The sequence below is a fragment of the Argopecten irradians genome, chromosome 16, assembly GCF_041381155.1.
Source record: "Argopecten irradians isolate NY chromosome 16, Ai_NY, whole genome shotgun sequence".
In the NCBI taxonomy this organism is placed as follows: Eukaryota; Metazoa; Mollusca; class Bivalvia; order Pectinida; family Pectinidae; genus Argopecten; species Argopecten irradians.
The window spans coordinates 4491680-4778751 of NC_091149.1; the positions used below are offsets into that span (position 1 = coordinate 4491680).

The window sequence follows — 287072 nt, forward strand, 5'->3', positions numbered from 1 at the left end:
AAAGAAAGTGGCACATATGATAAAATTCGGTAAATACATATCTGTGGACTATATTGTTTTTATGAACGATTCACATTAAATTGATTATATACAGATTAGAGATACAATTTTTTTTTTACATCAATTGTGAAACAAGATAAATAACCTATGCAAATCATATTCGATGATCCGAAGGGTGTCACCGCGCGAGGGGTCTTAAAGTGGAGTAAAAACCGTATTACCTGGAAAAAAGCGAGAAGTGATCGGGCAGCAGATCCCTGACCAGTTCACGTCCGCGCTTGGTATTCAAACCCCGTCAGGCTAAATAAAGGCGAATTGCCTTACGCTCGACCACCCGTAGGTTTGTTTGTTTGTTTGATTAATTAACGTCCTATTAACAGCTAGGGTCATGTAAGGACGGCCTCCCATGTATGCGGTGTATTGCGTGTATGTTGTGCGGGGTGCGTGTTTTGGGAGACTGCGGTATATTCATGTTGTGTCTTCTTGTATAGTGGAACTGTTGCCCTTTTTATAGTGTTATATCACTGAAGCATGCCGCCGAAGACACCAAGCAACACACCCCACCCGGTCACATTATACTGACAACGGGCCAACCAGTCGTCCCACTCCCTGTATGCTGAGCACTAAGCAGGAGTAGAAAACCACCCGTAACATCTAAGACATAAATTTTATAACATTGTCATCATTCAGTTTTACGCATTAAAGTATCACATTTTAATATGTATGATATATATTTCCATTATTGTTGTATTAATTAAAGTTATTTTTTCCTATGTAAAATATGTACCTGTATTATGAATAAAACGGCAATAGGGCAATTCACTTTTTCATCTGATAATAATGCTTTATTTGACACCAACCATTAACCTTGTTTGTTTCTAAGAGTTACAATTCACATTACTGTTTTTGATAGAAATATTTCTATTAATTTAAATCTCATTTAATGTATAATAATATTCATTGTTTTAACAAAATCTGAGAGAGGGATTCGTTAAAAAGAATTCAAAATTAAATATTTGATTATGAAAGTATTTTTGTGTATCAGGTCAATGTTGTTTTTCTTGCTTTTTTGGTCTGACCCATCAAAATATTTATAACAAAATATGGTTTTCAAATTTCTATACGCTATCCTGTTGCTGCACATAATCGCTTCGTCACGTCCCGATGAACATGACCTACAGGAGACACTTTTCAATTTTCAAGGATAATAGGCTTTGATGATGGGTCAGAATGCTCTGATAGTGAAAATGTTTTTTTCTGTTTACATTTGAATATGTTACAAAAATAAATGGCAAAACGTACCTGCAGTAAAAACCTGTTTTAGCGGTTACCTCGGTATAAATACGACCTCTTTAATCAGACCACTTTTATAGGTTCCAAGACTATTCACTTTCAACACATTCAGCCTGCGTATGAGACCGTCTGAATATGAAAACGATTCCCTCTGTTTTGCGAGTGGTCTTTTAGAATATCTGTATTTCCCATAAGGACGGTTCGCACATTGTTATCAAAATATTGAAGTACTCGAGAAACTGTCATGCGTAAAAATACTTTATTCAAATTATAAAATTTAGATTTGTAAGAATTCAAATGTTTCGGTTTTAAATAAATTTCGCAAAATTTTTGATTGCGAAATTAACCTTGTGTTGATAGGAGGAAGGTGTTAAAATTCTAAATGTATGTATAAAATGAGCACAGGTACTGTAATACATTTGATTAATATAAGTATCACACAATGGTGTTAGATTCTATATGTATTTGTGTTTATGTTTCAGTTGAGGAAACAAACTATTATGTCTGAAGAAATATTGCGTCAAAAATTTCATTTTTAACTGAGCATTATATTCATAGAAGTCAATTCCTTTTTACAGATGATGGAGATAATGTAAACAAAAACACCAAAGACATTAATTTAGATGACGTCATGGATGACCCTACATTTGATAACGCGACAGACGCCATTCCAGATATGGCATCCAATCATCACCTGGTCAAACGAAGTGTGACGAATCATGTGATCGAGTTTCTGGTTGTCACAGATTATTCAATTTATAGCTAGTAAGTATTTCATTATCTTTTTTTGTGCTGACGTAGTGGCTGAGAGGCGGTTAATCTTCCATCTCTGGGTTGCTAGTTCGAATCCCGCGTGGAGCAATTGTATGGCATGAACCGCTGATTGGTGGTTTTTCTTCGGGTACTCCAGCTTTTCTTCACCAACAAACCTGGCAAGTTCTTAAATGACCCTGTCTGTTAACGTTAACATTAATAAAACCAAATTAAAATATTTTATAAAGTCATTTTAGCGAATTCTGGCGAACAAATTTGATCATTCAATCTTGGAAAAATTTCAGATTTGAAAATAGTTTCAAAACTTGATTGCAGCTATAATTTACTTACTAAAACATTTGTAATAAGTTATGGTGGAGGGGGATGGGGAGGGGGTTGAATTCCTGGTAAAATCGAGAAGTCACTTAATGGGTTAATTCCTATTGTACGTGTTTACAGCAACTTCCAACACGTTTCCAATAAAATTAAAATATGCAAATAGCGACAGAAACGAGAATTATTCATTGTGTAAAAACAGGAACGTATCGACGGTACTTATCTGTAGCGTTGAATAAATTTCTATGATCTTATAGCACTCAATATACAGTGTAGCCTTCCTAAACCGATCATGTATGGTGCATGAGTATTTTGCCGGTTTAGAGAGGGTATCACTTTCGCCCAGTCGGGACTCGATAGGATGTGAGAATAGTTGACCGATCGCTGGATGGGGTTTTGCAAAACTGCATTAATATATTGATAATTCGAAATTGACGTTAATGAAAACGTTTAATACATACCTCTGCAGTTGATATGAACTATCATGATAATTGAATAAGGTCTTATATTGATTCTAAACACACCACATATAAGAATGCATTGCAAAGTAAAACATGAGAACCACAATCGCAACAGAGAAAACGGGTAAGTTGTGAAAGTAGTGTTCCGATTTATCATTGGAATTAAAATGTACTCTTATTTAGCGGCGTAGAGGTTGAATATGACTTTCAACTTTGAAACCTGACACACCTGTGCTTTAACACTTACCTCTATGCACTCAGTCATCATGCTCATGATTGCCTCCTCCATACTATTTGACCTTTCATCTACCAAAGGTCGTTTGAAATGAGCTGAATTTGATTAAATGTCAAAATAATGGTCTATGACACTAAAGACATCCATCACTTACAAACCGGACCCTTCCAAATGACAAGAGTATGATACCCGCCCCTTTCTTAGTTGTTAAGTCAGAGGTTCCCGTTTATCCACCGTGAGTAACGTTACGGGCCGTGTTTTAAAAGCATGAGTGAAATTAGATTACTTTGAGTTTATTTTTGACAGGTTTGTCAATAGCAAGAATGTTAGTTGAACATGTTTTATACATAGTCAAATTAATATTCGATTCACTATTGCAAGAATGAAGATAACTTTCTTTCGTTCCTTTAATATTCATTGCCTTGTTAACGTAATTATATAGGGACGGATTGAGGTTTGTTGGGTTAGTGTAACGATGATAAAATTTTCACCCGTTGACAAAAGTACATGTTATGGGTACTTTGAAAACATACATTTAATGATTTCCAAAACTAAATAATAACACAGATTTTTCTGGATTTCCCCTCAAAGCTATATACAAGTGACCAAGAGGACATGTATCGCTCATTTTGTTCATTTAATAAAGTTCACAAAAACCCTTACGATTAGAAGTAGCAAAATTGATCCCATGATTTGTTTTTTTGCCTTTTGGCCACGCTCCATCTTCCTTTGCAATATTAGTGTTACCCAATGCTTAGTTTCAATAGCAAAACTTACACTTTTGCCTCACCCCTCAGGCCCCTAGAGGGTCAGCCCAACTTTTTGTACAATTTCGAACCCCCACCCTTCGAGGATGCTACTTTTGCAATATGAGTGTTTTCCCATGTTTAGGGTCAGAGAAACTTTTATTCTTTATAGTTTGACTAATTACTGTGATAATTTTTTGCGTAATTTCTGAGAGAGGTCAAAAGTTAATAAAAATTCTTTGCGGTCATTAATATAAAACCTATACTGAAAAATAAGTATACTTAAAAGCCCTTCATTCAGCTTTTACAAATATGTTAACGAAGACTCTAAAACATAGTCATTTATAGGAATCCGAAGTAAATTATTTTTAAAATTAATTCAAATATTTTGTAAATAATTATTGTATATCCGATATATATATGCATGATTGTCAGTAAACTGATCGCGAATTTATGTATTCGCAAATATACGTAGAAAATAAAGGTGACATTAAAGATGCTACATCGCCGACAAAGCATAAACGATACTCATCATTTGAACAATAATTACTCGTTTAAAAGCACAAAAAGTAAGGTAACATAACTTGTTTTGATTTCGGTGAATGCGCAATCAGTACTTCATTCCATAAAGGCATAGTGTCATGAAAGTTTTCAGGACACAACAAATTAATTTTAATATTTTCATCTTTAAGTACAATAAGAAACTTAAACGTTTCTTTGGTGGTAATAATGTGAAGTAAGTAACTATTGCTGAAGAAAAATACTCATTCGTCTTCTCCTGTTCTTGATAAGAAAATGTCATTCGTCAGCGGTGGATCATTCATATATACTTAACCAGCATGGCATTCATACTTGACACATTTAGCCTGGTTCTACTTTCCTGTCCCGCTGTTTTACGTCAAAATGCACATTTCAGCATTAAGCCCCCCCTCAACATTCAATAAGACTATAATGTACAAGATTGTAATAATGTGCACCCATTAATTTGCAGCCATTCAAAATTGATCATAGATATTTTGATAACATAGTTGGAACCCTCGTTTGCATTTTTAAGCGAAAATATTACAGCAATATAATTTCTTCTATATCTCATTAACAGCTAAAATGTCAAGATCTCTTACAAAAATACCACGAACATATCTAATCAATAGAATTACTTAACATAAGTTTAAACTAATTCTGAGTTGCGAATATTTTAATTGCGAAGCCACACAAAGAATGTTTTTAAAATCTTCAAGGAATCAATATTTCTGTGATAATTTTTCAAGGTATAGTCTTTCTTTTAAGAAACTCTAAACAATTCATATTTTGGGAGATAAATTTTGGCACAATTTCGAATAGAAGTTCAAACGTGATTTAAATATCAAACAAATAATCGTAAACATATATATATATAAATGCAAGGTTGTCAGTAAGAACCATATACCGTAAACTTCTTTATTCGCAAATATGCTAAAATAAAGTCGCGGAATTTGGGATATGCGGAATGGTAAATTACATTTTGTATATACTGTTTAACCTTTTCCAACGGTCTGTTTTGAAAATTAAGTTTCAAATTTATTAATTTTACTTTTAAGAAGCAAATCTACAATTTTATAAATTAGATAATCAAAAGTAGCGTTGTACAATGTAACCACAAAGGTTACAATAAAGACGATAATATTTTCTAACTCGTTGAAAATTCTGTCTTTCTGAAGGATAAAACTGCAAAAAAAAAAAAAAAAAAAAAAATGAGAGAAGAATAATCTACATGTTCAAATATGCCCTTCGGGATTATATATTATCCTGCTTCTTTTTTCTCTAAACGTCTATGACTTTTACAGTTCTTAAACATGCGTAACAGCCTTGTAGCGGGTCGGTTAAAACCATAACCATTCATTAAAGTGACAAATCCCTTTTATATTGCTTTTAGCGCTAGATATGGAATTTACTTATAATTCATAAAGATAACATTATTTTGTTTTGTTCCATTGCATGATAGTGAAGGGCAACTAAATTGGGTATCTTATCATTTCTCTCTTCTCATGACTTTACGTGTAATAAAGCAATATATTCGTGTTTCCATAATCAGCATCTTGATTTATGTTTTATATTGAAAAATCTATTTATTAAAATGTTATTGTCGGGTACAGCTTGAAATAGCAAATACACAACTGGAGCAGATGATTTATGAGTTATCTAAATTACAATAAATATAACAGATAATTTGTCCTTGGTCTTTATGTTATATTCGATAACTGTGTATTAATGGATCGTAACTAAATGCTTATTTATGCGCCCTAGCAGTATTAATAGAGGAAAAGAGGTCGAACTGGGGTTACCGACCGCTCATGCAGGTGAGCTGTAGTATGTTTAGTAAAGTAATGGCCATTATACTTGAAATGATATCAGACGTTTTATTGATAAAGATACACACTTTTCCAGTACCTCTTTTTATTTGTAAAAAGTTTATTATTTGTAAAAAGTTTTTTTATTTATTAAAAGTTTATTATTTGTAAAAAGTTTTTTTATTTATTAAGATTCATGATATCATCGATAAACATTAATTTGAAATATATAAAGTAACGTTGGAACAGTAGAATTATTCGGAATACTGTAAATGATATTTATATCGAGGGCGATTGAGTTTCGCGATGCTGCGAAAATATATTCACACCAGTAGGAGAGAATCATAATAATTTAGATTGCGAAATTAAAACATCGTGAATAAGTTGTTCGATGAGAAAAAAACTCACAAAAAACATAACATTATCACAACGACAAGCTCTCAATAAACATATAGATAAAATTATCAAAATGTATTACATTAATGCAGTTTTCATGAAATATTTATAATTAAGATAAAAAATCAACATGAACTTGATATATGATTTAGCAATTTAACGTCTGCAAACATGTATTTTTACTGGTACTACCATTATGCTCTACACATTATTTTTACTATGAAAACTTCTCGTTAAAGTTATTTACAATACTCATATTACCGGTAACTTTACAGGGTATCGACTTGTTAGACAGGGTAAAAAGTAAAATCCATATGACATATTTATTGATAATATCTTTAAAAAAATACAGAATGAGGTAAACAGAGGGTGTGATAGTGTCAAAACATTTTTTGAATTACCGTAATTTTAAGAAATAGCTACACACAAAACGCTTTGGTATAACGATGTTTCACAGTTTTACAACCGGCGTAGCGTGTGTCTTCTTCATTCTTTTTACACTTTTTTTTACGTTTAATGCCTACATAATACAAAACAAGTCTTGAATAAAATAACTACGCCCTACCATTATAATTTATTTCCATTTTACATGATGAGATTACTCTTTTTCTAAGGTAACACTTTTCAAAAACATGTTTACGGTAAATAGGATTAATAATCTCAAAATCCGTCATGCGTTAATGCGCACTATGGCCCAAACTGCAGGGAGCAGTCAGCTCTGATGGCGTAGCGTACAGCTGCGTCAGGAGGTTACAGGGTAATGATGGAAGGCTTCTATAGTAAAAATATTATTGATAAATGAGTAAACACATTGCGTGTGTTCTTAAGTTGGTATGTTTTGATTATCACTTACGCTTTATCATTAATGGACTTGCACTTGATGAATCAACAGATACTTTGAATATCCGTATTCATATGAATTCGAAAAGGTGTAGTCACGATAACAAGAAATATCCTGTAAAATGATTAGACACTGTCATGTAACTGCATAAACATGTTTGATAACAGGATTTGTTTTTACCGCACAGCCGGTCATGTACGCGGATTAAAATTGTCGCGATTTTACCTAAAAACAAAAAAGGTGGTTTTTAATTCTCGCAAATCTATCTTTCAGGGTAAAATAACTTCAGTCGTTTATTGATATTTCGCTGACAAATTCTCACGATCATAAAAATGTCTCGCGAAATCGCGAAAAAATCGTCGCCACGAAAATACCCGCGTATTCAGAATATGTAAATTTTTCGTTATTAGATTGTCAAACACGGCTATATAATTTTGTTATTTATAATTTAAATCAAGATCAATGGGCCTACACTTTCCTGTCACTGTAAGTTAATGAATTATAATGGATATTAATACAATATGAATTCGAAATACGAATATTGGTGAAATTAACTTCATTTCAAATTAAAAAAGTAAATCATATATATAAAAGATTTTTTCGAAAGTGACGCCTGAAGTTTTTTTTAAATATCTAAAATTGGCATCATGATCATGAAACAGATTTAAGTTCAAAACAGAATCAATTTTAGACTTAACAAATCAAAGAACACGTGACAGAATGTTACGTGATTTATGATTGGCTATGTCTAAACTTTAGTCTAAGATTATTTCATGATCCTGGGGCCTATGCGTATGACTCTGAGCATTTTATTTACATTGTATTTTCTATTTATTTATTTTTAATTATTATGTCTGTTTATTTATCATCCTTGCTAAATAGTTGTTTTGTCGACCAGCTGCTGTTTACACCATCGACATAATTCAAACCGTATGACATGTCCTTTGTCGAATGTGAATCGTCAGAATGGTTTCAGCTCTGTCAACGAAATGAAAAGCTGCTGGGTTTACATCTCGTTTTAATAAACGCCTTATTCATTTGCTAACAATATTCTCCCAATCATACATTTGGTATTGGAGTAAAGAGTTGACAAAAGGATATTTTTAGATTGCATCATGTACCCAAGATAACCAAACATAGTCAAACTTCACGCATTACACTAGTTAAAAGTAAAACATATCTATGACTAGATAAAGTGATTTTTACAGATACATGTACCTTTATACAGTATAATCAATACTCCTGAAACTCTATCTGACATATTCAATACATGTATTTATGATATCGTTTTTCATAAAAAAAATGTTGTTTTTATATCATTTTTACTGCATACTACATTTCCTACTTAGCGAGAAATCAACGAGATATACTAATACATTGTAAGTCTATACGTTTATCAATATTTTTTTATGTAGTTGGTATGGTGTAAGCACAGCCAGTACGCCTTTAGCCAAGGACATTGAAGCTAAGGAATCTATTCGTCAGTTCTATGCCTACGTCATCAATGAGGTATGATAACGTCACAAACGTCACACATTACGTCAACATTTAGGTAAATAAAGCCACCAATTCGTGTTTTACTTTTGTAGATTTTTTAGATTGACCTGATTGGATGAAACTTGACCAAATTATATTGAAAAAGTAAGATGTTTCATCAAAAATGGAAGGCCGGGGAATAGCCCCTTGGACATTTCGCACGTGACCGGAAATTATTAGTCTAATTATAGATTTAGAAAACTCATAAAATTCTATAAATAATGATTGCTCCACTTGAAAAAATACTTATGCGAATACGTATACCGCTTATTGAAAATAGCCTTGATGGAAACAATAGTCAAGTACACACGTTATCAGGCATCACGTGGTGCGTGAATTACTCTCATTATGTAAAGTCGAACTAAAGAGCATTTAAATCATGTTAATTTTGCCATCTGTGTTACTGATAATAAAATAATGCATGAAATTTTACCGACATTATTTATTTATTGGTTCCCTCTAATATCATATCATATTTCCTAGAGTATGACTTAATTTCCTTCAAAATTCCTAATACCGTCATCAATCGTCAGAATTTCAATTTGGCAGAGAACTGGTAATATTAAAAAGAACGCATATGTACACTAGCAATGGTCTACTTCACTCAATACATTACTCCTAAAAGCATGTTCTGTGTATAAAACTACATTTTGGTCGTTAGTATTGATCAGATACTTCCCTTCACCTAACTAAAATAAAACTTTGATAGATTAGATTGTGGCCTTTTATTTCATTTCAATTTGTTAGTATTGATCGATCAAAGTTATTTCCCTTTGCTTAACTCCGTCAGAAAAAAACCCAACATTGATAGATCACATTTTGATTTTTCGTTTCGTTTCTATTTGTTAGTATTGATCTATCAAAGTTAGTATTGATCTATCAAAGTTACATAACGTAGATATAGCGTCACCTTTGCTATTTATACCATTTTTTTCAGATTGACACGAAATATAGTAGCATTCAGTCCACGGCAATTTCCATAGATGTGGTCTTTGCTGGTCTTGTCATTGCAGATGTGAGTATTGCGGCGTAGTGTGATATTCAGCGGAACGTTCCGGCTGTTCGAATACGAAAATGATGTTCCATTGGATTGAAAAGGCCGCGACGTGCTTGGAATTTTACTCTTTGTGTAATATTCTGGCAAAAAGAATACGACGCTGGCGCAGTTATGTTGATGTACGCCATGTTGAATAATCGAAACTTATAACGTGATTGGTCCATCGACTTTTTCCATTTTACGAATCCGTTCCGACTTGGCACAACCAGAACGTTCCGTTAAATGGAATACGCTGCTGATGTCTTTCACTCTTCATAGACATTTTTCTGTGTAATGAATTTGTCATGATCGCTGAAGAAACAGTAGGGGCAACTAGAAATCCTAGAAATCGGGTGTTTATTAAAAAAAAACAGAAAAAGGTGTCTACGGTAATATTAAAAACAAATTTATATAAAATCAAATGAAATGAAAACTAATAGCGTTCATGCTCATTTTCATATTCACTGATAAGTGACCTTGATCTCAGTAATTGTCCAGTCCTTAATTGACCAAAGAACAGTGCAGCAGTATAGTGCAGCAGTATTGCGAGTATTAGCTATTGTATGAAAGGAAATGTGGCAATGATTTAAATTATTAACATATAACGTTTACAGAACAAAAAAAACCCATTTCACTTACACATAACAAGTGTATATATGTGAGTGGCCTCTAACGGTCCAACACTTTCGAATGGTAGTTTTTTAGAAAGGAATGAAAGCTATCACTTAAAACTTGTAAATAAGAAGGAGACTCCATTATTTCTATAGTTCTTCAAATATATTGCTTTTTCTGTTAAATGATTGCAAAAACCCTCAATTTATGCTGTCAACATTATTTTAAAATTTGAACTTGATTTTCTGTTGATGCCAACCTGACAAATGTATTTTGTGAGGACATACAAAGCGACCGAATGTCTAGTTGACTTTTGTTTGATGACTGTTTAATTATTAAACATTAATCAATTTATTTAGACATCGGCCGAATCTCCATGGACAGAGGACTTCGTGGTCAACGGATTTGTTGACACGCCGACTGCCCTCGTGAACTTTAACTCGTGGCACCAAACCGTTTCCGGTCTCCCTGACCACGACCATGCGATGGCTTTTACAAAGTAGGTCAAGTTCGTTATATGAACTTGTGGATCGAAAAGAATGCTTAATGTATTCCATAAAGTTGGCAGTCTAAATCTAAAATTGTTTGATATTGCTTGTAATGAACCTTTTAATTATCTTAGATTTATATACTTTATCAGCCCAAAAAGGACGGAAAATAAATAACCTTGCCGTTTGTAACATCGCTTCTGATTTGCTGACACAATGGCGTAATGATTTCATAGAAAAAAGTCCCTCGGTTGAATTGAAATTTTGCAGAGATAATCTAAAATAAAAAGAAGTAAATTAATGCACTTATAACACATATGTGAGTACTATCAATATAAACTGCTTCATCGTTAACTATGAGTACACTCATATATCTGCATTATATATCCATAGCATACATATCTTACGAATCTTTATAACAAGTTTCCAATTTTGTATACTTTATGTTGGAACCAATGAAAATTGTTTTCTGAAGGTAATGGACATTTCGTCAATATTTCGGTGTATTTTTGGAAATTTCTGAAAAAATAATACCGTTTAAAGTTTTAATCATTTTAATCGTTATAGGTATGATTTCACTTCAACCGTTAATGGTCAAGTATCAACAGGGACACTGGGTAAGTACAAAGTCCCAAACAAAAACAGTTCTTTAGAACTGTTATATACAAAAATATATAGAAGTGTATTAGTCTTAAGTCAGATAATTATCTAATGTGTTATTAGACACATTTAATGTTATGATATACGTGTTTTTTGTTATGCCGGGATTTGTTTTGTTTTGTTTTTGTTGTTAGGTTTATTTACTTATGGTTTTTCACATGTCCACAGTACAATAAAGCTCAAAAGTGGAATATCATATCGTGTAAATTTACGTAAATCACATTTTATTGTTTCCGGTAGTTTCCGGCTAATTCCGTACACACGTGTAGATAGTTTCGAGGTGTATGTCTAAGAAGACGCCAACATAGAACTGTTTTCATAAATCATATTTCATAGTTTCCGGTAGTTTTCGGTAGGTTCCGTACGTACATGTAGTACGATTCGGGAAGGATATCGCTTGGTGTAAAGTTACACAAGATAACAATATGGAACTGTGCTATCTCCCTAGCTTGTTTCTCAACTCCACAAGCCTCAAACTATATACTGCTATGCCAATATGATATATTAATTTGAACTATTTTAGGGTTTTCCACCTTTTTTTAATTTTAGGTTTAGCGTTCCGGCCAGGGATTTGTAAAACCAGTAACGTTGCAGTCTCTGAGGAGAGTTTTAACTACGCAATGATGACCACTGCAGCACACGAGCTTGGACATAAGTAAGTAAAACATCTTTTCCGTTTTTACCCGGGTTTCTTTGTTACATTGTTCTTCTGTTCGTCTTATTAGCTGCTTTCAATTTCATACTTTTTGTCTTTGTCATTAAATTACAATATCAGAGATACTTCCCTTTAATTCACCCCGTTCGTCGCTGAAATTTTAGAGTTACTCCCCTTCATTTGACTCCATCAGTACTGAAAGATAAATCAGAAAGCTTAATTAACACAATTATAAAACAGATTGATGACTAAGACACCATCAGTTTGTTTAAATGCTATTTCCCCGTTTCCAAGCCAAATATCGAAAATTTTGACCCGCGAAAAAAGTAAGTAATGCGGTAAGTCAGCATTACAACACTGTACATGCCTTTATATCTTTACTTTTCAGCCTAGGTGCCCCACATGATGGACTATACAACTTGTCTCTGTGCGACAGTTCGTTCGGGTATATCATGTCTCCCGTAGTCTTGACAAAAACTGGAGATGATGCCTCAAATCCCTGGATCTTCTCCAGCTGTTCAGTGACGTCATTTGAAGACCAGATCGAAACGCTCAATAGGTATTATGGGATGTCTGTACAAATATTTGATACTGTAAACCAACGTTATTGCGCGCAATTTATTTTCGCGAAATTCGCGATCGAGTTGATCTACGAAAATTAATATTTACATTATCTATACTGATAGGATCATCATTCAACGTTAGATGCGCGAATATTAATGCACTACAATTTGGCGTCCTATTAACAGTCTTGTCAGGTTGAAATGGCGGAGAAGTACACGGTCTGTACCTGGCATACCCTGCGCATATGAGACTCGAATTTGCGATCCAGTGGTAGGGGCCTATAGTAATATGCAGGGACATCTTAACTACTCTGCCATCTTGCCAATAGGTGGAGGGCTTTGGTAATATGTCGGGGCATTTAAAACACTCGGCTATTGCAGCCCTATCACAATGAAGAATAACCTTATATATACAATTATTTACACAATTTATCTGTGTTTATATGTTTTGTCATTGTTTTTTAGTCAGGGTAACAATTGCCTTCTGACCTTGAGTACTGATTACGACCCGACGGCCTTAACCCCTTATGATAAGGAAATCCCAGGTCAGCTGACTCCACCTGACGACCAGTGCGAGAGAATAAGAGGAAGTGGGTCCTTCCTTTGCAGGGTAAAGTAGATACGTGAGAGGTCAATGTTTAATGCGTTATACGATATTGATTAATAACATCGAATCAGATAAAAAAATATTCAGATTTATAGACATTGAAGACATTGCGGCACATTCAAACCCTCACAATGGAATGTAACATTATTTTTTTCCCTTTCAGAGATTTTATGAGAGAGATTACACGCCTATATGTCACATTATGTATTGCCAAGATCTTGATAGCAGTTTTTGTTTCGGTTACGTCCCCGCAACAGGGACAACGTGTGGAGATCACAAGGTATGTCAAACTACCAGGATCTTGATGACAGTTCTTGTTTCGGTTATGTCCCAGCAACAGGGCGAAATGAGGCTCGGATTTGACGTTTCCATCTACCGAGACAATCGTGAGACGTCATATTTAATTACGACGTCATTAATACCAGTGACGTCATAATAGTATTATCACATATGTGTAATTCGATATGTATTTCATTGTCGTATAACACGACTGCACAGGCCAGTTATTTGATGAAAAGAAATTTAAAATTCTGTGGCATATTTACATTTGAAACAATATTAAATCAAACAAGATTTCCACTGGATAGATGGAGTCGCTTAGTGAAATCGTGATTTATGTAATGAATGTAATCTTCAGATTAAAAACCTTTGACAGACACAAGCCACTCCTAAATATCTTTCATTGTAACTTATGATTTCGAGTCAAGAAATTATACCTGCGATCGGTACCTAAGGTCTACGATGTAATTTCATAATAAGGGGGACAACTAGTGTTTATCATGTAGACGCTTGATATAATGTATTAGCTCAAGAAAATCAAGAAGTTATATGACCTTACTTATAGTTTTAATCCAGGCATCTTCGCTAATTAAAGCTAGCACCTAGGTGGCTTGTAACGTAATCAAACGTCTTGGCTAGCACGGATGTTACCCGCACGGCTTTAAATAATTAGGATATTTGAGTTATTTGATTTTTCGATTTAAACACAACAATAAACTATGTTTTCTGTTTAATAGTGGTGTGAGAGGGGCGTTTGTGTTTACAACGCTTCAGCACCAGCTTCGAGCGGTAAGTGTGTTTGAACCAGAATATAAATCCATATTTATTGGACGAAAAGCGAAAACGCCATTCATTCAAAAGTAATCGTTATTTTCAGGTAATCTTATTTTTAGAGAAAAACAAATGAGTTTCATTTAAGAAGAACGACAAGGTTATATCTTAATTGTTTTAATTAATAACGTACCAATGTATCAAAATTATTTCTAACTGTCATTAAAACTGCCTTATGAAGATTGTCTGCAAAGCTCTGGCAACTATATAGACCATAGATGACATAGGACGATAGTTCAATACTTATTTAAAAATTATATAATCTTTTTGGGGTTTTAAATTACCATTTTTAAGATAGACAAGGAAAACTTTTCATCAACGACGATTTAATCCACAAGATGGAACAGCCATTTTCACGATGATCAGTTGAAGTAACTATGTCAACATTCATGAGGTCATAATTATCACGTTTTCGGTGTACGTTATGCCACCATATACTTCACTTTGCATTAGTTAGTCTATATAGTAGAAGTTGCAAGTGAATGTAAACATTCAATTTAGTCAAGCGTTTATTCTTTCTTTAGAGATTCATGTATTCTGTCTCCAATTGAGACACACCTCCAAACCACATTGATATGAACCTTCACTTTAGATCGGGTTTGGGTAATACCTTACTTAACCAGTCAAAGAATGTACTTTGTACTAGGTTCTACTAGCATAAACTAGGCTGAATGCTGTCACTTTACATTGACTGGATTGATGTTTATTGTAAAAAATACCAATTTTGGATACGCGAGAAGCAATTATGTAATTAATGGTATATAAAATTCAAATTAACGTAATCATATTTTTGCGCACAATAAATGACGCAAATATCGCAAAAATACTTAGGTATATTTGGAAAGAAGCACAAGAAGAACATACCACAGCCTACCATATAAATACTTGTAAATGTAGTTTTTGAAGCAACAAAATTTACAGAAAAAAGCGGAATTGAATAGGTTAGCAAAATAATGGATTCGTGCAATTACGTTCATGGATTGATTAACTATGCAGCAATTTAGCTTATATATTGGCCCACCATTCATTCCGCAAAAGAGAAAAAGCAAAACCAACATTATCAAGTCCAGAGGATGCTATCGTGAGATGACCTTTGTTTCTGATACACGATTACACTTTTATGTAATATGACGTAAACATTTCTTGTGTATAACGTCATGTTATTTTGTTGTTACAGACGTATGTCCGTTCGGAGATGAACCAGGAATTGTACATATTCAGCAAGGAGTTTCGTATACTTGTGATGAACTCATTGGTACATTCGGAGTCTACACTGTCTGCACTATAGATTCTTTTTACGAAAAGTGTTGTGGAACATGCGGCGCTTTTGAAACCAGCATACAGAGTAAGAATAATTTCAATATATCTGTCACTTCTTGATCAATTATCAATATTTATATAATTTTAGTTACTGATTTCAGATCTAAAAACCCATTTTGACAAGGTTTATAGTTTTTGTTATCTATATGTACTACAGCCATAGACGTTTCAATTCATATGTTATGGAAAGCTTATATATTGCTTATCAATGTGCGACAAAAGTGCATTTGTTAGTGATATCTGAAGAAAGATAGAGAATTGTAAACATTTTAATTTTTTATTAAAAAAATCCATTAAAGGAATAAATGGACTGTAATGAGTGTATGCTCTTGAAACAAACAATGATTTTTCAAATAGATTGTGAATTTGGAGATCGTATCGCCTCCTGTGATGTCAACAACTGTGACTCGTATTCCACCGCGACCTTGGCCAATTGTTGTGAAACGTGTTACGTGGCGCCAACTACTACAACAACTACAGCCAGCACAACTCCAACAATCACAACTACAACTCCAACAACCACAACTACAATTCCAACAACCACAACTACCATTCCAACAACCACAACTACCATTCCAACAACAACAACTACAATTCCAACAACCACAACTACCACTCCAACAACCACAACTACCATTCCAACAACCACAACTACCATTCCAACAACCACAACTACCATTCCAACAACCACAACTACTATTCCAACAACCACAACTACCATTCCAACAACCACAACTACAATTCCAACAACCACAACGACCACTCCAACAACCACAACTACCATTCCAACAACCACAACTACAATTCCAACAACCACAACTACAATTCCAACAACCACAACTACCACTCCAACAACCACATCTACCATTCCAACAACCACAACTACCATTCCAACAACCACAACTACCACTCCAACAACCACAACTACCATTCCGACACAACAACACGCTCCAACAACCACAACTACCATTCCAACAACCACAACTACCTCAACAACCACAACTACCATTCCAACAACCACAACTACCATTCCAACAACACAACAACATCCAACAACACAACTACCATTCCAACAACCACAACTACCATTCCAACAACCACAACTACCATTCCAACAACCACAACATTCCAACACCACAACTACATTCCAACAACCACAACTACCATTCCAAACAACATCCAACAACAACACAACACCATTCCAACAACCACAACTACCATTCCAACAACCACAACTACCATTCCAACAACCACAACATTCCACACACAACTACTCCACAACCACAACTACCATTCCAACAACCACAACTACCATTCCAACAACCACAACTACCATTCCAACAACCACAACTACCATTCCAACAACACACAATCACACAACAACACCACAACTACCATTCCAACAACCACAACTACCATTCCAACAACCACAACTACCATTCCAACAACCACAACTACCATTCCAACAACCACAACTATAATTCCAACAACCACAACTACCATTCCAACAACCACAACTACCATTCCAACAACCACAACTACCATTCCAACAACCACAACTACCATTCCAACAACCACAACTACCATTCCAACAACCACAACTACCATTCCAACAACCACAACTACATTCCAACAACCACAACTACCATTCCAACAACCACAACTACCATTCCAACAACCACAACTACCATTCCAACAACCACAACTACACCACAACAATACAATTCCAACAACCACAACTACCATTCCAACAACCACAACTACCATTCCAACAACCACAACTACCATTCCAACAACCACAACTACCCCCCAACAACCACACACTACCATTCCAACAACCACAACTACATCACACCAACTACCTCCAACAACCACAACTACCATTCACAACAACTACCATCCACAACCACAACTACCTCAAACAACCACAACTACAATTCCAACAACCACAACTACACCTCTTCAACAACCACACTACCATTCCAACAACCACAACTACCATTCCTACAACCACAACTACCATTCCAACAACCACAACTACATTCAACAACCACAACTACCACTCCAACAACCACAACTACCATTCCAACAACCACAACTACAATTCCAACAACCACAACTACCATTCCAACAACCACAACTACCCTCCAACAACCACAACTACCATTCCAACAACCACAACTACCATTCCAACAACCACAACTACCATCCAACAACCACAACTACCATTCCAACAACCACAACTACATTCCAACAACCAAACAACTACCATTCCAACAACCACAACTACCATCCAACAACCACAACTACAATTCCAACAACCACAACTACCATTCCAACAACCACAACTACCATTCCAACAACCACAACTACCCACCACACACACAACTACCATTCCAACAACCACAACTACCATTCCAACAACCACAACTACCATTCCAACAACCACAACTACCATTCCAACAACCACAACTACAATTCCAACAACCACAACTACCATTCCAACAACCACAACTACCATTCCAACAACCACAACTACCATTCCAACAACCACAACTACCATTCCAACAACCACAACTACCATTCCAACAACCACAACTACAATTCCAACAACCACAACAACCATTCCAACAACCACAACTACCATTCCAACAACCACAACTACCATTCAACAACAACAACCACTACCATTCCAACAACCACAACTACCATTCCAACAACCACAACTACCATTCCAACAACCACAACTACCATTCCAACAACCACAACTACCATTCCAACAACCACAACTACCATTCCAACAACCCAACTACCATTCCAACAACCACAACTACCATTCCAACAACCACAACTACCATTCCAACAACCACAACTACCATTCCAACAACCACAACTACCATTCCAACAACCACAACTACCATTCCAACAACCACAACTACCATTCCAACAACCACAACTACCATTCCAACAACCACAACTACCATTCCAACAACCACAACTACCATTCCAACAACCACAACTACCATTCCAACAACCACAACTACCATTCCAACAACCACAACTACAATTCCAACACACAACTACCATTCCAACAACCACAACTACCATTCCAACAACCACAACTACCATTCCAACAACCACAACTACCATTCCAACAACCACAACTACCATTCCAACAACCACAACTACCATTCCAACAACCACAACTACAATTCCAACAACCACAACTACCATTCCAACAACCACAACTACCATTCCAACAACCACAACTACCATTCCAACAACCACAACTACCATTCCAACAACCACAACTACCATTCCAACAACCACAACTACCATTCCAACAACCACAACTACCATTCCAACAACCACAACTACCATTCCAACAACCACAACTACCATTCCAACACCACAACCACAACTACCATTCCAACAACCACAACACCATCAACAACACAACTACCATTCACAACTCAACAACCACTACACATTCCAACAACCACAACTACCATTCCAACAACCACAACTACCATTCCAACAACCACAACTACCATTCCAACAACCACAACTACCATTCCAACAACCACAACTACCATTCCAACAACCACAACTACCATTCCAACAACCACAACTACCATTCCAACAACCACAACTACCATTCCAACAACCACAACTACCAATTCCAACAACCACAACTACCATTCCAACAACCACAACTACCATTCCAACAACCACAACTACCATTCCAACAACCACAACTACCATTCCAACAACCACAACTACCATTCCAACAACCACAACTACAATTCCAACAACCACAACTACCATTCCAACAACCACAACTACCATTCCAACAACCACAACTACCATTCCAACAACCACAACTACCATTCCAACAACCACAACTACAATTCCAACAACCACAACTACCATTCCAACAACCACAACTACCATTCCAACAACCACAACTACCATTCCAACAACCACAACTACCATTCCAACAACCACAACTACCATTCCAACAACCACAACTACCATTCCAACAACCACAACTACCATTCCAACAACCACAACTACCATTCCAACAACCACAACTACCATTCCAACAACCACAACTACAATTCCAACAACCACAACTACCATTCCAACAACCACAACTACCATTCCAACAACCACAAACTACATTCCAACAACCACAACTACCATTCCAACAACCACAACTACCATTCCAACAACACAACTACAATTCCAACAACCACAACTACCATTCCAACAACCACAACTACAATTCCAACAACACAACTAATCACAACATTCCAACAACCACAACTACATTCCAACAACCACAACTACCATTCCAACAACCACAACTACCATTCCAACAACCACAACTACCATTCCAACAACCACAACTACCATTCCAACAACCACAACTACCATTCCAACAACCACAACTACACATTCCAACAACCACAACTACCATCCAACAACCACAACTACCATTCCAACAACCACAACTACAATTCCAACAACCACAACTACCATTCCAACAACCACAACTACCATTCCAACAACCACAACTACCATTCCAACAACCACAACTACCATTCCAACAACCACAACTACCATTCCAACAACCACAACTACCATTCCAACAACCACAACTACCATTCCAACAACCACAACTACATTCCAACAACCACAACTACCATTCCAACAACCACAACTACCATTCCAACAACCACAACTACCATTCCAACAACCACAACTACCATTCCAACAACCACAACTACCATTCCAACAACCACAACTACCATTCCAACAACCACAACTACCATTCCAACAACCACAACTACAATTCCAACAACCACAACTACCATTCCAACAACCACAACTACCATTCCAACAACCACAACTACCATTCCAACAACCACAACTACAATTCCAACAACCACAACTACAATTCCAACAACCACAACTACATTCCAACAACCACAACTACCATTCATACAACCACAACTACCATTCCAACAATCACAACTACCACTCCAACAACCACAACTACCGCTCCAACAACCACAACTACAATTCCAACAACCACAACTACCATTCCAACAACCACAACTACCATTCCAACAACCACAACTACCATTCCAACAACCACAACTACCATTCCAACAACCACAACTACCATTCCAACAACCACAACTACCGCTCCAACAACCACAACTACCATTCCAACAACCACAACTACCACTCCAACAACCACAACTACCATTCCAACAACAACAACTACCATTCCAACAACCACAACTACCATTCCAACAACCACAACTACAATTCCAACAACCACAACTACCGATCCAACAACCACAACTACCATTCCAACAACAACAACTACCATTCCAACAACCACAACTACCGATCCAACAACCACAACTACCATTCCAACAACCACAACTACCACTCCAACAACAACAACTATTATTCCAACAACCATTACAAACCGTCGTAGACGGCGCAGGCGTCGATGTTCAATCAGATTTAACATTGTTATCACCCTTTCTGTAAATCTTCAAGACAGAAACAGCGCTGGATTTAGAAACTTGGAATCAATTTTCATCAATATCGTGAGTATTTTCATGTATATATAATGTATTATATTATACATCTATATGATGGCATTATACCATATATAATTAATGGATTTATGATATATAAATTTATATATTTTTGTGGGAAAGGAGAACAACATTTATGATTGAGCGTGTTACTAAAGTGAAGTTTTACTGCAAAGAAACCTTATATTCATTACAACTCGCAACATCTTCACCCAATTTAAATTAAAATAAAACGTGTATATGATGTATCTATCTGTTTATTTGCAATTTGAAATAAATATACACAAATGGACGGATTTTAGTGTATCTAAGCAAAACACAATTATGATACACAACTTTATAACATGAATTATTTTCTTTGTATATTTAGATTTTTACGCATTGGAATGTTATCTTCATTACAGCTGGTTGTTCTTTACCGTGGAGTGCCTGGCTTTTTTCTCGTCAGAATAAGGAGTTTCCGGTAAGATTTCCCCACCACAATATTGTTTTATATTGTTATTTTGCTTTGAGATAATATGAAACAAATCACCTTCAATCATAGTTCATTAATATTTTTCCTTTTTGTCTTTTTTTTTCTTATTTTGAAATCAAATGAAGTTCGAAAGGAAAATGTACAAATTATTGAAAAATTTGCTTTAAAATAATATACATTGTATTGTAGCACTAATTGCACACCATGAAGATTAACTTGTTTTATTGTTTATGCATAAAGTAGAAATAATAGGTTTATATAATTATATTTAATTATAAAAGAGTGCCGAGTATTGTTATGATAACAAATTTTAGACCACATGTAAGTGTGATAATTTTATATCAATGTTGTGATGGGAACAGATAAGCTAAATCGTCATTAGACTTGAAATTATCTAATTGATGGTAACAATTGGTAGTGATTGATATTTAGGATTGGTTGTCATATTTTTGACATGCATTAATGTGTAACATACATCGAGTGTTCTAGTATTGGCTAATTAATTTTTAGAATATGCTGCAATCTTTAGTGAATTATCATACTAACGTAAAACCCAGACATGTCTTGGCCTTTTGAGCTCTGATTGTGGTATTAGTACTCCAGAGCCTAACTGTCAATGTTGATACTGGAAAATATCATACATCGGGCGTAGTAGCAACATACAGGGTACGAATACTGATATATAAAAAAAATCAAGTTATTTCGTCTTTGCATGCTATCTAGCGTTTTAATGATGAGACTCTGTTTTGATTTTTTCGTCAGTTGTTTATGCGCGAAATATACTTTGTTTTCTCTGACAAAAAGATGACGTTGCTTTCCTCCAAAACACACGACAATAGATACCTGTAAGAGTATAGAACTTTTTTTTTGTATTTGCATATTACAGAGTTAACTGTACGTTTAAATATGTATTGATTACGACGTCATCTGGTAACAAGCGTGGCGTTACAATTTTTAGGGAAAAAAACGATGATGACATCATAATGGATGCTTACCGGCAAGGGAGGTAATTCTGTTACAGGAAAAGACAGAATTTAATAATCGTATATGATATTGGTTTCAATTTTTGAGATTACATGTTTAAGAGTTATCTGTCCTTGTGCGTATAAATTGCATGTGTCGTCATGAGCTGGTGAAAGTTCCACCATATTTTCCAGAGAAAACGACCAATCACTTTCAGGTTTCTTGGTGGTCCCTAATTCAAGGCACCACAGTGCACTTTGAAAGAGATTAGAAAATGACTTATGTTTTTCGGACACATCATGATGACGTCACAATCGATACCTGCAAACAAGGGAGAATACTTTGTAATATGCCAAGTTGGAATAAAATTAATTGTAAATTCCTTCTCTATCTTATCAGGCGTGGAAGCCTGATTGTGGAACATGAGATAGAAACAGATGATACACCGGAAGCTACAACAGGAATCATAAACACTCTGACAGATCTCGCTTCCGGTGGGACAGTTTTGTACAACAATCAGTCTGTGACAGCTTCCGGTATCACTTTAGAATCAGACAATGGTCAAGGTATTTTGAAAGTTTTGTTTTCAATGTTTACTTTATTAAACACCAATCGTGTCAAGCGTTAAAGTTGCAACTTGTTTTGTTGAATCAGTTAGTATTTTCCGATGATTAACTTTTTCATAATACATGTATTTTGCAAAAAGCATACCAAATGAAAGTTGGAAATGAAATAAAAAATAATTATTAAGATCGTTGATGTTGAGCTACTGTGAGTCAAAGAGAGACGGTCTAATATTATTTTGCTCTCTTTTTGAGGTTTTATCAACACATTTAAATACTAAAGCAAACTCATCAACGATTGTGTTACGTTCAACAAGAAATTCTCGAACGTTGAGTACGTTATATAAACTATTGATATTAATATTTAATTACTATAACTAATATTAATTAGATTCAAAACCTGATTAAAATCAATTTAATTTTGTATATATGGACATTATTTGATATTATTGGAACAGAAATATTAGCAATATGCCATTCTGGTCTATTACAGTTATGACCTAGTTCAGTTTCACTCCATCAGGTTACATGTATCTAGAGTGCAACGAAGGGGAATAACTCGACTCGACCAGAATGAAAACATAGTTTATTTTAACTCCATTATTTTGGATTTGTAGACTTGAACCTTACTGTTGGAGAAGATCAATGTGCGACATTGTTATTGATATCCAACTGTAGTCAGGGCTACAGCTGCATTGTACTAAATAACCAGTCCACGTGTGTGTAAGTATTTTTCTGTCGTGTTTTTATTATTATTTTATAATTCTATTCTTATGGTTGGTCTTGGAAGTAATGTTTGTTTGTTTGTTTGTTTGTGTGTTTGTTTGTTTTGTTGGTTAGTTGACTACATTTGATATCCGTTAACAGCTAAGGTCACTTAAGGACGTCTTGTGTATACGGTGTGTTGTGTGTACGGTTTTATAGCGCTATCTCACTGAAGCATGCCGCGAAAGACAAACACACCCGATCAAGTAAATTCTACTGACAAAGGGCAAACCACTCGTCCCACTCTCTTTGTGCTGAACGCTGAACAAAAACAACCACTTTTATAGATTATTGTGTGTCTCGGCCAGGGGACAGAAGCCAGAGCCTTCATCATAGGGGATTAATATAGGGCTTCAGGTTTTCGGAAGTAAACATTCTGCCTGTTATTGTTAAGATGCTAAATTGCGTAAAGGTGCTTCAAAATATATTCAACATTCAATCTGTCCAACGAATATTCACAACGTTTAACATGATGCCAACCTTGCACGATTCTGGCATTAGTAGAACTGCAAACAAATTAAAAATCAATCAAAGCTCAATTTAGTAAAATGAGAATTGTATGCTTATATTTCTAATATTTTGCAATTTGCTTTGTTGAATCAAGTAAATATTTGCTATTGCCCATTCTTTTGTTTTAGTCAATCGGAAACAGAAGGTAAATACTTATTTTATTTTACTATTTTCATATTCCAATTGATGACAAATGAATAATCCAATATCTTTATGGAAACGATCACCACTAACAAATCAAGATAAAATAAAGTTTAAAGGTTAAAGAATACTTGTTATCAACTAACAACGTGTAAAAAGGAAAACGTGAGAAAGTAACGATTTTTTCGAGTTATTAAAACTATTTATTGACACCTTGAAGATGGAAATGGTCTAGTTATCGGCCTTGCTGTTGGACTTCCTGCTCTGGTTATTTTCGTGCTCCTCACGATGCTTAGATGTTTCCGAGGTAGAAATAAAGGAGGCCGGCGAAATGAAATGGATGAAGGGTAAGGATAGAGCAGAATATTTAAAATAACTTTAAACCAAAAGGTCTAAAATGTATCAAATGTCCAAGGGTGGTCATTGGTAACACAGTTTGTACGAAAGATGGATAGTTTTTAACCATACATCAATACCAATGTTCGATCAACGCTAATTAGTTAAATAATCGGCGAAATGTAAGATTCGTGTTGGACTAAAAACTCATATATAGTTTGTTTGAAATGTTATATCGTAGATCGGTTTTGGAGAATTTCTCAATCTTTAACTTATATGGTGAGTTGGCAAAGATGCGCTAATTAACTGTAACTCTAAATACTTAACAACAATATATCCTCCAAATTATGGATTTACGAACTCATTAATATGCATGTTTGATCAGCGCTAATTACGTTTAGGAGGTAGGTACTATACTTATTATTTTTGTTATGTTGCATCAATTTTTAGCCTTCCTATTTTCTTTTTTCTTTGCTGAATCATGTTCTTGCATTAAATATTATTAAATATTACTTTTTTCATTATAAATATTTTGCTGGTGACAAATGTCGCTGATGTTTTATTGTCATCCATAACCATGCAGCTGTGATAGATGTAATGATGTTTCAGGCGCCAGATATACGTCACTAACATCCGGTCCAGGTACAATCCTAAAGCCCCCGACTGGAAAAATCAGCAATCATTTTATCTAAATCAAGGATGGGAGGCGGACGAATCAAGCACGGAGTTTGCTCCAACGTTTAGCTATTTGGACGCATTTCACAGTAAGCCTTATTAAATTATTTTATTTGCGCATGCGATTAGAATTATAACTGTAAATCACACAATAAAATGCCACGAAAGAGTTGTTATGCATGATAATACAAAAGTTTACTGAAAATCTCTTAAGAATATTAATTCATAACATTTTTTGTGAAATCTTGCATATCTGTCGACAATGGGTGGAGCAAAAACTTATATTTCAAACATGCCAATTATTGCGTTCTTAAGGCATAGCGCCTGATGCAACTAACATCGCTACAAAATTAACAAGGCAGACTAGTATCATCTGCCGTATAAATCATTTAATTTGATTATCACAGCTGTAGTTCTGATTTGCATTAAACATGCTGAAATAGTAGCACAACCAGAGAGACTTCAGTATAAGAGTGACTTATACAGTTAAAATGTCCAGGGATAAATAAAATCAAAATTAGATTTTCTAAATAAGAGACTGATTTATAAGGATGTAGATGTTGTCATTTTACAACAGCTTGTTTTTATTTTACTTGTAATTATTTTAACAGAAACAAACAAAAACATTACAAAATATAATCTATTTTTTTTCAGAAGGCAAAACATTCCGGCGTGACTTCTACACCGGCTATACTCCTAATATGGCGATCAAGGTAATAAACCTGCATAAGCGACAACCTCTATATAAAGACCACCTACTTAAAATGGCAAATTGCTAGGGTCCCAAGAAGTCATCTAAATTACAATGTGACTATAGTATGAAGACGACATGGCGATAAAAACAGGATCCCTTGACATTCGAATGGTCGTTATAGACAGGTTTGACTATGAAACCCTTTAATCATAAATCACTTCACTTTGTCCCATTCAAACACTTATCAGAAAAAGACAAATAATTACAAACGATGTCGAATAATTAATTATTCGTAAGTTAATTTTTATATTCCTTGTTTTCTTTTTTTTTACTTTTCTTTTCTTCTTTCTTCTTTTATTCTACTATGATCTTTTTTTTCTTTTCTCCTTTCTTCTTTCAGTCTACGAAGTCCTTTTTCTTTTTACTTTTCTTTTGTTTCGTTTTTCCTTTTCTTTTCATTTTTGTTTCTTTTTGGAGTTGTCACAAGTAGTTGGTAGATTGTTGTTATTTTATTTATCTTCTTTTTAATTTCTTCCTTAGGGAAAACTTCGACAGTTGGACCTTGTTGAATCCCAAAGTGATGTATGAAGACTACAGACTAACCTGTGCTCAATTCAAGTTGTTTCTGTCCAGAGATTTGTATCTATATTATAAAGAGGCTGTGCAATAATATATTGAAAAAAAGCTACGATTTATGTATTAATTATAAAGTGATAGTGTGTGTGTTGGTTTGTATGCGATTAAGGGAAATGATATGGCTATGTTTGATAATACAAACTGAAATATTACTTTTTTCCTAATGCGATATTTTATTCCAGCATTCTATAACAGGCTATTGAATTGTAGTATGTATACAATGTATTGATTCCATTTTTCACATGTATTTAATTGGTACACGATTGCCAGCAATAGATATTATTCGCAAATTTATATTTTCGCAAATCTGCGAAATAACGAAGACGTAAAATATTATATAGATTAACAAAAAGTGGGTTACAATAGTATTTAATAGCTTGGTGGTAAGTATTCGTTTTGCGAAAGACCTACAAATCATATTAAGGTCTAATTAAATTTGGTATACTATGTTCTTTTGAAAATTGAACTAATCCCTTTTTCGATACTGTATTTGGCGAAGAAAAGAGTCATGTTGGGCTAAATGCTAATGGATAGCTTAACCGAAATGTCATATCTGGACCGATTTTGGCGAATTCCATAATATATAACTTATATAGTGAGCTCGTTAAGATAAACTGACCTTAAATAAACAAACTTACACTATATCAGTAAGATCTTGCGGGAAGCTGTCGACTCAAAATTTTGCTAAAATTTGTTTATGGTTTCACCATTATTGTATAATATCCTAAATGACTGTGCATGTATTGAATTCATTACTTGTTATCCATTATCAATGTACGATGAGATGGGAATTAAATAACATTAAGGCTATATTTCTTTTTTTTTTTTTTATAACCGATAGTCAAATGATAATGAATGACATGGCACGACATAGCACTGTATAGCACGACTTAATTCAGTGTAACCTGCTTTTAGTTAGCATCATGAAGGAAGGATCAATCTGATCTATCAGAGTTGCGTCCCTTCGTTTCACTTCGCCAGTACTGACCGAGCAACTCTGATATATCAGAAAGAGTAATACAACACACAAACACATTTTTGTGAGGTTTTTTGTTTTTACTTTTAACTAACATCTGCTAAAACGTTCTAGAGATAAAACAAGAATGTGGATTTTATCTAAAAGAAATATAATTGGGAAAATTCTACAAAACCATAACATATAAACATGAAACACCAAACTTCAGGTCCATGATTTGATTGCATGACTTGGTAATCGCTGGTTCTGATAAAGGGAGGTAAAGGTTACATTCTTAAATACATAAACAATGTCACCCGACAGTGATTAGCGTTGGAATGTTGCATGAAGATAGTATTAGGGTCAGTAGCATGTCGTCTGCTAATCAAAATATCGGATTTTGCTTAGTAATTACAAGGATGAAATAGTGACAGATGAAACTGTTATTTAATTCTTCAATTCAGAATTCTTCAGTACCATACGGTATTACCCAGATTGAAAATTAATAAACCACGTACCTTATTTCAAATTGTTCGTTTGCAACAATCAGTTTGCTTGGATTATTGCATTTTAATCTCACATTGTTTAACATAAGTTAATTTTCCCCCTCCCTTCAATAAAGAATTATATCTTACAGATATTACCTTTAGTATCTTATCTTACAGATATTACCTTTGGTATAATGGCAAAACATCATACAATTTATAAAATTATAGTAAAACAGTTATATTGTTGTGTAAATTAGTAAATAGTGGTGAAATTTAAAAAAAAAATCGTGTTGAGTTAAAAAAAATCTTTTAAAACATATAGAGGACATCCGCAATTCATGTGTTTTATACTCAAGATGCCGCATAATGTAATTTTACATCAAGCAACCAATCATATACGTGTACAGCATTGATTAATGAATTTAATATTTATATGCGCAGAAGACATAACCTAGATGGCAATGTCGTTAACATGGAAAAACGAGGATTGTCATTTGAAAACAACAATCTGATAAGAGCTGGTGAGACGATATAATTTGCTTGTTTATCGTAAACAATTGCTACTGAAAATATAAACATGCTTTTCAAATAGGACGTCGATTACTTAGCGATATTTACATACACTTTGCGTTTAAGAACAACATGCCATTGTCTAGCAATTTATTTTCGAGAGGGAGATATTATCGCTATTTCACGAAAAACGTTTGAATCCTATTTACCCTGAAAAAAAAAAATCACGAAAATGAATATCATCACAATGGAATCTTCCGTTTTTAATCAACATCACGGTATTATATATTACAGCGTCATGCTCTTCAGACAGTGTAGTAACAATGCCATGTTTTCTGACAGTTAGCATCGCAAATTAAAATCGCGAAATTTTACGCCCGCGAAATTAAACATCTTCACAGTACGTGGATGAATATCGATAAGGAAGTTTGAATTATCACATGTGTTGCTTAACATGAAAATATCCATAACCGTATAGCCCGTTATTTTCCGTGAATGATATTTTCGTGAATAAAATACTGCATTAGTGGAAATCACGCGAAGATATATTCTTCGCCAAAAATAACCCCAGGCATATAAATGACATTGTGTGGATATTTTGAAATAATGTTATGCGCTTTGACATATTCGTCACGAAAATAGAAAAGTCGCGAAATGTGTACATAGGTAAACGGCGAAATTACATACTCACAAAAATATCCATGTTACCAAAAAGAAAACAGAATTTCTTTCGCAAATGAAAGGAGAATACGTGATACAATCTATATACTGTATTTAACATGATAGCAAATAAAATATTTTAGCATTATTTATTGATACAGTTTGTATTGCCCACTACAATCGACATCAGAAAAATGTAATGTAGTTTTATTGTTATGTCAGTACCTGCCCTCTTATCAATATTCTGTACCTACCCTCTTATCAATATTCTGTACCTGCCCTCTTATCAATATTCTGTACCTACCCTCTTATCAATATTCTGTACCTGCCCTCTTATCAATATTCTGTACCTGCCCTCTTATCAATATTCTGTACCTACCCTCTTATCAATATTCTACGTCGTTTAGTATAGAAAGAGTTGAAGTTGATCATACGTGGTTCAAGACTAATATTATATAGAGAATATATGATTAGTAGCTTACAATACTATGTTTATTTTAGTGCGAGACTTAGAAAAGCCAAAATATTGTAAGATACTAACCATGTGTTCTGTTTAACCTGCAACCATTATGACATTCAAAACGAAAGCCAGTTATTTACTCTGTTTGATCCGTAAGAAAAGATTCATTTCACAAAACCAAATGAGAGTGAACTCATTTTCACTTCCGTAGGAAATATATTAACGCATTCGCAAACAGTGGTCGTAATTTTATTCAGTATTTAGACTAAAATCACTGAACTTATGGAAATACTGAAAAAAACAATAATTACCCATCAAAGAATTACTTTAGAATACAAACCTTTGCCATGAGCCAAGAAAAAGACGATGCTGCCATACCATATTTTCGATATTGTAAAAATGACGTCATTCCGATGAATGTGACGTCACTTTTTAACGGGACTGAATAACGTTTCATTCACTGGAAATTAAAAATTGTCAAATTAGAAAACGTTCCGTCAGATGTGGAACAAATTCACGTGATTCTATTGACGGATAAAACATTTCGTGTTGACGGATAAAAACACAAGTGTATCCGGCTGTACTTATCCGTCAGTATGTCGGGCAGTGGCAGGATAAAACGATATTAAAAGTAGTTTATTTTAGGGAATTAAAGGACATGTTTGTTATTTATGTCGCATGTGTTTCACGTATACTTGTCAATCAGAAAGTCCACTGCATTACCCTCGACATTTGGGTTTTGGGTGTTTTCAATAGGACTAATGTTAATAGATAGCTGCCTCTAGTGCCTCGCCAACCGAACGGCGACAAAATAGACTTTTTCTAATTTTTTTTGTCTAAGTGATGTAGCGTTTCTACTTACTTCATTTTATTAATTAAAATTATTCAAAAACTTTGTTCATTTTGACCTTGGAATTCGATTTTTGTTGTGTCGTATTTTTGTTTATTATTGCTTTTTGTTGTTTTCTGTCTCAAATAGTAAAAAAAGCCATTTTTAGCATATATATATATATCACAAAGTTGTTCTATTTCTGATCATTACTTAATTATTATTAATTTCGTATCAGTATGTTTAATTAAAATTCACATGTATGTTATACTCTCTATCAAGTCTTACACATGTTTTGTTTCAGGTTAGACTATGAATTTCTAATTTGAAGAACACATGTATCATTCAATATATTATAACTGGTATTAGCGAGTTATCAATCTATAAATGATAAATTTTGAAGAGACATAATTTGCGTGGGCGTTTATCGGTACTTAAATCGCGTGCCTAATCTTTAGATTTAAATATCGTCAATAAATCTTTCCAAAGCATAGGGACATATGTCACAACATAACTAAACACAGTGGCGGTAAATAGGAGGTGCGGGGTGGTTAACGGTTTCTGATATTAACCTCCAAACATTTCGACAGCTTTCTTATAAGTTCATTAGACCTATCACGTTTCATTGATCTAATTTATTAAGATATTAAAAATGATTTTGTCATTTAGACACGGCTTAGGGATCAAGTCGATCCGACATCCAACACCTTACCGCAAGTCTTTCCCTTTGGTGACCGTTGTCCTGGTACCGGAGTCTACAAGCTGTAGTTTATAACACTTAGTGCTTCTGCATTGTCAACTTCAAATTGACATAACTGATATGTTCGCTTAAGATTTTTCTCCAAAAATGTAATAAAACTTTAAAACATTATTTCATGTAGTATTATTTATCGCGCAGTATGGCACATATGTTTTATTGTTTTCGATTGACAAAGTGGAATATTTGAAACTCTGTTCTATTTTAAGATATTTATATAATTATAGTCAAGCTAACAATACCGATACAGACTTCTACAATGTGTCGGATTTATCCGCACATTCTTCCATCACGCCCCAACATGCCGTAGTCAAAGAATATGTGGAATTTGAAAATGTCCCACCCACCCTTTACAAAAAATTATCGATGTGTTTGTATATAAGTTGCTGTAGGGTCCGTCGGTCGGCAACTCGGTTTTTGTTGCAGATATTGTAGCTTCTCCGTACACAACACAGCAAGGTAAGTTGATATCTTATATCATATTTGTTAAAAATGCTTAACTACCAACAGAGCATAAATGATACTCTTTTTTTTTTAAACAAAAACTGATGTTTAATTAAGTATATATGTATCTAATTAACACAAAAATACATATTAGATGATATGTTTTGCTTTTTGGTAAATGCGCAATTAGTATTTCAATCAAAAAAGAGCATAGTGCCGTGAATTTTTTCGAGACGCAACTAATTATTTTTAATGTTTCTATCTTGAAGAAAAATTATAAGCTCAAACTTTTCAATTGTGGTAATGGTATAAAGTTAGACACTATTGTAGCTGAAGAAAGATACTAATTCGTCTGCTCCTGTTTTTGCTGGAGAAAAATACCATTCATAGGCGATGGAGCATCTTTAATTAATGCATTGTTTCTCATGCTCTATTGAATCCATACTTCATTATTTCAATTGTATATTTTTTATATTTTGTCTTAAATAGTGATTTTAGCATTTTCAGTTGTTGTTTTTTTCTTTTCAAACCAGTTTTTCATTTGATGTTCAAATAATTGCTCAAACTAGTTATGCATTTTTCGAAAAGATTGTGTTATAAATGTTTAACCATATTATTAATGCATTAACCTTATTGATAATATTTTTTCCGAAATACTTAAAGCTATTATGTTGTTAGTATCATTTATAAATTGCATAGAAAAAAATCTTAATTCTAAGTCATTTAGTGTTATAAACGATTTTATATTGCAATGTTAAAGGAATTAAACACCGGTATTAATTATCGTGTATAAGATATATAACAGTTTACGTGGAAAGTGAATAATTTAGTTTCAATTTATATATGCATTTGTTCTTAACATATCTACTACGTATTTTGAAAAGAAAGATGTTAAAGTAAATAAAACATAGTACTAGTCAAGAACTTTTAATGTTATTCACCATCAATAATAACCAACATTTTGAGAATTACAATACTTTGCAATGGTTTTAATTTCACATGTATTAATAAAAACTCAAATGATTTTTGCAGTACTGCCAAATTCATTATATTTACATCTACAATGCGATAAAATGAGTACATACGATCAAACCTTGAAGTTACTGAATGGTCTCAAATTTAATTTAACATTTGTACTCTGTTATAAGTAATTGTAAAGTGACTTCTGCAGGCTTGTTTTCATCTAGACATACATAAGGCATGAACACAAGAACATTTATAGTGCCTTAAATCTGAGTTGTAACCAGCTTTTATAAGGCATCATAGATGACTGTCCATTTGAATGCATTTCTCAGGTTAACTCATCGAACCTTATGGTTTTCAATAGATTACAGAAAAAATGCCATGTCAAATTGTTCGCTCAGTTAGGACACATATACTTTAAACAATCTTACGATAATAATGCTAATTTTGATGGATATCTTTCGTATGGAGAAGGTATGCAGTATAAATTGTATTAAGAGTAAGACCAACCAAAATGCTGGTCGCAAGATCACTCAGCAATTTTCCTTTTACATGATAATTTACTTTGAAAAAATAATGTGATTTAACATATTAACGCTTCACTAATAACCGTACTAATTTGAAATGGTGAACAATGGGACTCATTCACATACCACGTGATACCCGATAACGTTTGTGCGGGACTATTGTTTCTATTGGTGATGTCAAATGACGTTATCGCGGGATAACGTCATTTCAGCGGGAATATTACAAAGAGTTACGTTCCATCACCACTAGAGATACTAGTCCCGCACAAACGTTATCGCGTATCACGTGGTACGTGAATTAGTCCCATTAAGCACATCTAGCTCCACGTTCATGCAAAAATCATAAACTTTAGTTTTTGTTTAGCCGAGAGTGCCTGAGACATAAAACTGATTAATGATCATGGGACCTTTTATTCCATCTTTGCATTTTACAAAGATGTCAATACTTACAAATGAAGGTAGATTGCTCTTTAATATGCAAAGACGGGATGGTGCAATTCATTTTATTCCTGACGTTACTACCTCAATACAATATAGATAATCTATATTGTTTTCTTTTCTTTCTTGTTTTATTTTTTTTCAAGCTTTCATTACACATATGATTATTATCTTAATTTATACTGGAATAGATGTTTTATTCTCCTATACTTGACAAGGTTATCTGCGGTTGTTAAGGAAAAGATAACCCTTTTTCTGGGGTAGAAAAAACCCAGCTCACACGCGCTTGGCAATAACGTAATCAATACATGCGTTGCCTATTGTCAGTGACGTCATTAATTTTGACGCACGGTGCACGGTGACGTTTCTATGATGGCGGCGCTTTGGAAATGTATCTAAAAACTGAATTTTATAATGTTTCGTAAAAGTATGGGAGAAAAAGAATCAAACATGGGTCTATCAAGTGAACAGGGATATCTCAACCCTAGTGAAAGATATTGGCCGCCAACCCTCGGCAAGCTTGGGGTTGACCAGTCAAAATTTTTCACTTGGCTTGAGATATCCCTGTCCACTTGACAGGCCCATGTAAGATTCTATTAATCTTTGTTTTCATACAAAACATGACTTTTTGAAAAAATAACCCGACGAGGATGCATACAGTTTATAACAATTCTTGTTTGTCATACCCAGACAAAAAGGAAAAAAGTTACATCAATTCTTAATCTGGTAGAAAATCCATTTTATATATAACCCTTATGTATGTTTTATCCTTCTATATCATTAACAGACCACAAGTCAAGAGCAGAATGAGTCCCATTACTGTTTTCCTGAGTGTAGTCCTGGCTGCGTGCCTCGTCAATGGTGCCCCTACAGGTAAAAAGTTTTATCTACATATATATAAAATTTAAATTTGCTTGTAACGAGACTTTCCCTTTGCTCACATACGTAGTTTATTAGCAAATAATGGGAAAACATAATCTCGCTGTTGGTAGCGTCGCTTCTAATTGTAGTCACAGATTTAATATCGACGCAAATCATGGTTTATTTGTGTTTTGCTTTGCTTCAATGTTGTTTACCTCTAAGTCAATGCTAACACTTTACTGCACTATCGACATCAACTTAACTTAAATTTTAACACCAGTCCACCTTTAGAGATATTAGTCTAGCATTACATGAAGTGATGGTTTACTTGTATTACCGAACCATGACTTCCAGTAGAAGTTTTTTATGCCGTATATGTTCAGTAAAATTTGCAATCTGATTTAAATACATATCTTTCTTACCATTCCATTTCATATAAAATCTGATAGCATTCCACGTGTTCTGGTGACCTTTCAAATTGACCAATCAGATTACTTACTTCAAATTTCTTGACATGGACGAAATAGTATCTAACAGCTATCAGAATTCCTTTCTTTTGTGTAGTAATTTCACACAAAGAGCTCATAGGTAGCTGTATGTTTATGCATGTTATCTGATGCATAAGGACAGGGACGCTTGTTCTTCAGATGCGTGTGTGATTATATCTGAAGATTCTTATTGGGCAAGTTAAAATCTTAAACTTAATATTATTTTATTTTAGCAGATCTTATTTTTTCTTCGGCATGCGTTGCTATTATGAAATTACCATGTATGATAAATCACCCTTAATTTTCTTACCATCGTGTAATTAGTTTTGATATATATGAATTTCATTAAATTAAAAGTGGTTAACAATTCTGCATTATGGACAAAAAATAACAAGTCAGTTTGTTCTGAAGATTATTTTTTTTTGTAATTTTGCAATTATTTATTTATATAATTATATTCAGAGTTGGATATAAAATCCATGGAAAGGTGTACTAGTAAAAATAATCATGCAACCAAAACAATAGCATCAAACAAAAACAACAAAAGTAAGCATGGAATAAATAGTAAATAAATAAATAAACATAGGATCATTTTATACACACAAAAAAAGACAATTTTGTGGAACAAAGTCTTCAATCGTTATCTAATAAAAAAATATTAAAGTACATTTTACTTAACCCGGAAAGTACAGAATACAAATTCCCCGAGTTGGTTTACAGGTTACTAACATGATTTAATAAATGATACCCCCCTCTTCATTGCATACAATATGTCAGAAACTGATAAGCGATTTTAAGTCTATTTACATTATCTAAAAGTGTATAGATTATTGCGTAGTGCGTTACCACCAGAGTTGATAAACATTTAGATTATTTTACACAATGCTGACAAAAGATGTATTCAGAGATAAGGGTACACTGGGGATAACCCCATTTTAAAATCCTTCAAGAATTTCCATCTACATAACAAATCGTATATCAGATTACTCAATAAAAATCACTTTTTAAAAACTTTGATTAAATGAGGTTGGGGATTAAGATACGATTCATTGAATTAAGTAAAAGAGGAAGGATTAATCTTAAATCAATATTGTTGGCCCTATATTGATAAGCCCGCGTTGGTCTTCGATGTACTTTTGCAGTTTTTTAAGCATTTATTAAATGTTTGTAAATTGCTTTTAACGGATTTTGACATAATGAAAGACCATTGATACACAGATACTTTTTGTAAGTCTTAGTTAATAGTGCAATGTAGGCGACAGCGGGTAAAATGTTTACAAGATGTCGGCTCTAGTGAATTTTAACTTCCTTTAAAGTACACTTTACCTTGAAAACACATTTGACGTAGATTTTAGTTCAATTCAGTTCTTAATTACTTTGAGCCATTTGGTTTATCAATGGTGCAAAGTAGCAGAACCATACTGATGGACTTTTATTACAAATCTGTGATTCATAAATCGAGACAAAACACATGATAAAGTTATATTTTCTGTGTAAACAAGTTTTTTCTGTTTTTTGTTTTTTGTTTTTTTTTATTTTAAAAGGTGAAAGCTTGGTTTAGAATATTTGAGTCACAATACATTATCATATTCTGATGCATCACTAGTCACATACTATTATGTTGTAAACAGATATGTTCACAATACATATTCTGAGATATACGTATTTTTCAAATGTGTTTCTGTACTGTATTATTGCATTTGATAATGTCCTTTTTAGGATATGAGATATTTGAAGGAAATTTATAATGAATACATGTATACAATTACTCGATGTTTAAATACTGCTTGTTTTTGCTTCAATTAAACATTTTTGACAAATCACGTGCGCTTTCATGAATGTTGTTATAACATCCTCCTGGCTTCTTCTCTTTTGGTGCTTTTGACACGCTTGGACACTTTAGTGGTCCGCTTTTGAAGTCGTTTTCAAGATTGCAAACCCTATTTAGTTTTTTCGCCGCCATTGCTTAAGAAGGATAATGTGCATTTACCTCCAGAACTTCGACCAAACAGGGTACGTATTTGCTTGCAAAAAAACTGATATTTGAAAACATGTAACCAATATTTCAACATGACGGTGTAAATAAATTTTGACCATAAACACGTGAAGGTTCATATGGAATTCAAGTAACGCATTTATATTTTTTTTAATTTAAGACAAAAAAAAAATAATGTAAAAATTATCATCAAATGTATTTTTGGACAGGTAGAATGAATAGATTTTGTATTGTACAACTTTATATATTATTCTGGCAAAAATGTTTTGTAAAACCAAAATTAGCTCTAAAATAGATCTCGCGAGACTTCTAGCAAACACGTGACCCTGTTTGCGTCATTTAAAATAAATCACTACCTTCGTTTAGATTTTTTCAAAAAGGTCTGAATATGTTTAAGAAAGACAATGAAAAAAATAAAATAAAATGATGGCATATTATAAGTCCTGTAGGATATCATTTTAAACAATATTGTGTCCATAGATTTAAAACATTTATAAAGATAGCATTGTCAAACAAAAGTCTTTTGATGAATATTTTTGCATATTACAGAGTTAGCTCCCATGCGGGTATGTATCGATTGTTACGTCATTATTTCGTGAGTGCAATCACGTCATTTTCTCCGAAACGTATGACGTTATGCTCCCAAACACATGACGTCACAATCAATACCTACCCGCAAGTGCAGATAACTCTGTAATATGCAAATTCGGAATTGTTCTCATTGAGATTTTTCTGCAGTTATTGAAATAATTTTAATATTTATAATACTGTGATTTTACTATTACTATATGGAAACTCATTTTATTTTGCACCAAGAAAGAGTAAATAATAAGAAAATTCACAAAAATCAATTTTATAACTGAATCAAATTCATATTTGTTCCCGTCTTTTTATTGTTTTCTATGTATTTTTTTTTTAATTTCAGAAGCCATTATATCATGTAATCAATTTTTGAAATTTTGCTTTTACAGGTAACAACATTGTTGCCTTCTCTGCTGGTCTGACCCACACTATTTCAGTCACGTCAGGGGAGGTAATCACATTCGACAAAGTCTTCACAAACATCGGCGGAGGCTACGACCTCACCAGTGGTCAATTTAAAGCTCCAAAAAGTGGTATCTACGCCTTCACCATCCATGGTTACGACGCTAACGTCGACAAAGCTATGTGGATCGAGCTGAAAAAGAACAGCGAACTTCTCGTCTCCATCTCGGGCTACGACAGTCACTCTTCCGCCGGAAATTCCGTCATTGTCTACCTGAGCGCGGGAGAGAACGTGTACGTGCAGGCCAGACCAAACCAGAGCTTTTCCTTATTTGGAAAGGCCGACCAGGTGTATGCTACTTTCTCTGGGTACATGATCGGCGAGATGGATCGGTCTCAGAGCGATTCATATAATTTATTTAATCAATTCCCCAACTTCCCAGCGGCGGGAAAATAAATTGTTGTAATACCGATTAAGAGCAGGTTGTGGGAATATCCTGATTTATGGAGAACTGTTTACATGAAGTGTACAGATAATACGATATTTATGACAAAGAGAAATGTTAAACCGGATGTGATCTACCTGTATCAGAGGAGATAAATAAAGGGTTAAAAATTTATATTGCCATTTGTTTTATTTCTTTTATATCTACATTTTGCCACTGTGAATCCCATTACTCTAATGATAATCGTGATCTGCATTATGAGCCAATAAATGCAGCCTAGACTTGGTGTAGTAATATCTGCATAAATGAATGTGAGTCTTGTTTACTGACACCATGTTAGTCCGCGCGGCAAAATTGACATTTTAGTTGAATGAACCATTTTGGTTATGAATCTTATGAAAAAACTCTTTTAAATGTCTGGATAATTGAAAGTAGACTGAAAAGCCATTGAAAAACATTGAAATTTTGTTATCTTTTCAATTTTTTATAGGGACTATTTTTATCACATTGGACTTGGCTGTTGAGGTTAAATGGCTGAAGCGGGAAATTCAAATGTTCAATCGCATCTAAATTATGTTTTACTTTGAACTAGAAAGTAAAATGTAAATATAACAATTAAAGGATTGTTAGATTGCATTTATTGGAGATATAAATGCAATCTAGGTGACAGATAAATAGAATAGCGCCCGTTATCTAACAATCCTTTAATTGTTAAAATACATCAACTTAGTGATATATAAAAGAGTGGAGCACAATTTATTTAGATATATAAGAGGCTAGCTCAATTTATTATACATCAATTCTATTAGCGCATCAAATGTCGAAAAAATAATGAAATGTAATTACTTTATGCGAGTGTCCATTGAAATATTTTTCTATGCTCGTCCACGTATCTTTAATTAATATACATTCCTTATATTAACAACCTTCTGAATCGTCTATTATATACCCAAGAAAGACTTGGTAGATGTAAATGCACTTTTAAAAAAGTTATGGAATTTTAGATGTCATTTTACAATTCTTTAATTAATGAAAACATTCGTGTCGTTTATTTACAGTAAAGCATTTTATTATCGAGATAAAAATGTTCCTGCAATTTCGTGAGAGCGCTGGAACTCGATTGAAATGTTTTATAAATAAGATTAGCTGCAATATTGTAGCTCAAAAGACTTTTAGACAGATAATGGTTCTTCTGGCCGAAAGGTACAGTAGGCCGGGTACGTATATTCGTTCTAAAATAAGACGTATACTTAGGTTATGAAAGTGAATTTGTATGAACTACGTGCCTTTCATCGCAAATTAATGTATTCATTGCAGATAAGGAAGACGCGGAATGTTGTTTACGCAAATATGAAATCGTTCACATTATTATATAATGTTTGTGGATGTTTTAAATATATCTCACTCTAAGGTACTTCAAATGAAACACTTAACTACAAAATGTCCTAACAAAGCGATAAGCGAGAGGAGAAATGAGGCATATACACGTACATAATCCGGTATTTTGTCACATCACAAGGACTTGATGGTGTAATAGAGAAACACAGTGTGGTCTAATTATACACATGTTGTGGTAACAGGACCATGATAAGACAAGACGATGCGTACCTAATACCGGTAAAGGGCAAGGGTCTTATTATAACAGTGCTATCTTGGTTTATCAAGTTCACTAGAAATTTTACTTTTCCACGCTCCCTACTATAAACATTTTATTTTTAAATACGCAAAATTTATTTCGCGCCATTCTTATATGTTTATAAGTTATACAACTTATGCAAATCACTCTCGATGGCCCGGATGCGAGGGATCCTAATGTGGGAGGAAACCGAAGTGCCCGCAGAAAATCCACGTGATCGGGCAGGTGACCCCTAGCTCTCACGTCCATGCCGGGGATCGGACCCCGGCCGTCTAGGTGAAAAGCGGATGGTTTAACAACTACACCACCAGATCATCTTGCTTAGAATCGCGTATTGCATATTCTTTATACAATTCTTCGCCTAACAGTTGAATTCGCGTTCTAGCTGTATCGTAAAAATACTCGAAAATTAGTAGTTGGCGAAAATATAGTGTTTTTGAGTGCTTAAAAAATCTGATGACTGACACATTGAAAAATGATAATATCTATTGTATTATATTGAATGATCTCCAAGAAAACACGCACATTATTGCCGACTATTTTGATAAGAAAATAGCAAATTATTTCAAAGGAAACCTGCCCCCGTGTTTGGAGTACATGCGTTTTGGTATTGTCGAGAGATAGAAAATATATTTGAAGTTTATGATAATATTAAAGGAACTTTCGTTTGGTAAATAGATGGTGTTATTTGCAATAAAGAAATCTTATAAAATGTCCATATATTTACACAAAAATGACTTTGTAATCAATGCATTCAATGTTAGAATTTAAAAACAAAAACAAAAAACAACGTTTTAACATATCTTGTTTTCAATGTCAGTCAGAGACGCAGTAGAAACAATCCGTCATTGGTCATGTTTCTCCGGGGACTCCGGTTTTCCTCCACTTCAAAACAATACATTCCTGATATTACTTTGGCGACAACATTAATCTAAACTAACCAATCCAACGCAAGCAAAGCAAACCAAAAGTCAAATTCAAATGATCATTCGTGGCATTAAGAGATTTCTAGATATTCAAGCCAAAAACAATTCATATAAACATATATTTACACTTGCTAGGCTTGTTCATTATACGCAAATACTAGCCGAGTTTGTTTACCATAACTGCATGGTAACATTGATTGAACTTTGAACTTGCGTAAGAAAATGTTCTATGCAACGTAAAAGGACTACTATTTTTAAGAAACAAATTGCTTTGATTACGTTTAGAAACACATCACATGAATAGTGTTGTTTTTTCATTGAATTTTGGAAACATGTAAACAATATATAGATACAAATGTATTTATATAATATATTCATAAAAAAAACATTTTTTAAATTAACAATTTATTACAGTAATGAAACGGGAAAAGATATCTTGACGACGTTCAGTACTTTCAATTGTGTTCAAAATGATGGATGTCAAATGTAAACATTATATCGGTGTCTGTGTTCGTCCTACGATCGAATCTTTTGGGTGGTCAGTTATAAATATATCCTCTTGTCTTTGTTCTTTGAGACTTTAAATAACGTAGGCCTATACTTCTCAGTATCTAGAGTATTCATCTAACGCGTCCCATAGAATATATCCTTAGAGGAATTACTCCATACAAGCATGGTTAACATAAAAGCGACATCCAATCCATACATATTGTATATATGGTGAACAGATCAAAACAGCAACTTTCAGTACTAAAACCTGTAAAATTACTAACTAAACCCTAAAAACTTCTAATAAATAACAAAAATGCAATGTTATGACATCTAAATTAATAATCATTGGACCACACAAAGGCAAGATTATCGGTGCAATATTATGTTTACAATGTGAGTTCGATGATTTGCAATCTGACCTACTGACGTAGCGAAACCAAGGGACGTAACTCTGGTGGATTAGAATACGTTACTTCTCTTCGTTTTTCTAGGTCTCTGTTGCCAGAGAAAATCAAAGGGAGGTAACTTAAAATTCCCTAAAGAAAAACATTACAGAAGTCAAGGAGAAAAAGTTAAAAGCCTTTTTGAAAATCTGTAATGCTTTCCTATAGATAAGGAGTCCATTCAAGGTAAGAAATGGTCATGGAACTGGGCCCAAATAGATCGAAATGGGTTACTCTCCTTCGTGTCTAACGGAGTCAAATAAACTCTGCCGGAAAGGACATAACGCCCCGTATATTTTAATATCAAAAGCATCATTTCTAAACTGTTAAGGAGGTGATAAGTGTAGTATTAATTTTAACCAAATGACATCTGGTTAAAGGCAACCAGGAAGACTTACTAATAAATTATTATAAAGATGTAATGATACATTTTGTCGCAATATAATCATTTCATCAACATTTCTCAAATGTTAATTTGTTTCGTATTTTTTCTCCTTAACTGCCTCCAGTTTTACCAGGAGATTAAGTCCAGGAGTTAATATTATGTCAGTGCTAGTATCCCCTGGAGTATCGAGGATGATTATATCTGTGATAATGAGTCTGACTCATACCTAACAAATACACAGTCTAACATGAAGTATTCCGTCTTTGCATATTACAGAGTTAGCTCCCTTGCGGGTAGGTATCGATTGTTACGTCATTATTTTGTGAGCGCAATTTACGTCGTTTTCTCCGAAACGTATGCCTTAACGCTCGCAAACACATGACGTCACAATCAATGCCTACCCTCAAGTGCAGATAACTCTGTAAAATGCAAATTCGGAATACTTGATAGCCAACATTTATCATTTGCTTCCTGGAGGAACCCACTGCATACCACCGGGTTGGGGTTCTCTAATTCATTTCCCTGTTTCAGTTTCCATTGTTTAATATCAACGCACTTCAAAACGATAGCTAGATGTACTTAGAATTTAAGAGTATTATTATTGAGATCGAAAAGGTTTATTACTGTAGCCTGAAACTATACCTGCTAAAGTGTTACATATAAAACAAAATACATTGTGCAAAACCGCGTTGATTTAATTCATTTTCTGGGAAACAAACAAAATGTACATTTTGCATCAAAACGGCTTAATGTGAAAACTACTTCTTGTTTGGTTGGTTTCCTTGATTTTAGAGCAACGTCTCATATATATAGACAAATTAATTACAATTGGTATTTTGGTGCTATAACCCCTAGTTTAACAGGCGTAAATGTCCACTTTGCATATTGGAATTGGAAAATTTGGGATGTTAACATAGATTTAGTTAGTTTATGTTTATACGCGTACCATCTAACTCTATACTTTGCTAAAATATTCGCGAAGGTTTTAACTTCCATAAATTCGCAGATCTATTCAAATTCACGAAAGGGAATACCTCGCGAAATTTATCAAAATCATGGGTTAGTATATTATAGTCTGAGATTGAATGACGCTCTCTTTTAAAGTAAATTCGCGAAAATAAATCCCCGCGAATAAGTTCCAAATGGGAAAATCGGGAGATTTTGTAGCCGTGAAAATCAACAACAATGCAGTACACGTACATGAAATATAAAGTTTCTTACTTAAACGTCCAAAAAACACCGTTATATACTTGTAGTACTTATATATATGAATTGTTTTCATTGATAAACCATTATAAATATCACCATCATAACTTGCAATAATATCTGTTCAATAAATGCTATGGATAACGCATGCACATAGACTTAATATAATCTTTTCTATCATCTAGGTCCATCGTCGACTGTTTCCCAGACGTTTAATGATCACCATAGCAACAAACACGTGGTTGCCTTTGCTGCGGGGCTTACCCATACATCGACCGGAAACTCGGGAGATACCGTGAGGTTTGACAAGATCTTCACAAATATTGGAGGTGGATACGACCAAAGCACGGGGGTGTTTACAGCTCCCAAATCAGGGATTTATAAATTCGACTTTCATGCATATGATGCCAACACCGACAGAGCTATGTGGCTGGAACTGGTGAAGAATACTGAACTGCTGGTGTCACTGGCTGGATTCAACAGTCACTCCTCGGCTGGGAATTCAGTCATCATATTCGTCGGGCAGGGTGAATCGGTATTCGTAAAGGTCAGACAAACGCAGAGTTTCACCCTTTTCGGCCAAAAGAATCAGGTGTACGGCACGTTCGTTGGTCATCTGATTGGTGAAATGGACATGGCGCAGAGTGATGTATCGCCGATGACCGGAAGCAATCACTTCTTTTTCGGTCAACACTAATTGTGTTTGCATGACGTTATCATTTAGTTACGGTGGAAGATTTTAACTGATATACACACGTAGAACTTAATTAAACATAGTATAATTGATATACTGCTTATGCCTCTGTAGGCCTACATCAAAATCAATGTGCTTTTGCATCACAAAATTATTTGAATAAAATCACGATAATTTATGCACTTTCAAAAGATTGAGATCTGGTTTTTCCCCGAAACTCGTAACAAACTATCTATCAGAATGTCTGCTTAACAGCTAGAGCAAACATATAGATTGAAATTAATCAGTCATCACTTCCACATCTTAAATCTTTGGAATCAATTTTTAGAGAAAAAAAAATGGCTGATCAGCACCAGGACATGCCAAAGATTTATCAACTTATTCCGAATTTGTATATAACAGAGTAATCTGCACTTACGACTAGGAATTAATTGTGAGTCATGTTTTTGGGAGCGTAACGTCATACGTTTAGGAGAAAACGACGTGAATTGCGTTTACAAAATAATGACGTAACAATGATACCTACTCGCAAGGGGGCTGACTCTGTAATATGCATGGACAGAATAGGCCTGCGATTTATAATGTATCTTAATAGCTAGGTGTATTTTAATATCCTATAATAATGATCTTTTCCCAGCAGACATGGGAAAACCCTTTGAAGTACTTTACAGCTGATTGTATACGTGGGTTCAACTTTTCACGATTATAACTCCTCTATTAATGTGAAAATGAAATTTTAGCGATTTTTCATTTTCCCATTTTGTCTTCCAGAGTTTATACGATTTTATTATCACTCAGTATTCCACGGATCAAAACTTCACGACCACTGTTACGCGAATATAATCGGCTATACGTTATGTACGCCGTTATAGCATATAATGGGGTTCGTCATTTCCGAGTTGTTAAGATGTCCCGACATATTACCACAAGTCCTTCATCTCTGAATAACGAGTTCGAATCCCATATAAAGAAGTTATATAAGTACTGACCGCTGGTCGGTAGTTTTCTCCTGATAAGCACCTTTTTTCCTCCACTATCAAACCTGGCACGTCCTTAAATAATACTAGCTGAATAAACAAACCAAATCATAGCATATCACTCCCAACCTCATTATCTAACACCAAAGTCAAGAAGCCAGAGAAATCGTTTTGACAACGCTGCCTGAGGTTAATATGAGTTGTCCTCTCCGTTTAAAAGCGGAAGCCCTAACTTTACAGTATACGTTCGGATCCAGCCATTGTGATGGTTCTTCTATCTCAAAACTACACTGCTCACTCAGTCTTGAAACTCTTAACTTCCCGCGCCCACCCACTACAATGTAAAAGCATCCATCCATAGAACTCGGTATACTGTGTACCTGGCTTAAAGGTCGCCCTCCGAACATCGTCACTTTCTTTAACATTTGACCATCTGGTTTCAGAATAAATATGCACTTCAGTCCGAAATCTGACACCAATATGTGTCTATGAACGCTAATTGCAATCCTCATTGGATATCCTAGGAATTTACCATTGTTAAAAACCTCTCCTTTGTTATTCAATGAATTTCCTGGAAATTTCATCAAACAGTTATTCGAAGGGCTCTTCATGACTTGTCCAATAGCTTGTGACGTCATACAGGCGACGATAGCTCCATCTGTTGGACAAATGGCAAGACCTCTCGGATGCAGTTTGTTGAACCGGGACATTATTTTCAACTACAGAAAAAAGTTTCATTTATATTTCAGAGGTAAAGGTAATAAATAACTTGCCAAACAGACGGTTTTGTTTCAAAATGTATAAATCACATTAATTTAATACAAATGTTCAATTTATTATTTTACGATATTCTTTTTTTAAATTATTTTAAATTTTTGTTTTCGATATGTGCTTTAACTAATGGCGTGGCGTGGCGTTCTTCAAATTTCTAATCTGCTAACTTATACACTGTGTTTTTCATTATAATACAGATATCGAAATCTAATTTAATTTTGAAATTTGTTATTTTTGCATGATCACTGGTTCTTTGTTTGTTTTTTGTTTGTTTGTTAGTTTTTTGGCTTATTTTTTTTTTTGTTTTTTTGATATGTTTTTTTTTTTTTTTTTATTATATGTTTTTGGGTTTTTTTGTATGTTTTTTTTTGTTTTGTTTTTTATTTTCTTTGTTTTTTATTGTTAACAAACAATTACTACTCATAGGCAGACAACTAATTAGCCATTACACCCTTATAAAAGAATGAAAAGTAGTAGAGCAATAACCATCACATACCTCTAGGTTGGAATCCATCATCATGATTTTCATCTGTCGAGGACATGAAATATATAAAATATCAGCGGGTGATGCAGCAAGACTATCCACTATACCACGGGCATCAAATTTGTGGAGAACGCGGAATTGGTGATCATAAAGTGACACCCAGGAACACTGGAGAAAGGACACCCATATTTTCCCATTTGATGATGTCACCAAATTTCCTATCCGGTCACAAGTACTACCACACGGGCAGGTGAGTTGTAAACAGCCAACCGGCTGTGATTGTCGTTCTCTTATATTGCCTTGTTTAATGAACCGTGACAGAAACTTTTTTGCTTTGCTTGTAATGGTTCTCTTGTGTTGTGGAGGTTGCTGTGGGATTTCATCACAGCTTTTAAAATTAGCATTGGTAATATGTTTCTTGTCTTTGGAAACTTTTTGATTTTGGAGGCCTGCTTCAACCGGATAAAGTCCTGGGGTGTTTAGATGGTGGGAATTGCTTCTTGTCTGGTCAGAGTAACCGATCAAGTTCGATTTCCAATCAAATCTTCTATTATTTTTATTATGATTTTGTTGAACAGGCTTCTGTGACTCGGTACGAAGATTCGATTTACCTGAAAACGCTTCAGTAACTGGTGGTGATATTTGAACATATCCGTTGCCTATATTTGAAGAATCATTACCGACGTTTTCCATTTCTAACGATGAAACCGAAGGAGAGTCATACAAATCTGGGGAGTCGTAAGTTTCCATTCCATGCCCCTCGTGCTGAGTTGTTTCTGAATAAATATGAGTTGAACAGTTCATTTCAGATGCAGAACACGAATCTGTTTGATTGAATTTTAAGCTAGTAGAAGAAAGCAAGTCTACTGGCATATCGCACACTTTTGGCCATGAATTTCTATTGAATCCAACGATATCGTCGTATATCTCAGGTTCGTCTGTAAGATCTCTTGTCAAACAAGTAGTCTTCTGCTTTGCCTCACTGCACTGTAGAAAATGTTCACATCCGCGCGGTTGACAAAAGAAATCAAATGCATCGTCTCTTAGAAAAGGATTACCCGAGGAGCACGATTGTATTTTGATATCCTTGGTTCTCTCTTGAAGAAATACACTGTTGTCGATCTGGCCTCCAATATCATGAGCGGACATCGCTTGGAGTCCAATGTCGTTCACGTTGAGTAGCGATTCAAAAATACAGGCTTCTTTATTACGTTTATGAAGTTCTGAATGATCTTCTTCAGGGTCATTGTCTGGTTGGGAAAGGAATTCATTTTCTTCGAAAGTCATCGTTTCAAATCTAAACGGATTGTTAGCACTAAGCGACGACCGCGTTGGAGTTAAATACATTTGATCTTCTCGTATAAACGGATTGGTAGCGTTACATGAAGACTCCTTTGGAGGTAAATACGTTTGATCTTCTCGTATAAACGGATTGGTAGCGTTACTTGAAGACTCCTTTGGATGTAAATACATTTGATCTTCTCGTTCTGGTAGACTCCTTTGGATGTAAATACATTTGATCTTCTCGTATAAACGGATTGGTAGCGTTACTTGAAGACTCCTTTGGATGTAAATACGTTTGATTTTCTGGTATTGAAATAAATGGATTGGAAATGGAAGAATACTCTCTCAAATATTGCCCTCCCATTGATGAAATCATACTTAAATCGGAAGAGTATGACGTGCTCTGACCGCTTCTTGGTCCATTTAGCGATGATTGAAATAAGTCGTTTTCAAATAGAGCTAATAGGTCCTTCATAGTTGTATCTGAGTGTATATCACTGTCTTTCTGTTCATCTTCGATATTATTATGCTCGTTCCTACTACCATTAGTTGAACAACCCCCATCAGACGCTGTGGAATCATTGACTGATATTTGTATAAAATCTTTGCTTTTTTCTTCATCCTCAAATATGATAAGATCAATCGAGTTCCTGTCGGAGACTTCCAATCTGTGAAAATAAAAAGTTAAGTTGTCATAAACCATGTCCTAGCAATCACCTCTGTATGAAGACGGGGAATTCCCGTAATTTAGCGTGTATGACGTCATCATTTTATGTTGCTTCGTATCTTCTACATGTAGTCATAACTTTTAGCGCGGCGATTACATGCAAGTACAAATGCGTAAACAATTATGTTTAAATGACTTTTGTTTTCAGTAGTTTATGTTTGTAAGTATTTATGTTAGCTTACGGTGGGTAGTTACGTTTGAATAAGACACAAAACATTGAGAAATCGATAGCTGAACATAGCTAGCTAACATACGCGTACACATAAATCGGCGTTGTCATGGCGTAAACAGATAACATCAACGAGTACGTCTACGTGTAGTCTAGGCGTACCCGAACACGGACATGTAAGGTTGCTTTATTTCTCTATTACCTGTTTGTAAGGGCGTTTATGACTGAATGATTGCATTTTAGAAGAATTAATCGTTACGTTGTCTTTCGGATTACAGATAGGCCTGTACAGTTACGTCAGGATTAAACAATATAGAGCAAAATAAAATAAAAGATAAGTACTCAAATATAATGAATCACAAAAACATTATTTTAGCATGCAATTCTATAGAGAATTTTCGCAACACATAAAGCTTCCTATTACATACAAGTTGGAAATGTCACTCTGAAAAAATATACCACTTTAATCCAAGATGGCAATTAAAACAAAATATTTGTCATCACATTTTAGTCGAAATAAGACGGAAAGCATTTTTATATTCGATAATATGCATTTTGAAAGTAAATTTATTTTAGGGAATGCTTTTGATCCATGAATTGTAAATATAGGAAACATTTTGTTTTTTATATTCAAATGTTATTCTTCATATAGTGCCGCCATTGTTCATATCAAATTCCGTTCCTTTTTATGGTCAGTGCAACTGACCAAATGCGAATTCGAAAGTGGAATACGTCATCCATGTCATAAAAATATTGAATTTAGTTTGAAGTGAAAGTATATACACTATATTCATGTTATGTGATCAGTGAGCAGTTTGCTTGTCTTTTTTTAATCAGCTGTACACTCATATATCCATCCACCCATCCATTTTTCTATCGATTCATCATCCATCCATCCATCCATCCATCCATCCATCCATTCATTCACCCATCCATCCATCATTCATTCATTCATTCATTCATTCATTCATTCATTCATTCATTCATCATTCATTCATCATTCATTCATCATCCATCCATCCATCCATCCATCCATCCATTCATCATTCATTCATTCATTCATTCATTCATTCATTCATTCATTCATTCATTTATGCATTCATTCATTCATTCATTCATACTTTCATCGAATATAAGTTACTTACTTGGTTTGATGCTGGTCACTGTTATCGTCTGGTTTAGATACACGTGACGTAATTGGCTTCCTCGGCGGTGGTGGTGGTGGGATATGTGGAAATATCAAGCTACTTGTACCTGTGACATCACTGTCCTCATTCATAGTGTCATCAAACGGGTTAATACCAACATGTGCCCTCCTACTCACTGGTATCTTCATAGATTGTATGGATTTCGTTCTCGGATGAACCGTGGTGGGACGTTTTGTAATATAAATGTATCGTTGGACTCATTGTTAACCTGAGAAGTATGGTTTAACATGTCAAGGCATTGACCATTCCTTCGGATACTATACTCCTAGATTCATAGGCAAGTATCAAACATCATTCCAAACAGCTCCGTTATATAAGATAAATCATGTCACATTAATATAGTGGGTTAGTGGGAAATCCGGTTGTGAATCAATACTTATGCTGTAGTTAATGTTAAACCTACAAATCATGAAGAGGCGTAAATATATCTATATATTTCAATCAAAACTATAAATGCTTGAAATAATACAATACGAAGCAATAGTTTCGATTTCCCTGTAAGTAACATTTGGTTATTATTATGTGAAGAGGGTGTTAATGTCTGTAAACTAGGGGATTAATTAAGTATTTCCAATCCTTTCAATTTGTTATCAGTAAATACACAGACTTCCTTATAAAAGTAATCCTGTGAACTAATGTATTTTTGCGGCAGAATAATTTCGCGTTTCCAGACCTAACGTCATTTTCACGGCAATATGATTTCACGCCTTCCAGCTTGAAAGGTGTCTTGTCCAACTTAATTTCGCGGTTTGAGACCTAACGACGTTTTCACGGCGATTTGATTTCGCACCTAACAGTTTAAAAGCTATCTGGTTCTTGTAGTTTTAACGTCCTCACGACTATTTATTTTTTATAATTCTAACCAGACGTAAAATACGCGAAACTTAATCAATTGTCATGGTGTGTTGTAGTGTCATTTTTTTACAAAAAACATACACAAGTTAATCTTCTTAGGTGTTTTAGTTTTAAGTTATATGTGATGTTACTAGGCGAAAATGTTAACAGCTCATTGTTTCTTCATTAATCTATTGAAAACCATAATATTTAAAGGATTACGCTGTGGAAATTATTGAAATGTTCAGTCAAGCATACATGACGTCTTTTAATTGTTAGTTGCAACACAGATATCATGCACCGTGAATCTCTTGGTCTCACAATGTATGTATGTTTAAAGTAAAACATACAAGCAGGAATACAGAAATCAATTCACAATCACTCATAACGTTTAAAAATCTGAAAATAAATTGAAGACCACAGCTTGACACTGTAGATGTGAATATTATGATGTTTGGCAGTATTGTCACAAATCATTTTTAGCTCATATTTGTTCTTGTTAAACTTGTGCATTGGAAGTATTGTGATTCTCAAAATGTTGGTAATTTTTGGCGGTGAATAAAATATTAAAAGCTCTTCTTGATTTATGAGTATGAAAATAATGGTACATATTACAGATTACGATAATATTACTAATGACCTCAGAATGAAGAATAATGCTAGAAAGTTAAAAAAAACCTCTAAACCTGATTATATGTACTTTATTTTGTCAAATTGATGACATCAGAATGACAAACACCAGTGAAAGTCTTATATACTCATCATAAACTTTCTATTTTGGCATTTTAGCTAAAGACTGGAGATGTGATTATGTGATCACGTGACAATCCTTGCGTCTTACAAGTTTCTTAAATGTCTTAAACGTGTCCACTAATCCTTCAAATCTGGGGTAATATGAAGCTGAAATAATGTTTACAATCGGATTCAGTTTTACTGGATATCATCATATAATACCTTACTCTCAGCTTCTGGTATCTTCAGGACAGATAAATAGAGGCCTTAATTGTGTGGGTTTTTTTTTTATTTTGGAAAGTCATCTGTACTGACTTTATATTCAGTTGGTAGAACGCACACCTTTGTATTGTTTAACTATTTAAATGTAAGGCGTTCCGCTTAACTTTAAAGTCTTCATATGTTCAGAACTTAAGTGATATATACACCAACATGTTTCCGGTGGCTGCAACTATCTTCCGGTCGTTTACCATTGTAGATGCAATAATATTCCGACCAATTGTCTTTTCGGATTTTCTTGACGTCAATTTCTCTTCAAAATTCCCCGGAGTATCTTCGCCAAGTTGAGTGATTGACAGGTTTTTGTCTTTTCCACTGACAATGAAGAAGGACACACTTGGACTGCAGGCAAGAGTATACACATTCGGCAGACGTTCACCCTCTAACATCGAAACGGTTCGCATCATGTGACCAATATCATTCAGGATAAATAGACATTTTAAACCGAAATCGGAGACTAATATATACCCATTCTTGTTAATGACAACCTTCATGGGATATCCGAAGTAGGCATCCATGTTGACGATAGTTCCAGGTTCGTTTACTGTTGCTGCTTGTCCTGAGAATCGCATCAGACAACTCTCAGGTGAAGGAGCGTCCATTTTTGTACCTTCAGGATAAGGGGCCATGCAGACCACTAGACTGTCGTCTTCAGGTGAAACAGCGAGTCCTCGTGGATAAAGTGTTTTAAAGACACAAAATTCAGTCAACTGAAAAATAAACAAAAATTAATCATTTGATTGATTTTCCAAATATGTCTGTTATATAAGATAAATTATGTCACATTAATTTCAGTGGTAATCTTGTTGTGAATAAATAATATTACTGTAAAATATGTCGTTTATTTTCAAGATAAATCGTTTTTATGATCCTTTGTGTGTTCAGTTGAAGAATTATTTATATGTTAGGAAATGTCTTTTTTCTATAAAAAAAAAATGCTATGCTTTCTGTCTGGTTTTTTTTCCTCCACCTTCTAAACCTAAAACGTCCTCAGACGCCTCTGGCTGCTACATATAATAAGACATAGAACAAAAGAAAATGTTGGAAAATTAAATAAATCAATCGTGCGTTTACTTAATGTTCTATACAAATGGTAACTATCGTTATGATTAAAAACAAATTTAGAAAGAAACTAACAAGGAACATGTATATACAAAGATTTGGACCGACAGATGTAAAATAAGTTTTGGGTTATTTGGTTCAATGTCTTATAAACAGGTCATTTAAGGGCGTAAGTGGTAATATATCTAGATTTCTTTTTTTTCAAAATTGTCCGGACACATAAACAACGCCTCAAAAGAAATAAAAGAACAAAATAACATCTATATACATTGTTGATACTGTAATAAGTAATATTTTAAGTTTAAGTAATATTTTTTCTGTTGAACGAAATCCTTAACTTTGAATCTACATCAAAAGGTAACTCAAATAAAAATCATATAAATAAATTCTTGTCTCATTAGCATCGCGTAACGAACACTTTTATGTGTTTTTGAATGAATGTTATAGTGTATTTGATCATGTATCTGTAATGTAGACTTACAGGAATATCATATATTTCTGTCCTATTCTAAGGTGACCCAATTACACATCTGCTTCCTGAAATACTTTTATCAATTTGTTCCAAAAAGAAAATTATGTGATAAAATCAAATTTCAACAATGTGTAAAGATAAGTATCCTTATGATAGGTAGCACTCAGACCCGGAAAAAGATGGTCGCTGACGTGCGAAATGAAACGTTTTGTAATCATCTATTTTCATGTATACCTAAGCTTAAATAAAAATTCTTGTTTCGTTAAACAAACATTAACGAGAATGGGCCATGTTTTACTATACGAATTATGAACACCTCTGTATAAAGATCACATACTTTAGGTGGTTTTTAAAAGGTTAAAAGGTCGTGAATGACTAATTTCAATTGCCCAAATTCTGTAAAGGAGGAAGCTTAGGTTTCTTTTTCTCCGGGGAGGTTTTTTTATCCTTTTTTATTTTTTTGTTTGTGTCATTTTGTTTGTTTGTTTGCTTTGGGTTTTCTGGGGTTTTAAAAAAGAAAGATTCTTATTACTTATAAGATGGAAATGATACATAAGTTGCCATCACACAGGAGGGGATCCATTCAACTAGTCACTTTCATACTTTCATATTTAAATTTAAAAGGCACGGTGTAAATTGCATGGTTCAAGCAGAAGAAAACTAACTAAATGCAAGAAAACATGAAACTTCATAATACTGCATTTGTAATCCCAGGCCTATTTTTGAATTGAGGCATTTTAAGCTGTAAAGTTTCAGATGGTTTGAGATAGAGTTCAGCGTAAACAAATGCTAATTTTTGGACTATTATGGAACTAACTATCATTCGAAAAGGTTTGTATAACTAAGAAATGTCCTGAATTTAATTGCCTTTTTTTGACTGCTTGAAACCTGTTTCAATAAGCACATGAATACCAGTATGTTTGTTTGTACAGTACAGTTGTGTAGAATATCAATATGACAAATACATGGACGCACAATTTTACCTCTCAACCACAGTTAGATTCCAGACAATGTAAAAATCGGGGTTTTTATGGGTTTTTTTTTTTTGTTTACTTTTTTTTTTATATTTTAACATTTTTTTTGTTTATTTTGATTTTTTTATATATATATATTTGTTAATGTTCGCCAAAACACGTGATGAATAACCTCATAACATACTCACAATAACCCGACTTTTTATTTAGAAATCCTACCTCCATATTTGTTGACAGCCTGAGAATCTTTCTTCGCTGGGGACATGATATATAGAGAGTTCCTGCCTCAGATACCGCCAGGCTATCCACTGGTCCACACCGAGTATCCAACTTCATCACCTGCTCCTTTCGATGATCATATAGGGCGATCCAAGAACATGGAGTAAAGGCTACGTAAAGAAAATCTCCCGGGGCCGCTGCTATTCTTCCCACACGCCTGCAAACCTTGCATGGGCAAGTGAGTTTCACTTGAGAGTCCACTCGTATATCAAGCATTGTTAGTGCGTTTTCAGTTTGTGTAAGATCAGAGGGTTGCTTCCTTGTGATCAATTTGTCCGCTATCTCTTTTAATCGGAATCGGTTTGGGACGTCATCTGCGCTCGGTGATTTCGGAATCTTCGATAAGTCCTCTCCCGATTTCCAGTTTTCACATTCCACTAACTGATATATATCACTTTCACTGACGGATCGCTGCGTCTTAAGCTTCCTATGGTTTGAATTTATAGGTTCTGTTTGATGTTCTGATAACCTAGAATGTGCGACAAGCTCTTCAAGTTGGTTCACCTCTATTTCTAATTCTCTGAGCTTCATTCTATAAAGATGTTGCAAATATTCAGGATCCTGATGGTTGTCAATTTGTTCAAATTCGACGTCTTTCAGTGAGTTTATATCAGTGATTTCTTCAAATTCAGTTTCTGCGTTATTTAAGGCGTACCATGATTCATCCGTATGTAGTGCCACGCCTCTCGTCTCACTCTCAACAGGAGCTTCTAGGTTGAGTATATCAATATGAGACACATCATCATCACGGTCATTACTGTTTAACTGACTGTAGTCCGTAGTATCCACTTCATTGGTTCTGTCGTATATAGCAGTCGATGATGACTGTCCATGCACTATTTCGTCCAGTTGTGGCCTATCAAAGTCTGTTTTGGTAATGTTGCCATCCTCAGAATCAACACGGAATATGCTGTCTTGGCGAAAGCAGCTATTTAACGCGCCGCGCTTTTCAAGCATGTTACTGCACATGGGACCTGATTTTGGTGACAGCGATTGACCAAGTTGAAAACGAGATTCTTCTGATGCCGTGTTTTGTGTTCTAATTTGCGACTCATCCAAATCGTCAACAGGTGGCGTGTCAAGTTCTAGAGAATAATCAATAAGTCTAGGTTGGATATTCTTCGGGTTAAAATCTGAACGAAAAATGTCGTCACTGAAAAAACTGTCAAGATCATTTGATATAGTTTGTTTTCTTATCCCATTGATTTCGCTGGTGCATTTATGTTGACTTTCATTAAATGTGTTCCCGATTGCATATCTAATGCTGTCATTACAGAAAGTGTCGTCGTCATCGGACAATTCTCCCGTGTTATCCTCATCTTCGGAGTTATTTTCAGAAAAGGAGATCAAGTCACGGGGTTTCTCCATTCTGTTTGAAACTAGAAAAATAAAATATTAAAAAATATTAAAAAGTAATGTTCATTTTGTATGAAATTTTATAAACGAGTGTAAGAAGTTTTAATATTTGCGAGCTTTAGCAAGGAAAAAATTAAACGAGATTCATAAAATCCCATATAAAATAAACACAAATATAAGATACTTCTCATCGCATAACAAGAACGACCTATATGTCAAAGAATCTCACGTCAAAATGAATTACGAAAATTCAGCGATGCCGTCATTTTGTCCCGCCGTCCTCGGAATCCTATCATCACGTCATTTTTCCTGACGTCATTTTATTCTTTCTGCCATGACGTCATTATAAAATTTCCGGCCAATGAAATTCTCACCAGGTTATATTACACTAGTGACATATGCAAACATATTACATGGGCGAAATCACTGGATATCAGGCGTATTAAGCGATTTGTTGTTTTACAGTATATTTGATGGGAGAAGGTTTATATTATAAGTCTCATTTATTTACGTGGATATGAAGGATAGAGATCATCTACGCATAAAATGCTGTAAAACCTCAGGGTTGCCATTCCCCTCCTCCCCGAGGGTAGGATATCCCTATCCTTCATATCCACACACGAAAGAGTATTTTCCTCTCATACCACGACGTTTAAATGCAATTTTACAACTTTGATATTTTTGAATTGAAATTGGTCCCAAAAAGTGACTGCAAGACAAATTTTCATACATGAAGATTGTGTAATATTTTTTTTAATTTTTTATTTTCAAAAGGCATTTCATCAATACTATACATATATATACAATGTGAAGTAACATATATAAGTATCAAACAAGACTTCATTGATCTGCACACATTCATAAATAAGATTTGGAGAGATATTAATGTATAGTACTGAGTTTTATGACTGGGAGACAGAGGTAAAGCAAGAAAGTAGTGGAGTGAGCGGTAGGGAGACTGTGATCGGAGAAAGAGAGAGAGAGAGAGGGGGAGGGGGGGGGGGAGGGGGGTAAAGGGTTTGATAGTGTGCATCTTAAAACTATTTGTAAATAATAAGCGTCACATCAATAATTTTTCAAAACAAAAATATTTAAGTGATGGGAAAGTTAATAACATGAATAAAAAGTTGATGTTGGTATATGAACAAAAAAAAACCGTCAAGGTTAAGCCAGGTTTACTATTTTCATCCACTTTTTCCATTCAAAATTTAATTTCTCTATATAAGCTTGATCTTTTCCGTATGCGATATGTTTCTGTACAGCATGGAGATCTTTGATGCAGTTTACCAATCTCATTACATTCAAAGAATTTTGAAAACATCTAGTTCTATAAATATACTGTTTAATCACAAGGATAATTTCATTATCAATCCTGTTGTATATACCATTTTGTCTAAAAAGTCCAAAAAGCATTGTTTCTTTATTGATAGAGAATGGTAAGTAAAGGATATCCAGTAGACACTCAAAATCAGTTAAAAAAGCTTGTACTTCGGTACATTCCCAAAAAATATGAGTAATTGTCTCCCTTTCTACAGAGCAGAACACACAGTGAGGATTATTAGAGAGACCTACTTTACAAAGATAAGAATTTGTTGTTAAGATGTGGTGTGAAATTCTGTATTGTAGCCACTGCAATTTAGTATTATGAGTAATTCGAAATGGAGTATTATAAATCTTTTTCCATGAATCCTGGTCATAATCAAATAATTCACCCCATTTACTCTGGCCAGTGATATTCGTTTCATTTTGAATAAGAATTTTATAGAAATCTTGAGATCCACGAGTCCTTTTCAGAATTATTTCCAATTGTAATGGTGTTGATGGAAAAATAACTTGTGTATTACTATTAGGAAAAGGGTGTATATTAAGGTAGTTTTTAATGTTCAAGATTAATCCATGATATTCGAGAAAATTACAAATTCTACCATGAATTTCACAAAATTCGTTAAAAGAGAAGAATGATTCAATAGTGTTATCTTTAATCAAATCCTGTATATACATTATTCCTTTATTAAAAAGTCTTTGATAAAAAATAGTTTTGTTCCCTAAAATTATATAATTTCATTATACCATATAGGTGATTTTAACACATTGAATTTATACTTATTAGATTTAAACAATTTACTTCTTAAATTATACCAAGCTTTTGTGTAATATTTAATGAAAACCTGATGTTTGCTTATTTTAGATAATAAAACCTGCATAGTTTCTGAAAAAAAAAATCAAACTCAGAGAAAATAGTAATTTTATTGACGCCGTGACGTCATGAGGCTGTATTACATGGGTAGTCATGTGACGTGAGACAGTGTTCTACGTGAGAGCAGCCAATAGTACAACCGTAGGCATGTGAGAAATATGTAGTTTCGAAGAATGTGACAAAATATGCAGGAAACTGTATTATAGTTTACATGTATATGTTTTAGTGTTTTATCTAGTTCAAATACAATAAAGTTTCTTTTTCTACAAATAAAATAATGAAATATGGAGAAAGGAAAATATTATACAAATATTTCATGGGTTACTGTGCTCTAGTTCATAATATCTAACCCGAGGTGATGGTAATCAACAAATGTTATATTGCACGAGGCCAAAGGCCGAGTGCAATATAACATTTGTTGATTACCATCACCGAGGGGTAAATATTATAAACTAGAGCACAGTAACCATGGAATATTTGTTTTATTACATAATCACCAGTTTTTCAGTTGAATATTTTTTTATAAAACGAATACGACAATCACTTAACAAAATCACCAACACCGTACCGTACGGAAAAAAGCCCACGTACGTCACGTTGTAACTCCGGTTTGGATGTCTTATTGTCTGTTTTCACATTATTAGACCTGCTTGCAGCCTTTTGATATAATACATTCATCGTGTCCGTCCTTTACTCGGTACAGTAAAAGTCTACATGACGTGCTTGATTCGAGATCTATAAATCCAGCGCGAAATTGAACGTGAACCTTTGTGACGTCATAATAACGTAACTCACTGTTACTCGCAATTCCTCGGAAGTTTTCTACAAAACTAGACAACAACAGCGAGGTGTTCCTAAAGGCGTGCAATATAACATCTCGAACCGTGCAATATAACGTTTCCATGGAAGCGTGCAATATAACTTCGAACCGTGCAATATAACAAGGTTTTATTGAACGGTCGGTGTAATAGTTGAAAATATTATATTTCTTCATATATAGATTGGTGTAAACAAATTATGTAATAAATTGTTATATACATGTTATATGGGTTGGTTTTTTTCTCAGGGAGGGGGTACAATATGTTTGCTTGAATAATGTGATTTTGTAACAAAATATCAAAAAGGTGAATTATTAATTTTAGAATTTCATTCAAACAAAATATATTAATACTTCAACAGTGTGTATAAGTGCATGGGAATGTTAAATTTTAATAGGCCATTAATGTCCATTGGGTTATCAATAGATGTATGTCGGTGTTAACGACTATTAAAGAAAAATCGAAAATGTAAATTGTAATTGAAAACTGACAACGACAATGTAAATTGTAATTCAAGACCGATAACGAAAATGTAAATTGTAATTGAAAACTGACAACGACTATGTAAATTGTAGTTCAAGACCGATAACGAAAATGTAAATTGTAATTGAAGACCAACAACTACAATTAAATTGTAATTGAAGACAAACATCGAAAATGTAAATTGTCATTGAAGACCAATATCGAAAATGTAAATTGTAATGGAACACCAACATCGAAAATGTAAATTGTAATGGAAAACCGACAACGATAATGTAAATTGTAATTGAAGACCGATCCGATGCCTGATAAACAATATGAAACACAGGTACGCTTTTCTGCCATTAAAATGGCGTAAATAGTAATTGGTTACAATTACAAATCATCGTAAACAAACTCCGTACATAGCGTTAATTTCATGTTGATACAATTGTTCAGATTGTCCGAGAACTGGAAACATTCAATAAGTCAACAATCATAAATATTTAAAGGTTTTTTTTATGCACACTCATTTAAATACGTGTCCATTAATTTAATTATAAAATGGAAGCGTTCTCACTTCTTTTCTTTTTGTGTGATAATTTCTAATCTTTCAAAAATAAAAATAAACAATTAAATAAATAAAATAATTATAAATAAAATAACAAAGACATACCTTGAATCTTAATCAGTTTCCTCCAAAATATTTTTCTTCCGTTACATTAAGATGTAAATATATTATATGTTATCTGGAGGTATGTGTTTACATGATAACAAAGGAACAATGAACACACTTATTGGTAGTACATTGAAATAGATTACTCCAGCACCTATAACCACAAAGCGGTGTGTGTTCTAAAATAAGCAATTATATACAGCTGTTCTATATACGTATTCTGACTTACGGAAATAGAGCATCGCGTATCACTTTGTTGTTCCGGTCGGGTGACGCTGACTTCGTGTTTCCTCGCCAAATATAGATATTATTAATTTTTCCGTTATATTACATGTTAAAATGTAATAATGCTTTCTTCCTCATATACACATCTACACCAATACACCTTAATCTCACCCACGTATTAGAATTTTGTGTAAATACTCTGGTATTTCTAAAGAACAATGCATAATTGATTTGTTTTCTTTTTCTGAAAGCATATACAGTTGCGAACAACATTTCATAACATCGAGGCATCATCTGATTTTTTTGCACGAAAATATCGAAGATCCAATCTTTTTGACACTGTTAAGAAGGTTAGTGAAAGGTCAATATTGATGAGGTAAAAATAGAATTTTAGATCAACCTCATGAAATCAAAAGGAAGTAAACTAGTGTACTTCCTTTTAGGGACTGAAGTGAGAGGGACTATAAAATATTTTGAAGAAAACAAAAACAAAGAAAAGAGAAATCTTCGTGTAAAGGAGGATGACTTTAATCTCAAATAATGTTAAATGATTTTAGCAGCATTTGTTTGTTTGTTTGATTAATTGGCGTCCTATTAACAGCCAGGGTCATGTAAGGACGGTCTCCTTTGTATATGGTGTGTTGGATGTATGTTTTGGGAGACTGCGGTATGCTCGTGTTTTGTCTTCTTGTATAGCCTTGTATGCCCTTTTTATAGTGCTATATCACTGAAGCATGCTGCCGAAGATACCAAGCAACACACCCCACCCAGTTACATTACACTGAAAACGGGCAAACCAGTCGTCCCACTCCCTTTATGCTGAGCGTCAAGCAGGAGTAGAAACTACCATTTTAGTAGACTATGGTGGTTAGTAGCAATATCAATGAATTTCATGAAGCATTATTTTTAATTAAGGACAAATTTATAAGAAATAATACATGTATATAGAAATATAATTATAGTGGAGTGTCACTACGTGATGTGATCACTAAAGGGATTTCTACATTGTGCTTATGAATCTTATATTTCTACCATTTTGTAGTGTATTTTGTTCCTACTAATTGCAGTTATGAATACATGAACTGAAAAAAGCACGAAATTTAGACGATGCTAAGATAAAAGCATAGCGTTAATAGGATAAAAGATCATTACCCCAATTTTACTGTTGTTTTATATGTCTATCCGTGGTTCAGTATCGACCACGAAAACAACAGTCACGACAAATATTTCATATTGTAAAGTGCAATTTTGTTTTTGTATTTCCAATACAACTTTTCCTCTACTCTTTTTAGACGAACATATTATAACATCTTTTTTTTAATTATTCGATAAATGACAAAACTCATTATACATATAATTGTACCAAATAATACATATAGTTGTACCAAACAATTCGTCTTATAGCCAATGATATAAGCCATGTCATAGTTTTGGATATGTCATTAGTGTAATGAAATAGCGGTGTAAATGTGTAAATTCGAGATATAGGTTGCTATAGTTAAGTGATAAAATTATCTTAAACTCGTCTCGAAGTTTTTTGATTTTGTATTATTTATTTTTTTTTTTTTTTTTCATTTTTTTATTTCAATTTTTTATGAAATAAGTCTAAGAATTTGTTTATTTTTGTGAGCCTTGATGAGCCAAAATAAAGACTTAAAGACAAGTTTCATAAACTCTCATACTCATTAAAGATCCTTCATATATGTATATATGTGGATGACATAAATTTATCTAGACACGGTTTAGCGGCGGATATGGAACGAATTGTGTTCAGAAGGGGTAGTACTGAGACAAACTTCCGTGTATAGAAAGAGGTCATGACCCCATATAACCTTTTCTATTCTATATTGAAGGCAATCAAATATAGGTCAATTTGATCCTATTCAATCCAGACTATGTTAACAAGTACTTAAAGTAGTGTATAGTTTCACTTCCGTTCTACCAAGGATTTAAATGGATTTGTCACTTGGGGTTTTAGACGAATACATTGCGAGCGCTTTTGTTTTTGTGCACTGATCGTGACGTTGGGCAACGACTTATTTCCCTTTTGTTTCCACCGACGCAATCTTTGATGTAGCTTGCAAGTGCGAGGGTTACCGTCGTACTTTCCGAAGCGGGCCGTCTTTTCATGAGATTTCATATTTTTCTATTGAAAATTAAAGACCTTTTTTTCTAAATCTCCCTTCCTTAAATCTTCTCTTTTCATGAGATTTCATATTTTTCTATTGAAAATTAAAGACATTTTTTTCTAAATCTTCCTTCCTTAAAACAAGTAATAGACATGGTGAAATGTATTAAGCTTTACATTTGACTGTTTCATTTGACTCGATAAGACAAGTATTTATTGAGAAAAATGGTTTTCATTCCCGGTTCATGGGCGTCTTGCGTGGTGTTTAGTAGTGTAAAGATTCAGTGACAATTCCTTCTGACTTATGACACCTTGGTTCTGCGTAAAGTTCAATCATGGTGGTCATTTAAAATCGACCGAACACATTAGAAGTGCGTATATATACATGTATGTATTTAAAAGATGTGCTTCATTGAGATAATGAGGATTTACTTTCTTTAAATCTGACTGACTCAACTGCCAACAACTACGAGCAGCACACTCCGCTGTTACATAGGCATTGAACGTCTTTCAGTTGGCATTCATAGCCAATATAAATGGCAACTGGACAAAAGCAAATTCCATGAAGCGTGCTAGCGATTCATGTTGGATATGTCCCTGTCAAGTTAGCATTCGTATTGACTATGAATGCCAACTGACAGACGTTCAATGCTTATATTTACATTTGGTTACAATTTTATGTTGACATACCAAGGGATTTTGCATCTATAATGAACTAATCATTCGTTAAGGATGGAACAGCTATTTGAACAGCCGTTTTCCGTGATAGATGGCACGACAATTGTGACGTCACAATAATAATGACGTCATAATAAGAGATTGAAGTTCATAGTCTTTATGACTGCCAACTGCGCTTGGTAAAGGTTACATAGTGGGACTGCAGTGAAAATGTAAATATGACATTATACGTCTTGTCATCTCAAATGTTCAACCTTAACCAAAGGAACCATTAGTATCTACATCGAATTTCTCGGAAAACTATAAGAAAAGTGATTTTCTCACATACCTACACGTTTAATACTGCCATGTCTAGGGCAATACACTCGTGTCGCCTTAAGCTGTATTGTATGACTACCAATGCAATAAAACCTCGTAATGTCACAGCGTCAACAAAATTACTATTTCCTCGGGTTTAACACCATATTGTGACCTTGGGAAGAATATCCCTATCATTCATATCTACATATGAAAGAGTCTTATAATATTTAATAGTTGCACTTTATTTTCAGTAAGCTGAATTCCAGATAAATAGAAATAAAGCTTTAACAAATCATGTGACACTTTTCAATTAGATATGCAAGATTAAAACGTGTATTGCATATTGGATAACTGACATTTTTATAGAGACAAAAGTAAGATCTACAAAATAATAAGAAATTAATTAATTGTATATAAGCTTACTGTGAATTCACGAAAGTTTATTTCACCCAACGTCTTCTTTTCTTGTTGTATGTAAAAAATCTTGTTTCCACGGAACGATTATGCATTTAATACCAAATAGGGAATGGATTGCGCTTTTATGTTAACCATGCTTGTATGGAGCAATTCCTCTAAGAATATATTCTATGAGGCGCGTTAGTGCCCCATATTGAATATATTCTTAGAGGAATTGCTCCATACAAGCATGGTTAACACAAAAGCGAAATCCAATCCCTATATTTACACTCATACGACTTTTTTTATTTATATTTTATGCTATAAAATCGTCATTTAAATTTGAAGTAATTATTCAATAAAAGTCGGTCAAAAGTGGGAGGAGCTAACTCAATTGAACAGCGAAAGATGACTCTTCACGTAAGGTAGAATTATTCATCCGCGACGACAATAAAGTTCAATTTTTCACGGTAAAATAAACATGACAAATAAAGTAAATTTCAGAGAAAATTTTATTTCATCAGATCAGAACTTTAAATATATATTAAATTTTACTAAAAGTTAATATATAGCGTAATAACATAAAGATTTTGTACTCGACCACATGTGTGAACTCGGTGACCGTTTTTGTGCAGCGATGCGAAGCTGACGTACGCTTACACACTGGAGTTTGCCGAAGTTGTCAAAACACCGATGTTCAAGTAGCTCAACGTGTTTGAGATTGTCGTCTGACTTGACGATATTACATCCTTGTGAGCCATGTGATTATATTATCTACGCTTAGATCCATCGCCATCTACAGACGGAACATTTTCACTTGTGTTCGATGGGTACAATGTATTTGTGGTGACGCGTAACTGTCAATACGTGGATTACTAGCGGTGCATGTTTTATAATACACATGATTAAATTCTCAAAGAACAAAGACAAGAGGATATGTTTATAACTGACCTCTGTCAGAGGGTCTCACGCCCGTCCACCCCAAAGACGCGATCGTAGGATGAACACAGACACAGAGGTAATGTTTACATTTGACAGCACTGCACGTCGCCCCGGTCGGGATATTTTTCCCGTTTCTTTATACAATTGTTAATTTAAAAAATGTTGGTATCATATATAAATATAAAACATATATGTATTGTTTACATTTTCCCAAAATTCTATGAAAAAACAACAATATACACGTAATGTTGTGTCAAAATGTAAACAAAGCCATGTGTTTCTTAAAAAAAAAGTAGCCCCTTTACGTTGCATAGAACATTTTCATACGCAAGTTCAAAGTTCAATGTTACCATGCAGTTATGGTAAACAAAATCGGCTAGTAGTTGCGTATAGTGAACAAGCCTAGCGAGTGTAAATATTACTAATTATGGTAAACTTCTACATAGCTGTATTGAACATCACATGAAATACTTCTATAGTGTAAGGAGCCCCGGTGGAAGAGTGGTTAAAATGTCCTGACATATTTCCACAATCTCTCCACCTTTGGGTCGCGAGTTCAAATCCCGTGTGGGACAGTTGCCAGGTACTGGCCGTTGGTCAGTGGTTTTTCTCTGCGTACTCCGCCTCCCCCGGCTGTTAGACCGTTAGGCTGTTAATAGACCGTTAAACTGAAGTAAAATCAATCAAACCTATTAGTATGTGCTTATTCTGTCAATGTTGTGTCGAGTTTTGTGTTTTCTTGAGAACTTTGATCAACGTCCGACTAACGACAACTAACAATATTTCACTTTGATCCATCGCCGCCGCTGTAACACATTGTGATTCCAGCTCGGGAACTGTTAATTTTGTCATACTTGTTGAACAGTCGACATATCGCCGGATCCGGAGAATATTCCTCTGTCCGGACTGGACTATTAGAAGATCATTATTGACGTCAAAGGTGAGAGCGTGACGTATAGAAATCCTGAGGTTTGATTGATCAAACGATCCGAGTAATATTCCGCTATTGGATAAAAGCAAAACTGTTCTATGGCCATGGTCGGACACTGCAACATCACCGTTTGAATTCACAACCACGCGGAAGGGATATTTGAATAAGTTATCCTCGGCCAGCTTTGACTCTTCAATACAATGCAAATCTTTAGAACAAATGCACTTTGAACATCTGCTTCCAGCGCTCACGTGGTTGCGGTTGCTTGAAGCAAATGAGCGACCGGAAGCGTTATATCTTGGGCATGCCTGACAATGGCGTCGAATATAATATCGGATGACGCATGCGCCATCATTACACTCTTGGTCCATCCGGTTGGTTAGATCTGGCACTAGGCAGGCAATCAAGCAGTTGTCGTGTTGGCTGAAGGCTATCCCCCGCACATAGGTCGGTGTTACCAGCAACGTTTGTAACTAAAAAATAAAGATAATGAATCAAAATTTAGAATAAGGAATAAAAATGGTTAAACATTGTAGTTTAAAAATCAATAACTGATCAGGTGACTATTACAAAGAGATATTTGACGAACATACCGCAGCCTCCAAGAACAGCCTAAGCAACTAACCAACAAAACAAGATAGGGCTTAAAAAAGGTACATGCTGTTGTCACTGAATAATCTTAAGAAGCAACTAAATTTACGATTTTATTTTTCCTCTCTTCTTCCTTTGATTTTAATCATCCTGGCGTCTTACTTGACAGACTCACCAGACTTACTTTTGGACTTTATTAGATCGTTTACTTTTGTGATGAAGGGTTTAGGTCTGTCCACTATTCGAGACACATCATAGTATAGATAGAAGTAACAATCTCTCTTACTGATTAACATTCAGCATAAGAGGATTGGAACGACTGGTTTACCTGCTTGATGTTACGTAATTCTCCTTACAGCTTTCCAGTTGTCAATATAATGTGACCGGGTGGGGTATGCTGTTCGGTACCATTGCCGGTATTTATAAGTTAGATTTTGCAATAAAATTATCAACATTTCCAACAGATTCAAGGTGACACAGTACAAGCATATCTTATATATATGGTATATATATTTTATATCCATCCACATGTGTACGTATGTACGTTTAAATGTAATTGTATCATAATGGATTATCTCCCTTTATTTGTATTACAAAATTTTTCTTTTCATAATGATTATATCCCCTTTTGTGGAGCTCTCCTGTAAGAGAGAAATAAAAGTTCGGAAATGAAATAAAAGTTCGGAAATGAAAAAAAAGCTAATTGTGTTTCTCTCACTGCCAAGTGAAACGAGTATACAGTTAATTCCCCAAAGACGTCATTGATTTAAAGCCATCACGCATACCATAGTCTCCTAAAAACAACATTTGATTTATACGCAGAAAATATTTAAAAAATATATAATTCTGAGCTCAGAAATGGTAATTTTTAGCAAATGTTTTTCATATTTAGGCAAATAATTGATATTTTACGAACTCCGAGCCGCTGACATTACAGTTTCCTGATGAATTAGAATCCCCTAAATATAAAATTGACTATTGACGGTTTACAAGTAGAGAACGTGAATGTAAAATTGACCAAATATCTAAACAAGATTTCAAAGTTTTGAAGTGTCATGTCAAAGAGAAAAAATATGAAAAAATGCTGTCATTTTTAACTCAAAATCTTATTTTTTTTTTTATTTATTGTGTATAAATGTATAGCTTTATTGAATTAATTGGTTCTGAAATGTATTTGCAGTCATTTTGATACCTCATCTGTTCAATTCGGTTGATAAATGTACTATGTCTCTCTTTCATTTTCTTCTGAAATTCAATACGGAAGTCATCTTGACGACGTCATAACCGGAAATTTATCTATCTAATGCAATGTTAACTTTATGATTTGTGATCAGGGGGTTATAAGGGTTCAGAAAACATTGGTTCGGAGATTAGGGATGCATGTGGGACCCTCCTAGTCCATGGCCTAATAAAAATAGATTGTAATGCATGCTATATCCTTTTTTTCCAATTTTTCTTAACATTTCCTCGTCATATTTACCTGTTCCATGATATCAAATATAGATAAATGGATACGCCATTATTAAGCCTGAGAAACGGAATGATAGTACAGGAAAAGAACAATACATCAACCCTTGGTTAGTTAGGTGTGCAAGATTTTTGGTTTGATTAGCTTAACGTGCTATTAACAGCCAGGGTCATTTAAGGACGTGCCAGGTTTGTTGGTGGAAGAAAGCCGGAGTACCCGGAGAAAAACTACCGACCAGCGGCCAGTACCTGGCAACTGGCCCACATGGGATTCGAACTCGCAGGTGTGCAAGAGAATCGCTCTTGACAAACAAAAAAGATAACATAAAGCAAACAATTCTTGAAAATCACCTAAGCTCCTAATTTTTAAGGGATGTTGACAGTTTTAGTAACTACATACATGCATGGTCCTTGTCAGCACTTTGATGCACCTCGCTCTTGGGCATGATAAATAAAGGGTCCCATCTTTGGAACTGGTGACGTCATCAATCTCTACTCTGACGTCAATCGAATCGATAGCGTTGCCATGGTAATCAAACAGTTTAACTACGTTGCTGTTCTGAAACGTAATCCAAACGCTGCCATCCTGATTTGGTAATATATTAGATATTGGATTCCTAGAGGGTGAGAAACTTGTCACAAGAGAAAAGGGAGGCGACTGCTTCTCTTTTCCAGAACTGTTTTTCAAATCCCGATCTCCTCTCGACCATATATCAACGCAATCACCGTCTTTACTTCCTTGGGTTCGAAGGTCAAAACAAGGATTTGAAAAGTGGACATACTTTAACACATTGCTTGAAACATTAACGAATTCATCATCACCATCGTCATCATCGTCTGAAAGTTTATCAAATACCTGTAGATTTCTCGCGAGACGATTTCTTCGAGCAAAGGATTCGTTTGTCTGTGATAGTGAAGTCACCATCTCAGATAAAGTCTTAACCTTAGACGTCAATTCTGTTTCGTGGGGACAGGAGGACTGAACGTCACTTCCTGTAAGGGAAACTTCCCGTGAGCGCAGCACTTCCTGTAAATCTTCGTCTGTATACTGAAAGTCATCACTAACGTGGGACAAGGAATCGTTGTCCAAGTCAGAATTAATCTCTCTTTCTTGTTCATTGGAAAGTTCGTCTTCAAAGCTACCGTTTTGGTCGAATTCATTAATGGTGTTCAAAATTGGTACCCAAGAACGTTTAGCGTTCAAATCTTTTTCTAAATCTGCTTTCTCTTTCTTGTCGACGTAGAATGGATCAAACTCTTCCAGACATTCTGCATATGAAACTTCGTTTGAAGACAGAAAGTCTGCATGAACAAATTCGTTGGACTTAGGATTAGTGACATATCCTGGTTTGGGTAAGCCGACACCAATGTCCAGACGTATTTCCGGAATTTCGTTAAATCCGTCTAGTTTGCACTCCGACTCGTTATTTAGATCATCATTCATCAAACGGAACAAGCTGTCCTGACGAAAGTACTTATCAAGTGATTCCGTATCCCTCGTATCTTTTCTATCATCTTCAGAACAGCCACTCAACTTGTCAGGTTCAGAATTATAATAGGAATCAACCATTGCCATTCTTGTTTACCTGTAGAACAATTTAACTGACAAGCCGGAGAAGATTTTATAAATCCACTTTAACATTTCCGTTTGACAAGGAATATGCCCAATATACACCAACATTGTATGAATCGTTAATGTATAAAATAAAGTGGGGATTTCACATATTACTCATAAAAATGTGATTATTATTTGATTACAGAATCGTTATCGTTGTAAAACAGGAAGAAGTGTTTGAGTGTTTCTCTTTCCCTGTCTCCCAATGTAAGAGCTAATGATGTGTATTTCCTTTGCGGAAGAAAATAAGTTTTACATCAACCCACGTAGTCATGTGTACTGTACGTGAACAATACGGTCTTAAAATGAAATAAAAATGGAAGAAAACTATTTCAAGCAAGAATCCCATTCTAATGTTTTTTAATGTGGTATTTTGTTTTATTATTATTTCATTTTCTGTAGGTACATTGACGTATACGTAAGTAATTATTTTTTTCTCCATAGTTTCATTTAAGTGTATTTTAATTGAGATAATGGGTTGTTGTTTTTGTTTCCTTCATTTTCTGTACTTACATTAAAATGCTTTACATTAAGGTTTAAGGTAGTTGGTAAGGCATTGAAGTGTATTTACATCATAATAACCGTCGCTAATAATAGTCTGTGTATTTCCTTTACGGAAGAAAATAAGTTTCACATAATCCCACGTAGTCACGTGCACAATACGTGATCATTACGGTGTTAAAAAGAAAACTAAAAATAAAAGACGACTTTAATAAAACACACTTGAGAAATAAACTTTCCCGACATCAATTTGTTCATTAAGACTAACTTGATATTTTTCATGTTCAAACATATTCATGTGTTAATCTCCCTGTCCGAATCTATCAAAGACCGCCTTTTAATTCATTGCTTTGGATTTAAGAGTTTTATTGAACTTAAAAAAGGAATTTGTTCTTGACCATCTCGTGTTTATCCCATCGTCTTTATAAACACATATCACTCTCAGTTGACGAAAAAATAACTGCCCACATACTGACATGGCGGTTTTAGAAATATTTTTTATCAATCGGCGATTTCAATAGGCTGCATAGTAAATACATGTACAAAGATAACAACACACACTTTATGTTATAAGTGAACAACCAACTAAATAATTTTACATAGACCACAGTGTTAAGGTTTTGTAATGTATTATTAAACAACTGAATATTAGTTAGCTATTGTTTTCTATAACTAAGGTATAGGTTCTCATATAACACTAAATAGAAAAAAAGTTTGGGGCCTTCAGCTCAAACTACAACTGGAGTGGCAATTTTGAAATAAGGTGCATTTTGCACTTAAAAAATCCTGAATTTCTTATGTTTTTTTCTATTCATTATCAAATTGATATTTTGAACAAAAATTTCAATCTAGATTTCAAAATTCATATCATTTTTATCTGGGAATAATTACCTGTCAGAAAACATTTCAGTTTTGAAATTCATAATGAAGCAGCCGATCAGTGGTTGGGTTACAATTCTATCCTGGACGCAATCTTGTATAAACAGGGACCATTTCGAAGTTCTTTTTTTCCATGTAGTTGGTTGTATCCTATATATCGGGAATCAAAGAATAACCAGATTTATTTCAGCAATTCATCTTGGAATACTTTACCTTTTTCTTGATCCATATACTGTTATAATAATATTGTTCAACAAATCTTGACCATCTCATATTATAAATGATTTAAAGCTGTTTTGTAAAGTTGTTGAATAGTTTACTGTATTGTTGGTATAAGATTGAATGCAGATTTCATTTGTTGGGTCCGCGTAAATACCTTGTATGTGTGGAGAGTTGTCGTTGAAAGATGATTGACTCCGATGTTTTTGTCAACATTTTATTCTGTTGTACTTCATATGTTACATAGAGTCAATGTTGATATGTGGCCCAAAATGGGTGTGTGCTCCAGGATAGCTCCCTCTCTCTCTAGCCCTGTCTAGCCGTCTCCGTGATATATCACTGGTCAGCTCTATCTAGTACATGTATTGTAACAAGAGAGCAGGTAGGTTTACACATCAGTATTTGGCCATATCTAATACCTGATATCTACTTCCGCAACAGCCCACACAATGTATCCATTCCGTGTTCCCACAAGACTAATCAGGGATTATGATATGACCAACATGTGTGCAGATAACTGACCGTATACATGTACATACACGAGTAGCTTTAAGTCTGACACTGGCCGAATAGCTTATTTTATGAGTTCAAATGAAACTTATCAAAAAATTGCTCAAATTTTTTGGTCACAACACAGGACAAGAATAGTTCAGAGAGTGAATATACGCACTGCTTTATTTTCTTAAAGAATGTTAGCTGACAACAAACAACTACAAAACCACAGCTAAAAATAAGTTAAAGCATATTTTATCACATATAATACAATTTAAATTATCCATACAATGTCAATATTTACATTATCACATAAAGATCTCTCTGACTAATCACTCCATACATACTAGCACATAATTTCTCACATATCTATACAAAAAGCATCCATCACTCAAACGCAAGTACTTTCATACTGCTCACCAATGTCTAAACATAATTCTCACAATGTCAAAGCATACTGTAAACATATTAATTTTAGAGGTAGTTTTATTTTAGCGATAGTTTTATTTTAGTGGTAGTTTTATTTTAGCGTTTTTCGCACTGTCTTTGAACGCTAATTCATATACAGCGCTAAACTCTTTAATGGGGTTTTCCGGTATTGAACCACCGAATAGCGCTTATTTGAATCCGCGCTAATAATATTTATTTTTTTACTGTCTTTGAACGCTAATTCATATACAGCGCTAAACTCTTTAATGGGGTTTTCCGGTATTGAACCACCGAATAGCGCTTATTTGAATCCGCGCTAATAATATTTATTTTTTTACATTTTTTTCACATTCTCGCTAAAATTTGACTGTGCTAAAATATGTACCCTTACAGTATCTGATACTGACTCACATTAGAGATACAATTAAATTAGAAATGTCTGTATGTCATAATTTATAAGTGTCTCCTACTCGACGTGGAAGTGGGACACAATGGAACAGGATAGGACATGACAACGTTGGTAACGCTAGCAACATACTCCTTCTCACATCATACACCACTTCATTCCCTTCCGTTACTGGTATAATAGAAATTTATAAATCTCATTTTCGATATTTAACCTTTCTCAATCTGTTGGCCTTTCTTTTAGCTCTCTCAAAGAAATCTAAAAATCTCATTTTAAATATTCGATATCCTCAATCTGTTTCCTTTTAATATTTGTAAAAAAAATAATTCTATAAAAATCATTTTCGATATTTAAACTTCCTCAATCTAGCTCTGTTATCCTTTATTTATTCCCAAGAAACCTAAAAATTTCATTTCCAATAATCAAATTTCTATTATCCTTTATTTTGTTCTCAAAGAAATCAAAAAGAAATCATTTTCAATAACCAAATTTCTTTAATTTGCTATCCTTTCTTTTCTTCGCAAAGAAATCTTTAAAACAATATTTTTAACTATTTAAATATCCCCAACGTCTTGTCGTTTATTTTTTTTACTTTAAATATCTTATTTTCAACATTTCATTTTCCACAGTTTGTTCTAGAACCAATTGTAGAATACACATCCCTGATTTCTTTTTTACCAGTTGCCTTTCACTAATTGTTTTCCATTCAGAGTAAGTTCTTTTTTCTTCTGACAAACAACTACTACAAATTCTTGGTCTTCTGACAAACAACTTTTACAAATTATCGGTCTTGTGACACACAACTTCCATCACCGAATCTTCTTGACCTTCAAAAGATAAAAAAAAAGAAGAAAATAGCATAGGAACTGGAGCAAAATATATATGAAATAAAGTAAAAACATATTTATATGAAACTGCGAATTCATGACAATAAAAATATATTTTCCCTTTCCCCATCAAAGTTCCTTTCGCCGTCGGACACCCAGGTAATAATATATACGCTACACTTATGAATACTACAAGTGTAGCGTAGTGTATAGTTGTAGCAATTTTCGCGGAGGTTTCAATTTCGATAAATTCACGAAATTTAATAACTCGCAAAATTTATCACTATCAATATTTTACATTGTCGTATGAATGACGCTTTCAAAGGCTACAAAGAACATTCGCGAAAATAACCCCCGCATGTAAGTTCCAAACAATAAATCGCGAAATTTTACACCCGCAAAATTTAACATTTATACAGTAGGTACTTAGTGCAATCAACCTGGATCTCCTAATTATAAGTCGTTTGTAATACGTACGTACTAATAAATATATGTAGAGAGAACTGGAGAATCCAGAGGATGTCTTAATGTGAGAGAGAACTGGAGAATCCAGGGGATGGTCTTAATGTGAGAGAGAACTGGAGAATCCAGGGGATGGTCTTAATGTGAGAGAGAACTGGAGAATCCAGGGGATGGTCTTAATGTGAGAGAGAACTGGAGAATCCAGGGGATGGTCTTAATGTGAGAGAGAACTGGAGAATCCAGGGGATGGTCTTAATGTGAGAGAGAACTGGAGAATCCAGGGATGGTCTTAATGTGAGAGAGAAATGGATCAGGGGATGGTCTTAATGTGAGAGAGAACTGGAGAATCCAGGGGATGGTCTTAATGTGAGAGAGAACTGGAGAATCCAGGGGATGGTCTTAATGTGAGAGAGAACTGAGAATCCAGGGATGGTCTTAATGTGAGAGAGAACTGGAGAATCCAGGGGATGGTCTTAATGTGAGAGAGAACTGGAGAATCCAGAGGATGGTCTTAATGTGAGAGAGAACTGGAGAATCCAGGGGATGGTCTTAATGTGAGAGAGAACTGGAGAATCCAGGGGATGGTCTTAATGTGAGAGAGAACTGGAGAATCCAGGGGATGGTCTTAATGTGAGAGAGAACTGGAGAATCCAGAGGATGGTCTTAATGTGAGAGAGAACTGGAGAATCCAGAGGAATAAAGAGGATGGTCTTAATGTGAGAGAGAACTTGAGAATCCCCAAGGGATGGTCTTAATGTGAGAGAGAACTGGAGAATCCAGGGGATGGTCTTAATGTGAGAGAGAACTGGAGATTCTCTAGGGGATGGTCTTAATGTGAGAGAGAACTGGAGAATCCAAGGATGGTCTTAATATGAGAGAGAACTGGAGATCCAGGGGATGGTCTTAATGTGAGAGAGAACTGGAGAATTCCTAGGGGATGGTCTTAATGTGAGAGAGAACTGGAGAATCCAGAGGATGGTCTTAATGTGAGAGAGAACTGGAGATTTCTAGGGATGGTCGTAATGTGAGAGAGAACTGGAGAATCAGAGGATGGTCTTAATGTGAGAGAGAACTGGAGAATCAGGGGATGGTTTAATGTGAGAGAGAACTGGAGAATCCAGAGGATGGTCTTAATGTGAGAGAGAACTGGAAGAATCAAGGGATGGTCTTAATGTGAGAGAGAACTGGAGAATCCCTTAATGTGAGAGAGAACTGGAGCAGGATTCTTAATGTGAGAGAGAACTGGAGAACTCAGAGGAATGGTGTCTTAATGGTCTTAATGTGAAAGAGAACTGGAGAATCAAGGGGATGATCTTAATGTGAGAGAGAACTGGAGAACCCAGGGGATGGTCTTAATGTGAGAGAGAACTGGAGAACCCAGGGGAAACTCGTATCGTCGGACAAGTGACACCCATTCACATCTTAACAAGGAAGTAAGCTGTCTTGGTAAAATAATTTCCTGGTTGTGGTAACTAGAATGTATCAGTGTTAAGATATTGTTGTTATACGTTTATCATTATCTTCATTAAATAATCAACTAGAGTACGTACAAGTCAGAAAGGGCCAAAGTACTTTAACAGCCCACCAGTGTCAAAACACTACAACAAGCTTGTCCACATCAATATGAAGTTTGTATCAATAAGGTGCAAATTATTTTTTCCTCATTGGTAAAATCCAAGATGGCGAAAGAGCAGTCATTTTAAATCTGGTTAGCTAATTTAAGAACGTTACACAATAGATCTAGATGGCATGTCAGGAGAGAATCACACTACCAACTTCAATACTCAAATTCCTCCCATATAGAGCTTCTCATTTCCCTTTACTAAATTAGTAAATCTGACAAACAGGTAAAGCATGTTAAGAAACCTTTGTACGAGGTTAAGATACCTTTTTCATTTGCTGAAATACTCCTGATTTACGTTAAGAATTTAACATACATCCATCTTATGTTAAGATACCCTGCTGCCTCATATTAAAATACACTGTCTTATGTTAAAGATACCCCTGTCTTATGATAAGACACTCTGTCTTAATGTTAAAGATACACTTGTCTTATGTTAAGATACATCTTTCTTATGTTAAGATACCCTGTCTTATGTTAAGATACCCTGTCTTATGTTAAGATACCTCTGTCTTAAGTTAAGATATCCTGTCTTAAGTATATATACCCCTGACTGATTTTAAGACACCTCTATATCATATTAAGATACTCCTGTCTTATATTCAAGATAACCCTGTCTTATGTTAAAATATCCTGTCTTTTGTTAAGATGTCCTAGTCTTATGTTAAGACACGTCTGTCTTATGTTTATGATACCCCTGTCTTATATGTTAAAATATCCTGCCTTTTGTTAAGATGTCCTAATCTTATGTTAAGACAAATCTGCCTTATGTTTAGATACACCTGTCATAAGTTAAGATACCTTGTCTTATTTAAAGATACCTCTGTGCTAAGTTGAACAAATCTTGCTTATGTTAATATAATGTCTAATGTCATGATGTCTCTGTCTTATGTTAAGATATTTCCATATTATATACATTATATACACAATGTAAATTAATTATTTGGAATTACAAATATCAATTTATTTTGAATGGATATGAATGACTGAGAGATAATGATGAATAAATGATGAATATATCTGTAAATAATGTGAAAGCGGTGAAAGTTTGTGTTCAAGATTAGAATAATCTATTTAAATATGGAAATTTGTATGCAAGTCCTTCTGTGAAAGGAACATAATGTTATTTATATGTCTATTGAATAAAAAAAAAATTTTGAAAAAAAAAAAAAAAAAAAAAAAAAAATCACAAAAAAAAAAAAAAGATACTTCCATATTTATCTTATATACATCTATTGCATATTAAGATATTTCCATTTTGTATTAAGAAAGCTCTGTCTTATGTTAAGATATCTTGTATTATGCAATGACACCCCTGACTTATGTTAAGATACTCCTATCTTATGGTAATTAACCTCTGTTGTATGTTAAGATATACCTGTCTTATGCTAAGATACACCTATCTTATGTTAAGATACCCTATCTTATTGTTAAGATACCCTGTCTTATGTTAAGATACCCTGTCTTATGTTAAGATACACTTGTTTTATGTTGAGATATCCTGTCTTAGGTTAAGATATACCTGTCTTATGTTAAGATATACCTGTCTTATGTTAAGTTACCCCTGTCTTATGTTAAGAATATATACCTGTCTTATGTTAAGTTACCCCTGTCTTATGTTAAGATACACTTGTTTTATGTTGAGATATCCCCGTCTTATGTTAAGACGCTTCTGCCTTATGTTAAGTTACCCCTGTCTTAAGTTAAGATACCCGTCTGATTATAACTACCTGTCTTATGTCAAGATACCTCTGTCGTAAGATAAGATAACCCTGTCTTATATTTAGATACCTTTGTCTTATGTAAAGATACCCCTATTTTATTTTTATATGTTTCTTTCTAATATTTAGAGACCTCTGTCTTGTGTTAAATTGTTTCTTTCTGATGTTAAGAGACCTCTGTCTTATCTTAAGATACCTCTGTCTTATCTTAAGATACCTCTGTCTTATGTTAAGATACCTCTGTCTTATCTTAAGATACTACTGTCTTAAGATGATACCTTTATTGTATGTTAAGATGCCCTATCTTACCTTTGTTAAGAAGGCGTCACATGCCTCAGTTGTAAACTGGTCTAACGTCTGAGCTCCTTGGTTCATATGGCCCCTTTTCATTGCCTTAAAGGAGAAAAACCAATATTATCAGCCTATGTTATATGATAGTGATGTATTCGACATATTTTTTTTTTATTAATATAAAGTGCTCTAGATTATGTAAAGTTTGGGTTTGTGTTGCTCAGCATGTTATAAACACAGCTAAAGTCTGTACTTAAAGGCAGCATTCACAGTACAAATAGCCTTACAAATATTACTGTATTTGACCCAAAAAGCACCCAGGGCATTTAAAAAAAATCAAATTATGAAAAGATGCTTAACAAGACAAAATTATTGCAACCCAATACAGTTTTGGTCTTTATCTATGCCCAATGGAGGCCTCAAAAGGGGGAAAGCTGCTTATAGGGACATGGGAGCTTATGGGTTCGAATACGGTATAATAAAAATGTCATATATCTGAGCTGAAGATTATAACAACAAGATGTAAACCTTCATCAATATTTGAGAGTCAATTATTATTATCATATCAACAAATATATATAATCTGATAAAGTGTAGTGAGGCCAAAATACACAGACAGATATACATATCATATAAAATATTTACCTTATCTAGAGCGTAATACAATCCATCAGGTCCAAGATTATAACCAGACTCCACAACTCTGAAAAAGTTAATAATAGAAAATATAATGATTATAGTACACTTGAGATCATACATAGGTGCTTTAGAAATATTGCAAGATACATTATTCACTACATTAATGATATTATTATCATTATTATAAGAGTCCATATTTAACCCAAAAAGTGTGATTAAAAAAATAAGGATTCACTTTATAGAAACATATTTGAAATAGCCATTCAAATCAAACAAAATGTGAGATTTACTGGTGTGCCACTATAATTTCATTAATGAAAATTAAAATAAAAATCTTCCCAACATACAAAATCTTAATTTAGATGCTCCACCGGTGACAAATGGGATTTTTTTCACTATCAAAAACAGGAGCAGACGATTGGGTATTTTTCTTCAGTTACAAAAGTTACTTACTTTACACCATTACCACCATTGAAAAGTTTGAGCTTCTACTTTTACTTCAAGTTAAAAATATGAAAAATAATTAATTGCATCCCGAAAAAATTCCGTGGCACTATATCCTATATGGAATGAAGTACTGATTGCGCATGCACCAAAGGCGAAATAAATTATTTTATATTATTTTTTGTGTTAATTAGGCATATATACACACGATTAAACACCTATTATTGTTCAAATGATGAATATCATTTATGCTCTGTCGGCGGTGGAGCATCTTTAAATATAGAGATAATTTTATGTCGCTGAAAAAATAAAATTCCAAGCAATCATCCTCCAGCGGGAGAAGATATATATTTCAAACAGTACAAATGTTTTTTTTCTTTTACAAATTTTCAACCTCTTGGCCATCATCAGGTACATGGAAACAAAAACCAGCTATGTGAAATAAATTCTTAAACTTTTTAAAATGATGCCGTAGCATAAAATGAAGTCCCATAAAGACCATTTCTTTGTCATTCAAGCTTTTTACCTCCTTGCATCTGCCTTGTTACTAGCCAGAGCGGTTCGTAGTTGATCTAGGACAGTCTCACATAATACTTTGTCAGCTTTTCCACTTTTCTGGAGGTCAATCGACTTAAACAACATTTCTGATAGCTTCACATAATCTGGAAAAGATAAATACATGTTGACAATAAACTACATGGAATCTTACTATAAACTTTTAAGTTCCGAACAATTTGGTTTGGTTTTATTAGTTTATGTCCTATTAACCCTTTCACTACTGTAGGCCATAATGGACTCATCCAGATCACTTGATGGTAGAGTCTACTAAAGTTACATAAGGGTGAAAGAGTTAAAAGCCAGGGTCATGTAAGGACGTGCCAGGCTTGTTGGTGGAGGAAAGCTGGAGTATCTTGAGATGATGAACAACCTTCCAGCGGTCAATACCTGGCAACTCCCCCACATGGGATTCAAACTTGCGACCCAGAGGTGGAAGGCTTGTGGTAATAGTGTCGAGATATCTTAACCACTCTGCCACCACAGCGCTTTGTTCCGAACAACAATGTTTTATATATAATCCTATGACAGACCATCATCTGAAATCCACGAGTCACCGCTCTATTGTTTGTGACTTGTGGGTTTCTGACGATGATGATAGATTAAAAAAAGAAGTCATATTGGATAAAAATATGGCTTGAATTTGTTATTCAGTTTACAGATATTATTGTTTTCTCTAAAAAGTATGAAGGTACACTCGCAAACACATGAGGTCATAATCACTACCTACGTTCAAGGGCAGATAACTCTATAATACGCAAATACTGAATAAGTTACAGTCAAACTTGTCTATAAAGACCGTCAAAGGGACACAAAAAAAAATGTGTTTAAAGCCAAGTGGTTCTTATGCACAGACATATTGTATTGAAATTGACCCGAGAAAGCAAGTGGTCTTTATAAAGAGATGGTCACTAAGAAAGGTTTCACTGTATCTAACTAGTAAAATCTTGTACACGTTACATTGATCTGCAGCAGGTAATCGATAAGTGGGTTGATTGGTATATTTATTCTAAATAACACTTACCAAGTAAAACACAGCACGTGAATACACCAGAACTAAACACATTAAACTTGATACACTCATGCTCCACACACTCCAGTTTCTTTAACAGTTTGTTCTGTACAGTCTGTGGAATGTCTCTATTGAAAATATAAAACTCATGTAATAGCTACATATTGTCTGGTGTCTGCAATCTGAACAAAGTTTATCTAATATTATTATAACAGCATTTTATTACAATTTCCTAATAAAAAAAATTAATTAACTAAGGAAATCTGAGAAAAATGTTTCTGTGTAATATCGTTTCCCAAATACCAACAGAATTCAATATGTACTTCATATTCTTAATGTTTCATTTTGAAATTTGAACATTTTTTCATTCAAGAATGTTTAAATAATATGAACATCATCAACTAGTTCAGTAATAGCAATTATAGCGACACATAAGTCATATTGCAGGAGATATCTCCCCCTACATCCTTGATACTCTATGAGTGACTATCACTGTTGTGATATCCATCCCCGGACTATGTCTCAGAAAAAGTGAAGGCAACATAAGATAAAGGTTATTTCAGCTGAATTTGAACCTGGTCCATTGATGTACATACATCAAAAGAATAAAATAATGGAACACTCTGGTTGACTGCGTGACTGTGAAGTTGGCATCGCTCTCTCTATAATCTTTAAAGGAAGTCCCTGCAGGTCTTGATTGGTCAGTATTTTTCTCCTAAGCTGCCTCTGATTTTACTACATGACGTGACAGTCCAGGGGTGAACATGTCAGTGATAGTAACCCCTCTACCATTTAGGATACTCCCTTTACAACTGTGTCTTTAGGTAATATGTTTTAGGCACAATCTGATTAAAATTAGACTTCTAATTCCGTTCCACTAAAATGCTCTACGTTACGCTCCAATACAAGATCTAACAATGCCCCCTCAGCATGGCCTCTGGCCTAGAATCGGAACATTTCAGGACCTACTGTTAGTCATTAACATTTCCAAATGAATCAACCACACCGAAGATTCCAAAGGCGAGATGCTGATTGGCTAACCACAGGGGTCATGCTAAGGTGACCCCGAATGGGGCATTGTTAGATCTTGTATTTGAGCATAAGGTAGAGCATGGTAGTGGAGCGGAATTAGAAGTCTAACTTTAATTAGATTGTTTTAGACAGAGCAGTGACATCCTACTTACTTGCAAAGTCCTTTGATTAAGTCTGTGAAAACTGTCCCATTAACACCGTATACTTTCTTTGAGATCTTGTGTTTCTGCAGCAGGTTGTAGGCCATTCTAACATTAGTTTCAAACACTGGGCGACTGTGGTGGGTCATCGTTAAAATCTGTTTGGCTTTGGCAACTAAATTAGACTCGTCTTCCAGAGAATCAAAACTGTGGTTAAAACAAAAACAGAAATCTTTTCAATTCAATACATTAATAACATTATATTATTTTTAAACAAATGTCTTAATTAACGACAATGGAAACAATAGGAACAATGTATGAAAACATAAAATATTATTAACAATTTATTAAAGTGTACAGCTTTTCAGCTTTGTGTACAGGAGAAGTGAAAATTTAGCGGCCAGACTGGGATTCAAACCCGGAACCTCGGAACATTAGCCGAATGCTCTACCAATTGAGTTACCTGGTCACTGATGATCAAACCAGTTCAACCCCACTACTTAGGCAACAGAAGGTACATGTATTATCAAATTAACACTGTCCAAAAATGATAGATTCTTCAAGTACCTCAAGCAAATGTCTACATATGTATGCGAAATGTCTTTCTGAACTTGAAAATTTGCCAATAGATACATAGATGTCGGTTAGCATTTTAAACTATTATTAGGGCCATCGTTAACGTTCTTTTCTGTTTTTTATCTACTGAGCTTAAGTTTTCCTCATAGTTATTGTAAACAGGACATTATTTTGTCAGCTGATGATTCCTCAATCTTGTATCTTAATTACATGCATGTAAAATAATCACATCATCAGTCACAAAATGAATGAGCTATAATTTACTAATAGCGATTAATTTTTATAGTTTACTTTGACAATTATTCCAAATAAGAATGAATATTCCAGAACCTTAATCGTTCCTAATATTCCACGTGCTGTTTCAACTTTAAATAACTTACTAATCAGCTAAAAATGCAATAGGATCTTCAGGCCGGTTACTGATGATTTTCTCCAACACATCCCTGATAAGTGTGCCTGTACTTGTTCTCTCTGATTCAATAAACAATATATGTTTATAATAAACTTACAAGTTGACATATCACCATATTGGCATTTGTGTCAAGATCAATATATCTTGTAACAGGATTCACTAGAAAAGGATTAAAGTATTTAAAACATTAACAAAAATCTTCATAAACACAGGACCTGTGTTTTTTCAAAATTATGTCAAAAACTAAATCAAATGTGTTATTACATCTGAAACTACCATCTGCAAGTATTTATAGAGTGATTAACGATTCAAAGTAAACATAAATGCCAATATTATTTACCGAGGAATTGTCTGTCTGTCTCTTGTAAAACGCGATCGTCTGCCGAGTTCGGTTTCTTCTTGTCCGCCATGTTGTAAACAAATTAGAAACTACACATCTCGGTCGCACAGACGCTTGAACATCAATCCAAGAAAGATAACTCGTACGATTTCGCCATCAAAAACTTCACTAAAAGGCCTACAGTAACTATATTCTTTTTTTTTTTTTTTTTTTTTTTTTGCTTTTGGATTGAAATAGTCATCAATATAAAAAAATATTGGAAAATCCTAATTTTGGAAAATACATACATGTATGTACATGTACATCTAGTCCGCTTACCTTTTTCTGTAGGTTTTTTTTTTATCTAAAGCCAAGGGTCTAATATATATCAGGCAAAAATTATTTAAAAAAAAAACAACCCTAATATTAAGAGGACTAATGTACATCCTGTTTGTACGCGTACATGAACTTTTAAAACTTTAGCCAGATATTTTGATATACATGAATGTACACTATTTTAAAAATCTCTGGTTTTAGCCTATCGCAAGAGCAATTAATGGTTTAGGGGGAAATCACACAAATTACAAATCTGAGTAATGCCTGCCTCATTTGTAATAATGGGGGTAAAAACTAACTGTATGAATCATTATTGATCAATCAAAACGGCGAAAAAATCTTTCGAAATTTGGCATTTTTTTAAAAGCATTTTCTCGTTTTTTAAGCCTCTTCAGGTGTAGAAAACACTAATCTAAACAAAATTAGTTTGTGAATAGAATTTTCAAACATTACACGTGCGTACTCGTTTACAAAGAGAGTCGTGAATACTTCGAGTAGTATCCATATCAAATGCTGTTCACAATTTGAATACATATAAACTTGATTCACATTGGAAAAATCAACCACAAAAATAATTTCACACTGAAAAAATTATTCTGTAAATTGTAGCATTCCCTCGTTTTGTCATGTCAAATAAATGTTTTGAATTATATGTGATATCAAATAATACAATCAAAGAAAACTGTATGGTGGAACAATAATCGCATTAAAATGTCCGTATAATAAACGATACAATGTAAATTGTAGACAATGTGTCACGTCAACCTTGGTAGGGAAAGAATGAGTATGGGTTAGTGATTATACAAGGTTAGCTTACACTCAACTGTACTAGTCCATACAAACGTAGTCCATACAAACGTGTTTGTATGTGCAGTTCTGAATGAAAACAGGTTTTAACTAAATCTTTTTTTATTTATTTCGTCATCATGTGCCATCCGGATTCGAGGAGACTTCATAAAACATCCTCCTTAAAAAAAAAAAGAAAAAAAAAACCGTTAAGGATGTACTCCTTTGAAAGACAAAAATTTCCTGTATTAAACTCTTTTTTTCTCATATAGATTTTTGGAAATAGTAGTTCATACCATAAAAGAAAATGGACGAAAAATCATCATATGTCCGTGTGCTCGTTTTTAAGCTATTGTCACTCAAAGATACCTAGTTGACAATTGGATTTTAGGGGAATTTTGCCGTTTTGACCATATACACAAGAGATTAAAGCCATAATTTCCTAATGAGGTGTTTGATATTTATGGATGTTTGTAGAATTTATTTTATAGTAGCCTTCTTTAAAAATATACCAGTTTTGATTAATAAGACTAATATTTTTTCTCAGAATACCTGTGATCCCTACCCCTTAATTTTGAGCTACAAAATGCACCATTTTCAGCCATTTTTGCCAAATTTAACCCTTTACAGAAAACGTTCTGGTAAAATTGCTGGGGCAGTGATGATTTGAGTAAAAACAATTTCAGTAAAAAATGGTAAAACTGTGGCTCTACTCAAAGCGAAAAAAAGACACAATTTCAAAATGACCGCCAAATGGGCCATTTCTTAAAATCGCCGTATAAAATTTTTTACTAAAAATAGAAATGTAATTTGTTGACAAAATTTGCAACTGGCAACTTGCTACAGATATTGATAAATTGTATTTGAAAATCTCATAACTTCTTTGATCGTTGTCGAAACGAGACTTCAACGGGATTGAAACCTCAGAAGAATACATCCTTAAATCGATGTCGGAATTATTAGTGCTCTTTTTAATTCTTTCATTCACATGATTTCCGAGCAATTGAGAATTATCGGTGTTGCGCTTTAAATTTACGTCTTCATGATTATAGAGATAATTCCCTCTGTTTTTTTTTTATTTTTTTTTATTTTACATTAAATAACAACTGATTTATTTTCAGTGATTATGTATAAGGAGGAAGAGAACATCAAAAGAATCATATATCGGTTCGATGTGGTTGGCTGTGTGACTGCGTCGCTCTCTCTGTAATCTTCAAAAGAAATCTCTGAAGGCCTAATGATTGGTCAGATTATTTTCTGCTGAACTGTCTTACATTTTGCTATGAGATACATGTAGTCCAGGGGTCGATATAACCATTGAGATAGTAACTAGAGGAAGTGTTAAGGCACGTTTTCTCTTTCACAGTTCTTTGCATATTACAGAGTAATCTGCCCTTGCGGATATAGATATCGATTATGCCATTTTATGAGCATACGTTACGTCTTTTCACTGTAAAATGAGACGTTATGCTCATAACGTATATCTACAATGTATCTATATGATCAATATATACTAGTTTGGCGAGGTAACTCTGTACCATACACCTGAAGGAGTGTCGCGGATGAAATGAAGAGAAGAGAAAGGGAAGATAACTCTTGTTGTTACTCTTAAACGGGACCAATTCCATTAGGTTATGAACAAGAGGCTGATGGGCCTTAACGGTCATCTGACTATTGGCACAATACAACACCTCAATGAATAAAGTAGTGGCACACAGTTAAGGCAATCCAAAAAAAACCTCTTTTATTAGAAAAAGTCCAGGTCCTGATATATTTAATAAATTAGACCATGAATGAAGGTCCCTTGATCCCCACCATGCTGCAAATCCAATATCCAGTCTAAAGGTAGTCATTCATGTTACAGGCTCAATATCAGGTCTCTATAGGCCTTTAAGTTATTCACATGAAGTCGTTTAAAAGATTTTAGCCTATTTGACCTGAATGAAGGTCAAGATAATTTATTTGAACAAACTTGGTAGCCCTTCATCCAAGCATGCCGCAGATCCAATATGAGTACCCTGGGCCTTTTGGTTCTTGAGAAGAAGTCGTTTAAAGATTTTAGCCTTTTTGACCCCTGTGACCTTGAGTAAAGGTCAAGGTCCTTCATTTGAACAAACTTGGTAGCCATTCATTCTAGCATGCCACAGACCCAATATCAGATCTCTAGGCCTCTTAGTTATTCACAAGAGGTCGTATAAAGATTTTACCCTATTTGACCCCTGTGACATTGAATGAAGGTCATTGTCCTTCATTTGAACAAAGTTGGTAGCCATTCATCTCTGCATGTCACAGGCCCAATATCAGGTCTCTGGGCTACTTACTTATTCATATGATCAATATATACTCGCAAGGGAAGGTAACTATGTACCATACAAATGCAGAATAAGGTGAGATGCGGTTTAAATTAAAGCATACAGTCAAAGGCTGGAGAAACTGAAATTACCAACATTGGCACATAGAAGAATATGAGGAGAAATGATAGAACTCTTCAAAATTTTAGATGGAGTATATGACTCTGAATGTTGTAACATTTTATCTTTATGGAAAGATGCAACGGACCGCAAGAGCAGCAGGGGGCATAGGAGGAAGCTATTCCATACAAGATCTAACTATGAGATTAAGAGAAACTTTTTTTCACTAAGAGCTACTAAGATATGGAACGATCTACCAGAGAATGTAGTGATGGCGCCAAATATAAACTCCTTCAAAAATGCGTTAGATAAACATTTGAAAGAACAAGAACTCTTATACAACTACAAAGCCTGTATACATCATTAATTTATTATTATTACCGGATAAAAATGTATTAACTGTAAACTTTATATTTTGTCTGAGTCTGGTATAGAGGACTTTACATATAAGTCCTGAACCAGAAATAAACTTATCTTATCTTATCTTATTAAGAAAGAAAATTCGTAAAACAAACTGGTCATCTTTATTAAGTGATGAATATAACAACAATATTGACAATGAAATTCAAGTTTATAAGTTCATACATGTATTTAAAACACGAGTTTATATATAGTTTCTGTAGCAATGGTCACGTGATCGATGAACGCCATTGGACACGTGACGTGTTAATCATGGCTGCATGTTGTTAAATTTCGGTTGACTGGAAGTGGAATTTTCTCGACGTCCTGTAAGATGTCCGGGCCCATGCTGAAAAGGATAAAAAAAAAGACACTTTCATAGAAAATTTGAAAAGACGAATTAGTCATTTTCATTATGTGGTGACGATAATGGTGCATTTCGAGATAAAAGAAAGCAAATCGAACAACTCCTAACCTTTATAAATTCTTTGAACAAATCATAATGAACATCACACGACAACATTGATAAAATCAAATAAGAAATAATAATGACCTTTTAAAATTGGTAGTTTCTACTCCTGCTTAGCGCTCAGAATAATTGGAGTGGGACGACTGGTATTATGTGACCGGGTGTGTTGCGTGTTGGCCACACGAATATACCACAGTCTCCCAAAACACACCCGCACTTCATACACAAAACACACCGCACACATGGGAGGCCGTCCTTAAATGACTCTGGCTGGTAACGGGACGTTCATTTATTAAAAAACAAAAAAATGTTTATTGCTTTGGAATAATTTCATTTGTACACAGAAAACAAGTAACCCGTTCCAAAATAATATTAAGATTACTTTATTCTCTATATAGACTTCAAATCAAATGGTCAACAAAGCTTGATAAATTACCACTGTACCATAGCAATGTCAGAATAAATGGAACATTGCCACTATTATAACGCGGGCAGGAGTCCCACTATACAAGAACACACAACGAACATACCGCTAACTCCCAAAATTATACAGACATTTATTCAGTCTCTGCATATTACATAGTTAGCTCCCTTGCGAGTAGGTATCGATTGTAACGCCATTATTTTGTGAGCGCATTTCACGTCGTTTTCTCCAAAACGTATGACGTTACGCTCGCAAACACATGACGTCACAATCAATACATACCCGAAAGTGCAGATAACTCTGTAATATGCAATTTCGGAATACATTACAACACATTCCACATATTCGAGGCCTTTCTAAAATGACACTGGATATTATTATGACGTCATATGTCATAAACCAAACCAAAACATATATGGTAGATATTTTATTTATATGTATAATCAAAGAAAGTTACTAAATTCACAAACTTACCTGTTGCATTTCTGCATATGAGTTCATGTAGCCTATGTAAAGTAAAAGACAAAAATCATTACTCCTCTAATGCGACACAAAACTAGAAACACCAGTACTGTGCATTGTCAGGTCTAATGTATCATCAGTTGATGAAAATTTTACAGCCTTGCCAGTAAATGAACAAAATACAGAATTCAATAGATTGGCATGACAGCAAGATCCATACTAACTTCTAAATCGAAAACAATTGACAACAAACCGACAAATAAGTTGTTTGATAAAGTTCTTACCTTTGCACAGTTGATCAGACATGTATGGGCCCAGGGCGTCGAGTGAAGCAATATCAGGAATTGTAAAAACACTGTTAGGCCCCGACGCTAACATCTTCATCTCCTCGTTTGAACTGTCCGGGCCCATACCCACAGCAAATATCTTAATTCCATCAGCCTTGGCAAGGAAAGCCTGGACAAACAGGATGACAAACGCTATTTTAGACCCATTACATTGGACCCGTACAGGGAGAATTATAATCAGGTCTGAAGACGAGTTTAAATTTTAGAAGGTTTGTCATTTGAAAGTTCTATTCTTTTGCTCAGAGTTGCTATGCTTTTTTGTGTTTGTTTATTTCTTTATCAGTTTTTTTTATTCAAGAAGGTTTGTCTTTTGAAACTTATAGACTTTTACCCACTTTATGTTTGTTTTTTTATTGTTTATTTCTATTTATTTATTTATTTTGTATTTGTGTTTTTCTTCTTCTTTAGAAATATTGCAAAGCTAGGTATCATCTAACAGAGTCCTCTAATCTAATTGCTTTGATTACCATCTTTGTATTGTATATGCAATGCTATTAGATAACGTCAAGATCGGCCACATTGATATATTATTTGCTTTTTGCTATAAAACTGTGATCTGACGACATGTAACATTTACAAATACCAAGAGATTCATTGAATATTGATATTAATGTCATTGTATCCATTTGCAGTCGATGTGAAATGAATGGATATTTGTTCTTTTGACTTTTTCTCCTGATTTGTTAAAGATGCTCCTCCGACGACAGAGCATAAACAATTCTAATCATTTGAACCATAATTGGTGTTTAATCGTGTACATATACATGTATGTCTAATTAACGCAAAACAATAATATAAAATATTTTATTTAGCGTTTGGTGCATGCACAATCAGTACTTCATTACATATAAAACATATAGGACAAAGTGTCATGCATTTTTTTCGGGATGCAATTAATTATTTTTAATATTTTTTTATCTTGAAGTAAAATAAGAAGCTCAAACTTTTCAAATATGGTAATGGTGTAAAGTAAGTAACTTTTGAAACTGAATTAAAATACTAAATTGTCTGTTCCTGTTTTTAAAGAGAAAAAAGTATTATTTGTAAGCGGTGGAGCATCTTTTAACCAATGACAATAAAAGTCACATAGTTAATATTGCAAACGTGAAACTTTTGTGGTGTTGCGCTCTTTTGCGTTTGACATATTGCTTATGGTACGATAACGAACATTTTCTTCTTCTGGATACTATTTATATAGCCATTGTGATTTTATCTCGAATTTATATTAGCCAATTTGATAATTACGCGAATTCATAATAGCTCTAAGATTATAAACCTGATTCTACTACAGAAGTATGCTTACAGTAAGATAGTTCTACAGTACCTGTGTATAGGTGTGCATGGGTGAACTTGATAACCTGTCAGTAAACACCACCATGTATTTAGCTGCTGTTGGTCGTCCTTGTTGCTTCAGCATCTCTCGGGCGTCATCGATACCTACTGCAATGTTTGTGTCGCCTTTCGGATACTCCATACTCATGACATGTTCCTTGATTTGGGTTTTGCCTTTGAAGGGTTGGAGACCCAGAGTGTCGCCCCCAACCTGACTTCCGTATGCTAGAATTCCAACGTTACTACTGTTAGGACTGACTTCAAAGTTCTCGATCAGACCAGACACGAAGAATTTTTGTTTAGCGAATCCCAAGTCGGTGACACCGTCTGAACCGTCCATTACAAAAACGAAATCTGCAGCCACGCCATTGCACCCTGTACCTGAAAGCGACACACGGCACACACATTAATTGGTATTGTAATTCGGTATGAACGTTGTTGTTTTTGCTATCTTAATTTAGTGACAAACTTTGACACATTAATTCATATTTTAATTCGGTATACATTTTCTTCTTTTTTTTTCGATCTTAACTGAACTTGCTAGCGAACATGAAAATTATTTGCCAGCTTGGCACCAATGATTTAGTCTGCATTGTATAATTTTAGAGACGACCAAACACAATTATTCATCATTTTATTAAAACATAAAACACGTAAGAAGAAGTTTTGATCAATAATTTCGTTTTCGATTGCAATTTCTATATACGATTTCGGTAGTTTGGACAAGTTTGCGAAAGTAGGCCTACTTTTGACCTTTTTTTGGGTGGATGCATAAGGTCGCGTTTTTATACAAGTACAATATAATATTAGAACCCACCTTCGGACACATGGACCACCGTCACCGTCAAAAGTAGCGTGTAAAATACAAACATTGTAGACTGCATCCCTGAAATCAAAATCTAAAAATAAATATACATACAGTATAACCACAAAATTCTAATTAGCGAAGTTAAATCCCATTTAGTTTTCAGTACATGATAAAACATTAAATATGTTCAGAAAGTGACTTTGATGAGCGTATTGAGTAAAGGTGAAGACTACGGTCTTATTTCGAATGCTGAACTCTTCACAAGCAGTGGTAAAACATTGAAATCAATTCCAAGTTCAGTTAGTGATTAGGAAAGTTATCTCAAGGGTAGATCCTGGAGTCAATCTAATCTAAGAATATACTGCCATATTTTTCAAAATATTACTTTTTTTCAAAAAGCAATAACGTTTAAATAAAGATTACTCTACAACGCTTTTCTTTATAAACATTCACTCTCTCCAAGTAGACGATAGGTTGATCATAATATCTTTAAAATTTTCAAGATAATAATAACTTATAAGTGTTAAAATCATCTTACAATAGTAAATACAATAAATAAGAATAACATGCAAGTTTACGAAATCCGAAATAATTACTTCTAAAATACTGGTTAAGTTATACTTACGTAACGTTACCGAAATGAAATAGTAAGTTGGTGTGACTACGAATGAACGAATGTAGATATGTTTATATACTTGATCCGCCATCCGTGATATGAATCTTTCATCCATTAAGTCATTATTATTGTTTGAGGTCTCGGTATAGGGAGATACCGACACTTAATTAGTAATATATTCCGTTACATAAGTTGTGACAGCTGTCACCCGCATGTAAAATGGCCGACATTTCGTTATCCTCCAGAATGCATTAAAACATTAAGAGCCACCATACTGTGTATATTATGTAACAAGTTATGTACACATTCTTCCGGTCAATATTGTATTGCGAAAAGGAAATCAAAAATACAGGAATCTTGTTCTTATAACCATCGGTATATATTCTCCATCATCTTATTGAGCTACTTTAACGCATGTATCTGTGATATAACATTTTTTGAGTTTTACCGCAAGAAGTGACATGGTTGGTCGTTCAAATTACTTAGGTCATATTTTCAAACGTTGCAATGATGTTTTTTTATTAAAAGTTGTTGTTGGAGACTACTCTCCATGATTAATGCCCTTTTCTGGTCAGGGTTTCAGTCATGCATTTACAGGCTCATACTCTCACTTATGGTTGCAGTGCATGATTATCAAGCACTTGGCGGCATTGTTATACCTGGACATGCTTCCAAAAGATTTTGGTCTTATCTGAATCATGACCAAGTGATAAATCATATTGACGGGTACCTAGTTAGTTAAATAATAATATAAAAATAACGGCTGCGGTGGCCGTGAATCCCATGTGGTGGAGTTCCGGCGATGGTTTTTCTCCGGGTACTCCAGCTTTTGGGGCCGCGGGGGCCGAGTTCTTAAGATGTCCCGACATATTACCACAAGCCCTCCACCTCTGGGATGCGGGTTCGAATCCCATGTGGGGCAGTTGCCAGGTACTGACCGCTGGCCGGTGGTTTTTCTCCGGGTACTCCGGCTTTCCTCCACCAACAAACCTGGCACGTCCTTACATGACCCTGGCTGTTAATAGGACGTAAAACTAAACAAACCAAACCAAAATCCGTACATGACCACGATACGGAATGGAATTCCCGAACGCGATGTACGCTTGGGTGACGGCGTTTGTTCGACATCATTTAATCCGTCTAACGAATGCTGTTTGGAGGAAGATACTACTTATGTATAGGGATATATCTATTTATTGATTTCGAATTCTTTTTCAAACGTTATACAATAATGATATGTAAAGAGCAGAACAAACACATCCTCGTTATCCCAGGGTTTACTATCACTATCGTTATATTCACCCATGGAGTTTGCCATAGCAAATCTGAAGGCTTTGTATGCGACAGCAGACGAGGTACAATGTAGGTAGTTTGGTCCTTTGAATAAACTGTTAATATACCCTTTGGTGAACCCCCATTTTACCTTGGTTTACCTACAACATCATATGTAATGCTTGGATTAATTTACTATCGGGATACACGCTCACCTGATTGCCTATACCATACACGAATCAATGCACACACCACAGGAGATCAATTACTGCTAATTGATAAATACGTACAGTCTTATTAGGCCTAGCATGGTTGCGTATATCGCGGATTGTGGTTCCCATCAACTTACAACGGTAAAATGCTTTGCAATGATAATTATAGCTTTCTATTCGATTAAAACGCCGAGCAGAAGCGGTTTTCAGTGAAGATATCAAAGATGGCAGAATATTTAGACAACGTTAAACTCTATAGCATGTATATAAAGAAAAACCCAAAACCATATCAGATATTACAATTGAAAATGATAGTTAACTAATTCTGACAAAGTTCACGAAATGAGAATGCGGTGCAAACAAGACAATGGTAATTCACCATAGGAGTTAATACGACATAGCAGAGTATTTTTGCATCTGGACTTAGGCTTAGGTATGTACTCGATAGAGTTTTAGCACGCTATGGAAACAATATGTCTTATCAAAATCTACATAAAATAAGTAGTTTATGTTGTTGAAATGTCTATATACTCTGCTCCTATTTATTTCATTTAGTGAGAAAATCCTTTCCTTGGTCATCTGCTAGCATTAGATACTATAAACGTCATACAAGTGTCCACGTGTCATAGTAAAGTATAAGCATATTCCCCACAAACCAAACTATATAATCGTATACTATATACATATTATAATTTATTGTTGAGTTTCATTAAAATGATATAGACTTTGTCATATTCCAGAGGTGGATATAATGACAGTGATAGTAGCCCCTAAAGTATCGAGAATGAAACAAACAAAAATCAGAATATCGAACGGAATTTCAATTTCACTGAAAAATGTAATAAAAACTTCATTACCTTCAAGGCTAAAGACTTTCTTCCTTTAAATCAAATATATGTAGTGTTATTGTAGATATATTTTATAAACAATTACTAAGACATGTCAATAGATATGTCACACACTAGCACTTTGTATTTTTTATATAATATATATTATGAAACCTATATCTTAAATCTTATACAGTATAACTCCCTCTAAATCGAACTCGCATTCCTCGAATATCCCCATTCCTCGAACTGATCGCGTGATCGTGCCCCTATTTTGTCTTTGCCTATTACAGACTTATTTGTCTTTGCGGGTAGGTATTGATTGTGACGTCAAGGTTTTGCGAGCATAACATCATACTTTTGTGATAAAACGACGTGAATTGCGCCTCCCCAAAAATAATGACGTCAAAATGGATACCTAGCCGCAAGGAAGCTAACTCTGTTGTATGCAAAGATGGCATATAATCTATGCCAGAAAACTCCGGATAGCTCGAACATTTTTTCGTCATATACCCCTCATTCTTTAAAAATATATCTTACATAACCGATATCTGTTCAATCTTACATCTGATACACTATTATACCCTCTAACTCGAACTTGCATTCCTCTTATACCCCCATCCCCCACCCCCTCCACATTCCTCGAACTGATTGCACGAAACCGACCGTGCGTCCATATATCATCTATGTAACACCTCGCATACCCCTCATTCGTCTATCTTTATTCAAGTCAGGGAAACAAATTACTTATAATGAGAGATATATGTAATGTATAACAGTGTTGATTGTAATATTTTTGCAATAACAATACATTTTAAATAAAAGATGTAACGCAATTATTTAAGAAATATGATCTAATATTTTTAAGTAATTGAAAATCTAGAGGTACAAAACATGAATTATCTCCCTTTCCATGAAACTTCTATACTTAGGTTAGAAGAAATAACAATTAAATTTCCACATTTATAGATAACCAAACTTTTGCAATTGTATTTCATGTGTTTTTATATACCGTAAAATCTAGATAATAGGCCTGAATCGAAAATAGACTGGTGTTGAAGTAAGCCTTGGATTTTTACAGTCAAGTGTACACGTATCTTCAATATTTGTCGTCTTTTAAAGATTCAAGATTCAAGATTTAAGAAATTTTATTTACGTCATATTTGAGATCAAAACACAACATTAGCACTGGAGTGCTATTCTTGTAACGAACATATATATATATATGTAGTTTTACAACTAAATGACTTATAAAATATCACAGACATGAAAAAAAAAGATAAATTTTACAATCACACAGACAAATTTTAAACTTTAGAGGTATATTAAAAGGAGAGTCACATGGAATAAAACAGTAAGTCAATATTGAACACTAGTTTCTACCACAATAGTCATTGTTATGCAACTCTCAGGGTATCAAATAAACGATGCAGCTGTTGATTAACAATTTGTTTATACCACACGTGGTATAAACTCTGTACGCATTCTGATTGGCTGAAACGGTGAACTTTGACCGAACTACGTCTTTCTGAGTGTCGTGTCATCATTTGTCAACGTCATCAATAATCGAGTGACGTCAAGCTATGCTGTGATCGCCGCTTGTCGCCAAAACTGCTGTTGGATAGCATACTTATCATCATCGTACTTCTATTGGCTAAAATCGGATAAAATTGTGGTAGAAACAGGTCACACGACTCATGGTTGTAGGATATGGAATTTATTCCACACTCGTAAATTATTTTTTAAAAGTTACAAAAGACACTCGCTAAAGCTGGTGTCTTTTGTAACTTTTAAAAAATAACTCACTTGTGTGAAATAAATTCCAAATCCAACAGCCACTCGTTGTGTAACCTCTATGTATAATGCTAGTGTTGCTAATAAATTATTGAGACACTGAAAGAGTGTAATTTAGTTACATGTATATGCCAATATTACAATTGTCGTTGATAAAACCGTTTAAAAATAAGGGTCCCACAATTGACCCGTAGGGTCTTTCTGCCCATTTCCTGGTGTCCTGTTGCAGTCTGACCTGCTTCATCCTGCCACTCACTCAGGTAGCTGCTAACGAAATCGATGACCTGCTCGCTAAGGCAATACGCTTTCAACTTCCCAAGAAGCAGGTTATGAGAAATGTAGTCAAAGACCTTTTACAGATCCATGAGTATAGCACCAACATATTGATGGTTATCCAAGGCCTGTCTCCAGTCCTCAAGTGCCCGCAACAGGACAAACTGACACCCATAACCACTCCTAAAGGCTGTCAGGAAAGGGCTAAAGATAAGCATAAACATTATTTAGCTAATCAATTATTATTTTTTCAAAGATTTTCGATATGGTAAGTAAAATACTGACAGGTCTAAAGTTCTTCTTATCCATGGAACTGTTCTTCTTAAAAAATGGGTAGAACTTAGGCCTTATTTAGATCAGCTGGAAAGTGAGCGACAGTGGCTAAAATTGATTAAAACAGACCGCAAGCCTTGTATTTCTTGTAAGAGACTTATCTAAACAATAATTAAGTCGACTTTGTCTTAAGTGTGAAGAGTAAAAAATCGTCAAAACGTTCTGTAGTTGTTACTATATTATGTACAAGAATTCCTATTATTTATGTTACACTTTCAAAGTACAACATTTTGTTTATTACAGCACATAAAGCACCAGGATTTCATCTCCGAAAAGCCTGCTATCATACATTTTATATTTTCACTAACTTAACGTTTGCACAAGGTATAGGACTGGAATGCCTTGAAATGCTGCAAATAACTTTTCCCATTGCTAAAGTAAGTTAAAGTAATAAAAAAATCATTGCAATATATTTCTAGGGTAATAAGTTAAATTGCAATTTATTTCTGAGGTAATAAATTTATTGCATTTTACAGAATGTCAAGTAGATACATGTCCATTCCTTGAAAGTCAATACGTTCTGACACCTTATACGTAATTACTAGTATAATATACATACATTTAAATTGTGTAATTTGGTTAGCTGCAAAGCGATATTCCTCAAAACAAATTCCTGGACCATCGGTAATTCCTTGGTTCCGAGTTTGCAAAACTCAGTTTTCGTCCTTTTAATTTATATCACGATTACACTAATACATTGCAAGAGTAAAATTATATTCTTTTATTGTTTTGTCCAAGAAGCATTTCATAAGTTTGTGAAGTTATTGTAAAGAAGTGACAAATTGTGTTTGAATTAGAGAACCATTGTTGAAATTTGAAAAAAAAATCAAAAGTTCTGATTTTATTATGCTCTTTTGACTTGGGTCGAAATATTTTTGCTTCAGATTCATGGATATTAAAAATGCTCCATCGTTAATGAATGGTATGTTTTCCCAATTAAAAAAACAGGTGCAGCAGACGAATTAGTATTTGTATTCATTTACTAAAATTACTGACTTTACACCATTATCACCATTAAAAAGTTTAAGCTTTTAATTTAACTTCAAGATGGAAAAAAAAATTAATTGCGTCCCGAAAAAATTTCATGTCACTATGGCATATATGTAATGCAGTACTGATTGCGTATGCACCATAAAAAAAATATGATATATATCCATTTGTTTTATTACTTAGACATATATATACCCGATTAAACACCAATTATTGTTCAAATGGTGTGTATCGTTTATACTCTGTCAACAATGGAGCATCTTTAGTGATCCCTATAATACAATAGAAAACTGATGCAGTTATACTTGTTGAATATCTTGCCTTCAGTTGAAGCATGTTTCTTTCCATTCAAAAATGAAATGTAGGATATGCTTATTCTTAACAATGTGCAGGGTTTTTTTTTTCTTGAAATAAAAATCGTCATGTTGTCTTGATTTGGGCGACTCAATCATTTAAGATATTACAAATGAGCCAATTTTCGAACTTCATGTAGAGTTGGTTTCTTTCAATCTTTATTGTTTATTGTTGATTTCTTTGTCAGCACACTACAACGTGTTTGTTTGGTTTCGACTTGCACGTTTTCACTGCAACAAATAGCGATCGTATATCGGCGAGTATGATGGCTGAAAGACAAAATATTAGAAAAACTGAAGCGAATACTCCAAGGGCAGTTGCTGAATCCCTCGGATCACTCGCACAACTTAGTCGTCGTATGGTGCTACTTAGTTCAGTTTTATTCACAACTAATTTTGAATGAAGTCTCATCATTCTTTCCATAACGTCTTCCTCAGATGCTGATTGAATGACAGTACAGGTACATTGACAGAGATTCGCAGTAACAGTATTAAAGATTGTTGTTTGTTGAGTTGTCGTAGTCGATTGCGATTGTGTTGTTTCATTCATCAGTGATGTTATGGATAGCGCTGTTGCTGTTGTATTCATCGAATCAGAAGCCAGTGTTGTAGTCGCTGACGGTGTTGGTGATGATGTCGTAGTCGCTGACGATGTTTGTGATGTTGCTGTAGTCGCTGGTGATGTGGGTGATGTTGTTGTAGTCGCTGGTGGTGTTGGTGATGTTGTTGTAGTCGCTGGTGGTATGGGTGATGTTGTTGCAGTCGCTGGTGGTGTTGGGGATGTTGTTGTAGTCGCTGGTGGTGTGGGTGATGTTGTTGTAGTCGCTGGTGGTGTTGGTGATGATGTTGTAGTCGCTGGTGGTGTGGGTGATGTTGCTGTAGTCGCTGGTGGTGTGGGTAATGTTGTTGTAGTCGCTGGTGGTGGTGGTGATGTTGCTGTAGTCGCTGACGGTGTTGGTGATGTTGTTGTAGTCTCTGACGGTGTTGGTGATGTTGTTGTAGTCGCTGGTGGTGTGGGTGATGTTGTTGAAGTCGCTGACGGTGTTTGTGTTGTTGTTGTAGTCGCTGGTGGTGTGGGTGATGTTGTTGTAGTCTCTGACGGTGTTGGTGATGTCGTTGTTCTCTCTGACGGTGTTGGTGATGTTGTTGTAGTCGCTGGTGGTGTGGGTGATGTTGTTGAAGTCGCTGACGGTGTTTGTGTTGTTGTTGTAGTCGCTGGTGGTGTGGGTGATGTTGTTGAAGTCGCTGACGGTGTTTGTGTTGTTGTTGTAGTCGCTGGTGGTGTGGGTGATGTTGTTGAAGTCGCTGACGGTGTTTGCGTTGTTGTTGTAGTCGCTGGTGGTGTGGGTGATGTTGTTGTAGTCTCTGACAGTGTTGGTGTTGTTGTTTCTCCTGCCGTTGATGTTAATGCTATAGTCGATAACGACGCTGTTGTTATCGTTGTAGATACTACTGGTTTCGTTGTTGTTTCGTGAGCCGACGAAGGGATCGGTGTTGTTGCAGTTGTCGTTGTTGACAACGGTGTTGTTGAAGTTGATATAGTCGCTGACGGCGTTGATGTTGTTTCTTCTGCCGTTGAAGTTAATGTTGTAGTAGATAACGCCGTTGTTGTAGTCGTTGCTATAACTGTCGTTGCCGTTATTGGCGCTGTCGTCGTTACAGCATATGTAAGTGCTGAACACTGAACATCTACCCCGGAGTTACCATTGGTAACGGCATACGAGGCAGTATCAACAGCCGCTGAAACAAAATACAAGGTCAAATAAGTTATGAAAAATCACATTTGAAGTATTCATATTTTTACAACATGAACTGCGTGAAAAACATTTCCATACATTTGTCGTATACACACATATCTTTTACATAAAGTCCTTGTTATCATAAAGATAAAAGATGAAGATCTTAAATGATACATGTATATAAATCGAGAACTAATATATTATATAACTTCTCATAAGTGTTCCATAGGGAACATAATTTACAATATAATATACATGTATAATGCCAAAACATCAATTCGTACTCATCGCATACTCGATTAGTGATTCAATTTCAAGAAAGTAAGGTTTAAAAAGCGTAACATACCTTCAAAGCATCCCTTTAAATACAAGACACATCCAGAATCGCTTTGTCGATTTGATTGGTCATCGAAGTGTAGAATATCATAGTTTATATACATGTAACAGGATTGAGTGGTCGGTTTATAGGCATATGCAACGCATTTAGCGTAAGTACAACGGGTGTCACAGAAAGCCAAAGTCACTGTATTATATAACTCATCCTCTATACCAGAACCACGTGCGTCATTGATGGGAGGTATGTTACATGAATCAGCTGTTTTAAATTAAAAAGAGTAAAGACAAAATCAGAATGGTTACGATGGTGTTAATAACCCACTACCTTTCCGGAGCAAAATATAAAGTTTTTTTTCTTTCTTAAAAATATTAATAACATCAGAAAATATATACCGATGCCTAAGATGAGGTTACAACATCAAACATATGCAAGATTTCCTGCGTAATATATGAAAACAGTAGAGAGTCATTTCGCCGTTTTGCCGTCTGACGCAGTGATATTCAACTACCGCGCGGTATTTAGGACGACGGCGGGAAAAATAAGACGACCCGCGTTATGAAAATAAATATTTAATTTATTTATATTAAATTGTAACTTTTGCGACTCTACAAAATCATCAATCTCTTTTTACAATCTCATTTTAAAATTTAAAAGTCGTTTCAGAAAGGTAGTGGATCTGTAAGTGGGATTGTAAAACGAGATTGATAATTATGTAAAGTCCGAACAATGTAATTAAAATAAATCAAATATTAATTTCCATATCGCGGGTCGTCTTATGTTCCTCGCGGTCGTCCTAATTACCTGTCTGTTAGTTGATTATCACTGCGCCAGACAGCAAATCAGCGAAATGAATCTTCACTGTTAACATAGATTACGCAGGGGATATTGCAATTATTTGGTGTTGTTACCTCATTTTAGGCTATCAATAGATATTTGCTAATGTTTTTGGTTTTTTTTTAGAAACTTAAAAGTTTTGTTTCGGAAAGGTAGTTCAAACATCCACTAAGATACAACAAAAATTTCAAAAATATGAGCTAGTACTATTATAGAATATGATATTTTGGAATGTGGAGAAGATTATTCTGTTATGGTATGCACCAGTTTATAAAATTACAAACAGAGGATATTGCATGAGTGGCTATGTCATATGAAATTTGTCAAACAAGTTCAATACTTCGATATGCCACAAGCCTTTAGACGAGTGTCATATCAAATTACTTAACGAGTTTGATAAATTTCATATCACATAGTGACGGGTGTAAGATTCTATTTATCACCTAACTTTTATGAATAGAAATATACCCAAAGCTTTAATTTCGTTTCTATATATACAGCAGAAATCCGGCTCGGATGTGACGTTTCCTCTACTAAGACATAGATAATGACGTCAAAACAGCATGTGACATCATATGAAGTATGTATAACAAGGCCGTATGAAATATGAGTTATTATAAAATTTCTTGCTTTTCAACAATTAATTTAAGCCCATAAGAAATACACAAAAAAAAGCTTTTTATCAGCATCCGAAACGCAATCATGTAAAGATGGCAACACCTGATTGATAAATTGATTGTAATATTTGATTCGATAATCTGAACACATGCGTCCCCATATCAACTCGTCCGGATTGCAGATGTTTCGGACTGCCAAATTCCATCTACTTTGTGAATGAACCATTAATTCCCTGGTATTGCCATTCGGATTGTTTCCAGGTAATAAAGTGATGAAGAAAGTTATCTTTTATTTGATTTTTGTGGCAGAGCAAAATAGATAAAGTTAAAAGAGATGTTATTACTCAGGATTATACACATGCGGGTTTAAAAATTACCAATATTCAAACTTTAAAATAGTGATATAACTTTATAAAATTTGTAATGAAAATATATCAATTGAAATCACTCACCTGAGTCAGTTTGACAAATGTAGTATTTATCGGCTGCGCAATTTGATGTAAACCAGTTCGTATTTCCAGTGGCGCGATTTCTGTAAATGCATTCATTTGACGTAGGGGATTTTGGTTCACTAGGATGCCAGTCTGTGTAATCGTTCACATTGTCCATCAACACACAATCGCTGTTCCATGTATATACTGGATATCCATGAACATCGGAAGCTCCACTGTACCCAAGGCCTATCCAGAAGTCTCTGTTCCTACAACAATATAGACTCGTGTGTTGATGTATCAAATATATGAGGATTAATAGAATCTTTCATGGGTCTGTCAAGTGGACAGGGATATCTCAACCCGAGTGAAAGATTTTGGCTGGTCGAGGCTTGCCGAGGGTTGACGGCCGATATCTTTCACGAGGGTTGAGATATCCTTGTCCACTTCACAGACACGTATTTGATGCTTTTTCTTCCATACTTAGCAGATAAAGGACGAAATTCCTGTTGGTTTCCAACTGTATTGATGACGTCACATAATTGTCTAGCGCGTGTGAGCTGTCTTACACCCACCTGTGTAAGACAGAGATATCTTTTCCCTAGCAACCACGGCATATCCCTGTGAAGTATGGGAGAAAAGGATATCTCAACCCGAGAAAAGATTTTGGCTGGTCAACCGGAGGATTATTTTTCTCCCATATTTAAAAAAAAATCAGGTTAGACATTATTTTTATAGTGTTGACAATTAATTACTTCATCGACAATTATCTACGCATGTATCGATGACATCTTTGTCAAGCGCGTGTGAGCTGTCTTTTCCCTACCACGGTAAAAGGCTGTCTTTTCCCTACCACGGTAAAAGACAGAGTTATCTTTTCCCTAGCAACCGCGGGATAACCCTGTCAGGTATGGAAGGAATATCTATTATTGTGAAGGAATTGGACTAGCCACCACGAAGTTTGTCTAATGCGTACCAGCCGAATGCTCCATACAGTTGAGCTTTTCCATTGTACTTGGCAGACATATGTGTAATTAGTTATATGTGCCCTATTTTTCATACGGACGAATCACGAAGCGCGTATGATGTGTTATTCGCCACAAAAAGTTACCAACTTCCTGCAATACCTACGATCCATAGGTTTTAATTTGGAAAGTCAACTGTAAATGATTTTTGGGTAGTGCTACTAAAATCATTTTAATTACGTGCAGTGAAATTAGTACATACGGTCATAAAGACAATTGGTTGTCAAAAAATTATTTTACATTTTTACATTATTATTAGTAATTGTAAAGTGATTTCTGCATGTTTGTCACCGAAACATACATAATGCATTAAGAACACGAATTTTACAGTGCATAAAGCGTGTTGTAACTAAAGTTAATGTAATTTTCAGTCCATTTGAACAGCTTAATTCACCAAATAGGATGGTTTTAAATAGAATATTTCAAGATGCTCCACCGCTGACAAATGACATTTTTTCACTATCAAAAACACGAGCAGACGATTAAGTATTTTTTCTTCAGTTACTTTCTTTACACCATTACCACCATTGAAAAGTTTGAGCTTCTCACTTCACTTCAAGTTAAAGTTACAAAAAATAATTAATTGCATCCCGAAAAAAATCCGTGGCACTGTCACAATATCCTATATGGAATGAAGTACTGATTGCGCATGCACCAAAGGCAAAGTAAATTAATTTATAATATTTTTTGTGTTAATTAGACATATACAACATGTATATACACGGTTAAACACCAATCATTGTTCAAGTGATTAATATCATTTATGCTCTGTCGTCGGTGGAGCATCTCTAAGAAAAAAATAGCATGTCAAAATTTTAGTCCAGTTATGGTATATCTAGCTTTAAGATTTGAGAGCACATAGCTATATAATTGATGTATTAATGATATGTATCTCTACATCCGTGATTTACAAATAAATGTTATTTCATGTTTAAGTCAATCAGAGAAAGGTATAATACCGTCTTAAATTACTGTCAGAATGGTGTAAAGCTTAAAACAACATAGACGTTGATTTAAACTTCAGATGTGGCGTACATTGTTAATGACGTCATCGATGTTGACACGTAACTAACTATTTTCATGTGTCTATGGTGCAATGAACTTATCTGTAAAAAAGAAATACATGTATCACAGACTGAAATATCACTATTTCTAAATATAAGGGTATACCGTACTACACTAATCAAAATCTTAAGCTGTCACAATAACTAATCCAACTTACATATCTGCTTGTGATTTCCAGGGTTCAAGATCCGCAAAATCTCCGACTTGGGTAGCTATAGCGGCGGAATCGTCCTTGTAGAGATACCCACCTTTCATATTACACACTAACGATGCTTCGTTCCATGTCTGCTTTTCCGTCATAAAAGTGAGTATCCGCTTAACTGCATCTGAACAGAAGAGTTAACATTTTTCTAAAAATACCACTCTTATCAATAATTCTTAAAACAGTTTACAAAAACTTTATATGGGGGATCTTACATGTGTGGCTATGTGATATAAAATTTATCAAACGAGTAGCAGTTTACATCTACTACGAGTTCAATAATTGACACGAGTTTGATTTTCATATCACATAGTAACGAGTGTATGATTCTGTTTATCGCATAACTTTTATTAATAGAAATGACGTCACATGATTGTTTAAGTAGACGGAAGTCGAATTTCTACTGTTATATAGATGAAATGACGTAAAAACTGCATGTGACGTCATAATAGTGTTATTACATATGTGCCTTACGATATTTATGACATGACCGTATGCCATGGCTGGACGAACCAGTTATGTGATAACATATGATATAATATGGTGTTTTTTTTTATTTGTCCGGTATCGTTATATTAAATAACCTCAAGTCGATAAAAGACATCTTGCAATCAAAACAGACAAATCTCGCTATAAAGGGAAATAAATTAAAATATTTTTTCATGAAATTTGATATGGAACACCGAAATAGTTAAATTTTAACATAGTTCGAGATTTAAATACTCATGATGACGAGTTTCAACTGTATAACAGGAAACTTACATGTTTGGGGAATTCGAGATATCAGAAACACCAGCAATACTGTGTAGTACGCTCCCATACTATCCTGAAATAAAAAATACTGAATCAATACTTACAAACTCTTATATTATGGAAATTATCACGCTAAGTAAATTGAAAATCAATCTACGGAATAATTAAATCTTACACGAATGTGTACATGTTTATTGTAACCCGTAATATGTATAGGAGAAACACCGAAAACTGTGGAATAGTTAAGTTAATACATTTTTTTTAAACACGGTAAGGGCCGAGAACTATTCATTATCTTGACTATTCCACAGTTTGAGGTGTTTCTTACACTTCAAACATGACATCTAATGTAACTGGTACTCTTCACTATTACACTGGGTATTGCTTAACTATTCCACAGCTTCAGGTAAACCCTTACTACCTATTTAAACCTTGAGACCTATTATTAATTCATAACCTCAACGGGAGAACAAGATTCATGATTTGCATGATTTTTTGAAAGATCCATGCACAGGTACTATATGGTACACACACTGAAATATTTACTTAGATTAGTTTTCACTGTTAAACATGGAGGACCATAAATTTCTGTATGCAGATTTGAACACAGTAGTGATGATATTTTGATATAAGCCTATAAGAATTACAAAATAGATAATTAATTAATCAAATTTTATCTAAAGTGATTTGGACAAAAAATGAAAAATGTTGTAAATTTGTTTGATAGATACCGTTTTTTATGGAATAGGAAGTGCTTTGGATAACGAAATATGAAAAGAAAAATCATGTCAAGCATCTGTAATTTCATTCAACATTTATCTCATGGAATTTAATCGTAATCTTCTCTCTTCTGGATTTGTTAACATGAATTCTTTTCTAGGTTATGGATACGATGGCCATGAAATAAATGAGGACATTTTTTTGGAATGAAGTGATGAAATTGTATATATCGGTGTTATGAAATTTAGTTAAAAATACATCACGACAATGTTGAAAAGTACCTTGGTGTAAGGATATATTTCTAACTAAATTGCTAAGCTATGTTCACCAGTCTCTACATTTACCTTCAACTGTAGAATAGTTATCTTTTCCCATTGTTCACAAACTATTCCACAACAAAAAGTAACTATTCCAAAGTAGTAGGTGATAATAGTACACTTTGCTACGACTATACTTCAAGCTATAACAATAGATGACATCACAGCCATGTTATAAAAGTTAGTAAACACGAGGCTTGCCGTGTGTTGACAGCAAAATTTGAGTTATGTCATTGCACCGTCATCACAAAAATGTCAACCAAAATAAACACCGTTTGTGAATTTAATATTAAAAGGTCACCTACAAAGGTCACCGTTGCTAAAAATAGATTGTTGTGGGAGAATTTAATGTTAAAAGGTCACCTTCACAGGTTACTGTTACTAAAGAGAGATTGCTTTGGCAAATGCTGGTTTCCAAGCGATAACTGGAGAGCGGGTTGATGGATTTCGTTGAAACTACATAGTTATAATAAAACACATATTGTGACTGAATTTTGGGTCAAAGGTGAACTACAAATGTTACTGTTACTAAAAATAAATTGCTTTGCCAATTGCTCATTTCCAGACGGGTTGAAGGATTTTGTTGAAACTTCAAACGACGGTAGTCTTTAAAAGAAAGTGCTTGTGATGAAATTTGGGGTCTAAAGTGAACTATAAAATAATGGCACTGTTACTAATATATGTTTTATGATTAGTATAATAGTGTGACGTCAACAATATCCAAATATCCAGAATGCTTGTTTTTTGTGTCATCAAGGTCTGCATAATTCCATGATAAAATATGCGTATACAGCTGATTCATAAGCCAGAGCATTGAAAATTATTTGAATGCTCGCGTGTCCGCTCTTTTTTAGGACGGACCTTGCGTTATGCTAATTAAGAGTTCGAGTTCGATTGATTTGATAACGCTGTAGTTTAATGTCGTGTTGTCTTATGACCTTTACTAGCTGATGTCGTGCTACCCCGAATACTTTGCAGAGTACGTCCACATAATACCGACGTTAATTGAAAGGTTGCGTTCCATGTCTTTAGAAATTAATGATGTATTTTAATTTATGAGTCATCGAAACTGATTAAAGTGTCTGTCATTTGCTAAATATAGACTTTATTCGATCTATTCTTTTATCCAGTCTATATTATATTACAAGTGAACTCGCTTTTAAGTGTGACCTTTAAGTCATGAATGTGCGATGATAATTGAAATACTAGGCAAATAAAGCCTACATGCAAATATTGATTGGTCAAATATTTGTCATTGATTAATGGCAATAAATATATAAATGAATTTGTATTTATATCGAATTTAAATGTAAGCTTCAGTGCAGTAATTAAAGAATAAGTTGGACTTGTCTTTAAATATATCTTAGCTTACATAGATTATATCCAGACATGTTCTATGCTTTTACTAAAATTCAATAAAGATAATGCAGCCTAGGAATGTAATGGATTAATGATATTGACACGTCAAACGTCATAGATAATTAAAAGATCTTTATGAAGTAAACATAATTAATAATCATTAGAGATGTTTATCAAGGCACCTTTGATATTTTCATATAGGATAACAAAATCTACCTTCATTAGTTTGCTGATGGATTGATAGCGAATGACATTATACAATTATTGACTTTTTGTAGGTTAATACGAGGAATTGTTAAACCTCAGAAAGGTGATATTCCCTGAGGCCAAAGGCCGATGGAAATATAACCTTTCAAAGGTTAAACAATTCCTCGTATTAACCTACAAAAAGTCAATAATTGTTTTGTTATATGAAACGATGCAATGGCACAAGTTTTGATTTTATACTAGATGTAAAGTTAACACCTTCCCATTCTCATCGGTACATTTGTACCGATATGACTTTGATAACGTCATCAACCAAGTTCGAAGGCGTCACATTAACCTTTATATTCCTCGTAGAAACGAAATATTTATATCAATTAGTTCGCTCTAGGTTTCCGTCGAAATATCGTCCGTTAAAAAGTGCCGAAAATGCCATTAAATTTGCCACAATATTCATGAATAAACCGCTCGGAAAGTGAATATAAAATATCTCAGTGTTGTTATGACATATATCAAACGAAAATTCGCGACGTTACTTACAAATGTGTAACATGATGACGTTACGTTTCATTTACGTTTATCGTAACGTCATGATCATGATCCTGGAGAAGCTCATTGGATGATTGTTTATCTATATTAAATTTCGTGCACAAAACAACGGGTGTTCTGGATCCACTTTGAAATAGAGTTAGGATTGGTTGAATATAGAACTATTCGTAAAAGATTGACAGACGAACTATTTGTAATAAATTCATACAAGTTTTGTTCGGTAAATTCATTCAAATCAACTTTTTTGTGAGTGACGACCGGTTCATTATTCTTATAGGCTAGGCGAGTCCCACATGCAACCCCCCCACCAAACCTCCGATTTCTTAACCCTTATGACCCGCTGATCACAAATCAAAATGTTAACATTGCATAAGTTGGGATGAACTTCCGGTTATGACGTCATCAAAATGGCCGCCATCTCGAATTTCAATAAAAATGAAAAATAGTCATAACATCGACATTTTTCAACCGAAGTAGACAAATGAGGTATCAAAATGATCACAATAGAACAACAAATACAAATCAGGAGTACAATATCCAATATATGTAGCTATTGTTACGCAGATAATGAAAAAATAAGATTTTAATCTCAAAAATGGTAATTTTTCAGCAAATTTTTCATATTTGGCTTGACGCAGCGAAAGTGTTTCCCCAAAAAAAATTATTATTCCTAATCATTTATTTGATATCTTGTCAATCAGTAAATACAACAACAAAAAGAAAAGAGAATTATTGTTATACAATCATTTGGTTTACAAAATGTCATCGGATTCGTATACAGGGCATATGATTGTTATTTTTTTCAAACCACCGACACTACAGTTTCCTGTTGTCTTAGAATGTCCTGAATATAACATTGGCTATTGACGATTTAGATCTTAAACAAAAGTGGTCAAATTAAAATGGCTAAAATTTAAAAAAAATCTTCTTTTGAATTCAAAGATTTGATGGAACCAGATACTCTTCATAGATTGAAAGGTTTTAAGACTCATTACAAGAATTGTGAATTTCATGGCCCTGGGATCTCAGATTTTTCTTAACCATTATTGCTTAGTTTTCATAGAAAATGAGTCAAACTGGGTTAGAATCATTAGCTTGAGATAGCATTTTAACATCTTATCAATATTGGTCCTAGCTGACCCCCAGGGGCCAGAGGGGCGGGGCCAAAAGGGGTCAAAATGACTAAAATTTGAAAAAATATTTCTCCTGAATTCACAGATTTGATGGAACCAAATAATATTCATACATTAAAAAGTCACTTTTATAAAATCACTGACTGACTTCAAGGGCCTGATGGACCAATATATATAGTGTTTATACGTCTTTGTTTCATTCTGTATATGAAGTCAGGTGACCGTTAAGGCCCATGGGCCTGTTGTTTACATATTTAAGCATAACTTGTCCTATAAAATGAAAAGCCGCTGGCGGTCATTGTAGCTATGTACAAAAAGTAGCTACAGAACTGTCATTTGTATTCTTATTGATGAATTGATAATAATGGTGTATTGTAGCTTTACGTCAGATAGACAAGTTTTGATCAAAACGCTTACAGATCTACTTTTTGTCGTACAAGTACAAAACAGTCTATAAAGATAAACCAAGAATTCAAGAAGCAACGGCCTAAATAGTCAATATATCAACAAGGCAAATTGTGATATTCGAACGGTGTTCATATTGATTTTATACTACGTTTAATGTAGCTACTGTTTAAACATTTTAATCAATTAAACAGTTTTGTTTGGTTTTGGAACATTACCTACTCAGTACTTCATAAAATTCGGGATTAAAGCTCAACAATTATACTTAATACTGGAAGACAATTTTTCATATTCATTTCTTAATCTATAATAAAAAAAGAAAGCTTTATTTTTAAGGATTTTTTTTTACTTTTCATATATCATAAGATGTATTTCTTTTTCCGATCGATATTGATTTTTATTAACTATTATTTTACTTTTTTAATTTGAACAAAAACCGTCAAATTGGATGCAAGCAATTTACAGGTGTGCACAGCTTTAAAACATATTGTGTATTCGGATATTTAGGTCAAATTGGTCAGATCAGCGTTGGTACCAGCCGCAGATATAAAATACTAAATGTTTGTTACAAGATAAAAATGCATCAAAATTTGATTTTTCATATGTAGGAATCAATTACACTGTCAAGTGATATAGACAAATTAAGAAAAGTTCGCAAATATGCAATGTATTCTTAGACTAGATATTCTAAATAAGGAAGAAAGAATAGTGTATTGATTCAGAAAAAAAATCGATTGAATTTAATTGAATTTGTTCTTGGAATGTATTATAATATATTTCAAAATAGTCGTAGACTACTTTTAGCTGATACGTTGCTATTTGCATACGATTAGGAAAAAGAACGCATTTTTGTAAAAAAAAAAAATGCGGATTAATACGTTTGTTTTCTTACCTTGGTTTTCAGTAAATAGTATGTATATATTGATCAATAATCATGTAGTCTGAGAGATAATTTTGTCAGTTTTTTTATAACTGGTCGTCATATTTTTAGGCTGTAATTGAATGAGTTCATGAGGTGGAGGAAAGCCAAAGCACCCGGAGAAAATCAACTGACTGTGGTCCGCATCTGACAACTGTCCAATGCTGTTCGAAAAGAGGTTGAGGGTTAGTGGAATAATTATCAAAGCAACCAGTAGCGGTAAAGTAACACACACATAATCAGATGAAGATATTCATATCTATTATTAATTTTAAAGATGTTCCACTGCCGACAAAGGATAAAAGACACCAATCACTTGATCAACAACTAAAGTTCCATCATGTATATAAGTGTCTTGTTAATACAAAAATACATATAATTTATTTTTTTAACTGATTTTGATTTTGGGGCATGCGCAATCAGTGCTTTATTTCATATCGGGCATAGTGGCATAGACTTTTTTCGAGACGCAATCAATTATTTTTTAATATTTTTTCTTCAAGTAAATTAAGAAGCTCAAACTTTTCAATTGCGGTAATGTTGTAAATTAAGTAACTTTTGTAATTAAAGAAAAAACAATTATTCATCCCTCCTTTTTTGCTAAAGAAAAAATTGCCATTCGCCAGCAGTGTAACATCTTTAAAGTTATATATGTCATATTTGTTCAAGAATCAAGAAGAGTTTTTCATTATTTATTGACCACGAACAGTCACCAGCAATTTAATGCATAGTTTTAAATTTACAAGTACAAATAAGAGCTGGAAATCATTTTGGCAGTAGATCTACTGCCATACATCATTGTATTAACACAACAGTGCAATTAAATGAAAACATATTGGCAGACAATGAAGCCCTATTGTTGTCTACAATGTCATTTCATATTTTACAGTATTGGTAATTGTAAAGTGATTTCTGCAGGTGTATTTCCATCTTAACATACATAAGGCATAAATAACAAGATTTTTACAGAGCACAGCACCCGTGTTCTCACCAACGATTATAAGGTGTAATGTTTATGTGACCATTTGAATGATTTCCACAGCTTTATTCATTAAACATCATGGTTTTTTTAACCATGGAGAGAAAAACATGTCAAAATTTCGCCCAGTTACGGCACATATAATTATCTTTTCTTTGTTTTCATGCTAAATCTGACTTTATGATTAGCCATTTGACTTCACAATAGAGATATTGACGTTTCGTATTGTTTCAAAAAAATAATCCCTTAAAAAATTACTAAAATGATGCATTTAAACACTTTATTTCATCAACCAGGCGTATGTACACAATTAGTAAACAATTTATACCCAGATGAAATTTGAAAAATTGTGACATCAATACTTAAATGACTTTTATTTCGGTCATTATGTATTTAATGATAGTCAGTCAATCTGTCTTGTCCTACACTTGCCGGATAGTCTATCGCATAAAAATCAAAAGTTTTTAAGATATTTAGAATGATGTTAATAAACGAAAGGATTCCATAGATACCTGACATATATCGTATCAAAACACACAAAAAAATAGCGAAAATGTTAAAAATAATTACGAATAATGAATAATCATAATTAAATGATATCAATCCAAAAAAAATAAATAAAGAAATAAACGCATCATCGTACTCACATCATTCCGCATTGGATCAGTCAAGTAAGATGCCGGTTCAGTAACCTCACGATGAAATATACACCTATCTCGCTTACAAATGCTCGTTCAGGCATTTATTGATCATTAAACGTAATTCTGTTATGCTTCTCCACAAGGCGAACGATCGATAGGAAGTAATCGAAATCTTACCAGAGCAGAGTATCAAGTTGGTGTGTTTTAATTCCTTTTGCTATCTTAACTCATTCAATTGGCATTCATATAATTATATTTAGAATACGATAAAAAAATATTATCTCATTCATAGCAATAGGTGTCACAAAAGAGAAGAAAATATGACGTCGTTTTTTATCGAGTTTGACAGGGTTTTACAGGAGAGTTTCACCGAATATAAGGAATTTCATGTGATTTTGAATAGCAGATTGAATGATATAATATATATGGTGGATGATTCGGCCATGTCGCAGTGTTGCATTGAAGATTTCACCATGCGACAGTGAGTCAATGTACAAATCGAAGAGCGACAATACGTCAAACGATTAGATTAGCGACGATCGACAGTTCGACAATGCGTCAAGTTAAGAGCGACAATCTCCCATGCGGCAGTACGATATTACACCAAGTTAGGAATGACATTGTACCATGCAAAGAGCGACAGTGCGATAAACACTGTCTGTTTCGCATAGGCATTGTTGTTTTTCGCTTGGCACATTGTCGCTTTTCGTTCAAGGCAGATTGTCACTTGTCGCTTGGCACATTTTCGCTCAAGGTACATTGTTGATTTTCGCTTGGCACCCTGTCACTTTTCGCTTGGCACCCTGTCGCTTTTCGCTTGGCACATTTTCGCTCTTCCTATGGCATCCCTGTCGCTTATCGTTTGTCACATTTAGCTCTTCGCATGGCATCCTTGTCGCCTTTCGCATTGAGCATAAAAAACAGTGCATATACTTGTGTGTGTTGTTATATAGTACATCTGTCATGTGTAGAATTTAAAGAATTAAAACCAGATAATCAATCATTCTGTCTAATAAACCAAATTAGACATTAGAATAAAACAAAAGCTCGCTCAAGGATTTCAACTCGTTTTGAACATTTAACATTTAAAAGGTAAAAAGTTACAGCACAGCTCGTTTTGGTGAAAATGTATGCAAGGCATCCGAATTTCCGGACTAGTGAATAAAAATAACGCTACGAAAATCCTTCCCTTGACATTTTAGCTCGGATTGTGAGTTTCGGGAATCCACTCTATAAAGTGAACATTATAGAGATAAGAAGACTTCAGACACAATATCCCCCACAATTAATTGCAATATTGAATGTTTTGAAGGAATTTAGTGAAGCTTACTTGCTGTTTAGAAATGTCTTTTTCAAAAGAAAAAAATGCATATGAATGGATCCATTGCTGCGCGAAATAAGTGGCAAGTAGTTATATAAATTGTAGCTAATTGAACGCACATGGATATTTCAAAAATCGAGGATCTTACACTCATGACTATATAGGGATTGGATTTCGTTTTTATGTTAACCATGCTTTTATGGTAAACAAAATCGGCTAGTACTTACGTATAGTGATCAAGCCTAGCAAGTGTCAATATAGTGTTATGAAATTTATCAATCGAGTTCAATAATAATGCTCGTGGCATTTCAAATTCTTTAACAAGGTTTATAACTTTCATATTACATAGTCACGAGTGTAAGATTATGTCTATCAAATAACTTTTATTAATAGAAATATAAGTAAAACTTTTAATTTCGTCTTTATCTAAAAAAGTAAAAATCCGTCTGTGATGTGGCGTATCCTTCTACCGAGACAATCATGAGACGTCATATGTAGATTTTGACGTCAAACCTACATGTGACGTTATAATGGTGTTATTACATGTGTGTCTTACGGTTTTATGACATGGTGTATGATAGTCAGGACGGGCCAGTGATGTGAAGAAATTTAATACACGTTGTAAAACTTTTTATTTCTTCTCTATCTGAAACAGAAAAAATCCGTCTCTGATGTGACTTTTCCGTCTACTGAGACAATCGCGTTATACTACACGTATAGTGAAATTATTGATAAGATATTGCCTTGGTCAATTCGTATAAGAGATCACATCAAGGCTATTGCTATTTGCGTAAAACAACCATACCGCCGCAAGTATATTGAAACAAAACAAAAAAAAACACGTTATTCTTACATTCATTCCGAACTATCTTGTGATCAATTATGATACAAAAATAGCCTCGAGTATGAGAAAACATTGTATTTATTGATTTTGTTATAAATGATATTTGATATAATAGTTTATCGCTATTATACTCCAAAATAAATTATCACATTATCATTAATAGACAGCGGTTAAATAGCTTAAGAATCCATTTATGCTTACACTAATGGCATTGACAAATCTATTCATAATAGAGATACAAACACGGCAATTAATGAGCTGTCATTTTAAAATTCAATCTTTGTCCTTCATCTACAGTTCATGTGAATAGAGCTTCCTAGAGAAGGCCTTCTTACTATCCCTAGTGCAGTTGTACTGCCAACGGAACTTATACCCAGATATTTTTTTTAAAATGTGACATCAATGCTTAAATGACTTTAATGTCGGTCATTATTGTGTGTATTTGAAATATGACAATATACTTCAATATATCGGTTTGAACCTACTTATAGATTCAAACGATAAACAATAGAATATTATATAATCGAGTGAAAATAATAGTAAAGCTATGGCGTATGCAGACTTGGCAATAGGACCGCAGAAATTAAATGAAAACCTATGATTGGTTGAAATGTATAGGCCCGAAGGAGTACTTGATTGGTGTATTTCCTAGTGACTCCAGGTCGGTCGTGTTGTGGGAACCTTTGATTCTCGCTGAAATGGAGACGTGTTCATTAATTAAAGTGCGTTTATGTGTATAAATAACTTTAGTCTTAAGGGTAATGGTGTAACTGGACAGTGTTATGAGTTATTAAGTTACTATTCACGCCTACAAGTTTAAATTCTGCCATTAAATTATATCTGCTTATATTTATATGTGTTTTGTTGCGTTTAGATTGAATAAGAAGAAAAACAATTGCATTATTTCACAATTTAAAAAGAATTTCCATAAGTGTCTAGATCCTTTGTTAAGAAAACACTTAATTAACATATGAATTATCTATTTCTGTTTTGTCTACCTATCTGTCTCCTTGTCTGTCTATCCGTCAATGTGTCCGTTTGTTCTTTAGTCATTTTATAGGAGTCTGGATGTGTATGGCTGTTACCGTTTTACAAAAGATATTATCTTCATACGTTCAAATTAAATATGTATACTAGGGTCTAATGTAGATTGGAAATAAGAAGTATGAGGAGTGAATAAATATGTACTTAGGAAATGAAAGTAAGGAAATAATGTGTATGGTTAGTGAATAAGTATGTACTATAGAGATTATTTTGTGAGTGAGGAAACGATGAGTATGATGAGTCAATACATATGTACTAAAGATTATTATGTTTGTACTATCGATTGTTTTGTGTGCCTATCCTTGTGTCTCATGTCTGTCCTTGTGTCTCCTTGTGTGCCTCATGCTGTGTCCTTGTGTCTCTGTCTGTCTTCTGTGTCTTATGTCTGTCCTGTCTTGTGTCTTATGTCTGTCTTTTGTGTCTCATGACTGCCCTTGTGTCTCATGTATGTCTTTGTGTCTCATGCCTGTCTTTGTGTCTCATGTCTGTCTTTTTGTGTCTCATGACTGTCCTTGTCTCTCATGTCTGTCCTTGTGCCTTATGTCTGTCTTTGTGTCTCGTGGCTGTCCTTGTGTCTCACGTCTGTCTTTGTGTCTCATGCCTGTCTTTGTGTCTCATATCTGTCCTTGTGTCTTATGTCTGTCTTTCTGTCTCATGTATGTCCTTGTGTCTCATGACTGTCTTTGTGTCTCATGTCTGTTCTTGTGTCTCATGTCTGTCCTTGTGTCTCATGTCTGTCTTTGTGTCTCATGTCTGTCTTTGTGTCTCATGTCTGTCTTTGTGTCTCATGTCTGTCCTTGTGTCTCATGTCTGTCTTGTGTCTCATGTCTTCTCTGTCTCTGTCTCTCTGTCTCATGTCTGTCTTTGTGTCTCATGTCTGTCTTGTGTCTCATGTCTGTCTTGTGTCTCATGTCGTCCTGTTGTCCTTATGTCTTATGTCTGTCTTTGTGTCTCATGTCTTTCCTTGTGTCTCATGTCTGTCCTTGTGTTTCATTTTTATATATTTTATATTGATTTTTTAAATAAACAACTACAAAAATCAAGGAATACATGATATAACACCTATGTATTTACGAATCCATTATAAGCTAGTCTTGCATTACAGATTCAGCGTAGGAATAGTACAACACACGACGATGTCCCACTGACCAAGCCCGGTCACCTTATAACATTACCTCCGGCCAATTCTGCCTACAAGCCTATGGTGATGGACTTTGTGGTTTTTTCTATGTCATGAAGGAATGTCGACCTTAAATGTCATTGGGTCGCTTTGTCATTATGAATGTTTTATAATGATTTCGTTTTAACCCTAGCGTAAATTTTAATGTTTTTTTTTATTCCCGTACCTGTTTTCGTTCCCCATAAAATATTCATTAAATGTTTTGTATTTCCTCATGTTATATTAAAACGTAGAGAAATGTGTTTTTTTTGTTTGATTGTTTGTTTATTTGTTTGTCTATTTGTGAATTGTTAATACAAATGTGTAAAAGTAACTGTCAGTATGAGTAATTAATTGGTGTTCAAGTACTCTGTATCTTTCTTTTGAATTACATATACGTTTCAAGTTTTTAGATAAGGATGGACAGGAAAAATTCAATATGCAAAACGTGTGAGGAATGACAATTGAACGCAAAAACCAATTTGAAAAATGAATAAAAATAAAACAAAAGCAACTAAAACATGCTGAGAATATATCAATTTGTAAACTTTTTTTGTAATACAATTTATGACTTTTTTTAAGAAAACATAATTGTGGTGTTTGGAAAACTATGTTCACTTCGTTCCGAGGAGTAAAGGCTCTACATCACTTCCGGCGACAAACATGACCTGTTAAAGCGACACGCCCTCTGACGGCGTATTGTGAAATGCATATTCTAATGAAACTGACAACAAACCGCCGCACAGGACTATATTTCCTCGGGGTATCAAGCGTAGTGATTTACGACCTTATCACTCATCACCTTTCATTCCCCTAACCTAATCCACATAACACTTCTTCTAGACAATCAATTAACTTATCACACTGTACTAAACATATATCAAGCCGGTGTTGTAAACTGATTAAATTCTAATTTACATCATAAATATAAAACATCATATAGTTATATTAACAATAAAACAGCAAAACATTGCGCATAATTGTGACAAAAATGATATTGATATAAAAAATATATCTAAAATCCCATTCCTTTAACCAACTAACAGATTTCCGTTTTTTTTCCTCTTATTCTGCCGTTCTATCGTTCTTTTAACAGGCTTTAGTTCTATACACTCATTCACAGATTTTTAAATAGCTATATTAATGATATTATTTAGTGTTATTTCATCAAATAAACACTAAAATCTGAAGAAAAAAATCTCCTGAAAACCTTTGCTCGCTCAAATTTCTTGAGTTTTCAACAAGAACAAAAAAAATCTCTCGCTTGCCCCTATTTTAAAATTCCCAAATCCGAAGAACAAGAAATCAAATTGGAATGGCCTAATGCTTTAGTTATTTCAGTATGTTTAATTACAATGCTCAAACTGTACATATAAATACTGACCGAATTTCTATTTGTTAAGTCAATGTACTTTGTACACAAAATTAAAATATATAAACATGCATATAATACCCTTGGAAAGTACATGTAAACCAAACTTCAAAAGAATAATATTAATATAGTTTGGTTAGAGAACTGTTATTGTGTACTTGTGTAAGGCAACGTGGTTCAAATTTGGGTTCAATAATTTCTTTACCATCGTTTTTTGAAATATAAATGTATACTTCAAATTATTATCTATTAACCGAGTCTGGTTCGGAAAGGTTAAAATTGTACTTAGGTTTTTCTGCTATAAACACAATGAAATGTTTTCTGATATAAGCAATTTGCACGCTACACCGATCTGTTTACAGATTTCCACAAGTACAGAAGTGTACCTTATGTGCTCCAAGACCCACACATTGTTCCACATGACTTCAAGTCATGTACTTGGTTTAGACTTAAGTGCTTACGCGTGCTGATGGCAGTATCAAATGAATACACAAGCAGGTATAGCTGAGTACAAGCGAACTTTCACAAAAAGTGCGTGAACTGATTAAAGCGTACGATCGATAATATTTTAATTGGAATCATAATACGGAAAGAAAAGTAGTATGATAGCATTTTCCAGAATCAATTACATTCTAAGTTTTCTCTTTCACAATACCATAATTATAAATCAGCATATGGCGTACCAATAGGATCATGAATAAATATAGGTTGAGGACCTATATTTATAGGAGTTGCCATATTCAGATAATACATGTACTTTGATTTCTACTGTCTAATTGCTAATATTTGTGAGGGTTTTAATTTCGCTAATTTCACATATCCATCCAAATTTGTGAAATTTATCAAATTCATGGTTTGACATAGTTTAGCCTGTCGTATGCTTCACACTTTCAAACGCTACAAAGGTAATTCAATTAAACCTATGAAAATAAGTTCCACAGTAAATCGTGAAGTTTAACACCTACGAAATTTAACAAATGTAGGGTATTTCACTTTGGCTATTATCTACGGACAACCTTTAAGGATATTTAATCAAAAAGTATTTGTAATTTTCCAAAAAATATCTCTGTTGTTTGTAGCGATTTTCTTGATAAAAAGTGGGTATTTTTTTTTCATTTTTTTAGATTTTTATTGCTTGTAAAACATTTATATTGAAATTTCAAGATGTAACCCAATTTGCGTCTATTTTGAGAATGTGTATTTATTACTTGTTGTAGAGAGTCGAATTTTTATCCTTTTAACGAAGTTCATTTCTACAGTAATTATGTTGCAGGATGTGCAGGTTGATTGTGATTATGATATTAAGCATTTAATTATGAACTATAACAATTTAGATTTTATTTAAATATTATTATATTTTTGTTAAAGAACATTGTATGCCTGAATCATTATTCGTGTTTTTAACTGGATGGTTACATGAGTCTTATGACCAGCGGTCAGTCAGGCCCATCAGGTGAGTAACTGACCTATAGACATTCATAGACGCAGGTGTGTTCAGGGAATGGCCGAGGCGTCAGAGCGTGTCCGATAAACGTTAGGCACGAATACCTGTATTCTCATAAGTGGTGGTCGCGTGCCCCGAAACGTTATATGTAGCGTGACGGCACGTAAAACTCTTCACTTCACTTCATAAGTGGTGTTGTAGGTTAATACGTCAAACAATGATAATAACAATGATTATAGCACAAGCATGATTTGATCCAATTGACCTATCGCATGTAAAGGGTAAGAGAGAGTGTGTCAGTTCACAAACAAAAACCTGGTCAGGTCTGGTGCCTCTAAACCATCGTCATCTCAATACAGAATTGATTTCATGCATAACTGAACATTATTTATCATTTGCTTGTCATGGGTACGTAATCAACAATCAATATGCAGATGAAATATATCTTACATGAAAAAGCACTTAGAGCGTTGAATGTTCCTTACTTTAGAAAATATATATACCACTAGAATAACTAATTATCATTATGCCATTCTTTTAGCGTGAGCAATACACATGTGTGATGACATTTATTCTACATTACCAAAGGTAAATTATTCCTAAACAGAGCGTAACTTATTTGTTTCATTTGTGAAATTGACGATGCCAATCAAAGTGAAATGCACTTCCTTAAGTAGATGTGTTGGAATCATTAATACATGAAGAGTCTGTTCCCATTTCTAAAACTCTATGAATATCTACTATCTAAATATCTATTGTCAACTAGATTTCTTTATGGTGATTATTTCCTAAAATTCTACTGTAACTTACATTAAAACGCGGCAACTCATTTTTGTGAAGTTCATGGGATATATTTACACTCAAAGACGGATTAAGTAACAGTAACCAGAGCATAGTTACTGGTGCTAGAATTGCAACTGGACTCATAAATTGATAAGACTTTCTCTTCCTTTTTGCATCAACATAAACGCAAGACTTCAAAATTATTGATTACTTTCATATTGGGTTGACTGATGGCAAGTCTAAACTACAGTGAACTAGGTTAATACGAACTCGACGGGAACGAGATTAAACTTAGAGTTATCCGAATGTTTGAATTAAGCGAGTTATCAAGTCTACTGACAATCTCTTTACTTAGTACATATATATAAACCTACTATAGACCTACATATTAGATAGATAATTAGTGTCGTTTTTACATCCATGTACAAGTGTTGTAGGTTGTCATTATAGTGTGACGATATAAAATAAGTATTGAATTTACAATAGCCATACAATTTGGAATATATAAAATAACGCAAAATATAATCATGTACAAATATTGTAAATTGTCATTTTGAATTTACTGTGTGAAATAAGTGTTTTATTTAAAATAGCCATACAATTTGGAATATATAAAATAACGCAAAATATAATCGTCTACAAATGTTGTAAATTGTCATTTTGATATTTTATTTAATACTGGTGTGAAATAAATCTGTGTATATTTATTTACAATAGCCATACAATTTGGAATATATAAAATAACGCAAAAATATAATCGTCTACAAATGTTGTAAATTGTCATTTTGAATTTACTCTGTGAAATAAGTGTTCTATTTACAATAGTCATACAATTTTAGAGTATATAAAATACCGCAAAATGTACAAATGAAGTAAGTTGTCATTTTATTATCACTTCCAAATATGTGAAAAAAGTATAGTCATACAATTTTTTGAGAATTATATAAAAGGATATGCTTAATGTGAAAGTTACAAGGAGGATCGTGTATGTGTTGATGTTATGAGAAACTGCCGATGTGGAGTTTGGGTCGTTATTCATGCTGTTGTTTTGAATTTATGTCTAGTTACATGAGGGTAGTGCACTCTTACTGAGACATTGACATGTCGAAAACAACAGGTAAACATACTTAAGATAATGTTAATGATCACTCACATGCCCTCAAGAATGTGTGGCATTTTCGTTTTGGATAACATCCTGCCACATTAAATCAAATTAACAAGAGTCTTATCAACAGCATATCTGCTGTTAATACAGTTTGGTTTTATTAGTTTAACGTCCTATTAACAGCCATGGTCATTTAAGAACGTGCCAGGTTTCTTGGCGGAGGAAAGCCGGAGTAACCGGCGAAAAACCATCGACACAGCGGTCAGTACATGGCAATTTCCCAATTTGGGATTCGAACTCGGTACCCAGAGGTGTAAGGCTTGTGGTACTATGTCGGAACATCTTAACCACTTGGCCACTGCAGCCCCTGTAAATACAGTCCATTTTATGTGTCAATCATATGTGAGAAGAGTCTTAATGTGCAATCGAATAAAAATAAAGTTCATTATTATGAACTTTTTAAATGTTTGAGCTCAGTGATCTTTCCTCACTATAACAAATATACAAGTAAACAACAACGTAAGACTATCTAACATAATCATATTGCTTATCATAATCTTCAAGTGATGTGATCATGATTTGAAAACCCTTTGTATCGTTTATTTTGATTCACGACAGAAAGAGTAATGCAAGAACCTTGTTTCCATTCAAACACAAAGCAATCTTATGTGGCGTCATTATCTTCATGAACATGAAGAGTAATTATTTTTTGATGATCGCTTCCTTTGAAAACCCTTTATCATCATGAATAAAAGTTCTGTATTGACCTTATTACCATGCCGTAAGGAAGATTTGTTTGTTTGTTTGTTTGATTAATTAACGTCCTATTAACAGCTATGGTCATGTAAGGACGGCCTCCCATGTATGCGGTGTGTTGCGTGTATGTTGTGCGAGGTGCGTGTTTCGGGAGACTGCGATATATTCGTGTAGTGTCTTCTTGTATAGTGGAACTTTTGCCCTTTTTATAGTGCTATATCACTGGAGCATGCCGCCGAAGACACCAAGAAACACACCCCACCCGGTCACATTATACTGACAACGGGCGAACCAGTCGTCCCACTCCCTTTTTGCTGAGCGCTAAGCAGGAGCAGAAACTACCACTTTTATAGACTTTGGTGTGTCTCGGCCAGGGGACAGAACCCAGAGCCTACCTCACAGGGGCGAAATGCCGTAAGGAAGGGATTTGTCAACACTACTCTCAATACATCCAATCGAGGCCGTACCTGGATGAAGATTACTGTATTTGACGTCCTTGTTTTCATGAACATGACGAGTTATCATTTTTTAAAGATTGCTTCGTAATTCCTTTGAAAGTCCTTTCTGTTCATGATAAAAAATTCTGTATGTGCCTTATTACCATGCCATCACGAAGAAATTAATTTTTAATGATTGCTTCCAGATTGTTTTTAAAAACTCTTTCTGATCATAAATCTTGTTATCATTTCCGACACGTAAATGTTGCTACTTGTTGATAGGACGATAAGCACAATTTGTCAACCAATCAACAGCTGACATTAGAAAATACGATACCGCTGACGTACGATAAAACTCAAAAAAAGAAACATATACAGTACATATACTGTAAACCAACTTATTCGTTGCGATTTTATTTCGCGTTTTTATACCCAATTACATTTTCGCAGTGACTTAATTTCGCGATTTACACATGAACGCTCTTTTAAACTTTCAGCTGAATCTTTTTTCGTGACGGTCGATTTTCGCGAATTCCACACTCTACTGAAATTTAAGAAAACAAAAGAACGCGAAGAAACGTTGTTTTACAGTAGCTATGGAAGGATATATCAGACAAAGTAACCGTTATATGTTTTATCTGGATACATAATTGGGGTCACATTTGAGTCGAATATCAATATGAAACTATACAATGAAATAACAAAACGCATAGTAAATATCAGACAGCAATCCATAATGGAGTGTTCCTGACTATAATATGAAGACAATTATTTTATGAGAACAAAACCAGCTTATGCACTGTGGATTAAGTAATTCCGTAATTTGAAATCAAACTGGAAATAAGTTTTCTTATTATCATTATTATATTATTTACTTATATTTTTTATTTTCGTTTTGCGTTTTTTTTTTGTTTTTTTTTCTAAACCATACGATATATTGATGATAAAACAACTTCGTAGTGATTGAAAAAACAGGAATGCAAACCTACAGTAAAACCATCATCTATCAGTTCATTCGTCATCAGAATATTTTCAGTAGTTTAACACCCCCTCCCACAGACTGACCATATCTGTATCAATATGTTACCTATTGAGGAAGGGCTATTGACGGAAGACACACAGTAGATACAGATCTAAGAAAAGGGGTCATTTGAGGTTATTACAGCAAACAATGACCACAACTGTGTCCGTGCACGCGGTCGACTGAATGACCACACGAAAACGTAAACACATTGACGTAAACGCACAGTGTAAATATAAGCACCTATGCTGTATGCGCATGATAGTAAATAAGATTATCGCGTACCCATGTTTCATTACTGTGTTAAAAAGACACTAATATTATAATATTTATATGAAATCTGAATATCCATGTAATAATACCTAAAACAATACCATTATTTACGTAAATGGTATTTCATAAAAAAACATAATCTAAAGTTTAATAAGTGTGTATTTATTGTGTGAAAAGTCAAAACGAGGTTGTGGTCACGTGACTTGTACGAATGTGATTCTCTGGAGACTAATATCAAATTGTTGATTCAACTTTGTGGAAGTGTATTTTATAACCTTCAAGATTCTTGTATGGTAAGTAAATGTGCTATTTTATTCATTTCATAGGATCGCCTTCGGCAGATCCTGTTGTGGTAACTCGTGTTTCAAACAATTTATCTTACAGATTGAGTAAAACATTAAGTTTTCGACATGAGTTAACACACAAATTCACAATATATATTTTGATGCATATTTTATATTAGTGTATTAAGCTTTAAAATCTTGACAAACAAGTTCCGGTTCCTAAATGAAATATTAAAATCTTAATCAGAAATTACAATGTGACGATTCGATAAAAAAATGCGAATTTCTCAAAATGGTCTTCAATGCATATAACATTTTTATGTAAGCCCGCCAAAGAGAAAGACTATAGTGTATCAATAAACCACATGTACACATCATTCATCTGAAAATGTAAAAATGACTCATTTACTGATTTTTTTTAAACTCTTCAACACACCGTAGACTCGATTTGATTCTTATGTATACAATTAAAATACATTATTGTACCATAAGAAAAATAACAATTTGGGGATCTCTTTTGAAAAGAACTTTTGTCATATATTAAATGATCTGACTTTGCTGATATTAGGATTCCATAGGTATTTGTATGATGCACGCCATAGCATTTATGTTGTATTATAATCTTCTGAAAAATGAAAAATCTTCTGAAAAATGAAAAAAAAACAGCAAAAGGGAGTCCAGTACAATTATTGGTACAATAGTGTGCTCAAGAAATTTCCAGTAGAAGTTTCTACATTATTTCATCAACGTTATTTAGTTTACATCGATTGCGAAACAAGTTATACAACTTATATTACAAGGGAAATACAGAAACAGCACAAGCAAGCTCCGAGTACACTAAAAAGTTCCGGTTTTTTTTAAATGTCCACACAAAGTTAGAAATATCATGCATATAAATTACTGATACAAAGTTTCGAGAAAGTTTTAGTAAAATATTCAAGAACTAAAACAATAACAGAAATAATAGTTTGTACATTTTAAACTAATAAAATTTATTTTATTCGGACATTTTGGCGTTAGGCTTACAAACACCTGACGTCACATTCAATACCTACCCGCTCAAGGGTAGAAAACTCTGTAATATGCAAATACGGTATTTGGAGATAATTAAGATATTAAGATGACATTTTCAATTACATCAATAAATCTTAGATTTTTTCAATAATTTCAATCATAGGACCTGAAGTATCATTTTGATTATAATGACGGTTTGCTAATGACGCGTGTATAATTGAATAGATGCCAAACTGCCTATCCGTGGTACATATGGAATATGCAGTTGATATTCCATCTCCTGAAGGATTTGGCCGAATGTTGAAATAACCGTTCAAGCATGCAATAATTGCATTTCAGTATAATATGTATTATATCTAGCACCGTAGGTGTTGACAGTTTCAACATCAGAAGACAGAAATAGAAATGACCTAAACATCACAATTTGTCAAGTGAAATATTTCTTCGTCTATCAAACTTGACCAAGACTCTCGCTCTGGCCCAGGGTGAAATAAAGTTCTGATGACCAAGCGAAGATAAATGGACCATCGAGGACAGAGGTCAACATCTCATGGTTGGCACGTCCCATTAGAAATGCTAAACGTTTCCTAATCCCTGCTGAAAACGTTTTAGTCACATAATAACTTTCGCAGGTGTACAGCAGGGTTACGTGTTAAGTCAGAATTAATTGCTTGTAAAACCAACGTAAACATTTCCAGTAATAAACATTTCGAAAAATTCATTTCTGATCCGTTTCCGAATAAACTCATTCTGAAATAGATGAATATATGTCACCTAGTACCTTTTTGGGAGTTTTTACCTGTGTGACGTCACCATGCACTGCCCAGCGGCGAATCATTATCCGACGGTTAGACATATGTATCAAGCATACTGTTGATGCCGCATCAAAGGGTCTCGCGGACGAGGGCAAGTTTCGGGGCAGGTTCAGTAACATACAGATATAAAGCTGTTCAAAACCGTCACCGGTAGCGGCGTAGTGCAGTTCAGTACAGATTTGTTACACCTTGTGATATGGTTTAGGAAACTTGATTTTCTTGTGTAAGGTAAGCGTTATATAATCACTTTACATCAATATTATAAACATATTTCTTTCTCATTGTGTCTTTCAGTTTTTCATAATCTATTGTTCGCATCGAAATGAATCCGTTGCAATTTTTGTAATCGTAACCATAACGTTCAAGCATAAAAATAATCCATACAATTAAAATATTTAAATGACATTGTGAATATATTTACAATTAAGGAAAGGCACTTATATACTTTTTCTCTTGTATATTTACTTTTTATCCATCTTTATACAGCATAATACAAGTCTTTTGAGAGTGTACAAATTACAAAGAATACATTTTGGTAGTATATACCAATACTGAATTTTGTACGAAATCATCGATGGAGGTCAACTCCTACATAATATATGGAAATATGTGAATATCTGTTTATAGCACACACAATGAGGTATTATTCATATAACAATGTGTCAAATAAGATGCTATTTCAAAGACGGATATTATGATTTCAAATGTTCCATAATGCGCTTATGCTATCGGCACTCCTAAAACGCAACACAGCTAAATGAACTCGTACTAATAGTGGTCCGTATTTTTACTACAAACCTCCAATTTCCAGATATTATATTGACAAAAGATGTTAAATATCAATAGGATTGGGCATCAGGCATATACTTTCTCAGTCTTTATCACATAGGCCGTGTGCATTTAAAAAAAATCAAAATTCATGGAAGGATGTAATACAAAAAAGGAGCCTCGAAAAAATTTGAATTCTTGTCAGACACCTATGCTTTACCTGAAAAATACAGATACACATTCTTTGTAATCAGTCCTAAAATATAATTCTAATGATATCTAATATAATATGTCTTTGGTGATAACTCTATGTGACAAACATGTAAGAAACATAGGATTGTCCTAACAAAAGACAAGACTAACTTAGAAAACAGGATATCAGCGCCTTTCGAAAATCAATTTTACCATAAAATGTGTAATCTATGTATATGTTTCTCTCTTCTTGAAATACAATCAGTAATGCATTAAGCTTAATGTATATATGCATTCAATCAATATTTAAAAATATAAGCGTAATTTCACATCAAATATGTTTTTTTTCAATAATGTGATGTTTTATTGGTTATTCTTATCATTATAAGATATCTAGATATTTTATTGAAGTGTCAATGAAAGATAAATGATTGCTAAAAACAATTATATGGCATACTTTGATCGTCACAACATCTCTTTATACTGTAAACTATCGTATCGTCGTGTGAGATCAAAGTAAATCAGAGTAGGACTCCAGACGTCGCGGAATTAAATCTCCGCGAAAACTTCCTTAGATATAAAAACGCGAATATTCTTCCAACACCAAAACAAGTATATGCGTCCCAATATCATCAAAGTTCGGGTTGTGACAGCTGACTAGCTAGGGTGTGCAAATTAACGTATCATCGCGTGAGGTTAATGTAGAGTAGAATTCCAGACGTCGTCGCGAAATTAAATATTCGCGAAAACAACGCGAACAAGTCGCCGCAAAAATAACCTGGTTAGAAGGGAATGGTTCAAAGAGATTATTGCGACAAAAGAACATATGAAGTAGCAAAACTAAATATAATATTTATCTACAAGATCATTATTTAGTTAATATTTATGTAACATAGCCGATATAATAATCTAATTTTGACCTTTAGGATTTTTTCTCATATCAGTATAATGTGTCTCTACCTCCTCTCATTGCTGACACAGTAGAAGTGAGTGGTCAGCTTGACCAGTCAATCACGCGCGACAGGACATGTTAATGACAGATAACATGTTGTATAACAATGTTAATTGAATGTTTTACGGGGTGGGGTGTCAGTGTTGTCTGTATCTGTCCACTCACTGGTCAGAACAGCTCAAGTGTCCACCTAGGACGTCGATATATCATCAATGTATTACCAGAAGAATGTAGATATATTCTATATAAAACAGCAAGTGTATTACCAAAGGAATATATATAAAAATACATATACATGGCAAGCTGTATTTGGCGAGGATTAAGAAAGCCAATATGTCTATCTTAGTCGAGCCAATATACAGCTTTTATTTTAAGACGTTGACCATTTATTCCTTTTTATCTTGCAACATTAATTAAAACAACATATTTTATCTTCAAGACGCCAACAATGTTACAAATATATCCGTCTTTTAAACAATATTTCGACGCTGAAGTAGTCGAGTCGGTGAACGTACTGAAAACACCTGCCGTGATATTATATGCGGTAAATATATGCGGTAAATATATTCCGACAACGCCAATGCCGGTACCCGTATAAAGGATATTTTAAATTTGAAAAAAAAATATAAATTTGAAAAAAAAATCATAATTAGTTCGCTTGCCTAAACAGCTATTAATATTATGTCACTCATTATCACTTCCTAAAGATGTTTTTTTTATATTTTTTTTTTGCAAAATGGTGATATATAGTTTACTGAAAACCATACAGTCCAGATATTCAATAGTTCTGTTCAAATCAATTAAATTATGAAGTTGAAAATATTTACTTTTTCTAATTTTTCGAGTCCTTAATTTTCTATTAGCAAAGTATTCATGGATAATATGACCATTTTTTACGTGATCTGCAATTCTTAGCAAGCGATACGATTCACATAGTTTTCACGGCAGATTGCAGTTTAACAGACGGTTAATGGCAGACTCACTAGGAAACATGTGACTTTGACAACACATCACATTTGATGGCATTTTCATTACCATGTATTCTCCTTCGACACAGAGAAATGTAGAATGCTTTTTATATAATATGTAGAACGAGACAAAGTGACATGATTTGACACCATGTTCAATTTAGACAATAAAGGCATTTGATAACGCGAAAATATGTTTCTCACAACAATAAAGAGTTTTACAGTATTTAACACAATATGTATTAAAAAATTATTATTATTATTTTTTAATATTTTGTATTCTGATGGTTGGGTCATCATTCCTGTAGCAAAACGTTTAATATGCATGACGAACACATGTATTATCATTTTTCTGCCCGCGTGATTCAGTTGATGTTACTCAAATCTTTCATCACATTAATAATAAGGTTGATACTGAACTTGATAAACAAAATTCCCGATTTTTTTATACATTCTTTTGTTTCCTTGTTGACATGGCTTTCAATGAAATTTTACATTTCCTCTGTCCTTTTTGTTGTGGTCTTGCGTTTAATAACACCTGGTGTAAATAGATATGTATTCAAAAGCATAGCAAGCTTAACCAACACGTCACACAATAGAATTAAACTTAAGTTTAACAACATATTTCCTAATACATTTCAAGTATAAGAACTAATAAATTTCAAGAATAAGAAGGCTTTAACATATTTTTATTTAATTAATGAAATAAAATAATTCATAAATATTTATTATTAAAGTATTTAATTGAAAAATCTATCACAGAAATCACTTTTCGAATTCACGTTAAGCTAACAATGCTATTGATGTTAACTTCTGATGTCCATTTCTCCACAGTGATAAACTTACAATAATTAATACTGTCTTACATCAAAAGTGGCAATGAACAATATACCTGTGACCTTGTTGACCCTGAGAGGTCAGGGGTCAGTGATATCGGGATGTCGTAACAATAGATTATGACAACTATCCTGTTCACATGTTTCGCCCGAAGCAAGATTATATCGTGAGTTTTCCTATACCTTCCCGTGGTATATAAAGTATATTGTTAACCTCTCCTTCTATATATTAATAATGTTTTCAGGAAAATCATATATTTTGTTTAACGGGCAATTAAATCTCTTCTTTAGTTGTGTTTTTGTTTATGCATTTCATTACAAGTTTTGATATACATGTAATAAATTTTGTTCAGTATTATTGCTTGGTACCAGGTTTTCTTTAGTCAATTTTCTTGCAGTTATACTTCTTCCAACGTCTGATTTTAAAAAATGTCAGTTTATTTTATAGAAATTTCAATTTTTGTGTTGCTTGATTACAATGCTATTGTCATGCGAGTGTTCGAGTACTTAGTTGCTTGCCAGTAATGCTGTCACATACCAGTAGCCGTAAATACAGTGTATTAATATCAAAGAACACAAAACATACTGTTTCAATTTCTTTTTTTTCGAATTTATTATTTTTTATTTATGTTAATATTGAAATTATGGATTTGAAAAGTTTTTGTTTCAACAACTTCACAACTTTATCAGTAGAAGTAGTTATATTTATCGAAAAGACTGGATTTGCCGAAAAATTAAAACAGTATGATACATTCGAAACCAAGGGCCAGGAGCCCTTATGGTAAAATTTAGCCACCTTCGCTATATAAGATACATGCCACAATTTCTACCATGACACATTGGGACAAATATTTCAAAATAGACCTAATGACATCATTTTTCACTTCTGTTTTAGGTGTAACAACAAGTATGAAGCTACCAATTTCGTTGGTGCTTGTAGCACTGATGGCACAGAATGCCTACCAGCAAGGTAAGGATTCCGCCACTTGTTGTTTTTATTATTGTCTAATAAAATTGTTACCTGTAAGTGATCGAGATCGGGTTTTCTCCCATACTTGACAGGGTTATCCCGAAGTTGCTAAGGAAAAGATAACTGTGTCTTTAACCAGGGTAGGGAAAAGACAGCTCACACGTCCTAGACATTGACGTGACGTCATCAGTACACGCGGGGACTATTGTCGGCGACGTCATTAATTTTGACGCATTGCGACGTTCGTATGTTGGCGGCGCTTGGAAATATTTCTGTATGACTGCATTTTCATCATGTTTCATTAAAGTATGGAAGAAAAAGTATCAAACATGGGTCTGTCAGTTGGACAGGGAAAGGAGTAGATATGATAGGACCAGTATTTGGCCTTAATTTTTCAGGCCGAAAAATATTAATTCTGATCCACATCAATTTCACATCAATAAATACTCTCATACTTGCCATTCATCAGAACATAGCTTTTTATAACCATGTACACGATGTGCTCCACCTATGACGTCATCAAATTGATGATTTTCCTCTTCTCGCCAAATTTTGCTAGAAATTCATCATCTTTAGGTTAAAAAAGGCTTGAAATGGATTTGGCCGCCACCTTGGATCAACTTTATATTTTGCATGGATATGCGTAAATACACAATACACAACGTGTGGAAATCTCTTTCTGCTCCACGAAGGCGGCCACATTCATTTTTAGAGAAAACCACTCAAAAACTATTATTTTGCAAGGATTTTTGTGAAACATGGCGGGAAACTGCATGTTTATGACGTCATAGTGAACATAATTTGCACATGCGGGATATTTTCGGAATGTAATGAGTTAGCAAATGTATTCAACAGTTATATGGCAAAATATGTTGTTCTTTACTGGAGAATTAATTTTGGGGCCGTATTCGAGTCTTAACGTACCTTCTCCTTTCAACCCTAGTGTAAGATTATGGCCGTCAACCCTTGGCAAGACTCGGGTTGACCAGCCAAAATCTTTCACTCGGTTTGAGATATCCCTGTCCACCTGACAGACTCGTGTAAGATTCTATTAGTCTCAGTCGGGGGATAAGATTTTGTAACATAATCCCAACTGAGGTGCTTTATAATGTATTTGAAACAACTTTGTGGTGACTTATTTTTGCGAATTATAATAGATCGTAAAATTTACGAAATTGCATCCTACGCAAAAATGGTTAATTTACAATATAATGACGAAATAAAACTTTCAAAACTATTTACATCAACAAATTAACTGTTTGCAGTAAATATTTTTATTTCAGAATCGCATGTTGTTATAACGCTTAGAATGAACGTTAATTGTATAACAAATTTATCGTTTCAGTACTCGACTGTTATGTGCCCGCTGACATTATGATCCTTATCGACGGATCAGACAGTATCCAGGACCAAAACTGGAGAGAAATAAAGAACTTCGTGAGTCAGCTGGTGGCTAACTTTGACATCGGCAGGGACGCTATTCACGTTGGCTTTGTTGTTTACAGTTCAGACGTTGGTGACCATATAGGTCTTCAGCCTTATAAACCGAAAAATGTCTTAAGAACATTATCTGGTATTTTAAGGCAGCCTAAAGCAAGTACAAACACTGCCAAGGGTATAGAGTATGTGAGAAATGAATTCAAAACGCGCGGGAGACCTGGAGTTCCGAAAATTCTCATTGTCATCACAGACGGAAGTTCCGATAATCCTAGAGAGACCCGAACGCAAGCAAACTTAGCTAAGATCGAGGGGACCAGAGTGATCGCCGTTGGAATCGGCCAAACATTCAGGGACGAGTTAAGACAGATTGCGTCTCGTCCCGAAAAAGTTTACACCGCCGCTTCGTTCGCTACTCTACAAACACTAGTGTTCGAGATACAGAGGATGGTCTGCCAAGGTAGGTAGTACAGGTATTCTGTTGGAAAACAAGCTATTCGGAATATCTCTTATTCTTAAAAATGAGGTGTAGATGAAGGACAGATTTCAGAATTATGTATAAATATAATTTCCATCTTCTTAACATGCCTGCATTTTCTGTCATCTAAATTTTATAAGCAATTAGGCGATGAAAGACATTCCATATAAGCAATACAATGGGTTGATTTCGAAATTAAGAAGTAATTATGATTAATATTATGAGTTTCGCTGAGCATTGGTCATTATAAGCTTCAAACATCTTTGATTTTATATTATATATATTATTATTTTATTATTATTATATATTATCTAAATTTTAGGGAGTGTCTAGATATATAACGTTGATTATGCATGCACTTTCATAATGTATTGTTTGCTTGACTTAATAAGGTTTGGCCGTTTATTTCAGTTATCACGACAACCACAACCACAACAACAGCCATCCCCATACCAACCAAACCTCCCGTTGTTATCCCTGTACCAACAGGTTCGTATGTCATAAAGGCAAGAGCGCCATCGCTTTAGGCACACGTATAGAATGGAAGTCGAGAGAAAGAAATGAATATGAAGCACCAACACAACATATATTTGATACACATTGTATTACTGTTGCTCAAACTACATACCAATATTGCATTAGCTCCATCGTTTTAGGTATACTCTTGATATAAAAGTACATTCAAATAACAATGGTAACATTTCAATATTCATTTCATTTTAATGAAGCTTTTTTGGACTATAGAACTGTATTAAGTTACTTGCAATTAAAATGAAAATTCACTTTATGTCATTGAAGAAAAACAGTACTATTGGTTTTAAATAAGTTAATTTTGAATATGCCATCTAATATACTTATTTTCATGATTTACTTCATAGTAACCCAATATATAAATCAAATCACGAGTAACTGTTGAGAGGAACTTGTATTCCGTTTTGCATATAACAGAGTTAGCCTCCTTACAGCTAGGTATCAATTGCTATGGCCTCATTTCGGGAGCTCAATTCACCTCGTTTTCTCAAAAGTATGACGTTACGCTCGCAAAACGCATGGCATCACAATCAATACCTACCCACAAGGGCAAATAACTATAAGATGCAAATGCTGAATATTGGATTATTAAGATATATTAAGAAATGGTTAAAATATATGCATAAGCCATGTTTAGCATGTTTTACATTTTACAGATAGAATATGTGACGTGCCCGGGGATATTGTATTCGTAATGGACGGATCAGACAGCATTGATGACGCTGATTTCATACGTCAGAAACAGTTTGTTGCAAATCTAATTGACAATTTCGAAATTAGTACTGAAGCTATACACGTTGGTTTAGTGGTGTATAGTACAATTATAGGAGACACAGTCGGACTACAACCTCCGAAGAACAAGGAACTTCTGAAAATTCTCGCCAGAAATCTACGACATCCGAAAGTGGGTACGAACACTGCCCTCGGTATCGAACGCGCCCGTGATATGATCAGGAAGGAAGGTCGTACAATGGCACCGAAATTAATTGTGGTTATTACCGACGGTAGGTCAAGCTCTCCCAAACTGACCGTGGCCCAAGCCAACATGGCGAAGGTTGAAGGGATTACCATGGTTGCCGTCGGTGTCGGTACTCAGATCTTCAGTGATGAACTAAAACAGATCGCCAGTAGCAGCAGACAAATGTTCGAGGTATCCGACTTCAGATCGCTGGAGCTCATCATCACCTCCATGAGGAATCTACTTTGTCAAGGTTAGTATGACTATTCACAAAAATCATCAGTAGCCTATAATTTGTGCAACCATTAATAACTAACCTTACCTACATCGTATTACTTGTCAGTATCCTTTGGTTAAAATATTAGTCCGTTTACCTTGCAGAAATCATAATTTGATCTGGATGTAACCGAAATCAAGCCCAATGATGGACGTAATATTTAAAAAAAAAAAGACCGTCAGAAATGTTATCAACCTGATTATTTTCCGTTATAGTCACACAGCAAGAAAATATTTTTGTGTAATGTTTCGATAACTGGTGTGATGTGTACACTGTCACATGCATCAGACGTAAACTATTCGTTGGTTAGGTAGCAATATCATTACATAATTCATAGTTTTTAACTGGAAGAAAATATTTAGAAAAAGTTGCAGTTATTAAATGAAAATATGTGACTCTAGCTTATCTTCGCATACCTGTATATAGCAATCACTGATACAATATTGTCTTTGACTAGTCTAGATCAATGGAAAACTGTCAAACAGGCTTTCACAAAAATACTGAAATTTCTCAAAATAACGACCTCCTTTTATGTATTTTGCAGCCATCACTACCACTACCTCTACGACCACAACAACCCAGAAACCGACCTACATTCCTCCGCCCGATGGTACGTCTACTCTCTGATAACATTTCATTTGCAAATATAAAAAACTTTTCTATAATTTATAAAACAACAAATTCTTTTTCTCAACGTACATTATCCTGTCAAAGTAAAATTGCTGAGTGAATTCCGACCCGCATTTCGATCCTTTTTTTACGCAAATTGTAATGAATATCTTTTAATTATGCATAATGAAAAGATATCCAGCAACATATTTGGAGCAAGAATATAACCACAATTCGGATAGCAAATTCACTCAGCTATTTTAGTCCTATTCTAACCGCAAATTGTACTGAATATCTTTTCATTAAGCATAATGAAAAATATTTATTCAGCAAAATTTGAAGCAAGAGTAGGACCAAAATTTGGGTCGCAAATTCCCTCAGCAATTTTACTTTGACAGAATTATGTACGTTTGTTCTTTGAAAAAATAATGTAATTTTATATAACTAAACAACTAAAATAACTCATTTCTTAATGTAAATTGCCTGCATTTCCGATTTTTTAAAATGAGATTTCATCTCAATGATTGATTTATTTTCACATTTCTCTAAACTTAATATCATATTAAATAGTTAAAGTTTTACCTCTTCTATGCCTTTATATCTTTCTCTTTGATAATTTTATCATTTACACGTTTTATCTTATTACACAGACTTGTTCTGTAAGGTTCCTGCCGACATTGGTATCCTCCTTGACGGTTCTGACAGTATTGCCGACGCTGATTGGGTGAAACAGAAACATTTCGTCGCCAGTCTCATTAACAACCTTGACGTCGGCAGGGAGACAATTCACGTCGGCGTCGTCGTCTTCAGTACGATTATCGGAGAAACCATAGGCCTGACACCCTTCAAACCGAAAGAGCTTCTCATGATTTTATCGAACAATCTCAAGCAACCGAAGGTCGGAACAAATACTGCTTTAGGAATACAGCGCATGCGTCAAATGTTAGCAACTCAGGGTCGTGCAAACGCTCCAAAAGTAATGATCATCATCACTGATGGTAAATCTTCGTCCCCGAAGAAAACAGTCAGCCAGGCCGGTCTTGCTAAAAGGGACGGGATCACTGTTATCGCTGTGGGTGTTGGTTCCCAGTTGTTCCGTGAGGAACTTAGTCAGATTGCTACCAATGATAGGAAACTTTTCACCGTATCCGATTTCCAGGGCCTGCAGCAGATTATCGTGACACTACGAGATTTGATTTGTCAAGGTAAGAGGAGCAATTTTCTTTATGCCACACCGTTGACTAGTGGTACTTTTTCTCTATCAAAAACAGAAGCAGACGAATTGGTACAAATGTTACTTCCTTACGAAAATAACCAAATTTGAAAAGTTTGAGCTTCTTCTTTTTACTTCAAGATGAAAATTTTAAAATTTGTTAATTTCTTCCCGAAAAAAAATTTCCATGGCAATATGTCCTATATGGAACAGTATCTGAGTGAGCATCCGCTAACATCAGAACAACAGCAGAACAAGTTATTAATTTTATTGATTAGGCATATATTCACATGCCTAAACACCAATTATTGTTCAAATGAGTATCGTTTACGCTCTGTCGGCGGTGGATCATCTTAAAAATATCTCTAAATTTGAAAAATGAAATTTCAAACCATTTCGGAATGGTAGTGTACCTTTCATAACATTACCAGAATAATAGAATCTTACATGGATCCGTCAAGTGGACAGGGATATCTCAACCCGAGTGAAAGATTTTGGCTGGTGAAACTGAGGCTTGCCGAGGGTTGGCGGCCAAAATCTTTCACGAGATTAAACTACTAATTAAGACCCATTACCATAAACAAACATTAAAGTTTCTTAAAAACAATAATAACATAAGAGAGTGTATATCAATTGCCTAAGATTGGGTTACAACACAAAACAAGTGCAGGCGTCCCTGAGTGATTCTTATTAACAGTAAAATAAGATTCATTTTTCTTTTACGTTCCGGCGCAAAGATAGTCAACTAACGAGATCCGCGTTAAGTTAAATAAAAAATTAATCTATTTAAATGAATTGTTAACCAAATCATCAATTTCATTCTACATTCCCGTTTTAAATTAAAACCCTTTCGGAATGGTAGTGTACCTTTCATAACATTAACGGAAACAAAATCTTTCATACGACGGTAAGACTAATAGTGGTTAAACATTCCGAAGTGACGTCCTCAATGTTTGTCGAGGAATTTTCGTGGGGTGCAAATCCCTATTCTTCCATACACTTTATATGAATGAGTATATTCCATCAATCACATTATTTTTCAAACATAATAATTTTATTACATTTTCTTCTACGGGTCCGACTTTTTAAGACACAAATTTAATGACGTTACATTGCATCAAATATCGTGTAAGCATTGTGACAGGACTGAATCAAACCAATTTACTTCTTAAAAAAATCATAATATGTCAAAAAATAATTTAATTCAGTAACAGGACATCAGTATTTCCAAAGCATTTAACATGAAAAACTAACAGTGGAAAAGAATGTTTATAATGCGACTAATTTACGTACCACATGATATCTGATAACGTTTGTACAGGACGATTTTTTCTATTGATGATGTAATGACGCTGACAATGATATCCCGAGCTAACGTCATTTCAGCGAGAAGATTACGAATAGTAACGTTCCATCGCCACTGAAGATACTGGCATGGTCTCGCACAAACGTTATCGGGTATCACGTGGTACATGTATATGAAATAGTCCCATTGTAATTATTATTTAATAGCAATGTCAATAAATACCCTCGTAACGTTTGTTTATTAACTTATATGCTGATGGTTTATTTCGACTTTAATTATAGAATTTATAATGCTCGTGTAATGAAATAAGAGTTAAAAATATAACTTATGTTATTTTTACTATATTTTTTACTTATGAATTGCTCAATATGGAAACTGCGGCACGTATAGCTTATTATTATTTCTGAATATTTCCAAGAACATATTTTTAATGGAAAAAAACTGACATATTTTAAATGTATATCGCTACATGTATGTTACTGAAATTTTACAGACAAAGATGTTATAAGAATGGATATTGCCCCTGGGTATAATATTGCTGACTGTCTATCACCTTCACTGGTGACAGTTCGCACCGTTACACCCATGTGGTATGAATAAACACAAGAACCGCTTGTTTTACCTCAGGAAATATGCATGTACTGCCGTGGACACGAGACGAGTCTAGAGGCTCATAAAGGAATTTACATTTCAGAATATACTTTACACAGTTGATTTATTTCACACGTATTGATTGTTTTAAGAATGACTGTTATTATTACATTATGTTAATAGTTATAATAACTTATATTATAATAACTTAAATTGTATATTATTATAAAAGTTACCCATCCATGTTCTACAACAAACATGAAAGATATGTTATAAAATCAGATTTACAAAAAAAAAAAACACATTCTTTGGCTACAAAATGGCGGCAGCTAGTTATATATGTTTGCTATTATGTAACTATTTCGATCCGATGGAGACACGTTTCTGTACAATGATTCCCACTATGAATTATTTCAGCTATTTATATCTGTACGAACTTGGTAAGCTAGTTTAATATCTGCAACCAAAAAATACACCGTATTAATGGGTTATTTACAGATACAGCTAGCTATTTGTGATAGAAAGTTAGTCCTTTCGGCCACGTGTTCATATTGTTGTATTTATTAATAGTCTAAATTGCTCATTCTTTCACATATAATGAACTATTTGTGTTAGAAAGTAATACCCTGCATAGGTTTAAATCATCTTGGTTCTTGCTCAGTTAGTTAATACCCAGATAAGTCAATGTTTAGAATGAAAATACAATTTGCTATACTAAATGTTATTGAATTATAGTGTATCTAACTGTATCGTTAAATTAAAGACAAGATGAAAACAATACCATACTCTTGATCGAATTTATGATAATGATAAATAATCACCATTTTATTTTCTCATTTAGGGGCAAAATATTAAGCAAATTAACAAAATAACAACGGAAACCGGACTAAATGAATTTCGACACATTTTGCGTGGGTCGTTGGCATCATTTAATTTTACACAAATGCAATAGCATTAATTAAATAAATAAACAGCCAGCAGAAACAACTCTGAAAATAGTTATAAAGCTTTTTCATGTCTTTTTGTCCTGTAAACGGACTTCCCCGATTCTGCCAAGAGGCGTTCTATTTTTAGACTTTTTTTCACATCATGGAAGAGATGATCTTCAATCATTGAGATTTCCTATGAACTCAAGCGCAGTATGACAGAGATAAAACACACCCGTCGCCTTGGTGACATATCCATTTGTTAAACGCAGGGCGGACCTGGATCAGTGCCCATACCTAATGCACTTAGTCAGTCGCAGTATTCTTTGCACCCAGTAACCAATAACAAACTATAAACAATGTAAAATGCACATAATAATCAATATCTTATAAATACCTTATGAAATGTATTGATTGCGCATGTTTGAGTTTTGTATAGGCAAGCTGAAATTACATAATGTTTATTCTAGTTATTGAAAATTAAGATAATTATTTCTTGTGGAGTTTTTATTTTTCTTTCTCTTTTTGTATCAGAAATATATTCCTCAGTTGACTAAGTCATTAAAGTCTTCTGATTCAAGGACAGCTTCACTGTGAATTGACTCTTTAATAATCAATAAAAAAATCTTTGAACTATAGATTAATGGTGTTAATTATTCAATATTAATGTGAACATATGAGAGATGATAGATTTATTTCTGTTATATCTAAAAATAGTAAGCAAATGACGTTCTTTCTTTGACTAAACAATAGTATATACATATATGCAAAATCCATTGAAGAATATACAAAGAACGTATTTTTTTATTTATTTCTAAATTTGAATATATTAGAGTCATTAATACTGAAAAATGGATGAAAATAATGAATATGGATTTCAAGGTTATATTGCAGTTGCCTATCACCATTATTTGAGATCATACATGTGCATACAGTAAGAGATTGTAGAGATGGGTGTTAACTTCTGTCAAGGATTCAAGCACAGTTTGATATAATCTCCTATATCCCCGATATCAACACCATAGAGAAAATCAACATTGTATTCATAACTATTACAGGCGCTAGTACGACATATGAATGTAATTTTGAATGAAAGGTATATTCCTAAACTGGTAGGGCTTTTAATTTTATAAAAAAAAATGCAAAATCAGTTCGATAAGTGTATACAAAAGTTATTAGCTTACTGTTTCTACTGAACTTATCAATTTCCAATATATCAAATAATGAAACAATACCGGCATTGTCTTAGATTTCAAGACATTGTCAGACAGAAGTACCGTATAGTAGAATGCCATTACTATATGTAGTAACAGCCAAACAGTGAAACAAACCTTAAAGTTTTATAGAATGAAATGTGCATTTCTTTCGTCAGAAATTGCATCTGACGCTTTCACATTATTTTTTATGGTAAAGTAACTTTTGAATTTTGGTTCAGACATTCAGTTGGCTTTTATCAATCCATGTCCCGTAGTTTCATTTTTTTATATTAATGTTCTTTTATTTCAGTAATTACGACGACAACTACCACTCAGCTAGTGACCACACCCATACCGCCACCCATTACTATCCCGCCGTGTAAGTAGGATGAATAATTAAATCTGTCTTTTAACAAGTGTTCTCACTGGCTTATACATTTAATTATTTGATTACTTTAAAACATGGCTTTGGATTGGCTGATTCAATTGTACCATGTTTGTTCTTATCTAATATATTTGTCTCGCATATATTTTGACAAACTCTTCGAAACACACTTAAGGTACATGGAATTTTTCGAAAAGATGAGATTCTCTACAGTCTTATGAACTGTAAGCTGACATTTGAAATATATAACATTCTACTCTTGCCTTCATATATATTTACGGGTATGTAAAATGTTCACATATTCTTTGAAAATGTGTGTTTCCCTGTGAAATATATCATTAGTTAGTAATGTGTAAGTCATAAAAACTCTGCTATGTTTTATAGACTTTGCTCTTTTACTATTCTGTGTTCGTAAAAATAAATTATAAGTGAACTATAATAGTGCTCTTTCTGGGCCCAGTTGTTGAAAAAAGGACAATTTCAAATCAAAATTAAAAAAATCTATCATAGCTAACTTGACACAATTTCTGAAAGGTCTTGAGTGATTAATTGTGTTTAAAGAAGATACAATTAAAGATTTTAAAGTAAATGGCAAATGAATCATTCAATATATGTAATCTGCTTTTGAACAAATTCGCACAGATCTCAGTTCTCACCACAAGAAAATGGTCACCTTCAATCCCTTGATGCCCTATGTCGGTATGTGATATTTTATATGCATTTTTAGATCCAGGATGCGAGGTACCAGCAGAAATTGTTTTCATGATCCACGGTTCGGACGACATCAAGGAAGACAACTGGGGAATGAACCAGAAGTTCGTCAGTGGTCTGGTACGGAACCTGTACGTAACACGAGGGGCTCACCATATTGGTGTAGTGGTGTACAGTCAAGGTGTTGGGGATCACATGTCTCTTCAACCCTATAAAGAAGTGTTTGACATCCAGAACCATATCAATAGCTTTACTCATCCGAGAGGAGGTGCTAACACCGCTGCCGGTAAGTGCCAAAGGCCATAATTCAAATTGGCATTACCCTTAATATGGTAGGATCGATGCAATCATAACTATGTACAAACATTTAACTGTTAGAGAATCAGCTTAAGTGACAGATAGATACCACCTGCTTAATAACACTTATTTGTGGTGCTAAGTAACTCATTTAAGCACAATTGGTTCTATATAAAATATACAAAAACTCTTTGGTTAAAAATAACATTTTCTCCGTCCCTTTTTTATGTTTACACATGAGCGATACTCTCCATTTTTACGCAGCCTGAAGCCACGGTGGCCTAGTGGTTAACATAAATATTTTTTTTTATTACACATTATATACAAATACGATAACATTTTCTTGTTGAAAAAACCTCGTGTAATGTTGTGATTAAAAGCCACTTATATATTTATTTGATTTGTTTTAATAACTCACTGTTATGTTTCAGCCTTGGCTAAATTACGTGAATCTTTCAACACACAAGCTAGAAATGGAGCTCCAAAAATAGGTACGTTTTCATGATAATATTACATCAAAAAGTTTTCTATAAGTATCGGTATAATCAAAAATAAAATTAATATAATACGAAACTATTTTCCTAAATATATTAATAATGATTACTTCTCTTCTGTCACCTTCTTTGACGATATTATCACTTCCGATCAATAAACCAACGATGTTCCCTCATACTGTTCCGGTGTTTGCATTGAAATTAAACTTTCCAACTTTCCATATACAATGTACAACTAATAAGAACATATCTAAAACGCGAAATACTTAACAGTTATTTTAATTTGTGTGTGATGTAAATTTCTGCGAATTTAAATATATTTGCAAGTAATAGAGAAAACATGACTAGTAAGAAAGCATGTATAGCTTATTAATTTTACAAATTGATAAATGCGCGAAAATCTTTCCCCACGAATTACTTTCACAAAGGAGATCGCGATATTTTTGCTCGCTAAACTAGACAACAATACAGTAAATAAAATTTCGTCTTTTGATATTATTTATAGGTGTCCTGATCACAGACCAAACATCAACAAATCCTGGAGATACCAAACTCCAAGCTGAACTGGCCAAGAAAGAAGGAGTGGACTTCGTGACCTTGGGAATAGGGTCAAAGGTCAACGTAGGAGAACTGGCAAACATCGCTTCAGACTCTCGTAAACTGTTCAGGGCGATGAACTTCAACCGTCTAGAAAGTATGATGCCAAGAATTCGGGACATGATTTGTGAAAGTAAGTAATAGATTACTATTTAGCCGGTAATTATTGCGTGAAATGTATTTTCATGATGACAAAGGCCATTGATGTGGTATCGAAAATTCAATTATTTTGATAGTTGATATTTACACACTGTACAGAACACGAAATTAAAATTTTCCAAATTTGGGTTTTCTCTTTTATTACATATGTCGTGAAATGTTTGACATGCGGAAATAATTGTGTATACGGTATTTAATTTAATTTTAGTGTGTTTTTATTTTACAGTTTTCCTCGAGGTTATAATTAGTTCATACGATGAACGCAACACTAAATCATTAACTGCATTACATTGTTGACTTAAAATAATGACTGATGTCGTAGTTGACGAAAGAAATATATAATGAAACAGCTACCGTTTCATATTTTAAAAAGGAAACAACATTTTCTATTTTGTAGTTGCTACCACACCAAAGACAACACCAGCCCCACCTCCAGTCTCAACACCTGCTCCAGACTTCAACCGTAAGTTTTCAAGATTTCACATTTTCCAGGATAAAATCATTCTCGATCCCAGGTGTGCGTTACACCTTGGACCGAAAATGGGATAAAATGTGAATAGTTAAACATTTTCCATAACAAAATGTAAGTGGTTTTACATTTCCAATTAGAAAATGTGAATGGTTAAACATTTTCCAGGATAAATGTAAAAGGTTTCATGTTTTCACATTTTTCAAGTTTTACTTTTCAGGAAAAAAAGTTAACGCTTTCACATTTTTAATAATAAAATGTGAATATATATGTAGTTTTATATGAACTATGAAAAAATGTGAAAGTGATGCATTTTCACATTTCCAGTACATGTATATCATGTTTACATTTCACCTTTCACAAATTTTCGCAATTTTTCGGATTAAATGTGTATGGTTCCGCATTTTCCAGGATAAAACACGAAAGTTATGTTATATGTTATATTTATTTCGTTTTGTAGAGTTGTGTGCTGGATGTCTTATGAACAGCGATACCGGTTTCAACCCCTACCCGGGAGATTGTACGAAGTACGTCCAGTGCTGGAGAGATGGACGAAACATCATGGGTGCCATTAAAGACTGTCCATATGGTCAGTTCTGGGACGAAGACGCCATTACATGCCGACCATCCATGAATGTAATGTGTCCACAAGGTAAGGTCAAATAATAGTCATTTCGGGACAAAATTTAGTCATTGTACACAACATATTTAGTGATATTCTTTAAGTTAAAGTCATTTCGGGACAGGATTTAGTCAGTGTACATTACATATTTAGTGATATTCTTTAAGTTAAAGTCATTTCGGGACAGGATTTAGTCAGTGTACATAACATATTTAGTGATATTCTTTAAGTTAAAGTCATTTCGGGACAGGATTTAGTCATTGTACACAACATATTTAGTGATATTCTTTAAGTTAAAGTCATTTCGGGACAGGATTTAGTCAGTGTACATAACATATTTAGTGATATTCTTTAAGTTAAAGTCATTTCGGGACAGGATTTAGTCGTGTACATAATATATTTAGTGATATTCTTAAGTTAATCATTTCGGAAGGATTTAGTCAGTGTACATTACATATTTAGTGATATTCTTTAAGTTAAGTCATTTCGGGACAGGATTTAGTCGGTGTACATTACATATTTAGTGATATTCTTTAAGATAAAGTCATTTCGGGACAAGAATTAGTCAGTGTACATTACATATTTAGTGATATTCTTTAAGATAAAGTCATTTCGGGACAGGAATTAGTCAGTGTACATAACATATTTAGTGATATTCTTTAAGTTAAAGTCATTTCGGGACAGGATTTAGTCAGTGTACATTACATATTTAGTGATATTCTTTAAGTTAAAGTCATTTCGGGACAAGATTTAGTCAGTGTACATTACATATTTAGTGATATTCTTTAAGATAAAGTCATTTCGGGACAAGAATTAGTCAGTGTACATAAACATATTTAGTGATTTTCTTTAAGTTAAAGTCATTTCGGGACAGGATTTAGTCAGTGTACATTACATATTTAGTGATATTCTTTAAGATAAAGTCATTTCGGGACAAGAATTAGTCAGTGTACATAACATATTTAGTGATATTCTTTAAGATAAAGTCATTTCGGGACATTAGTCAGTGTACATAGTCAGTGTACATAACATATTTAGTGATATTCTTTAAGTTAAAGTCATTTCGGGACAAGAATTAGTCGGTGTACATTACATATTTAGTGATATTCTTTAAGTTAAAGTCATTTCGGGATAGGATTTAGTCAGTGTACATAACATATTTAGTGATATTCTTTAAGTTAAAGTCATTTCGGGACAGGATTTAGACAGTGTACATTACATATTTAGTGATATTCTTTAAGTTAAAGTCATTTCGGGACAGGATTTAGTCAGTGTACATTACATATTTAGTGATATTCTTTAAGTTAAAGTCATTTCGGGACAGGATTTAGTCAGTGTACATTACATTTATTTTCTTTAGTTGTCATTTTAGTCAGTTACATTACATATTTAGTGATATTCTTTAAGTTAAAGTCATTTCGGGACAGAATTTAGTCAGTGTGTATAACATATTTAGTGATATTCTTTAAGTTAAAGTCATTTCGGGACAGGATTTAGTCAGTGTACATAACATATTTAGTGATATTCTTTAAGTTAAAGTCATTTCGGGACAGGATTTAGTCAGTGTACATTACATATTTAGTGATATTCTTTAAGTTAAAGTCATTTCGGGACAGGATTTAGTCAGTGTACATTACATATTTAGTGATATTCTTTAAGTTAAAGTCATTTCGGGACAGGATTTAGTCAGTGTACATTACATATTTAGTGATATTCTTTAAGTTAAAGTCATTTCGGGACAGGATTTAGTCAGTGTACATTACATATTTAGTGATATTCTTTAAGTTAAAGTCATTTCGGGACAGGATTTAGTCAGTGTACATTACATATTTAGTGATATTCTTTAAGTTAAAGTCATTTCGGGACAGGATTTAGTCAGTTTACATTACATATTTAGTGATATTCTTTAAGTTAAAGTCATTTCTGGACAGGATTTAGTCAGTGTACATTACATATTTAGTGATATTCTTTAAGTTAAAGTCATTTCGGGACAGGATTTAGTCAGTGTACATAACATATTTAGTGATATTCTTTAAGTTAAAGTCATTTCGGGACAGGATTTAGTCAGTGTACATTACATATTTAGTGATATTCTTTAAGTTAAAGTCATTTCGGGACAGGATTTAGTCAGTGTACATTACATATTTAGTGATATTCTTTAAGATAAAGTCATTTCGGGACAGGATTTAGTCAGTGTACATTACATATTTAGTGATATTCTTTAAGTTAAAGTCATTTCGGGACAGGATTTAGTCAGTGTACATTACATATTTAGTGATTTCTTAGTTAAAGTCATTGGGACAGTTTAGTCAGTGTACATAATATTAGTGATATTCTTTAAGTCAAAGTCATTTCGGGACAGGATTTAGACAGTGTACATAACATATTTAGTGATATTCTTTAAGTTAAAGTCATTTCGGGACAGGATTTAGACAGTGTACATAACATATTTAGTGATATTCTTTAAGTTAAAGTCATTTCGGGACAGGATTTAGACAGTGTACATAACATATTTAGTGATATTCTTTAAGTTAAAGTCATTTCGGGACAGGATTTAGACAGTGTACATAACATATTTAGTGATATTCTTTAAGTTAAAGTCATTTCGGGACAGGATTTAGTCAGTGTACATTACATATTTAATGATTTTCTTTAAGTTAAAGTCATTTCGGGACAGGATTTAGTCATTGTACACAACATATTTAGTGATATTCTTCAAGTTAAAGTCATTTCGGGACAGGATTTAGTCAGTGTACATTACATATTTAATGATTTTCTTTAAGTTAAAGTCATTTCGGGATAGGATTTAGTCAGTGTACATAACATATTTAGTGATATTCTTTAAGTTAAAGTCATTTCGGGACAGGATTTAGTCAGTGTACATAACATATTTAGTGATATTCTTTAAGTTAAAGTCATTTCGGGACAGGATTTAGTCAGTGTACATAACATATTTAGTGATATTCTTTAAGTTAAAGTCATTTCGGGACAGGATTTAGTCAGTGTGTATAACATATTTAGTGATATTCTTTAAGTTAAAGTCATTTCGGGACAGGATTAGTCAGTGTACATAACATATTTAGTGATATTCTTTGAGTTACAATGTCTTATTGAACACATCACATGTGTGTAGCAAGCTAATAAACGCGTCCGTTCAGAGAAGCAATCTCTAATGTTGCTACGCTCTTATTCATATATTGTATGCATTTCAAAGTATGGAAGATTTATTGCATATAAACACGTATACCTACAGTGAGATCGCTAACAAAGACTAATAATAAAACAAACCATCTTTACATTTTTTTCAAAATGTGTGTTTTTTTTTTGTTTTTTTTTTTTTTTTTTTTGGTAAATATCATAATTATGTATAATGAAGTACATTAAAAGTAAATTTCAGATTTGTGACTATATAAACCATTTTAACAAGTTTTATTTTGTCGAAGGTTTAAATTGACCGCGAGACAAACAAGTACATGTAGTATACGACTACCGCGATTATTCTGCAAAATATGCAGTGCACTTCTATATATCAGTAAAATGTACAACTGATTTTTCATGTTGTGTAAGCTTTATTATACACCTTTCAGATCCCTGCATCAACGCCCCTGATGGATTTACTTACGGAATGGCTGACCACGGATGCCGCTCCCATTGGGTGTGCGTGAAAGGTTACAGCGTCGCTTCCTGTTGTCCTGAAGGCACATACTACATGGAGGGAATGGGCTGTATCCGAGGAATGGCCTGCAAAATGCCCTGTCCACCTGATGGCGGGCTTATCATTTCGCGTAAGTGCAGCATCACATAAATTCATACTCAGCAAAACGGTTCAAATGCTGTTTCTGTCCAGCAAAGGATAGCAAAATGATCAATTTAAATATAAATACTCCAGGCCCAACGAAAATAAACTGTCTGATTCAATTTTTTGGTTAGCCAATTTCAAATGGCGTACGTTTTGGTTTGTAACATGTGATTGGTTAAGTCAAAATTTAGGACTGTTTTCAGTTAGGACTGCTTTAAATGATCTCGGCCTGATATTTAAAGTTTAAATAATACAGGCCCCAGGGTCATGAAACAATTTTAGACTGAAGTTTTTGCTTAGCCAATCAAAATTACGTGTGTTTTTGTTACGTTATCTGTGATTGGCTAAAGTCTAAAGTTAAGACTTTTTTAACTTACGACAGTTTCATGATCTTGGGGCCTGGTATTCATTGTAAATATTATAATCTTACTTTAAAAGTAAAACGAATTTAGTCGCAAATTTATTCACTATGATGAATGATATAGTGCTTAAACTACCCATAAAAACCGTTCAGATAAAGAAACTAATAATGCCGCCATGTTCTGTTTACGATTCTGTATTGCGGAGTTATCTGCCCTTTCGGTTAGGTATTATGACGTCATATGTTTGCGAGCGCATGCTTTTCACTCACATAACAATGACGTCGTCCCAATGGATAAATGTCTATCCGCAAGGGATTTAAATGTAAATTCCAAAGACAGAATATTTTTCAAGAAAATAATATTATTTTGTAGCTAACTGTGAAAAGGAAGTACATTGGGATGGACGTTTTTACATGGAATCAGTTCCGGGGAAAGGAAAGATGGTTAGGAGGTGTGCTCCTGGGACTATTTTCGATAAAGGTTACTGCACCTGCGTGATCGCTACCTCAACCTACGTACCAGTAACGCCTCAAGGTAAGCTGATACGTCGATTTGTCAATAGATAATTTTTTTCGTTTGTTATGACAGTTATTTTCTTTACAGTAATACCACCATTGAAAATGTTTCAGATTCTAATTTTTCTTCAAGATAAAAAAAATATAAGAAATAATAAATAGTGTCCCGAACGATTCGTGGCACTATGTCCTACGTGTATATGGAATGAAGTCCTGATTGCACATGCATCAAAATCAAAATAACTTAATCTATATTATTTTGGTATTAATTAGAAATAAATGATATATAAATATTTATAAATTTAATCAAGATTTAACACCAATTATTGTTCAAGTGAAAAGTATGCTTATGCTCTGTCGGTGGTGGAGCATTATGTTTACAGCTTGTCGTAAATCCAACAAACTGACTACATTAGAAATATTTTATGCCAATCAAGACATTATGAAAATATAAGTTATGTTAAAAATATTTATTAAATGTGAAATTTAATGTACTTAAAATTCAAATGACTAATATGGTTTTTTTGTATTCTCTTTTGTAGACAAATGTATGGAATCGGTACATCTGAATTTCGACGTGAACATGTTGGACAAGTCTGGAAAACAGACCCAAATCAATAACATGGGTGTCCGCAAGACGAAATATGGCACAGCTCACTTCAACGGGGCATCAAGCATCAATATTTGGAATCTTGGAAGTATTGACTATACGGACAAATTTGCTCTCAAGTTCAAGTTTAAATTCGACAGATGGGAGAACAGGTTTGATATGGGCGGATATCCGGTCGATGCCGGATGGAAGGGAGACTTCCTGTGGAAGTGGGATAGCCAGACCGGATGGAATAGGAATTTCACTGTCGGCGGAAGTTGGAATGTTGTGAATTTAATGAATATGTTCAAGAGGATGTTTGCTGCTACCTCCGAAAACCAAATGGAAAATATCATGGTTGAAATTGCTGAATCTCCCGATTTCCAGATTCTTTTATATCATCTTGGTTTCATGCCTCAGTCGACAAACGCTATCCAGATCTTAAGACAATTGATGTCAGGGAACGGTGCTATTTTTATCAGGCAGATTCTCAGGCAAATCGGAAACATGCAAGGTGGAACGGAAATTCGTCGACTGCTCCTGCAGTTACTTATGACAAGAGAAGTGAATGACTGGGTGAGGGACCATAGCGGTGACCATGTGGATATTACAATGAGGATATGGAGAAAGTTTTTAATGTCTCTAAATCTCACGGACTCCAATTGGGACATTGGCGGTGGATGGAACAGTGGCATGGATGACCGCACCTTTGATATCATTGCCGACTTGTGGTATCAATTTGTCAGAGATTACGATATGACAGGTCCTGAATGGGAGGGTAAACTGAAATGGGCACTAGCTAATGACCGAAAGAAGGGTTCTTTGGATAAACGTTGGATATTCGATATTCTGTTTGCAACGAAGAATAGCACTATCAAGAATATATGGCTGGATTATTTGAATAAGAGGAATTACAGTATCGACTGGATCAGTACTAAATGGCAGATTGGCGATGGAGGAATTGGCGGAACAGGCACTGGCCAAGGCCAGTGGAACTCCTGGCTGAACTGGCTGATACAAACATATGGAAAGGGAATGGGAACTGGACAAGGAGGTCAAGGCATGGATGACCGAACTCTGAATATTGTAGCGGACCTGTGGTTACAGTTTGTCAGAGATAATGGATTGACTGGTCCAGATTGGCAGGGAAAACTTATCTGGGCACTGGATAACAACCGCCAGAAAGGTTCATTAGATAAACGCTGGATCATTGACATTATGATGGCAATGAAGAATGGTACCGTAAGAGATTTATGGTTGAACTACTTAAAAAACAGAAATTTCAATATCAACTGGAGTGGTACTGGATGGCAAATCGAAATGGGCGGAACCGGCGGTGGACCTGGTGGAGTTGGTCAGAACCAATGGAATGTCTGGCTCAACTGGTTACTGACCACACAAGGAACAGGGATGGGTACCGGTACGGGACAAGGAGGATGGAATAATGGCATGAATGAACAAACACTAAATGTGGTAGCAGATCTGTGGTTCCAGTTTGTCAGAGACTATGGTATGACTGGCCCAGAATGGCAGGGCAAACTTATCTGGGCACTGGACATGAACCGACAGAAAGGATCTGTAGACAGACGTTGGATATTCGACATTCTATATGCAACAAGAAATACCACCATCAGAGATGTATTAGTAGAATACTTGCTGAGAGGAAATTTCTATATATCCTGGAGCAACAATGGATGGCAGGTAACACTGGGCGGAGGCGACGACGGAATGGGTGGAATGGGCCGTAGCCAATGGTATGCTTGGATCAACTGGCTTATAACAACATACGGAAGTCAAGGCGGGTCAGGTTCTGGATGGGGCCAGGGATGGGATCAAGAATGGGGCCAAGGAGGACAAGGAGGACAGGGAGGCTTCACCTTTGACAGTTTCTTCCACTGGTTGTTGGGGAGTGGCTCATATGGCAGCGACTTCTCATTTACAGGAGGAAACACTGGAGGGCAAGGTCAAGGCCAAGGCAACGCACAGGGTCAAGGGTGGTTCTGGGGAGGTCAAGGCAACGGCCAAGGACAGGGATGGTTCTGGGGAGGACAAGGTAATGGCGGATCTGGTGGACATGATGATTGGATGTTGAGTGTTAATGGTAGTTCTCAATCTGGTGGGAGTGGTGGTAACTTCGGAACTAACGAACACTGGAACAGCGGAACAGGCCAAGACGCGTGGTTCTTTGGCGGCAGCGCAGGTTCTCAGGGAGGTAGTAATGGCGGTAGTTGGGGTGGCGCTGGCGGCAGCACAGGCTCATGGGGTGGTAATGATGGTTCAATTACAGGCGGCTGGCAAGGTCAAGGACAATTCGGTTCGCAAGGCGGAATTAATGGTGAGTCTAACTGGGGCGCCGGCGGCGTTTTTGGTGGAGTAGACGGAAGCAACGTACAATGGCAAGACAATACAAACATTGGTTATGGTATGGGGGGAAATGGACAAAGTCAAGGTGGATACGGTGGTGGAAAAGGAAATAATGGAGCCGGTTTCGGTGGACAAGGACAATTCGACTATGGAATTAATGGAGGTTGGGATATAACTGGTGGACAAGGTGGTTTCCAAGGAGGTACCGGCAGTGTCGCGAAAGGTGGTGGTGAATTTGGGATGAATAGCGTGAATGTAAATGAACAAATAAGCGGTGGCGTTTATGGCAGCGGAGGGTCTAAAGGACAAACCAATGGCCAATTGGACGTTAATAGTGTATCTAACGGACAATGGGGTACAACGGGTGGAGAGGCTTCGGGAGGTGGTGTTTGGTCTCATTCTGCTGGTGGCAATGGTATGGGTGGTATAACCCAGGGAGGTGTATGGCAAAATGGTGGTTCTGGAAGCTTGCAAGGAGCGAATGGGGCACAAAATGACCTCGGACAGGGTATGGGTGGAGCTGCTGGTGTATTCCAGGGAGGTGTATGGCAAAATGGTGGTTCTGGAAGCTTGCAAGGAGCGAATGGGGCACAAAATGACCTCGGACAGGGTATGGGTGGAGCTGCTGGTGTATTCCATGGAGGTGTATTGCAAAATGGCATTGGAAAAGGAGGTTCTGTAAGTGTGCGCGGTGCGAATGGTGCGCAAAATGGCCTCGGACAGGGTATGGGGGGAGATGGCCAAGCAGGAGGAACAGCTTGGCAAACTAATTTTGGACAAGGTTTGGCTGGAGGTGTCGCATCACAAACTGGCTTCGGACAACAAGGCGATGATATGGGACTACGAGGAGGGGCTAATGTACAATATGGTTTTGGCAGTAACGGAGGGTCTGGACAGATAAAGTTCGGACAAGGTGATTTCGTTGGAATCAATTCTAGGTTTGGGGAGCAAATGGAAGGTGGGGGAGGGTCAGGTAAAAACTGGCGGCTAAAATTGGATGGAAACCAGATTAATTTGGATGGTAGCTGGAATATGCAAGGGAATGGAGCTAACGGAGTCAATCAGAAACAAGGTATGAACAGTATATCTACATCCAGTGGCAGTAGCGATCAGGGTGGCGCATTCACCGGCAGTGGTATTAGCGGAAGCATGGCAGTTGCCTTTGGGGTTAATGGTAATAGTGCAAATAGTGAAAATACAAACAAATTAGATAGAGTAGGTAGAATGGGCAATACAAATGGAAAAATTGGAACTGTGAATGGAACAGATTTGTACCATTTGATTCATAATGGTATAGGAAAAATTAACACTGAAGGAGCAGCAAGGGCTATTACGGGTTCCGGGACCGGAAAAAATGACAAATGGAGCGAGAATGGCAGGGTGGTTGATTCTCAACGACAATTATCAAGTGGTACTAGCCAAATGAAAATTGGTCAATCTATGATAGGCCAAGGTGGGCAAAACTTTCAATTCGATGACCAGATTGTTTCTGGTATGAACAACCAGCAATTTGGTATAAATGGACAGACAAGCAATAGTCAGTCTGTAACTGACAGAGTTGGACAGCGAGTTCAATTTAATGCTAATGATCAGGTTTATAATTCGGGAAGCAGCAATAGACTTAATGGTGCTGGTATTGTAAATGAACAAGTTATAAAGTCGGGAAATGGTGGGAATATATTTAGTGGTGGGATGGTGGGGAAACAGTGGGTCAATGATGACATGGTCAGAACTGGAAGCAGTTTGACAAGTAGTGGAATGAGCAATGGGCAATGGGGAACTGAAACAAATGGTAATAACGGAATCGAAGGAACTCATAGAGGTACTGGTTTGGCTGCAGAAAGGAAAATGAATACCTTCGGTGTAAACGGATTTGCAGTCGACGGTAATTTAGGTCAAGGACAAACTGGTACTGCCATGCAAATGGGGGCTAATATCAGAGGTAAAGGAGTCGGAGGTATTGGAGCTTTTCTAAATGTAAACGGAATGTCGAAAGCAGAAATATCAGCCCTTTATGACAAGTATAAGACAACATTTGGAGGGACGGGTATTGTCGAGACAAAAGCTAGTCCTCAAGGTCCGCATACAGGGGCATCTTTAGGTCAATTCTTGAAACAGACCAAGCTCGACTTAGGTCGCAAAGGTAACCAAACTTTCGTCTGCTTTCTTTTGCTGCTGTGTTACTGGTATCGTCTTCATCAATACGTGGCCTTCATCGTCCGAGAACTGTCTTGTTGTGCTCTTGTCCTCTGTGTTTGTACTGAAAAAGAAACTTAAGCAAACTGTAGTTAGCTATGCGCTTCAATCCGCTGCGATACCGCTGCGCGCGCTTGCGAGTAACCTGAAATGCATTTGCTGCATGAAGTATAATCAGAAACCACAAACATTCAGTTTATTGCTTATTTTCGGGTAAATTTTTATTTCAAAATTTTGTTCGGGGGCTTAAAGACTCGATAACCCAGTCAACTAGGATGTCTGTCGAAAATGTCTGCTCAATGAAAATAGATAGACAGATTACTAAGTAGAGTGTTGAGCCAATTTTGAAATATTCGGTTGGATTGTGAGGGAACTGGGGTTAAAAGAGGCCGGATTAATGAGTTACGAAAGTTTTAAAGTATCATCTGGCATGAGAAATAATGTCTTTTTTTGGTGTTGCAATTTGCATTAAGGCACAAAGCATTACACTGAATTGATGTTTTACTTGATTCAATACTAATATTTGTTTGCATTGTACATTACTTTCATTTTCTCGTTTTCGAAACATTGGCATATTTATCTGTGTTGGTGGCAGGGAACATTTCCCTTCACAAGCAAATCTCTTTACTTCGTTTAATTCACAACATGTATTTTAAATTTTGCTTTTAAATATGAAAAAATCAGAAAAACAATTATCAAAACTATAATCAGGCGTATGTTTGTTAAAACCGTATTGAGATTTGCTTGTTCTGGGACTTACCATTGATTGTTATAAGAGAATTGAGGCATGTTCACTATATATATGGACACTTATCTCTATTGCATTTTATTTAACTTTTTCTTCTATTACAAAACCCGGATAATTTCAAAACCACATCGATTTTCTTTCAGATATCTCACTAAAGTTTATGATATCCTTTAAACGAGCTTTTATAACTTAGCGAATTCAGAATCAGTTTACTAATAATCAATATATTGATATAATGCAATCCTTCAAGTAGGCTGTATGGCACATTTTGCTAATACCTTTTTGGGGTTACCAGGCAACTGGGGTTTTGACCAGGGTGGCACTGGATTTGGCAGTAGTGCCGCCGGTGGTTCCTTTGGATTCGGTGGTTCCGGTGGAAGCAGTGGTGAAGCGGATGTCGGAGACATCAACACAATTCTCAACAACCTGGGAGGCACAGCAGGAAGTCAAAGTGGTTCATCATCTTCATCCGCTCAAGAGAGTGGAGAGTTGCAAATCGGTAAATAAGTGGCAATATTTGTCTGATTTAACCAAAATTAAAGCTTTCAGGGATATTTTATCAATTCAAATTGATTTTAACTAAATTTAAAGGTTTCAAAATATGATTTTATCATTTCAATATTTTTATAAGATGTTATTATTTTTATTCAGCATTACTGAGTGTTCCGTTATCATTTTTAAAGTAATGCCAAAATGACATGAGAAAACGACGCTACTTTTAAACGAAATTGAAGAGTGTCACACCTAGCTTTAACACTAATTACAAAACAGACAAAATATTAATTTTTACTCAGTTATCGTCGATCGATTTTTCTTCTAGACGGAAGACATTATTCCGATTAGATTCAGTTATGCACCAATGTGTATTTGAAGCAAGAAGTCACCATGTTGATGCACCCTTAGAAGGTTGAAGGTCCATATACAGTATAAACTCTATAGAATGCCGTCCATATTCATGGTAGATTAGACCAAAATACTAACTCGAGATACACAAACTAACCAAGAGCTCTGCTTTAGTGCTAAGTGTCATATTACTCAGAATTTTCATGTTAATTGGATTTGTCATCACTTGTATCTTCATTTTAACCCATTTATTGTTTAATATATTTGCCAATAAGTACATCTCCGAACTATCTGTTCAACTTCAACTATGTTTTAGACATTTATAAAGCTTTTTCATCGAAGCAAATGTCATCCACTAAGAACAAGGCAACATTGTTGTTGCTAAGAATTAATTTACATTGATATTTGATTTATTGACTAATGAGTTATATTTTACCTTAAATCACAAGCGTATATTATTGTTTGTATAAATATTCAAATTTTAACAAAATAAATTAATTCAAATATTGATATTCTAACGGAATTATGCGCACACAACTTGAAATTATTTTTCTTCATAGGTGGAGGAAGTTCCATTGGAGGCGGAAGTTCATTAACCGGAAGTTCAAGTACGTCACAGAGTTCCTCACAGGAGGGCCACCAGACTGGTGGCAATATTTGGCCTTATCGTCAAACCCGTCTCCAATTGCCATTCGAGTTTGATGGCTTGGACTTCCCAGACCTCTTTAGACGAAAACGAGCTGCACCAAATGGTGACATCTTCCAGTATCAGACATTGCTAAGCAACTGCCAAACGTCTGGTCAAGGCGCTTCTGTGAAAATCGAGGCGAATGAGAGAAGCATTAGGCTCGGTATGCTAACGGTAGGAAGAAACAAGATGAAGATGATGAATTTTAATATCGTAAGTAGTCTAGAATAGTTTGATTATCTCAGAAACACATGTAATGATGACATATGACATTTTTACAGTAGTTGACAAGAAACTTATTTAATATCGTAGTTTTCGTGCAATCATGAATATACATATAACAATAATAAAACTTCGTTTATATATGATTAAGTAAACAAGTTTAGAGTTGAAGTATTTTAAATGATATGTCAGTGAATCAAGAAAAATAATAACATTAAGTATTATTTTAGTACACTTACTGTATAGTTAAAACAAGAATTCATAAATAATAAATATATTTGATTTTCTGCGTCATAGGTACCCGGATGGAATGAAGTTACAATGACGTATGACGGGAAGAAACTTTCTACAAAAGTACAGAACTGGCGAGGCGCCCAGGAAAGAAGTGTTCCTCTCACAGGTAAAGGACATTTTATTTATAACCGCAAATATACAACATAGGTTTTTGTTATTGTTGATAGTATTATTTGTTTCATTATCAGTTGCCCTTTTACTGGACAAGTCTATAGTATGGAACGTTTTTTTTAAATTGTGATATTTTGCTATGTTAATATTATGATATGCTTTTTCTAGAATGTGTGAATCAGTTTTGACCAGTATTGTTGCTTTAACACGAATGGTATATACTGAAAGTGTTCGGCAATTATTAAATCAAAATCATGACAACATTATGACGTATAACACTACGTTAAGTTGATATAAATGATCAACTGTGGTGGAGTACCTTAGATATATTTAGATGTATTATGTAAGGTATAAGATATCCGGAAGTTTTTAACTTCAGGCAGTATCTTTGATTGGTTAGAAGTGGTAACTTGTAGAAGAAAAATATATTGCTTCATTGGTTGGTTAAATTGCTTTTGTGTTTTGGAAGCTGCAGCACGTAAGTTTGTGTTGTGCTTGCTTTTTATAGTGGAACCCCTTGAGCGTTTTGTCAAATCAAACTGTGAAAGACACCAAACACTCCCCACTCCGGTCATATTATATTGACAATGGAGAAACCAGTCGTTCAAATGCCATAATGATAATGTGATTTTATCCTTTTCAGGAAACATTCAGAAACGTCAAGGATTCAAGATAGGAGGAGCATGTGGAACTAATGCAAGCTTCAAGGGACAGATGGATGATGTAAGATCTTTTTAACCAAATTCAAAATAAAAAGTTGCAATTGTCTGATAAATATGATTTCATAAAATGTTCATGCAACCGCTGATCTGCACTTGGTTTTTACAAAATACTTTTACTAACTTTTATGCGTAAATCACATCTTTTGCATTGACATGTCTTTCGATTCATAAACGTATGAATTCGATGCTACTACTATATGCTACATTTCATAGAAATTGTCTTTTGCAATATTGCATTTCACATCTGGGTATGATTGTTAAATAACCTAAATATATTATATGACATCTGAGTATGATGATTACATAACCTAAATTTACTATGTGTTATTTCGTATTTCAGATCCTATTATACAACTGTCTCCCATCAAAATTCCAACAAGGACCACGTGCGGTTGGTAACAAGTGACCCGGATGTAGTAATGCTCTATTGACTTGTGATATAGATATAATTGTGTGACGTCATTAATTAAAAATGACAATTCGTAAACAGTGATCTGTGAAGCGCAGGAGTGAATCTCGCGAGAGATTTCAGTTGATGACTTTATATACCCATTTCACTGTCCATCAACAATGACAATTCGTAAAACAAAGGTCATTCATTGTGAGACTGGATTATCTTCCGTAGTGCATTTTTCTCCGCTAGGTTGCACTGATGAATATTATTTTGAAAGTGACATCTAGTGGTGCGAAGAAGAATAACGACAGATAACTCAGTCATTTTCATTGATGTTATATGTACTGTATGTTTATGACATTGCTAGCTACAAATCCTATCCCCATTTACTATATAGAAATGAGTTTTCCATGATAACGATTCATGTACATAATCTTTATTGTTGATATGACACAAACTAAGAGCGGAATTCCATAGTAGTCCACGTCTAATTTATATAAGTAGTTTGAAATAGATAATACCTATTCTTTGTTAAGTTATACCTAGATACTGCTGGTTATTATGTATAAATAATTCGATAACACTACATCTAGTATCTAGGCGAGTTACGTCGTCAAAACATGTGACAAATGTTTTATTTGTTCTGAAGACGACTCCTGTAATAATGCATTTTTACTATAATTTTACTGTACATTCAATTTCCTTCTCTCCCTTTTATCATCAATTATCAAGCGATAGAATTATATAATTTAGTTGCATCCGTATAATAATACAATAATGGTATCAAACTTAAGTACCAACTAAATATATTTCCTTCTGGAGTACTGCTTTAGTCGAAGTGTCAGAGTTAGCAAAACATTTATTAAGAATGATAATTGTATTGTCTAGTTCCAAAAACGGCGTTGACTTTGTTTTAAACATTTAGTTTTGTATTGTTAGGAAGTTAATAAATAAGACATTGTTGCATTTTCAAAGTTTGTTGACTTTTATTTTCGAAGAAAAAAAACTGAAATCGTATTTTGGAGTGGCACAAAAAAAGCAAAGGACATATAACCTAAAAATTGTTTTTGATAATACTATTGAACAATATAGCAGTTTAGAGCATCCCAATGTAGTTTCTATATCAGTTAGAACAGACATGTATAAGGAGAACACTTGCCTTCAATTCACTGGTTTTGCTTGACAACGTTTAATACTCATTATGGAATATGAAATTAGAAATTCAGGAACACTTTCAATGTGGAATTGCTATCATTTGCTAAAGAGATTATTATCCTTTAAATATTTTAATAACATCATATTTAATTAAAGGTGCATACCTATGACGAAACAGTATTTGTTTAGAAATTAATAGTCTTGCAAAGGAAGGCCAAAGTCGGTAGAAATTGTGTTAATATATTCAGTATAATTTCTTATGAAATAGAAAAAAAAATTTCAATCAAAACCACTCTGCACGCGAAGAAATTAATTTATATCATAACAATCATAAAACGAAAACGCCCTCCCGGCTGGCTATATCCGAGTTAGAATTTCTTGTAAAGAGTTAGGCTAATTTATTTTTAGAATTATTAAAAACAAATTACACGGGGGTTTTCCATAATTTCAATGGTCAAAACTACAACGTAAACAGAACGTAACTGTCGTTTTGATATGCAAGAACTTTTGGAAGGCCAATGAACGCATTTAATGTGTTTATGTCTGGCTATTCACTATTAACTATTTATATGTTTCACGAGTTGGGTAGTTTGATAAGTCTCAATGGTTATTAGCTTACTTTTAACGCTTCACTTCAAAAACTACTGGATCAATTCAATGAAACTTGGCAGAAATTCTAGGGACTATTTGTAAACGGTCAGATTTGTTTAGCGAAGTAAATGTAAACTTGTCAAGCAGGTCACGAATCACTAAACACAGGTTTTGCCAATAGCTTTTCCCCTTTTGACCAAATGTGTCAAACTTGTTACATTTTTGTAACATGATATGGCAAGCCAAGTTACTTTTTATTCCAATTTCCGATATCGGGAATTCTAATTTCCGATATCAGAAATTCAATTTCCGATATCAGAAATTCTAATTTCCGATATCGGGAATTCAATTTCCGATATCGAGAAATCAATTTCCGATATCGGGAATTCATATTAATTTTTGATATCGGAAATTCTAATTCCGATATCAGAAATTCTAATTTCGATATCGGAAATTCTAATTCCCATATCGGAAATAAGAAAACAAATTCTGATATGGGTAATTCTATTTCCGATATCGGTATTTCAATTTCCGATATCGAGAATTCAATTTCCGATATCGGAAATGAAGTATAATCTGCAATGCAAATAATGAGTAGAGAGAATTTCCGATATCGGGAATCGAATTTCCGATATCGGGAATTGAATTTCCGATATCGGAAATTGAATTTCCCATATCGGAAATTTACTAATTCCCGATATCGTAATTAGAATTTTCGATATCAGAATTAGAATTTCTGATATCAAGAATTTTTGTTCTAATACACTATCAGAGTTAGAATTTCCGATAGCGGAATTAGAATTTCCGATATCGGAATTGAATTTCTGATATCGAGAATTCTAATTCCGATATCGGAAAGTCAATTCCGATATCGGAATAAAAGAATAAAAAGTAACTTGGCTCGCGATACATGAATGTCTATCATTTGACATACCACATGCTTCAATAACGTTTACCATGGAAACATAAAGGAGAACGGGGATAAAATCAATTGCTATTGTCTTACAGTTCTAGTTGCATTTTTTATGAAAATAAATGTGCAAAACTGAATTCTGTAGCTAGAAACACACCGGGAAATACCTCTTTTTGCAACTGCTATGAAAATAAATGTGCAAAACTGAATTCTGTAGCTAGAAACACACCGGGAAATACCTCTTTTTGCAACTGCTCCTAAACAGTATGTTTGTATTCTAAAACAACGATATACTGGTCCATCACTTCCCAAAAACTGGATTACTAAGCTTAGGAGAGATTACTCGCAAAAAGATGTTAGTTTGGTTTTCCGAAAGGTAATTAGCTTAATCACTTAATTATTTTTTTATTGAATCTGTGTTTGTATCTTCTCAACAATAGGCATGTAGATAAAGAATATTGTAAAAACGTCCAGTTAGCATTACAAAAGAACGATTTCAGTTCATTCCAACATCGTTGTTAAAATGTTATTAAAATCATCTTTTGAATAATTGGGCACCGAATCTTAAACATGATTAGGTGTCTTCTAGGCAAAATTGATCTTGAAATAATTAATGTGTTTATATATGTTTGCTATGCTTGACCTACTAAAGCACTTCTATACTATACTTGTCCAATTAAAGTATTAAGCATTATAAACCAATTTCTCTTTTTACCATTTTTAATTGTATAATTGAGTGTAAATAGCCAAATGACAAAAGCAGCTGATAAAAAATATGATTATCATATCATTCTGACATTTCTGAGAGTAGTGAAAAGTAACTCTTAAAATCTAAATCTAAACATATATTTTACAATATTTGTTTGGAATACAACCTCAGGACAGATTTTTTTGCCCACCAACTGGACATTAAATTTCCTTTTTGTCCGCAGTCCGTCCGTTAACAATTCTTGTTACCGCTCTTTCTCAGAAAATGCATCAGGGAACTGTCTCAAGTTTCACGTGTGTAGACTCCCCATGGATCCTAGTTGTGCGTATTGCATTTTAAGACCGATTGGTCAACAAGATGGCCAACAGGCTTCCATTTTGGATTTTGTTAGTTGAAAATTGTCACCATTATTTGTCAGGAAGTACAGAAGGGATTTGTTTCAATTTGGGACCGACAGGTAGCTATCTTGGATTTTACAGTTAAAACTTGTTACCGCTATTTCTCATAATGCGCTCAAGGAATCTTTCTTAAATTCCATGCATATGTTCCCTAGGCCATTGTTGTGCATATTGGGACTGATCGGTCAGTAAAATGGCCGTCATCTTTAATTTGATATCTTAGATTTGATAATTGATTTTTTTTATCACTATTACTTATAAAGCACTGACGGGATCTGTCATAAATAGGCTCCCTATGGACCATTGTTTTGCATACTAGTATTGCATTTTTGAATCGATCTGTCAAAAAATATGGCCAACAGGCATGCAGCCATCTAGTGATGTTTTTCAGAGAGTACCGAAGGAATTTTTCTATTGGCCTTAGTTGTGCATATTGTGACCGATCTATCAAAATTGTAATAGTTGAAGCTTGTTTCTGCTATTTCTCAAGTACATAAAAAATGTCTTAAAATTTATATGTAGGGTCCCCGTGTGCTCTAGTAGTGCATATTGCATATTGTGACTGATCCATCAACAAGCCCCTATCTAGGATTTTGATCAATAAAGTTTGTTAACACTGAGAGGATATGTCTCTCAATTTTCCCTTAGACCATGCAGGCGCGCTTTGGAATAAGCCAACCAGTTGGCCGGGAGGTAGACATATTGGATTTTCCAGTAAGATCCAGTTTATGTGTTTAATGGATTTCTCTCAGATTTCATATGTAGGTTTCTCTTTGTTTTTGGTTTTATTTTTTTCTTTGTCCATATAGATTGTACATGAAAACGGCAGATACGTGGCCATCTTTATCTCTGTTCTTTAATTTAAACTTTTAGGTTTTCTTGGTCCCGAGTTCTGGATTTTGGTTCTATTTTGGAACAAAGCCAAGCAAAACATGGCAGACAGTGACCATATAAAATTTGCCAAATTTGCCACTTTGGAAGCGAATTTCTGCTTGGCAAATTAAAAGAGTAATTTTCAACTATAAATCAACAAGAGTTTCTTAAGTCATATTTAAAAGCCTATAATTAATTTTTATTTGTTTTTTTTATTAAAAAAAATCCAACTCTCTGATTGGCAGATTCTTTTTCTTCATAAACTATGAAACAAAATTCCGAGAATAGCGCGAAAATCCGACGTATTCATGACGTCACAATAGAGACGTCGACGTTACGTATTGATTTAGAAAAATTAATTCATTGGAAAATCAATGGAATTGTACATTTAAACATATTTTATGTTATCAAGTAGGCTGAAAAATTAATTATAAGCATTGATGTAACTATTTTTAACTTCATAGAGGTATTGAATGTATAATAAATTTTGTTTGCAAACTTTTGTGAACAAAATTTCTTTCATACCTCTATGGAGTTAAAAAATAGTAACATCAATGCTTAAATACCAACTGATTTCCAATCTACATACGTAATAAACTTGTATTGGTGAGTATCGTAAAGCATCATACAATGGTAGTAGAACAGAAGTAAAATTTGAATAAGATTGTTTATCATCAATTCAATCCTTTATAGAGGCGGATGTCTATTAGTAGAATTATACATCTTTTTCGATAATGCCTCATAGATGGAGGTTCATTGTGAAATTTACTGATGCCATTACTACAAACATAAATAAAGGTCAGTCTTTACCATATTCGCCGCATTTAGCACCCCTCATCTCTTCTGACCATAGACAATCTTATACAAACCAATGATGATTATATGAATGTAAACCGTGACCGATTAATGACAAAGAGCAAAAATCTTGGCAACATTTTTTTTTTTTTCTTCCATAACTCCCAACTTACATTTTGGTTCTTTGATAAGCAACCCACTTTGTTACAATATGTAAGCGATCTGGTAGAACGAATACACGTACCCGGCCTACTATACCTTTCGGCCGGGTACGAGTTGGTCCCTTTTGTGTAGTAGTGGAGTACTGCCTCCGAAAATCACTCGATCACAGTTTTCTATACTTTTTTGTAGGTTTCCAATTATTTTATGCGTATACATGCATTTACAAAATATTTTTGTCCAAAACAAACATAACTACCATTCTAATATCTACCGTACCGCTCTCAAGACGTCAAATTCACAATTTGTGGACTTGCCGTATAAATTCCCCCCAGCGATATCAAACAAGTACGATAAAATGCAAACAAACGTTGTATAATGGTTTGCCTAATCATTACTTTGCTTCATTAGCAGTAATAGGCACCAATATGTAAGCGCTCTGGATGCTAATAATGGTAAATACGGTAATTAACACTGAGATTAATCAAGTACAAACAACTAAAACAATGGATCTTTTTAACCATGATTTAATCTTCCTATCAATGAATGTAAAACAAATTGACATGACTGATGAATGTATAATATTTGTGAAAGTTATGAAATATTAAGTCTCCTAATATTTGTGAAAGTTATGAAATATTAAAAGAGTCTTAATATTTGTGAAAGTTATGAAATATTAAAAGTCTCTTATCTAACAATTACTTCTCACCAATAGAAAAAATATCCATTGAAAGTTAAGATCCATGTTTACACAATAAAACAATAACATCATTATGACAGCGAATCCATAAATATCTGAGGCCTTCACACAAAATATTTAAAATGCAAAGATCATCTTTCAGAGTTTAACAGCAGATTACTGCCATCAGGTTTTTATACTGAATTTTCATGGTTGGAATATTGTTTTGTCTAAGAATACCTGATAAAAGCATAACTTCCTAGTAATCAAAGACAAGATCTGGTGTCAGATGAGAAGGATACCAAGATCTAAAACACATTTTATGTACAGCGTAATTGCACTTTGAACTCCCTTCACACCAAAATTACATAATATGTAATAGAAATTTAAGCAAACTTAAGTGTACTTCTGTGAAACAAAATTTGAATTTCAAGATACATTTACACATGTAGAAATAACACAATTTGCTTACAAAATTTTTAAACAACATTGACCCCTTTAACTTCCTCATCGAGTAATTTCTTTTGCCTGGTTTCAGATCATCTCTTTGCAAATATGCTATTATAAATTACATGTATAACACAAATAGAATGCTCTCGGACATGTGAAGAACTATTTTTATCGTCAAGATATATCATTTACAATTGAGATTAAGAATGACAAATAATCTTAATGAAATGTGTCCATTACTGATTTTAACAGAACTCTAAATTGGAGACAAATTGGAAGTATATCTACTACTAAAAGGTTCTTAAAGTATGCCTTCTGTCAATGATTTTTTAAACAGCCTTTAGTTACAATAGAAAAATATCATACTTCTAATCAAAACATTTCTTTTGTCAATAAACTATGTATAGGCCCGTTTTCGGTTATACAGTTTGACTGGTTGTACGTAATTCTAATTGTTCGTTAATGAATTAAAGACTGATCTGGTATTTTTATATTGTTTTCAAACGAGCAATGACAAAGCCCTCATAGGCCTGCATCAACAATTGCACTTCCGTCAGGATTTATACTTGAAATAATGACTTTAACAATGGTCAAATTGGTTGTTCCGAATAAACGAAAACGGACATAGTTGTCATGCTCTGAATAGTTGACCCACAGGCTAACATCAATACTGTGTGGACTCACATATGCTTTGTAAGCATAACAGCAAACATCGGGAACAAAAATGAAATGTATCGATTTGTCTCTGGCATTTCAAGATTTCTTAATCCCTCAATTCATTTGTTTGTCATCTTGATTCTGAATCTGTTTCAGGAATAAAATCCAACCTCACTTAACATACCTACAATAAATGAAAATTGAATATCAAAATTTTGCACGGAAAATATTCATGAATGCACATGATTTATAAGTTTCATCATGTTCACATAATTAATTTATCTGTAAGCCAATGAAGTGACAGAAATAAGAAGTATTAATAGAAGTGATTTTATGATTTATGGAGATGGACTGCTGCATCGACGTAAACTATAGATTTTATGAGGAACATGTATATGTGTAATAAAGATTGCGTAACGATTTATACTTACTAATTAATCCTCTCATTCGTCATCATCACTGTCTGCGCCCCCTTCATCGTCTTTGCCTTCTTTCCTTTTCTTTTCCTGCAAATGATGTCAGAATAAATGGTATGAAATATAGAGACTAGTACTTTTTATCTTTTCACACAAAGCACCTTGTAGTTACCACAAGATGGCTGCAATTCTTGCCATATCAACTGTAATATGGTTTAAAATTGTTGGGATATTACAAGTCTACAATTCCAAATCTGCAATTCCACCGTACATTGACATGATCACAAATATGTTATCCTTGAAATGATAAGTAATATGTATATTGGAAATACTGTTTAAAATAGCCGAATTGCAAAATATTCAATAATTTCAAATAAAATCCCCCCCACCCACAAATATAACTGGACATATAGTATCTGGATAAAACAACACAATGATTCCTATTTGTAATTTATTTTGTTACATCATCAGAACCCTAAAACTAAACCTCCATGATCCCTATAAATGTTGGCCACCAATTACCTGATTTTGATGCATTCACCCCTGAAAATTCAAAATGAACTCTTCCAGCCATTGAACCAGAAGAGTTAATTGTGGCTTTCAGGGGTGAATGAGATGATAACTTACCCTTGGTCCCTTCCAGTGTCCTCCTTGGCCTCGTTTTCTTCCTTGTTTGTTTTGTGACCGTCTTTCAGCGAGTTCGTCAAATATCTTTCTCCAGTGATCCAATTCTTCTTCACCTGTGCAAAGAAAAACCATCATGTCACTCTTCACTCACAAAACATTTGAAAATATACATTTAGATTACAGTTAAATTTCCAAAATGTCAAAATCTGCCTAGAAATTGTAATTCTGTCAGAAAATGCCAAACTTTTTTTTGAAATCTACCTAGAAATTTTAGTTCTGTGAGTAAACTTGCATAAATCTTAGCATTGATGCAAATGAACAGACTTAACATGGTCGAATAGCACTGAATAACTATCTCTTCTAATGAACAAACTTGAGTCCTTTGAATAACTAGCCCAGTGTTTAATCTCTCTAGCTATTAACATTTTTCCTTAGTCATTGTAATCAAATGGCGGGATACAGATAATATTTACTGGGGTTACAGAATTGCTCTAAATGAGTATTTTTTCAAGCTAGCATTTACCTGGACTATGTAACTTTTGTTTTCGATGGATTTTGGATAGTTTCAACTGTCTATAAATAATGACCACCGAAGGGATTTAAGATGCTCCACCGCCGACAGAGCATAAACGATATTCATCACTTGAACAGTAATTGGTTTTTAATCTTGTATATGTATGTCTAATCAGCACAAAAAATGTAATAAAATAATGTATTTTGCCTGTGGTGCATGCCCAATCATATTTATATGAAAATATATATGAAATATTCTATATAGAATATAGCGACATGGAATTTTATATTTTTAACTTGAAGTAAAATTAGAAGCTCAAACTTTTCAATGGTGGTAATGGTGAAAGTAAGTAACTTTTTTAACTGAAGAAAAATACTAAATCGTCTGCTCCTGTTTTTGAAAGAAATAAAATACCATTCGTCAGCTGTGGAGCATCTATAAATCATGATTTTAAACATGAATATCACGATTATGATAATACAACTTTCATAGTGAAAAAATACCGTTTGTCAGCGGTGGAGCATCTGTAAAGCAAAGTAGTCTTTATGGCCAAATGATTAAATTCTGTGGAAATTAGTCATGTGTGACCTTAGAAATTCGTGTTAATGAGCAGATGGTCTTCATACAGTAGGGCAGGTTTTGACTAAATGTTCAAAAGCTCTCCAACATTAATGTATTGACTGAAGCATTCTTACCTTCTAATACATCACACGTGACCTCGTCCCCATTGATGACAATTTTACCCTCATTTGCGTCCTTGGCTGCCTGTAGACCTTCAACGGCTTTGTTCTCACCTTCAAACCTTACCCATCCCTAAAACAACCATAAAATTTACTCATTCAAGTATTGCCTTAAATCCAACAGAACAAAATGTACCGTATTCGAACCAATAAGCACCAAACTCCCATATTAAAGCATACCTCCCTCTTTTGAGGCCTCATTTCACTTGCCTTGGCATAGAACCAAAACTTTAAACTGTATAGGTTTGTTATAGTTTCATCTAATTAAGTACCATTTCCTTTTTTTCCGTTTTTAAATGTCCTGGACGGTTATTGGGTCAAATATGGTATCTTGAATTGTCTTGCATACTAACTGGGTATTTATCAAATTACAATATTAATCTTTGAACTGGCTGTATCTTTGTTCTGGCCATTACAGAAGAATTTAAAGTTAAATTATTGTATTTTTGCACAATTCAGCAAGGAAAGGCCAAAGACGAAAATTAGCCACGGAGAACGCTGTAATAGAATTCATTGAAACGACCGAGATGTTTCAGATAAGCTTTACCTCTTTATCTCCCCTGTCAAAGTCCACCCAAGCAATCGTCCCGAAGTCTGAGAAATAGTTCTTGAGTTGTTCTCTCTCAGTCTCCTCCTTAGTGATTCCGTCCACATGGAGGACTGTTCCTTTTGTAATGGTGTCTTTGAGTTTCTACAAACAATAGATTTCATTAATCTCCATATTTTCTTAATTTCTTCAACCAATTGATTTCCTTAATATCCTGGGCAAATCAAGCAATGGAATCCCCCTCCCCCATTTTTTTTTTTTTTTTTTTTAAATATTTGATCTGAAGATAAATCAACGTCAACACATTCAATACTCTGCTTTGTTTAATGGCATTATACTATTGGGTAAAAGTTTTATTTTTTTATTATCCTTTTATCAGAAAGACTGAAATGATGTTATTATGCTTTTAATGTAATCCTGAAATGTCTGTATGGCATATACTATCTGCAACTTTTTCACTTGTGTTTATTTTCAGACATGAGTAACTTTAAATGTGCCACCCTATTCCATGGTCACGCACAAAAATTAAATTTTGTTGAGTATTCTGACCAGGTGAGCTAATAATAGGATTTCAACTTACCTCTCTTTCTTCTGCCTGGCGTTTCAATGCCTCTCTATAAAATACAATGTATAAAAGATATATAAGGAAAGCAAACTGTTATAAGGTATATCTTTCAGTCTTATTTTAAATCCTCCTCTTTTTACTACAAAAATATTTATTCTGACATAAATCTAACTCTACATCACATACTTTATCTTCTATTAAAAGGGAATACCGGGGATAAAAAGGAATAGAAAGGACAGAAGTACATAGTTGGTGCATAGAATTTCGGTCGGTTTAAAGAGGGTTCAGTTTGGAGAAGTGAAGCGAATATTGATCATTACGATACGGATTTAACTGATCGGAAATACTGTACTGTCTGTATGCCTAGTGTTCGTTATAACCAACCAATATTAACTAATAAAGTAAATGTTATCACAAAAGAGAGAATCATACGCTTAAGAGAAATGGATTACAACTATCTTTACTTTGTTACTGCTTATAAATGTAGTTAGTTGCATGAATGTTATTGGGGATGTTCTCGTCTGCACTAACCTACATATGGCCGATTGCTTACAGTTAGGTCAAGAATCAAATCAAATATGGTCTAATTACAAGATGATCAGTTGATGCCGGTCATTATATGACATGGCCATTTTCTTAAACAATACATGGCTTTGGCTCTTCATACAGATAATTTACGTTATCCAACAACTACATATAAATAACCTGTGTGAGACTCTCAAAATTGAATACGAAAGTTTCTTTTTATTACCAACTATAGTAAACAAACCGTGTCACGTGGTAGACCTACGTTAAATACCTAAACAATAAAAATGATTAAATAATTACACCACCATCTAAGGTATAAATATAGAATCCCAGTTAAAACGGCCCCACTGTAAAAACGGCCCCAGTCAGAACGGCCCCACTGCAATAACGGCCCCAGTCAAAACGGCCCCGTTACAAAAAAATGATTAAAAGGGGAACATATGTTTATTTCATCTGTATATTCAGCGCTGATTTTGTTTATTTTCTTTTTGAAGAATTTATGTATTATCTTGTACATTATAATGATAGAAAAATACGAAACACGGCACTAATTTGTAACTTATCATTTCATTATATACCTGTAGAATTTATGCCTAGATATTCTACAATGCTTGTTACATTGAAATTGTTTAATATCTTTGATAGTTTTTCTTGCTGTGTTTTGTTCTTTCTTTTGTACAACGTATTTTTGTCAAATTGTATACCTAATTATATGGTAATCATATTACGCAACGGATAGACGAAAAGATTAAGAATATATACATACAAGTATATAGTTATTTATTAAGTTATCAAACACCATAAAAATAAAGATGCAATCCATCAGAAGAAAACAATGATATAGATCACAATTATATTAGCGATGTTCAATCAATAGGTTTTTACGGGATTTATAAAAAGATGCATATCAAAAGTTATGGTACATATACATGTAGTTTACAGGCCTTTTGTTTCGATAGCAACAAAATGAAAGATTAAGAAAAGTTCAGAAAAGCTTAAAAAGTTGAGATGTTTGGCAGGAAATTTAATTTCTATGGAATCATGAATCACTCTCCATCTCTTTTGTAATATAAATTGTATATTTTACATATGTTGTACATAATTTGCACTTATGGACCGCATACATAATCAATATTTTTTCGTTTGTCAAAATATCAAAAACTCCTACTAAACAAGTATAAGTAATTTCCGAGTTAAATTATTAACCTAACCAACCATCTTTAATAAGATAGTGAACAAACACGTTCATTCATTTAAATTTACTTTTAATTAATCTCAATGTGTTCCGTCAGAAGCTTTGTCTTATATCTTCCTATATAAAAGTGAGGCCGTTTCGACTGGGGCCGTTTTAACTGGGGCCGTTATTGCATTGGGGCCGTTTTAACCGTACTCCTAAATATAATGTACATATACCTATAGCCTTCACACCTGTATACATGCCCCCGGACATGACATGCGACAACTATGGATACAGGTATATTACGGTCGGTTGATCAGACCTCAATGCAAGCTATCAGTGTCGTTCAGGTAAGGCCAGTTTTCAGAAATGTATTTCAGTTATATTTGACTATTCCGAACTCAATGCAAGCTATCAGTGTCGTTCAGGTAAGGCCAGTTTTCAGAAATGTATTTCAGTTATATTTGACTATTCCGAACTCAAAATCGGTTTGGTATTCGGAATTGGAAGGGATCGGTTTTGGGAAGTTTTATTTACTATCAATAAAAAGGTATTCATTCCATACATGGCATCCGTGTTTGGTTTCTAGAGGAGATCGGTTTTGAGAAGGTTCTGGGTTTTTTTTACACTGTAGAATTATTTCTCATTATTTCATTCAGTATTGATTGAGTGGAAAGTGAAAGTAGATTTTTTTATTGTTATCTCTTTCAGTATTGATTGAGTGGAAAGTGAAAGTAGATTTTTTTATTGTTATCTCTTTCAGTATTAAACTATTGGAAAGTGAAAGTAGAACCTGAAACTTACTCTGCCTTTCTTTGGTTCTGTTCTAGTTTAATTTTCTTCTTTTCTTCTTGTTTTTGAGTGAAGTACAACTGCCTGTAAAACAATTATATCCTGATTACACCTCAAATCCAAGTCTAGAGAGTACTATACCAACTGATTTTCAAAAAATTTGCGAGCAAATAGGAATTACGAATATAAATTGCTGCAAAGCAATATTATGCATAAAGGTACAATGGACCGTTACAACTTAAATGTTTAAGACTCTGGTTAAACTAGTGATATTTTGTTTGCCTATAGTATATATCACTTCTTAGGTGTACTTAAACATAACTTAGATATAAAGTGTGTATGCATCCATCTTAACCTTAGATATCACTGTTGACTCTACGGCCGCCATTGTTCTGTCCAGGTCAAAAAGGACGTGATGTGTATACCTATGTTAAGTCGCATCTGGTCAAACCAGCGCTCCTACTACATGCTATAAACACTAGTAAACATAATGGCATGGTTATTTGGTAACAGAAATGTATACTGAACCCTGTGGACTTGCAACAACAAAAATGTACATTTGTTTTGCATATTTTGCTAAAATTTACAAACAACACAACAAATTACAAGTCAACAGTGATATCTAAGGTTAAGACGGATGCATAAAATGGTTAGAAATAAATAAAGAGTTAAGTGAAAGTTGTTTTTTACTTTGACATGCGTTTCAGAGGCGTGTCTTGAAATTTGATTTCAGATGCAGCGAGAAATTTGTCGGCGTCTGCTTGGGACTGGAACACGGTAAACACAGATCCCTGAAAAACAAAAAACATTTCTGACTAAATATCGTAAAATTCTGTATCAGGCAAAACTTTTAGTTTGGGATGTTTAAAGATGCTCCACCGCCGACAGAGTATAAATGATATTAATCATTTGAACAATAATTGGTGTTTAATCGTGTATATATATACCTAATTAACACAAAAAAAATAATATAAAATTATTTATTTCGCCTTTGGTGCATGCTCAATCAGTACTTCATTCCATATAGGATATAGTGTCACGGATTTTTATCGGGATGCAATTAATTATTTTTCATATTTTTAACTTGACGTAAAATTAGAAGCTCAAACTTTTCAATGGTGGTAATGGTGTAAAGTAAGTAACTTTTGTAACTAAAGAAAAATACTATATTGTCTGCTCCTGTTTTTTATAGTGAAAAAATACCATTTGTAAGCGGTGGAGCATGTTTAAGCAAAGACCTGCATTTATTTCAATTTGCTGTTGTTCAGTTGGCATTCATACTTGCCATAATTGCCAACTGAATGCAGTTCAATGCTTATTTTTACATTTAATAACAGTTCTAGGATAAAATCTCAGGAAATAATTAATTCATTATTGTCAAGGACGGAGCAGCCATTTCGACAACCATATTTCTTGATTGCTGGCATGATAATTGTGATGTCATACTGATTATGACATCAAAGTCAAAGAGGATGGCAATTCATGTGCTGACCAAAGTCAACTGATTGGTAAGGTTAAATATAGTGGGATTGATGTGAAAATGTAAATATTTAAGGATGAGTGACTAATGTCAAAGTTCCAGTGAAAAGTAGAATATTGAATCAGGATGAAAATAAAATTGATTAAATGATAATGGTCTATCAGGATGATTGGTGTTTTAATACCGACCTTGAACTTTTTGTTTTGGTCTCGCCTCATTTGAACGGTATCCACATGACCATGTCCTTCTTCGAAGAAGCTGATGATTTTATCTAGTGAAATATTAGCAGGAAATCCTTTCTGGAAAGTAAAATCTTACTCATTAGGATCAAAATTTGGGACAGTTTTATTCTCTTAAAAAATATTTTTTATCACTCTGATACCAACTCAGTCTTTAATAAAATCAGTAAGCCTCACTAGTTATTTGAATTAGTTATTACCCACTTACGTAAATTTTTTATCCAAATATCATCAGGAGTTTTTTTAATTATGAAAATCAATCTTAAATAAGATTCAAGACATCAAAGAAATCAACTTTGGTAAATACTCTGACATTCACAGATAGAATGCCTAGGGGTTCTTTTTTTTAATGTACCGATACAGTAAAATATATTTTTTAGTCCAGTATTTAATAAGTAGAAAAGTAGGTCTTTACATACAGCGTATACTGTCTTTTTCTGTAGTTCAGCTCGTCTGTCTTCTGTATTTTCTGGAAGTGGCACGTCTGGTGATCTCCTCATGTAAACTCCATCTTTACTGACCTGAGCCAAACACAAACATGCAGAGATAATAATTAAATTCTTGAATAAAAACAAGCACCCTGATTATTGCTGAACCAATTCATGTCTCCCCTACTGTTCCTCGCAAGCTATAATAGTGATCGTAACCTATTTTTTAGTACAGAGGATTCCGCTTATTTGCATAGGTCATTTTCCAGAAGAAAATATGCAAATAACCCGAGTATTCGAATAGGTGGAGATGGGTTTTTACCCTCCGTGACTGATGAGCATATCGTCAGGTAAGCGTCATGTTTTTGTTTCAGTGTATTGAAAAGACATCGTTCAAAAACGAAACTGTTTCAATAGCATTTTAACAAAATTAAAAAGTTTAGAACTAATAAAAGTGTTGTTATTTATCATAATTGTTAATTATATGTACCATTATATATGCTCATCTACATGTAGTAAGCTGACGTTACAGTACCAGTGACCATTGCAGATGACCTTTTGACCCCAAATTTAACTCTGCAGAGCTGTACAAGTACTGGAAAACAGTGGCACAGACAGAAACAAACATTATAGTTGCATCCTGTTTCAAGGGACTTAAGATAAATATTAATCCAATGAAAGCTGTATAGGTATGATCTAATCAGTTCTCATGCAAAATCATTAGACATCAATTTTTATTATAAAAAAAAATCAGCTTTATACAACTTGGTGTATTTCTGTCAACCAACCTAGGTTAAAGTTAGTGTATTTTGCTGGCGATTAGAGATTGCAAATATAGCAAAAAAAATTTCAGGCATACAGGAAGAGCCCCTAACATAAAATTAGATGGCTCTTAAAGATCTGTTTGACATGAAATCATGGAAATAAGTTAGTTTACTGTATACATGTATATACAACATTTATTAAGGGAGATAACTCTACCTATTATATGACATGAAATCACAGAAACAAGTCTTTATGAAAAAAATTTTGGTTACATTATATATCATACATGCATATTGCCATAAACGACATTTATCAAGGGAGATAACTCTACCTATTGTAAGACATGAAACCGTAGAAATAATTCAATATGAAATAAGTTTGGTAACATTATTATACATGCATGAACAACAATAATTTATCAAGGGAGATAACTTGACAAATTATATTTCACAGTAACTCTGCTATCTTTATCTATTACATGTATTAGTAAAGAACTCCTTTGTATTTTCATATTCATATTAACTCATTAGATATTTTTATCATACATACCTCAAGGAGTCCCGAATCACATTTCCTTATAGCCGTTGCAATCATTTTTAGGTTTGATGTGAGCTGCTTCAATCTGTTGAATTTAGTCATAATAGCAAGTGATACCCCTGAGGTTTATGTTAAGATGAAATATTGGAAATATTGGTGTCCACTTATTCAAAGCATTATATCTTATTTGCGTGTTGTAGCATGGGAAAATATGTTGATGAAATTGCTTATATAGTTTCACTTTAATCTTGTATACATGTATATTGCACATACTATATTTACCGTAATCAGCACCGCCTCTAAAAATCATAACAAAGAAGAGGAAGGGGCTTATTAGGGAACCAACATGTAAGCTGAAAACGTCAATCTACCCTTACTCTGATCAATAAAATGACAGTATATATATATATATATATTAAATAAATAACCAGAAACAGCATATAGTCAATTTCCATGGGTCATCAAAATAGCTAAAAAGCTCAGCCTTACTACGTAAATGTGAGCATGTCAATTTTTATTGTGATTTAAGGATACATCCATCAGCATCCTCCCTAATCTGTTCCTGGAGAAAGCGATCTCTCGGTAGATTCATGTCGCCGAAATAATACTACAATAAAATAAAATAAAAGAATTTCCATCCAATAATTTAATAGAATATGCATTAACATTTGATTCTTACATCATGAGTATAACATTGCATGTGCTCACAAAGTAATGACCTTGACATCACAATTGATACCTTCTCACAAGGAAGATAACTCTGTACTTTGCAAAAACTTAAATAGGAAAATCACAATCACTTACTGAAACTTCAGAAAGGATTTCATTTTTTTAAATTATTCTCATAATCAAGAAATTTACATCAAAATGATACGTACATTAATGTATTGCTACTTTAATTTGAGTACTTTCATAATCTAATATTTAAATTTCACTTTTAATGACATCTTTGCAAATTTAATAATTTCATTATTTAAATATCTCATGAACCGCAAAACTAAATATACACATATTTTAAACTTATTTTATATTGATTGCTGAAGAACAAAAACTCATAGATAACAAAATATGTTCTGTTTTTGTACCTCAAGTTGCTTGATAATTTTTTTCTCTAGGCTGTTAGGAGGACCTAAGGGAGCTTGGGGTGGATCCTCCGGGATCACAGCATATGTTCCAATAGCCTCTTTAACTTGTTCGCTTCCTTTTCCATTCACTTGGTCTCCATCATCAGTTACTTCTGTTTTGGTGACTGGCTTCTCATCCTTCATTTCTGCGTCACCTTCTGCCGTGGCCATTCTATAACAACCAAGACCACTGGTCTAATTAAAAACACATATGCGTAACGCATGTATACAAACAGATTGCCTTTGCTGACAGTAGACCACGGGACCCTCCGAACACTAGCCGAGTGCTCTACGGACTGAGCTACCTGGTCACCGATGATGGTCGACCCAGTCCAATCCTGTTACACTTGAATATAAAAAGTCTTCAGCATATTAGTACTTACAATAATATAAATATTGTTATTAATTTTGTTGAGTTCTGAAAATATTTAATCAAATTAGTTAATAATCCAAGTAGTTGAAATTCTGTGAGATTATTTGCAGATGCCTCACGATGAATATGAAGGTAATTTGGAACTCATTGCCATAGTTGTGGCACTGAGACAGTCAGAAACTGAAATTTTATATCAAACATTTATTGGGAAATTAAGGTATCCATTCATGCAAGTTCATCATAAACAATGGCACATGTTAATGTAATCTGCAGCATGTATATGTACATATGGCAGAATAAGATACTTTCGATTTCTACTTTGTTGACGACAAAATAATATTCGGCACACTTTTCGGATATGCACCAAGCTAATTTAGAGCATTTACATGAAGGGAAGTAAAAAGTTAATCGTAGAAGTGCAGTGTTATCTACTTACCTGCTCCTTTTGTTTCGATGTGAAATGTATGAAAGAAATTGTAGAATTTATGGGAAATGATGTTGTTGCACAGGCAGACCACGTTTTGCGTCAGGCACACGTGCGCATGCGAGTACACTTTACTTCCGCTTCCTTTTGAAAGGACTAATAAATTAAACGCTCAAACTTTCCAGATATCAATATCCGGACTATTGAATAACATGGGATACAGATAATTTTATTACGTTTGTTTACGTGATTTTACTTAACAATTTGGTAATAGTGTTCTCAAAAATATTTTTCACATTAAAGTTTCCATATATTGTTATAAATATTCAAAAATTTCATAGATATATCCGGAACGGACGCCGCACCTTCAACCGACTTCAAAATTAGTTTCTGTCTGATTGACCCTGGGAGCCATGCGGACACGGTACCTTACATCATAAAGTCTACGAATAATTTGCCGGCTACTGTCATATCAAATCATATCGCACAGATCATCTCAAGTTGTCATTTTAATTAATTTTTATTAATATGTCAAAGTTATTTAACGCATTAAGCACCCTCGGCCTAGGCCTTGCAGTCGGAGCGAGTGTTGTGAATACTGCACTTTACAATGGTAAGAAAACTTTCTGATGAAATTTGCTGATTGTTTCTAGGAACCTATCTCAACATCTAAAATGACACGTTGTAATGAATGATAAACTAAGTGCAATATCAATTAACAAGTCTGTGGATGTAAATTAACAGTGTAAAACCTTCAGTGTTGTCAACTGGTGTGTTGCGTAACGTTAGTCAATTCGACCCATTTAATATGGACTAAATTGTGTTTCGTTTGTGTTTCGTTTAGTTGAATAAATTTCCCCATCCTATGGCATGTTTTACAACATTTGACGCCTCTGACATCAGCATTATATCCCATATTACATAAACTTGCGAGTATTTTATAATTTGTATGTGAACCAGAGCATGATAATATATCTCCAAGGACGTATATGAAAAGGATAAGTCACACTGGCTTTTGGTCAAGTACGGCGCAGGAGCTTATATGTTTGTACCCTGACCATGACGTTGGGCGACGACTGATTTGCCTGTGATATCTGCAGGCACAGCCTTTGATGTAGCTTGAAGGTGCGCAGGTTTCCGAGCATGCATTCTGTCATTTCATGAGCTATCATATTTTTTTAACGAAAATTTAAGACATTTCTTCTAAATCTTCAGTCCTTAAAGCAAGTACTAAACGTTGTGAAATTTTATTAATTTTACATTGGTGTTTTGTTTGACTCGATAAGACAAGTATTTGTTAACATTGAGAAAAATGTTTTTTATTCCCATTCATAGGCTCCTGCGTGGCATTTTTGCTGGACCGAACATTGATGCGAATTTTTGAAGTAAACATAACTTCCTGCTATTAGTATCCAGGCAGCTGTTTTCATGATTATCTGATGTAAATTGTGTTTTTGCCAGGTTCGACACTTGCGTAATACTTCAGAGACACCATATCTATCGACTTCAGATTTTAAAATAGGTGTCCAAGTCAAATTTTGTCAGACATATCCGTGGGACCAGCAAATTTCGCGATGTCTGAAAATATGGCTGAATTTTATCGTGCTCAACTTATACTTTGGTTCACTAATAAGCACCCCCTTTGTTACAATTTTTTGATTGCCCTGGTTATTACGGTGAATACGATACAGTAGTTGCCTTTATTGAACTTAATTTTTGTCACACCAATGCTTCAGTACTTCATGTTTGGCTGTTTCAGTTGATGGAGGACATAGAGCCGTGATATTTGACAGGTTCAGGGGAGTGCAGGAAAAAGTGGTAGGAGAAGGAACACATTTTATGATTCCATGGGTCCAGAAACCAATCATATTTGACATCCGTGCAAGGCCAAGGAATATAGCTGTGGTCACAGGAAGTAAAGGTAATATTAGTGTAACAATCACAGTCTGTATTTATACACAAAAGTCATGACAATCATGTTTCTTTTCACCTTCAACTATATATTTAAAGATGCTCCACCGCTGACAAATGGTATTTTTTCACTATTAAAAACAAGAGCAGACGATTTAGTATTTTTCATCAGTTACAAAAGTTACTTAATTTACACCATTACCACCATTGATAAATTTGAGCTTCTAATTTTACTTCAAGTTAAAAATATAAAAAAATAATTAATTGCATCCCGAAAAAAATTCTGTGCCAGTATATCCAATATGGAATGAAGTACTGATTCTTGCACCAAAGGCAAAATAAATTATTTTATATCATTTTTTGGGTTAATTAGACATACATATATACAATTAAACACCAATTATTGTTCAAATAATGAATATCATTTATCGGCGGTGGAGCATCTTTAAGGATTACCTTGAATAATTTTTTTATGTTAACACAAAAATCTGAGTGTACACTAATTAAATAAACCGCAAAGCGGTTTATGATGAGATGATGAGAGTACACTCAGATTTTTGTGTGGTATCTCCGTAACATAAAAGACCTATTCAAATTAATTCTTATGATTCAATTTATTCAATCAGAAGCGACTTTAAAAACGCCTACGGCGACGCCAATTTTTCCTTTACAGGCTGATAATTAAGTAAAATTTTTAGCCAATAAAAATGCAGGTAACAAGTTAATTAAATCAAATTATGAATATATAAACAAAAGTCCAATTGCAAGTTTCGCTTTCAATGATTGTTGAGGAAAGTAAAACAAGGTGTACTTGGTGCTTTTCAGGCAACATTATTATTGGGCTGTCATGATCAACATTTGTATATAAACTTATATCAGTAGTTCACTTTGACAAAGTTATCACATCCGACTGAACTGAAACTTGGTCAAATTAAGTTGCTCTTTTACATCAGTCAGAAGCAATGGACAACTATTGAGAAAAATATTGTTTAGAAGTTAGTATTATTCACTTTAAACCCCCAGAAGTTCTGAAATTTGTGTCACTTTTGGCAAATTAAGTTATTATCAAATCAAACTGCAGTTTTAAAGTCAAGGTGCTCTTATAGCATTAGTGACATGTACATGAAAAAATAGGGAGAAAAATTTATTTTAAGTATTGGGAAATTCTTGGTTTAAGTATGTTGTAAACATTTATGATATTTGTTTTGCAGATTTACAGAATGTTAACATTACTCTCAGAATTCTGTTCAGACCTGTGAGTGCTCAGCTCCCAAAAATCTACACAAACATTGGAATGGACTACGATGAAAGGGTCTTACCCTCCATCACGAATGAAGTGCTAAAAGCTGTAGTGGTACGTTTTCAAATTCTGTTAGCAGACTAATCAGAAGATTTTAATCACTGAATGTCAAATTCTACCTCATTTACCCCTGAACATTCTTAATGAACTGTTCCAGCCTTGTATGGAAGAGTCCAAATGTGTCTTTAGGGGTGAATGAGTTAAATGAAAGTCAGTACAACTGAAATATTAAAAAAAAAATCCATTAATAACTCTTATGTGCCAGTGGAGGATTATTACAAATAAATTACCATTAGCAAACCCAGAGAAGTCTGAAGGCTTTTTAAAGGGTTGTCAGGCAATATTCTCCAGACTCTTTCTTACTCTGTATTGCAATATTCAAGTGAGAAATACAGGCCCCTTGGCCTCTTGTTTGATTATTATTTCAATTAGATGTGAAATTTGAATTTAAAGCTGCATTCACCACCAAGCAATATTTTCCAATTTTTCTTTCTTTCGAAAAATATTGAGTGATTTTTAATACCGGAGACAGAGATTTCATGTGACTTTTTATAATTCACCTTTTGTCTGTCAAAATTTTAGTCCATTATTGACGTTTAAGAAATGGGGTCAAAACTTGTGTGACTGTAAAGACATTTTTTTTTTAATTCTTTAGCTATTAAGTAACTGGTAAGGAGTCCTTAAAACCTTCCTATGTCTGGTGAATAATCTGAGTTGTTTGAATATATTTTTAGGCCCAGTTTGATGCCAGTGAAATGATCACACAGAGAGAGGTGGTGTCAACAAAGGTTCGAGAAGAATTGATGGAGAGAGCAAGTCAGTTCGGTGTTCTTCTCGACGATATTTCACTGGTACGGATACACGTTTTAGCCACTAGTTTACTCTGGCCTGTCATTTAATGGCTGTGTTGTTTCAGTATCATTATCTCATTTTGATTTTTTGAAGTATATGTCAGGCTTCTTGTATATGAATAATTGTATAATGTATAATTCTATATTATGTATAATTTAGAAAATCTGATAATTTTCTTTTAAAATCATAATTTTTCAAAGGAACAAATTAACTATTGCCTTTTTTCAGTACCATATTGAAAAAGTAATTATTTGACTTTTGTTTGTAGACTCATCTCACATTTGGCCGGGAGTTTACACTAGCCGTTGAAATGAAACAAGTAGCCCAGCAGGATGCTGAACGATCAAGATACTTAGTAGAAAAGGTAAGTTATTTACAGCAGTTGTGATTGGTATAGGGGTCTGAACTGGGTCAATCATCGGAGGTCCAAGGTCCAAATCCAAGTCACGATATTTTCTCCTTATATAGTAAGTACAAGGGGACTGTGTCGATCCGGACGGCCAAATTATGTGTTCTTAGTGAATATTTATTATTACAGTAATCTGCTGTTTCCCTGATATTTCAGTTAAGAGTTTTCCAGATTATGAATTATGATTATTGAATGATTAATATAAGATGAGAGTATGAAGTGTGATAAATGACAGTATGATGATCAGATGAAGATGATGATAATAATAATGATGTTGATGATGATAATAATAATGATGTTGATGATGATAAAGGTGATGGTGGTGGTGATGATGAAGATAATGTTGATATGATGATATAGATTATGGTTATGATTATGATGATGATGATGATAATGATGATGATATGAGTAAGATGTTTGAGAATGAGAGTGATAGTGATATTGAATGTGAATAAGAATGAAAGTATTAAGTTATTATGTAGTATATTGCACATGAAAATGAAATAAAAAATAAATTATTTAAAAAAAAGATTATTTGGGGTCCACTGTATATGAAATAAGTACATAGGAAAAAAATATGTATTTTAAATTATTAGTTGAAAATGACTCGGAAACAGATGAATAGGGCTCTAGAGGAAATTTTACACCTGTCATTTTTTTTTACAGGCCGAGATGAACAGAGAGGCAGCTGTTATTCAGGCACAGGGAGATTCCGAGGGAGCTGAACTATTAGCCAAGGCCTTCAAGATTTCCGGTGAAGGATTAATTGAATTGCGTAAACTTGAGGCTGCAGAGGAAATAGCCTACCAAATGTCCCAGTCACGAAATGTCACATATTTACCGTCAGGACAACAGACACTGCTTTCACTTCCACAGTAACTGACCATTATAGTTGTGGGTGGATGAAAGATCTATCGGGACCTCTGTTAAGACACTTTGTATCGTTGATGTGATCATGACTACCTTTGAAAGGTATTCATCTGAAAACTTTACATTGGAGGATTTTCGTAGATGAAAACTTTATGAGGATTTTCAAAGACAAAATTTTTCGTGAATAGTCTTTAGAATGTAATATCTCTTTTCCACATGTTTAAAATATCTATTATTTAGTGTGTACAGAGATAGATCTGGAATATAGCAATACTATAAATCAAAATTTTTGTGTGGTATTTGACCAAGTATAGTTCACACAAAGCTGGTTTTGACAGTATGTATAAATCATTATACAAGTGTGTATGAACAAAAAAAATATATAAATTTTACCAAGAAATGGAACAGTGACTCGCCAGTGTTATTATGAATCGATCATGAAACTTGAATTTGCCGAACACCTCACATTTTGACAATTGAGATGTGACTATCATACTTTCAGACCAAAAACTCTTTTCTTCCACCTGATGTTATAATATATAAATCAGAATATTATAGTGAATGAATGAGTGTGATTATTGTGCGATGTTTAACAAATAAAATGTGATAAAAACATTTTTGCGTTATAACATTTTCAAATGATATTCCAACTTATTACATAGTTATCTGCCCTTGTGGGTAGGTGTTGATTTCAACATCATTTGTTTGTGGACGGAATGTCATATATACCAGAGTAAACAGTGTGAGTTTCACTCGCTTGCAGGGGAGACAACTCTGAAATATGCAAAGACAGAAGTTTAAGGATGCTCCACCGCCGACAGAGCATAAACAATATTCATCATTTGAACAATAATTGGTATTTAATCGTGTATATATATGCCTAATTAACAAAAAAACCAACATTAAATAATCTATTTCGCCTTTGGTGCATGCGCAATAATTGCTTCATTCTATATAAGATATAGTGCCACGGAATTTTTTCGGGATCCAATTAATTATTTTTCATATTTTTAACTAGAAGTAAAATTAGAAGCTCAAACTTTTCAATGGTGGTAATGGTGTAAAATAAGTAACTTTTGTAACTGAAGAAAAATACAAAATCGCCTGCTTCTGTTTTTGATATTGAAAAAATACAATTTGTCAGCGGTGGAGCATCTTTAAGGATGTTGAATGTAAAATTAAATGGGAAAGGACTACTTATACCGGTATAAATGGTTTGGGCCCCAAATCAGCAAATTTTCAAAATTGTCATTTTAAAAGAAAATGAATTGTTTGATTTGACATATTATTATTTAGTATATCCCTAATTTGATTGTAAAGCTAGTTCTTTCAGTTGCCACGGTAACCACTCGAAGTATGCATTAATGATGAAAATATTGAAATTTTGACAATTTTGTTCAAGAAATCATAGAGCGCATCCTTGAGCAAACTACATTTCTCCTATTATTAAAAAGATATATTGGAAGTGCATACACATTCTCAGTAATTATTAAGTTTGTTCAAGGATGGCTCTATAGTTTAGTAGGCAAATTAAATTGTCCATTCCAAATTTTCATAACTTATTTTTAATTTGGATGGTTACCATAGCGTGCATCTACAGCTGTAAAATTAGAAAACGATCATTATAGTTGAATAAGAGGTGTACTAAATATTTAAAATACAACAAATGAATAATGCTCCACCGCTGACAAATGGTATTTTTTCACTATCAAAAAGAGGAGAAAACGATTTAGTATTTTTCTTCAGTTACAAAAGTTACTTACTTTACACCATTACCAACATTGAAAAGTATGAGCTTCTAATTTTATTTTAAGTTAAAAATGTGAAAAATTATTAATTGCATCCCGAAAAAATTCCGTGGCACTATATCCTATATGGAATGAAGTACTGATTGCGCATGCACCAAAGGCGAAATAAATTATTTCATATTATTTTTTGTGTTAATTAGACATATATATAAACGATAATACACCAATTATTATTCCAATAATGAATATGATTTATACTATGTCGGCGGTGGAGCATCTTCAATCATTTATACTGACAAAATATGAAGAGATGAATACACAACATAATTTATATACATTTATTATTTTGTACACACAAAACAAACTCAGTCGAACACTAAATTTGTAATACAATTTGGACAATACATCAAACTTAAACAACAATCACTCCTATGTAAAAATCTATAATATGGCAGCTCAGTTGCTGATAATAAAATAAAACTATATCTTTCTCCTGATGGTAGGGGAGAAAGACCTCAACGCTGAAATAGAGACGGACTGTCAACTAGCTGAAGTTGGCGGAGTTGCCAATTTATATGTTTCTGTTTGCGTTGTTGGTCATCCCATTTGTAGATATACACATGATGTATGTTGAGGGTGGCCTATTTTAATGAGAACTTCTATCTTGGTTATTTATTGAGCAGAAAAAAACATTAAGGCCAAAAAAAATCATATGTCTGTTTAGGGTTACCTGACTGACCCTATTTTTTTTACCCCCGACCTTGATTTTTTTCCAGTTTTTTAGGAAATTTTATTTAAAAAGTCGGGACTTCCACCTCAGACTCTGGTTCCAGCCATTATTTTAGAGTAAAAGACACACTTGGAAAAAAAAAATTTCCGACATACTGACCCTATTTTTTTTGCAGATGTAACCCTTAACAGACATAATTTTTTTGGGCCTTAGCAAATAGGGAACAAACATGTCTTTGTTGATCATCAAGACAGACATGCAAATGAAATGTTTGTTTACTTTTATGAGAATTTTAAAGTATTTAAAGTTAATCTGTGACAGTTACAATGTGTCGATCAAAGTCAGAGAAATTGGTTAATTATAGTTCATCATGATATTTGATGTTTTGTTTTTTCCACCATTCATCAAGCTCCTCTACAGCTGTCCAGTCGACAAGTTTCCACCAATCAGAAACGTGCTGAGGCCTGCGGTTCTGGTGTTTGATGTAGTAGGCATGCTCCCAAATATCAATGACTAAGATAGGCAGTTGAAACCCATCCTGTAATGGCGAGTCCTGATTGGCTGTTTTCGAAATGATGAGTTTTCGATTTTGATTGACATCTCTACACAACCACACATAACCTGGAACATTAATATTTCCAGACCTTAGTGTTATATAGGAATAACTCAAACGGCATGTCATGGTGCGTCTTCAGTCATCCGATGTCCATCAACTTTTCAAAAAATCACTACTAGTCAAGAATGGCTGAATGGATTTTGACCAAATTTATGAATTGTTAAAACTTTAAAGTCTACATTCTATACACATACATCATCTAGTGTTCATGCATTAATTTTCTGTCATGGTTCAAACTTATCAAAGCATCAATCTGATTAAAATACAGATCCTTATTATCATCATGTTGATAAGAGGATCTGGCAACATCCCATTAGGGGTCACGTTCTGGTGACCTTTGGAAATGGCCAATCAAATTGGCACTGCCAGAATCTTGACTGGGGACGAAATAGTTTGATAAGGCTTTCAGAATTATTTTCTTGTATAAAGTCATCTCGGCCAAAGAGCACAACAAAGCTAATGCATATATATTCTGGGACGAAATGGAGTTATCAATGTGTAGAAAATGCATTTGATCTGAAGTACATGTGGTAAAAAGGTCATCCGAACGTGACCTCTTATGGCATATTGTCAGATCCTCTATTGAACATAGTGGTTATAAGTGTATTTTAATCAGATTGTCAAAGCATTTTATGGATAGAAAATACTGGAACTTAATTTAATCCCATCCCAATTCTTTATTTCTTTAAGGGAACATTCAGTCTAAGAGAGTGAGTGCTTTGAAAATTGCACATATATTGGGAACAAACTAGTTCTAATGGAAGTTGGATTAGTTGTTATAATTACAATATATAATTGTTTGTCAGAAAAGCCCACTGTGGTGAAATGTGTGTGAAACGTTGATGCTTGGTTGCTGTCCACCATTACACATTGTGGTCGGCCGAACCCTTGCAAATGACAGTGGAGTGAGGCAACTTTTTGTCTAGAACTACTCAAATCACTCTTAAAGTAGTGTGGTTACCTTTATAATATTAGGTACATGCTCTTGTCTGAAAAAGAATTCCATAAACTCCTCGGTGGTGATGTTTTGAATTTCTTTAGCCTATGTGACATCGACTCTGGTATGGGTACAGCATATTTATTGTATCTGCTTAATGGTATTGCTATATGATTTGAAAATTAAAATACTTTTTGTATATATGTTTCATATAAGTTATGTCGAACTATACACTTATGCCTCATTTTGCTTTGTCGTTATGTAACAGAATGAGCCTGACGAAATTGAACTAACAAAGAAAGTTGCAGGATTATATCTGAACAATGGTAAACAATAATTAAATAGTAATGGACTATGTAACATCAGAAAAACAATCATGCACGCTTCTGATTAAGCATTAGAGACCAATTGTGGTTTTAAAAATGAATAGTATTAAGCCTAAAATTATACCGTCTTTGCATATTACAGAGTTAGCTCCCTTGTGGGTAGGTATCAATTGTTATGTCATTATTTTGTCAGAAAAACTATGATGTAACACTCGCAAACACAAAACGTTGCAATCAATACCTACCTGCAAGGGCAGATAACTCTTTAATTATGCAAATGCAGAATATCTGAATCACCCACTCGACATGTGAAGGGCTCCCATAGCTAAATAAACTCCATTCATTTTCCATTCTTTTCACAGTTTTATTCTGAACAGTGGTTTTACAGTGTTTTTTCCAGTTATCACTTTTAGGTCAGATAACTGCCATTGTGTGGCTCTATGCAGTTAAAGTCCAGTTATTTCCCAGTAACCATTTAATATACATTACTTTCACAGTTGTTTAGCAGTTATTTGCTATACATGACCTCACAGAAAACTGGTCAAAAACCGGTTTCGGAATGGCAGGCAGTAATTATCAGTACCAGTATACCAGTTTATGATGTCATAAATAACTGTAAATAAATTGGTCTAGGATGGAAGCATTGATGATAAGAATAACTGGAAAATAACTGTTATAAAACCGTTGATTATACCCAGGTGGTGAGAAGGGGGAGGGGGAGGAGGCTGGGGGAGGGGAAAAGAATGTGAGAAGTAACTGTAAACTATGCAGATGCTCTAATCAGGGCAACTTTGAGGTCCCAGGATTTAGAATAATAGCTAGAGGGCACGGTGAACTTAAGAGATGTTTAACATCATTATATCTAACCATTCAGATTTTAAATCATTCCTTAATATTAGGATATACAAAGCTATATATTGTATATCAATTTATAGCCTCTAACTTTTTCAAATGTTATATATACCTTTCATATACAATATGATAGAGCCACATAATCAACCATGCTTACCATATCATACAAACCCAGAAACAACAGAATCAATTGAAAAGTAAATCCCATCACCAAACATGTTAAACATATAATTCACTTTCAGTTGTTTCAAAATAAGGTGATTGCAGTTTCCACAAAACTTATAGTGCACAATTCATCCATAGAATTTAGAAATTCACTTCAAAATATCACAAAACAATAGATACAATTGTAGAACACTATCATCATTTCCTAAAAACTTAAGCAGTTGTAGGCAATTCCATTTTCTTGTCTCAATCAAAACAGCTTTTCTTGAAGTAAACAATTTTAGAATCTGTTCCCAGAAGAATATATGTTGGAGATGAAAACTGTCCCATACATAATGTACAAGCAGCCACAGCAAACTAACATTCAAAATGAGAGGAAGTTGCTTTTCATTGGACAATATATTAGACTGAGGCTCAAATTTGCCCCCCCCCCTATCCATCCCCTCCCATTCCCCCACTTTCACATTCTTCCTGTGGGCTTGACCTATGTCCTACTGAGGCTATGTACACAAGTACTGTTGATGGTAGCATTTGATAACTGGTTACAGAGCAGAGATATCAGAAACGGTTATTTCCAAGAACTGCTTCAGAATAAAACTGTAAAATAACTGGTATTTTGATACAGTGAAATTCCAGTTATCTAAAAACTGCATTTTGAATGGAAATTTTTCAGCAGTTAAAACAAGGTTTTCAGAAAACTGTCTTTTAACTGTACACAAAAAACTGGTATGAAGAAATGTGAGGAGAGAAAACCTTGAAATGAATAGTAAATGAATGGAAACTGTGTTTTTAACTGGGATTTCACCGGAATATTACTGGTAAATTCACAATTATTTTTGCTAAGGGCTGTTTATCATTTTGAATGTGACTAAATCAAGAGTAAAATCAATATCTTACAAAACTTTTCAAGATTTGTCAATTGATATGAATTATCTGCAAATATAGTTCTTTTACATATGCAAGAAACAAAATTGATTTTAATTTGTGAAGAAAACTATGCTATTAATCTGTTTTATCATCTTCTGGGGAAAATAAATCAGTCTGATTCACAGGGACAAACAGTATGTATATATATTATAGTATTCTTTGTATTCTTCCTCATTGATTGTTTATATCTTGTCTCTTAGCAAATGACGTCATGAACTATGACGTCATAATTACATCTTCAATAAACAGTCTGAAGAGCTCCCTTGAATGGGGCGAAAGCGCTCACTAGTCAGTCGTTATTGTTTTTATTTCTTATAGATTTCGTCCGTAAGGATTTTTCTTTAATTTTATCATATTATAGTATGTATATATATATATATATACTGTTGGTTAAAATTGTTCGTGCCAGGTCCCTGTGATATGATTATATTAAAAACAAAGCACACTTATATGTACATTTTGCTAAAACAAATTCATTTTAACAAATACAATCGGTTACCAACCTGATCCAAATAAAGAAAGTGCTTCCTTTGTGAACAGATCTTTAAAATTAGAGAAATTTCCAAAGTCTTCATCAATATCAATTCCAATTTGGCCAGTTGGCTCCCTTTCATCCGAATTAGGGTTTGGTGACATCACCGACCAGTATAAATTATGGTTCACATATCTGCAAAAATCATGTACACATCGGTATAAAGAAATCAATTCTCAGAATATGATTTCAGTACAAACATTGTGATGTCAATTAATTTTGTTTACATTGATTATTAACATTACATTTTAAGCAACATGCAATTTCAATATAAAATTTCCTATAAATTATAAATGTAGTTGTCTTATTTTTATCATATAATATAGTGAAAACTGTCAAAAATGGGTAGATTTATGTATTGATCATTTATCAAAATAATTAATATGATAACTTACGTATACAGGGCCTAGATTTATGGATATTTCTTAACTTTAAGGAATTCCTTTACTTTAAACTCTCCATAGTTAAGCATTACAGAAGTTAAGGAAAAAATTGAAGTTAAGGAGCCCTCTATAAAATCTGTAATGCTTATTCCTATGGATAATTTGAAGTTAAGGGATTGCTTAAATTTAAGGAATGATCATGAAACTGAACCCAAAGTAGGTAAATTACTCGGGAATGCATTGTACAAGATATAGTAATTAAATATTAGGTAAATTAAATGTTCCAATTAATATTTTATGCACAAAATCTGCACTTTCATTCATAATTCTATCAAAATAACATATGTTGTAAAACTCTTGTTACCCTCCACCATTGTTTTGTATAGCAACTCTATATTTGTCTGGTACATCTTCAAGTCTGTGTAGAAGTTCGAATATCATTGCAGATTCCGTGACCTGAAAGAGACATTAATGTCTGCATATAATAAAGGATTTGATTTACATGACTGTACCAATAATATTTTGATAAATGATTTCTTTATGCAAATATTTATATGTATATTATCCAATATAATATGCATGTAAGATTCTTCTGACATGTACGCTATTCCAATAAAAATGCATCTCAACTACAACAAGAGGACCAGAGGGCCTATATCACACACCTGTTTTTTTAGTAATTATGGCAAAGACTATATATATGAAAATAGTAACCTTTTTTTTTTTTTAGTAATTATCGCAAAGACTATTTATATGAAAATAGTAGCCTAAATGACCTTTTTGGCCTCATCATTTGTACAATTTTGAATCCCCACCCTATAAGGATGCTACCAGCCTGCCATTGCATTATGGGTGCTATCAAATGTTTAGTGTCAGAAAAGAAGTCATTTATATGGAAATATCATTTCATTTGTACAATTTTCAGTCAGTAACCCATAAGGATGCAACCAGTCAAATTTTGTTGAATTCCGACCAGGATTTATGGAGAAGAAGTCGAATATTGACGGACGGACGGCCGGACGACAGACACAATAAGGTGAGAGTATATGTATTTTATAACATATACACTATACAGTAAAACACCCTACTACCTTAAATAATCATAGTCATGAATTGGCTATTAACATGATTTTCTGCATATTGTGTAGCTACTCCAACAATGTTAGAGGTATAGCCTGAAGACACTTTTGATCATTCAGAAGTTTCTCAATATTATTGGATTAATTGTGCAGCCACCAGAGATCTGGCGTGCAACTCTTGGATTAATGGATTGACTGCCTGAGCTGGAGGGAAATCCCCTCTGGTGTGAAGGTAAAAATTAAGCGACCTTACAATATCAAGTCAAAGAATGTATGCTGCTTACTTACTTACATATATGTATCAGCATACATGCACATGTACTATTCCATCTGGCAATTAATGAAATCAGGATGGAATTAAGCTTCATACACGTGTAGGAATAATACATATACCGTATTCACTGTAAATAGAACCCAGGGTGATTATTAGGGATCCATAATCGATGTAAGTTGTGGACGAAAAAAGTCAGCCATTTTTAAATCTTTCAGTACTACTAATGATATGATATGTTCCAGTAAATATGCATTATAGTGTTCCATTTAGCCTTTGAGACACATTATTATGTCGTGATTCTCAGGTAAAAGACTCGCAATGCTATCTGGGATATAGGATACAATGCTGATGTAAAAGGCATTACATCTTGTAAAACATTGCTAAATCCAAGGGATGAGGGCATTTATACTGCTTCAACTCTTCTACAGAAAAGGGGAGGGGCACTAATTACAGCGAAAGCGGTACATGCAATTATATAATAATGGACTTTGTTGAAACAAACAAACAAGAGGCCCAAATGCCATAGCTGTCATCTGACTACCTTGGCAACAGTCATAAAGGAAATTAATATGGTGTGATGGAAGCCATCTTCGATTCAGGACCAACCATAAACATTTTGTCAACACCATGTCAGGATATCGTTTCAGCCAAATCCCACTAGACGAACTTAAGAAGAAGTTCAAAATGTGTTTTTCAAGATGGCGGATGTGGCGGCCATCTTGGATTTCGAATTAACCTGAAAAAAAAACAAGACTTTGTCGGGACTATGTCAGGATCATTTGAGGCAAGTTTCAAACAAATGGCACTGGTAGAACTTGAGAAGAAGTTTAAAATATAATGGTTTCGAACGGCGGACGGTGCCTAATGTACAGTACATGTACATTATATGGGTCATCCTGACCCTTCGTGTCTCTCGTGGCAATTTAAATATCTTTCCGATCTACATCTAGCTTTGTGTATTGAGATCTTTGGAGATTTTTTTTACCTTCGCTTCTGATTCCCATTCCTGTATGGCTGCGTTCATTTTTTTTGGTGTAAGCGGCATGGTGACCGGTATGATGTACACGTACCGTAGCTTCGTCTATAAATGGTTCCAAATCCTTATAATCGTAAGGAAGTGGTGGCAGTGTGTAGCTATTTGTACGTTCGGTTATGAACTCGTATGGCATTCGCTTAGCGACGACAACGACAGTAAAACAGCAAAATGAAAGTAGCCATGAGCGGAAAATCATTACTGCATGCACGTCTACCATTTTGTCCAGTCACGTGATCTTCATGGTAGTCCTCTGGAGTTTTTATAGCTTGAAATAGGCGAGGTGTTCCGAGAAATCCGGGAAACCCCCGCTGACGTCATTTTAGAAACCCCAAACAACAACAGGGAAGTCACGAGGTCCGTTGCTGCATTTCTTTATACTGTAAAGGCATTGAAGAAAGTAGACGTGTTTTCAGCGATGGCAGCAGCAACAATGAAACTTATTGCCTTAGTTTTGATGATTGGACTATGTCATGGTCATTTTCATTTCAAATCACTGTTGCGCAACGTAGTTGCACCAGAAATCAAAGAGAAATTGGCCGACGATCTGAAACATCTCAGCGCCCAGCTTCCTAAAAGTGTCTCCGGTTTGCATATTTCTGACAAGGACCTAGATAAATTGAAGCCTGCTCTCAATGGTAATTATAATTGTTAAAATGTCATGTTATCTCTCTCTCCTTACAATACATACATGTATATATTTTGATATACTTATATGTGTAATTTATATGATTTATTTACATGTACAAATGTACATTTTTTAAGGAGTTACTAAGTAAGAAGGATTTGTCACTGTTTCTTTACACTGCTAAACACCACGCGAGACGCCTATGAACCGGGAATAAAAAACTTTTTTTTTCAATAAATAGTTGTCTTATCGAGTCAAATAAAACACCAATTAGTGTAAGGCTAAGTTTCTCGACATCTAATCCTTGCTTTAGGAACGGAAGATTTAGATTTTCTTCAAGAAAAGTACAATTATATGCATTCAATGACTGCCAAATTCAGAAAGTAAAGACGGTAACCCTCGATCACATCTGCAATCTAATATCAAAGGTTGTGTCAGCGAATATCAAAGGAAAATCAAACATGGCCAGTGAACAAACAAAAATGCCCACAACATATTCTTCCAAAACTATGAGTTACTGATCTTTGTTATCTACAGCCTTCATTCATTTCCTATAGACTCATTGTATGGTAGATAATACTCGTAAAGTCCCAATGTCCATATCCATCTTATTTTTTTTTGATTTAGAAGAATGTTGAAAAAAATCCTGTTGGAAATCTGTATACAGAAATAGGACTAAATGGAAGTCAAGATGAGCAATAATATTTCGGAAGCTTTTGATAAAATCAAATAAATATTGAACATGGCTAGGTGGTTCCCATTTAGTCAAACAAGCCGAAGTTAGCCAACATTATAACGTCTTTACCAAGAACATCATGTGACTATCGTAACTATATATATATACATGTACATGTACGTAAAGTCTGTCCAAACTCTTCCAAGCCAGGCATGAGTTTTCCGACTTGCATTCGGAAATAATCATAACTTCTATGGAGAACAGTTTAAAATGAAGTCATGTTTACAAGTATCGACTTTCAACAACTGTTCTACCAAAGTTAATAAGAAATCATTATAAATATTGTTTGGTATAACTTAATTTCAACTACATCTATACATAATATCAGGTTCGATTCTAACTTGACTTTTTGTTGATAGTTACATATAGTGTGGCTTAAGTTTTAGGTTTAATATTTTACTATTTTGTCATTTTAGTTTCTTTAGTGTCTTAATCATAAAAAGAGTAACGGAACCAGGAAGTGAAATCTTAATCGTTTAAAGATTGAAAATAAAACAATCAGCCCAGGAAGTTAAATCTTGTTATAATCTTTAAATATTAAAAACAAAATATCAGTGCAGGAAGTAAACCTTTGTTGAATTTGTTTAATGATTAAATAATAGCAGGTAAAAAATATTAGCCCAGGAAGTTAAATCTTGTTATAATCTTTAAATATTAAAAATCAAATATATCTAAGTGCAGGAAGTAAACCTTTGTTGAATTTGTTTAATGATTAAAAAATAGCAGGTAAAAAACATTAGCCCAGGAAGTTAAATCTTGTTATAATCGTTAAAAGATTTTGCTTGGCAAATGACTCATGGCTAAAAATAAAATACCAGTCCAGGAAGTAAACCCTTGTTATAATTATTTGAAGATTAAAAAGAGTTAACTTATTAAACCAGGAAGTGAATTTAATCCATGCTTTACTTTCCTAATCCAATAGGCTGTTAGCAAACTTCACTTTTATGTACATGTCTCGGCTGTGAAATAAGGGTGGGGCACATACATGTGTAAAGTGTTGCCTATATTTAATTCTCTCCAGTAGATGTCATGCCTGGTCGCATGCTATATTATTAATTTCCAAGCATTTCCCAGGCAAACTTAGGATTGGAATTACAATTATGTAATTATGTAACAAATTAAATCACTGCTGAATTGGTTCAGTCAAAAGTGAATTAGAACCATAAGAGCTACTTTGTTAAATTTGTAAGTTGTAAAAAATACACAAAAATATGTTGGTGACAGTATATGATGTGATGTACATCTCATATTTGCAATGTACATTATCTCATATTTGTAATGTACATTATCTCATATTTGCAATGTACATTATCTCATATTTGCAATGTACAATATCTCTTACTTTATTATACATTTCTTATTTGTAAATATTCATTTCTTGTGTGTAATATGCATCTCTTATTTGTATTGTACATTATCTCTGATTTGTTAAGTTCATCTCCTATTGTAGTTTACGTCTCTTATGTGTAATGTACATTTCTTATTTGTAGAAATTAAGGATCAGCTAAACAATGTTCCAGGAGATCTCCAACATCTCGACTCCAATATCAAAGATGGTGTATCTGACCTTAAGCCTCTCTTGAAAGGTAAAGAATTGCAGATTATATCTTCTTCTTCTTCTTTAGTTAATCGCCATCCGTCAATAATGACAATTATAGGCGAGGCGATTCGTCACAGTGGCGTGGGGGAGGGGGTTATATACAGTGCATGTATTTATCAAGTGAATTTGAACACACATTGCTACAATAGAAAATATGTTGGTCAGGTGATATGATGGTTAAGGCACTCATCTTTCACCCAGCCCGCAAGGGCTCGATCCCCGGCACAGATATGAAAAGGTCAGGGGTCACCTGTCTGCTCACAAGAGTTTTCTGCAGGCAGATTTGTTTTCTCCCACTTAAAGATCCTCACACGGTTACTTTCATTCATTTGGTTATTTTGCTGGATTTCTTTTTGCAAATCGATTGATGGCTTACTAATGTCATTTTCTCTGAGAAGTATGACGTTACGCTCACAAACACATAACGTCATAATCAATATCAACACTGCAAGTCAAGGGCAGATAACTGTAATATGCAAATGTGGAATTGGGTTGATTACAATATATTTTGATTTTAACAAGTGTTAATATATACATGTATATATATGTTATGAGATAAAAATGAAGAAAATAGAAATGAAGAAGAAAAATAAGGAACTGGAACATATTCTATTTTAGCACTTGAAAAGGAAGTATTGGAAGGCATGAGGTTGAAGACATCAAAGAACAACTGTGCTTGTCTTAAGTATCTCTGTACGTGCTGTGCTCATGTGGCGGTGAAAGAGATTGATCTGGATGATACGAGTAAGTAAATTAAAAAATTTGATGTCCATATGCAGGTTCGAATCCCATGTGGGGCTGTTGCCAGGTATACTGACCGCTGGTTGGTGGTTTTTCTCCAGGTACTCCAGCTTTCTTTCACCAACAAATCTGGCATGTACATACTCATTATAGGTATTTGAAAAAAATGAACATATGATTTTCTGAAGAAATTTATCATATTTTTTAATAATAAGTGACTAAATGTAGGAGACAGGTAGTGTGTGTAAGAACATGATATTTTTGTCTTGAAATTATGTTTGATAATGAAAAGTCTGTTCAACAACTTGTGCACATGTTGGACATCCAGTATATTTCTTCAAAAGTATCGGTATCATTAAAATACCATATCGTTTCGTCCATAACGGTATCCAACCCTAGATCTAAATGATATTCATAGATTTTGGTCAAAGAAGTTGCATTCATTAATGTACATTTTATTCCAACTTAATATTATGAAATTTTTACACAGTATTCCTGACCAATTGTTTGAAAATATTTCATTATTAATAGTGATCAATATATAGAGGATTCTGTGTTTGTTTTATTGTGTATTTGTTTTCCTTTTAGTTTGTGTAGGGGTTGCTTATCTTCCAAAAGACATTGGCGTTCAATTCACGCTGTCTGTCAACGGACGTACATTCATCAACCAAAGCATATCAGGTAAAAGAAGGGGATGGTTCTCTGTTTACTCATACACCACTGTAGACACAATTGAACTCTTCCAATTCAGGGGATGGAACAGTTCATTATCATCATGGTGAATCATTATGCTGAAGTAGGTTAAAGACATTCTATACTTTTCTAAAACAGAAACTAAAAGTTTATCAATAACACATCAGAACATATGAGTCTGGAATCAAAATTAAAGGGCATTAACTCTTGCAAAGCTTGTACTATGTAAGATGGAATATAAAATTGGTTATGTTGTGGCAAAGACATATTATCACAAAAAAATCAAGGGGACATAACTCTTGTCTTATACATCTTGAATCATATATTGTATTATCAAAGTTAAGGGGACATAACTCCTGTACACCTTGTATCATGTATGTTGGGTAAATCTGACCAAGAACAAAATTAAAGGGTAATAACTCTGGTCTTGTACACCTAGAATCATAGATTATATTATAAAGTTAAGGGGACATAACTCTTGTACATCATATATCATGTATGTTGGGGAAATCCAATCAAAATTAAAGAAAAAAAAATTCTTGTCTTTAACACCTAGAATCATAGATTATATTATCAAAGATAAGGGGACATAATTCCTGTACACCTTGTATCATGTATAAACTCTGATCAAATTAAAGTTAAGGGGCTTAACTCCCGTACACCTTGTAACCTGTATATTGGGTAACTGTGGTCAAAGTTAAGGGGACATAACTCCTGTACACCTTTGTATCATGTATATTGGGTAACTCTGATCAAAGTTAAGGGGACATAACTCCTGTACACCTTGTATCATGTATATTGGGTAACTGTGATAAAAGTTAAGGGGACATAATTCCTGTACACCTTGTATCATGTATATTGGGTAACTCTGATCAAAGTTAAGGGGCTTAACTCCGAACACCTTGTATCATGTATATTGGGTAACTGTGGTCAAAGTTCAGGGGACATAACTCCTGTACACTGTATCATGTATATTGGGTAACTGTGATAAAAGTTAGGGGACATAACTCCTGTACACCTTGTATCATGTATATTGGGTAATTGTGATCAAAGTTCACGGGTACCTTGTATCATGTATATTGGGTAACTGTGATAAAAGTTAAGGGGACATAATTCCTGTACACCTTGTATCATGTATATTGGGTAACTGTGATAAAAGTTAAGGGGACATAATTCCTGTACACCTTGTATCATGTATATTGGGTAACTCTGATCAAAGTTAAGGGGCTTAACTCCGAACACCTTGTATCATGTATATTGGGTAACTGTGGTCAAAGTTCAGGGGACATAACTCCTGTACACATTGTATCATGTATATTGGGTAACTGTGATAAAAGTTAAGGGGACATAATTCCTGTACACCTTGTATCATGTATATTGGGTAACTCTGATCAAAGTTAAGGGGCTTAACTCCCGTACACCTTGTATCATGTATATTGGGTAACTGTGGTCAAAGTTCAGGGGACATAACTCCTGTACACCTTGTATCATGTATATTGGGTAACTGTGATCAAAGTTCAGGGGACATAAATCCTGTACACCTTGTATCATGTATATTTGGTTAGTCTGATCAAAGTTCAGGTTCAGGGGACATAACTCTTGTATTATGTCATGTAATGTTGATAAATCTTATCAAAATCAAAGGGGCATAAATCTTGTCTTGTATACCTAGAATCATGAATTGTATAATTATGAAAATTAAGGGTGTATTAGTCATGTTTTATATATATATATGTAAGTTGAGATAAATCTTATGAAAATTTAAGGGACATAACTCTTGTAAACTATATTGTAGTATCATGTACCAGGTAAGCGTTAAGGGAGATAACTCTTGTAAACTATATTATAGTATCATGTAGCGGATATGAGTGAAGGGACGTAACTCTTGTCCACCTAACTGCATTGTAGTATCACATACATGTAGATTGTGTATGCATTCAAATGTAAGGAACACATCTCAGCAAGAGTGTTGCATATATCAACCCTGATATCATATGGATACTGCAGCGTTTTAACTAGTGACATGCAGGTTTTATCTAATTCACACACATATACTCATCCATCTCGATATTCTAGGGGTTTCTATCACTATCATGATATCCACCCCTTTGTATATATGTCATTGTCATACTGAAGACATCTCCGGAGAAAAAACTGACCAATCACAGACTTTTACAGCCTACTGTACAGATATTTCGTTTGACCATTTACTGAGAGCGATACCCAACTTCAAAGACATATTGTGTATAATTATTCAGTTCTTTTGATGTACATCAAAGGACCAAACTATATGTCTCATCTGTTGTCGTAAACAGAGCCTTCAGTTTTGCTATGACATAAACCAGGGGTGGATATAACGGCAGTGATAGTAACACATGGAATATCGGGGATGATTAATTCCTATTATATTTTATACTGATGAAGTCTTATATTTTTTTCAGTAACCAACCCACCACCTATCTGTATCGCTATACCAGGCCTTAAGAAAGATGCCAGTGTCTGTATCAGATTCACAGAGCTTCGTTGTAACAGAGCCGAACGAAAATGCTCTGGATGCATTTCACTCGAAGCAAGTCTGCTTCACATCTTCAAGGAAGACGTGAAGATCGGCTGCTTCAATATCCCACTCGCAGACTCTGCAAGTGTTGATCACAAGCTGGAGATAGCTGCCAGTAAGAATGGAACACAGATCAACAAGGAAGATCAGCAGAAAATGTTGTCACGACTGGGGCTCATGGGAAAAACTTACAAAAATGGCCGCCTGATCAACAATAGTTTACTCAACAATTGAGTATTCTACTATGTACTTAAATCATACTTATGTTTATAAGGGCAGCCTTCTGCTGTTTGACACAATTTTCAATTCAGAAAAAGCATCCCCATAAAAACAAACAAGCAACAAAAACAAACAAAGGTTGATTTCATTTATATATGTAGTACAAAGTTTACCCACATTATCTATAGCTATCTGAAGTCACCAAACCATGTTCTAATAAAAAGCATAGGGACTTGGCAATAGTCAACATGTACATATGTATTAACGTGTTATTGAACATATATATCTGGTTGGAATTTCTTCCAAATCCCTGAGATAAAAAGCAAACAAAAGGTTGTAGCTAATCTGTATATGTACCATACAACAATCAAAGAGTTCACAATCTCTTTGTTTATAAACATTTTAAGGGCAATTATAAATTTAAGGCGGGCAAGTAGTTTACTTGTCAATGACTTGTCACAGAGGACAAAATGACGTAGCACCAACTTGTAAATCGGTTTAATAAAACTTTTGTTACAGCAACGTTTCATATCTGAAGCGGGCCTCAAACTTAACTTGACATGCACGATATCCATACAAAAACATTTGATCACTTGGCTTCTAAACAGTTTTCTCTGACCGTATGTCCCCACATTCACTTTTGAATATAACCAATGTTGGTATTGATATTCTAAATGTTTGTCTTTCTTTTTGCTAACATGACTTTTATAGTGTGGTGTATATTGACTATTTGTAAACATTTTGTGATATATATTTTCACAAACATGTTATCTATCGTTGTTTGAATATTTTGTGGTTGTAATTATGTATGAATGAAGATATTTTATTTTTTGAAACCACACACTTTCAGTGGCATTGTAACAAACATTGTTACACATAGCATTTTAATCTAAATTACATTTCATTCTTCTGTTCCCTATATTTACTGAGAAGACAAAAAAACAACCTTCAATGCCTTGATGAATTCATATAGTTTAGAAGCTAAATATGATTGAAAATTCACATTTCTATTATCAACTTTTTTCTCGAATCTGAAGAATAAAAACAAAACATTTTTAAGACCAGAGAAAATCTCTTACTCATCTATTGTACACTACCATCAGTTTGATCTTGCATTGAATCACTGTTGATGATATTTTCAATGTATTGTACACGTATATGTTAAAATCTATTTTGAAGCATTTGTATTTGAGACTTTGTAGATTTTTTTCATGCATAATATCCCAATATTATTCATAATTTGCTTTTCATAGTTTTGTATACTTTTTCACTTGTACAATAATTAGCAGTATATTGACAAAGTGCACATTTGTGATTGATTTCCACCTAGATCTGAATCTTAGCTCAGCTGTACATATCACATACCATTTCAATAGAATCATGAACTTAAAGTAGAGCCAACAACCTGTGTCATAAGGCTAACTATTGAAAAGAAATATATATTCAATGACAACTTTTTTTTCTAATTTTTCAATGTTATAAGATAGAAACGTGGAACAGATGCTCCAAATAGGTGGGGAATGCTTTCAAGTTTAGAAAGTAAATGAAATATAGTTCAAAAATAACTTTTTCTTTTAATAAGCATTTCAGAAATTAAATAAGATTGTTATATACAGTGTACATAATGTAAACATTGTTTGAATTGTAAACATTACAGGAAGAACAGTCTCTGAACTTTTAATGAGGCATTTAATTTTACAAGCAAAAACTATAATTTGTTTACAAAAAGATAGCACATGGGGATTACGTTTGTGATAAAATGTTCTTACTTAAATATTTATTTTTGTAAATAAATTCTTTGAAAATTAATTTGAGTAGTTATCTGTTATTATTTATGACCCAATTTGATCACGGATGAATGCAAACGCTAATTTAAAACATCGTTAACCATGCTCCGTTTATTATTCGGCGGCATGCTTCAGTGATATAGCACTATAAAAAGGGCAACAGTTCCACTATACAAGAAGACACAACACGAATATACGAATATACCATACCGCAGTCTCCCAAAACACGCACCTCGCACACCTACACTCAACACATCGTATACATGGAAGGCCGTACTTACATGACCCTGGCTGTTAATAGGACGTTAATTAATAAAACAAACAAATTATTGAACTTACATTTGTTCAGTGTTGTAACATTATTCAAGGTCATCAATATTAATTTTTGTTATTGTTTTTAAGAAAAGTTTTTGTTTCGGAAGCGAACTGGGTCTTTGTATGGCATGCCTACTAGTGGGACATTAAATTTATCAAACCGAATAGTTTGTGTTTATATGACCCTGGATGCTAAAATTTGTCACTATTTCTCAGCAATCATCATATTCATGGATCAAATTGTAGTTTATGGGGTTTACTAATTAGTAATGTATATTATTCATTTTAGTTTTAATTGCAGCATTAATTTGAAAATAATATGGCCAGAAGACTCGTACAAACACTGAAGATGTGCACATGAAAGCGTTACCTGCCGGAGAGATCCAGAATCGCTTTTAGGCTCCCCTTGGTCGGTTTGTCCAGTAAGTTGTTTTCTTGGATTGCGGCAATTATCCATGCGTTCCTTTTGCGGATTCGTACCAGTTGTACTGAATTGATACGGCACCACCTAGAGGAACGCGTTTGGAATTTTCCATGATAGCGGCACCCATATGAGGTATACGCTTCGAATATAAAAGTAATACATGTACCTTAATAGTAAAATGGATATATAAGTAATGCATGTACCTTAATAGTTTCGACATTCATTGAAATAAATAATTTATATAATAACATAAGATAAAAATACTCTGTCATGTTTTCAACAAAGAAAAAAAATCGTTGACAAATGAAATATCTTGAGTCCGCCGTCTTGGATCCAAGTGGTACGCTTCAAGAAACGAAAAACTTGACTAGTCCGCTAAACCTGCCTATATTATGAGGTTTTTAATTAGGGATTTCCATGTATTTTTTTTTTTTTTTTTTTTGAGTCACAAAAATATTAGCTTTACGTTACAACTTCACAAATCATCACCTTCTGAACAATCTAATTAAAATAAATTAAAGATTTTCCCTCGACAGCCCAGGGTTACGATCATTATATTGGTTGATATTCAAACTTCCTTCCCAGGATGAATATCGGTGCCAATCGAGTCACAAACATAAAATCTTCAGGTTACTTCAGGTCAATTAATCAGGTGATTTTTCACGTCAACTGAAAAGAGTAAACACGTTTTTTCAGATCAAAACATTGACCTGAAATCGACCTGAAATTCATATGATATTCATATGAAATTGACCTGAATTTCACATGAAGAATTTTTCAGATCGTTTTCATGTCAATTTCAGGCAGATCATGATTTTTTTTCACCTGAAAATATATTGCCTTTATATGTGATGATCTTAGAGATAAAGTTACAACATCAAACAATCTAAGATCCCGTGTTTAAATCGGTGGTGTCGCTGCGAGCCGTGGTCATTTACGGACGCCTTCGCTGTATGCTGTGTGTTATTATATGTGTATTAAGGCATTCTCGATACTCCAGGGGTACCGATCACCTACGATCTCTACATCTCTGGACTATCTCGAAGTAAAACTGAAGGCAGTTCAGAGGAAAAATTCAGAACTAATCATAGGCCAAATTTCCATTGAAGACTACAGAGAGAGCGACGCCCAACTTCAAAGCCACACAGTCTACTACACTTCGCCGTTATACATCTCTTTTGATGTACATCAGGCTCCGATTTCTCGAAACAAAAGTACAGACTTAAGTCAAAACTGAAGTTTTTCTCCTAATGTAACTTATGTTGATAAAATTGACTTAAGTTTGTTTCGAGAAATCGGGGCCAGATGACTAAATTGCATGTCTGTTCTGTTGCCTACAATTTCACTATGAGATAGTTTAGGGGTGTAGAGATCGTAAGTGATCGGAACCCCTGGAGTATCGAGGATGGCATTATTGCGAAGGCTATAGTAGCGTTGCCTAGCTTTGCTCTCATTGAAGCATGCGATCAGAAATAGCACATCTCATACATGTATCAACGGCCGGCACACCAGTTATTCCACTCCGATCATGCTGAACGCTAAGTAGCAGCACAATACATTCCTTGATAGAAAAAATATTCCAATCAGAACTCTCCAAGTCTTGCAACTACAGTCTTCTCATCCACGTAATAGAGGTAAATGTGCTGGGTAAGCGTTCAACTCAAGACCACAAGTGAGACAGTGTCAATGGGAATGTTAGTAAGAAAAAAGGAACTTCAGAATAGAAAAGATACCGGGTAAGATCGTGAAATAAGGGCAATTCTAACATCTCTTCTGTGGGGCAATCAAAAATCAAATGTATGCTTGAAGTATCCTTACAAGGACAATCGTTTGTATGAGAAGCTGCTTGCAATTTTGGCATTATGTGTAGTTGTTTGATTGATGTACTTTTTATGATTATTGGGGTTTTTTTTTTTGGGGGGGATCTCCAACACACGGATAACAATAATGATCTTACTTTCAGTATTATATATCCAATTCAGAGAAGTAATTATAGGATAAATCATATTTACCCATGCAAAAATAACAATGCTAAAAGTAGTCTATTGCGCTAAAACAACAGCGGGAGGTAGCATGTTTGCCTCCTTTGAGTATTTTGTCTGCTAAACTGTTCATCAGATGACCATCGACAGCCGATCATCGGCCAGTTAGATATTAAGTAACGGAATTCTTCACTTTTAAACTCCCATCCTACAACCTCTCACCTCTTTCCGTTTGTCTTACAGTAGGTTAGATAACTGATATATTTGGAACAGTCACTCGTGTAAGCCTGTAACGAGTGAACGACACTCACTTGTATGACATGATCTGTCCTAATGGCAGACTTACATGTTGCACTCGTTTTTGCAGTACATTTATGGCTTTATCCAATTTCATGTCAAGGTAAGTGATATCTTCACTTGAAATACGTTATAATAATTCCATCATATATCCACAAACTTGTTTTTATATAATAGATTTTGTTTTTGTAAGGTGTTTTTTTGGGGGAGGTGGATGAGGGAGGGTTTTTTTTTGTGATTTTATGATATGTGACAATCAAATAACATTGTATTGCATTAGTATAATTAGATATAATTAATTAAATCAAATTATTAATCTAGTATAATTAGATGATAAAATCATTTTGATTTACTAAGAAATTCTGTCGATGCTTAAACCTTAAGAAGGAAATACATGTTGAAAGATGTTCTACCGCCGACAGAGCATAAACCATACACATCATTTGAACAATTAGTGGCGCTTACTCTTGTACATGTATGTCTAATTAACACAAAAATGATATAAACTCCATGTAATTTTGTTTGGTTTTGGTGGATGCGCAATCAGTGCTTCATTACAAATAGGACATTGTGTCATGGCTTTTTATCGGGACACAATTAATTATTTTCAATATTTTTATTTTTAAGTAAAGTAAGAAGCTCAAACTTTTTAATGATGGTAATGGGTTTAAAGTAAGTAACTTTTGAAGAAAAGTACTAATTCATCTGCTTCTGGTTTTGTTAGAGAAAACATAAAATCTTATTAAAAGCTTGGAAAAAAACATTTTATAAATCGTAAGTTGAAATAAAAGCTTTCAAATACGTATATTCACATTACCTCTTCACAGTCCAAAATGGATATTCTGCGCCCAATGTATATTAATTCTGTTTAAAAACCATTGTCACATTCTGGCATTAATCATATATGACGTCATAGCTGTATCGTTGCAATTACAATACTTCCGGTTGGTAAATTAATGTATGAGCTAATATTGTATTTATGTATCTAAATCATTTTTTTTTCATCCAGTATAGTGTAAATATAATTACTGAATATCTTCCAAGACAAATGTGATATACACTATTTTTCATTTAAAATTGATTAAGTAACTTTAATCGAATGTGGTATTTACTGCATGAAAAAAGGCTTCCTATATTTAGACGTTACCTTTCACGCAAAGTTATACAATTTTCATAATTTCAGCCACCACGCCAATTCCAATCATACTTCCTCCAGCCACTGGTGAGTCTTTCTTGTTTTTCTTACTCGTAATAACCTCTTTACTGCTCCATAAATATCTAAGGGTGTTTAGACAGCAGATATAAATAGTAAGTTTAAATGATGAACTATTTTTGTTTTTCAAATCAGGATTTACTACTTTACAAATAACCTCCATCCGTCGTACATACCAAAAACAGAAAACTAAATATTCCGTTCAATTTCAGATTGTGCCCTGTCTAAGGTGGACCTGATCATCATCATCGACGCCTCCACCAGTGTAGGACAAGATAACTACGATAAAATGCTGGCTTTCTGTAAGGATTTCTTAAGGAACGCCGACATTGATTCCGGTAACGTACGTGTGGGTGCCTTGATCTATAGTTCCGGGGTAGAAATTCAGTTTAACCTCAACTCGTATTCCAAGAAAGCTGACATCAACCAGGCTATCGACGAAATTCCCTACATCTCCGGAAGTACGAACACGGCGGACGCTTTACAAACGATGAGGAACATGTTCAACACCCGCTGACGGAGATCGTGATGGCGTTCCTAACATCTGCATTATCTTAACAGACGGTGTATCTAACATCAAATCCCGTAGAACCATCCCGGAAGCAGACCGAGCCAGGGATGACGATATCCACATCTACGCCATTGGTATTGGTCTTCAGGATACCACCGAGTTGGACGGCATCGCCAACAAACCAACATCAGAAAACAGCTTCAATGTTCAGACCTTTGACGAGCTGAATGCTCTGAGTGACCAAGTCTTCTCTTCTCTCTGCCCAGGTAAATATAATAGCTGTAAATACATCCATGGTTTTATTTGATTATCACTACTGATTGATGTCGATGGTGTTTCTTCTTATTGAAATGTGATCATTTTTATTGTGATATATATATACGTTTACATGTAGATCACTCTCACCTGTCTTTACTTATCAAAAAATGTCTATGTCACACAAGTGATGTTTGTTATTCTTTCTTAATGTTTGATGTTCAACTATTGTTTTTAATCTATGTAAACGTGCTTTGTTGAATTATCGTCTCGTTCTATTTCAATACACCAGTAACTTGTATGTTTTCATCACGACTCTGTTCTGTATCTGTTTGTTATACTTGTCTGTGTGTGACAGTTAAGCGAACCACTCAGCCACCTACGACCACAACTACCACTACATCTCCGGCACCTACTACCACAGGTAACACTGTTGGATCCCCGACCTCTCACCATTTTAGCATGTGTCTATTTTTTTAGCTCATCTGGTTAACCTGGTCCGAAGGGCCATGGTGAATTTAGGCGATATCGCAGCGTGTTCGGCGTCCGTCGTTTTAGCTGTTTTCATATAAACGACTTCTGATCTGAAACTAAGCATTGGATAATTTTCCTGTTGCATTTGTAGTATTCTTATGGGATAGAGATTCAAAATTGTACAAAGTGTTGTGCTTGATCCCGTCGACCTGATGGGCGGGGTCAAAAGTGTCAGTTTGGCTATTTCCATATAAACGACTTCTTTTCTGAAACTAAGAATTCGATAACAATCATATTGAAATGGTAGCATCCTTATCGGATGATAATTAAAATTGTACAAATTGTGGGACCAAAAGGGTCAATTTTGCTGTTTGAATTTGAGTTTTGATGATAATCGCTTAATAAACGAGGTGAGCGACACAAGCTTTCTGGACGTCTTGTTTTATCTATCACATATATACACCGATACAACATCACACACATTTTTATTGATATACATTGCTTTAGATTTGTTCTTTCGTCTGTCAATACATCAATAATTTGTTTTGGGACATTTTGATTTATGTGAATGCAAGTGAGTGATTGTGTAAGAATGGTGATATCATGTACCAGTCAATATTATATAAAAGTTATCATTTGATGTGGATTACATGGATATATTTTTACACAAGTTGTCATTGGCACCTACTCTTAGTTCTAATTGATTTCTTATCCATTATATCACATATTCATTGATCAAAATAAAAGAAAGTCTAAACTAAACAAATTCTTCAAACAATAGAATTTGTAAATGGCGATATTGATAAAATTTATTTGAATATCTCAAAACTAGATTGAAACGAGGCTTAAACGAGACAGAAAGCTCCGAGATGTACATCCTTAATTTTGTATGTACAATGTACAATAAATACGTTCCTCTTCGGCCGCCCTGTAGTAACTTACTAATGGCCTTCACGACGAAAAGCAACTTAAAGGATATTTCTTCCTACTTGGTATATGGATACCGACAAAAAACCGCATCAACTACATTTCTCAATTCAACTGTATCATTAAAGCAACAAGCCCTGTTCAATCATAATGAATTACCTATGAAAAAACAACATATTTAGGAGTCTTGCTTATCTGTTATGAAGATGGCCTAAAATATTTATTTTATTTGAACCCTTATTATTTATTTAAAATAATTTGAAGTGAAGGTGTGACCTACAATCGATATAAGCCATTAAAATATAGATATTGAGACATAATTAGCAAAAATAGACAATTACTCAATCTAAAAGATTGATAATGCGGTAAGTAAAAACTTGAAAGTAGCACATATAGTACATGGCCAAAGTACTTGTATACTTCATAATTTTACTATATATTTCATATACTTTTACGGTTTTTCTTTACATTTTACTGATTTCATCTATTGACTTCAACCAGATTTGTCCATGTATTGTATATGTATCCAGTAACAACGAGGAAGTGATCCGGGATTGCACTATTGGTGCTCACAACCAAAATATCATATCTCATACTATTGAGGAAGCCACGACAGAGGCAAGAAATAAAGTGGTCGTTTCCACTCTTCCTCATACTAGATACTCCAGGGGTTCCGATCACTTACGATCTCTACACCCCTGGATTATCTCTTAGTAAAACTGAAGTCAACAGAACATAACAGGTAATTTAGTAATTTGATGTATATCAAAAGAGCCGTATAACGATACACTGTGGTTGACTGTATGGCTTTAAATGTGGGCGTCAATCTTTCTGTAGTCTTCAATGAAAATTCAGTTTTTGACTCTTCCTAAGTATACAGAAGCCACTTTCATAATTGATGACTGGCGATACAACTACCAGCGTCATATAAGTGTTTTATTTCAACACCAAAACAAAACGAAACGATAGATTTTCTAAACTAAAGACGATATTCGAGCCAAGTTTATACATATTTCCGGTCATGATGACATCCACAGTGGCGTAGCGCCCGTGCATGCTTGCATGCTTGAGCATGCAAAAAATAATCTGACTTACATTTTTGTACAGTCAGAAAAAACACAACATTTGAATACACATAACGCTGCAGAATATAAATTACGTATAAATACATATGATATGTCCGACTGTATGCCTAACATAACTTTATGCACATTTGAAAGACTTGAAGATTGGTCATTCTGGAAATTTATTAGAATAGTCTATATATGATTACGTTTGAACCATTAGACTTCTTCACCAAAATCCCTCAAGCAAATGTGGATTTTGAATCTGGAAACACTTACGATTACCAAAATAAACAACATTGCATGAAAAGTTAGAAATATTCTAAAAACATATAATGATATTAAAATGATAGCAAAACATCTAAAATACCAATTGCAACATGATCTTGGCCTTAGTAACGAAAAGGTGAATTTTTCAATTTTGGTTCACTTCGACTCACGAAATAGTTGACTTTTGTTTTTGTCGATTATGAACAGATTGTTAATCATTTGTTACAAATAGAACAGAATAAGTAGAAAACTTGTCATAAATACAGTGTTTAATTTTTTATTGCGGTGGTTGAGGACTGGTCCCTTCTTACGCAATTTACGCCATTTTGACAGTGGTCTTCGTAAACAAACCAACACGTAAACTTAATTTTAAGTTTGTTTAAAATATTCGCCATAAGTTTGTCATCAGTTAAAATAACACAAAATTCTCCCATTGCTTACTATTTTAATTTTTACAGCCAAAATCCGTGTTTTTTGTTCGAGCGCTTGTCAGGGGAGTCTAGAATAGTACGATTATATGTATATAAAAAATCACCACTGTTCTAATTTTGTGTATAGTTTTGCATGGTTATCACCTAAATATCGTTACCTCCATTTAACCATTTGTATATACACTGTACGTTAAAAGTTTCCATAGAGGTATAATAGTTCTGGGGGGCTTCGCCCCCCATACCCCCTACCGGGGCTTCGCCCCTGGACACTGAGCAGGGGGCTATCGCCCCCTGCACCCCCAGGCATGCAGGCCTATCCAGACCTTGCTACGCCGCTGATCCAGATGACCGCCATATTAAGGCTATAATAAGGCTGCAACGTCATACATGAGTTAAAAGTATGTAAATTGGTGTGCAAAAGATGAATTAATATGACCTTCATATTTACCTTTGACCTTCATCCATTACAAGCTTGTTTTTCACATTTTTATTTATTTTCGAGTCATACATTGAACTGAACAATGTAATCAAGCAAAATTAGGCCAATTGGATATTGTATTATGAACTTTGATCTACATTGAAAAAAAGGTTTCCTATGCACAATTTCTTACACCAGCCGTTTACTTTCAAAACATACTCCGCTAAAGCTCGAGTCAATGTAAAAAAAAATTCGTGTGAAATAAATTCCATATTTATCAAACACTCGCTGTGTAACCTCCATACAATACAATTGATAGCAAACACACTAGCAACGAATTCATTGATAAAAAGTAGGAATCTTCTTTTCCCATTAAGGCTCCTATAAGATGCTTGTTACATTTGAATAACAAATTATATTTAAACGATTTCGTTGACCCCCGTGGTTTCGTAATAACTGTGTTTTACTGCATATGAAATGAAACAGCTAAGATCTTTTATTTCTGTCTCTGCACATACAGACATTCCTACCAATGTCACGGCTTTGTATGTGCCCGACGGTAGTATCCAGGTCATGTGGGAACCCCCAGAGAGTCCAATGGCTATCGACTGTTACAAGGTTGAAATCAGTGAAAGGTACGCCGGCGACGTTTTCACAACATACTTACCACCAGATATAAGGCAGCACAAAAACAAAACTGTTAAACCAGACACAGAATACACGATCAAAGTGTTTACATGCACGTCATCAGGGTTCTCCAACTTCACGGAAACGTCGGTCGTTACACGTAGGTACAATTTCTATATATACATTAAAATAAAAGTGAATAATTATTGGTCAAATACAGTGGAACTCGGTTAAAACGAACTCGAAGGGACCGAGATAAAACTTCGAGTTATCCGAGTGTTCGAATTAAGCAAGTTCTCAATTAAGTCTAGTGACGATCTCTTTACATGGTAATAGATCAACTTTTTCCGTGTTGTAAAACGATGTGCAAGAAAGATATCAAAATCGTCGATGGTGGTTGCAAAATTATAACAATAAAACTGAAATAAATCCAAAATATCGATTTATCAACTGCAGTCACAACAATTGTTTCACGCACATAGAAATACAGACATAACTTACGTAACTGAGACACATGTGTTCATGTATGATTCCATCAGACGAAAGTTATGCCCCTTTGTTACAAACTACTGAATTTATTTTAACGAAACTGTTAGGTAATATATATACCTTATACATTGAATACAGTATCTAGTGTCAGAATATCACTGTCACACTCTATTTTAGGTAGTATTTATATTTATAAAATGTTACAGTTATCTGCCCTTGCGATTAGGAATTGATTGTTTGCTGTTTGCTAAAGTGAACAAATTCAAAAATGATATTTCTAATCCCTTCACGTTTATTTTGTTCAAAACAGCTCCTGCAATGTACAGACGTGAAGGAAGTAAAGCCAGATTCGAGCTGCCAATAAGTGAAGATAACGGTCAAGAACTTCCCGTCTGGTTCAATGGCCACAGAATCTGCCGCAGTCCATTTCCAGGAATGACTCGTCTTTGCCCCTTTAACATATATATACATATTCATGCTAATAGAAGTATTGTTGAATTGGTGACTGTTTTTGTTACACAAAAGTCATCAGGATGTTTCTACACTTATGACAAGGATGAATCTAGCATTTTAGGAGGGCAGTGTTTGGTTGTCACTGGTAAGTACTGAGTTACAAATACTTAACATGGCATTCTGATTGGCCGATTCCTTTCATACCACTATGAATAAAGAACAAATCCGAAAATAGTGCGAAATCCCAACATTATCGTGATATACATAGAAACATTGACGTTGCGTATTAATCTAGAAAAATAATCCCTTAGAAAAACAATAGAATCATACGTTTAAACGTATTTGATTTCATCAATAAGACTGAAAAATTAATTATACGCATCAGTTTTTTTTTTAATTTCGTCGAGTTAAGAAATAAATTTTGTTTGTAAACTTTTCTGGGTCTTCAAGATGTTGGGCGGGGTATGTACGTAAACCCTATCCGGCTCTTAGACTAGAAAATGACAGTCACAAAAATTATTACAAAATTACAGATAAAGAGTACATTTCAACAAAAGAAGTGAAAACAATAGAATTCAACCAATAAAGTTAATACTCATAACTATAGAAAGAAAAAAGATTGAGAGAGAGTGCTTCACGAGCGTCATATGGATCGACCGCACATTATATTGACATTACAACGTTCCGAGGTTCACAACATCCCCGATGATATTGAATCATGATATAAAAATTTTTATTATGATACCACTTAACTCTTCGTGTTCTACGGCGTTATCTAATTTTACATAGTGTTAAAGTTTGTTACAGTTTTGTAATGTCTTATTGAAACAAAAGAATTTTAGTAAGCTATTGTGTGCTATAATTAAAGTCTAGGTTCTCATACAACACTAGATCGAAAAAAAAGTTTGGGTCCTTCAGCTCAAACTCCAACCAGGGTAGCTATTTTGAAATCAGGCGCTTTTTGCACTAAAAAATCCTGAAATTCTAACGTTTTTACCTATTCATTATCAAAATTGATATTTTGAATCTGAATCTCAATCTGAATTTCCAAATTCATATCATGGTTATCTAGGAATAATTACCTGTCAGAAAATATTTTTACTTTTGAAATTCATCACTAGCCCGCCAATCAGCGGCAAGGTTAAAATTCCATCCTGGGCTCAATCTTGTATACATAGGGGTCATTTCGAAGGTCTTTTTTCATTTAGTTGGTTGTTCCCTACAATTCTTATTTGTTTTGGATTTGAGACTACTTAATTTTTAAGATATATTGAATATCTCCAGGTGCACCTTCAAAGCCAGCTATTAGGTCGTCAAAAAAATCACCGAGATTAGGCTCCTCCGTCATGCTAGATTGTGTATCTAGCTCAGGAAGCAAACCTGACAACCACGGACTTACTATGTATTATACTTGGAAGGTTAACGGAAGTGTCATCAAGGCTGACAGGTTCTCCACTCTCGGCTCTCGCCTAACTATATACCCACTGGAGCTAAGCGACCGATATGACCGTTATACATGCATTACAGAAGAAAAGGCGCATGGGCATAGTGGCCCACCCTCAGAGGAAAGTGATGAATATCGAATGTCTGTGTCTTGTAAGTATAGACTCACATAACGAGTGCTCGAACAGGACATTGCTCGAACACCTTGCTTTATTTTTGCGCTTTTTATTCCTAAAATAAGTCGATTCTTGTGTTCATGATGCATTGTAATTATAGTGTGTGATGACACTTTTCTTCTACCAATAAGAAAAAGTTCGCTTAGCAGTTTCGTGATTTGAAAATGAGCAGACGACGTCGGATGGAAAATCACAAAATTGACGATCGCCAAAATAAACAGCATCGCATAAAAAGTTAGAAATATTCTAAAAATATTTAATTATGCTAAAATGATAGCAACACTTCTCTTCTTAAAGAAAAATAACACTTGCGCTACATGTTTTTGGCATGAATAATGAAAAAAATGTGATTTTCTCAATTTTAATTACGCAATTTCCGCCAATTTGACAGTGATCTTTGACTCGCTGTCGTAAACAAACCAACACGTTAACTTAATTTTTATTTTGTTGAAAATATTCGTCATACGTCTGTCCTAAGTTACAATAATATAAACATCAACCATTGCTTATAATTACTGTTTTGATTTTAACAGCCAAAAACCGTGTTTTTGTTCGAGCACTGGTCATGGGACATACAACTATATAGGTTTTTTAAAAACCACAGGGTCAATATTTTGCGGTTTCCTATACGGAACATATTCACTGATGCTAAATTTTGCAATTCATCGATCCTGTTTATTAATACCAGTAAGAAACAATAGATATAATCACCATGCTGACGCTCTAAAGTGACTGCAATTTCATCAAAATCAAAATTGGATGTCACTTTATAGATAAAGGCCATGGGCTAGGAGGGTCCCACATGCCCACATGCACCCCCAATCTCGCACATGCAACAACCCCAAAATTTTCATATTTTGTTTTATTTGACCCAACACAGCAAAAATGAAAAATAATCGTTCGTAATCAGTTAGTACAGAAAAAAATATTTGTTCGGAGTTTGTTTTTTGTTTTGTTTTGTTTTTTTGTTGTTGTTTTTTTGTAGGGGGGGGTGCATGTGGGACTCTCCTAGTCCATGGCCTATTATGTGACTTTAACCCTTGGGTGTATATGCCATATTTTCTATTTTCTGTGGTAAGATGAACAGTTAATTTTAATTGGTTCCGCCAGCATTTGAGAAGGAAAATTTGTCCAATCAAAGTTAAGGTTTAAATACGGTGCCTTTTGTGCATACTACTTTTTACGTGACAGTCTCTTTAGTTAGTATTGTATGAATTTTAATCATACCACGAAGGTATTTGAATTTTGTTCCGTTTTCATATTATGTGGAATACCAACATCTATAATTGGAATGTTCTATTTCAGGTTTTAGATACATAAAGTGTATTGATATGATGGTTCATCGTTTATTTAATCATTATTCTCAATACTGGGGGTAAATAATTTCTTTTGAGTAACATACTAATAAAACATTTCCTTGTTTTTGTTTACTTTTACAATAAAACAATTTGAGTTGGCGCATTGATATCTAAGGCAATAGTTTACCTTGGTCAATGACTCTACTTATAGCTAATAGAGTGTAACATATGAAATTTAATTATTTTGAAATACTGTATATGAAAATAATAATTGCTAATGCTTACTGTATAAGAACATTTTATTCAGATTCCCCTCGGATGAATGACACCAGTATGATATACCTAGACGAATTTGGTCAATATCAACCCGTCGGCACCGATGGCATCAGAATATCAGAGGGTCTTGACTTTACGTTCAGTATTGATGTCGATGGTTACCCTTATCCCAACGTGAGTCTATTACATGGACAGACAGAAGTTGCTTTTGGTAACCGTTCTGGTTCTGGCAATAGATATGACTTTGTTCTTGAAAACTTACAGTGTAAGCAATCGGGGATATATGACGTTGTTGCTACGAATCCCATAAGTACTTCTTGGAATTCCTCTTCTAGACAGTTTGGACTTCAAGTCAGTTGTAAGTACAATATTGATTATATAGAGGTTCCCCAACAAGTGACTGTTGTTTATCATGTTTATCAAACTCGAGTTTGTTAATTTTCAAATTTTGAAAAGGAACGAGCTTTAGCGAGTGTCTTTTGGAAATTTGAAAATTAACTAACGAGAACGTTGGGGAATTTATTTATCCCATAACTTTAGCTCTATATTTATATCGAGGTGACCATTTTCTCGTCTTCATTTAGGGAAACTTACCACCAGACATTGTGTAGTGATATCTTTCCGCCATAAAATATAGTGCCTACATAGAGAGCCAATATTCTATTGTTCGATACTTTGAATAAGCAACTACCTGTTAAACAGTAAATATAATGCTATTTAAAAGAAAATGCGCTATAAAAAGTAACCCGAAGTTGAGAGCCAATCGGAATCAAGAGATCTTGGAATTGACCAATCAGAGGCGCCGTAGGTGTTTACACACTGGAGTGTGAAATTGATTGAAATTTCAAAAACTATTTCAAATCTGAAGATATTTTATTGTAGGGAATGGACACATCTAACTTTTTTCTATACATGATTACACAAAATATGTCTCGTTAAAAAGCTTTTTAGAGGTCAAAGTTAACCAAATGTTACTAATTTTATTTTTTTCATTGTTTACATTACACCTATGCAGTACGTCATTTTGATGATTTTGATGTTTGCAAATTTAAAATTGGTCCCCTAATTAACCTTTTATGACGTAATTAATATTCTAGTATGATTTTTTTTTGACATATTTCGACAATTACATTTAAAATCTCTGACTCCACTAGTCCTATCAAGCCCAAACTCACATAAAATCGGCCCCTTATTACCGTGACCAATTCTTGTTAATATAGTGTCGATTCAAAATCAAATATTGCCGCAATGACGTCACTTTCGGTTTAACCCAGACAGCAATAACTCGTTAACCATTGAGCCAATAAAATGTCAACTTCCAGTTGGGAATAAGGATCAAAAGTGATTTGAATCCTCTTCTCAAGTTCTTGAAGGCCCAGAATCATGATAATAATGTAGGCATGTAATAAACTGACATAAACGCCCACCAAATTTATTAATATGATTGACCTTGACCTTCATTCAATGTCAGAAGGGCCAAAAAAACTAAAATCTTCAAATGACTTCTTGTGAAGTTCTAGAAGGCCCAGAGACCTAATATTAGGCATGCATGATGCTTCGTGGCCCATTCCAAATATTGATACCCTACTCAATTTTACTCTTCGATAGAACCACCAGTTAATCCTTAATTAAACGTTTATGCTCTGTCGGCTGTAGAGTTTCTTTAACTTGCAATTGAAACTACACGATCATCACGTTTTGAATTATTTTCAATATAGATAAGTAAAATAAAAAAATTTCATAACGTGAGTCGTCTTGTGTTTTCTAATTACCCTAGTATCACTACGGTACGCAAAATGTAATTTTAATGCGTAAATTTGCAAATTTTATTTTTATTTTACTCTCATACCTAAATTTCCCTTTTCAGGTTTTCCAAGAAGTTTCTATAACTTGACTGGCGATATTGAGGTAGCAGGGGCACTGGGTCGGATTACCGTTCTCGAGGACACTGTCATTGCCAACCCTAAACCATCAGCTAATTGGTCGGCCGGTGTAAAATCACTTCCGTTCATACAACAACAAGATTTCCTATATATCATTAAGGGTGAGGTTGATGTCACACACATCGCTGACTTCAAACAATACCAACTTTATCTTTGTAACGGGATGCACAAGAACTGGTCGACGACGTTTCGAATCCGCAAGAAAGGTAAACATTCATAAAGTCTCTAAAGAGCCTCAAAAAACCGATATTGTTGCCTTTTTTAACAAGTAATTCTGTGATTTTTTAAACAAAAACAATTAGCCATTCAGATGCTAAAATGACATATATGTCGAGCATCAAAATAAAACTTGTATTGTAAGACACTAACCTTGTATTCTGTTTATCCTTCAACCATTATGATATTCAAAACAAAAGCGAATTGCCAGTTACTTGGTTTCGCTCTAAGCGAGCTGCTTCTTTTGTGCGGAGCAAAAGATTCATTCACTAAACCGAATGAGAGTGTACTTCTTTTTTAATACCGTGGGAAATACAACAGTACAAGTAATACGGGGGTTTCGAGATCCCTAAACGACTTGGGTAAAGTACAATTTACTGTCGATTAGTCCCATCATCCGGTGGTTTTAACGTCATCATTTGACGTTATCTTTATGACGTCATAAATACTGGAGGGTGGGACTTATCGACAGTAAATGGTACTTTGTCCATGTCTTTTTGGGATCTCAAAACCCCCGTATTCTATGCGATGCGTAATACCACTGAAACAATATGAATACGATACATATGCCAAAAAATAGACGACACCGCCATACGAGATTTTCGATATCGTAAAAATGACGTCATTCCAGTGAATGTGCTCTATAGGGGTTTACAAGGATGATAAATACAATGGTATAATAATTTTCAACACATCAGATGACATTTCGTTACCATAGCTACCAAATAAGACGTCAAAATGAACAATAACTTTTTGTATGTTTTTGTATGAGGCTTTGTGGCCATATCTAGTCATATTTTTAAAACAAACAGCATGGCATGTGGTTGCCATGGTATCCATTGTTGGGTAGCGTTGGTATTGGAAAATGACTTACAGTTCTATTTTTCATTGTAGTTTTCATCTTCATCTAAAAGGCATATCCCAGTTGTGTTTTAATTAGCCTTTATGCCTTTATACAACATTATATTAAAAAGTTTCCAAAAACAATTAATACACGAAATTTTTCTATGAGGTGTTCCTGACATTCCTAGTGGCTTTCGTGTTGAAAATCGGACCTACGATGAGATCACAGTTGAGTGGACATCGCGCTTTAATGGCGGACACCGTCAATATTTCCACATATATGTCTCGACTGTTGGAACACATCAATGGCAGCCGTTTAAATTGAATATTTCCGACGCTGGTAAGGGACGGGTGATGAAATACACTCTGAGAAATCTCATAACCTCAACAGACTACTGGATACGTCTGAATGTGTCGAACACATTTGGCTTCGGAAAACACTCCGATATAAGTACTAGCACTTTAGGTAAGCAATGACTGCGATTTCAGACTATTATACTGACACGTTGTTGGTCATGTGGGAGTTTTCATGTGGGGGTGACATATTTTAAAAAAAAAAAGCAGACTTACATCATTAATTAAAGAACAGAAAACATCACCGCAACTTAGGGCCCCATATACGTCTACGTAATTTTAAACAACAACATTTGTTTACATGTGATCCTGTGATTAAAGTAACTCATATCTCCAATATTTATCTGCGTTCCTTTAACGGATTCATTCTAGTTGTTCATCAAAATTTCCTTTTCGTTGAAAATAAGACAAAACAGAGTTTCATAACGTCCTGTTTCAAATGGTTTTGGCTGACTGAAACACATTAACCTATGATGTTTCTTAGAATATATATTGTTGGTAGATCAACGTCCAGTTACCTGTCTGTCAGGTTCATTTAAAGTCGGCGAGTTTCGTGTGCGGGTTGCGTGCATTTTTAGGGAGACTACAGTATGCTCGTGTTGTGTCTCATTGTGATAGTGGATGTCTTGCCCTATTTATAGATATATTTATAAATATATATATCTATCTCACTGAAGCATGCCACCATAGACACAGAACAAGCACATCCCACCTGTTTACATTATACTGATAACGCTAAGCAGGGGCATTTTTAAAGACTATGGCGTGTCTTGGCCTGGGAAAAGGACCCAGAGCCTTCCTCACATGTGCGAGCACTAGCTAACTCATTGCTTAAAGTGACGAGGTGTCAATGGAGATGTTGGGAAGAAAAGGAAACATTAAGTCAGATTTTACGATTATACCATAGAGACACAAGGCATAATATGTGACATAATAAATTGTCCGTGATCAGCGTAACACTGTAGAAGTGAAATAGGTAAATGTGACACTTTACCAAGATTCTCAGTCTCAATCTCGAATCTTTCTTTTTTCATTGTACTCTAATAATTCAATGTTGCTTGTTACGAGCATTTCCATTGGCTTAAAAATTTACTTTATCAGCCCATAAAGGAAAAAATGGCGTCGCCGTTTTAACGTCGCTTCTGATTGGCTGAGATGACGGCGTAATAATTTCATAGACAAAAGAGTCTTCGGTTTATTTAGAACTCAGATTTTGTGTTATATCTCCATAACATAAAAAATCTATTCAAGTTAATCCTTAAATATACTTTGTCTTCTTATATAATTACCCAATTACCATATTCAAAGTGTTTACATTGTTCATGTCTTCTTTAGGTACCCGAACAAGTTCAAGTTCCGGTTGGACTAACATAACACTGGCAACTTTAGTTATTTTCCTTATCATTGCTCTCATCATCATCGCTCCCCTGATTAATAGAATGGTAAAGAAATCAAGAGGTAAATATACGCACTTACAATTATAGTAAATATTTAGACTAGTTTCCGTCTCAATTACCTCCCTTGCTTAAGCCACACAGATTGTCGGTAGCGATCGCCAATCTTGAAAGGTGATTCCTATACTAGCATTCCTTTATTCTATTTTCACCCCTATGTTGCCAAAACATCATCCCTGAGGGGGTATACTTGATCAATCTCATAATGATAATGTTAACCAACTTGGATATTCATTGACTTAAAGAATCTTACATGGGTCTGTCAAGTGGACAGATATCTCAACCCGAGAGAAAGATTTTGGCTGGTCAACTCGAGCTTGCCGGGGGTTGGCGACCAACATCTTTCACGAGGTTTGAGATATCCCTGTCCACTTGACAGACCCAAGTTGTTTTTTCCCCATACTTTCACGAAACATTGTGAAAATACAGTTTTTAGAAACATTTCCAAAGCGCCCCCATCATAGAAACGTCGCAATGCGTCAAAATTAACGACGTCGCCGACAATAGACACCGCATGTGTTGATGACGTCACGTCATCGTCTAGCGCGTATGAGTTGTCTTTTCCCTACACCGGTAAAAGACAGAGTTATCTTTTCCTTAGCAACCATGGGATAACCCTGTTCAAGGTCTGTCAGATTAGTTCTGAGTAGGATTGTTCGATGATCGTACTGGTATTGTAAGAGATTTTGTAAAGCCGACATGACGAGCACCAAAAAATTCCTTGTATTGTAAAATACTAACCATGTATTATGTTTATCCTGCAACCATTTCCTTATAAATGTCATTCAAAATTCAGGTTTCGCTCGAAGCGAGACGCTTCTTTGATGTGCAGGAAAAGATTCATTCATTAAACCGAATGAGAATACACTCCTTTATTCAGTATTTGTATATTACAGAGTCACTTGTCCTAGCAAGTAGGTATTGATTGTGATGTCATGTGTTTGCGAGCATTATGATTTTTTTTCGGATAAAAGGACGTGAATTGCGCTCACAAAGTAATGACGTGACAATTAATACCTACCCACAAGGGCAGATAATGCTAGGTTTACACTATGTTCCCGGCGATCACGGTAGCCCCGTTTGCCCGAAACGTGGTGCGCCGTGGAATTTTGGCTATTTTTGTCTCTGTATTCAAGTTGAGCTAGGTCTTGTGAAGTTTTGCCACGGTCTTTTACGGATTACGTCATGGACCGTAGATATACGGGAAAGTGCTGTTCCGGGAGGTTAAAGGTACACTACGGCTTTAGCACGGTCTATCAAGGATACCACTACGTTCTCACTAGGCCTGTTACGATCTGATGAGGTCTGCTACGTTTTACACGTTTTGATCAAGCTCCGATACGTTTTTCACGGTCCGCCAAGGCTTACTAGGGATGAAAGTCTGATACCGGGATTTTTTTGAAGCAAATGAAACAATATTTATTGCCGAAAATGTCATTTCAAACACATTTTAATTACAAATTATATTTGGTATGAATATATAAATATTATAGCCAAGTGTTTTTACGCCATTTTTTTCTGTAATGGTTAATCACTTAATCTGTCTTTTGCAATAATAGCTTTTGTATAATTTGATGGTTTTAATGTGTTTGATAATGACTATTTCTGTTTAATAATACAAATAATCCATGAAGTAGCAAATATGTACCAGGCCAGGCAATGATACTTCATCAGATATTGGTTGCAACGTAAGACCGTAATAAGACGTAACATGCCGTATCACGTCGGGCTTTCAATCGCTACAAGCCGTGATGTGCCTTGACAGAACGTATCGAAACGGTTATCATCCACCTTAGCTTGCCGTCAAAACCTTGACAAACCTTGACAAAACGGCACAAAACGTGCAGCCAATCTGCATCAACCGTGATAAAACGTGGAAAAAACGCAACAGAACGTCACAAAACTTGAAATCACCGTTAGATTCCGGGAAACGTGCTTGCTGCCCGTTCCACCACGGACCGTCTGGAAGTTTTGTTACGGCCTCGCACGCATTGTTACGTTTTGTTACGTCAATCCCGTTTTATGACGTCCTGTGGCGTTTACCATCTGTACCGTGACTGCCGTGGCAAATTTTTTGACAGTTTAAAAATCTGGCACGGCATCCACGGTAATCACGACCGCTCACGTTTGTCTATCACGTCCTTCTGCGTTGTCTCAAGTTGTCTCGCGGTCACCACGTTTTGTCCACGGTGGCCCGAAACGGGACTGCCGTGGCCGCCGGGAACATAGTGTAAACCTAGCATAACTCTGTAATATGCAAAGACGGGGTAAGCGCTTTCGCAAACAGTCCCAGTTATTATAAGTGTAATATCACTAAAACATCATGGAAATACTCAAAGAACATTTCTTACACATCAAAAAATTATTTTCAATACATGCCTTTACCATGAGCAAAGAAAAAAAACTACACCGCCATTCGGGGGTTTGGATATCGTAAAAATAAATATGACGTTAAGTCTTGGTTGGAGTGAATGACGCTTCATTCAATGGAATGTTAAAGTTCCGGGTCAAGTATGATAAAGTTCCGTCAGATGTGGAACAAATTCACGTGATCGTGCGATCGTGATTAGCGGATAAAACATTTCATATTGACGGATAAAGAATTTCATATTGGCGGATAAAGTTTACCCGGCGGTAGTTATCGGTCAGTATGTATGACAGTTGCAGGATAAATGTAATTTTGATATCATATTCCCGGTATGTTAATTATATTTTATCGGTTTAAACATTTCGCGATTTCGTTGTAAGAGTAATTCATTCATTTCTCAATTTTTCACGGATCTAATTTTCAAGATCATACCAATGTACAACGAAACCACAAAAATATCAACCCCACTAAAATTATCTGTTATACTATCGTATCTTGTTGTGAATATTTTATGGTTTGATTTTTTTTCTAGAACATGAGCAAGTCTATGATGACACTGGCGTGAATCATGAAGTACAAGTAATGAACAATTCCCAAGGATTCCAAGAAGAAACTTTTCATGGTTAGCGAAGTTCTGATAAACTAGTGGTTTAAGATACACAATTTAGTTTATGTTTCGATCAGTTAATGTGGGTCATGATTTCAGGTTAGTTTCGCATCTTCCTAACAAAAAAGTAAAAATGTAAACAACTGTATTCTGCATTGGCATAGTACAGAGTTATCTGCCCTTGCGGTTAGATATTGATAATGACGTATGTGTTTGCGAGCGTAACGTCATAATGACGTATGTATTTCCGAGCGTAACGTCATAATGACGTATGTATTTCCGAGCGTAACGTCATAAGTATTTCCGAGCGTAACGTCATAAGTTTCGGACAATACGACGTGAATTGTGCTCAGAAAATAATGACGTAACAATCGATACCTACCCGCAAGGGAGATAACTCTGTAATATGCAAAGACGGAATAGCTTTGAATGTGTAAAGGCTACATCCATCTGGCTATCTAGATGAAGATGCCATAAATGTATCGCTTATAACAATGAAAACATTCTAATTATTGTAAACATGGATATTTCGCGAGTGCTTTTTTTTCTTCTCTTGCATGCATTACAGTTTTGCGATGTTGTTATTTTCGCGATGGATGCACTTTTAGACTTTTAACGCGATCAAGTGACCTTCGCATCATTAGCGTAAATCCCCCTCACGTAAATTTCCACTTTAACAGAATATGGTCAGTATAATTTGTTTTCCATCCATATACAAAGACAAACTTGATGCAAATACATCATATATTCAAATATATGTTTTTATCATGTTGAAGAAACGGTCCATATATATGCGTCGGTTGACGATGAATCAGATCTTTGGAACATGGAGAATGACCAGAACATAGGTATGTACATTCACATCCCCATAATGCGGGTCGTTTTCTGTTTTCCATCGTCGTCCTAATCACCGCGCGTTAGATTTTTATCACTGCGACAGACGACAAAACAGCGACATGATTCTTCAGTGTTAACACATATTACACAAGGAAACTTGGTGAAGTAACCTCATGTGAGATGGAAACTTTGATGTTTCAAGATCATCAAGACAAACATGATGCTTTTATCTATAGATAACGTCCATGTTCACGCATCCGAAGACGAGGAAATTGAAGATCTGGCGGTGTGTTCGGGTAGCCAAGCAGAACATGAGATAAGTATAGCTGAAAACCCGGATGAGTATATAAATGCACGTGCGTATACTGATAGAAGTGAATATAACTAATTTTATTTTTGAATGAAATCTAATACTAAGGTCTTGAAAACAATTATACTGAAATGAAGTTATAGATACTGTTTCATCAGTCAAAATACTAGTTCCAAAACATCAATGTTTTTTTCAAGTACCTCAAAATTTTAGAAATGCACTGACATAAAATTATCAGTATGTGATAATGTTTTCGTAGCATGAATTGATTTCTCTCCCAAATCAGTGCAACGTTTTTTAACTTGAATGATATCTGCTGCGGGGTACTGACTTACGCATAATGTAATTCGCAAAACGTTTATCTGAATCACATGAGCGTTTGAACAGGTCGGCAATGTAATGCATCATATCCATGGTGACTTTTAACCACACTCCTCCGTATAAATCCAAACTGGCCCTGAACACTTGAGCTGTCATTGTGCAGGCTAGAAAGTTTAAGCTAGTGGGTTAACTTATATTTTCTTGTATTTTTTACCTTAGAAGTGTTTCGTTTCAATTTTGTATTGGTAGCTATAGTTTGCTAGAAGACCTTGCACTTATTTCAAGCGTTCAAGTGCACAATGCTTCCAATTTAAGAAACTTCCAATTTGAGAAACTTCCTGTCTAATATTTTCCTTGTATAAAACCCAGATGATACTGATGAATTCATTGAAGAAGAAACGGAAGTTTTAAAAGTGGTGTCGAATTACGTAAGTGGATACGAATCCAATATTGCTGAAAATACAGGTAAGTTACAGTTATAGTAATTTTCGTTCTTGACAAATACAAATAGACTTTATGTTTGAAATAATTTTGAGAACAGGGTAAATACTTGATAATTTTTACTTTGACCTGTTTGATATTTTGAATAGACTCAAAGATTATAACCTATTTCCCATGATCAATAAAGACAACTAGTGTGTTTGTGGAAAATGAAAATGATCGTACAAAGGTAGACAACTCAAAATGGTCGTCTCATTTCTTGATTTATAACGGATATATCTAAATTTCCAACGATTTGAAATAATTCATTGTAGGATTCCTTTTTTTTAGTTATTACGATTGATAATAATAATATAATAATTTATTTAGAATTATACAGTACCTAATACATAAATTATACAATAAAAATTATTTTATGTTTTTCAAGTGTGCAAATATCTTTTCAAATGATATGTAGAGATACATTCATACAATGTAGTAAGAAGAATGAATTGAAAAAATTAATTTCTTCACACATTTTAATGAACTACAATTATATTTATGGTACAATTTATAGCCGCCATTCATATTTGTAAGACAAAAAATTATTCTCGTTTAAGTTTTAATATGAGCATACATGCCATAGATACTAGTTAATTTGATGCCATAGATTGTTTGTCTAAAGCATAAAATTAACTATAGGTGTGTAATTATCTTAAAACGCACATTTAGCCCTCATGAATTGCAAATTATATAAGCCACTACACAGGTAATATATTTTCATGTCAAATTGACCTGATATTGACCTGATATTGATGTCAATTTCACATGAAGAAAACTTTAGGTCAATTTCAGGTCAATGTCTTCATATTAACCTTCAATTACAGGTCAGTTTCAGGTGAAATTGACTACATGTGAACTCAGGTCAAATTCTTCACCCGAATTCAGGTCAATTTCTGGTCAATTTTAACCCGACATTGACATGAAAAATTCTTCATGTGAAATTCAGGTCAATTTCAGGTCAATTTCAGGTCAAGGGTTTAACCTGAAATTAGTGTGGGTTTAACCTGAAATTACTGTTTTGCTCATTGCAGGTAAATTTGACCTGGAATATTTCACCTGAAATTGACTTGAATTTACCTGAAATTGACCTGAATTTACATGTAATTGACCTGAATTTACACGAAGTTGACCTGAATTTACACGAAGTTGACTTGAATTTTCCTGAAATTTACCTGAAGACATTATGCCTATGTACCGATTTATAGACAATCTGACAGATATAAAGTAAATTTCAATATGTATTAACACGTGATGAAGATACTGTAGGTGTACTAATTTTAGCGAAGTCAAATTTTGGCGCAAATGCGGTAAACTGTAAATTGTGATTTATTACCGCGGATACAATTTTGTAATTCAATACTGGAAATAATACTTCGGAAAACATACCGCAGTACATGAATTAGCGCTTCAAAACAACGCGAAAAGCTTTAAAATAAATACGCTTTAATACAGTCCTTCATTTTAATATTACGAAATCAAGCGATTTTTAAGATAGTTAAATGTTACTGGATTTGCTCATCAGATGAACCTTATATCAGTATATCATTAAGTGTAACATTCTTAACATTGGACTCATGAAATGTTGTACTATTTTGAAGGGGATGAACATGAGTATGAAATGTTAGAACAGAAATACGAGACTGAATTACCTGGCTTTTAGTCTGAAGGTAAGTATCGAAGCTATCAAAGCCAGAAAGTTATCAGATATATTTTAAAATTTGGTTTGATTATTTTAATGTTCTATTATCAGCCAGGGTCATTTAAGGATTCGAACTCGGGACCCTGAGGAGGAGGGTTTCTGGTAATATGTCAGGACGTCTTCACAACCCGGCTACTGCGAACCATACACTAAAATATTAACGGGCGTTTTTTTATTAATTGCTAGTACGCTTATGAGATAGTCCTGTTCATTAGAAATTCGATATTGTGTCATTGCATATGAGTTACCTCTCTTACAGGTAAGTATCATTGTGACATGTGTTTTGTCTCTCATTCCCCAGACTCTCGCTTAGCTGGTCTCGTTCAGCGGCGAGAGTCTGGCCAGTATGAGACTACGAAACCCATAACATTTTCTCTGAAAAGTACGACGTTAAACTCGAAATACATGACGTCACAATCGAGGGCAGATAACTCTTAATCATTTGGTCACTCTGTTATCGTGACATGGCATACAGTTTGTATGTAAATCTCCGTTTGTTCTTACAGGCTCTACAGCGAGATCATTGCGTCTTCCGTCAGCGGATAGTGGATAGACAAAGGATGCAGGCACGTCATTTAATCTGAAAACACTCAGTATAAGCCTTAATTGTCCGTCATGCAATTAAGCATTGAACTGCATTCAATTGGCAATCATGGGAGTATGAATAGCAACCGGACAACGGGAAATTTCAGGAAGCGTGCTAGCGCTTAACATTGAATTTGTCGCTATCAAGTTGATGGATAGCCATTTGAACAGACATCTGCCGTGATCGCTTTCATGACGATAGTGACGTCACAATAATTATGACGTGATGATAAGCGGATGGCAGTTCATAGACTGATGAATGTCAACTGCGTTTGGCAAAGTTATATAGTGGGACTGCAATATACCTGTATATATAGTCAGATGAATGTCAAATGTTCTCGGTAAGGCGATGTACAGTAGTGGGGCTGCAGTGAAAATGTAAATATATAAAAGTGAGTCTTTTTCTTTAATCAAAACTGATCAATTGATAAAATAACCATTGACGTTTTCGTTCGAAACTATAAAATTGCGGAATTGTATATATGATAAACACTACAGTTGGATTGTAATGTCTTAAGCGTTTCATGTATTGTCTAGATCGATAATGCAAATAGGGTTTCAGTCAATTGCTTAAGTGGAATAAGTATGACATTGTTGTACAGAGAAACTCAGTAGGTTAACAAAGTTTTCTGTAAATATTCTGTTAAAGTAACCGAATGCCTGTTTGGTGACACTTGTATATAAAACAGAGGTATAAACGTTACTTATTAGGATACCTTACTGTATAACATTTAGTAGTTTAGCCATGCCATGTAACCCGGTTATTTGTATAAAAAACATTGAGGTAAAAATGTCATTCATAAGGATACCTTACTGTATAACAATTAACAGTTTTAGCCATGAAATATTACCCGGATATTTGTCTATAAAACATAGAGGTACAAACATCACTTATAAGGATACCTTACTGTATAACATTTAATAGTTTTAGCCGTGAAATGTTACCTTGACACTTGTATATAAAACACAGAGGTACAAACATCACTCATTAGGATACTTTACTGTATAAGAATTAATAGTTTTAGCCATGAAATATTACCCGGACACTAATATATAAAACAGCCGCGGTGGCCGGGTTTTTAAGATGTCCAGACATATTGCCACAAGCCGCCCACCTCTGGGTCGCGAATCTCAAGTGGGGCAGTTGTCAGGTACTGACTACTGTTTGGTGGTTATTCTCCTGGTACTCCAGCTTTCCTCCACCAACTAGGCTGGCACGTCGTTAAATGACCCTGGCTGTTAACAGGACGTTTAACTAATAAAAAGTATATAAAATATAGAAGTTCAACCGTTACTTATTATGATACCTTACTGTATAACAATTAATAGTTTTAGCCATGAAATGTTACCCACACACTTGTATATAAAACATAGACGTTCAACCGTTACTTATTAGGATACTTTACTGTATAACAATTAATAGTTTTAGCCATGAAATATTACCCACACACTTGTATATAAAACATAGAAGTTCAACCGTTACTTATTAGGATACTTTACTGTATAACAATCAATAGTTTTAGCCATGAAATGTTACCCACACACTTATATATAACATTGAGGCACACACGTCACTTATTAGGATACCTTACTGTATAACAATTAATAGTTTTAACCATGAAATATTACCCGGACACTTGTATATAAAACATAGAGGTGCAAACGTCACTCGTTACCATACCTTACTTTATAACATTTAATAGTTTTAGCCATGAAATGTCACCCGGACACTTGTATGTAAACATTGAGGTAAAAATGTCATTTATTATGATACATTACTGTATAGAAATTAATAGTTTAAGCCATGAAATGTTACCCGGACACTTTTATTTAAAACATTGAGGAGAAAAAAATCAGAGATATTCCGATACGTTTATTTTCGCGGAAAATTTGAATATAAAACGTATTGGAATACCTCTGACTAAACCCATTGAATGACACTGCAGGGGAAGTCACTCTAATTGCTCTTCATTAGAACGTTGCTTTCGATGTCACAAGTCAGAAAGCGCCGGTAATTTTGGATTAAAATATTGCGTTTGACTATATAGACATCGTTTATATGCTTTTGAATGGTATGTGTGTGATTATGGATTACCGGAGGACTGATGCGTGACTATGACTCTAGGAAAAAAGGTAAACTATTGTGAAAAAATTAACTTTAATCGAGGTGGGGGTAAAAAATCCAATATGGCGACTGTCGTCCCTTTCTCTGTTTTATAGTAAATATCCTGATTTTTTAATAATTTTTCAAATCTCGTATTTTTTTAAAAAAAATCACATGACTGTCATATATACTCATCAGTCCATCCTCCAAATACAAAAAAAAAATGTATGACAACATCCATTTTCATTGAGTTGGCCCCCTGTGGTTTTAGCCAAGAAATGTTACAAGGATATTTGTATATAAATATAGAGGTAAAAACGTCACTTATTAGGATTCCTTGCTTTATAATAATTGATAGTTTAAGCCATGAAATGGCAAACTTTAGACTATAGTTTATTGTATGAAAATGTGTGTTTCGTTAAATGTAGTCTTTCTTCCTTTGAAGTAATAAAATGTTCTCTTAAAAGTGGGGAAATGGTATAAAGATGCTCCACCGCTGACAAACAGTATTTTTTTCACTTTCAAAAACAGGAGCAGACGATTTAGTATTTTTCTTCAGTTACAAAAGTTACTTACTTTACACCATTACCACAATCGAAAAGTTTGAGCTTCTATTTTACTTGAGCTTCTATTTTACTTCAAGTTAAAAATATAAAAATAAGTAATTGCATCCCGAAAAAAATTCGTGGCACTATATCCTATATGGAATGAAGTACTGATTGCGCACGCACCAAAGGCAAACCAAATTATTTTATATTATTTTTTGTATTAATTAGACATATATATATATACGATTAAACACCAATTATTGTTCAAATGATGAATATCATTTATGCTCTGTCGGCGGTGGAGCATCTTTAAACTTCCCTCTAATATTGCATGTTTAATTGATTTGGTTATATTGTCACGCCACTTTGTATTTTACATTGTGTATGATATATTCCGTCATTTGCTCCGACATTGAATGGGTACAATATTATCTTGGTAAAATGTTTATAATGAACTATATTAAAACGAAGTCATTTTGTTAGTGGAAATTGTTCGTACTAACCTTGTTATCCCCCGCCCAACGAAGTTGGCGGGGGATATACAAATGGGTTCCGTCCGTCCGTCCGTCCGTCCGTACGAATGGTTTCCGGAGCATAACTCTAAAACCAGTAGAGATATTTCCACGAAACTTCATACACACATTGGTCTTATGGTCTAGTAGTGCCTTTTGCTATTTTTAGGTTTTCTTTTTTTGCATTTTTTTCCGTAACCATGGAAACATTGCTGAAAATATCATATTTTTGTACCAGGTTCGTTTCCGGAGCATAACTCTAAAACCAGAAGAGAAATTTCCACGAAACTTCATAGACACATTGGTCTTATGGTCTAGTAGTGCCTTTTGCTATTTTAAGGTTTTCACTTTTTGTACTTTTTTCTGTAACCATGGAAACATTGCTGGAAATGGCAGATTTTTGTGTAAGAATCGTTTCCGGAGCACAACTCTAAAACCAGCAGAGATATTTCCATGAAACTTCATAGACACATAGTTGTTATGGTCTAGTAGTGCCTTTTGCTATTTTTAGGTTTTCACTTTTTGTGCTTTTTTCTGTAACCATAAAAACATTGCTGAAAATATCATATTTTTGTAGCAGGTTCATTTCCGGAGCATAGCTCTAAAACCAGCAGAGAAATTTCCACGAAACTTCATAGACACATTCTTTTTATGGTCTAGTAGTACCTTTTGCTATTTTTAGGTTTTCATTTTTTGCACTTTTTCCGTTACTATGGAAACATTGCTGAAAATATCATGGTAAATGGTAAATGTTACTTTGCAAAACTCCACCCATCTTTGTGTATATGGTCTAATATAAATGTCAAGGCTGTATACCTGATTCAACAATTGCAGCCCCGCTCTACTTGAATTATACTCCATCTTTCTTTAGCTCAACTTCCTTTTTCCTGTTGTTTTTTTCATACACATAAGTCTCCACAATCAAACTTACTTCAGCTTTGATATCTCCATTGGCGGGGGATCTGAATGACTATGTCCTTGTTTTGCTTATTCTTGTCTAGACAGTGTCGAATATATACAAATATTTTTTGTTATCAGTGTATCAAATGACAACTTAGCATTCATGAGAAGATACGCGGCGAAAACATGTTTTTTTGTAATAAGCCACTCATATTTTTTTGTAAAAAACACGTAATTCTACCGTATTTACATATCCAAGCTCTGAATTGATATTTTAACCTAAATTTTCGGAATTTCAAAACAACAGACTGATAAATGTATCCAACGTATTTTCAGAACGAATTTAAATTGAAAATAAATTATTTTACACTAAATTTCCCTTTTCAGTCGCCTACATTTTTGGCAGTTTGTTGCGATGTTGATCACATTACGCTTAGATATTGTAAGACTCTTTTAAATGTGGATATAAAGGATAGGGATATTCTACCCGAGAGTCATAAAATTCTTGTTAAATCCCAGGCTTGATCTCGAGGAAAGAATATACCTATCCTTCATATCCATGTATGAAAGGGTATTCTTTTCACATGTCGACATTTTATTGCAATTTTGCTATGATGATCTTCCGCCATTTTGAAATAAGTTCGGAAAAATCTTAACTGCAAGTCAATTCTCCGTACATGGAAATTGCGCGATAGTTTCAACGCAAATCCCGTTGTTTGCCTCCTTTAACCTAAGACCAGTCTACCATTCGAAAAATGCAAAATTTTACCGAAAAAATAGTAATTTTGTTGACGCTGTGACGTCAAAAGGCTGTATTGCATGGGTATAAAAGCCTCAGGCGATATGAGTGTTTTGCACGAGACCACCAGTAACAATTATGAGAAGATATGAGTTATGTTATTCCATTGAAATATGGAGACACGAAGAGTATACTATATACCAGTTTTTCTGTACGACTACATTTCGTGGATTTTCGGGGCGATGAGAAATCTCGAAAAAAATTACCGCGAATGTATAAGAATACGGATAAAATAGAACCCCAGAAATCTAGATCGCGATATTAAGTCTCCACGAACGTATGTCGATGTATCAACGCGAAACTAAGTTGCCGCGATATTTGGTCTCCACTAAAACGCTCTTCGTTGAATCAGCTCGAACCTAAGTTGCCGCAATATTAGGTTTCCACTAAAACACCCTTCGGTTTAAAAACGCGAAACTAAGTGCCGCGGTCCACTAAAACGCGCGATATTAAGTCTCCACTAAAACGCAATTCGGTGTATCACGCGAACTTAGTGCGGATATGTTCCAAACGTCTTCGTGTAACACGAAACTAAGTGGCCTGCGATATAAGGTCCACTAAATCATCTTCGGTGTAACAACGCGAAACTAAGGGGCCGCGTTATTAAGTCTCCACAAAAACGTCCTTCGGTTTATCAACGCGAACCTAAGTGGCCGCGATAATAAATTGAATTAAATATAGGGTCAGAGTGAATTGTAATCCCCTGTGCCAGTTTTGCTTATCTTCATGACACATTTTGTATAAAAGTTGCCTCCCTCTTGTTGCAAGATAGTTTGGGGGAAAATTGCTATAGAGAAATTGATAAATTGACCAATATCATATCTTCATAAATGTTCATAGTGTTTGAGATAATGAATTGAGTTATCTAAAACTAAGATCTTGTATGAAGGAAAATGATTATGGACATATTAAATATAATACTAACAGTATTAACAGAGTGTAAACGAATCTTCCTCAGTTACGGGGAAGAAACTCTTGCAGATCAGAATAAAGCGCGAAGTACATGGTTCAATATTTAAGTTTACATTAGAATGACTAGCCTAGAGATGTATTGAAAATCTATATCATATGTCTTACCAAAATGGAACCGGTCTGACAAGTGCGATGTCCTTTTAAAGTCAAGAGATCCGATTAATTAGATGAATGTACTCTTTCTTGACCAGCAATCAAATATAGCTGAATAATTTAAATATATATGGAGGAACAACGAATCGTATACCGTGGTAGTAAGCATTTTATAACATTTTTGAAATTAGCAACCAAGTTTGAATTATTTTACTAATGTCAAATAATTGTCTTTATATTTGTACATGTATTAAAGCTTGAAAAATGCAAACATATAGCTCCAGTTTTTTTTGTGTTTTTTTGTTTTTTTGTTTTTTGTTTTTTTGTGACAGCAGAGGATAACATGTCACCTTGATTGAGATCAAGAAACATCTGCATACCTCAAATTCAGTGGCACGGTCATATCCGGTAGATTTTAATGTCAATAAAAGATAAAAGAAAATACTAATACAAAATATATGTGTTATGAAAATTTAGATTGATGATTTATGGTAATGTAGCTATATCGTTATTCGAGTAAAAAGTCCGCGAAAAATAGTGATATTCTAATAGGTTCCCGAATCAATTTTCAACTTTTTTTTTCGTAAAGGAGTTAGCTCACAAATTGAACTTTATGAATTTTGGATTTTTAAGACATATTTTCGTATTTTGTTAGAATATACGTCAGACGGAAATGGGCTTGGGACATCTAAAAAAAACATTTTCAAACACATGGAAACACATTTCCGGCTCTTTTTATGTGTTTGCGTCCGGTGCAAATGTAACACCATTATAGCTTTAGAATACGATAATTCGGCGATACCTGAAATGCCACGAAATTTGGGGTACTACGGAATTAAGGGTTTCGACGAAGATTTTCCTGGATCCGGAAAGCGACCACACTAACGTGTGACATGACGTCACAGAAGGGAAGTCTAACGCTTTTTCAAAAGGACGATTTTAACGATTGCGGCATGCTAGGATGAAGGGCTACCAAGTTTGTTCAAATGAATGACCTCCACCTTCATTCAAGGCCATGGGGGTCAAATAAGCTAAAATCTTAAATGACTTTTTTTCATGAACCAAACGGCCCAGGGTACTCATATTGAGCCTGCGGCATGCTGGGATGAAGGGCTACCCAATTTGTTCAAATAAATGACCTTGACCTTCCTTCAAGGTCACAAGGGTCAAATGGCTAAAATCTTTAAACGACTTCTTGTGAATAACTAAGAGGCCTAGAGACATGAAATTGGGCCTGTGGCATGCTGGGATAAACAGCTACCAAGTTTGCTCAAATGAATGTCCTTGATTTTCATTCAAGGTAACAGAGGTCAAAAAGGCTAAAATTTCTAGAACGACTTCTTCTCAAGAACTGAAAGGCCCAGGGTACTCATATTGGGCCTGCGGCATGCTGGGATGAAAGGCTACCAAATTGTTCAAATGAATGACATTGACCTCCATTCAAGGTCACAGGGATCAAACAGGCTAAAATCATATAATGACTTCTTGTGAATAGCCAAAGGACCTAGAGACCTGATATTGGGCCCGTGAGATGCTGGGATGAAGGGCTACCTAGTTTGTTCAAATGAATGACATTGACCTCCATTCAAGGTCACAGGGATCAAACAGGCTTAAATCATATAACGACTTCTTATGAATAACCAAAGGACCTAGAGACCTGATATTGGGCCCGTGACATGCTGCGATGAAGGGTTACCTACATTATGTAGTTTGTTCAAATGAACGACTTTGATCTTCATTCAAGGTCACAGGGGTCAAATAGGCTAAATTCTTTAAATGATATTTTGTGAATAACTAAGAGGCCTAAAGACCTGATATTGGGGCTGCGGCATGCTGGGATAAACAGTTACCAGGTTTGTTCAAATGAATGTCCTAGATCTTCATTCAAGGCCACAGGGGTCAAAAAGGCTAAAATCTTTAAACAACTTCTACTCAAGAACCGAAACTATCAGGGTACTCATATTGTTCCTGCGTCATGCTGGGATGAAGGCTACCAAATTGTTCAAATGAATTACCTTGACCTTCATTCAAGGTCAAAGGGGTCAAATGGTCTTAAATCATTAAACGACTTCTTGTGAATAACCAAAGGACCTAGAGACCTGATATTGGGTCCGCGAGATGCTGGAATGAAGGGCTACGTAGTTTGTTCAAATGAATGACCTTGATCCTCATTCAAGGTCACAGAGGTCAAATAGGCTAAAATCTTTAAACAACTTCTTGTGAATAACTAAGAGCCTAGAGATCTGATATTGGGCATGCTGCATGCTGGGATGAAGGGCTACCAATTTTGTTTAAATGAATGACTTTGACTTTCATTCAAGGCCACAGGGGTCAAATAGGCTTAAATATTTGGAACGACGTCTTCTCAAGAACCGCAAGGCCCAGGGTACTCATATTTGGCCTCTGACATGCTGGGATGAAGGGCTACCAAGTTTGTTCAAATGAATGACCTTGACATTCATTCAAGGTCACAGGGGTCAAATAGGCTTAAATCTTTAAACGACTATGTTGTATTGTGCCAATAGTCAGATGATCGTTAAGGCCCATGGGCCTCTTGTTTATTTTACCAAGACACATTCGATTATAAAGATTTACCTTTTTGTTTTAAAAATCGAACAGAGCGCCGCCTGGTTGAGAATAGAGAACTAAGGAAAGGGAACCAGTCTATCACATTTCATGAAAAATCCATTTTTACAGTATCTGGGACCGTCACAATATCACCTGACTACAACAAAGCTGCTCTGCCAGACATAAATGACTTAGTGGCTTTATCTGCCAACAACGTCGTCAGGAACAACGACATCTAATCAAGAGACTTCTTTGAGATAATCTATCTACACGACATCGTGGATACGCTATCAGTGATGGATTACTAAGGATTATCACAAATCCACAACCTAATGTCGACGGGACACATTTATTTATTCTCCTCAGCCGTTTAGCATCAATGTCTTAAAAATACTAATGCCAGTTCATCATTAGTCGACATAAATAGTGTTAGATAGAAAGTTTACATGTGCGTCATTGTCATTACAAATATAAGTCATTTCGTTAATGAACATGTGATGTTGTCCATGTTTTCCGCCTTTGCATATTACAGAGTTAGCTCCCTTGCGGGTAGGTATCGATTGTTACGTCATTATTTTGTGAGCGCAATTCACGTCGTTTTCGCCGAAAAGTATGACGATACGCTCGCAAACACATGACGTCACAATCAATACCTACCCACAAAGGCAGATAACTCTATGTCACCATAAACAATGTATTAAAGGCTCTCAAAAGCAAAAAAAATAATAAACTGAAGCTGAAGCTGCAAACTGATCATGGTTTCGGTTACATTCACAACATGACCGTTTGAAGCGGTTTTCCCTAAGAATTTCAAAAAAAGCACGGACTTCGATGAATTATTTTGGATATCGAACCTGCGTGTCATATAAAGCTTACTCGCTGAAGTCATAATTAATTAAATCATTTTAAAAATACACTTTGTGACTTAAAATGCTGCTTGGAAAATACAACAACCTGTTTTACCAATGAGCTACTCCATCAGTGGTGATCAAACTGTTTTATTGGTCAGTGGCAAGAATGAAACTACAAATACTGAAAACTTAATATTTTCAGCATCCGATTGAATTTCGCGGGTGAGTAAACGTCAATAAAATAATTCATTGCGACAAAAATGTCAGAAAATTGTACAATAGATATTTATAACTCTTAGTTGCGAAATAAAAACGCGAAAAAGTTAGGAACGGAAACGCGAAATTAATACCCACGAAAAGTTAGTTAGGCATGGAAACGCGAAATTAAAACGCCACGAAAAGTTACTTAGGAAACGGGAAATTAAAACGCAACGAAAAGTTAATTAGGTATGGAAACGCCAAGTAAAATGCCACGAAAAGTTACTTAGGCATGGAAACGCGAAGTTAAAACGCCACGAAAAGTTAGTTAGACATGGAAAAGCCAAATAAAACGTCACAAAAAGTTGATTAGGCATGGAAACGCGAAATTAAAACGCCACAAAAAGTTAATTAGGCATGGAAACGCGAAATTTAAACGCCACGAAAAGTGACATTCCCAATATTATTAGAAATGAAGCAGTTTATGTGGTTACTTCTATCTATACATATTAGTATTAAAATGCAGTTGTTTTCCAGCCTTTCTTCTTTTTATTCGTCAAGTTTGAAGACAAAACAGAAGTATGGTGTCTTTTATTGTTTACATTGCAGACAGCATATTGAAATATTTGTTTAAATTTAATCAGGCACGGATTTTATTGATAGAGGGTTTTCACCCAGTAGAGACTATTGGCATCGTTGTAGATGCCGTTCATAATACCACACATCTTGCACACTTTTACAGACACCTATAAAAGTGTGCAGTCTATGATTCGATTTTCTAAATGCTACATAAATCGACAACCTATCGCTAAGTTAAACAAAGATGTGATTGATAAATAAATGTAAATTCGACAGATTCCTGGTCACTATTGGTCCAAAAATGTGCGCTAAAATTAATATCATTTCCGGAGAGAGTACTCCGGAGTCGTTTCTCTTCACTAGACGAGTCCGTGAGAAGACAGGTTTGCGGCGTGGCAGCTCGCGATATTAACGTTAATCTGACTTCTTATTGATTTTGTCACATCGCCACGTGGAGGGAGTACAGAACGCTCGTCAATCGTCCGTTTTGGCGGGTTTAAGCGATATCCATCTTCTAACCCAGTCTTGTAAGAGTGTTTAGGTAATAGAGATTGCCAGAAAAGGAAAATTTACAATAGTCGTACACGTGGTATAGGGAGAAACGGTTGTCGTGCGACCGGAAGTGACGTAAAGGTCACCCAATGGTAGCATAATTATAGTAATTAATTTAATAATATTTAATAATATTTATGTAAATCAACACAAAATAACATTCTGCTCGATGAAATACCATAAAAATACGAAACAGGTATATAGATGAACTGCCTCTAGTTTTACTATGGGATAGTACAGGGGGGATGTCGCATCAGTGATAGTAACCACTGAGCATCGAGGGTGACAGATATTTTAATACTAATCGAAGTAAAAATAAACAGCTTTTCTAATATTCTTTTTTTTTAAATTTAAATCACTGGCTACGCGTGTCGATGTATCATTCAGTAGCATTGTCATTTTATAACTCGTCAGCAATACTGTTGATCGAAATTGTTACTTAATATCCTAGTAAAAAAGAGAAAATAACAAAAAGAATTCAGCAAGCATAAAAAGGTGAAACTAAAACATATTAAAGTGAGGAATATTTCGATGAAATATCCCTCCATTGAATTTCGATAGAACTTTAGGAAACTTGTTTGGGTCCCAGTTTCACAAACTTAACTGCAATATTTTCCTATGTGGAATTTTAACTTAAGGAATTCTTTAAAGTTAAGCAATATTCGTGTAAAGTGGGACCAAGAAAAAAACAGCACGGTTAATGCATTGAAACCCATATGGTGTGATGAATTATGCTGTGAAAATCATTCAAATCGGCAGACAAACGTGGATGAAGCCTTTAAAACATTAGTTATAACACAGAATTTATGCACTCTAAAATTCTTGTGTTTATGCTTAATTATGTATGTTTTGAGGGAAGCACAACCGCAGAAATCACTCTATAATTCCTAATAACACTGTGAAAATATGAAATGAAATCGTAGACCACAACTTGGCTTCATAGTCTGACTCGGCAATGTATGCGTGATTTTTAAGGCGACTCCAGAACACTAATTTTCAAATTTTGATCGGTCCCAATACAAAGATATATAGTGGGTCTCTCAAAATTTAGGTGAGTCCCACAAGAAAATCATGAGTCCAGAACACCGCACCATAAAACTATTCACAGACAAATAATTAATTCAAGTATATGATTTTATATAGACTCGAACAAATCTGTCTGAGAAAGTTTTATGGTGCCGTGTCCAGGATTTGTCTAGGTGAGTCAATGTGACTATATGTACTTATTTCTCTGCACTGTAGATGTAGAAATAATGATTTTTGGCAGTGCTTTCAAAAATCCTTTTCAGCTCTTATTTGCACATGTAAAATTAAAATTATTAGTTTTGAAATTCCTAAAATATTAGTATTTTTTGGTGGTGAATAAGATATAAAAAGCTCATCTTGATTGAAGTGGGTAACAACTTACGGCGGAAATAACTTTAAGCGCAAGTTACATTTTGAACAAGATGGCACAATGGTCAATTAGTTCAGGATCAATTATAAATCTATTCTAAAAACATAAAGAACATTATTTTGTCAATATATGACCTAATAGAGCTACGCATGGTGTTAAACGTCTTACATTCATTTTCTCATTTTAATTTGTGATCCGTGAAAATATCAGACAATATCAAGGGAATGACTTTATAAACATAGCCAAATTCATACAGTGTATTCCCAACGGAAGCTTCAGATATCATTTAACAGCATTAACGATTAAAATATTTGGTGTTCAAATGTCACAAAGAATATTGAAGCAGGAGTTGAATTTTTTATATACCAGGCATCCATTGGTCGTTATCTGTGCTCACGTGATTATTTTAAATATGTTCCCATGACAACCTCAAAAACCGGTATTACAGCTCATCTTTCTCTTGTGTTGTTAAAATATATATTTACTGTACAATAACTAATTTTTATGTGGATTTTAATTGCACTAACTTCGCTGTTTAATCTCAACTCAAGAAATTTAAAACCTCGCAAAATTGTTAAAACGCCGAGGTTTTGTATATCAAATCCTGTTACGTGAATGACGCTTTAGGGGACTACAAAGATGAGTCGTAAAATTTATCCACCACAAACAAGTTAGTAAATTGCGAAAGATTTTCACCGAAAAAAATGAACAACTATACAGTAACTTTGTTTTGGCTTGATTCGTTATTCTGCTGAATTAAATTTTGTCATTGAAAGGTTATAATATAGAGAGAACAAGATTCACCTAGGGCGCGCTTCTCGTCCTGACCATGAAGTGAAAGCTACGTAATCCAGTGTGGCGATGTATTAAGACTTGCAGTAGTCTGCAAAGCGTACCTTATCACTCGACACAAGTGGGACTAGACGGCCACAGTAGCCATTGTCAAAACATGATGTTTATTTCCATATATGAAATCTAATCACCATGGATACCTCATATAATGTATTTTTTACCATATGATCAACCGTGTTTTAATGTCCTGACATTTTAGTGATTAGTGCATCGAGGTATATCAACGACGTCATCGTTTACTCGGAGATTATGCAAATGGTTGGATTGGCGCAATCTACCACAATCCTTGGTTAACACGTGATGTTTAAATGACTGATCACCCGACTGTTTGAATCTGTGGGTTAAATGAAGCAGAACAATTGAGCGTTCCGACGATTCAGGAATTATCCTTTAAGCTTTCTGAAAGCGTAAAATGACTAACAGATGATGAATTATGCTGAACGTGTGAATATTTTTCAATGAAAGGCCTGACTGAGATGGATTTGCCTGTAACTTTATAACATTTTCTAGGATATACAGATAAAAAATGTGATAATTCACTTATTGATTTCGCCATTCGGAAGAAAAACGATACCCAGCCTACACAATGAATTGTCTGGAATTTGATGGACGTTTCGAACAGTGTTGATACCTTACTTTCCGACGCCGTCAACTGTGTGAATATCGATCTAATGTTGGTCAAAACACGATGTTGGTTTATAATCTAGAATGTCATGTCATTAGGTCTGACGGATTGGATATACGAGATTTTTTATTACCTCATGCTGCTGAAAACAACGGTGGACCACAATGTATGTCATCACCAGTAAATTATGTATCGTGTTCAAGGCTCAGGCAGACTTGTGCGACGTTTTAATGAATTCGACACTGTGCAATCAACATTCTCTCTACCTTCCTTTTAAAATTTTGATTGTCATTTTTCATGGTTTATGCAGGAGTATATTTTAATGAAGACAATTTTTCGCGCAAGTTTTGATAATAAAATTCCAACGGAAAAAAATCAATACTTAACGATTGCAGACAGACAAATGACATTTTATTGAATTTTTAATTTGATAAGCAATATGCATGAAGAGCATATGCTTTTTTTATTTTGTTAAGCAATATTACATTGGCTTCATATTTCAAAAAAAAAACAAATAATAAATTTCTTGAAATCCGGCAAATGAAGCGAAAATAAATGTCCACACAAACTCTGAACACTTAAATCCTCAGCTAACGTAATACACAGCGACATCCAGACATGAGAGCGATGGCAGATGAAGATAAACATTTCAGATTAAAGCGAAAACAGGAGAGATGGCCAAACGATAAACTGACCGCTCCGTATCTACGTCCATCGACTGTGTTGTTGGTAGAGTAATGGACAAGTCTGCTGCCTGAAAAGTGCTTATAACACGCGCGCAGCACGAGCGGAGAAATAAATGTCAATAAACGCATTGAGTATACCGAAGTGACAATCGTCAGCTGCCATCTGTGTCATCGCCAAGATCACAATTTCAATGTTTCGTATCAGATCATACTGACATCTGTGATGAAATGATATTTATGATATAATACATGTCATATTTGTAGTGTCTGAGCAAGAAAATATTGTTACGGTACTGTATACAGGTGATTCAACTGTTCATTTTATTAATTTCAGTTTTGTGATATCATCATGATGCTATGTTGACATTATAATCAATGTGTAGACATGTTTGACACACATCTGGATGTTCGAGAATGAATCAATGCTTGACACATGCATTACAATCCCATGAATACTTTGTTTACTGAAGATTGAAATGACAAATCCGTCGATAAACCGAAATGAACAACGGCTAACTGCCGTGACAGCAGGCTGAGTGTGTAACGCTATTACCTTCATCTGTGAAGCGTTTGTGTTCAACGCCTGCATGGATTTCTACACCGATACATTTAAGATTAAACTGTTTCGTCGCCTTACACAGAATCTACCCCACCGACTCAGTTTGACATGTGGTATATCGGTGATGTGCCAAAAATGATTGGATTCTCTAACGGAAGTAGAATACGGTGTTAGTTTTTACATGGCTCAGGTTAATTTGGCTAATGAAAATTATTTGGATTGCCTGACATTGTCTAAGCTGTTGCAATTCCAGACACAGAACATAACATAATTGTTTAAATGAGTTCGGCCCGAATCCCTAATTGGATTAGAGAGTACAAAAAGCAAACATGCGAATAGATTTATTTTGAATATCATTATTCACTGAACTGTAATTTGATTAATTCAACCAGAAAACAAACGGTTGTTATAACCCCAAAAAGCAAAATTTTCGGGATTATTCGACGATATATGTTTAAAAATAACAAATAATTTAGAGCGGGTTCCGGTACTTGATATGTATTAGGCATAAGGCACAGGAACCAAAACCGCTTGTTAAATGTAACACTAAATCAAAATGACTTGTGTATTTTACCTTGAAATATAATAGACTGCATGCCCAAAAGTAGAATATTTGTGTTGCGAGACTAGGTACACTTGGAAAGATCATCGGTTCACCGACGATAATTGTCCTCTAGACATTTGGCGGTTAGGTGAACGACATTAAAAGAGAGCTAAAGAATCCGAGACCGATTTGTTAGGGTTGCCATGGTTATCAACTGAGATGCAATCTTACAGTGATTAGACATCTAAAGCTATGTGGAAACCCAACAATTGGAGAAGACTTGCTTAATATAATTCTCTATATAATCAACAAATACAGCTTGACTCTCGGACAGAATGTAATTCCGGAATTGATCAATGGAAGATGAATTTTATAAAGAGATGACACTGCCTTGATAAGTGTTTTGGAACTAAAGTAATGGCCACGTAATTGGTTCGTGCAGATCTTGTGTCCAGGACAACCAACCGGAAGTTGATTCATTTATGCATATTTCGAATGTGTTTGTCAACAAGAAATCGCTCTCATATTGTAACAGTATTGGAGACAGGTTGTTCTACTAAACTTAGGAATACATGCTCATCTGACGAATAGGGAGACTCGGAGTGGTTGACGAAGGTAGGTAACTCAGTTTTTAAACTTTATTTTCTTGATTATTTTCCCAATTAACCATAATTATTATTGAAAATGACAAAAATATGAAATAATTGACATTCTCTGAACTAATAATCTTATCTCAGGACACGACGAAGAGAAACTCTTCCATTAAAGCAAATCGTCTCTCAATTGTGATAATGAGATCTGAAATGTATCGTCTGCTAGTTCTTTATTAACACGCTATTCAATAAATCAACAGTAATACCCAATTTAGCCCTGATGCATGCACACTTTTTATCAACTTAGTTATGATTGCTACCCTATTTTTCTACCACAATTCCCACAATTGTATTTCCTACATCGCAGATATAGCCTGCGGAAAGCAAAACCATGTATTTTCTATGATTTCGTATAATAAAAATTCCAGATACCCTGTACCGGCAGATTGCCTACGTCGATGTTATACTTGAAAATAAAGAATGCACTAATAATAGTACTTGAATCTATATGCTAAAGTGATTTTATTTCGAAATGGTATAGGATTATTCAAAGATATGTAAAGTTATCAATAGCATTTTTTCATGTTTGGAAACTGGTTTTAGACACAAGAAATACAGCTTATGTGAAAATACTTTAGCATAGTAAGAGGTTCATTTGAGCTTTTTGTATTTGAAATAGCTTACAGCGTATAGCCGGCAAATTATTCAAATAAGTAGAGGTTTCCATAGATAGCCCGCATTAGACATCTCTGATAAAAAAATCATCTAGACCGCGGACCATACGCAGGAAATAACGGTAGTCAATTTTGCTTCTCTAATGTTAAACATTTACAATGGTAACCGGGCTCAGTTACTAAGCTTAATCATTAGTTTATCAAATAAATTCAGTTCCCAGTTGCTGCCAAACCTGATTATATCTTCCTTAAAATGAACAAAAAGGAGAACGATAGTCTATATAATCTTTTAAAATGTCATAAGACTTTACCTCATGTTTAAATTTTGTTTTTAAATTAGTTTTAATAACTGTTCTCATGACCGATTAATAAAGGCTAATTACGTTTTTAATAAAGGCTAATTACGTTTTTTTCTCCGGGCACTCCGGTTTCTTCCCACACTAATATCCCTCGTGCGCGTACATCCGGGCCATAGAGAGTGATTTGCATAAGTTATATAACTTGTTTCGCAATCGATGTAAAATGAATAAAGTTTTTTGTTTATTTATTAACCAAAATTAAGAAAATTTTGATATAATATTATTACAATCAGAATATCTTTATTCATGACCTAGGATGAGGTTACAACACCACAGAAATGCTTTGTGGACATTCATGTTAACGAGGAAGGTCTATGTCACTGTTTAGCCGTTCTGTGTTGCGATAGTCAACTAGATACTGCGCGGTAATTCGAACTCCAGAAAACATGAGACGACTTACGTAATGGGAATGACCATTTAATTAATTCATTTATACGTGTCCACGAAGTAATAATTTTGCTATCAAGTATCAACGGTATTACATGTTTGAATTCAATGAAAATATCAAACTCGACTTACAGTTACGTAATGAAAAGCAATATCAGTTCCGGTTGAGGTGTGTACATTCATTGTGCCCTTAAAAATATTTTACGGAGAGAATTAGGATACATTTGTACTAGTCTGGTTTTCGTTTACATCAAATTTTATTAATGTTTATGAATAAATTACGTATATTGAAATTAGAAATTTCAGTACAATTGCAAAATCGTCATTCAAACTCAAGATGGATTATAAAAGCAATTTGAAGAAAAAATAGGAATAAATGAAATAACACATTAAATTTCATAAATTTACAGTTTAGACTTAGTCCATCAAAATGATGAAGCTTTTCGTCATACAGTTCTGCACTCAAGTCTATTTCATGATGCTGACGTCAGACCATTAATGACGTTCTGAAGTTAATTTCAGTTTTGAATAAAATGTAATTGCAACCAGTCGTTCATTTCAACTTCTAAACGATGACATAAAACAATATATATTATCTAAACCAGTTTATCTTGGCGAACAAAATATTTTTGCGCCATACTTAATTTCAAAATTTCCGCGAATACATAAATTCGCGATCTAGGACTCATAACGTTTATGCATTTATTCGCGAAACATTTGATATTGCGTTCGATCACTCGACAATTTACGCAAAAATTGAATCTCGCGAAAGTGGTTGTGATCGCTCCATCAACACACATTAAATGTTAGCGTCTAATTCAATGTCTGACTGGAATATCTGATTATATGTATTACTGTGATGAGTCGTGTTACCGCATTGTATTATAAATCAGCTGGGTTACCGTTATTGACTTACTCACCCCTGAAACATTACAATGAACTGATCCAGACCTTGAATCAGATGAATTCAAAAGTGTTTTCAGGGGTGAATGAGTTAAGGGCTTTGATATGCTAATTAAATAGTTTTATTAAGTTAATGAAATCGTGATTATTGTCGTCACGGTGACGGTACACAGTCTAAACTAACATTAAATAACAGCGTTAACTGTCTTAATGGTTACAAACGAGGATGAAATTAACTCGACAAAATTGATTTGTCGATAGACCTAAATTGGAATTTACAGTAAACGTTTCCGTAATCTATAATTGCCGTTATCAAAATTAATTAAATGCATTTAAATTGTCAATTGAGACAAGCATTTTCTATTTGTATTTTTACATATCTGAATACCAATGTATCCATAATCGATTTTTTTAATATGTGATGTTGAAAATGCGCCAATATTTAGTACTTGTTTTAGTAGATTTTGCGACAAAACGAGTCCAATTCATTTGCAGCCCCACTGACTACAGTTGTTGTGTTATATTCAATTATTACAGTCACACCTTTTAACTGCCACCTCTGTATAAAGACCACCTGCTTAATAAGACTATTTTATCATCACCCCAAATGGTCAGATAGCCTTCATGGTCATTTGGAACCCTAGAAAATTGGCCTTAGTAAACAGGTGGTCTTTATACAGAGGCGGTCGCTAGGCAGGTTAAACTGTCTCTGGAATTTCCTCTGGTGCTTACTAGATACCAAATAACAGCCAATTTATCTGTAATGACTCCAAACTGGTAGGCTTATGTGTCGTCGCGGTGGCATGATGTTTTAAAGGCTCTCTACCTTTCCGAAAGGGCTCTTACTTTTTGAAATTGGAATTTAAAGCAAGATTGATAAGTTTGTAGAGTCGCAAAAGTTATTAGCGTTCCGTTAATACTACACTTGTCAACGCATTCTGAACAATTTAATCAAAATAAACCTAATGCTATCTTCATAACGCGGGTCGTATTATGTTTCCCGCCGTCGTCCTAATTACCGTGCGTTAGTTGACTATGACTGCGCCAGACAGCAAAATAGCGAAAGAAATATATCCACTGTTATCGTACATTAGACAGGAAAGCTTGCATTCGTTTGGTGTTGCAGCGTCGTCATAGGTCATCGACATTTTTTTACGTAATGATTGTAATTAAAATAATATTATTTCTTTATATCGGAAAGGAATTGAGCCTTTAACTAACTATCTTTGCTTGAAACTGATTTCGCGAACATTTATTTTCGCGATCGATTTCTACTCACCGCTGAAATGATGTAAATAATTGTTCGCAAAAACCAGTTATTTTACAGTATAGCCTCCAAACCATTGCTCTCTAATATGACTAATAAGCTTAATAATAAAAAAAACTTTCCTGCTCATGAAGGTTTCATTAAAAATATATGCATGGGGTATTACAACAAAATGCAATTTGGTAGGTAGATATTCTTAAGGATGAATAGGTTTACCGGAGACAAATATTTGTGCATGGCCTAATACGTTTTCACGGTAACCATTATCGCTAATGCAGTAACAGGAATCGTCAGAAGCATTCATGCGTGAATAGTTGCAGACATTTCACTTAAGGTTGGGGTTCCGCCCCGGCTAGGGGCGATGTCTGTTGGATTTGTTGTCCCCACAATGAAACGCGAGTTTTCTTGACCATATACGGCAGTGCACTCTATGGTTGACTGATAATTGGAAGTTATTTCATAATTTGCGTTTCATTGCATGTATGTACGTAGTTAGTGTTATGTTCTTTGCTGAAATGTCATGCAACAGACCCAGTAATCTTAAAGGCCCTTTCCGAAACGCGACGTTTTATTTTGAAAATGGGATTGCACAACGAAATCGATAATTTTAAAGAGTCGCAAAAGTTATTAACTTTCCGTTAATACTACACTTATCATCGCCTTCTGAACAATTCAATTCAAATAAATAAAATGTTAATTTTCATAACGATGGTCGTCTTATGTTTCCCGCCGTCGTCCTAAATACCGCACGGTAGTCGTCTATCACTGCGCTAGACGATATAACAGCGACATGAATCTCCACTGTTATCACATAGTACACACACAAAAATCTTGCATGTGTTTGGTGTAAACAACAGCTAAGGTATCGATATATTTTCTGATCCTTTTAATGTTTTTTAGAAACCTTTAAATTTTGCTACGGAAAGGTAGTGGGTCTTTAATGGGAATTGATCTATTTGATATCGGTATACCAGCTGCACTATCGACGGGTGAGTCAACGATAAGTAGAGAGAGGAAACTACATATATACATACACACACACACACACACACATCCACACACACACACACACCAATACCAAATAAACGTCATTTATGCATGCTCCACACAAATGTGTGAATTGAAAATGGCCATGTTATAAAGATGATAACATCTTATATAATATGACGGTTTATTGAAACTAAACCATGTTATATGTGTAAAAATCACATGAAAGTTATCAATTAACACATACAAAATAATGGAATGGTCATGACATCATAATAATTAGTACTCCATATTCAATTAACACATACATTGTAACTGGAGACTCTAAAAATGACCATTCCAATAAACATAGCTGTTCTCTTTTCAAATAGAGAACATTAAAGATAAAAAAAAATACAAAACATTACAAATTATTTTCCCTTTTGTGAGGATTCGTCAGAATTACGCCACAAAGTGAAAATGCTGACAATCTTGCACTAGCAAAAGAGTCAGCATATTCGCTGCCCCACAATAAACATCATTTACAAGAATCTGTTTTAAAAACCCACAAAACTAAGTAAATATATGCTTATATAACATGAAGGTGTGAATGTGCGCAGTAAGTTCAGTTACAGTAGTCTAAACTGAAAATAGCGTAGGGGTAAACTCTGAATCTTTCTGTCATCAATCAAGTGCTGTGTGAAAAATGTTACAATCCTGGGTCTATATTCAACTGGATTTCTGTACGAAATTTGTCTTTCGCGTGTTCGATTGGGGTGTCATAAATCTTAAGCCGCCAGTCCCTACTGTAGGAAACTACACGCGGAAGTTACCATCAGAGCAATTCTATGTTAGTGAAATTCGGTTACAGAAAATGCATAAAATTTGATTCGTAATAGGACATTATATTTTTTCTTTTATTTTAAATTAAAAAAAACATGTAACAAAAACGCAAAACGTAAGTTAAGAAAACTAGCTGGCAGTGCAATGATGTTTTCACATGCGAATTAAAATGGTGCAAATCCATTTCGAATGTGCGTGTTTCCCCCATACATTTTAAATTCAAAATGCTAAAACGTTCACTATACTAGTTTGTATGGGCGTCAATTGTCGTTTAGGAGAGAATCTCGATCGATATTGATCGATATGCTCGTGTCAGGAAAACGATAGTAAAGCCAGAAAACGTCCACAAACCTAGACTATTGCAGATATTGATCTTTGATTATGCTTGAAAATTGGGAACTCTAAGGACATTATGAAAGACCAAGTCGGTTCGTCTATTAAATACTCTACCCAATGCCATCTGACGTCATAATCTTATGATATAACGTCACGATATCGTGTTGTAACTTTTTGTTCTCATGATATGACGTCATAGTATCGTGTTGTTATATCATATTCTTGTAATGTGACGTCATATTCTCGTAATATGACATCATATTATCGTAATGTGACGTCATGCTTTCAATATATGAATTCATGGTCTCGTCATGTGATGTCAGACTCTTATGTCGTGTGCTCACTCGTTCAGGTTGATGATTTTCAGAAAATTTCAAGGTCCATTTCAAAACATTGCGTTTTTCTTTGTAACATGAAATACTAGTTTGTCTTTTTAATGTTGTTAATGTGATCAGAGGTGACACTGATAAAAAAGTGCTGTAATCAAAAAATATTTAATTATCAAAGACATCAAATTTAAAAAAAAAGTGTCCTTGTTGTTTAATTTTCTGCGCGTAGATGAACAGTAGCCATATACGGCACCTATAGATTAAAGTAAAAATCAATTTAAAGAAATTATATGAATTGAAAATAACGAAACGTTTTCTTTGTATTAAAAGCAAGTATATCACTGTTTCTACGATCTTCAAATATTGCCTGAGAACAAAATAAATAAAACCACACGCAAAATAAAACGAGATTGGCATCTTCATTGCCATTTTTTTGGAAGATTAACATCATTAATGCGATCATTAATGAAAACCTTTGGGAGAGAAGCCTTAGTGTTTCTGTTGTGATTAACTACTGTTTGGTTTGTAGTGAATCTCATTCCAAATTCCGATCTAATTGCTGTAAATCGTTGCATTTTCGCGAGATCCATTTTCGCGTAATTTTGCATACTGAAGGTGAATTCAAATGTTACACGAAAAATATCAATAAATGCAAGATTATCAGAAAAAACGAATATCTTGAAAATGATGAAAACACAAGATACTGTTTACGCATACATAAAGTGGTTACAAGAATACAGTGACAAAGGCACTACCGACTGAGAATAAGCATGCTCCATCCGCTGAGTGACAGAGACTGTATTTAACACTATGTACAAGCCACACCAACCCGCTCCTTTAACTTCCCATGTCAACAAACATTATATTCTTTCTATAAATAGCAGTTATTTTAGTATACGTATCTCCCAAGACTCTGGTCATAAGTCTGCGGAATGCAATATATAACAAATTATAAAATAAATAAACTATATATGATGTCCACAAATCGCTCTTTTGTTTTTCGTGATATCAGACGGATGCATTGCAATAACAACTTCATAATATTGCTACCAAAATAAACTCAGACTTATAATAATAATAGAGTACAAATGCGTCAACTGAACAAATAAAATTTTGATTGTTTTGATGTAATAAGAAACCTCTATCCTATTCCCTGTCCAATCAGCATGAGCTTGGATCTCCCTGTCAGTTCTTTGTACGAGGACGTGACGCAAGGACAAACTAATTGAATGTATCAAAAGGGGGTAGTTATGTTATGTTGTTTATTTTTGTTGCAACAGATAGATTTTATAATTTTTTAAACACATGTTCTTCGGGAACATGACGCAATGCGTGTTTGATTCTAGTTGCTATGCGACAAGGCAGGGTTTAAACAAACAAATTGCGCATATTGTCACATTTGCATTAGTGTCAACCTATTTCGTGAAGTATATTTAAATATGATATAAAAAGTGCTTTATTTATTCATTTTTGCGGCCATTAATATTTGTGGACAGTTATTGTTAGTTTTATTAAAGTTGTTTTGTAGTATTTGATAAGCATTGTTATAGCGTTATAAAAAAATCTTATTTTCCATGATGTAGATACTAAACTCACTTGTTTCGAAAGCCAGTGTTTCAGTATGATTTTATTTACCTTTATATATTAACCAGAAATATATGTTTTTTTGGTTTTGTTTTTCAGTTTAATTAGTTTATTTGATATATATATATTTAAGTATCTGCCGTTAAAGACCAATTGTGATTTCCTCGTTTAATATCACATTTTTTTTTTCTTTTTTGTTGGTTTGTGATTACTTGTCAATTATTTTATTTGATAAGTTCCATTTTACGTCCTATCAAAATCCATGGAAACCTTCGTCTACAGATGATCGATACCTGGAAACTGCCCGATGAGAGTTCGAACACAGAACCTAGAAAAGATGGAATGCTAGATGTTGTAAACCAATTTGCTTGAAGTACATATCCATATGTTACATTTTCACTGCAGTCCCACTATGTAACCTTACCAAGCACAGTTGGCATTCATATAGTCTATGAACTTCAATCGCTTATTATGACATTATTATTATAGTGATATTACAATTGTCGTGCCAGCGATCACGGAAAACGACTGTTTAAATGGCTGTTCCATCCTTGACGATAACGAATGATTATTTCATTATATATGCAAAATCCCTTGGTATTTCATCATAGAAATGTAAAGATAATCATTGAACGTCTTTCATTGGCATTCATAGCTTCATGTTGAATTTGTCTCTGTTCAGTTGGCATTCATGTTGGCTATGACTGCCAACTGAAAGACGTTCAATACTTAAATAACCACTTCATTCAATAGGGATTCTGACAACACCCCATAAGGGGTCATATATCACGTGTACTTCAGATCAAATGCATTTTCTACACATTGCTACATCAATTGACAACGCCATTTCGCCCCAACATACATATAAAATTAGCTTTGTTGTGCTCTTTGAGATGCCTACGTACACGAAAATAATTCCGACAGCTTTTTCAAACAATTTCGTCCCCTGAAATTCACTTTCAAGATTATGCAGGCGGCAATTTGAATGGCCATTTCCAGAGGTCACCTGAACTTGACCTCTAATGGGATGTTGTCAGATCCTCTTATACAACGTTGTGATAATAAGGATCTGTATTTTTTCCGATTGGTTGTAAACGTACATAATTTTGCGTAATCATACTTTAGCGGGAAAAATATTCGAACAGGTTAGGGGCAGAGATGAATTCGCGAACGACATATTGAATAAAACAATCAGCGTAAACTTATTTTCGAGCAAAATTTCTGACGCGGAGAACGCTAAAATAGTAGTACCGCTAATAAAATGTTCGTACACAGTATTCGAAAAGAATATCAGTACACTTTTAACACAGTGCCATGTGTTAAAAAATAATTAGGCAGTTTAGCACAATTTAGCGACAATTTTCGACTCAGTGTAAAATTATTCCTGTTTAGACTAACTTGCCAAAATTGCTAAAAGTTCTCCATTATTTACATCCATTTTATTCAGGTAAAAAGAGTACTCGATGTGCGTGCTTTTGTAAAGTCCAATCATGCTATAAACACTAGTAAACATAATGGCAAGTTAGCAAAATGTACTGATCCCTGTGGGCTTGTTTACCTGAAACATTCTTTGCATATGTTGCCAAAATTTACAAGCTACGCAATTATCTACGAGCCAACAGTAATACCTAAGGTTAGGCCTGATGCATACACACTTTTCACTTCGTTATGTTCATTTACGACTAAGAAGTGACATACGGAAATAAGCACTATTCTCAATATCTTTTGGGTTTATGAAGTCATAGAAAGAAAAAAAACCGGATGGATATTCTTTTTCATAGACGCAAAGCAAGCGTATATGAAAAAGAATATCCGGCCGTTTTTTGTCTATGACTCGCATTCGTGTCTATGAAAAAGAATGTCCAGGTACAAATTAGGCATATATTTCAGTGATTTTACTTTCATTTACAATAAATCAAATTAAGTTATTGCGCATTGATATATTATCCAATAGATCAGCTTGGCCAATGATTGTGTCGCTTTGAAATATTCCGCGAAAACGTTCCGTATACATGACGTCATAATACTTGACGTACACTTCTTTCGGTCTATGGAAAAATAATCTCAAAGATTTAACTAATAGAAATGAGTGTAACATAGAAAAGTAAATTAATACAATATATCACTAATTTAAAGCGAGGCTAATATACAATGTATATACATTATATACACGATTAAAAATCAATAAGTGTCCAAATGATAATTATCGTTTCTGCTCTGTCGGCGGTGGAGCATCTTTAATTTGCTTTATTGGATTTCGCCATATTTGTCAGGTATGTTTTATCACATAAATTATACCCTGGCAGCCTGTTCCTCTCTGAGAAATTCTTCTTTTGGATATTTAATTCAATCTTTGTTATCATGTAGCTCATTTTGGTGACGTTCATAGGTTATATGTGTATGGGATTTCTATTTTGACGTAAGATGTATGTGTTTTTTATTGCTTTATGACGCAGTTAATGTACTAATAGTCACAACGGGGCTAGTCAGTGCAAGATTTACATGGCTGTACGCGTCAACGAAAGAAAAAAGAATCACGCTAACCTACCAAATAAATTTCTAATTACCTTTGCTGTCTTTTGATTTTTTTTTCGCTGTTTTGAGAAGTCAGGCTTTAAAATTAAAAAAAAAATTGATAACTGCATCGTGTTCAATGTTAAAGTTCATATGTCTATGTTTGTGCTGGGCAGAAATGTTGACATGATGCTATTTTTACTTCAGCAATCTATAAAAAGCATCAGTTGAATGAATTAAACTGTGAAAATCATTCAAAAGGACAGACAAATATGAAATAAACTAAAGAAGTAATTTTATAAAGACTAACATCATTGTAACAAGGTAAAATAAAATGGCAGACCACAATTTAGCTTCTTGGTTTGACAGCATGGTCTCATTTCATTGCAAAGTAGACGTAGATATCATGATTTTTGGCAAGTCTGTCAAAAATCATGTTAGCTCTGATTTCACTTTGAAAAATTAATCCTAGATGCATTGTAAGCATTGCAATTTTCAAAATGTTTCAAAATAACTTTTGGTGATAAATGATATATTTTAATCTCTTCTTGATTTGCGAGTATAAAAATATTCAATCTAATTAAAATAAGACTTGTAATTCCGTTCCATTACATTACATTATCACGCTCTACGATGCACTGGAATACAATTCTTATTGGTCTTAATAAACAACAGTACAGAAACAATAACATGTACAAATATAAGGTTTATACTGGGTGCATGCCCATTCTCCTCAGTTCAAGGGACTGTTTTATGAACAGACAAGACTGTTGTATAAACTTTAAATTATCGGACGTTAGTACGATAGCTAACTTATCCACGTCCGATCTCCATTAAAAAAATTGGAAGTTTCGATTGATCTAAAAATTGAAGAAAAAGTGACTTTCATCTTCTATTATATTGCAGACTTTGCAAAGTCTTTGATAACGTGGAATGTTTTAAGCCACAGATCTTATCGGTGAGTATCGTACTGGAGTGTTATTACAAGACTTATTTTGTAAGATTGGGTAATTAAGGCACATTTAACAAGTGTTCTATGATGTAAACATGAATTAAACTTTCGATTGTGCTTACGTCGAACACTATACCAAATGAAGTACCTCAAAAAAAACCTTCAGTTTCCACGTCTTTCAATAACTCACTTTCATGATAAAGATGAAGACTTTTAATGAATGATCTATTAAGATATAAAATATTGATAAATGATACTTTACGTCGAACACTATACCAAATGAAGTACCTCAAAAAATACCTTTAGGTTATAGCTTCTTCGTCCTTCAGTAACCTCCCGTTCATGATAAATATGAAAACTATTAATGAATGATTTATTCAGACATGAAATATAAAAAATGGTATTTTCAGAGATGTTTCAGTAAAAGTTCAAGTTCACGAAGTGGAGATTCTTAAAAATCGTTAAAATAGGATACATTTTGACGAAAAAGATGAACAATTCATGAAATCGAAATTTCTTATAATCGTTTATAATGGGATACGTTTTCATCATAAAAATGAAAAGAATTGATAAGTGTTTTATTTAGAAATATTTTAGAGAAATTTCCAGTTCACCAAGGAAGTTTAGAACAATCGTTTATACCAGGATGCATTTTCAGAACCCTCTAATTAGTCGACATTGATAAACCGAAACGGACTCCATCGACTATCGTTTAATGGCGCTGCTAACATTTCACAAGGCTAACACACATAAATTGTTCTTCATATGTTTTGATAACAGCGTTGCATGAAAATAAAATCACTAACGGAAGGGCATTCAGTTCGAGTGAATTACTCATTGAATGGCTCGAAACATCCGGGTGCATGCCATATCAACCATATGCAAGGCCATCAGATACCAATATGTCATGGGTCTGGGTGTACTGTACTGTAGCACGTGAGCGCGTGCTATGGTCTTTATATTGTCCTTATTTATACAAAACTTGTGTAAATACTGCAGCGCCATCTGCTGGGACGGGCGGAAGCGATAGCGAAGTAGCAATGTTTACTTTGGGAGCCAGTGCATTGTTTGTATAGCGTCAGTGACCGTGACATCGCATTTTACAGGATTTACATATACAAACCATTTATATTGTCATTTGTCCCACAGTTTGGAGTTGGGAATCATCGTGTATGTGATGAGAGATTTTCCTGGATAATGATCATGTTAGATGTTGAAGGAAATCGAACAAATGGTTTAAATACCGCAACGTAACATGTTGCCATGCTTTAAAGATGCTCCACCACTGATGAATTGTATTTTTTTCACTATCAAAACAGGAGCAAACAATTCAGTATTTTTCTTCGGTTACAAAAGTTAATTTCTTTACACTATTACCACCATTGAAAAGTTTGAGTTTCTAATTTTACTTCAAGATAGAAATATTAAAAATAATTAATTGCATCTCGAAAACATTCCGTCGCACTATGTCCTATATCAAATTAATTACTAATAGTGCATGCACCATAAGTAAAACGAATTATTTCATATGCATTTTTGTGTTAATTAGACATATCTAAACACGATTATTCATCAGTTATTGTTCAAATGATGGGCATCGTTAATGCTCTGTCGGCGGCGGAGCATCTTTAAAGAATATTCACGCTATTTTATTATTTAGGAGAGACGACGAATTATTAGTTTAAATGTGTGTCAAAAGCTATTTTTTACATTTATTTGCAAATAAAAACTGTTAAAAATCGTGTATATTGCCATTTTCACGATCTCAACAAAAATAAAAAATCTTTGCTAATCTATGTATAAGACATTAAAGATGCTCCACCGCTGACTAATGTTATTTTTCACTATCAAAAACAGGAGCAGACGAATTCGTATATTTCTTCAATTACAAAAGTTACTTACTTTACACCATTACCATCATTGAAAAGTTTTAACTTCTAATTTTACTTCATGTTCAATGTACAAAAAAATACTTAATTGCATCCCGAAAAAATTCCGTAGCACTATGTTCTATATGTAATGCTCTACTGATTACAGATGCGTCAAAAGCAAAAAATAATCATTTTATATATAATTTTTGTATTAATTAAGACATATATATACACGATTAAACACCAATAATTGTTAAAATGATGGCTATCGTTTATGATCTGTCGGCGGTGGAGCATCGTTAAGTAATTGATTCGTATGACCAGATAACAAAGGATCTGATCACAATGACAGGATAATGTCATACGCCGGTAGACACAGGTATCCGGATTAGAGAAGGGCCGGTAAAATGACAGTATATAGATTGTCAGCAAGATTACCATTGCACTTACCACACAGGTCCTTTAAAGATGCTCCACCGCCGACAGAGCATAAACGATACTCATCATTTGAAAAACAATTAGTGTTTAATAATGTTTATATGTCTAATAAACACAAAGCTACGTAAAATATAATTTGTTTTAGTTTTGGTGCATGCACAATCAATTCTTCATTCCATATAGGGCATAGTATCATGGATTTTTTGGGAGGCAACAAATTTTTTATTATGTTTTGATATCAACGTTAAAGCTCAAACTTTTCAATGATAGTAATCGTGTAAAGTAACTAACTTTGTAATTGAAGAAAAATCCCAATTCGTCTGTTTTCATAGGGAAAACACCATTCGTCAGCGGCGTGATATCTTTGAAGATCAGCTTTAATAGATTTTTATATTATAGAAATGTAACACAAAATCTGAGTGTACTCTAAAGCGATTTATGATTTAAGTACACTCAGATGTTTGTGTTATAGATCAATAACAACAAATTTATTCAAATTAATTCTTAAAATTTAATCTACTATAGATTACTTCTCAATTTTGTTTTCTTTGAGATTATCACGCCATTGTATCATCCAATCAGAAGCGATGTTACAAATGACAACGTCACGTTTTCCTTTATGCAATGATAAATTTTAAGCCAATGGTAATGCTCGTTTCATATAATATTAAATTATATATAAATAATTATATCATACTCACGTTTCACATAGCCTAATTGTCAACAACAGTGAGTTATGACATACAAGGATGTACTCTGTATGCAATTTCCAGATATGATAGCAAAATACATTATGTCTCCCAAACCAATCTATGACGATAATCATATTTCAAACGAGTGAGCTGCTATGCGATGATATCATTATACAGTATGAAATTGGTGTTTTTTATTATTATCTGTAAAAGTTTCCAAGCAGAGGAAATTATCTCGCTAATTTATTTTAAAGATAATTATGTCCTCAAATATTTCCGATAAATTCCAAAATTCGTTCGTGAACGATAATTACAAATAACAGTGCAGAAAGATATTTTTAAAATCCAGAGATGGACGTAACTATTGGAATGCACTGTTGTCTAGGTAATTATTCACGTATTTTTTATGTAGACAACAACATAAATATCTTTTTTAAACTTTCAACGCATGCGCGCCAGCAATACCAGTGCTTCTCACCCTCAATCTTCTCTGACAGATCCATATAAGAATTGGTTTCCCTTACACAACGTTGTAAGGACGGTCGTGAACATTTATTAAACAATGACGTAACGTCATCAATATTTGTTGCGTAATGATTGTATGCAATTGTTGAGTTGTTACTGATAGGAACACAGGAATCCTGGAACCCTAGAGGATAATGGAAGGGGCACTCAAATGTTTGACCCTCGGCCTAGGGAACTCTTGCTCGAGGCCGACTTTCTATGGAGCATTTATACTAGATCGAATCCCCAAAGCCTAAAAATTTTGTCGCTCGAGATTGAACACCGAAGGCAATCGTTTTCTAGGGTGGTGCCTATAAAACACTTGAATGAGGTCTCATGGTGGGGGAATGAATATTTCCTTTTTTATATGAATTGTACTCACAAAATAATGAAGTAACAATCTACACCTACCCGCAAGGGAGCTAACTCTGTAATATGTAGAGACAGAATATAGTACTTCAAATATGGAGGGTGTAAAATTTCGCGATTTACTAAAGGGACCTATTCACTGATACGTATTTTCGCGTATCTTCTTTATAACCTTTAAAAGTGTTATTTATGTAACCGAGTTTGATATGTAAAACCATGCGTTTTAGACAATTGCGCGAGGTATTAAATTTCGTGGATTTGGGTAAATCCGCGAATTTAGCGAAATTAAAGTCCCACGTATATTAACAACTGTACAGTATGTTATTGCAGGTACAGTGAACCGAATCGCAAAACAATCAGCTCAGTAGTGTGTTACTGGCACACAGTCCCACCTAAAGCAGTCCTGAAATTTGAAATGTTAGTTTCTGCAGTTTGCTATCTAGTTTTTCACCAAAACCTAGATTTTTCTTTTTTCTTTTCCTTTTTTTTTTCTTTTTACCCTTTTTTCCTTTTTTGACTTTTCTCCTTTTTATTTTTCACAAGGCTGTTATTCGTTGACGTTTCTCAACCCATTACGAAAGTGGTGGGAATCTTCCTTTTAGAGAAAATGAAAGACGGTCATGAGATAATATTTACCAGGGTATTTACATTCATTAATTGTCATAGTCATCAATGTAATAACCTAGCTTATACATATAAAATATCGGTATTTAGATATATCAAGCCAAAAATCATTACCTTACTCCCCTAAAGCTCTGACATTAAGCTAACTCGTTTGATGATAATGATAAATAATTCACTTTCATAAAGTAATTTACTTTCATAAGCTTATAAAACCGTATTTATCTATATCAAGATACCCTTTATCGATCGAGAAAGTAATCATCATCCAATAAGAATGTTTTGCTGCGGACGGCTGTACCTAAAGTACCAAATAAAAACATCCATGTAACCATCAATATACAATTGATTTTTTACACATTGTATAATACACATAGAAATGTTTGTTTGGTATTGTAAGTCCATTAATGCCTTTAATAAATATGTTCTAACGGTATCATTGTTTCAATATAATGAACGTTTTTATTTAATTCGTAAACGTAATAGACCAAAATAGCATATTGTAAACAGACATATTTTAGCGATTGTGCCCTGTTGCACTTAACTAATATTGATGAATACGGGGTTTCGAGATACAAAAATGACGTAGATAATGTACGATTCATCGTCGATTAGTCCCAACATTCTGTGATTGTGAAGCTACAAAATAACGTCAAAATACGACGTCACAATCACCGGGAGGTGGGATTAATTGACCGTAAATAGTACTTTACCAACCTTTTTTGGTACTATATCGATGTATTATGTATGTCATTTACTGTGTAGCTAAAACTATGAAAACGTGAATCCATCATTGCACGAACATGATCAAAATGTGAGGTAAATTTCAACTGGGCCAAACTACGTTCGTTAACAGTACATATGTACTTTTCACCAGACAGGTATAAGTAAAGTGATTTTCCCTTGTGGATTTCCCCTACCATAGACAACAACAGGTACCAGTGTATTCTCTGGGTGCTGGGGAGATAATTGGTAGTTATGTCCTAATTTGTGTTTCATTGCATGAACGTTCATTGGAGTTAGTATTGTATTCATTATCCCAACGGGAATATATGTGACATCATTGTTCCGCGGTACTACCAGCGGGAACTCCGATAAACACACGACAATAATGGAAAAAAGTCATCGCTGAAAATTGGTTTTCATTTACAATGGAATATTAGGACAATGGATCAATTGCAAAATTAAGATAGAGTTTTTTATATGAAAAAAATCGAAATCAGACGTTATTTTGTTTGTTATCAATTAAATCATATATATGTATATAAATCAAAGTTGTTGGCTCATTCACGAATGCAGAATAAAAAAAAAAACATAGAAAGTAAGACACGTTAAAAACATAAAAACAAAAAGTAACATATACAAAATATGATATCTGTTATATAAAAAATCGAAATCAGAAGTCATTCTGGTTGTTATCAATTTAATCATTAATTACATAAATATATCAAAGTTGTTGGCTCCTTGATGGGTGCAGAATAAAAAAAACAAAGAAAGCAAGACACGTTTGAAAAAAAAGTAAAGGTAACATATACAAAATATGTTGTTTAACATTGAATTCCGTGTTGTAGAAACGTTCGATGTTTTTGTGGTTGCTGTTGAAAAGTTCACATTTGCTTTACATTGGAATCGCATACCAATCACAAATATATCTGTTAACGAAAAAACTTTAAAACCTCCAATCCACGAAATAAATACCCTCGAACCATGTTATACAATAATTACTGTCCTACAGATTAACCACAGATATTTTACCCACGAAAAAGTATGAAATCTCCAATCCACGAAATAAATACCCTCGAATACACCATGTTATACAATAATCACTATCCCACAGATCAACCACATGAAATCTCCTATCCACGAAATCAATACCTTCTAATACACCATGTTATAGGGATCAACCAACTAAATAAAAAAAAGACCTTCGAAATGGCCCCTGTGTATACAAGATTGAGCCCAGGATAGAATTTTAACCCGGCCGCTGATTGGCTGGCTAATTATGAATTTCAAAAGTAAAAATGTTTTCTGACAGGCAATTACTCCTAGATAACCATGATATGAATTTGGAAATTCATATTGCGATTTAGGTTCAAAATATCAATTTTGATAATGAATAGGTAAAAGCATTAGAATTTCAGGATTTTTTAGTGCAAAATACGCCTGATTTCAATAAAGCTACCCTGGTTAGAGTTTGAGCAGAACTTTTTTTTCTATTTAGTGTTATATGAGAACCTAGACTTTAATTATAGAACACAATAGCTAACTAATATTCCTTTGTTTTAATAATACAGTACAAAACTTTAACAAAGTTTAACACTGTGGTCTATGTAAAATTATTTAGTTGGTTGCTCTCTTATACAATAACTGCTGTCCTACAGATCAACCAAAAATATTTTACCCACGAAAAAGTATGAAATCTCCAATCCACGAAATAAATACCCTCCAATACACCATGTTGTACAGTATCACAATATATTTTTATCTTAATGTCAATTTAACCACAAATATGTTTACCCACGAAAAAACTTTGAAATATCCCAAAATAACACACAGTTTTAAATGATAAATGCGTACGCATATGTAGCAAACTACGTCACTCACACTGGTTAAATGGCGAACGTCTGCTGAACTCCAGCAATCGAGTACGTGAAAGCCATTTATTGTACGTAACATGAAAGATTATTCATTTGTCATCTATATATTAGTACATAATCCGTGCCTATTGTCTTTTTAACACAGCAGACTGCTAAAGGTGATTAATATGGCAGAATTACGAAAGAGGTGAAAAATGACTGTCATTTTACGAGAGCGAATGACGTAGATTAGCACTCCTAGTATATATGGAATTTATATAAGCTGTTTCCATGGAGACATACACCTGATCCACTCGTTTCAACATAAGAATACCGAGATGTCACATTGTCAACAATAAAAATTTATATGGGTCAGTCAATTTGTGTATGAGTTAATCAGTAATAAAATTTTCAAATTTGCCAAATGTTTTGTGGTCGAGAATTCATAATAATATTGATATGTTACATTGCAAACAAGTTTGAATGACAGACAAAATCTATATGGTCAGTCAATCTATTTTTGCGATAATCAGAATTGAAATTTAGGCCCAAAATGTGATTGTCAAATATGTTGATAATCCAAAATAATTTTTTGTAGATTATTCCAAATGGAGATTTCCGATTACCCTATCACTTATAATGTCAATACGTCTAATTAAATATAATGCATTTGCATTTCGTATATTAGTTTCCTGGACCAAAATAAGAATTTTGGCTATTTTAGTCGTGTTTGCTAATCCTCATGCCGAGCAGACGATTCCGCTCAATCACTTAGCCGTGCGGGTTATGTGGTGTATACTCCCACTCAAAGTTGATAACTTAGAAATCTAATATCTGATAGTTTCCATGGTTACGCAATCTCGTGGGATATCAAGACATTTAGAAAAAGAAAATACATACCTAGAATGTCAAGTTGAATTTCGCGTTATTGATTGTGAAGCTGAAGCAGGATAAAGCGTACTGCTTCGTTTCAAATTGTTTATGTGCATGGTTATTAAATTTGAGAAACTCCTACGGATGTATTTTGATGGGTAAATGTATGTGAGGGGAGACAGTACTTATACGGATGCATTGTTTTGAGTATACGATGCTTTTACGTAATAAATGGTGCGACAAATAGTTAGTCTGTCTAGTAATTTCTCAAGACATCAAACACGCAACGATATTGTTTGTCGTCAGAGGAAATAATGTTGCTATGTACATTTACCGTTTCCCCTACGTATTGCCTGCAAGCTGTACGGTTTCTTTATATCAGAATATGTCTAATGTGGATGATCACCCGATACAGGCTACTTGTAGAAACTATAATCAAATTTGGAAAATATGCAGGCTACACGATGTGGTTTTTTCTTCTTTTTTGTTGTTTTTGTTTTTGTTTTCTAGTTAACAGCAGATGATCAGCTGAGGTTTTCTTTTTAAATACATAGTATGTTACTGTCTTTGCATATACAAATGCACATTGCTGTCGAGTGAGCCGACCAGGAATCGAACCCAGGTTTCCGATGTGAAAAACTACGGCGCTACCAACTGGACCAAAGAATCATGCTCCTTTAACGCTATGTACACGCCACACCGACCTGCACTTTAGACTATTCACTCGATCAAACACCAAAGCACTCACTCAGTTAGTCACTCAACATCTCACTCACTTACACAACCAGTCACTCATTGACTCACTTACTTTCCTACCCTCCTTCCTCACAAGCTCGCTAACTAACAATCCCACCAGCAATCGTTGTGAGAAGGTAGTTCACGGGAAACTTACGACGATTTTACTCAGACAATGTAATGTCTACAATTAAATAATTGTGATAGCTTTGATTCTCAGCAATTCTAAAATCCATTTAAAAAGACGCAACAAAAGTGTTCTTCGCGATGAAAGTATTCCTCAAAGCTAAACATTGATTAGGAAAACTTGTGAGTTTCCACTTTTCAGGAATGTTGCATGACAATAAGGTTCGCGATTAAGAGTTATGAAGATATATTTTACTTGTATCTACTCTTTTTTGTGGCACATTGTTTTTGCAAATTGCGAAATTAAATCACACGCACACTATAGTTGTTTTACAGTATATATGAAAGACAAATTACAGGGATTTAATATTATTACCATATACAACATAATACGTGAAAAGGGGGCGCTTTTAAAATAGAACGAATTGAGACTTTCATGAAAGTATTGCACAAAACAAGCCATGACTCAATCAGAAGAAATCTTGTAAAGAAACCTACAAAACTTTTATAGATTTAAAGAGTCTGCATTTAATTCGACGAGGTAAGTGAATTTGGTGCCTCAAAAGGGAGGAGGGGTGTTTATAGCGACGTGGCGCATATTGGGTCAAATACGGTAGTTGAACAATTGGAAAGAAAGTTCATATAGAGCGGCTGTGGTTCTGTCACGACGCTTTAGATATAACAATTATGAGTTATCCGTTAGACCTCTGCTAATTAACGGTATTTATTTTATTTTATTTTCGCAGGTTTAGCAACATATTGGATATATGTGGATCATTGACGAAATAAAAACTTGTGATGAAGTTTAGGTCTCCTTCCGCCAGCTACTAATCAGCATTTTCAGAGATAGTGGTTGTGTGATGAACAGCACGTCTACAGGGCCTGGACAAGTACAAAAAGGTCACGTCATTTAAAGTGGAGAATTATTAAAAGTATAATCAAACAAGTGATTTGACTTCAGTCGAGGAACAATTACAAATTATAACCAGGAAATATTGTCACATCAATTGAATGGAAATGATTGAAATTGTTACCGGGAAATGATCGATTGGAGGAATTTTTTGAAAATTTCAAACAAGTGATGCGACTTTGATCGAAGAATGATTAAGAATTATAATCAGAAAATGTAATCACTATTGCGGAATCATTGACATTATTACCCGGCAGTGATTGATTCACGGAAGAATTGTTTTTAAATCTTAAACAAGTGATGTGACTTCAATCGAGAAATGACCGAAAATTGTAACCAGAAAATATTATTCTATTAAGGAATCATTGAAATTATAACCGGTCAACGATTGATTCGAGGGAGATTTTGTTTTAAATCTTAAAGAAATGATGTGACTAAGCGAGAAATATCTATAGCATCAATACAGTACTTAGAAGGATCCTTCAAAATCATATAATCAAGACTGAAATCATGACATAACGTGTGATACATTTATTAAATAAACCCAAAATGAATTTATTTTCATGAAGATGAAGTATGTGCATGTCAGCTTATAACAAGACACAACGTACGTGCAAGAATAGACGAATTCATTTAGACTCCGTAAGCGTTACATGAATAACATCGAGTGACATCAGCTACGGTCTAACACCTTAAAGATGTCTCCGGGATTCTTAATTTAACCTGCCTGACTGTCTCCAGTAAGCCCGGGGATCTGAGGAAGTCTGTTGGTGGACAGATCTGAATAAAACCGTCGGTGCAGGTTAGGATTTCACCCCACAATCATCGCTGTTGAAAATCGATGTGAGTATAACGTATGATTAGAACAAACAGCTTAAGGAATCTCCGGTGTATATTTAGATAAGACAGATTGCTTTTCTGTATGACAGAGATTCCGGGAGCGCGATACCTAATAAGGTCTTAATACATTTTTCTTAGAGCATGCGTTCCTTCGTCTTGCATCTATATAGAGCTTCCCGGTGCGGCTAACCGCTAAATTAATGACATTTTCGTTTGCGGTCACAGACCTTCATGTTTTTGGAACAAGAGTGGTCATAAATAAATGAACAGATACGAATAATAAAGGAGAGAAGGGGAGGCTAAATTGTTTTCCTAAAGAAAACATCATGGGGTGCACTTCATATGAACTTATCGCTGGAGAAAAACAATTAATTTACATCAACAGCGAGGCAATTTCTCCATTTTTGTTTCGGCCAAACCTGACTGGACTTTAAAATGTTGTGTTATTCTGCCCCCAGACATTCGGAAGCTTCAACGTCACATCAAGGTGTAGAATATGTATTCAACCGAGACGACTCGAAAGTCCACTTTCTGTCCTCAAACACTTCGCCATTACGAAACGATGCCAATACGAGAAACGAACAAAGCAACAGCCATCTTGAAATGGCGATAGTTGTTATGGTGTGTTTTAACCCATTTTTCGGCATTCTTGCTGTGTGTTTGTCTTTAGGTGCGCGACGTGACGGCGAGGCGGGGAGGGCCGTCATGGCGTCCAGAAAAGCACGTGGATCTATTGTCGTCAGCATTGTAGGAATTCTCCTCAATATAGTTGCCATTATATTCACAATATTAATTTTTACAAAGAAGAAATGATAATTGTCATACATGAATTTCTAAATGTGATATTGAATTATTATACTGTGTATCATGTGTTTGTATAATACAGAGTTGTCTGAACTTGCGGGTAGAGGTATTGATTGTGACGTCATATACTTTTCCGAGAAAACGACGTGAATTGAGCTCACAAAATAATGACGTAACAATACATATCCGCAAGGGAGCTAAATCTGTAATATACAAAGACGGAATATAAAAAGGGTTTATTGTTATAATGAGACATATTGTTGCTAAAGAATGATTATATTTTGTATATATATAGTACGTAAAACTAAACCCTGCTATGATAGTACCGTATATATGTTGGCTAATGTACAAGTGAGAAGTGTGCGATGTGTCTTTGTATAATCTGAAAAAGAATCCTTGCGAGTGAGAGATTGTGCTGCAGATATATATATATATATATAGATTTATAAGTGTAAATGATAATCTTCCCTGTGTGTCGTAATTCCTTGTGTATTTTTCCGCACTGGGGTACGCTTAGCCCGTGGGAATTTTCTATGGTTTTGTCAACTTTATCCCGGAAAATCCGCACTGGTAGATTGCCCGCGGATTATCCGCCGAAATTAAATCATGTGTAGCTTGCATGTGGATATATCATGATAAGATGAATATATTTGAAAATATTCCAGTTCATGGAATTCGTGGAAAGTTAACAAAAATCTATTATTCATTTGTAAATCTATTTCAAAAGTAAATAAATTTAACTTATCTAAACCATCCTCAGGTACGGGAAGAGAATACCTCGTTATTCACATACTGTGTTCTTTAAATTTGAAATAGCTTACAATGTATACATAGCCTGCATATCTTCAGATATTTGGTTTTAGTTTTCACATATAGCCCGCACTAGGCAACTTCTGATGTAACAAATGGTATAGCGCTCGGGAAACACATGGGAAATATGGTATGTGCCCTCCCTTATAGTGATACACTGTAGCAAGTTCCATGGACTTTTCCGTCTTTGCATATTATAGTTAGCTCCCTTGCGGTTGGGTATCTATTGCAACGTCATTATTGCGTGTGCGCAATTTACGCCATTTTCATCGAAATATATGACGTTAACACTCGTAAACACATAACGCCCACAATCAATACCTAACCGTAGGGACAGAAAACTCCGTAATATGCAAATAAAGAATACTTTACAGATGAAACCTGTATAGTTCCTTAATTTCGCGGGGATAAAGTTTTGCGGTATTCTCTTTGACAATAGTTTGCAAGGAGAAATGTTCGCGAATTTGTCAATTTCTTACAGTAATAAATTGAAAGGCGTCCATGGACGATAAGCATTATTTTTTGTTTACATATATCCGGGGGTCATTATGATATGATATGATCAAGGTCAGGTTGGAGCCCCTTGTGAGTTATGGGGAGTTAATCAAAGGGTCAGTTTTCTGTTTTGTCCAGGTCTGCTTGAACCAAATGATCTTTTTTTAAATATGAATTATAATGCATATTTATGTTTGAAATTAAACAAATTGTAAAATATAATTTAGTGTATAAAATAGGTCAAAGTGACCTAATTTTGTAAAATGTCAATTAAGCAAGAATAAAGTTCCCCTGCTGCCATAATATATCAAAAAAAGTTATAAATTATAGAATAATGCTTATCGGTTTTGGCCGGCAGAGGGCCCAAAGTGACACTCTTCCTTTATTTGACCATGGATGTAGCGAAATTCAATTTCTCGCGACCATGCGCTTGAAACCAACAGATCATAAATAAATAAACTTCCTGTATGAAATAGTGCTTTAAAGTGCGTTATTTTCTTTGTCAATTTCCTGTCTAGCTGTATTTGATGCCAAAATATATCGGAGCTTCTTTTTTATCATTTAGTGAAGATTTTCATTCTTTTTAATATTTTCTTAATTTAGTTTTCAGAATATTTCTACAGAATTTTACTTTTTTTCAGAGAAAATATTTTCCGCCATTGACGTTTGCAGTGTTTCTCATTTCCTTTTTTATATGTATAGCTGAAGGTTATTAACTTATTCACACTGAAGACACATTTGGACTCTTCTAAATCAAAACCAGACCATTCCATTATAACAAAATCAGGGGTAAATGAGTTCAAATCTAAAGTAAATGGCTTGATTGAAAATATGAAATACATCACAATGTATTTTTCATTAATTTTGACAGACTCCATTAAAATATTTTTTTTAATTTATCTACTATGATCAAACAACGGAAAACGATGTCAACTTTATCAGCTGAAACAGGAGACAGTTTTTCGAAGTGTGTAAAAAGTGATTGAAAAGATGGAATATGAAGGAAATTAAAAAAGAAATACATCACCGTGCGGTGATTCAAAATCAGTATTCTATGCATCCTGTTAATGACCTTTTTGTACTCATTCTTTATATATGGTTATCATATTCGATCTAAATCGAAAAGTAAATAGTAACAGTTCCCAATTGTTGAAATGGTGATTATGCTGATCACAGTTTGATGACAAATTTTCATATCAAGATAAAAGTATTTCTTGTAAACAAACTTGACAAAATTTCATAAAATATTGGATAACTGTTAACCAACTTCCATTCGCGGTTACTAAATTTCGCGATTTCCATTTCAAAACAAGTGCGCGAAGATTAACATTCGCGGATTTATAATTTTGGAGATATTAATTCACGGAGATAAACTTTCGCGAGTATATTTGAATTGAGAAATGCGCGAAAGTTAATCGCAAGCAAAAGAAAATTGGCCTACAGTATTCCATTATTTACCTTGTTGACCACTTTAAAGAAGATAAGATCACAGATTTTGCAGTAAATGAGAATTGAAAATTTCATTAATCACGTAGTTAAGCCTATCACCTTTTTCAAAAAATGTCTCCATTTTAAAATTTCACGTCAATCACAGAAGAGCAAATTTTTTAGAGGAAAGAAAAATGAATAGGAATACATATTACACAATAAGTAGTTGCTGGTTATGGAATTTATTTCATTCGAATAAACTATTTTTTAGTTGCAAAACATACCAGCATTAGCTAGTATATTTTGGAACTTTTTGAACATACGGTACATTAGTTGCAAAACATACCAGCATTAGCTAGTATATTTTGGAACTTTTTGAACATACGGTACATACATGAGTGCGCAATAAATTCCATATTCAACAGGTCATGTGACCTGTTTCTAGCTCAATTATAAAATGTAAAAATAAATATTTAAAAAAAGTCTTCTTTTTTGGTAAAATGTCAATTATTTTAATAAGAAATAATTTTACAATGAGATATTATTTACTGAATATCTTTTTAATTCATTGGTTTATTTTTAAAATATATAAACTATTAGTCATTGGTTTACAATTCTAGTCTGGGATCAGTTTTATTTGTGTACAACCTTCAATTCAAACACCGACGTTTTCGTTATTTTTCTTACTTACGACTTCTTGTGGTATTTTTTTTCCTTTTTTTTTCCTTTTCTTATTTATTCTATTTTTCAAACAATCATGTTCAATTATAGTATCATTTCTACTCTCATACTGGTTTTTTCTTCTTTTTTTTTCTTTTGTTAAACTGGAAATATTTGCATGTATGGATAATTTTTGTTCAGCTTGACGACCGCAAATATATTATCTTAACAACTATAGTCATATATCTGATAGCATTACTATGGTATATATTTGTATTGTCATGTTTTATTGAAATATACTTTGATTAATTTCGTTTTGTTTTGACCTTTTTAAATAAAAATGATCTGCATTCCTCAATCTTTATTCTCTCGTGTATTTTACATTTAAACCATACTCAACTTTGAGGTCTCGTCTATTTCACTCGTCACAAATGACGCCTTCTTCTTAACATCTCCCATAACACCGCCTCACTTTAGGCATTCAGTTGTGCGCTCGCTCTGTGTAGAATATTTGAGTTTGTCCCATGGCCGAGACACATCATAGTCAATAAAGATGGTAGTTTCTGTCCCTGCTTAGCGCTCAGCAAAAAGAGAGTGGGACGACTGGTTTCTCCGAAGGCAGTATAACCTGACTGGTTGTGTGTGCTGTTCGGTGTCTTTGCCAACATGCTTCAGTGAGATAGCACTAATACATAGTTCTAATATTAAAATGAATATACATACACCACAGATTCCAAAATCACCACATTAACGCTTACATAACTTATGTATAAATATGGAGATAAGAAAATAATAAATCTCTGTTTTCATCATTTTCCCAACTGGATTGGAATATAAACCTTCCCGATATATACAAGTCATGCACATTATAATTGTTTGATATTAATGTTTTCGTTATATGAGCCAAGTTGTTCAAAAGGTGATTACCTAATAATTTCATAAGTAAAATAATTTTTCACTTTCACTTGCTACACAACCTGTGATTATATATTCCCTAGAATCATTGAATAGGTTAGCGATGGAGTTTTTAATAATGTAGTAAAATTTTGTAGATCATTTTATCTTGATTTGAATACATGCATCGTTTTTAAAATGTTATTAGCATATGTTGTTATCACCTTTGAAACTAGAACGAATATACGTACCAGGCCTACTATATATTTCGGCCGGGTACGAATTGGTCCCTATGTGTTGTACTGAAGCACTGCCTCCGAAAATCACTCGGGCAGTTTTCTATACTTTTTGTAGGTTTCCAATTATTTTATGCGTATACATGCATTTACATATTATTTTTGTCCAAAACAAACATAACTACCATTCTTAATATCTACCGTACCGCTCACAAGACGTCAAATTCACAATTTGTGGACTTGCCGTATAAATTCCCTTCAGAAAGACCTTCATATGTAAAAAAAAATGCCTCGATGAGAATTTTATATTTTATGTGGTTCAGTTTTATTGCCTAGTAGGTAAGCGATATCAAACAAGTACGATAAAATGCAAACAAACGTTTTATAATGGTTTGCATAATCGTTACTTTGCTCCATTAGCAGTAATAGGCACCAATTGTAGCTTCAAAGACGACACCATTTTCTGTCTAAAAGTCTTTTGAGCTACAATATTGCAGCTACTTTGGAACAACTGCAAACCTGGCGTCAGTTTCACTTTACCAAACATAGGAGCTAAAAATTTGTTTGGATTGATAATCTTCTCCGCAAAAGTGCCAATGATATTGCGAAAGAAAATCTACGAAAATTGAACCCAACAAAATATACGATTCTACAGTAACATGAAATCGTTGTGTAACAACTTTCATGGTATTTTAGCGGCTATGAAACCACAAAAATTAAAAACAACATTTTTTTCCCCATAATAAATCACCGAAATCATTTTCAGAACGGCTAACCATGAAATTCTCTTCTCACGAAAGTTCACATCACGAAAAAAAAGAACCCACAGATAATTCATTTTATATAGTATTGATAATCAATGCCAGTGACGATTAAACTCGTGGAAGATTCACGCGACGAATAATCACAGTGACTTTAGTATAAGAAGGCCTACGATGGAATAGACAGATAAATAATGGCTTTAGACCCCTTGTCGTTTGTCGAGAGGGAATTCTTCACCCAACCATGTTGTAAATTTGTCCAGACTGGAAGCCAGACTAAATACTACTGGACACAAATCTGCCGGTATCGCCAGTTTAAACATAGACACGTTTATAAATTACATCATAGCTGGATTGATGGTTTCTAGACGATATAAACCATGGATGAATGAGGAACATTTGAAACCTCATTGGTTTGAAATAGAATTTATAAGCTGAGCTGTAAGACTCCATAGTTACATAACATATAAAAAACGATTTTTGGGCTACAGTATCAAAACCCTGAATAAAAAATACATCAGCAAGTCTACTGAATTACAATGTAGTCGGAATTCGAGAAGTTCAAGGCTTCGTAGTAATAGTCAACGTAAGTAATGGCAAGTTAGAGTCAGTGCACTGAAGGCTATTAAGGATGGAATACAGGAACAGAAAATAGAGCTATTGAACGGTATTTTAAAAAACAAAATATTTCTCGATATGGATATGAACTTTAGCTTGAAACAGACACAAAATAAATATTACTATTGCGTGTGGGCGAATTTGATTGCGTGGGAACGAAATATGATCGTGTGGGGACGAAATATGATGGCGTTGGGCGAAATGTTATTGCGTTTGGACGAAATATTATTGCGTGTGAACGAAATAGTATTGCGTAGGGACGAAATATTATTGTGTGGGGACAAAATATGATTGCGTGGGGACGAAATATTATTGTTTGGGGACGAAATATAATTGCGTGTGGGCGAAATGTTATTGCGTTGGGGCGAAATATTATTGCGTGGGGACGAAAAATTATTGCGTTGGGACGAAATATTATTGTGTGTGAACAAAATATTATTCTGTGGGAACGAAATATTATAACGTTTGAACGAATTGACCGATCGTCAGGTGTAACATAGCCTACCTCGTACCCTCAAAAGCATGTGTAACTATTCAATGTCGGAGAAAACATAGCTTACAAAATACAAATGCAAAGTCACATGCAGTTTGATTGACAGCTGACGATATCCGTCAATTGTTATTGCGATGGAACAAAATATTATTGCGTGGGGATGATATCTCACGTGTACTGCGTTCGAACGAATTTCCAGGTATTGCTGCGTCATTCCGTTTGAAGAATCGACTTTTTAGGTAGTCTTGCGTGGGAACGAAACGATATTGCATGGAAACGAATGTTTATTGCGCTTAAACGACATATTATGCGTGGAAAGGAATTTTGATTATGTGTAAACGAAATATGATAGCATTCGAACGAAATCTAATCATGTTGGAGCAAATTGTTACTACTTTAGAGTATGCATTTGGTATGATGACGATTAATATAACCAAATGACTGGGTGTAAAAATAGTACTTCGATACCCCATGGGTTCCGATCACTTATTGATATCTACACCCCTGAACTATTTCATGGTAAAACTGGAGGCAACATCACAGAACAGGTAATTTAGTCCTTTGGTGCAGATCAAAAGAGCCGTATAACGGTATACTGAGGTTGACTGTACATATGTGGCTTTGAAGTTGGGCGTTGCTCTCTTTTCTTTCTCTGAAGTCTTCAAATGGATTTTTGCTGACCTGTGATTGGTTCAGATTTTTTCATCTGAGCTGCCTTCAGTTTTACTATTAGATAAATCCAGGGGTGTAGAGATCAGAAGTGATCGGAACCCCTTAAGTATCGAGGATGGAATTTCCCAAACGTCTACCTCATTAAGTCATAACGGAAATATGTAAGACTCAAAGTAAATATATAGTTACTTAAAAGCCTTAACTTGTATTTTTTTAAACATTTTAAGTGTCTCATAAGCCAATGGCGGCTGGATAACAATTGATTTTTACCGATTTTAGTTTAATATTTTTTTATGAATTATTTCATTTGACATATGACACTATAATTAAATTAAAATTTAAGATTGAACTTATTAGCCTTGATTTGAACGTTTACCCCTATGAGGAAACCAAACCAAACTTCAATGCCAAAATTAAGGGGTTCGTCAAGAACATTAGTAAAAAGAATTCTGAGAAAAAAATATAAGAATTCATATACAAAATTATGATAATACAATGGACCCAGTCAAATAAGACCGAATTCAACAAAGAAATGAAAACTTACGGGAACGATATTTTTGCAAAATCGCGAGAGATTTCTTTGTAAGTGACAATATCTTTATACCAACCTCTCTTGAACAGTTTGAACCATGTTTGAACTTTGGCGGTTGGGGCATTTTGACGTTACGGCGTTTTGAAATGCTCCGTCTGTTCATATTATACAGACGTTTTGACCCATTATCTTTGCCAACTATTACACCTGGAAATGAGAAATTGATATCAAATCAAAGGGCGTTCACCAGCGCAAAACCTTTATAAAAAACGATGGTAAAGCGATGGAAACAGGACACCCCACTCCGTCAAATTATACTGCTCTAGAATCATCTTAAAAAGACACCAGCATGCACCTGTGGTCTTAAATTCCAAAGAGCAGCTAAGTTTCACGTTGCCCTGAGTTCGCTTTCATAACCGCCATGTTGGGCTACGCCCGACAAATGGCAATCACCATTAACCAGTTTTAATGCGACAGGACGAAGGAAAATCGATGATGTTCTTTTTAAAAAAAGTGGTTTTATATTTACTTTGGGTGTAGGGAGTTAATCAATGCGTATGTAGGTACGCCGACCTGATGCTACAATTACAAACAAGCTGGTGACATTAATTCAGTGTTACGACTTCACATGGGGACGTATAAACTTCTAGGAAGGCAGGAAAATAGCCGGTGTGGTACAACGGTTGTAAAACACACGGCGTAATTAGTAGGGGATGGAAACGAGTTCTCACTCTATTACTGTATAAAGTGCATACTTAAAGTGCTGACAATGCAATTCAAAAAAGTTCGTCGTGAGATAGATTGTGTTTCTTTCAAATGGTTTGCAGATGCCCCCCATCAAGATCAATTAGACTGCATTTATATCCTTCTAGTCCAACATTGGTAACAAGGCTTCCCAAAAGAAAAATGACCGCCACTGTCTTTAGAAACGGTGGCCTATATACAGGGGTCATCTGCAAACCACTTGAAAGACAACTTTTATTTATCTCAACATGTATGTTTAAGCTTGCTTGTCTGACCTCAAGTAGCGTTATTTCATGATTTTAGAATTACATGCGGAGGCAACATCAATGAAGAAAAGAAACATTACTCTTCCGGTTCCGGAGCGCATTGTTTCATTCTGGTTATGGCTTTTTCAGGGGACGTTTTATTTATATTTTGCACTGACGTCGCGCACAATGTTCGGTCACTTTTATGTAACGTTATTTAATGTAAAAGACGTCATTATCTTATATAACATGACGAGCGCAATTGACGTCATTTCCGACATTCGGCAAACCTGCAAGACAAAGAAAAAACGCAATTTTTCGAATACTTTTTTGAATTTTCAGTAGAGATTTCGCACACGTATATTTGAGCAAAAACGTATTTTTTTTATTCTGAATAGAAAACATACTTCCTAATATAAAGTCATTTTTCAACGTCGTGAACTTGCGTGACAGAACAGTCAATTTAAGAATTTCATTTTGTGTCATTTCTGCAAGACAAAGGTTTTGTTCGATAAAAAAGTAGAACGACGTCGCAGTCTATATTTTCTGACATGTTATTAAAATAGAAGAAAAACGTATTTTTATATTAACAATTCATGTCTCTATCTCATGTATTAGTACCGTTTTGTACTGTGTGTATTTGTGTTTTTTTCACTTTTTTATCTTTTCTCTTCGGATCTGTCGATCGGCAAGTCTACAAACAAAGTCCACCATTTTGAAGTATAACGTCACAATTCATTATAACGAAATGACATCACGATAGTTCGTTTTTGGGGAATCTCTTTGTCAAATTTTACCGCCATGTGGTGTTCAGTATGACCACAGTGACACTTTAACTGAAACCGCATACAGGTGCGTGTTACATCTGTCGCGCCAAAAAACGTCATTTTCTCAACAAAAACACATCAATAGAACATAAATATTACAAATATTTTGATAAAAGTCCTCCCGTAATTGAATAAATATATCCTTTCTGTTTTTCAATTTAAAAAAATAGTATTGCGCTTATATTATTTTACTGTTCAACGCTTTTTCCAAAGAAATTCCGGCGTGACGTAAAAGTGACAGAACATTGTGCGTTATGTCACTGCGTCGTTATTTGTTTTTTAAAATACATTTGGCTCTCCAAACCCTCGTTTCTTCTCCTTCTTTTTCTTCTTCTTTCTCTCTCTTTTTTCTTCTTCTTTTTCTTCTTCTTCTTCTTTTCTTTATGCTCATTGACAAGAAACGAACCGGTCTGCGTGGACACTGTTTATCGTTAAGTTATGTTATACTGACATGATTGGTTATGCTGATTGTTCTTGAAGGTCACCCTATACATTATAAACAACAAATAATAAACTCTCACAGACAATGACATGAAGTACCCAACACACCTGCCGTTGAAATGGTATAATATTTATTTTTATTGCGTCAGTAGATCTATAATACAGATATAGCGATATATAGTCACTTTGAGGTTGTATACCATACAATTAACAACATGTAGACTTTGGAAAGCATTAGAGAAAACTTAGAGCTAAGAAGTGTGATATTTAATACAGTGGAAGATTTTGTGCCTGAAAATTCCTGATTTATATCTCAAATTGGATTTCGTAAGTTATTTTATTTCTTTAATGCTCATGTTTAGATTTTATGGTGTGATATTAGTTTATACAGAAAATATACGAGTATGTCTGGATAATTGTCTGATCAAAGTTGGGCGAAGTATTTGTTAATATAAATACCGAAAATATCTTTTTTCATTATGTTTTGCACGTTCCATTTCACTGTTTTCCCAATCAGAGACACCATCGGCGATTCCGAAAATGACGAATGTCTACAAATAAATGTATTGGAATATAATATTTAGCAAATTAAATTCGTTGACAGAAAATGAGTTGGCTCAAATTGGCTTCATTTAATTTTATCAATACTTTGGGAGGAAAACCAAAAATAAATTCTGCCTCTCATCCAATAATTTACGAAATTATTAATTTCTATCTTAGGCCGAAAAAAATGTCTGTTTAAGGTTACATTGGCCAAAAATAGGGTCGGTGGGTCGGGAGTATTTTTGTGCGTGTCTTTCACTCTAAAATAAAGGCCGGAACCGGAGTCTGAGATCGAAATCTCGACTTAGGGTCAGTCGGGTAACCCTAAACAGACATTTTTATTTGGCCTTATGAAGATAAAAATTCTGAGTGTAATTTAAAGCGGTTTATGTTTAGAGTTCACTCATATTCTTGTGTGATATCGCACACATAAAACTTCATAATTATTAAATTATTAAATAAATCACATAAAAGCAATGAAGTGAATATAACATGCTATCTCTGAGGTTTTTGCGGTCCCTGTCGTAATGCGAATGGACTTTCAAACACCGGAAGTAGCGTTCGTAATAATAAATGATAAGTGGAGACCCGTCCGGACTGAAATTCCGGAATTCTAAAAAAAATCGCCTACGGATTTCCTTAAAAAACCAAATTTGGAGAAAAGTATAAAAATAAACAGACATAAACCAGATAGAATATGACAAAAGCATATGGATTGATGTAGAATGTTTTTTTGTTTCATGATTTAAAAAAAAAATCAAATATGACCAATCTTAGCTCTGGATGAAATGGGGGTAGGGTTGTGAGTTACAAATTTAAGCTTACAAAATTGTGAAAATTTGAACGAGGACCCCATGTTTTTATATGATATTTGAAAAATGTATTACCTTGGGCATATCATATACAAATATTGTGAAATTGACATGGGTTTTTCATTATTATTATTATTTTTTTTTTTTTTTTTTTGGCCTATTCGTTGTTTTTTAGGGGCGAAAACATGGCAAAACATGATAATTGCGTATAGAAACGTTCCTCGAAAATAATGAACATTAGTAAGCATTTGTAAAAATACAATACTTTTGTATATTGTTTTATCGTTAGAAATTAAGGATAAAAAATCAACAGGATTGAGACTACATTAACCGTAATATTACGGAAAACATATTTTTATGAAATTTTCTCCTTGCGGCCAGCAAATTTGTACGGATGGTATATTTCAAGCTCAAATATCTCAAAAAGTAGTTCGAGAACACCCATTTTTCTATACAGATTTGAAATCTACATGAAAAATGCAAGAAAATAAGACCTATTAGAAAAAAAATGACATGGGTTTTACCAAAAGTATGGAGCTACCTTAAAGGGACAATTCAGTCTAAGAGAACATTAAAATTTGTACAAATATCGGAAAACCCCCTGTTCTAATGGAAATTAGATCAGCCGGTTTTACTGTGATATGCCAGAAAAGCCCATGGTGGTGAAATGTTCTAACTCGCTCGCTATCCGCCATTACACATTGTGGTCGAACATCTTGTATGCCGAACCCTTTCCCTTGCTCGTAGAGTAATGCAACTTTTGTCTAGAACTGCTCAAATCGCTCTGACAGTAGTGTGTTTACATTATTAGGTGAATTATCTTGCCTCAAAATCATTTCATCACCTCCTTAGTGGTTATGTAGTTCATTTGTTTAACGTTCGTGACTTTGGCTCGGGTATGAGTAAAGCGTACATATTGTACCTGCTTAATCGTATTGATCAACGATTTGTAATTACAACGGTATCAATTAAAATACTTAACATTGACGTGGAATTTGTCAATATTTTGTGTTATATGTTTCATAAGAAATGTAGAACAATACATTTATGCCATAGTTTGCTTCTTGGTTATGTAAAAGAATTAACCTGAGTTAATTGTCTCTTTAAGGATGTATTCTTCTGAGGCTTCATTCACGTTGAAGTCTCGTTTCGACAAAGATCAAAGAAGCTATGAGATTTTCAAAAACAATTTATCAATATCTGTAGGAACTTGCCAGTTGCAAATTTTGTCAAAAATTACATTTCTATATTTTATTTTAATAGAAATATTTAAATGAAGATTTTCAGAAATTACTGAAATCATCACTGCGCCAGTATTTTTAGCTGTATCGAGCTAATTAAGCCATTTCAAAATTTGAATTAGTATCGAATAGGAGACCGTAAACCGTAAATAGATGAAATATTTTGATTGGAAATGGTTTAACCTGACAAATCCATTGGCAACCAAGAAGATACTACACATATCGAAACTATATACACAAGAATCGATATTGCATTGTTGTGAAGCCGACAAGGAAGTGAACGTCAATAAAGCAATATTACGTAACAATGCAAGGACGCGACCTTAGACGTAAAGAACATCATTGAAAGAGAAGAAAAGAAATTAAAAAAATGTCCTTTTTTTCGCTGAGGAAGGCTGTTAAGCTTTTCCTCGATTGCTTAAGCTCGACTACTATAAACTGTTATTGTCGAGCTAGTCTTTATAACAGGAATGTTCTAGCCGAATCATCATGCGAGGGAAATGATGGGGACAAAGTAATGTCTTGGAAGGAGGATAGCGAGAATGAATCGAGCCCACTGGGACATGGGGAACAGATCCAGTGTACCTGTTTAAATTGACTTGGTCTGATTGGTTTAAAGATGAATTGATGGAAATAAGGGTCAATATTCAAAAATGCGATTTTTCGAAAAAAAAAATCTTAATTTTGTTTTCCTTAAAGTGAATAGTCTGGCAAAGCAAACCTGTCTAAATGCGTTCATTGGCCTTCCAAAAGTTCTCACATATTAATACGACGGTCAAGTTCTGCTTAGTTTCCCAGTTCTGACCATTTAAAGTAAAGAAAAGCTGAAAGCATCGAAAGCGAGGCTGTGTGGAATGTAACTACGGACATAGCACAGGGACCTGGCACGATTTTTTTTTTGAAACTAACAGTATACATATATATATATTATAGTAGATACTATAATATATATATATGTATACTATTGGTTAAAAAATTTTCGTGCCAGGTCCCTGTGGGACATAGTGAGCCGGGAGGACGTTTTAGAATTCCCATACTTTAAATTAATTTCTTCGTACACAGACAGATTTTGACGAGAGATTTTATTTTTCCATTTCATAAGAAATTATACTGGATACATTCACACCATTTTTACCGACTTTAGCCATCCTTGCCATAAGGCATGTAGTATGCAAACATAAATGTCTACCAAGTTGTTAAAAAAACTTGGCTTTTCCTACCTACTAAAAGTACAATACACTTGTATTTATTTTAATATCTATCAACTTTTCAACAATAAGTTATAAGAAATATAACTAAAAACCTCATTTAATCTTTGACAGTTCTGGAGTGCACTGACTGTTTTGAACTGTACTGGGAATCACTGCTTTGTACGGTCATTTTAGCAGGACCCTTTTCTAACAAACTGACATTGTCTATATTGGATTTGCCATTGATGAATGCACATTGGTAGAGTTACCTGAGCTCATAGACCAAGGCAAAAAATCTGACGTACATTAAAGATAAGTGTAATATTATATTACACAAAGAATTGCAATGCTACAATATGTGGGAGTGAGAAGAGATCTCGTCCCTGACGGGCCTCGATTCAATTATCTCTCCCACATATTGTACAGTTTTCGGCTTATCTCCATAACTACATATAAATGTTGCGTAAAACTTAGATGGGGCGGGGTTGCAACTCAAATTTGGTTACAGTGATTATTGCAGATTTGGAAACCCCTACAAAAATCATACCTGTCCAAAATTGAACACTGCAAAACAATTGCAAATGTTGTGTAGATTAAAAATATATATACTTTCGTATAGGTAATTAGAGGTGATATAGCTGTGTTTATATGATCAAATCGTGCGCTTTATTTTGCTTAATTTTACAAATCTACTGTACACAGACCGTTAATTAATTTCCGGTTCCGGTTACAATACTAAACACGGCCTGGATAGGCAGTCTCTGCCTGGCATTGACTTTGTCATCCTAAATACCGCCTAAAGTGAACCGTCACTGCCCGGCAACTCAAATGCCATCTTAAATACCGCCTGGATGGGTCGTCACTGACCGGCAACTTCAATGTCATCCTAAATACTGTCTGGGTGGACCGTCACTGTCCGGCGACTCCAATGTCGTCCTAAACACCGCCTGGAGTGGACCGTCACTGTCCGGCAACTCCAATGTCGTCCTAAACACCGCCTGGAGTGGACCGTCAATGCCCGGCAACTCCATTGTCGTCCTAAATACCGTCTGGAGTAGATTGTAACTGTCCGGCGACTCCAATGACATCCTAAATACCGCCTTGAGTGTATCTACTTAAATGTTATCCTAAATACAGCCTGGAGTAACACGTCACTGCCCAGCAACTTCAACGTCGGTCAAGTTTGACAATATGAATGTCCTTGACATTCATTCAAGGTCACATGGGCCAAAAATCCAAAAAAATCATCAAATGTCTTCTTGATAAGTTCTAGAATGCCTAGAGACTTAATATTAGGCCTGTAGCATGCTGACATAAATGGCTATCAAGTTTGTTAATATGAATGACCTTGACATATATTCAATGTCATAGGAGCCAATAAACCAAAAAACTACTTCTTGTCAAATTCTGAAAGGCATAGAGACCTTAATTGGAACCTGTAGCATGTTGAGATAACAAAAACTACCAAGTTAATTAATATGCATTATCTTGACCGAAATTTTTCTTGTTGATGAAAAGCCCGTCAAATTGTCCAATGATAATTTCTACTTTCACATGTATCTGATCAATCGTATAAATTATTTCTACATTCCCTTGTTATCATTATATCATAACGCTTTAAGAACGTATCCTAGTCCAAATATGTATAAATTAATTTTCAAATTCCTGTGGTTATTTTGAAGAACATGATATATGTACATGCAAAGTCATTTAAATAGAAATAAATCCCTGCGTCGCATGGTTAATAAACGGACCATATATCTTACTTCCCTTACATGAAATAATTATCCAACATAGAAATAAAACATATCTCTCTGTGTAACTTCTGATGATGTTTACGTCACATTCTAACTGTTCGTTAATGCGTTTTGGCATCATTACCGCGGTGTGATTGATTACGAGTTCGAAAATAAACATGAACAACAAAGGATTTTATACCATTGTCAGATAATGTCAGATCCCCTGTCTCAATAAAAACAGAAAACTTGATTATCCTGATCCGTACGTATCCCATAGCAACCCTGGTCATGTCATCCTGACACGTCATTTTTTCCGCCATGTTGATACTTTCGTATTTTTGTACGCTGTCTCGTGGATACATGTGATGTTCATGAACCACAGGGATCTCAGAATTAGTTGTGCACCTCGATTTCAAAAAGCCAGTTGAGGACATTTTTGTGTCGTTTTTGTTGTCATCTTACTGATGCTTTTGAAATGAAAATTATCACTCTTTCCAACAGTAGGAATTGTTTTGTGAAAGTGCAGTATATTCGTGCTCTTTGCAATGTAGTGAAAATTCTTGCTCATTTTTAGTGCTATTTCACTAGAGCATAGGCCTACCGTAAGAAACAACCCTTTATACGGAGCACTATACTACCATTTTTATAGACTATGGTGTGTCTCAGCAAAGAAACAGAACCCAGAACCCTCTTCACAAGGGAGCGCTCAACTAAAGGCCTTAAAAGTAATTAAGTGCGTAGGGTCAGGACGAAAAGAAAATACAACATCTTAAATTTAGTCGCCTCTCAGAATTATGCGCAATTAATGGGGATAGCAGATACAATCGGTTTCATGGTTGCCGCTGATCGACCCAGTAGCAGATTCGACAATACATGATGAGGTTGTGCCATTGAAAAAAAAATACTAAAAAAAATACTTTATTGCGGCATATTGCAGACATAACCCCATGAATCCGTGACCCTGGGCTTTTTGATTACTGAGGAGAAGTTGTATTAAATTCTTATTCATTACTAATAATCCACGACACGACTGTCCCCGAAGGTCATCTGAGAACTCAGCCTTAGCCTCAGATGGTAGCAGAGTTAATTAATCTCCACGATAAAAATCCTATGCTTCATCTTTCATAACATTTGTTTATATTAGGTTCACCCCAAAGCTGATGAAGTCAACCGTTTGATGTTTTTCTTTGTTACATTAGTTCCCGCCATTTGACATCTTCCCAAGTGACCCAGACTGCGGGCGTCAGCCGTAAAATGATTAAGGAAACAAATTGGGAGTATTTAGCACACAGTTTCGTCATGCAGGACCCAGCTGCCGACCTTAATTAGTTCATACAAATATGGCTTTATCGTTTGTCAGCACTTAAAATAACACCAAATCATTCTGATCGTGTACAATTATACAAACGAGTGGGGTGTATATTACCTGGATATTTCATTAGCTTTCTGGTCCTGATTTGGAGCATGCGTAGACGCTACAAGGTGTGTACGGCAGAACAATAATTACAAACTTCAATTTCTAATTTGAAAATTAAACAGAATCGCATTTCATGATCAGTTTTATTGAAAAAAAAAATGTAACCGACTTTCAGCCACGTGGGCGGATATATTGCAGCAAATATCAGTCCGCTTTTCGTCGCTTGGATAATTTAAATATTTAGATGAATCTGAGACAAAGTTTCGCAGGATGCACTTCAAAAATCATTTTACAAATTGCATGTAATTCAAATTTGTAATTCAGACTTTAAAATTCACAACGCTGCGCATTATGGGGTTTTCCCATTTACTCGAATAATATAGCTCATAAATCACATTCAACTGGTACTGAATTGTGTCTACGACACAAGAGATCACAGAGGGATCTTAGCTCCCACCGAAGATGGATTTATGCCCGGGATCTTATCTTTGCTTTTCAAACTTCAACTTTCAAAATCTAAGATGGGGGCCAGTTGGCCATCTTGTAAACCGATCGATCCCAAAATAAAATACGCATAACTAGGTCCCTAGGGGAGCCTACATATGGAATTTGAGACAGGTTCCTTCAGTACTCTCTGAGAAATAGTGAAACAAACTTTAACTATCAAAATCCAAGATGGAGGCCTGGCGGCCATTTTGTAGACAGAATGATCCCAAAATATAATATCAGGCATGCATTACTAGGGCCTTAGAGGGAGCCTGCATATAAAATTAGAGATGGGTCCCTTCAGTGCTTTCTGAGAAATGGCGGTAGATAACTTTAACTGTCAAAAGACCTATATACCGGCCGATCGGTCCCAAAATGCAATATGCACAACTAGGGCCCAAGGGGTACCTAAATATGAACTTTGAGAAAGATTCCTTCAGTTCTTTCTGAGAAATAGCGGTATAAAGAATTGTTAACGGACGGATTACGGACGAAAGGTGATTTGAATAGGCTAGCCCATCATCACCAGATGGTGGACTAAAAATAAAATGATCCAAATTGCATTTCTTTGTAGCTCAAACAAGCTCCGAACATGAAATAAGTTTTTATCATGACTCTCGGCTAGTGGTTACTTGTAATGATACCATAAGCTTAAGGCCATTGAGGTCAAGAGATCAAGAGGTCAAGAGGTCGAAGACTAGACGCAATCTGATTAAAATACAGATCCTTATTATCACTACGTTGGATAAGAGGATCTGAGAACATCCCATTAGGGGTCACGTCAAGATGACCTTTAGAAATGGCCAATCAAATTGACACTGCCAGAATCTTGACTGGGGACGAAATAGTTTGAAAAAGCTGTCCAAATTATTTTCGTGTATGTAGCCATCTCGCCCAAAGTGCACAACAAAGCTTATTGTATATGTATACTGGGGCGAAAAGATATTTTCAATTGATGTTGTTAGGTGTAGAAACTGCATTTGCTCTGAAGTACACGTGGTATAAAGGTCATCTGGACGTGACCCCTTATGGGATATTGTCAGATCCTCTATTGAACGGAGTGGTTATAAGGATCTGTGTTTTAATCAGATTGAGACTAGACGTGGTAGAATATCGGTATACGTTGTTAACTACACGGCCGTCGTGGTCAAGAAGAGGTGGATAACTAGAACATACTAGTCACTCACCACCAAATGAAATGTGGGAACACATCAACCACATGGCCATCGCGGATAATGGGCGATACTGACCACACGACCACTGCCAATGCACAGCGGACATTGACTGAGACTGACCACTCGGCCACCGCGGACAATAAGTGAGACTGACCACACGACCATAGCGGACATTGACTGAGACCGACCACTTGGCCACCGCGGACAATAGGTGAGACTGACCATTCGGCCGATGCGACTCCAAATGAAAGTAAATTGTCCTGATGATGACGATGAACTACTGATTTTCCGGTGTTAATGTATATCTGATCCCAGGGAGATAAAAGACAGACGTTCTGTGTACATATTCTGATTCTTCACCGATGTCACTTCATTATATTCCGAAAAACATCGCGTAACTTGATAAATCTGTCGCCATGAGGCACCAAAGTGGACAACTCAGACCGCTAACTAGGACTACCGCGCGTGTTCTGCACCGAGGCGCGTGATGGTCAATGACATATTGGTGACGTTCTCGCTTGTCTCTGTCCCCGAGGACATGTCCAATTACGTTTGATTTAGCACGGTAGGTGGCGCTCTCTCGTTCACTGTCTATATATGTACAGGCACGTGATCCAATAGAGAAGATCATGCGCGAGACAATTCACTCAGAAATGATGTGGGAACTTAGCGACACAAATCAAATAGAAAACCGTGTAAGGGTTACGGGGCAACGAATTGGCTGCCACTTATAACATTGAGTCTCTTTCATAGTGCGTGCAATCTCATTTCGGCTTCCTTAGACAAAACTTGCGTGTCATTTAAGTATATAGAGTGGTGTTCGCTACAGAAGATGTACTTTTTGCCGAAGCAATCTTTAATTTGTTTCGGAAAAAAACATCTTTGACCGATTTTTCCGTCGTGTTTTTTCCCCTTCAATCTCGAAACGTACAAAGACTCATTCGCCGACAAATTTCATTGAATTAGTTGTATTTTGTAGAAAATAAAAAAAACCAGGATCTAATCTAAAAGTTGAATCCCCTATACCTAGACGACGTACGACATACTAACACATTTTCTACCATGTGGGTTTAGTCTAATTTTGCTGTCGAACAAATGTAAAATGAATTTAATCCGAAATGAAACATCAAATCTGACATTTTACTTGGAAAAATATAGAAACTAAACTTCCTTAAATGATCAATTTCGAAGAAGATTTTTTTTAAATATAGTAAAGCACGCTTATAACGAGTACGTGGTTAACGTATATATAGTATTTTTCATTCTCCATCAATTTTCCTAAATTAGATGTTAATGTATGCACAGGGAATTGTAACGTAGAAGGGATGTGGTCTGTTGTTTGATGCCAGAGCTTTGCAGACAAACTTCATAATGCGCGCTAGCGCATTATGAGATGATTGTCTGCAAAGCTTTGGCATCTATCTAAACCATAGATGCCATAGGAAGATATACTTACATTATCAACTCATTTTAGGATCTCTGCATTAACATTGTTTAAGCTAGACCAGGAAAACTGTTTATCAACGACGAATTAATCCACAAGATGGAACAGCCATTTTGACGGTGATCAGTTGACGTCACCGCGTCAATATTTGTGACGTCATAATGGTCACGTTTTGGGTGTCAGTTATACCGTCACATTCTTCACTTTGCATTTGTTAGTTTATACAGTAGAAGTGACAAGTAAGTGTAAATATATTTATCCTGCAACTGTCCCACATACTGACCGATAACTACTGCCGGATAAACTTGTGCTTTATCCGTCAATACGAATGCTTTATCCGTCAATACGATCACGTGAATTTGTTCCATATCTGACGGAACTTTTTCTAACTTGACACAGAACTTGAACCTTCCGGTGAATGGAACGTCATTCAGTCCCGCTAAAACGTGACGTCACATTCACCGGAATGACGTCATTTTTACGCTATCGAAAATCTCGTATGGCGGTGTCGTCTTTTTCTTGGCTCATGGCAAAGGTATGTACTGTAAAGTAACTCTTTAATGGGTATTTATTGTTTTTTGAGTATTTTCATTTTGTTTCAGTGATATATATCACACTGAATAATATTACGGATACTGTTGGTGAATGCGCTTATTTATTTCCCACGGCAATAAAAAGGAGTATACTCTCATTCGGTTAAATCACAGGGACCTGGCACGAAATTTTTTTAACCAATAGTATACAAATATATATTATAGTATCAAGGGTATGAACTCGGCGGTCGAGAAAAACGGACCTATTTTTTTAAAACCATGATTATTTTAATAAATGGGTTATATACAACATTGACGGATATCTTACCTTAAAGAGAAATAATTTATCTTTCCATTGAGTGCTTGATGAACAAAATTGGCCAAGTATTGACGAAATTATGGCTTGATGAATCGAGAAATTTACGAAAAATATGCTAGGTAGACATTTCCCTGTCCGGTCGAAATGTCGTCTCGGCTCTAATGGGCACCTCAAAAACCAAGCCAAAATCACAAAATCTACGCTTGTGGTGGTAAACAGTACCCATAACTGTGTTCATCCACAATCTCCTTTGGAGGTGTCATAACCCGTACTTTGTAGAAACTCCATTTAATCATCGTGTAGCTCACTTACTTTAACCGTGACCGCCATGTTCATTTTTCTCTCGGAACGCTTCTCGACTTTACATATCGTGACTACATTATGCAAATTATGTAATGTTGTGCTTATAGGTAAACTCGAGAAGCGTTCCGAAAAACAAATGAACATGGCGGTGACGGTTTAAGTAAGTGAGCTACACGATGTTTAAATGGAGTTTCTACAAAGTACGGGTCATGACACCTCCAAAGGAGGTTGTGGATGAACACAGTTATGGGTACTGTTTACCACCACAAGCGTAGATTTTGTGGTTTTGGCTTGGTTTTTGAGGTGCCCATTAGAGCCGAGACGACATTTCGACCGGACAGGGAAATGTCTACCTAGCATATTTTTCGTAAATTTCTCGATTCATCAAGCCATAACTTCGTCAATACTTGGCCAATTTTGTTCATCAAGCACTCAATGGAAAGATAAATTATTTCTCTTTAAGGTAATATATCTGTCAATGTTGTATATAACCCATTTATTAAAATAATCATGGTTTTAAAAAAATAGGTCCGTTTTTCTCGACCGCCGAGTTCATACCCTTGATACTATAATATATATATGTATACTGTTAGTTTAAAAAAATCGTGCCAGGTCCCTGTGGGTTAAATACTGAATGAATCTTTACCTCCGCATCAAGGAAGCGTCTCGCTTCGAACGAAACCAAGTAAATAACTGTCAATTTGCTTTCGTTTTGAATGCCAAAATGGTTGCAGGATAAACAGAATACACGGTTAGTATCTTATAATACAAGGTTTATTTTGGTGCTCGACACGGAAAGCCGGGATGCCTCGGCAAAGCCTCGTCATCTCGGCTTTCCTAAGTCTCGCACCAAAATAAACCTTGTATTGTAAGATACTAACCATGTATTCTCTATATACTATGTACACAGCAGACACATCCCTTCTACGTCACAAGTCCCTGTGGTTATATAAAGTAGTGTCACGTTACGTAATGGTACAACATCATGTGGTCACTGAGTGAAGAATACTTGACTTTTGACCTTTGACCTTTACCCCTCCATATTGTCAAAAAAAGGACACCATCATTTCATTTTGATAAACAGTGTCAACCTTCGCCAAGAAAAAACACCGCACTATAAAGTTCAGTTTTTCAACGGCATTCAGGGTCGATTTTCAACTTTGAAAAAATACCTAGGGTAATTCTCGACGGGGTCCATTTTCAAAGTCGGTTCGGCTGGTACGGCGCGCTCCATTTCAGATGGTACGAATCCGTAAATGGAAGCTTACGGCATGGGTATCGTCTACATGTGTCAGTGTAGCGTGATACCAAAGTCAAGGTTAAGAAGACATTGGTGTATTATATCTTCTAAATATGGCTCAGTAAATCCTAATTCAGGTGGTATATAACTGCTACAGTGTCAGGGAATCTGGAATTAATGTATTCCAGATGTGTTAGAATCCTTTTATGGTTCTACATGTCAGGGAATCTCCCTTCACCTAAATCCTTATAAATTGACCTTAGCGACCATTTAATACTGGGATTAAGATTTTTACACGCCAATTCTCACACGTGGTACCATAAATAGATTTCTATGGTGTCTCTAGGTACTACAATATGGCAGACGATAGATCAGAACCGCATTTATGTTTGTAAATAATTTCAAATGGGTCTCGAGCAGAAAAACCGTGATTTCGTAGCCTTGGCGCAAAAATAACTACTGCAAGTCTGTAACTGCATTTTGTAGTTGGCTAATAGTCCTCAAAGGTTGGTGGATTAAAAATAGAGGAGAATTAGGATATACAAAAAAGGCATTCGCTTTTCAACCACATGCAATTGGCGTTATAGATGCGGATACCTCTATACTAGACTGGATTGCCTGCCGTAGTTTTTCTACTCTCCGCTAGGCTTCGCTCTGAAAATACTAGTACATATGAGCGCAGGCTAGCGGAGAGAATTGGTACTATGACAGGTAATCCAGTCTAACCTCTATACCGTCTACGTGACGGCACTTTGTGCATACATGTAGTTACGTAGAATGATTTTGAAAGGAATATCGCGCTTTCCAACGTTAGTAACCTGTTTTTGTGACGACCTGTTAGAAATGTAATTTTAGCCGTAAAAGCCTCATGTAGCTCACAGGGACCTGACACGAAATTTTTAACCAACAATTTTTAATCAAGGATTCTATAATATATGTATATGTATATACTGTTGGTTAAAAATATAGTGCCAGGTCCCTGTAATGTAGCTATGTGGGTTAGGAAGTTTTGTGTTTGGAAGTTTTTCACACTTTACATTTACCGATTTTAGACCTAGATCCCTAATACGTCTAAATTTTTTCTATGGGCGCTATGGTGAGTCCATAATTATATAAACTGTAACTACCGTATTCGACTCACAAGCGCCGAGGCCACTTGAAAAATTGAAATTAATAAGGGGCGCTTAATAAAACCCTATTTGGACTAGCTTTTCATAACAGTACTGCACAAAGTGTCAATATATCATTTTGCAAAAGAAATCAATATAAAAATCCACAGTTTTCATATTTCAACCTGATTTTAATTTAATGCTAATGCAATTAATGTCTAACCAGGGGGAGGGACGCTTATTGGGTCGAA

The 287072-nt window shown here is 34.5% G+C and overlaps 14 protein-coding genes across 19 annotated transcripts; 6 read left to right on the plus strand and 8 right to left on the minus strand.

Annotated features, from left to right (window-relative positions):
- Positions 1-13715: 13715 nt before the first annotated feature.
- LOC138310857 (uncharacterized) lies at positions 13716-27306 on the plus strand. Its single transcript, XM_069252189.1, has 12 exons — positions 13716-13825; positions 14562-14613; positions 15833-16000; positions 16333-16922; positions 22001-22059; positions 23434-23600; positions 24215-24320; positions 25001-25017; positions 25234-25360; positions 25959-26113; positions 26679-26737; positions 27259-27306. The coding sequence occupies exons 1-12, from the start codon at positions 13748-13750 to the stop codon at positions 27304-27306; spliced, it is 1626 nt and encodes a 541-aa protein (XP_069108290.1). The 5' UTR covers positions 13716-13747.
- A 5028-nt stretch (positions 27307-32334) lies between these two features.
- LOC138310858 (complement C1q tumor necrosis factor-related protein 4-like) lies at positions 32335-44966 on the plus strand. Its single transcript, XM_069252190.1, has 4 exons — positions 32335-32472; positions 35173-35258; positions 38702-39169; positions 44434-44966. The coding sequence occupies exons 2-4, from the start codon at positions 35192-35194 to the stop codon at positions 44943-44945; spliced, it is 1047 nt and encodes a 348-aa protein (XP_069108291.1). The 5' UTR covers positions 32335-32472; positions 35173-35191; the 3' UTR covers positions 44946-44966.
- On the minus strand, positions 44948-51966 carry LOC138310282 (uncharacterized). Its single transcript, XM_069251419.1, is given in 4 exon segments — positions 44948-46638; positions 47190-48663; positions 48665-49129; positions 50503-51966. Coding segments are annotated over 4 exon segments (2643 nt in total). The 5' UTR covers positions 50637-51966; the 3' UTR covers positions 44948-46068.
- A 119-nt stretch (positions 51967-52085) lies between these two features.
- LOC138310281 (uncharacterized) lies at positions 52086-61166 on the minus strand. The gene is made up of 3 exons (XM_069251418.1): positions 60704-61166; positions 55138-56576; positions 52086-53120 (listed from the first exon to the last, which is right to left on the minus strand). The coding sequence occupies exons 2-3, from the start codon at positions 56563-56565 to the stop codon at positions 52536-52538; spliced, it is 2013 nt and encodes a 670-aa protein (XP_069107519.1). The 5' UTR covers positions 56566-56576; positions 60704-61166; the 3' UTR covers positions 52086-52535.
- A 4859-nt stretch (positions 61167-66025) lies between these two features.
- On the minus strand, positions 66026-70183 carry LOC138310452 (uncharacterized). The gene is made up of 2 exons (XM_069251680.1): positions 68762-70183; positions 66026-66776 (listed from the first exon to the last, which is right to left on the minus strand). The coding sequence occupies exons 1-2, from the start codon at positions 69935-69937 to the stop codon at positions 66084-66086; spliced, it is 1869 nt and encodes a 622-aa protein (XP_069107781.1). The 5' UTR covers positions 69938-70183; the 3' UTR covers positions 66026-66083.
- A 2702-nt stretch (positions 70184-72885) lies between these two features.
- On the minus strand, positions 72886-83126 carry LOC138310508 (tubulin polyglutamylase complex subunit 1-like). Its single transcript, XM_069251756.1, has 8 exons — positions 82975-83126; positions 82603-82693; positions 81659-81853; positions 80487-80602; positions 79434-79569; positions 78470-78527; positions 77843-77926; positions 72886-73729 (listed from the first exon to the last, which is right to left on the minus strand). Exons 1-8 carry the CDS (start codon positions 83042-83044, stop codon positions 73712-73714), a joined length of 768 nt encoding a protein of 255 aa, XP_069107857.1. The 5' UTR covers positions 83045-83126; the 3' UTR covers positions 72886-73711.
- Positions 83127-87103: 3977 nt separating this feature from the next.
- On the minus strand, positions 87104-90101 carry LOC138311180 (collagen alpha-1(XXI) chain-like). The gene is made up of 4 exons (XM_069252662.1): positions 89912-90101; positions 88525-88696; positions 88253-88284; positions 87104-87234 (listed from the first exon to the last, which is right to left on the minus strand). Exons 1-4 carry the CDS (start codon positions 90065-90067, stop codon positions 87157-87159), a joined length of 438 nt encoding a protein of 145 aa, XP_069108763.1. The 5' UTR covers positions 90068-90101; the 3' UTR covers positions 87104-87156.
- A 7889-nt stretch (positions 90102-97990) lies between these two features.
- On the minus strand, positions 97991-112516 carry LOC138310859 (probable serine/threonine-protein kinase clkA). The gene is made up of 5 exons (XM_069252191.1): positions 112415-112516; positions 104410-104473; positions 103603-103771; positions 101377-101624; positions 97991-99078 (listed from the first exon to the last, which is right to left on the minus strand). Exons 1-5 carry the CDS (start codon positions 112514-112516, stop codon positions 97991-97993), a joined length of 1671 nt encoding a protein of 556 aa, XP_069108292.1.
- A 10744-nt stretch (positions 112517-123260) lies between these two features.
- LOC138310380 (uncharacterized) lies at positions 123261-158061 on the plus strand. 5 transcript variants are annotated; one of them, XM_069251581.1, is made up of 21 exons: positions 123261-123478; positions 129910-129984; positions 131330-131881; positions 132311-132388; positions 133087-133641; positions 134210-134275; positions 134925-135479; positions 139817-139885; positions 140619-140888; positions 141331-141390; positions 141899-142123; positions 142547-142612; positions 143079-143270; positions 146828-147025; positions 147774-147935; positions 148459-153012; positions 154109-154312; positions 155217-155557; positions 155864-155966; positions 156615-156694; positions 157034-158061. In XM_069251581.1, the coding sequence occupies exons 2-21, from the start codon at positions 129924-129926 to the stop codon at positions 157097-157099; spliced, it is 8457 nt and encodes a 2818-aa protein (XP_069107682.1). In that variant the 5' UTR covers positions 123261-123478; positions 129910-129923; the 3' UTR covers positions 157100-158061. The 5 variants fall into 5 exon arrangements, with proteins under 5 accessions (XP_069107682.1, XP_069107681.1, XP_069107684.1 ...); XM_069251580.1 differs by lacking the exon at positions 123261-123478 and adding an exon at positions 125385-125526; XM_069251583.1 differs by lacking the exon at positions 123261-123478 and adding an exon at positions 125385-125526 and having other exon boundaries at positions 148459-151941.
- A 5130-nt stretch (positions 158062-163191) lies between these two features.
- LOC138309986 (lupus La protein homolog) lies at positions 163192-175887 on the minus strand. Of its 2 annotated transcripts, none has more exons than XM_069251134.1 (14): positions 175755-175887; positions 174907-175117; positions 174356-174428; positions 173834-173940; positions 172511-172612; positions 172041-172151; positions 171063-171163; positions 170385-170456; positions 167891-167924; positions 167311-167454; positions 166719-166836; positions 165510-165622; positions 164898-164972; positions 163192-164650 (listed from the first exon to the last, which is right to left on the minus strand). In XM_069251134.1, the coding sequence occupies exons 2-13, from the start codon at positions 175114-175116 to the stop codon at positions 164910-164912; spliced, it is 1248 nt and encodes a 415-aa protein (XP_069107235.1). In that variant the 5' UTR covers position 175117; positions 175755-175887; the 3' UTR covers positions 163192-164650; positions 164898-164909. The 2 variants fall into 2 exon arrangements, with proteins under 2 accessions (XP_069107235.1, XP_069107236.1); XM_069251135.1 differs by having other exon boundaries at positions 174907-175135; positions 175755-175860.
- A 238-nt stretch (positions 175888-176125) lies between these two features.
- LOC138310364 (prohibitin 1-like) lies at positions 176126-181699 on the plus strand. Its single transcript, XM_069251554.1, has 6 exons — positions 176126-176355; positions 177502-177663; positions 178865-179007; positions 179688-179804; positions 180074-180169; positions 180881-181699. The coding sequence occupies exons 1-6, from the start codon at positions 176271-176273 to the stop codon at positions 181091-181093; spliced, it is 816 nt and encodes a 271-aa protein (XP_069107655.1). The 5' UTR covers positions 176126-176270; the 3' UTR covers positions 181094-181699.
- Positions 181700-183156: 1457 nt separating this feature from the next.
- LOC138310732 (superoxide dismutase [Mn]-like) lies at positions 183157-190945 on the minus strand. Its single transcript, XM_069252071.1, is given in 5 exon segments — positions 183157-184183; positions 187889-188052; positions 188665-188756; positions 190639-190683; positions 190685-190945. Coding segments are annotated over 5 exon segments (786 nt in total). The 5' UTR covers positions 190907-190945; the 3' UTR covers positions 183157-183920.
- A 14-nt stretch (positions 190946-190959) lies between these two features.
- Positions 190960-199669, plus strand: LOC138310730 (uncharacterized). The gene is made up of 5 exons (XM_069252070.1): positions 190960-191324; positions 193541-193636; positions 194269-194394; positions 194980-195072; positions 197526-199669. Exons 1-5 carry the CDS (start codon positions 191105-191107, stop codon positions 197873-197875), a joined length of 885 nt encoding a protein of 294 aa, XP_069108171.1. The 5' UTR covers positions 190960-191104; the 3' UTR covers positions 197876-199669.
- Positions 199670-202613: 2944 nt separating this feature from the next.
- LOC138310434 (uncharacterized) lies at positions 202614-227737 on the plus strand. The gene is given in 18 exon segments (XM_069251654.1): positions 202614-202768; positions 203849-203887; positions 204091-204382; positions 204384-204655; positions 205003-205068; positions 208749-209015; positions 209655-209942; positions 211082-211393; positions 213022-213348; positions 214858-215139; positions 216162-216458; positions 217682-217804; positions 220701-220790; positions 221552-221623; positions 221849-221968; positions 222613-222708; positions 224325-224393; positions 224932-227737. Coding segments are annotated over 17 exon segments (3072 nt in total). The 5' UTR covers positions 202614-202701; the 3' UTR covers positions 224387-224393; positions 224932-227737.
- The last annotated feature ends 59335 nt before the right edge of the window (positions 227738-287072 follow it).

Excerpts from the sequence above, each read along its gene's own strand:
- LOC138310857 (XM_069252189.1), top strand. The coding sequence starts at position 13,748 with ATGTATTGCCAAGATCTTGATAGCAGTTTTTGTTTCGGTTACGTCCCC. Across the intron at positions 23,601-24,214 it reads AGAATCAGACAATGGTCAAG|ACTTGAACCTTACTGTTGGA; the intron begins GTATTTTGAAAG and ends TTGGATTTGTAG. Across the intron at positions 26,114-26,678 it reads CTATTTGGACGCATTTCACA|AAGGCAAAACATTCCGGCGT; the intron begins GTAAGCCTTATT and ends ATTTTTTTTCAG.
- LOC138310858 (XM_069252190.1), top strand. The coding sequence starts at position 35,192 with ATGAGTCCCATTACTGTTTTCCTGAGTGTAGTCCTGGCTGCGTGCCTC. Across the intron at positions 35,259-38,701 it reads CGTCAATGGTGCCCCTACAG|GTAACAACATTGTTGCCTTC; the intron begins GTAAAAAGTTTT and ends TTGCTTTTACAG. Across the intron at positions 39,170-44,433 it reads CTTCCCAGCGGCGGGAAAAT|GTCCATCGTCGACTGTTTCC; the intron begins AAATTGTTGTAA and ends TCTATCATCTAG.
- LOC138310281 (XM_069251418.1), bottom strand. The coding sequence starts at position 56,565 with ATGGAGAAACCCCGTGACTTGATCTCCTTTTCTGAAAATAACTCCGAA. Across the intron at positions 53,121-55,137 it reads GGCTGTCAACAAATATGGAG|TTGACTGAATTTTGTGTCTT; the intron begins GTAGGATTTCTA and ends TTTATTTTTCAG.
- LOC138310452 (XM_069251680.1), bottom strand. The coding sequence starts at position 69,937 with ATGGCAATGGTTGATTCCTATTATAATTCTGAACCTGACAAGTTGAGT. Across the intron at positions 66,777-68,761 it reads TGCTGACAAGGACCATGCAT|TTACAAACGTTGCTGGTAAC; the intron begins GTATGTAGTTAC and ends TTTATTTTTTAG.
- LOC138310508 (XM_069251756.1), bottom strand. The coding sequence starts at position 83,044 with ATGGCGGACAAGAAGAAACCGAACTCGGCAGACGATCGCGTTTTACAA. Across the intron at positions 81,854-82,602 it reads ATTGCATTTTTAGCTGATTA|TTTTGATTCTCTGGAAGACG; the intron begins GTAAGTTATTTA and ends TTTTAACCACAG. Across the intron at positions 78,528-79,433 it reads AACAAGGCAGATGCAAGGAG|AGTTGTGGAGTCTGGTTATA; the intron begins GTAAAAAGCTTG and ends TAACTTTTTCAG.
- LOC138311180 (XM_069252662.1), bottom strand. The coding sequence starts at position 90,067 with ATGAGTATGGAGTATCCGAAAGGCGACACAAACATTGCAGTAGGTATC. Across the intron at positions 88,697-89,911 it reads CCATGCACACCTATACACAG|GCTTTCCTTGCCAAGGCTGA; the intron begins GTACTGTAGAAC and ends CTGTTTGTCCAG. Across the intron at positions 88,285-88,524 it reads GTCTGATCAACTGTGCAAAG|GCTACATGAACTCATATGCA; the intron begins GTAAGAACTTTA and ends TACTTTACATAG.
- LOC138310859 (XM_069252191.1), bottom strand. The coding sequence starts at position 112,516 with ATGCCATGCGAAGAGCTAAATGTGACAAACGATAAGCGACAGGGATGC. Across the intron at positions 101,625-103,602 it reads TGGAAATCACAAGCAGATAT|GAACAGAGACTTCTGGATAG; the intron begins GTAAGTTGGATT and ends ATATTGTTGTAG. Across the intron at positions 99,079-101,376 it reads CATTTGTCAAACTGACTCAG|TGTTCAGCACTTACATATGC; the intron begins GTGAGTGATTTC and ends GTAGATGTTCAG.
- LOC138310380 (XM_069251581.1), top strand. The coding sequence starts at position 129,924 with ATGAAGCTACCAATTTCGTTGGTGCTTGTAGCACTGATGGCACAGAAT. Across the intron at positions 133,642-134,209 it reads GAGGAATCTACTTTGTCAAG|CCATCACTACCACTACCTCT; the intron begins GTTAGTATGACT and ends TGTATTTTGCAG. Across the intron at positions 135,480-139,816 it reads ACGAGATTTGATTTGTCAAG|TAATTACGACGACAACTACC; the intron begins GTAAGAGGAGCA and ends CTTTTATTTCAG.
- LOC138309986 (XM_069251134.1), bottom strand. The coding sequence starts at position 175,116 with ATGGCCACGGCAGAAGGTGACGCAGAAATGAAGGATGAGAAGCCAGTC. Across the intron at positions 171,164-172,040 it reads ACCAAAACAAAAAGTTCAAG|GGATCTGTGTTTACCGTGTT; the intron begins GTCGGTATTAAA and ends TTTGTTTTTCAG. Across the intron at positions 167,925-170,384 it reads CAGAACCAAAGAAAGGCAGA|AGAGGCATTGAAACGCCAGG; the intron begins GTAAGTTTCAGG and ends TGTATTTTATAG.
- LOC138310364 (XM_069251554.1), top strand. The coding sequence starts at position 176,271 with ATGTCAAAGTTATTTAACGCATTAAGCACCCTCGGCCTAGGCCTTGCA. Across the intron at positions 176,356-177,501 it reads GAATACTGCACTTTACAATG|TTGATGGAGGACATAGAGCC; the intron begins GTAAGAAAACTT and ends TGGCTGTTTCAG. Across the intron at positions 179,805-180,073 it reads TTCTCGACGATATTTCACTG|ACTCATCTCACATTTGGCCG; the intron begins GTACGGATACAC and ends TTTTGTTTGTAG.
- LOC138310730 (XM_069252070.1), top strand. The coding sequence starts at position 191,105 with ATGGCAGCAGCAACAATGAAACTTATTGCCTTAGTTTTGATGATTGGA. Across the intron at positions 191,325-193,540 it reads ATTGAAGCCTGCTCTCAATG|AAATTAAGGATCAGCTAAAC; the intron begins GTAATTATAATT and ends TCTTATTTGTAG. Across the intron at positions 194,395-194,979 it reads GATTGATCTGGATGATACGA|TTTGTGTAGGGGTTGCTTAT; the intron begins GTAAGTAAATTA and ends TTTTCCTTTTAG.